The sequence below is a fragment of the Girardinichthys multiradiatus genome, chromosome 18, assembly GCF_021462225.1.
Source record: "Girardinichthys multiradiatus isolate DD_20200921_A chromosome 18, DD_fGirMul_XY1, whole genome shotgun sequence".
NCBI lineage: Eukaryota > Metazoa > Chordata > Actinopteri > Cyprinodontiformes > Goodeidae > Girardinichthys > Girardinichthys multiradiatus.
The window spans coordinates 14,573,128-14,861,485 of NC_061810.1; the positions used below are offsets into that span (position 1 = coordinate 14,573,128).

The 288,358-nt window shown below is 40.0% G+C and overlaps 11 protein-coding genes across 19 annotated transcripts; 7 read left to right on the plus strand and 4 right to left on the minus strand.

The window, feature by feature from the left end:
* The first annotated feature begins 229 nt into the window (after nucleotides 1-229).
* samsn1a (SAM domain, SH3 domain and nuclear localisation signals 1a) lies at nucleotides 230-18,977 on the plus strand. The gene is made up of 15 exons (XM_047390549.1): nucleotides 230-348; nucleotides 2,620-2,787; nucleotides 3,118-3,164; nucleotides 3,981-4,021; nucleotides 4,970-5,053; nucleotides 6,016-6,110; nucleotides 6,862-6,982; nucleotides 8,365-8,789; nucleotides 11,730-11,807; nucleotides 12,049-12,177; nucleotides 12,576-12,693; nucleotides 12,773-12,924; nucleotides 13,017-13,238; nucleotides 17,025-17,172; nucleotides 18,189-18,977. The coding sequence occupies exons 1-15, from the start codon at nucleotides 325-327 to the stop codon at nucleotides 18,341-18,343; spliced, it is 2,007 nt and encodes a 668-aa protein (XP_047246505.1). The 5' UTR covers nucleotides 230-324; the 3' UTR covers nucleotides 18,344-18,977.
* Nucleotides 18,978-20,120: 1,143 nt separating this feature from the next.
* Nucleotides 20,121-26,239, plus strand: hspa13 (heat shock protein 70 family, member 13). The gene is made up of 5 exons (XM_047392829.1): nucleotides 20,121-20,281; nucleotides 20,380-20,720; nucleotides 21,156-21,369; nucleotides 21,532-21,699; nucleotides 24,387-26,239. Exons 1-5 carry the CDS (start codon nucleotides 20,257-20,259, stop codon nucleotides 24,959-24,961), a joined length of 1,323 nt encoding a protein of 440 aa, XP_047248785.1. The 5' UTR covers nucleotides 20,121-20,256; the 3' UTR covers nucleotides 24,962-26,239.
* Nucleotides 26,240-28,771: 2,532 nt separating this feature from the next.
* Nucleotides 28,772-85,433, minus strand: gdpd5b (glycerophosphodiester phosphodiesterase domain containing 5b). Of its 5 annotated transcripts, XR_007042237.1 has the most exons (18): nucleotides 85,088-85,433; nucleotides 61,715-61,892; nucleotides 48,439-48,542; nucleotides 45,907-46,000; nucleotides 45,738-45,797; nucleotides 43,730-43,828; nucleotides 43,389-43,482; nucleotides 40,118-40,263; nucleotides 39,091-39,173; nucleotides 37,772-37,922; nucleotides 37,112-37,333; nucleotides 36,776-36,933; nucleotides 36,540-36,687; nucleotides 34,108-34,190; nucleotides 33,485-33,499; nucleotides 30,432-30,544; nucleotides 29,945-30,236; nucleotides 28,772-29,848 (listed from the first exon to the last, which is right to left on the minus strand). XR_007042237.1 is itself a non-coding variant. In XM_047390689.1 (17 exons), the coding sequence occupies exons 2-17, from the start codon at nucleotides 61,829-61,831 to the stop codon at nucleotides 29,766-29,768; spliced, it is 1,770 nt and encodes a 589-aa protein (XP_047246645.1). In that variant the 5' UTR covers nucleotides 61,832-61,892; nucleotides 85,088-85,431; the 3' UTR covers nucleotides 28,772-29,765. The 5 variants fall into 5 exon arrangements, 3 of the variants coding, with proteins under 3 accessions (XP_047246645.1, XP_047246646.1, XP_047246647.1); XR_007042238.1 differs by lacking the exon at nucleotides 33,485-33,499 and having other exon boundaries at nucleotides 85,088-85,431; XM_047390689.1 differs by lacking the exon at nucleotides 29,945-30,236 and having other exon boundaries at nucleotides 85,088-85,431.
* Nucleotides 85,434-97,359: 11,926 nt separating this feature from the next.
* Nucleotides 97,360-101,580, plus strand: serpinh1b (serpin peptidase inhibitor, clade H (heat shock protein 47), member 1b). 3 transcript variants are annotated; one of them, XM_047390693.1, is made up of 8 exons: nucleotides 97,361-97,715; nucleotides 98,107-98,138; nucleotides 99,112-99,246; nucleotides 99,381-99,573; nucleotides 99,678-99,948; nucleotides 100,033-100,131; nucleotides 100,225-100,457; nucleotides 100,545-101,580. In XM_047390693.1, the coding sequence occupies exons 3-8, from the start codon at nucleotides 99,128-99,130 to the stop codon at nucleotides 100,845-100,847; spliced, it is 1,218 nt and encodes a 405-aa protein (XP_047246649.1). In that variant the 5' UTR covers nucleotides 97,361-97,715; nucleotides 98,107-98,138; nucleotides 99,112-99,127; the 3' UTR covers nucleotides 100,848-101,580. The 3 variants fall into 3 exon arrangements, with proteins under 3 accessions (XP_047246650.1, XP_047246649.1, XP_047246651.1); XM_047390694.1 differs by lacking the exon at nucleotides 98,107-98,138 and having other exon boundaries at nucleotides 97,360-97,715; XM_047390695.1 differs by lacking the exon at nucleotides 97,361-97,715 and having other exon boundaries at nucleotides 97,737-98,138.
* A 607-nt stretch (nucleotides 101,581-102,187) lies between these two features.
* Nucleotides 102,188-118,668, minus strand: gucy2f (guanylate cyclase 2F, retinal). Of its 2 annotated transcripts, XM_047390688.1 has the most exons (19): nucleotides 117,384-118,668; nucleotides 115,832-116,133; nucleotides 113,590-113,944; nucleotides 113,404-113,488; nucleotides 113,204-113,300; nucleotides 111,340-111,465; nucleotides 110,914-110,994; nucleotides 110,583-110,759; nucleotides 110,256-110,412; nucleotides 108,745-108,894; nucleotides 107,864-108,012; nucleotides 107,601-107,764; nucleotides 107,327-107,519; nucleotides 106,998-107,172; nucleotides 105,643-105,741; nucleotides 105,457-105,551; nucleotides 105,281-105,366; nucleotides 104,189-104,284; nucleotides 102,188-103,784 (listed from the first exon to the last, which is right to left on the minus strand). In XM_047390688.1, the coding sequence occupies exons 1-18, from the start codon at nucleotides 118,105-118,107 to the stop codon at nucleotides 104,212-104,214; spliced, it is 3,288 nt and encodes a 1,095-aa protein (XP_047246644.1). In that variant the 5' UTR covers nucleotides 118,108-118,668; the 3' UTR covers nucleotides 102,188-103,784; nucleotides 104,189-104,211. The 2 variants fall into 2 exon arrangements, with proteins under 2 accessions (XP_047246644.1, XP_047246643.1); XM_047390687.1 differs by lacking the exon at nucleotides 104,189-104,284.
* A 4,677-nt stretch (nucleotides 118,669-123,345) lies between these two features.
* tsku (tsukushi small leucine rich proteoglycan homolog (Xenopus laevis)) lies at nucleotides 123,346-139,680 on the plus strand. The gene is made up of 3 exons (XM_047392563.1): nucleotides 123,346-123,907; nucleotides 128,836-129,147; nucleotides 136,249-139,680. Exons 2-3 carry the CDS (start codon nucleotides 128,842-128,844, stop codon nucleotides 136,987-136,989), a joined length of 1,047 nt encoding a protein of 348 aa, XP_047248519.1. The 5' UTR covers nucleotides 123,346-123,907; nucleotides 128,836-128,841; the 3' UTR covers nucleotides 136,990-139,680.
* Nucleotides 139,681-167,213: 27,533 nt separating this feature from the next.
* On the minus strand, nucleotides 167,214-171,801 carry mmp13b (matrix metallopeptidase 13b). Its single transcript, XM_047392023.1, has 11 exons — nucleotides 171,682-171,801; nucleotides 171,482-171,592; nucleotides 171,117-171,244; nucleotides 170,840-170,988; nucleotides 170,616-170,741; nucleotides 170,371-170,526; nucleotides 170,152-170,272; nucleotides 168,769-168,902; nucleotides 168,529-168,688; nucleotides 168,279-168,382; nucleotides 167,214-167,687 (listed from the first exon to the last, which is right to left on the minus strand). Exons 1-11 carry the CDS (start codon nucleotides 171,772-171,774, stop codon nucleotides 167,587-167,589), a joined length of 1,383 nt encoding a protein of 460 aa, XP_047247979.1. The 5' UTR covers nucleotides 171,775-171,801; the 3' UTR covers nucleotides 167,214-167,586.
* A 29,256-nt stretch (nucleotides 171,802-201,057) lies between these two features.
* LOC124884046 (stromelysin-1-like) lies at nucleotides 201,058-208,058 on the plus strand. The gene is made up of 10 exons (XM_047391635.1): nucleotides 201,058-201,192; nucleotides 203,043-203,281; nucleotides 203,592-203,611; nucleotides 203,694-203,870; nucleotides 204,184-204,270; nucleotides 204,372-204,504; nucleotides 204,625-204,758; nucleotides 206,846-207,002; nucleotides 207,367-207,470; nucleotides 207,859-208,058. Exons 1-10 carry the CDS (start codon nucleotides 201,058-201,060, stop codon nucleotides 207,957-207,959), a joined length of 1,287 nt encoding a protein of 428 aa, XP_047247591.1. The 3' UTR covers nucleotides 207,960-208,058.
* Nucleotides 208,059-208,456: 398 nt separating this feature from the next.
* Nucleotides 208,457-213,590, plus strand: LOC124884424 (matrix metalloproteinase-20-like). Its single transcript, XM_047392349.1, has 10 exons — nucleotides 208,457-208,576; nucleotides 209,429-209,685; nucleotides 209,784-209,932; nucleotides 210,046-210,171; nucleotides 211,103-211,264; nucleotides 211,378-211,492; nucleotides 211,565-211,707; nucleotides 211,936-212,092; nucleotides 212,490-212,593; nucleotides 212,959-213,590. The coding sequence occupies exons 1-10, from the start codon at nucleotides 208,457-208,459 to the stop codon at nucleotides 213,057-213,059; spliced, it is 1,434 nt and encodes a 477-aa protein (XP_047248305.1). The 3' UTR covers nucleotides 213,060-213,590.
* A 6,555-nt stretch (nucleotides 213,591-220,145) lies between these two features.
* On the plus strand, nucleotides 220,146-232,789 carry tbrg1 (transforming growth factor beta regulator 1). 2 transcript variants are annotated; one of them, XM_047392837.1, is made up of 15 exons: nucleotides 220,146-220,319; nucleotides 220,445-220,584; nucleotides 221,437-221,494; nucleotides 221,601-221,683; nucleotides 221,877-221,913; nucleotides 222,217-222,279; nucleotides 224,524-224,760; nucleotides 226,980-227,050; nucleotides 227,228-227,472; nucleotides 227,549-227,685; nucleotides 227,781-227,927; nucleotides 228,162-228,259; nucleotides 228,404-228,514; nucleotides 229,751-229,896; nucleotides 232,359-232,789. In XM_047392837.1, exons 2-15 carry the CDS (start codon nucleotides 220,466-220,468, stop codon nucleotides 232,442-232,444), a joined length of 1,638 nt encoding a protein of 545 aa, XP_047248793.1. In that variant the 5' UTR covers nucleotides 220,146-220,319; nucleotides 220,445-220,465; the 3' UTR covers nucleotides 232,445-232,789. The 2 variants fall into 2 exon arrangements, with proteins under 2 accessions (XP_047248793.1, XP_047248792.1); XM_047392836.1 differs by having other exon boundaries at nucleotides 220,147-220,319; nucleotides 220,448-220,584.
* Nucleotides 232,790-248,206: 15,417 nt separating this feature from the next.
* Nucleotides 248,207-257,663, minus strand: siae (sialic acid acetylesterase). Its single transcript, XM_047392141.1, has 10 exons — nucleotides 257,486-257,663; nucleotides 256,768-256,929; nucleotides 253,194-253,348; nucleotides 252,366-252,504; nucleotides 250,910-251,078; nucleotides 250,730-250,815; nucleotides 250,520-250,653; nucleotides 250,257-250,411; nucleotides 249,720-249,906; nucleotides 248,207-248,504 (listed from the first exon to the last, which is right to left on the minus strand). Exons 1-10 carry the CDS (start codon nucleotides 257,535-257,537, stop codon nucleotides 248,241-248,243), a joined length of 1,503 nt encoding a protein of 500 aa, XP_047248097.1. The 5' UTR covers nucleotides 257,538-257,663; the 3' UTR covers nucleotides 248,207-248,240.
* Between the last annotated feature and the right edge of the window lie 30,695 nt (nucleotides 257,664-288,358).

Genomic DNA, 288,358 nt, shown 5'->3' on the forward strand with positions numbered 1-288,358 from the left:
TACTATGTCCTACAATATAAACAGATTAAAAAAAAAATAAGTGAATGAAAGGGAAAAGATTGAAAACAAAAACCCAATCTGTCGCCCCAGCAGCAGCAGGGGCTTGTTGTCATCAGTGTGTTCTGCCGCAGCTGATAGAGTAATGGTGGTCCATCTATTGGATTAGAGCAGGGATTTCTCTGTGGTAATAATCTGTGAAGACAGCAGGCGACCCGGGCTGGGCTCACTCTGAGCTGTTGTGTCTCTCAGTCTCTGGCTGTCTGTCAGCTGCCTGTTTCTGCTCCATCTGACTCCCTAAAGCGCGCAGGACACATTACAGCCAAAATGAACCTTTTCTGCTTTTCACTGGTAAGACTCTCAATTTACTTTCTGTACAAACATACTGCTCAGAGATGTGTGAAATGCAAACGTTGTGCAGCAGATGGGAGGTCAGACATAAAGAATATATATTAAGCCTCTGTAAATCAAACTCTTCTGTTAAACTTTGTATGGGGGCAACGAATGGGGAACTTTCACTAAAGCTAGACATTTGAAAAGCATCCAACAGTAACTCCAGAGACAATAAAACTGTCCTGGTTTTCATCTGCGGGTAGTCGTGATTGTGCTACAGTAAATAGATAAGTCTGAAGTCAGTTTCTCTTTCTGCTAAGTCCGTAGTTCAGCTGTTTGAGATGTTTTAACTACCATGTTAAGCTGACTTGTTTTCTTTGGATTTATCCAAGCATGCTTCTTTATTGTTCTCTGCAGAAGGAATATTACACGTTGCATTCTGTTTCTGTTTGTGTATCTAGATATACATAGCTGTTAAAGGGGAAAAAAACAAGACATTTTTTATTAGTAAAGGCACAATCAGTCATGATACAGCCTCAGAGGATGTCCCAGCTGCTGTGGTGCAACGGCTAAAACACTCCCACTGATTATTCTTTTATTTTTGTTGCTAAAGTGCGATGCATGTAAAAGTGGAACTGAAACAAAGTTTACAATGCAAAAAAGCAAACCAAAGTTTAAAAATCCATTTGGAAACTGTCAGCATTTCTCGCAAAGTAATGCCAAATCAATGCACAGACAGGATAAGCTGGAGAGGAACATTATTTGTTCCTAGAAGAAATCCAAACATGACCGACAAATATTAATCCATCTGAAATCTGCTCAGAGGAAACACAATCCTTCCCTGCATTCATTTTTGACAAGCACATTTAAACATGTCTTTGGATCTGCTTCAACATGCATCCTTAGGGTTATCATTTTAATACATGGAGCTGAAGTTATCTGTCATGTTTTATATTTGTAGATTATTTAAACCTATAACTGTTTTGAGTTGATGTGTGTGGTCACGTTAAGTCTCAGAGTTGGTAATCCGACATCACTGGCAAAACAACTCAGCACCCTAAAGTTTCATGTACATAGTAGGGATGGATGTTATGGACTTAAAATTTTATTACGAGAGTTTTTTGGCATCTATTGTGACAATGATGAAAAGTATTTGAAAATATCTTTACAGTTTGAGTATTAAACTCTCATAGCATGCAGTTGGACCCTCACAGGAATGAAAAACAGACCTGAAAATAAAACTGACCCAATATAAAACAGGCTGTTATTCTGTAGTATAACTGCTGCTGAAACAGTAGAGAATAACTGGGTTCAATCATATTTTAGAAGGTAAATGTAGCATTGAGTTATACTCCCATAGTATCAGCAATAGAAAAATAATTTGTAACATACTAACAGTTTTAATTGGAGTTTACAGTTAAAACTGCAAGGTGGCTGATTCTTATCTTGATAATTTGCTTCCTCGTGATAAAGACAAACAACACTGTCCATCATGAGTACAGAAGTAAGCAGTTTGGTGCCTCCAGAGCCAGCCAGAGCATGTTTTAGATATGTTTCCAACACTCCATGGTCAAATCACCTCAGGTATGAAAAGAGCCGTCTACCCAGGATGTTTCGTAACATTCATATGTCAATATGACCCCACCTTGGGGTCAATTTGTCCCAACTTTAACTACTGATAAGTTTCTATAATCTATTCCAAGTCGGGTAGAAGGAAACATAGTTTTGAGACTCCAATAAATACAATCTATTGGTTGGTAATATCAATCTATTACCAACATATCTCATCCAAATACTTAACAACTAAGAGAAATGAAGTAATATGTGAAGGTTCAGAACATGGGGCCTAGAAGGTTTGCTTGAATGGAAGGAGGTTGTCATGAAATGGAGCTATAGGTTGGTGGTGGTGCAATGACCAAGTTCAGCATAATCTTGCTAATAACTAATTGGTCTGATTCAGGTGTGTTGGGGCAGGAAACATCTAAACATGCAGGTCAGAAGTACCCCCCTTATTGTCTCGTCTTGTCTGTGTGCAGCAAAGTTTCTAGAATTGTCATTACTTTCTACTTCAGTTATGATCTCCAAATCATCCAATACAACCTTTTCAAAATATATCCAGAAATGTAACAGTTTCTAGTCTAGAAATGATGTTTGTAAAACTGACTCTGATATGACAGAATTAAGGTGAAATCAAATAAAATGCTTGATTACACCTTTATCCATCATAGCTAATAAAACACATTCATTAATCAGTTTTCCTGCATTTCTCTCTTGTTCACCTATCATCAGGAGGGTTCTATAGACAGCCTGTATGAGGTGGTCCAGAGCTCCACTGATGCCCCCCCCCTGCCCATCCCCAGCCGGTCGTCCAGCCGCTCCTGCAGCCGCTCCTGTAGCCCAGCAGTCCTGCTGAATGACAACACAAGGTGGAGAGGCTCTGGAAGGTCCATATCTATGGTGAGCGGGCCAGTGTTTCATTAAAACCTCAAACGTGTCTGTAACAGGGCCGGTGGGCGTGGTTGGACAGGGTTGGGGTCAAATCTGTGAATTACTGGCCTTTGTAAAGTCTCAACAAGCAGACTTTCAACAGCAAAAAGCTGATTATGAAATGATAAAAATATCTGCCTGACAGCTGCCACAGAGGTCAGATTTTCTTCAATGTGTAAATTAAGCTAGTAAATCAAGTACTCCTCATGTTCAATTTATTGAACCAAATCCATCAAAGCTTTACAAAGTTGTTTGTTTAAAAGTGATTTTTAAACACCAAAGTGCTTCATTTCCTTACAGGATATGCAGCAGACATATGGGGTCAACTCCAATAAAAAGAATAGAAGGTAAGCTCATCAGAACAAGCATGCAACATTATACCACATGCTCTTCATTATATATTTTTATCTTGAATCTAATTTACAATATTAATATCATTCTATCATACACATAGAATAGAATTGGGTTAAAAACAGTGTAATCCTGCCATGACTTTAGGCTTCTGTCCATCTATTGTGGCTTTGTTGTGGAATGCACATGTAAATCTGTCCAAAAAAGCCAGTCCTGCAAGTGAAAGGGCCTTTCCATTGAAGAATAATAGGCTTGAGAAGCTAATTGTTTGTTTTCCCTGTGGACTTAATTCTATAAAACCTCCCTGTAGCAAAAACAGAAAGTAACATCAACAGAGCTCCTCCTGCCGTCACTTGATTCTCTTGGTTTGAAACACTGCCCCACTTAAACACGAGGGACTGACGGCACAACTGTAACAGTAAGCTTAATGTTTTTATTTTTATTTTCCAGCTTCAGCGGAAGCTTTTGCCTTTTTCTTTTTAAAAGAAAGGCCTTGCAGATTGTCAGGCCAGCAGGAGGTAGATTATGGGGCTTTGGGTCAGTTAAACTAAGCGGATTCAAGATCCCAGTTGCCTCACCAACTTTACTTCTTTGGCTTTGAAGACACAATACTCTGTTCTCATACTGTTGTCTCTGTAAACAGAAGAAAACATTACCACATCTTGAAACAACATGTGCATTCTCTCTGGTGATGACATTTTAAGTCCCTTGTTCTTGTGTTTACATAGGTCAGCAAATGCAATGTACAAATATTACAATAATTCATCTAGATGGAAGTGCATAATATTCCATGTCCTTTCCTTTCCTTTCAGAACACATATATCAAAGTCTCTGTCAGACAATGAAACACTGGGTGAGTATTGTTGAAAATCCAACCTTTAATTTGAGTACATATTTTTAATGGCTCCAATCATGCAAGAATCCCACATTACAAAATACCCCTAACAGTTCCAGCCAAATACATAAAACTGAAGCATTTTGGAAATTTAAACTTTAGTGCCTTAGCTTGATCAGATTATCTAGGAACCTTTAATTTGGACTCAATGACTTACTTTTTTGTTGTGATATAAATATGACACACAGACCTATTTTGCCAAGCTACTTGTCAAGATGGGATAGACATAAGAACATGTCATGCATTTGTGTACATCCGTTTACTTAAAAAAATGGCTACAAAAAAAAATAACGACTACCCAAACTCGCTTATATCCGCAGTCAGTACAAAAAAAAATAATTACTGAGACAACCAATTCTTTAGGAGGACCCAAAATTTTCCGTCCACCACGCGCCGTCATCTTGACCATCACAGTCTCCAGACCTAAATCCTGGAGCAAAAAAGAGGATCCAGAACTCTGGATGATCCAAAAGAGATTATTCAAACAGGGCTTTTTGGGTTACAGATTTAAGAAATGTTATAGTAGAGAACTAAATAGTGTTTCATTACTAACAGGGGATCTGAAAAGTGTTGACAGCAGGGTTCCTAATAAATGTGATACTGGTTATTTAGTAAAAGCAATTTCTTGTCTGTGATTTCTTTGCAGACTGAATTAATGTACTCAAATTGAAGACTTGAATACAAAAGTCAGTTTGAGATGATAGTACTGCAATAAAAGATGAGTTTATTTTAGAACGTTTAACCTATCTTTACCAGGTGTGTAAAAAATGTGTGATGGGTTTGATACACACATGCAGTGTTGTAACCTTGGCTACTTGTCCGGTTGTAGTTGAGTCAGGCTGACGTGGCCCCATGTGGCCTCACTTTTCACATCAGTTCCTTAGTCTTTGCCGCTCTCCACTGCAGATAACTCCGCCTGTAATACTGCAGCGTGGCAGCACGCCAGGAGCCGAGAAGATTTAATCCACCTCACCAACAATCATAACGAAGGTAAAAATAAAATATAGGTTATGCTAATCCAAAGTGTAGCTTAGCATTCATCCAGACTGTAAGCTTGACGAAAAAGTCCAAAATGTGCAGTAATTGTATGTGAAAATGTGGCAAAAAATATCAAATAATAAGCTGTTACTGTTATATTTCATGTTTGATAATATGTAACAAATTACTTAAAAGGGGCTAAAGAGACACTTACAATCATCCTTCAGAAAGTTTTATGTAATGCACCAAACCTTAAATCTATGATTTTGGGATTTGTTATAACCAGCTTTGTCAGATACAGTAAAGAAAATGGTTAATTTCAGAGTGCATAAAACAATCTGTAGATGGTTAAAAATAGGAAACCTCATAACACAGACAAGGAACACCATTTCATAGTATTTACAACCACAGGACTATTTGTTCACAGGTTAGAGTGTCAAGTTCTGATATAAAGGGAGAATCTACCAAATGTTTAGGGCCTGCCTAAGCTAACATGGATATGTTGCAGAAGTAAGATTTTCTGCTGTGCTTGCACCTCACATCCACATGCAGACTTTATTTTTGGTGGCAAGTATGATTTGAATAATGCATTCCATTGGGAATATTTTTTAAAGCTATGTTTGTGGTATTTCTATTATAAATGATGATACCGAGGCTTATATTAAAAATTCCCACTTTTGCTTCCAGTGCTAGAAACAACAAAAACAACAGCAGAAATTTTATGGATCTTTTCACAACTCTCTGTTTCTCCTGAATTTATTTCTAATAAACTTTTAATCTGTGACTGGGATCGTAGCCCAAGCTTCTGTGATCCTTCTTTTGAACTTGTGTGCTGTTAATGCTGACATTGTCACCCCCTACTGGTGTAGAATAGGTATGACAGTATTACTGTTGAACTTTAATTTTTTTTATCAGGGAATATTATGATATCTTTCCACCTCCCGAAGTTATCCTGAAACATTTTGTCCTTGTAGAGATGCGAAAGCCGAAGCACCGAACAGATAAAAAAGGAGGTAAAGGAGGGCATCACACTGGTACAAAGAAAAAAGAGAAACAACAAACAAATCAGGTAAGAGAAATACAAGAATAAAAATCTAACTAAACAGAGGCGTTTTAAATGTATCACTGTCATATAAATATTGGTGCATTTTGTTTCTTTGACAGCTTAATTGCTTAAAAACCATAGCAAGCAGACATTTCAAAATGCAATAAGAATGTGAGCAGAGATGACACTATTGATGCTAATATAGCAATTAATAATCACAGATCTTTACTGACCCCATGCCGACCTGATGGTTGATATGTCGCTGCTGGAGCTGATATTGTGTGGCAAACCAAAAACAAGTTCATTTTGCATTAACAGGAGTTCCATCTGCTTGTGACATTTTGACCCGGTTTTCTAAAGCGTATACTGATCAGGTTTTAATACAACGCAGATAGTACTAATGGATGTACTGCTCTCATTATAATGACCTGGACGCATTTTATTGATGTGTTTGGGCGTGGTGAAGGTTTAAAGGCCTTATACCAGGCCAGGCAGTGCCCAGTCTGATTAATGGCCATCATAGTGAGAAACAAACAAAGCAGAGCCTACCAGAACTGGATCAGCTGCTGTTTTCACTGCCTCACTAAGACGGTGTCTGGCTGCAGTGACAGCACTCATAAGTTGCTGTACGTGGGAACAGTAGAGCACAAATACTCACTCAGAAACTGCTGCTTAGAGACAAGTAAGAGAACATGAACATTACCCCATCAACAAAGAGACAAGGTGGGAATTTGGAAAGATTTGGGAATTGTTTTAAATTGCTCTGTCATTTCAGAGTGTCCACAACAATGGAGTGATGACTGAGTCCAAACCTGCTGTCAGAAAGAACCTAAAGAATGGAAGGAAACCAGGTGGAAGAAGTGGGAAAGATGGGTCCAAGAAAAGTCACAACAGAGGTGAGACAGCATAAAAAAATTAGGGATCAGGATTTCCAGGGGTTCCTCTGTATTTCATTGACTAAACTATGCTTTTTGTAATTTCTGACATCTGTATGACTCACTTTCTTTGCTAACGTCTGAGACAAGCAAACGTGTGCACGCGAGCAGGTCACTTGAGTTCTTGACTTTAACGTGTTTCCACATTTTCACTGGAGAAGGAGTCATACAACAAAAGCACAACAAAAACTGACTCATCCAACTGACCATTGCCACATGTCCTCTTTTTGTCTTCTTGATGTTGCTTCAGGATATAAAGCAGTCCCCCTGATTCTCTCCTCTAACCCGCATTTCCAACTTTAGATTTACTTTTCTGATACATTGAACCTTTCCATGTTGCAATAGACCAACACCAAGTAGTAGAAGAACAGGGATACTTTTTATTTATTTATATATTTTTAAATAGAAAATTGTGGCACGTCTTTGTATTCAGTCGCCATGAGTCTTCTTTGCAAAACCATCTTTTGTTGCAGTTATAGCTTAAAGTCTTTTGGGATGTGTCTTTATAAGCTCTGCTAATCCGGGAACTAAACATTTTGTTCATTCTTCTTCAAAATAGCTCAAGCTTAGATTGGATGGAGAGCATCTTTCACCATCAACTTTATGTCTGGACTTTGACTGGGCCATTCTAACACATAAATATGCGTTGATCTAAACCATGCCATTGTGGCTCTGGCTGTATGTTCAGGGTCATTGTCCTGAAGGACCTTTCTTCCAGTATTGCTCTGTATTTAGTTCCATCTATTGCCTCTAACCAACTTCCCTGTCCCTGCTGGAGAAAAGCATTGCACAGCATGATGCTGCCACCACCATGCTTAATCTTGGGGATGTTGTGTTTATGGTGCCGTGCAGTGAGGTGTCACCTGACAAGAGTTCAGTCTTCTACATGCTTGCTGTGCCCCCTGAATGGCTTTTCAAACTTTTTATGCCTTTGTTTAAACAATGCCTTTTTTCTTGCCACTCTTCCTTTGAGGCAAAACTTCCATGGTACATAACTACTACTTGTCCTGTGGACAGATTCATGAAGCTGAGCTATGAATCTCTGCAGCTCCTCCAGTTATATTTGGCCTTTTGCCACCTTCTCTGATTAATGCTCTCATGGCCATCCTGTCCCTTCAGGTGGATGGTCATGTCTTAGTAGGTCTGCAGTTGTGTCATACTCTTTTTATTTTTAGATGATGGATTAAAGTGTTCTGTGAGATGGTAAATAAGCCTGGGATATTTATAACCTAACCCTGCTTTAAACTTCTTCACCACTTGGTCCCTGACATGTCTGCTGTGTTTCTTGTTATTCATGATACTATTTTTCACAAATATTTTTGGCTTTTCTCCTTCTCTTTCAGTGTGTTCTCCACCACGAACAACAAGTCCACCCTTGGGACCACACTATTTGGATGTGCCATACTCATCTAGGTCGGATAGGATGTTGTACCTCGGCAAATCCTCCACCCTCCCTGCTCAGGAGAGCACAACCCTGGGCCGCTGTGCTGACATGGTTAGTCTACCTGGAGGAGCGACGCCCACCCACCACCAGCGCTGGAGCAACCCAGGGGATAGTAGCCCTGCCTGGGGGACCATAGAGCACACCTGCCGCTGGCCCCTCACAGAGTATCGCATGCTCCCCCACGAATTCGCCATGCTACATGTGAAGGAGGGGGATGGAAGGCAACAGCTGGTGTCAGACCAGAATGGAAGCCTAAAGCGGAGCTGTCAGCTTCTCGCAAAGGTGCCACGATCTATCACTGAGGTGGATCAATCAGAGCCAAATGTAAGCAATGAGTAATATTGTTCATCTAACTTCAAACCATGTCCAGTAACTAAAGTCAAGTAAAAACCCAAGTCACAAAAAATAGAACAAACTACAGTGCTGGGCAAGCATAAGGTCTTTGATGTTTCTTCATGTTACAACCACAAACACCAATGATTCATATTGCGATTGTTTGTGATAGATAATTGCCTTCAGAATTCGATCAATAATTAAATAGAGAGGATCTGTGTGTAAATTCATCTCAGTATAAATCCATCTGCTCTCTGAAGGCCTCGGAGGTTTGTTGGAGAATAACCAAAATGTTGCTTTTTTGGCCTACACACAAAGCTCAGTGTGTAGTGGAAAGCTAACACCACCTCTCACCCAGAACACATCATCCCAACCGTGAAAGTAGTCAGTGGCAGCATCATGCTGTGGGAATCAGAGAATCTGCTTATGTGCTACATTGTGTTCACTTAACAAAACCCAATGAAATATATTAAGGTTTTTAATTGTAATAAAATTGTCATAAAATGTGGGAAAAGAAATCAATGAATACTATTGCAAGGCAACGTATACACGAGATGAACATATAGACATTTTAACTGAACCAATAATCCATTTTGAATGGAGCATTAACTGTGGATTTTGCCTTTGCATAGTGATTACTTGCTGCTAATACCATACAATAGTCCAGACGGAGCCAGGAGGGGATTGCCCTTGCAAGCAATTGACATTTCTTAGAGCCTGACCTTCGCTGATGGCCAGTGAGCACGTGCAGGATTCACCACGTGTCACACAAAGCAGTAGTCAAAAGCTTAACATATTAGAAGAGACAACAAAGATGAAAACATTATCCTATATAGAGGTTTAGAGCTCATTGTCCATCTTTGCCTACAGTGTATGGTTCTTATATGTTCCATGCAGCGACATGGAACATTAGAAAATGTCTTGCGTATGATTAGAAACTCTTCATTAAAATGTAGGTTCTGACAGTCTGGGGCGCAAAATCTGTGGAAGATAGGATAATTTCACTTCACTCTAATGTCATGATGAAGGCCCTCTGTATGGTTTTGGTCTGAGTGTAAAATGTTAGCATATGTGTGCAAGAAGTCAAATTTTTCTGAGCTTCCATTTCACTGCATCCACATTTATGATTGATTGAAAGATGGAGGGATTAGGCAGTGGTTTTGTCTGTTGAATATCCTTTTGTGCAAGTAACCAAATGAAACTGTCTGCAATGTAAACACTGCAACAAATCCCCCCATGATGAGATGAGAGCAATTACTGACACAGAGGCAGGTTCATTAGTAAAACACAAGCTTTCTCACAGTCTCCAGGAAGACCTTCAGTCTGGGTATTTTAATCTTTTGAACCCAACAACTAAAATCAGGATTGATTGTGTGTAATGTTCTTCCAAGCTAGGATATGAAATTAATAGCGCAAAGCCCCAGAAAGTGTTTCGACATGACAAAGTTGCTACTTTGAGATGTTCCTCTGCCGTAAGCACTTCCTCTAAAGCCCTTACCCCACATTAAGAAATGATGTGTTACTCCAGCATCATTTACCATCATCCACTTCCCCTTTGTTGATAAAAAGAAATATTTTTAGGAAGAATAATATCTTTTTAATACATTTTCTGTTTTTGTGCTGAAATGAGACTGCGTGAGATTTTTTGGCACTGAGGTCATAATCACATTATAACCTACATGACCAACAGCGGTTACGTGACTGACTTTTACTTAGTGAAATTACAGGCCCAACTCTGTGTGGATTAACCACAGCAACACAACACTGGTAGCTGACGTGACATAAGCTCATTCTCATTAAGTTATCCTAAATTATATCAAAAAACAAACACTGCAGTAAAAAAGCCCAAACGGAGCTGTTCCTGGAAGTGGTTCACAGTTTTTTTTTTTTTTTTTTCAGAGGGCCACAAAATGCACACTCAAGCATTTGTGTTTTCCATTTCAAAGCAATACTGCAGTGAAAGACATAGCCTCACATCCTGTGTTTTGTGAGGAAGTGGCCCAGTCAGCTCATCAGACTGTCATTGTGAGTCAGTTAACACATCACTGTCAGATCGGTGAGGTTGAGATAACAAAAGAGAAGGGACTGGTCAGAGCAGCAAGAAAAAAGAAAACGCTGAAAATGTTACAAAGAGCAGCATCTAATGTGTCAGACAAAGCAAGGAGCAACAAACCGAAGGTATGTTAAAACACTAAACCTAACTGAAAATGCTGCTGGGACAATTTGTAAGTAGCTCAGGTGAAGAAAAATGGTTTTTTGTTAGTAAATCCCATTTTAAATTGACTTAGTATCATTCTTGTCTTAATGAATAGAAGTGTAATTTGCATAAAATATTTCCCATGTTACAGTGTAAATTAGGTAAAATAAAAAATACAATTATCCAAACTCTGCAAGTGAGTATTGTTCCATTGTAAAAAAACAATTTGTTCTGTTCATGTAATCGCTGGCAGGGCTGCACAAATCTAAGCAGTTTCTGCTACATTAACTCAATCTCCCGGACAGCTGTCTAGGAGCATGAAGCTCATATTTAACCAGGATTTCCAAGGATTAATCATTTATATGATTATTTTGGTGCTCTGCTCATGGGATGATGCGTGTTGGGGGGTGGGGGATAGTAGGTTTGGGAGAGATTATGATGACTTTTAGTTTTATGAAAATTTGGGAGTGCCAGCAAGCCATAAGTGCAAGACCAGTTCTCTGCGGGTATAGTGGTTTTGTTTAAGTCTGCCAGTACCTCTTGTAGATAAATGAAAATGGTGGAAAAAAAGTGAATGTTTGATATAATTACTTGTATAAATTGCCCAGGAATACATGTCTTTGTGTCGTCTTCTAAAATTAACCTGGATTCCTCATCTTTTGTTAACAGACAATGATAGGAAATAGACCCACAAACTGCTCAAGTAAAAAGGCTTTTTTTTGGGTCTGTTTTAGCGTTCCACAAGCTTCGGCAGGTTCGAGGGCCTCAGAAATCACTCATCACCTGCCAAAACAGAGGAAACTCGAACTACGGTTAGTGAACAAGTTTGGGTTTTTTTGCGCATTCATGTTTTGTCTTAAGAATCAAAACTATCACATCAAAGCTTTTGTCCAGTGGATACAAAAAGTGCTGATCTTTGCACAACTCTGCTAATTTGCAGCCAAAATGACTTTTAATTAGGAAATGATGCACCTTAATGTATGTTTATGGACCAGATATACTAACAGTTAATTTAATTTAACCTGTCTGTCTGTCCACCATTTTTCTCCTCAGCTCAGAGAAGAGTGTGACAGTCCAGATCCCGTCAGATCAGCTGGGATTGGCAAAAAGATGAAGGAGATCTCGCTGACCATGAGGAGAAAAATGGGCAAAAAGCATGCCAAGTCTCTTTCAGAGGAGACAGTGAGTCACTTTTAAGATGCCTTCTTCACTAACTGCAATAAATCTTTCACCCTTGCATGCGTGTATACAAGCAGTTCAGCTGACACAGATAAATAAAAAAAACCTTCCTACCTGCCACAGCAACCCAGTGCTGCTTCTTTATCATCTTCTTTGCACACAAACCCACATCCTCACACTTGAAGCTGGTATAGGCAACATTAGAGTGCTGCATTTTACTCTGACCTGCACTGAACTAAAGAAAAAAAAAACACCCTGCTGCAGTTTCATGTTATACTCTCACACAGACTAGGAGATAAGCTTTGAAAGTTTCACAACCTCCATCTTTACCTGGCACTGTATGTTTTAGCTTGTTTGAACTTTCAGCTCCTTCTGATTTCTTTTTTTGTTGTTTGTTCCAGGGGGATGACACAGACAAAGACCCAGAGGCAGAGATGGAAAGCAGTCCACCAGTTGAGAAAAGCTCAACAAAGACGAGCAACTCCTTGGAGAGTCTTTGCAGCGGCCAGAGCTCCTCCAGTGAGTGTCAGCACCTGATCCATGCAGAGTAAAGAGTAAGAAACAAAGCTGTGTATTTATGATGCATTTGCCGGTTCAGGTGGAATCACTAGTGAGTCCAACAGTTCCGGTCAGAGGGACAGCCTGAAACTGGAGGAGGACGTATCCTATCAGGGTCAGTTCTGCGGCCGAGCCCGGGTCCACACCGATTTTGTTCCCAGTCCTTATGACACAGACTCCCTGAAACTGAAGGTAACTTCAATCAAAACTGTCCTAGTTGTAAGCAGCAAAGATGGAGACTTAGACAGAAAATAACTCTATGAACATTATTTTTTATTTTATAGGTTGGTGACATCATCCACATCATCAGCAAGCCTCCGATGGGCATCTGGACGGGCATGCTCAACAACAAAGTGGGCAACTTTAAGTTTATCTATGTGGATGTTTTGGCAGAGGAGAAGGAAAAAGAAGCAGAAGAGGAAACTCCAAAGATCAGACAGCAGAAACTTTGCAAGAGGCCACGACCTAAAACGCTGCTGGAGTTACTGGAGAGGCTGAACCTAGAGGTGACAACAGGATACAACAATGCTTATTCTGATTAGACAAAAACAAATTAACACATTTCAGTTAAGTTAGATGTTTAAACAAGAGGTTTTTGTTAATCAGTCAAATTCAAAACTGTATCTCATAATTGCTGCTTAGTAACAAAGACTAATGACTGAGACTAATGCAGACCTCAACAATATTAAAACAACACCCGTCATAAAAACATCATTGCTGCTTAAGCAAACACTATTTTGTGAACCTTTATTATTTGTTGTGAACCTTTATTTGTTGTGTTTGCTGTATGATTATTTACAGAGCCTACAGATAGGTCCAGGTAATTGATGGAAAAGTCAGGTATAAAATGACCTACAGCAGCTGCTAGCTAGCTTTAGCTAGCTTTGACCAAGACCGAAGCAGACTTAAACGGTCTTACACCAACCCTAATCTGAAAAACGTCCTGCTGTTTTATGAACCTTTAGACCAAAGTCACATTTATAACAGGTGGTTATTTATACAGAAACCAATGATTATTCGCAACAATGTTCCTGTGTGAAACATGTTGTGAGTATGTAAACCAGTATTTGAAGCAAAAATATTGTGGTGGTTTAGGGGAAAGTAATTTTATTTTATTTACTCTGACTTACTTTTTGGTTACAAACCAAAAGTCCTTGATGTGTTCCTTTCTCAGTATTTGTTTCACACTCATTGGTGTTGCACTGCCTCCATCCCCCATTTCCTGTGTGATTAATAGGCTTCTGTGTAAATAACTTCCAATAACAAATGTGACGACAATTGAAAGGTTCATAAAATACAGGGCCCTTTTTAGATCAGAGTTGATTTTAGATAGTAGACATCTGCTTTCGGTCAAAGCTTGCTACCTGCCAAATAACTGTTTCAGGTATTTCTTGACAATTTTCTATTGTATAAATATGAATACTTGTCTGTAAATAATTATCCACTGCGAACATGAAGATTTAAAGGTTCATGAATAGTGAGCGCATAAACTGCTGAGATTTTTTACAATGTTAGAAGCCCGCTTGCACTAACCATTAGCTTTAGCCTTAAGTACTAATCTGGCTTCATACTAAAGATGCAAAGAGAGTTACCCCATGAATTACTTACAGGTCCTTCTCAAAATATTAGCATATTGTGATAAAGTTCATTATTTTCCATAATGTAATGATGAAAATTTAGCATTCATATATTTTAGATTCATTGCACAATAACTGAAATATTTCAGGTCTTTTATTGTCTTAATACGGATGATTTTGGCATACAGCTCATGAAAACCCAAAATTCCTATCTCACAAAATTAGCATATTTCATCCGACCAATAAAAGAAAAGTGTTTTTAATACAAAAAACGTCAACCTTCAAATAATCATGTACAGTTATGCACTCAATACTTGGTCGGGAATCCTTTTGCAGAAATGACTGCTTCAATGCGGCGTGGCATGGAGGCAATCAGCCTGTGGCACTGCTGAGGTCTTATGGAGGCCCAGGATGCTTCGATAGCGGCCTTTAGCTCATCCAGAGTGTTGGGTCTTGAGTCTCTCAACGTTCTCTTCACAATATCCCACAGATTCTCTATGGGGTTCAGGTCAGGAGAGTTGGCAGGCCAATTGAGCACAGTGATACCATGGTCAGTAAACCATTTACCAGTGGTTTTGGCACTGTGAGCAGGTGCCAGGTTGTGCTGAAAAATGAAATCTTCATCTCCATAAAGCTTTTCAGCAGATGGAAGCATGAAGTGCTCCAAAATCTCCTGATAGCTAGCTGCATTGACCCTGCCCTTGATAAAACACAGTGGACCAACACCAGCAGCTGACACGGCACCCCAGACCATCACTGACTGTGGGTACTTGACACTGGACTTCTGGCATTTTGGCATTTCCTTCTCCCCAGTCTTCCTCCAGACTTTGGCACCTTGATTTCCGAATGACATGCAGAATTTGCTTTCATCAGAAAAAAGTACTTTGGACCACTGAGCAACAGTCCAGTGCTGCTTCTCTGTAGCCCAGGTCAGGCGCTTCTGCCGCTGTTTCTGGTTCAAAAGTGGCTTGACCTGGGGAATGCGGCACCTGTAGCCCATTTCCTGCACATGCCTGTGCACGGTGGCTCTGGATGTTTCTACTCCAGACTCAGTCCACTGCTTCCGCAGGTCCCCCAAGGTCTGGAATTGGCCCTTCTCCACAATCTTCCTCAGGGTCCGGTCACCTCTTCTCGTTGTGCAGCGTTTTCTGCCACACTTTTTCCTTCCCACAGACTTCCCACTGAGGTGCCTTGATACAGCACTCTGGGAACAACCTATTCATTCAGAAATTTCTTTCTGTGTCTTACCCTCTTGCTTGAGGGTGTCAATAGTGGCCTTCTGGACAGCAGTCAGGTCGGCAGTCTTACCCATGATTGGGGTTTTGAGTGATGAACCAGGCTGGGAGTTTTAAAGGCCTCAGGAATCTTTTGCAGGTGTTTAGAGTTAACTCGTTGATTCAGATGATTAGGTTCATAGCTCGTTTAGAGACCCTTTTAATGATATGCTAATTTTGTGAGATAGGAATTTTGGGTTTTCATGAGCTGTATGCCAAAATCATCCGTATTAAGACAATAAAAGACCTGAAATATTTCAGTTAGTGTGCAATGAATCTAAAATATATGAATGTTAAATTTTCATCATTACATTATGGAAAATAATGAACTTTATCACAATATGATAATATTTTGAGAAGGACCTGTATAACTTAGGGTGACCAGATATCCCCAATTTCCAGGGACAGTCCTCGTTTTAGATGACCTGGCTAAAGCTGTCCCCGGAAATGTCTCCGCTTGTAGCATTTTGTGAATGACAAAAATATTTTTGTGTAGACTGTTATTTCATTAGCCAGGGGTTGAAAGCTGTTACGGTAGCTGGTCGCAATGCTATTAACATTACATACAGAGTAGAAGAGGAGCTGAGCGCATCCCCTAGGACTGGGCTGATCCTTGCTGTGATGAAGGTTTGGTTCGCAGTAGGAAATGTTACTAGTGTTGTCAACATTTGCCATGCCCAGGTAATAAAAATAAGGCGTGGATGTGTTTGGTTTTACTAAAGGTGAGGACCCAAATGCAAATAAATCAGGCTTTTATGAATGTACAGAACAACGAAAAGCAAAACGGGAGCACAGGGAGTAGCTGCGGCTGAGTGAGGGAGAGAGGGAAAATTACTTCCAGAATTAGAAAAGTGGAGCTACAGTGTCCAAAGTAAGATGTTTTACGATTGATTGGTGACATTTGATTTATATTTACAGAGCTAGTTAATAGTTAATTTGTTGTTGTGATATGTGAACACAGACTTTCAGGCTGAGGGGTGTTTGTCTATACAGTTTGGACATATGAAAGTTCCTCGCAAAAAATAAAGCAATCAGTAACAGGGAAACTAAATGAGGCAAGAACTGCATGAACTGAGAATGATGAGGAGGGAGAGATGATCACCGGTTAAATGTGCGTTTCTTCAGTTGTATGGGCTTTTAGCTCCAAGTAAAAATAGTTTTGTTTTTGTTTTTTTTGTTTGCCAAATATAGTAATTTCATCATTTCGTCTGCTGAGTAAATTAGTCAAATAATTGAAGAAGCATTAATATTTATAAGCATATGTTGGGATTATCCTAGTTTCTCATCTAAAAATAACCAACTTCTAAAGGGTATCTGTAATAAAGATCTTATTTTATTTGTTACGTTGTAATTTTATTTTTTAAATCTGATCACCTTGTTATAACTTAACCACACTTTAAAAGAATCTCAACCATCCCTTTAATGAAGTGCTTTGTTTCAGGAGTATGCCTCTGCCCTGTTGCTGAACGGCTACCAGACCGTGGAGGACTTGCTGCACCTGCAGGAGAAGCACCTGATAGAGCTGAACGTCAAGGACCCTGAGCACAGGCAGAGGTTGCTTGCTGCCGCTGAGTGCCGCTACGTAGAAGGTCAGGAGCATCCCGAGCAATCATCCTCTTGATCTGACCCATCAAGTTTAAGAAAAAAAAAAAAAAAACTTTAGCCCACAGTGTACAGATCACTGTAAAACTCAAGAAGATTGTTGGTAACCTCACAATTCTGAAGCATAAGAGTCATACAGTATGATGTCACTGGCAATTCTAAGTTTTAGGGTTTATGGATTTAATCAGCATTTGCGCTGCAGATAAGGTCTCATTACTTTATCAGAAACTGTGTTGTTTTAGGAAAAGAACTGAAACTATAGTTTTTCAATCATCTCTAGCTCAGGCCATGCCTCTGCTTGTGAGGCACTATGCACATGGCTTACCGTGATTTCCTGTCAGTCAGACAGAATGTGCTTAAGAGGACAGAAGGTGTTCTTGTAATGTGATGTCTCTAACCAGGAGGGCTGATTATCGTGCAGCTCTGAGAACAAAACCTGTGCTCGCTTGTGAATCAGAGAACTACAGTATTCACAAGTGTAGGTTGTGGCATCCTGATAGAGTTGTATTGAATGTAACTCAGCAAAAATGTGACTGAGGCAGAGTGGAAGCCATTGATGGTTGTTTGTTTGATTGGGTGACAGCATGAGCCCCAACAGATGGCAGCTGCTGCTGCAGGAACGACACTGCCAAGCTTGTTGACATGGATGAAATGGCACTAATTTAATCAAGTTGTGCTCCATTAGGTTAGCTATGGTGAGGGGGATTAGGAGCTTCTGACAAACCATAAAACTGAGGAACGGTCCGTGTTTGAAGAGGGAGAAAAAGATGCTAAATATGGTGATTAATTATCCCATTGATTTTCCAGAACCAAAAAGCTGCACTTTCAGACATACTTTACTCAAGAAATAAAACACGTTGCTGTAGCAGAAAAAGGTTAAATGAAAGAGATTAACGATCAGTTTCCACTGACTTGCCACAGATGTTATCTTCTCATATGTGGGCAGAACCCTTTATCTCTAATATTATTTTTGTATTGAATTTGTTTTCGTTTCTGGCTCCAGGGGATGATATGAACAACGGAGAGGAGCAGAAATCATCCCACGCCCAGCAGGAAGAAGACAGCGACTGTCCCAGAGACTCAGGCTGCTTCATCCCATCTGAGTGTTCGGACACTAAGGAAGATCGAGAGCAGGTCGCAGACACAGGGGATGCATGAGGCGCTCGTCTTATCAGAAGGATATGGAGACATTTAGAATTTAAAGTCACACATTTTCTAATGATTCTGGTGAAAATAAATCCAGAAATCCTCTCAATATGTAATGTTTACACCCTCTGTTCTGATCAGGAGCTTGTATAATGTGGAAGCGCTTTAAAAGATGAATGAAGGAGGACTATGTAGCCAATATTCTAAATCTCATCTCATCCTTGTGTTTTTTAAGATGTTAAAGTTACAGTTTATTAATTTGAAGTCAGTTGTATTTATTACATTCCAAATGGTCCAATGTGGGGTTTTTTTTTTTGTTGTTTTTTTTTTTGCAATTGTTTAAAGCCTTTATTTATCACAGATGCATCACTTTTATATTTCCCATCACATCCAGCCTCAGCCTAGCCCGCAGCATTCAGTTTTTCTTTGCTCTGAATGTAGTGGTTCCAGTGAAGGTGTCTGGATGATGGCCTATATTATATACAGTACATATTAAGAAGTGTATTAGTTGCTGAGCATGAGTTTGAATGAGAGAGTATGTTTGTGTATCCGTAAAAGAGTATACCCTATACGCTACTGAGGAGATCTGTATTTATCTGTTTTCACAACCTTTTGTAAATAAATCAATAAAACATAGTAAAATATATTTTGTTGTTATAATTCATTTATTCTCCAACTTTATTTCCTGATATTCAAACAGAAAATACTTGTTAAAATACATGAATTAATATTATTTTTATTAGTAGTAGTAGTAGCAGTAGTAGTGGAAAGAAAGGAAGGAGTGTACGTTGTAGTAGTTGTATGAAAGCAAATAAAGCATTTTCTCGTACACAAGGTGAATACAAATCTACAATATTGCTGCATTCAATGGCAAGTAGGAAGTCGGAATATCCGTTTCCCTAGTTAGTAACTCGAAGATTTTTCCAGCTTGGGTTAAACATCATGTACAAAAATATGTTTTTTTTTTGTTTTTTTTTCCGGTGAAGATCTAACATAACAGAAAATAGTACTTTTCCATACTTAGTAGGCACCCCCCCTAATTTAGGTTAAACACACACTGCTTTTGACAAGCATGTGTTGTTAAGAGTGAAGTGGTTGCTGGTCATCACGCTCGTTCATCTTTTGCCACATCTCCAGGTTAGGTCGTTTCGGACCCGACTTTTCACAGGTCCTACTTTGACGACTTATGAATTCAAGCGAATTTCTATGGTCTACTTGAAAAACAACAGGTTAGGGGGCTCCAGTAGCCATATAGTATTAAACCATAAGATCCGTTATGAGTCAGATTGCCCTAAAGGACACCAGACATTTTAAAGAGGGGTGAAATATAAAATGTTCAGGAAATACCATAGTCTCCGATGAAATAATATCTGAAACTGCCAAAAACGCATTATTAGTGAAATGTTTATTTTTTTATTGTTGTTGTTGTAAAATATAATGATAATAATGTTACGTAGTTTTTCCTCCTTAATCCTAAGTAAGTTTGTGTCTTTGCAAGAGAAAAATTAACCATTACTGTATGAAATGGTTTAGAATAGCGAACTGACCCAGAGATCTTATTTCTTACTTTGTGAATCAAGAGCTCGGAATTTCAACTATTTCTTTTGTGGAAAGTCAAATTTCCGAGGTTTTGTAAATGCAAAGTCTGACGTAAACTGCCATGTCGGTAGATGATTGGTCGAGAACGCGGAAAACGTCCCAATCGTTTACTTCTCACTAGTACTGATGGAACTCGTAGTTAAAAGCTCCTTGAGCTGCTCTGCGTTCCTTGTCTTGCGATAACTGTTAACTCCATTACCCAGAATCCACAACGAGTAACGAAACGTCGACGTGTATTTAAGTTCACTACGTCTAATTGACAAAGCCGGTGTTTCCATTTTAGCTACACTTTGGGAGTTTGCTGTACGGGCCAGCTGCTTGAAACGATGTCCGGAGAGATTTCTATTATCGGTAAGTTTAATAATAAACAGTTTTACAAGCTAAAACACTAGAGGGTTAGCTTCATGGCCCAACCGTGACTGATAACCGTTTTGGTTTCGGTGCCGTAGGTTCGGTGATCTTGGCCCTGTTTCTGGCTGGGTATCTTGGTCAACAGTATCTGCCTCCCCCCAAACCCAGAGTGATCGGCCTGGACCTGGGCACCACCTTCTGCTCAGTGGCAGTCTTCCTCCCGGGCAGCGGGGAGGTGGAGGTCATCACAGACGAGGAGGGGAGGAAGAGCATCCCCAGCGCCGTTTCCTTCACCAGCACCGCGGTGCTAGCCGGGTACAAAGCCATGGACGTGGCGGACAGCAACCCCCAGAACACCGTGTACGATGCCAAGAGGTTCATCGGGAAGATATTTGAGCCAGGTCTCCTGGAGCAGGAGAGCGCCAGGTACCCGTTTCAGGTGGGTCAAGCTGGGGCTCATTATAGCAGAATGTGGGGCGGATCCTTGGATTCATGAACTGTAACAGCTGCTAGTCCCTTTTTGCACGTAAAAATGCGTACCTCTGTTTATAATATTTTGTATTTGACTTCATAATCAATAACATTGCAATTGTCTCCTTCCACTTCACAAGTATTTGCTGTTTTATGTTGGTTTATCACATACAATCCTAACAAAGCAAGTCAAAGTTTAAAGGTACACCACGACAAAATCTGAAAAATGTGAGGTGATGTGAATACTTTTGCACGGCATTTTAATTATCGGATTATTCAGTTTAAAGCCGTACAAAAAAAATGGCCCAGTATCACTCGTGTCGTCGTTCAAATAACTTCCAACAACGTCTGCTCTTTCCATCTTCTCTAACAGCTTTCCTCTGCCCCTTGCTTTGTCCTGCAGGTGAGAAACAACAATGGGAGTGCAGAATTTGTGATCTTCACCAACCACACCTTCACCGTGAGCCCAGAGTTCATCGGCTCCAGGCTGCTGCTGAGGTTAAAGAAGATGGCTGAGCGACAGCTCGGCGTCCCCATCCAGAAGGCCGTCATCTCTGTGCCTGCAGAGTTCGATGAGAGACAGAGGAACTACACCGTCCTGGCCGCAAACCTAGCAGGTCGGGTGCTTCAGATGGAAGGTTTAAAGTCACACAAGGCCCCTGTTGTTGTTTTCTTGATATCTGTGGAGGGAAAAAGGGCTTGAAGAGTCTGGTTCTGTAATCTTCGGGCTTATCGCAACCTCACATTGCAACACTAACTGTCTCGTCATGGCTTGACAGGTTTGGAGATCCTGCGTGTGATCAACGAGCCCACGGCTGCAGCCATGGCCTACGGCCTGCACAAAGTGGACGTGTTTAATGTGCTGGTGGTGGACCTGGGGGGAGGGACTCTGGATGTGTCTCTGCTCAACAAACAGGGAGGCATGTTCCTTACTAGGGCAATGGCAGGTAAGTGGTTCCACATTATCAACTTTACATCATGTTTGTTTCTACAATCTAAGTAAAACTTGCACAGTGGTGTGAGAAAAGTACACTGCTCAAAAAAATAAAGGGAACACTCAAATAACATCCTAGATCTGAATGAATGAAATATTCTCATTGAATACTTTGTTCTGTACAAAGTTGAATGTGCTGACAACAAAATCACACAACAATCATCAATGGAAATCAAATTTATTAACCAATGGAGGCCTGGATTTGGAGTCACACACTAAATTAAAGTGGAGAAACACACTAGAGGCTGATCCAACTTTGATGTAATGTCCTTAAAACAAGTCAAAATGAGGCTCAGTATTGTGTGTGGCCTCCACGTGTCTGTATGACCTCCCTACAACGCCTGGACATGCTCCTGATGAGACGGTGGATGGTCTCCTGAAGGATCTCCTCCCAGACCTGGACTAAAGCATCCACCAACTCCTGGACAGTCTGTGGTGCAACGTGACGTTGGTGGATGGAGCGAGACATGATGTCCCAGATGTGCTCAATCAGATTCAGGTCTGGGGAACGGACGGGCCAGTCCATAGCTTCAATGTCTTCATCTTGCAGGAACTGCTGACACACTCCAACCACATGAGGTCTAGCATTGTCCTGCATTAGGAGGAACCCAGGGCCAACCGCACCAGCATATGGTCTCACAAGGGGTCTGAGGATCTCATCTCGGTACCTAATGGCAGTCAGGTTACCTCTGGCGAGCACATGGAGGGCCATGCAGCCCTCCAAAGAAATACCACCCCACACCATTACTGACCCACTGCCAAACCGGTCATGCTTAAGGATGTTGCAGACAGCAGATCTCTCTCCATGGTGTCTCCAGACTCTGTCACATCTGTCACATGTGTTCAGTGTGAACCTGCTTTCATCTGTAAAGAGCACAGGGTGCCAGTGGTGAATTTACCAACCCTGGTGTTTTTTGGAAAATGCCAAGCGTCCTGCACGGTGTTGGGCTGTGAGCACAACCCCCATTTGTGGACGTCGGCCCCTCATAACATCCTCATGGAGTCGGTTTCTAATCGTTTGTGCAGACACATGCACATTTGTGGCCTGCTGGAGGTCATCTTGCAGGGCTCTGGCAGTGCTCCTCCTGTTCCTCCTTGCACAAAGGCGGAGGTAGTGGTCCTGCTGCTGGGTTGTTGCCCTCCTACGTCCTCCTCCATGTCTCCTGGTGTACTGGCCTGTCTCCTGGTAGCGCCTCCAGGTTCTGGACACTACGCTGACAGACACAACAAACCTTCTTGCCACAGCTCACATTGATGTGCCATCCTGGATGAGCTGCACTACTTGAGCTACTTGTGTGGGTTGTAGAGTCCGTCTCATGATACCACGAGTGTGAAAGCACCACCAACATTCAAAAGTGACCAAAACATCATCCAGAAAGTATAGGTACTGAGAAGTGGTCTGTGGTCCCCACCTGCAGAACCACTCCTTTATTGAGTGTCTTGCTAATCGCCAAAGATTTCCCCCTGTTGTCTATTTTATTTACACAACAACATGTGACATTGATTGTCAATCAGTGTTGCTTCCTAAGTGGACAGTTTGATTTCACAGAAGTTTGATTTACTTGGAGATATATTGTGTTGTTTAAATGTTCCCTTTATTTTTCTTTGAGCTGTGTATTTACCCCATAATAAATGTCTTTGTTTTTGCTATTTCGTCACACCTACATGTTGCATGATTGATGAAAGCTCTCCACACCAACCTGGCCCTGGTGGAAAAGTAATCACCCCCACTGTTAAGTTAAAATGTTCTAAATTCAGTTTCACTCGCCACACCCAGGCTTAAGTATAGTGCCAGACCTATAGAATCAAGAAATCACTAACGTATAACCTATCTGACAACATGAACATAAGGTTGCAGATCGAGCACTGATCTGAAGAAATTCAAGAACAGATAAGAATTAAAATGATGGACATTTGTTTGGAGAGGGTTACACATCCATTTGTAAGGCGTTGAGAATCCAGCCAACCTCAGTGAGAGCCTTTATCACAAATTGTGAAAATGTGGAGCAGTGGTGAACATTCCTATAAGTGGTCAGACCTCCAAAATTACTGCAAGAGCCCATCGGCAAATCATCCAGGAGGTCACATATAAAGCACTGCAGGCCTCACTTCCCTCAGCTAAGGCCAATGGTCATGATTCAACAATAAGAAAGAGAGAAGTGGCAAAAACGGCAACCATGGTAGAGTTCTGAGGTGAAAACCTCTGCTGATCCAAAAAAAGCACAAAAGCCTGTTTCATAGTTGCTTGAAACATTTTGATGTCTTGGGCTGCTTGAGGACCTGGAGAACTCGGTGATTGATACAGGCTGTTCCTCCTCAAAAACACTCCAAGGAGGCTGAATTATAACATTTCTGCAAAGAAAAGAGGGTCAAAATTCCTCCAACAAGATAGAAAAGCATCGTTAGCGGTTCCCACAAACACTCAATCGCAGCTGTTGACGCCAAAGGTGGCACGACCAATTAATAGGTTTAGGGAGCAATTACTTTTCCACATTTGGCCATATTGGTTTGTTTATCCTGAATAAATGAAATTATCATTTAAAAGTTGGCAGAAAAAAACAATCATATTTTCCTTTTTTACAAAGTTACCATGAAAAGGAAATGCAATATATAACCTTTATAGCTATATGTTATTTATAGGAAATAACAAGCTGGGAGGTCAAGACTTCAGCCAGAGGTTGTTCCAGTACACCAGCGAGCGCGTCCGGCAGCAGTTTGGCGTCACCCCCACCCTCAAGGAGGACATCCACCGTCTCCGACAGGCTGTGGAAGCTGCCAAGCTCAACCTGACCCTCCACCCCGGTGCCTCTATCACTGTGCTGCTGCACCTTCACACACATGATGGCTCGGAGTCCCCTGAGAGCCCCGCTCCGGTTCGCTTCCAGGCCATGGTCACTCGAGAGCTGTTTGAGGAGCTCAATGAGGACCTCTTCCAGAAGATCCTGGTCCCGGTGAAGACCGTGCTGGCTGAGGGCCACCTCGAGAAAGAGGATGTGGATGAGATAGTTCTGGTCGGAGGGTCCACCAGGATACCACGGATCAGAAAGCTGATCAGCGAGTACTTTGGGAAGGAGCCCAACACATCCGTGGACCCCGACCTGGCCGTGGTCACGGGCGTGGCCATCCAGGCCGGCATAATGGGCGGCTCCTGGCCGCTGCAGGTGAGCGCGATAGAGATCCCCAACAGACACCTGCGCAAGATGAACTTCAGCTAACCCTGAATCAGGATGAGGAGTGCTGCTGATTCCTATTACTGTCTACCGTGACGCTCCGTGTTCATCAGAGGGTGGGAGAGAAATGCACAACACAAGGATTGTCTTCTTAATGTGGACAAGCTGAAGATGCGGCTCGTTGGAGCTTCCTACCAAATGCGACATGCGTCGGTAACAAACGAAATGTGTTGAAACATGATTCCTGTGTGGCCAACTTAAAAACATGCTTGCTTTTGTTGCACACTCAGCTCCAGCAGTAATAACACGCTTAGATCACGTGTGATTAACCAGCATACAGCATGTGTTCACTGCTCTGCAGCAGTGGGAATTATAATGATCATTCAGGGAGCAGTTTATTGTTTAAAGACTAGTCAGAACATTTTCATCTCATCTATTTATTTATTCTAGTTGTATTTCTGTGTGTGTGTGTGTGTGTGTGTTCCATTTGCAAGCCGATATGCTGCGTGTCGGTGCCTTTTCAGAAAGCTGCTAATCTGTGTGAAACGCTTTGCATCCTGACTACTTACTGCAAGTCTCTGGAACCTCAAACATGGAGGTACGCTCTGTCAATTCAATGCTCCTCTGCAGAATGGACCGCTTCCCTCACAACTCAAATGTTCTGGTGAAGTCCAGACTCTCTAGGTAGCAAATGAGGGATCCCCCCACAGTACAGGTGGTTTTAGTGCCATGGGTTATTTGCCAGTAAGTAGAGTGGATTAGATGCACTCGGTGACTCACACCTGTTGGCTAGGTCTTCTTCTTTTGTGCAATAACATACACTGTATTTAAATACAATAAGTGTAGTAGTAGTGTCTGCTTTGGCTGCTGAAGCTCGGTTCTGACAGTCCTACAGAGGGACCAAAGTGTTGTTCATCAGTGCCTTTTTTTTTTGTATATTGTTAAATGAGTTAGTTTCATACAGATTAACACATTTATGTGAAATCATGTTTAACCTCCACTTTCCAACCTTTGTCAGATGTTTGCTTCTCTGATGGTGCAGAAGGTCTCAGCCAAGAACTCAAAATGCATCCAACATTCCTTCTGTAAACTATCACCTCGTTTTATCTTTGGCAAATTTAGTTGTAAAAAAGAAAATGCATAGCCTGAAATCAATGTAAAATATGGTTCTGTATAGAAACGGCGAAGATCATATATGTCCTTAAACGTGAGACCTAAGATCTATTTTTGTACTGGACGTTTTCAGGATCAAACCAAACCTACTTCATAAAGAAGAGAAACTGCTGTGAACTGCTTTTCCACACATTAAAACGTCATTCCTCGTTTCTTCTAATGATCTTTTCTTGACATCAGCATGTGAGGTTTAAAAAACAAACACCTGGTTCTCCAATGAAAGGGGAACCATTAAGTAAACCAGCAGCTTCACTTTCTGTTATCTAACTTAAATCCTATGCAATCTGGAAGTAGCTTTCAATAGTTTCCAGGTCTGGATAAGGATGGGAAAAAAAAATGTTTAAGTGTGGAAAAATATTTGTATTTCCAGACTTTTTCCTTATCCTGTTATCTGTTTTTTTTTTTTTTTACATTTCTATTTCCCCTTATTTCCCTGCAGTCTTTCCTGTCTTGTGGGTTGCTTCCTTCCTTGTGTCCCCCTGCTGTAGAAATATCTGCCATAGATTTATAGTAAACCTTTGTGTTTTAGATTCAGTAATGAACATTAGGACACAGAGCTAAAGTAAGAATTAGGTACACGAGTTTCAATTTATTGTGGATTATTTTTAATCCAGTCACAATTATACACAAGTTGACCATAATGCATAAACCTCCATAATACAGGTCCTTCTCAAAATATTAGCATATTGTGATAAAGTTCATTATTTTCCATAATGTCATGATGAAAATTTAACATTCATATATTTTAGATTCATTGCACACTAACTGAAATATTTCAGGTCTTTTATTGTCTTAATACGGATGATTTTGGCATACAGCTCATGAAAACCCAAAATTCCTATCTCACAAAATTAGCATATCATTAAAAGGGTCTCTAAACGAGCTATGAACCTAATCATCTGAATCAACGAGTTAACTCTAAACACCTGCAAAAGATTCCTGAGGCCTTTAAAACTCCCAGCCTGGTTCATCACTCAAAACCCCAATCATGGGTAAGACTGCCGACCTGACTGCTGTCCAGAAGGCCACTATTGACACCCTCAAGCAAGAGGGTAAGACACAGAAAGAAATTTCTGAACGAATAGGTTGTTCCCAGAGTGCTGTATCAAGGCACCTCAGTGGGAAGTCTGTGGGAAGGAAAAAGTGTGACAGAAAACGCTGCACAACGAGAAGAGGTGACCGGACCCTGAGGAAGATTGTGGAGAAGGGCCAATTCCAGACCTTGGGGGACCTGCGGAAGCAGTGGACTGAGTCTGGAGTAGAAACATCCAGAACCACCGTGCACAGGCGTGTGCAGGAAATGGGCTACAGGTGCCGCATTCCCTGGTCCTGGGCTACAGAGAAGCAGCACTGGACTGTTGCTCAGTGGTCCAAAGTACTTTTTTCGGATGACAGCAAATTCTGCATGTCATTCGGAAATCAAGGTGCCAGAGTCTGGAGGAAGACTGGGGAGAAGGAAATGCCAGAAGTCCAGTGTCAAGTCAGTGATGGTCTGGGGTGCCGTGTCAGCTGCTGGTGTTGGTCCACTGTGTTTTATCAAGGGCAGGGTCAATGCAGCTAGCTATCAGGAGATTTTGGAGCACTTCATGCTTCCATCTGCTGAAAAGCTTTATGGAGATGAAGATTTCATTTTTCAGCACGACCTGGTACCTGCTCACAGTGCCAAAACCACTGGTAAATGGTTTACTGACCATGGTATCACTGTGCTCAATTGGCCTGCCAACTCTCCTGACCTGAACCCCATAGAGAATCTGTGGGATATTGTGAAGAGAACGTTGAGAGACTCAAGACCCAACACTCTGGATGAGCTAAAGGCCGCTATCGAAGCATCCTGGGCCTCCATAAGACCTCAGCAGTGCCACAGGCTGATTGCCTCCATGCCACGCCGCATTGAAGCAGTCATTTCTGCAAAAGGATTCCCGACCAAGTATTGAGTGCATATCTGTACATGATTATTTGAAGGTTGACGTTTTTTGTATTAAAAACACTTTTCTTTTATTGGTCGGATGAAATATGCTAATTTTGTGAGATAGGAATTTTGGGTTTTCATGAGCTGTATGCCAAAATCATCCGTATTAAGACAATAAAAGACCTGAAATATTTCAGTTAGTGTGCAATGAATCTAAAATATATGAATGTTAAATTTTCATCATTACATTATGGAAAATAATGAACTTTATTACAATATGCTAATATTTTGAGAAGGACCTGTAATTGGTCAAATGCCCTTTAGAAAGTTGCATCTTAACATGCTTCTGTAGCCATCTGTGAGCTTCTGGCATAACTGCTGGATATTTGACCAATCTTGGCAAAATTGGTCACCAAGAATGGTGGAGGCAGCATCATACTGAGGGCCTGTTTAACTGCTAGTGATATCGGTGGACCAATGATGGAAGAGGACTGCCTCCAGGTTTTTCAACTACAAATTAGTTTTGGAATGGATAAAGCAGACTGACTTTAAGCTTGTGGAATGGCCCTGTGTGAAAAAGGCATCCAGGAACCAGATCAGCTTAAATCAACTCTCCCAGTTCTGCACAGATGTGAAACATCGAGCCAGATTTATGCCAGAAGCTCTTAGATGAGGTTCAACTTGATCATGGACATTTAATTAAATATAATTTGGAGGGGGTATATGTAAAGGTTCTAGACTCAGTAGACAAAACACATAAATGAGGCCTTCTGTATTTTATGATGTAATCTTTAATTCTCAGGCACACATAATACCCAAAGTAATAAAAATAAAGACAAAAGGCAATCTGTTTCCTGGTACGTGCTGTTATGCATGTAACATTCCTTCCACTAGCTTCACTTTTTCCAATGTTATCTCCAAGTATCACCAGAACATTATTTACAGAAACGGCTCCATGCATTATGTTTCCCAACATGAAAATACATCATGACGGCAAATCAAAGGCCTGCCTACTCAGCCTGTAATGATTAAAGTGTCACATTATTGATAAATTATGATTACACATTCATCATAACACTGCACACAAGGTAAAAAAAAAAACAAAAAAAAAACATACCCAGTCAGAATCAATGCAATATACCGAACACGTGTTACAAAAGGAATCGATCAAAATCACAACCAAAAATAAAAAAGGAAATCTTAATTCTATAAACCACTTTCATCAGTTCTTCTGGTTTTACTGGGAGCACAGCTCACATAAAGTCCAGAAGTTTCTTACATTTGGATCCACTGATCTGAAGTACGGTAGGCGGGAAGTCTCAAAATACTTTACATGCACTGTGTGAATAATCCACCTGCAGAAGGCAAGACGTCTGTAAACAGCTTTAGGTTTATCTCTTTAAATATAAATATTAATTTCAGCAGAGAGTGAAGGCAGGGGCATCATGCTGTCATAAGATTTACAGAGCTTAAACTAACCTATAACTGCTTTGGAAAAGTAGCTTTAGGTCAGGAAACCTGACAGGGAGCCCCTGAACATTTAGATACTGGAGGAGGAATCATCAGATTCAGCCAATTCAGTTTAAAACAAGTGCTTGTAGTTATGTGCAATAAACGTATTGTCTGAGAGGAGAAACATAAACACTATTTTACAGTGTGTACACAGAGCAACTGGGTGTTTCCCACAGTTCAGCTGGTCAGAGGGAGAGACTTTGCTGATTAACAGGAACGATGTTCCCTGGTCACTCCAGCAGAGGGAGCTGGAAATCACTGGCGGACGCTCTGATTGGTGTAGGAGTCAAAGCTGTGCTCTTCATACAGCTCCTCTGCACTGCCACCGTTCCTCACCTCTAGAGGGCGACAGAGGATAACCAAACAAAAAATCAAATCAGCATGCAACAACTAGGCAACCTTTTAACCCTCACTTACTTATTACATGCACTTACTTTTCTTTCCCAGGACTAGAGGTTGTCTAGACCAACTGGTCAACAAGATCTCCCACACTATGTCCCAGTAGGAGGTTTGTGGGAAGGATGAGTGTAAAGAGATGGAGTGATGGATGGATAGATGAAGAGGAAAAGGGGCTAAATAGGCAGAGACGTTTAATGAGCAATGGGAAAATGTGAGGGGGAAAGGAGACGGTCACTGCCTGCCAAGCTAATGGATGAGGTAAGATGGTCAGGAGGCGATACATCACACAAAGGATGCTGAAGGGGGGGACCCTTTACTGAGGTTGAGCTTCGACATGGAAGAGAGGAAGGAGAGCAGCAACAACAATCACAAACACGCACATGCAGGCCGACAGGGGTTCAAACTGCTTTGTTATTGGTTGGTGTTTAAATGTTGGGAAAACCCGAAAGAATCAGGCCAGGAACCCAACTCAACAACTAAGCAAAGCAGGTATTTTTCCCAAGTCAGCTGCAGGAATCTTACCAGAGAAAATCAGTTTCTCCTTCATGACGTTGATGTCTCGACTGGAGGTCCTGACCGCTGCACTCAGCATGATCTGTTCAGGATTGTAGCTTCGCATGCCGCTCATTCGATACCTGCAAGGGTCCCAAAGTTGGGTCAGAAACCACGGAGAAGTTTAGCGTCAGCTCTGAGTGCTTTGCTTCCTCCTATTGTAATATGCACACGAGGGAAAGGGTTTGGACTGGAGATACAATATTCAACTAACTTTTAATCGCTTTTATCTGATTACTGAGTTTGGCTTCTGGCCAGGCTGTGGGTTCTTTTTTTTGGAAACGGTTCTGTCATTGTCTGAGGCCATCTGGTTTGTTTAACACGACAATGGATTAAAGGAAAGAGACATGACAGCACCGTAGCTCTTAACGGGGCTGTTTGTGGCAAGGAGGACGAGAAAAATTCAATACAAAATAACCAAATTTATATGATCCTTCTCAAAAAGGACTAGAGTCAGCCATCACTGCCAAAAGGTACTTTAACCCTGTAACAGGTCTGAATACTCATGCTTAATGTAAAAAATGCTCTGCAAACCTTCTGAATGTAATTAGTTTACAATGTCTTGCAAAAGTATTCACACTCTTTCTACTTTCTCACATTCTGCCCAGTTACAACTAAAAGCTTCAGTGTGATTTATTGCCACACATGGGTCAAAAAGCCCCATTTCGGTCCCATCTGACCAGCACAGCTTGGGTTCATGTCCTTTTTTCTTTCCACCTCAAAATGATATGCTGTGTTGGTTTTTCACACAATGTCCCAACAAAATACAATAGCTGTTGTAATGTGAAAAAATAAATAAATAAATCAAGGGGTACTGATACTTTTGCAATGCACTGTACGTGTTAATAGGTATTTATCAAGTAAAGGAAAATAACTCAAGTTTCTATGAAACTATGCTTCAGATCAGCAAACAGACAAAAGATAACCTGGGCAAATAAAAAAAGGCAGTTTTTCAAATGACGTTATTTGTTACAGGAAAACAAGATGTCCAAATCAACATAGTTCTATGCAAGAAATAAATTGCCCCCTAAACCTATCCCTCGATGGCAACAACTGCCATCAAGCATTTTCAATACCTGGAAACCAGTCTTTTACATCTCTGTGGAGGAATTTCTGCCTCCTTATTAGTGTATAATTTTTTTAATCCAGCCACATTGGAGGGTTTATGAGAATAAACAGCTTGTTTAAAGTCATGCAACAGCATCTCAATCAGATTTATGGCCTGACTTTGACTACTTCAAAATCTGTATTTTTTTTTTGTTGGCCATTTAGAGGTGGATTTGCTGGTGTGCGTTCAATCATTGTCCTGCTGCATGACCCCAAGTGTGCTGGATATTCCCCTTCAGCTGCATTCATGGTTCCATCAACCACAGCTGGTTGTCTATTATCCTAAAGGAGCAAAGCAGCCCCAGACCATCTCACTGCTCCCTCCACCACGTTTCAGTAGGTTGTTCTTTGTCTTAAATACCGTTACTTTTTGTTAGTCAGTCCACTGAATATCTTCCCACAGGTTTCTGGGATCATCAAGTTGTAACAGTGGCCTTTGTTTTATTCAGCGATGAATTTCACCTTGGATTTCTCTCTTTTTTTTCCAGTCTCACTTTCTTATTGTTGAACCACAAACACTGACCTTAACTGAGGCAAGCGAGGCATGCAGTGCATAAGTTCTTTCAGAACTTCCGGTATGGGTTGTTGATGCGCTCTTGATTAAATCTGGGTAAGCCAGCCACTACTGGGAACGTTGTTCTTTGTTCCATCTTCATTTGTGGATGAAGGCTCTTAATGGGATTCACAATGCCGTAGAAACAGCCATCTACCTTTCTCAGACAGATGGAAGACAATGACATGACATCTGGTATTTCTTTAGATCTGGGCATGATGTGTTGCTTTTTGAGATCTTTTAGCCTACTTCATGTTGTCACTCAGGTTCTACTTACTCAATGTTTTGATTCTGCAGCCCTAGTAGAAATCACGCCTGTGAAACTAAACTCAGCTTACCAAAAATGTGGATAATAACAGTTACTTCATGATTTAATAAGGGGGCGAGTTAAATTTTCACATAGGACCATCGGTTAAAAGCTTCAGTTTGTATTTACTCAGGTTATCTTCATCGCATATTAGAAAGTGTTTGATGATCTGAGACATCAAGGTTGACAAATAAGGAAAAACAAAAGAAATTGTCACAGGGGTAGCACTTTCTTCATAACTCTGTAAAGATGTAACGATGAGACACTTTTATATACATTTAATAACCCAGTTGACGACGAGGTACCCAAGAAATACACTTTTATTCACATTAGTACCTCACACCAAGTGTCCCCCTGTTCTTAAAAGGGGAACTGATTAATACATGCTCATGATGTTGCTAATAAACACTCTAGGCTGCTTCTTTTCAGATCATAAGTGTTCAGTCTCTTCAAAGAGATGTTTTATGAGTCAAAGACCTGCAGTTCGCAGTCTTGCCTGTTTTATTAAGGATTTACTAGTCCATGAAGGAAAACATAGTCTTTTCTACCAAATTGAATTAAGGTAAGAGTATAACTCACAATGAAGTCTGAATAATGAGCTAATAATAGATATAGAATTGAAAATGATTTAGTTTATCAGCATTTATAAATAAAAGGCAATCTTGACGATGTTTTCCAACACGTGAAGATCAACAATATGTTTTTCTTTATTTAGTCATCAGGGTTAGTGAGTCAGACCAATAATTGCAAAGTGGTATTGGTTGTAATTGTGTTTCGAGGTTTGGGCACATTGATTTTCACTTCCCCTGAGGAATAAGTGGTTGAGAAAACAGGCAGCAATACAGTACAAAGATTCAGATGAAATAGAGCTGATAAGGATGAGAGTAAACATAGAAAGATGGTGGAAATGGAGATGGTGGGAAAACTCTGAATAAAAGTAGCAACAATATGGAAAAACAAGGGGTCAAAAGGTCAAAAATAAATGTGAGGTGTACAGGAACAGAGACAGGGTAAAACTGGAGTAGATTTGTGGGTCAGAGGGGGTGACCCAGTTACCTGATCATGTGATAGCTGAGAGAAGATGCCAGAATGCAGCAGAAGAGGAGGAAGAGAAGAGCATGCACGGCAGGTAGAGAAGAGGAGAAACAGAGAGAGAGTACAAGGGAAAAGGCAGAAAGACAAAAAAAGGGCAAAAGAAGGCAGGAGAAAAGAGAGGTCAGTTTAGATGCCTGCAGAAGCTGAGCAGAAAACACACTTGGGGGGGGGGGGGGGGGGGGGGGGGGGGGGGGGGGGGGGGGGGGGGGGCTACAAAGCATCCAAGGGGGCAACAAAGATTATCATCACAACAAACAAAATCAGTCTCACAAGAGAGCTTCAGTCAACATTCTTTGGTAGAAATTAATAGTCAGGAGGATACAGGACAGCCAGAACAACTAATACCTCTAACACAGGTTAACCTTCTCCAATCATAAAGACCGTTACTGACAACTATCTTATAAAAGCAAAATGAAACAAGTCAGATGACTATTATGGACTATATGACTCAATCAGACTAAACTGTAAATGGGAATAAGTTTGTCTTAGTAGTAAAAAACAAAACGCTCTAACATCATCACAGGAAAACATTCACTTACTCTAACAGTTTGACAACAAATATATTATGAAGTGTCTTTACTTACTTTTGCAAAATGAATATTCCTATGACTACAGCGAAGGAAATGAGGTCTGCAGACACCCACATCAGGCAGTATTCATTTGGCCTCTGAAAGCACAAACAAGCAGTTATGATAGTGTTGAAGTTTGTAGAATCCACCACCAGATGGAGCCATATTCCCAAAACAGATCTTCCCCGAACAAACCAACATCAAAACTCAAAGCTGTGGAAATACCTTTCAAAAGTAAACCTTAATGTTTTTCACTGTTTTTCTTGTAACAACAAAACTGGGATTTTATTTGAATATTAAATACAAATGTGCTTTAGTCAGACTGCACAGAGAACATCTAACATCAGGTTTCATATCTTGCCACACATTCTCACTTGGATTTATGTCTGGACTTTGACTAGCCCAATGTAACACACGAATATGCCTTAATATAAACTATCCCATTGTAACTCTGGCTGTGTGTTTAAAGGTCATCGTCTCGAGTCTTTGGGCTTCTCCAAGAGGTTTTCTTCCAGTATTGTCTTCATTCATTTTCCCCACAACTCTGACTATCTTCTCTGTTGACCACAGCATGAAGCTGCCATCATTTTTCACAGTGTTCTGTCACATATAGTGTTTTGCATGTAGGCCAGAAAGCTTGATTGAAACTTACATATTAAGTGACTTCTGAAGGCAACTTGTTGCATAGTATTTTATTTAGAGGTATCAGAGTGAAGGGGATTGCATACAAAAGCACATCACACTTTCAGATTTTAATTCAGAAACAATTTTGAAAACAATGCAGCCTTTTTCTTCTACTTTACAATTTGTCACAATTATGCACCACTTTGTGTTGGTCTATTGCATAAAAGTACTATAAAATGAATTGAAATTTGTAGTTTTAATGTGTAAAAAGGTGAAAATGTTAATGTGGTATTGATACTTTTGCAACACACTGCATGTCTTAGAAGTTTAGAAGAGTTTATAAACATTCAAAAACTTGAATCCAAAACTGTTGAAACCAGCCGAGAGCCCTGCAAAAACCTGGGCAGACTAAACTCTCCCCGAGCTCCACAGCAGGAAGCTGGGGGTCATGTCCACAAGGTTTCATGCAAAGGGTCCAAATGTTGGAACAGATGGAAAGACTGGTCAAACATCATGCGTTAATGGACCCGGATGAAACCGTGCTGCTGAGGCTCAGTGGACTCGTGTATGAAGGTTCAGTAGATGAATGATCCAGCTGCACGGGGGATCACTACAGTGAGAAACCCCTCCTCTCTGGGACATTAAATGACTGGTAAAGTAACAGGATACCTGCTGAGAGCAGGAAATAAACAAACTGGGCAATTTTAGCTGAAAGTTGTATGTTAGATTGGCTTCATATAAAGAGGTTTAAAAAAAACAAAGACGTGTCATTAAAAGATTGGGAACTTCAGCAAGATTCATCTGATTAATGTTGTACATTTTCTTCAAACTGTGAAGAAGCATCTGAAATGACATTTTGTATCAATGCTACCTGGCAAACATGTAATGTGCATGAATCAATAGTTCTATATTATCAATCCTGTCGATGTACCAAACAACAACCACTGGTTGGCAATTCAATAAATCAAATCAAAAAGATTTCAAATTTGTATTTCCTCCCTCACACTGGGTCCTGTTACAAGGTTCCCTTTAAGAGAGAAACAGGCCGGCACCATGACAGATCCTCCACCGTACTTACCAGCAGGCATGAGGTGCCTTTCCTCATGTTCATCTCACTGTATGGTGGTGGGAGAAATATGTGTCCTACTCCAGCCTAGAGACCAGTGACTAAAATGAATTGGCCCCCTGTCTCGTGTTCTGGATCATCAAGAAGTTCCTATTTTAAAGTATTTGTTAGGGGTTCTGTTGATTAATGGAACATTTTTTCCCCACTGAATAGGTTTATTCAAAAATAATTTGGATTTTTCTAAGATTTCAATGTTTTAAAACAAACAAAAAAAAAAAAACCACACAAAGGCTTTTTATGCATTTTAGACCACAGGGTGCCAATTATTTTTCTAACCAAAATGTTTCTATAGAAAGAAGCCATGTGTGGAGTCCAGGAGGTCCAGTCAGTAGATCTGGACCTGGATTTGAAATCAGTGAAATGAAATAAAGTTTCAACTTTTACAAATTACTTCTGGTTTTACTTTGTGTCACACTAAAGCTACAGATCAAACTAATGCTAATATCAGACAAGGATTTGATATTAAAACAATCAGGCGTGGGCTGCGCCCAGACCTGATTACTGCCAAAACATGTAGAATCAGTAGAAAATCTATGAGACAAAACAAAGCAAAAACAGAAGAAATCTTTAAGGGCGCAAATACTTTGTTTTTCTCAGAACTGTATCTAACAATCAAGTCTAACAATCTTCCCTACATTTATGCCGATGGTAGTTAGACAAAAAAAAAAAAGCTCTTTCCCAAATTATAAATTCTTACCAAGAGCCAGGTGGGATAAGGCACCTTCCTGAGGATATGCGGGACCTCCGAGGAGACAGACGACACCCCGCTGCACCAGAGTACTGAGTACAGCCACGGCTCGTTGACAGTGTACAGAGTGAGGCTGATGTTGTTTCTGGAATAATCTCTGCAGGCCGCAACAAGCATATTAACAGACATACAGTTAATTCTTGTTGGCATCCGGCGGCGTATCCTAGTTATGCGTGTGCACCTACATAATTTCACTGGTGCTGACTTGGTTGTATCTAAGCAGCAGCCTGCTGATGCCAGACCTGTGCAGATATTCTGGGCTGCGTTTCACCAGCGAGGTCTGGATGAAACCAGGTGCCGACTGTTTCACCTGAGCTCTCTCGTCATCCGGAGTCCACATCACCTAAAATCAGCGTAATGAACAGACACAATATGAAGAACGATGGGGAACACAGAAGGCTACATTTTGTAAAACATAATGAATCTAAAGCTTCATGTTTCCTTTTTGCAGAGCTGTTTCCAAGAAACAGCTCGATATAGTGAAGAACATACACGAGACCGCAGATGTGTTTCCCTCCTACCAGGTTTTGAAGAACTCCAGAATCCTGTACTGCTTCCAGCGTATCATTGATCCATGTGGTGTAGCAGGGGTGCTCCGGAGGAGGCCTTCGCAACCTGAACACCACTGTGCTGTTGTGATAGGAGGCCAGCTTTAGAAGCTGCTCCAGGCTGCACACACTCTGCTTGGCGGTTAGGTTCTTCTCCTGTACGGACATTGTGTTTACAGTCCAGAAGGGGTCATCCTGAAACAAGACAACGGGAAAAGAGCTCACAGCTGCATCCTTTCATGTCTACCACACTGTATTAATGTTGCTGCTTAACTGTGCATTGATATAGAAAAATAATTAGTTTTTTAATAAAGTGAGCTAGTGCGCCGGTTACTTTGCATGTTATAAAATACACTGGCCAAAAAAACGGCAAAAACAAGTTTGTGCCAATAATTTCATGTAAAACAAATCTACTGAGGTCAAGGCAGCAGTTCTCCCAAATTAATTCTGCTTGACTGAATATTTGAATTTCCACAAACCCTGAGAGAAACATGATGGATCAGTGAGCGAGGACACATTGTACTAATGACAGTCGATTAATTGCTTTTACCACACAACACATAAAAACACAAATAAACACTATAATGACTTTAGAAAAATCCATATTTTGTGTATATAGCAACCAGGAAGTACCTTGAGGAACCACTGTCCTGCGTTGAGCTGCTGCAGATCTGTCCAGTTAAACTGTGATGCTTCATTTCTCTCTCTGTCTGGAAAAACCTTTTCCACGTCTGTGGTTCTCCGCAGGGTGACGTCATGCATCAGGAAAGGAACGCCATCCACACTGGTGATCAGACGAGGAAAACAAGACTGCACTCTTATAACCTCTAATAAACTCCCTGATCCAACACAGAGTAGGTTTGTTTCCTTTCAATCATCCAACTAAAAATGCTAATTCTAAGTATTTAAAAAATACAATTTATTAAAACTAAAAGGGATCAACAGAAATAAAACTTATTTCAGTGTACAGGTTTAGAACATGACAGTGAATATGTGTAAAAGAGACAGAAATGACAAACAAAGTGGAAAGTGCAACTCATAAATCATAGGTTGGCAGGCCAGTATATACAAGCTCAGGCTGGAACACAAATACTAGAACTAGGACTTTCCTGGTCCATATCATTTCCCAGCCAAATCCAAGGCACAAAAAATATTCCAGAATTTCAATTTCAAATATTGTGTGAGAATAAATAGCAGCAGACAAGGAAAGAAAGGCCAAATATGAAGCAATTTGCTCACTTTTATTGTTCAACGGTAGTTTCATAACCAAACCAACCATTTAATATCTTTGGGAGGTTACAGCTCATTGGCTTTTTAAAACATATGTGCATTCTGATGTCCCGTAAGAGACACGTCTGTCCCTCTGGTTGTCATCCAGACTGATGACTCCCCTGTCAGCAGCTTGCACCGATCACACTTATTCACCTCGCACAAGGCTGCACAGTGAGCACGAAAGTGGATCAACACGAACTGCCGTCTGGAGTTAATTAGAAAACATAAATAAACAGTCAAGCTGAACTAAACACTGCAACTAACTGCAGCTCTAGTACAAGTTGCCCCTGTTCCTCCAAATGTCTAAACTCAGCCAAGCAACTCCTATTATGTTATGCAACCATCTACTGGCTAGAGCTTTACTGAGAAATTAGCTGACGACTAGAATTAGACGATTTTAGCTTGATTGGCCCTGACTGGTGTTTATCAAGGTCAGAAACTCAAAAATCTGATCCTATTCAAATCAGTGAACACACCGTATCTGACGCCACACTCTGTGGTCTGGAAGTTGTTACTGCAGGAAGAAGACCCAAAGTTAGCTGCTTTCAGTATCAACGAGGTGTTTAAAAACGCATTCAAAATGAGCAAAGACCTCAAAGAAGCTAATCTGGAATCTAGGCGGAGATTTGTTTGTGTGGCTTCAGGTTAACTGCTGTGTATTGATCGTTTTGAGTGTGTACCTTATAGTTACGTCAGCCTCCAGTCCGGTGACGTTCATCTGGAGAGCTCGCTGGAAGGACCACAGCGTGTTTTCTGGAGCAAGCTGGACACAGAGTCAGTGATTACAAGTAGGCCTGAAACACCATCATACAGCTAAAAAATACAAAAGAAATTATTCCAAATATGACAGCATGTAGACAAAACAACATACTTCTTCCAGTGAACATGTGGGAATGTTTGCTGTGGATTGCCCTTTAACTGAGGTCAATGTGAGGATCGATACTAAAACATCACTTACTAGAACAACCCCTCCCTTTGAGACCCTGGGAGCAATCAGCTACTGGCTGTGAAATATAGGATAGGAATGCCGCTGTAATCAATAATGAGTCATTCTGGGAAACTGAGTCCTGTGATGTGAACCATTTTGTTTTCCACCCTATTGTTTTTTTTTTTTATCTCCTAGGCTTGCAGAGGCACTCCTAATTTTAGATTCCACTGAGAGGATCGATCGTTTTGCAGAAATAGCACAGAAAGCAGGGGTGTGTCCTAATGTGAGTAACTGCTTTCAGTAGCGTTTTTTTTTTTTCCTTTCCAAGTGTTGCATAACTGTCATGGGCACACCGGGCCATAAATCCTTCCTGCAGCAATAAATCAATCCATGAGGTATCAACACGAAAGTGAAATTGGGTTTTCTGGTACATAAATCTTATTTTATAGAAGCCTTTTTCAATAATTTTCTAATAAGAGCCTTCAATAAACTTTTATAATGCTACCATTGGATTTCAAATCTGTTCATAGGAAATCTACAATCACTTGGGCATTTTTTTCTAACAAACATACAGCAAAATTTAGTAAGCAATTCATTCAGCAGCGATCAGGCAGCAACGGCAAAAACTCCTTTCACATTTGTCGGCTATTTTGTTGAGAAATTAATATAATGGACTGAAAGTAAAAATTATGATGTAAAAGATATGAAAGAAGACCAAACAATTTAAAAACTCTGGTTTACTTTCCCACAATCTGTAAAGCAAAATCGAGGTGACTCACCACAGGGGCTCCCTGGTGGCCAAAAACCTCCGGTCGTGGTTTAAGGGTACTGGGGTCCATGATGCAGGGGGACGTAATATAAAGTGGCAGAACATAGAGGCCCAGTAAGACACTGAGATACAGCAGCACAACCACCACCTGAAAGACTGCCAGACAGAGCACAACGACACCATTTACAGACGGTCTCCATGGTATGATAACCAGCGGATATTTTTAGAAATATGGAATATCTACCCTTATCACAAAAGTTGCCATATTTGTAGGTCTAAAACTGATGCGGGAAACGGCCACAGTGCCTTGCAAAGGTATTCATCCTCTTTGAGCTTTTTCACATTTTGTCACGGCTCAACAAAACATGTCAATGTGATGTATTAGAATTTATGTGATAGACCAACACAAAGTAGTGCATAACTGTGAAGAGGAAAGACTTTTTATTTTCAAATAAAACTTTAGTGTGTCCTTGATTTGTGTCCTAATTCATAAATAGACTCCAGCTCTGTGTTATTTAATGATCCAGCTGTTCTGTGAAGGCCTCAGAGGTTCATCAGAGAACATTAGAGAACAAACAGCATCATGAAGACCAAGGATCATTTAAGGTGCATTTCAAGCAGAGTTAAGTTAAAACAATGTCCTTAGCTTTGAAAAACAGAACATTGTACAATCTTCTGAATGCCAGGCAGCAAGAGCATTTATTTAGAGAGGCAGCCAAGAGACCTATTAAGACTCGTGAGTCAGCTAGGGCTGAAACAATGAATCGAGTTAATCGGATTAATCGATTAGTGATATAATCGTCAACTAATTTAGTAATAGAATAATCGTTAACTGGAACAATACAGACTCTAAAACGTGTCATTTGCTGAAAGAACCAACTCAGAGCAGTAATTAACCCAAAACTGTACAAAAAATATATACATTTTGCATTTAAGATGGAAAAACGTTTTTTGTCTGTAAATATGCTCCATCCAAAACTCCTCAAATGATGTAGCTGTAGCTACATCTGGTTCAAATTCGGTAAAAAGTGTCCTGTTAAGCACCTTTTGCCATCTGATTATTAATCAAAAAACATAGCCGACAGATTAATTAGCAAAATAATCGTTAGTTGCAGCCCTAGATGCAGCTAAATCCAGGATAATCCTGGAAGAAAAGTCTGAATTGGAACGGAGGTTGGCTTTCCGACAGGCTGACATTAAACATACAACTGATATGGTTAATATACAAGCATATTAATGTGTTAGAATGGCCCAGTCAAAGTCCAGCCCTAAACCCCCGTGAGAATCAGCATAGAGATGTGAAGATTTATGTTTTCAGATTTTCTCCACACAATCTATGTTTTTTTTCTTTCCATTTTGTGTTGGTTTGTCACATAAAATCCAGGTAAAATGCATGAAGGGGAATCAATTATTGTAACAGATACTAATCTGTCTGTAGATGTCAAAATCCAACAAGGGTTACTGCATGTTGCAAACTATTTCGTTAGTCTGACCAGATTTCAGAGAGAAACAAACATTTTTGCTGTGTGTTATGTGCCAAGACATGCTACCTTAGGAAGCGGCTGCTGTCATTTTTATGAATATTAATTATTATACAGCAGCTACACACAGCAGCCAAGAAGATACCACTGAGGAGCCAGCTCAGAGCGAACGATTATTGCTGTGAATGTGGGCACCCACGCAAGCCTACACCAACGCATAGGAGGGTGTATTTGTTTCAAGGTCACCTTCAGGGCAGGGTCGAGTGGCCTACTTCTATTACACACAGGAGACTCGTGGATGGCCTTCATCCACCCTCACATCTTTGATTTTCAAACACTGCTCTAAATCACAGCAGTGCCACGTGAGATAACACAACCAAGTTCTTTCTACATCCTCAAATACCCCCAAAAACATGAAGAATAAAGAATGACTGAACATCCCTTTCAATGGTCTTTATTTCCTGCCATAGCGTCTGAGTCACACTGTCAGGTCCAGTATGAAGTCACTCCTTAAAAAAAAGCTGTTATTCACTGAAAGTAAGACTTTAATAGTTATAAACGCATTACAAAAAATGGTGTTACCTCTGAACAAATATGACTGATGAGTGACTCCTTAACCCTGTGCCTTTCAGATGACCTGCTGGAAGGCTTCAGTCACCAGTGCTTTGTATGTGGTGGACACGAAACGTATCATTAGTACATTAAAGATTGGACTGTGATCCAATTAAAGCAAATCAACTTAAAAACAGATGATAACAGCCAAAATAAAGACTTTAATAGTTTAGTAGTAGTTTAAGTCCACAATTTACATCCATCATTCTAAAGCATAAAAGCAACGTTTTCCTATTTGGTGACATTGTTGGAAGTGGATACATAGATTACACTAAATCTCAGCAGCAATAACCGTTTGATGCTAAATACACCAATGTCAATAAGGCCATTAATACCATGGCAGAGCTGCATGTCTTCAAAAAGAGTCCTAGATTCAAGGACAAAACAACCTGCGTCTCTGGAGAGAACAGAAGAGGCTGGAGGAATATTTGCTTTCTCACACACCACAGATGAAGGCCCTGGCCTCTGTCGACACATAATCATTCACCAGCATTTTTCTGTGTGTGTGTGTGTGTGTGTGTGTATGTGAGCAGTGCAGCAGAGACTCATATCACTTCATCACATTAAAACACAGTAACCCTCTGCAATTATTGGCACCTCTCATAACATATGTGTAGAAATAAATACAATAAATGAATCTATTCTTGAGATTACTGAGCAAGTTTAGGTGAGTAGATATTTTCTTGTATTGATTATAAGTAGGTAACAGTTTCTCAAAGCTCTGATCAACTTAAAATTAAAGAAGAATTTTTAAAAACAATTTATCAATAGATACGTTTATTCAATCACAGGAGACTATGGAGACACACAGGATAAACGACTTTGCGCCACACACTCTAAAGGAAAACTTTGAGAAACCAGTTAACTTAATATGCATGTGTTTGGACTGTGAGAGGAAGCTAGAGTACCCAGAGAGAACCTATGCATGCAAGAGGAGAACATGCAAACTCCTTGCAGAAAGGACCTCATCCAGGATTCAAACCCAGGACCTTTTTGTTGCCAACTGCACCACTCAGCAGCACTAAAAATGATACATTAATCCAGGCCTCTGCACAAAGGTGCTTAAATTAGAAATTGGATTTTTTTGCCGATTTTTATGAATTAAGATCAAGCCACAGAATTCAACAATTTTGAGGGCTTTAACAAATTATTACAAGTTGTAATACATGTGGAGGGTGGTAAACATACTTGTTCTTTCTGCTCGGGCAACTTGGCCAGCGACAATCCACGACAGTGCTGTGGCTGCAGCGAGGGCCCCAACGTGCAGGAAGGGACCCGTAGCCTGGGCAGAAAACAGTATACAGACAAATGGAGGCAAAACAAGTAAGAGAGCGGGTCCAACATAGAAAAAGAACAAGAAACAAAGCTGAAAGAGGCAGAGAGGCATGAAATAACCAGTCATTATCCCAGGCCAAGACACTGGTGACACAGGTTAACGCTAAAACCTATAATTTATACAGTTTATACAGTTTTAAATACCAGTTACTGAGGAGAATTTGCATCCACTTCAATTTTGATTTGTGTCTGACCTGCAGGGAGATGGGGATGACATCCCACTCTTGTCCCCAGGTCTGACTGATGGATATTATCCCAACAACAGTGGTGAGTAAAGCAGCAGTTACTCCTATCTGTACAAAAATAAACAAAAGATAAAAAACCCAAAATGATCAGTAAACATTACAGAACAACCCAAAACAGCTTGATTCATTTTATGGCCTAGACAGCATCTGGTAACTTTACAGGTCCTTCTCAAAATATTAGCATATTGTGATAAAGTTCATTATTTTCCATAATGTCATGATGAAAATTTAACATTCATATATTTTAGATTCATTGCACACTAACTGAAATATTTCAGGTCTTTTATTGTCTTAATACGGATGATTTTGGCATACAGCTCATGAAAACCCAAAATTCCTATCTCACAAAATTTGCATATCATTAAAAGGGTCTCTAAACGAGCTATGAACCTAATCATCTGAATCAACGAGTTAACTCTAAACACCTGCAAAAGATTCCTGAGGCCTTTAAAACTCCCAGCCTGGTTCATCACTCAAAACCCCAATCATGGGTAAGACTGCCGACCTGACTGCTGTCCAGAAGGCCACTATTGACACCCTCAAGCAAGAGGGTAAGACACAGAAAGAAATTTCTGAACGAATAGGCTGTTCCCAGAGTGCTGTATTAAGGCACCTCAGTGGGAAGTCTGTGGGAAGAAAAAAGTGTGGCAGAAAACGCTGCACAACGAGAAGAGGTGACCGGACCCTGAGGAAGATTGTGGAGAAGGGCCGATTCCAGACCTTGGGGGACCTGTGGAAGCAGTGGACTGAGTCTTGAGTAGAAACATCCAGAGCCACCGTGCACAGGCGTGTGCAGGAAATGGGCTACAGGTGCCGCATTCCCCAGGTCAAGCCACTTTTGAACCAGAAACAGCGGCAGAAGCGCCTGACCTGGGCTACAGAGAAGCAGCACTGGACTGTTGCTCAGTGGTCCAAAGTACTTTTTTCGGATGAAAGCAAATTCTGCATGTCATTCGGAAATCAAGGTGCCAGAGTCTGGAGGAAGACTGGGGAGAAGGAAATGCCAAAATGCCAGAAGTCCAGTGTCAAGTACCCACAGTCAGTGATGGTCTGGGGTGTCGTGTCAGCTACTGGTGTTGGTCCACTGTGTTATATCAAGGGCAGGGTCAATGCAGCTAGCTATCAGGAGATTTTGGAGCACTTCATGCTTCCATCTGCTGAAAAGCTTTATGGAGATGAAGATTTCATTTTTCAGCACGACCTGGCTCCTGCTCACAGTGCCAAAACCACTGGTAAATGGTTTACTGACCATGGTATCACTGTGCTCAATTGGCCTGCCAACTCTCCTGACCTGAACCCCATAGAGAATCTGTGGGATATTGTGAAAAGAACGTTGAGAGACTCAAGACCCAACACTCTGGATGAGCTAAAGGCCGCTATCGAAGCATCCTGGGCCTCCATAAGACCTCAGCAGTGCCACAGGCTGATTGCCTCCATACCACGCCGCATTGAAGCAGTCATTTCTGCCAAAGGATTCCCGACCAAGTATTGAGTGCATAACTGTACATGATTATTTGAAGGTTGCCGTTTTTTGTATTAAAAACACTTTTCTTTTATTGGTCGGATGAAATATGCTAATTTTGTGAGATAGGAATTTTGGGTTTTCATGAGCTGTATGCCAAAATCATCCGTATGAAGACAATAAAAGACCTGAAATATTTCAGTTAGTGTGCAATGAATCTAAAATATATGAATGTTACATTTCATCATGACATTATGGAAAATAATGAACTTTATCACAATATGCTAATATTTTGAGAAGGACCTGTATTTAACTTCTTGAAAGCCTGCTTTTCCCTGAGCTTTCAGTCTTCGCTTAACATTTAATTTTCAGGATGAGTTGAGCTGACCAGCAACAAATGAAAACATTTGCAAAAACAAGATAAAAAACACAATCCTACGCAAGTTACAACTCAGATAAACATATGCAAAATTCTGCCACCCCCATACACATTACCTTATGAAGCCAGTGCAAATTCAGCTGTTGCCCAAGTGCAACATGGCAAAGTGCTAAAACCTGAAAAGTACAAAAACAAGACACACCCACACAGAGCACAGTTTAAAAATCTCTTGCTCCGCTAGGCCTTATGGGAAGTTCAACACGTTCTTAGCGAGAACACACTGACCATTAAAAATGCAACGTAGGTGAAGCCAGCAGCAGTTGTGGCTAGGATGGGAACAGTTCCATCAGTCCACTCCCCTGAGTGGTTGTACAGGAACCTGCAGAAAAAAAAGAGTTACCAATGTTTCTTTTCAGGATCTTTCATAAACCACATGGAAGCTGTAAAAATGAGAGAAATACAGGATTTAACTGTATTTAATTAACCTGACATCCAATGTAAGCACCATCCTATAAGCTTACAGGAATGACCCGGTATAATGTACAATAGGTGGATAAAAATGTAATCTTATGATTGCCATCCATCCATTCATCCATCCACCATCCATCCATCGGTACACGTGTTTTATTTGTGTGATGATCAGATCTCAATAAATTATGTTAATCTCGTTCTGCTGTCGTTTCGTTCGTTCTCGCTCTTCATTGCAAACATAGACCCAGATAGTGAGCAGTCTCTCCAAACACTGGGAAGAAAAGGAAATTCATCATTTCCATCTCAGCAACCTGGTTTTATGGGAATAACTGGCATTCAGCTACATCTGCTGTGTTACAAATTAAAACAATTTGGTTGGAGTTTCTTAATGACCTTTAACTCAAACAACAGCAGTGATTTTGTGATATTGCTTACAGTGATATTGTAATAATGACAAATTTGCAATATATTGTGCAGCCCTAATGAATCCTTTAGACATTCAGACAATGACTGAGCATCTGAAATCCAATTATTTTTCATCTTATTATTATTATTATTATTTCATCTTTCTAGGCCCATTCATTACCGGAAAAACACTGAAAGTCCATATTTTCCGTAGGCCTTCTTCATATGTCTCTACAAACCTATCAGATGGGATTGAGTCTGATTGCTGTACGTTCACAGATATAAATGTTATCCATGGAAGGTACGTTAATGAGCCAACCACAGATAACAAGCATGATGGTTCCTCTCTTCTTCAGCCAGGAGACCAGGATTTCAGAACAGAGTTTTAATTACAACATCAGTCCTCTAAATGGTTCATGATTGCTTTTCTAACTGGAGCCATAGCTGCCACCCAGTGCACCTTTAAATAAGCCTAGACTCAGAGGGTGGCGCCACTTATTTTAGTTTCTTTCTTAAATCAATTTGAGACCATGAGACTGATTTCCACCACAGAATTGTTTCTGTTTTTAAACAGAGCTAAATAAATGACCAAATAACCCACAGTGACTCATTTTAGTGGGGGTACTAGAGTTAGTTCGTTTTGAAGACTTTGATTACAACACTCAGGAGGCCAAGGTTTAATTATAGTTAATAATTTCATTGCAAGATGATTTTTGCAACTATTTTTGTCACTTTGTAACTTTCTGTTCCCTTTTTAAAGCTTTAAGAGTAAAACATGCCCCACTGATTTATGAGCGTATTTTTAACCAATCCCTCCCTTTCTCTCTGTCTCTCACACACACAGCTTTACATATAATTACATTTTGCTCACAGCTGTAACACTCCGGAGAGTAAGACTGGGTACAAATACGAACACAGCTGCAGAAAGAGCAGGCGTGTTTTCTGCCACGTCAGCCACAGCCTGAAGTATTAATCACATGTAAAGCCTTATCAGTAATTTAGGAGGAATGAGGCCTCCTGTGAGAGCCTCTGCAGATGGGCTGGGTGTCTCCATGTGGCTAGCACATTTAATATGAAACCAGAGACCCCATTGCTCTGATTATCAGCAGGAAGAAACAAAATCACTTGGCCAAAAAAAAAAAAAAAAGAGATAAGCATCCATAAACAAACTAGTTACTGCTGTTGAAACTGCGCTTGGAATTGATTTGGGAGCCTCAAAAAACAACGAATCAGAAAAAAGTAAACCAATAAACACCAAAAACAAGTAAAAGTAGAAGTAAAATTACACCATCACTACAATACTGGGGTACAGATCCATAAGAGTGCAATGGAGAAGAAGGACATTATTAAAAGGAGAAAGTGACTTTCCAGATGTCCCTTAGAGTGGAAGGATGGGGGATGGGAAAGGATGTATGAGCAGTAACCATTGTTCATCACAGCCTGTTAAATCTCTAATAAACAAACTATGTACAATTATAAACCTAAATAAATGATATGCACACCACATGTGGTGAATCAATATATAATTCTATGAATGTGTCCAATTTTTAGCATTTAATCTTCATTTAGCTTTGTGAATTTGAAGGTTAATAAATTTATTCATTTTACTATCAAAATACAACTAAAAAGCTGCCTAAAGCTGCTGTTTAATGAAGGTTTATTTTGTGGTACAAGGAAAATCTAGTACGCATGTCATCCTATAAACTTGTTGAGTGATGTACAGTACAGGAAACGTTGGATGAGCCATCTCTCTTATGTAATGCTGTAATCTATAGAGGGCTTGGTGGTCTCTGCTCAGATTAAGGATGAGGAGAGATTAAAGCCCTGATTTAGGAAGTCAACAAGTATGACCAGAATGTGCCCATTCAAAAACAATATGCTGTCGGGCTGATGGCTTCAACCTTGACCTAACCGAAACACTCGGGTCCACGGAGTACTCACCAGTTGAACTCGTTGTAGTCGTTGTCTGCCTCCCACCAGAAGTAGGACCAGACGAGCAGCAGAGAGAAGGTGAAGAGGAGGATGAGAGACCACAGCAGCTCCCACTAGGTTTCCAAAAACATAAAGACAAAAAAAATAAATCATCCGTCCTGTACTTCTGCCACATTGTGACAAGATGACAGTTTATTAGTTACGAACGTTACAAGACGTGCACCGAGAAACCGGCTGGCGACTGGAATCGACTGATTTCACACCTGATGAGCCATGAGAGGTGATGGGTGATGACTATTTTCAGTATCAATGAGGTGTTTAAAAAAAGAAGTGTGAAGAAGCACAGAAGTTGTAAGACACGTCTAGAAAGAAAAAGGCATTTCCTATGAAGGCAAGTGTGCTTTTCACTCAGCCTCTCTCCTTTTAATAGGGAGTAAGACATCAGCAAATAAGAAGCTAATGTTTGACAGCAAAGGTAATATCAGGGTCTAGTTACTCCACATAGAATAATATTTACCGTTAGTAATGCCAGCCAGATTAAACACTAACATAGGATGCTAAAGATAAAATAAGATAGACTTTATTGACCACTATGGAGAAATTCACTGATGGTGGTCAGAGGGCTCGGTGGCGTTGATTGTATGGCAGCCCTACTTCTGTCAGTCCGCCACAGGGCAGCTGTGGCTACAATGTAGCTCACCGTCATCAGTGTGTGAATGGGTGGATGACTGATTGTAGTGTAAAGCGATTTGGGGTCCTCTGAATTGATAAAACGCTATACAAATGCAGGCCATTTACCATTACTAGACACAATGTCACCTCTTTATTATATTTCTTTTTACAATAATAAAATAATGAATAAAAATGTGAAACACTACAGCTCTCTGGCACATATGGTGTGACATCGCTTCTGGTCCCAATATGAATAAAGATCATTCACGACAGGAAGCCTGCTTAAGACTCCTGTGTTACAATAAATTACCTGTTGTGTACTTTGGATTCTGTAGAAAAATATTAAATATCCTATAAAGGCATATTATATGTTCAGGTATGATCAGCTGTCATTTGTCCTGTAATTCTTCTGTAGAGGACTTTATGGTATTTGTAGATTTCCACCCATACAAAGAGAGACAGCTCTGTAAAATCCACTGTTGCCTGAAAAAGAGGTTATTCATTTAAAGTTCTTAAAGAAAATTTGCAGGTCAGCTGCACAAAACACTACGACTGGAGATCAGCCACAAAAATCTCTGATTGGTGCATCTTCAGTTAAAGAATATTGCCAGAGTTAGTAAATATAACCTGATGAGATGTTCAACTCAAACTTTACAGAGGTAGCTGAAAGACTTTCAGCATTTTAACTTCCTTTTGATTGGAATACGAAGTCAGGCTGATAACTCACCTCTGCTGAGAGTATTCCCTTCTACGTTTTGCTCATTATAAAGGAACAACTTTTAATAACCTCACATGTTGCCCCAACTAATTGCTGTCCTTGTTACTCTTGAGCTTATACCAATGGACCACATATTCAGATAGAAACAGAAAGAAATCCACGTGGGGGTCAAACTAGAGAGGATACGTGCATGCAGGGATGCTTATTTACATAAAAGATGGTTATAATACAATAACCTTTTGACCTTTTCTACAAGCAGAATAAAAAGCCTATCACTTCACTCTGAGCACTCAGTATGCATTTGGAAATCTGCCAAATTCATTTATAATCTTATCAGACTGCATGTTTATGGGGACCCGGACTGCAGTGTCAAGAGAAAGTCACTTGGTTAAGCAAACTAAACATATGAGCATGAATGCAGCTCTGCTGAGCACCAAGGATGTACATTACTACATTACTACACATGTACCAGTAATGGTTAGGTTTAGGGTAAGGGTCAGGGTCAGGCCGTATAACTGAATGGAAGTCAATACAAAGTCCCCACAAGGATAGAGAAGCCCAAGCTGTGTGTGTGTGTGTGTGTGTGGAGTGCTTTTTTTTAACAACATGTAAACATATTTTAAACGTTTTATTTAAACCTCCTACACCATGTAAGGTCTAAAGGGTTTGAGTTTCTGAAACAATTTCAACTAGAGATGTTTTTATCTCTATGATCTCTTTATGATTTAAAAAAAAAATTTTACAAATGTTTTCCTCTCACTTCAACGTTCAGATAAGGATGTGAGAGAAGGTCTGTGGTTTAATGGGGAGACACTAAGGCCCATTTGCGAGTAGGAAGAATTTTTTTTTAACTTGGTGATCATGTTTTTGAAGATATAAAGTACAATAGGAAAGAAAGCATATTTAATCCTATGCTCAAACCTTTTATAATCATAAAGCTGTATGGTCCTATCTTTACAAAAATAATCTTGTAGAAAAATACAGAATACAGAGAGGCTATCCAGGTCGCTGTTGCCCCAAAACTGTAAGTGTCAACGTCCCTGATGAGGAAGCATCGACACCAGTTCCCATGGTCCTTAATCCCTACTGGGAACACGTGGGACTGGCGACCTTGTCCAAAGATGACATTGTTCTCCCTTTCACCCCCACTGCACGCTTTCCTCTGGATAAAGATAGAGGACACCTGGGAAATCTGTGCCATTCCAGTCAATACTGACAATCACACATACAGATATTTTACACTAAGACCCACTGCTATATTTTTGGGAATCTGGTATTTTTACAATGATACAGCACCTTCCACCACAAAAATAAAAAAAACAAGCTTTGAAATGAATAGTTGTTATGGAGAAGTAGTGATCCCAGGATGTTACCGTTTGCTGCAGAGGCGTTTTCATCTCCCCAACCACCCTCCTCCTCCTCAATGGGTGCTGTAGCAAGATAAAATTGGGTTCTTTTCTATCTTGATTGTTTTCCACAGTCTCTATTATTTTAAATGTTTTACCTGTTCAGGTCATTAGATATTTTCTCGAAGCCATTTCTGGACACATTATGATCAGCATACATGTACTCAACTTGAAAACCCATGTGTTCCCATCTTTCTCATTTTGAGGAGAGGCTAATAGAAACTGGCCTCCATGTCGGACTATATTTATGTGCTAGGAAAGCAGAAAGTCTTGGATAATTACTTAGAAGTACATCAAGACTCTGATCAACATAAAAAGTTAAATAAAACATTTAAAAAATACAGATGTTTGTTAAGAGAAGTTGATGTAACATTTTATCCCAACACTGAATAAATGAAAAAGATGGATTTATCTGAGAGGGATTTGTGCTACTGCAATAAACAATTAATTTTATGGCTTTTTAAATATTCATCAGGGTCCCAACAATTTTGTTCCATAATCCATTAAATTTCAGCCCAGTGGTCTCAAAGAACTCAGAGTGAGATTATTCTGATGTTGTTCTGGTAGAGTCTTATTTAATTTCTGCATGACTAGAAACACATTTTGTTACATGTAATATTCTCTCATATTCTGTTCCTCTTTTGTAACACACTCTACAGTAAAGCTGGAGCAGGCTGACACGATTTGGTCTGCCCTGGTAATTTCCCATCAACCTTCTGCATGACTGGCTTTTTATTCCAGTACAAGATTACGTACGAGGCAGTGACAGAGCAACAGCAGACAATCTATTGGAAGACAACGAACCTTGGAAGATTAAAAGTGTATGCAGACAGAAATATAAACTATGCTATGCTTCTAGTTCTTTATATATAAATATGGGATTAAACTGTAGGTAATTCAAAAATGTAGATAACCTTTTAGATCACTTACAGACCCTTATCCTCCACTCCAAAACTATGCTGCTTTTACAACTGAAATGTTTTAAATTAACCAACTCAATTTTTATACATTAAAAATTATCACAAAATGAGGAATGCAGCAGAAAATGAGTCTGTTGTACAAAGATGGATGAAATGCACCGAGTTAAATTTCTGTGGAGCTTGTTAACACTGCAGTTAAAGCCACGTTTGGAGATTTCTGCAGGTCCCCTCCCCCACCTGTTACTGCACACTAACAAATATTTCTCTTGCTTAAAACAAGGACGAAGTTGGCTGTCTGGGTAGCCATTGCATGCAAACCTACAGAGACCATCAACATCATTAAGGTAACACTTATTTAAAAAGTACAGTTGGCAGGTAGGCATCGGCATTGTGTTAAGCAGCCAAGTGCAGCCAAGTGCAGATCCTCTGACTGATTCATCAGAAAAAATCTGCTTTTTATACACCCAGTGCTATGTTATAAAGAGGACATAGACAAAGATGTAGCACTTCCTGCAGAGTGTTGCTGAGAAATTCAGATGGACTTTATTTCATATGTAACCCATGTCTTCCACCACTGTCTAAATCGGTTTAGAAAATCCTTGTTTTAGCTAAAACCCTGCTTTAGCTGAAAGTGACTCTGAATTTTATCCCAGCACTTTCTTTGTCTGAAGTTGAATTTAATCCTTGATTCATCAAAATGTCTTAAGTTGAAAGAAATTGATAAATCATTACCATGAGAGCATGATAGGTGGCTTTAAAAAGAGAGTCTGTCAACAAAATATTATAGAGAGCTCAGAATGTGAGGTTAAACAGGTTGAAATTGGTGTCATGAACAACCAACACATACATGTGGATTCTAGGTAGGGCTGCATCATATTAGAAAATCTTGCAATGGCAATAGAAGTGGTAAATATTGTAATGGTTATATCAGGTTTGATACATGCCTACTTTCTTCTGTCCTCTCTTTACTATAAAGTTTAAGGTAATTGTCCTAAAACTGGACTGCACCAGTGCTTCACACTGACGAAATATTAGAAGAAATGTGAAAGCACGTTAAAGTAATATAGGGTCACAAACACTTGCTTCATCTGGGGAATTTTCTTCTGTAATAAAGTTATTTTATTAAGACAGAAGTTGCCTTGGTAGGGAGAAATTTTTCATTTAAGCTCGTCTGCCAATTAAAGCAATGCTTTAGAGTGGCCATAACCAACAACCATACAGGACAAAACAACAAGAATCTAATAAACTGCTAGATGAGATTACTTTTCTTTCTGTCTGAATATTTCTATTTGTCTTTAGTGGCTCAGTCCAGTACAGCAGATTGTATCTGAAGCAAGCAAGACTGCATTTAATAAAGAAGCTTATTGGACTGGTCCCATGCATCTGCAGCAATGCTCTTATGGTTTAGAAATCAGTTAACATGGGAACTCAAAGAACACTTCCTTCGTTTTAGGAGGAGTTTTTTAGCCAGAGAAGATCTGAGCAGCGTGCAAGGTTAGATGAAAAGACGAAGCACTTGGTAATAATTCTGTTTTAGCAAAGACTTCATAAAAGGATCACCGAGGGGGTGGGGGGGTGTTGGTTGTATGGTAAAATCCTTCAGAAATCTACAGCATCGATAATCTAATGCCATTAGTGGGCTTGTGGTCATTTGATGCGTAAACACGTACCAGTTCATTAGAACGCTTATATATTAGTTAATAGAGAGGTATGCTGAACGTTCTAGATGTTACATTTGTGTGTAAATGTTTTGTGCCATTTGCTATAATCGACTGTTCTTACTTTCCTTGTGAGGGTAACAAATACTTACCATAAACACAGATTCTATCTCAACATACCAAGACTGCCTAACAACAATACAGGCAGATAGCTTCTTTTAAGCAGAAGCTCAAATGCCTTTGTCTCCAGCGCCTCTGGACTTGCCATGTCAATCACTTGTCACATTCCTGAGCATAACCAGATAAGTCCCTGGCATTTCCAAAGCTGCCCTGCACAACTGGAGCTCAGCTGCACAGCTATGAACACAATAATAACAGTGCCGCTTTTATTTGCTCCGAAGGTGCACAAACGTCCTGTCTTTTAATTACTGCTCAACAGATGTGATGCTGAGAATATTCAGGCACTTACTGAATGTCCAGATGAAGTTACAGGTACCAAGGCACACGGGATCCACTGCAAGTGATACAAGCCTGAACAGTATTATAGTTAAGGTAGGTTACAACATGATGAAAACCAATAAAGGTATTAAAAGTAGGCATTCTTTAATCCTCCACAATAGGCATTATGAGGTATCTGGTATTCAAGTAAAGCAAGTTTTTAAAACGTTTCAAACCCACTAGAACATTTTTTCACACAGTCTTACGAGTCCTTTTATTGGGACGCCAGAGAGTGCTGGAGCGACACTCTCTCAGCTGTTGCTGCCTCCTGTCCGTCAGCTGGCTGAAAAGGACTAATATATCATTTCCTCGCTTAGAAGAAAACACATTCCCATGTCTCTAAATATTGTCCAGACAGTTATGTTGTGGGAACTCAAGGAGTGAAACTCATTTATCCTATTATGAGAATATGTCAACATTTTATGCCAGCTAATCAGATTGCGCAACTAATCTAATAGCTAATTTCAGCTTGGTAAAAGACCAGAACTATAACAAAGCAGGTGCTTACTCAAAACATAAATCTAAATTACAATGAATAAATGGTATTACATTATTATAACTATAATCTGTTATTTTAGCAGCAGTAGATATAACTCATGCTTTTCTGCTTTAAATAAAAGCAGTTCGATTGAAGTAAACACATCAATTGTTGTGAAACCATATTACTATTATATATTTCCACTCAAAGTTATCATACCGCCCACAGGGAAGGGCAATATGGACCTAAAATTTAATCACAATATCTTGTGGTATTTATTGCAATAGCAACAAAAGTGACAATAACATGCATTTATAAATTCTGTCTTTTTGGTTAGAAATCTCTCTCTGCATACCATCAGAGCACAACGAAACAAACACTGCTCCAAAAATAAAGGTTACACTGCCTTCTTCCACACACCAATTACATTAAGTAACGCATACAGCTAATGTGATAAATGAAAATCTTTATAAACGACATCAAAATCTCTTTCGGATGGTACCAGCACCAGATTTTAACATGTTTTGAAGTTGGACCTAAATTCCTCTTCCTTTACAGACCATATTGAGGAGGTCACACAAAACTGCAATAATACAGAATTTAACTAACTTTAGGAATTAAAAATACAGTTTATCATCGGTGACTTACTGAGAGTAAAATTATGAAGCTTTAAGATGATACTATAAAATCAAGGATCAGACTAACGTCCAAGTGACAAATAAGTGAGATGCCAAAAAAAAGGCATATTTGAATTCTTCTTGCTAAATATGGTTGTAAAACCCGCTGCTACACAAAGCAGACAAACCAAACCAAACTTTCACTATGCTGTAGCAACCAAATGAGTAAAAGCAGATTGCAGTTTTTGGTGAAAGAAGACCAGAAGATCTTTGTTCAGTGAAGGGTGAGAAACTTTGCTCCTATTTTTGAAGCCTTTGTGTGACTGAATGGTAAAGACAGGCTAAATGGAAATTCTCTCAATTATTACTGAGGCCAGATCGGCTTCCACTGCATGACGTGAGCCGTCTTCCTACAAAACACCTTGAACACAGAAAGAAGCAGCACCACTGACACCTGGTTGGTCTAAATGTCTCGCTGCAACGAACAGAGATAAAACAACAAAGACGTTGTATAATCCACTTATAGATTATGAATGAGTCCAGCTGTAGTTCTAACATGAGATTCTTCCTTCTCACGCCTATGGGATTAGATCAGGTACAGTTACACGTACATGATACCACTCCGTGATTGGTCAAGTTTGCTTACCGGGATGTTTAAAGAACCTGCCCAATATGACATCACCTCTACTCGAGCCAAGATCCATTCTCAGAAGAAAGACAGGGACGTGCCTGGGCAGCCACTGAACTAACCAGACAAAATTATTTCCACAATTGAGGGTTTTTAATTAAGCCCATACACTACAGGTCCTTCTCAAAATATTAGCATATTGTGATAAAGTTCATTATTTTCCATAATGTCATGATGAAAATTTAACATTCATATATTTTAGATTCATTGCACACTAACTGAAATATTTCAGGTCTTTTATTGTCTTAATACGGATGATTTTGGCATACAGCTCATGAAAACCCAAAATTCCTATCTCACAAAATTAGCATATCATTAAAAGGGTCTCTAAACGAGCTATGAACCTAATCATCTGAATCAACGAGTTAACTCTAAACACCTGCAAAGGATTCCTGAGGCCTTTAAAACTCCCAGCCTGGTTCATCACTCAAAACCCCAATCATGGGTAAGACTGCCGACCTGACTGCTGTCCAGAAGGCCACTATTGACACCCTCAAGCAAGAGGGTAAGACACAGAAAGAAATTTCTGAACGAATAGGCAGTTCCCAGAGTGCTGTATCAAGGCACCTCAGTGGGAAGTCTGTGGGAAGGAAAAAGTGTGGCAGAAAACGCTGCACAACGAGAAGAGGTGACCGGACCCTGAGGAAGATTGTGGAGAAGGGCCGATTCCAAACCTTGGGGGACCTGCGGAAGCAGTGGACTGAGTCTGGAGTAGAAACATCCAGAGCCACCGTGCACAGGCGTGTGCAGGAAATGGGCTACAGGTGCCGCATTCCCCAGACCTGGGCTACAGAGAAGCAGCACTGGACTGTTGCTCAGTGGTCCAAAGTACTTTTTTTGGATGAAAGCAAATTCTGCATGTCATTCAGAAATCAAGGTGCCAGAGTCTGGAGGAAGACTGGGGAGAAGGAAATGCCAAAATGCCAGAAGTCCAGTGTCAAGTACCCACAGTCAGTGATGGTCTGGGGTGCCGTGTCAGCTGCTGGTGTTGGTCCACTGTGTTTTATCAAGGGCAGGGTCAATGCAGCTAGCTATCAGGAGATTTTGGAGCACTTCATGCTTCCATCTGCTGAAAAGCTTTATGGGGATGAAGATTTCATTTTTCAGCACGACCTGGTACCTGCTCACAGTGCCAAAACCACTGGTAAATGGTTTACTGACCATGGTATCACTGTGCTCAATTGGCCTGCCAACTCTCCTGACCTGAACCCCATAGAGAATCTGTGGGATATTGTGAAGAGAACGTTGAGAGACTCAAGACCCAACACTCTGGATGAGCTAAAGGCCGCTATCGAAGCATCCTGGGCCTCCATAAGACCTCAGCATTGCCACAGGCTGATTGCCTCCATGCCACGCCGCATTGAAGCAGTAATTTCTGCAAAAGGATTCCCGACCAAGTATTGAGTGCATAACTGTACATGATTATTTGAAGGTTGACATTTTTTGTATTAAAAACACTTTTCTTTTATTGGTCGGATGAAATATGCTAATTTTGTGAGATAGGAATTTTGGGTTTTCATGAGCTGTATGCCAAAATCATCTGTATTAAGACAATAAAAGACCTGAAATATTTCAGTTAGTGTGCAATGAATCTAAAATATATGAATATTAAATTTTCATCATGACATTATGGAAAATAATGAACTTTATCACAATAAGCTAATATTTTGAGAAGGACCTGTATATTCCTTTTTTTTCTAGAATCAGCAGGTCAACAGTTTATTTCTCCATTTTTGCAAATTCCTGAAAGCAACAAAACAAGGCGCAACAAACAAGGTCTGAGCGCACCTAATGACCTTTAAAACGAACCCGTTACTTTACTGCAGAGCATGTAAACAAGACAAAGAAAAACTGTCTTATTGAACCTAGTGAAAGGAAACGGACTGCACTTTGCATGTGCTGACTGATTGTTCCCTGCACTCCAGAAGCGCTGTCGAACACCAGCCGGTCAAAGCAGAGAATGAGCACCGTGGATAAGCAATCCTCACACAGCACTTTTCAGTAGGCCTAAAAGATAACCACTTGAGATAGGAAACAGATCCCCGTGGTGTCTAGTTTCAACCATACAGGAAGCAGGAAAAACATATATACTTTTGTACTGAGCTATGGTTGCTTTATGAAAGGCTGTTAAAGCTAAGATTGAACCTGCCTGTGTCATTTGTGCCTTATATTTATTGTAGGTCGACCCCTTCATTAGTAGAGCAGTCTGTTTACCAGTTGACATGACTATTATTGATGTCCGAGGTTTCTGCTGTTCACCAGAATGTGGGTATAAATAAATAATCCAGCCCAGTGTCTGAGTGCACTGGAGAGCACATGCAGAGTTTATTGCGCCAACACAACCTGTGTGTCCTTCCTAAATAGCAAAGGAAGATCGCAGGACGAATGGATAATCTAGTTCGTGTTGTAATGCATCCAACACCAGAAAACACGACGATGGAGGAGCCACATCTTCAAATGTGATCAAATCTATCCAACTCTTGTCAAAACGTTAAATCAGATATGTAAAAGACAATTTTATCTCATCTTTAATGATAAACTACTTGTATTCTAGAGAAGGAACTGCCATCAGTGCCATTAAACTTTGTTTTTGTTTATAATGTTTATAGATAAAAATAAATGTGATGTCTGTTCAGAATGTAAAGTGGCAGGATACGTTCTGAACCAACTCTAACATGAACCCATTTAACACAAGAAAATACACTTTAAATACTTTAAATTTACTCTTTAAATGCAGGTAATTGTTGAAGATGTAACCAGCAGTGAAGTAAAATACACTCCAACTAAGGTAAGCCTAAGTAAACGTAAAGCGAACTACGCTCACATCGGTCCATTTTTGCCTTATGGTCCACACAGCTGGGGTTTTTTTGTTGTTTGTTTTGTATTTAAATCAAAATAAGAATAACATTTAAAGATGGAAGAAAACAAATAGCTTTTAATGGAGGAGAGGCTGCATGTAGCGACGATGGGTAGAATGCAGTGAGACAAAGGCTGCGTAGCTGAACTTCAAGCTAACCTGCAGGAGAGTAATTCATCGCTGTTCTCTTGGATAACAGGCTGCAGTTTTTACAGCTGGAAATACACACACACCATGTACACCAGCGAGTGTGCTTTTGTTTATGACCAAAGCAATGTTTCAGAATGAAGCTGGAGGTACTAACGGGCTGGGATGTGATTCTATGGACAAGACAAAGCCGCGGGTCTGCTGCAAAATCTATTACCCAAGCGTCAATGGAAGTGTTGAAGACTAGCACAGCAAGAAGGAAAACAAACAGACTATGGACACAACCTGTTGGAGAGACACTGCTGACCAGGGATTCTTGACAGATTTCTTTGGTAAATCCTTGAAGAAGCTGCTGCCCCCCAAAGTCCTTTTTGATCTCCTAACATCTAACAGGAGTAAATCCTTCCTCAATATCATCTGTACAGGACACACTTTGCTTTATGACATGACACGCGAAAAACCTAATAAATTGTCTAAAAAGCTCTCCTTTTTAGTAAGTAACAAAATCCTATAGATATACATTCAAGCACTCCCAGGTACACAATCTTCTATTTATTTAGAAAATCTTCCGTTTCCATCTTTTTTCTAATGATAACACTAATATGGCTTCGAGTCTTTGTAGCCAAGATTTTAAAGCATATTTGCATAGGATTCGCTGTAAAATGTAAAAAACACCAAAGTAAAACATGTTTTTCAATAGGGGCGGTAATAAAATCTAAACAGCAGCATCACTCCACAGATCTCTCCTGCAGGCCAGCTGGGTAACTATTGTGGAAAACCCTCCTGACACAACAAGATAATCAGGTCCCATTCATTTCCAGCCTGAAGCGAGCCCATGTGCACAATTGAGGGTGTACACAGCTTCCAATTATCTTCAGAGATAATCATGGAAAGCAGAGAACGCTCATCAATTCACCAATAATGTAACCAACCAGTCAACCAATGGGTTTCTCACCCAGAGAACACAGCTTTACCATAGGCAAAAGTAATATATATCTGATAGGAAGCAAATATGATGCAGTAAGCTCAGTCATAATTTATTATTAGTAAACTAAAATATTTATAGTTCACAGTTCTCACAAAAAGTGGGCTGTTTTTGCTTTTACTTAAATCTACACATTAAAGGTATTTTTAAAAAATGTTTGGAACATAAAAATAGACAGAAACAGCTAGGACCTAAATAAAAAGTAGCGTAAGACTACATTTCGCTCCGAGTCATACTCGTTTTCTTTGTGTGCTCCACAAGAATCTAAAACCTACTAAGAGATCCAGAGTTTAGGTGAGAGAAGTCAATAAATTTTGCACGCCACAAAACTTTTATGGAAGACTGGAAACAAAACCTTTGTTGGAAAATAAACAACCAGAGGATCTCCTATGCTCGCACTTTGCCACAAGCCATGTAGGCAACACAGTATAAGTGTAAGGTGGTCTGGTCAAATGAGACCAAACGTTTTGAACTACATGCAGAATGCTACGCTGAACACTATATTCACATTGTGAAACATGGTGTTGGACGCATCATGCTGTAGGGATGCTTGGCTTTAGTAGGGATGGGGAAGCTGGTCGAAGCTGGCTGAAAGATGGATGAAACTAAATACAGGGTTATCCTGGAAGAAAACCTGTTCCAGGAGGCAAAAAGTCTGAGACTGGGGCAGACATTTACCTTTCAGCAAAGAATTACACTAAACATACAGCAAGAGCTACAATGATCACAGCATGACATTGGGCAGATCACACTGAGAATCTGTGGGAAGATTTGAAAATAGCTGATAAGAGATGATCTCTGTCCAAACTGGCTGAGTTTGAGCTGTTCTGTAAAGAAGAATTGAATAAAATCCAATTTCTAGATGTCCAAAGCCCTAAAGCAAATGTAAATGAATGTAAATGCATGTCGCACTTTTCAGATTATTATTTGTAGGGATAAACGATATATATATATATATATATATAGGCATTGGACGATTTAAGTCCTTTTTTGAAAATATCTGCAGCGGTCTGTAAAACTGGGCCGATATTAATAACCGATATTTATTATCGTCTTGTTGCTGTCTATGTATGTGTTGCAGGAGAGGGAGGGGTGGCGGTTGGCCATGTGGTATTTGTTAAGGTGAAAGGCCAGAATTTTCATATCAATACATCCCTAATTATTTGTAAACAATTTAAAAACAATGCTTCCTTTCCCAGCACTACCTTGTTCTGATTAGGTTCAAATGTATTAGTCCTTTCATAGGCAGTGTTCGTTCAATTTGATGCCTTGTTAAATCATATGTAAGTTCTGTAAAAGGGAAAAATAGGTTTTTTAAACCAGCTTACATTAGGGCAGGGCAATATTGCAGGGCAATATTTCATATATTTGAAGAGGGACATCATGACAATCGAGTATCATTTTTCATGTGATATTTCATGTAATGTTAGAGCTGACCACAGCTAAGTCACTCAGTTTTCCTTTACTAGCATAAAAAAAGAGGGAAGATAGCTTAAGAATACACAAATAACTTGGTCTTCTCCCCTAAGAGTAGTTCTGATTTTGCACTAAACATGTAAAAGAGGTAGGTGGTTCATCCAACTGAAAAGTCATGCATGTTGAAAGAAAGAAACAAATGGGGGGCCTTGAGCTCGCTCTCACCTTGGTGGTGTCATCATGTGACCTCTGATAGCGCTTCCACCTGCACCCATAGATCCCAGTGATACATGACAAACACAGCTGACGCTCATAGACTTGGAGGGGTTGGTGTTTCACCATGCTCCTTCAGTCGCTCCTGCTGTCTCAGCCACAGCTAACATCCCACTGGTTACGAATGCTCCTGCAGGGAAACAGAAACAGCAGTGATGATAAAGCTGGGATGGGGGGGTATATGGCATGGGCCAACTTGTACAACAAACTGTCTTGACAGCAACACGCCCGGCAGTTTGACAGAAAACATGAGCTGGTTTGAAAAGCACCATGTCTCTACCAGCATTAAATTAAAGACCTGGTTTCGGAGACCCTGTTTCCAATGACAACCGAGACTGCAATGGGCTTCCATCAACGTGTTCAAGAACAGAAAACGAGAAATGAAACTGAAAAGGTTCAGAGGAGTAATCATCCAGTGAACACCACATTGACGTTGCAGAGCGCATTGTTAGCTCAGCCAGTGCACGTCTGGCCCGAAAGGTAACATGTCTGCTCCATTTATTCCTTTTATGTCACAAGCATAAAAAGCCCCAACAAAAGATAACTGCAGTATTTATTACACTCCAGTTTGAAATGTAAACACCAAGGACTAAAGGCTGTGTATAACGGCCCTAAGAACTCCGAGTAGAACAGGATTTATTTGGTTCTGCTGTGAAGGCAAGCATTTTATAGCAGGTGTCCTTTTCTCTATGCTGTCGTTACAAGGCTACTCATAAAAGAAATAAATAAAACGTGAAGCTTCATTAAACTCTCTGACAGTTTGTGGTAGTATCAAGAGGATATACCAGCTGTATATAACACACTCGGTGTGTAAGAAAAGTGTCAGTACAACAGTAAGTTTAAGAGACTTTGGTGGCTGCCAAATGCTGTGTTAGTGAACATGGTAGGAAGTACCAGGATGTGCTGTTGACGAATCATCAGAGTTCTCAGTCAGCTGTCCCCCTGAATGCTGCTGATTCTGCACAGACACTATAATAAGCCATAATAACAATTACAGCAGCGCCGACTGTTATCAAAACTTTTCCTGACTTTTCACAGGCGTGATGGAGCCTGCTTTGCAGGGCAACAAAAGTCTAAACATAAAACGGTGCATAATGAACGCAATAATGCTTATATGTGTAAAAACATTTTCCTGAGGCATTTAAACTTATATTGCTCTTTGCTTGTAGCTTTCTGCAATGAGAAGTGTACATGCAGCTTTGTGAGGTGTGATTTCTTTCAGTGCAATAGTGCATGTGTGTGCTTCTGCTACAATCAGGCTGTCTCATGTTCTGAACAGCTGCTAATTACAATGCACAGCAGTGGCTGTGCTTCCCGTTATTACTGAAACTGCTCTGAGGAAGGTGGGCCTGACCCGAGGCCTATAATGAATGTGACTGACCCTGGCAGGACCACAGATCTATTAACATCAATCGAGCCATGGTCTGTGGGTTAAAATGAACAGAATGCTACCACAATAGGCAGGGCAGTGTGCTGTGCTCTACGTTTCTAATATTCTAACTTAACCACGGAACATTGAGGGGCTCTGAGTTTGCAGAACTAAATGAACAAGATCGACTGGTATTGAAAACAATGGCTCCACAATGGCTCCACCTACAGAACCCCAAGTCAAGTCAATTCATCCCTTAGTCACTGTCTGGCCTAGAGGTTCTCTGGAGGTCTAAACCCTGGAGACTGGAACAACATGACCAATGCCTCTCCTCAGGCCTTTCTTCTATTCCCCAATCCTGCAAGCATTCCCATCCCTGGGAGAAACATGCTACAGCTCTGCCAGCCGCTAGGAGTGCATCCAGATCTCGCGATACTCAAACGGCGCAATATTTCTCGTCAAAGTGATGTCTGTCTCACAAAAGACGATCCAGTTAGTGTGTGTGAGTCCGTTTGGTGAAGTGTAAGCTATTATGAGCGCCAGATATGAAGGTGAGTGCTTCACGGTTGACATCCTGTATCTATGTTAGATACTCTTATTTTGAAGTAGAGAAAGTAGTTCTTGAGCTAGTCTGTGTCGACAGAGTCTACTAATAGAGACTTCTCATCAGGCAGGACCAACAACACTTGGTTTCAAATACATTGAAGAAGCCTCCACCACTTTCAAAACTTGTGTGGCATTATTTTGGGGTAAAGTGACTGACAGAAACAGTTTGTGTGCACTTGTAAACAAGATACAGCAACTTGCTAACCATTTGCTGCTATAGATAGTAAAGTTGGCATCTGCTTCAACACTAAAAGGCCTATTTCACAGTTTTTTTCTGATCCTGGACTATCGTCTCCAAAATCTACAAAATCTAGTACTTAAAGCGTAAAGTTGAACTGGATAAATCTACTCTGAAAAGTGATTATTTAAAAGAAAAGCCCCTTTCTGATCATCCTTCCGTTCGCTAATCTACATGGGTTTATTCCACCGAGAGATCAACTGAAAGGTCCTGGCATAGAATGGGGGTTAAAAAAATGACCCACCGTTATTACACTGCTAAGTATGGCACACAACAACTCTGTTTGTATTTAATGCACAATGAGCTAATCCCCCCTGCAGGTAAAGGGTGTGAGTGGTAAGCCACGCCCCTTTGTTTATGTAAATGCAGCTATAATCTCTGCAGATTGCCTTGTATGATTTGAAAAGTGATCAATAATTGGGAGTTTAAGATTACGTGTTTATTGCTCATCTCTGATAGGCACTACAGAGATCAATTAAACCCTTATTCTATTCCTACCTACAATGCACACATACCTGGGCAACAGTTATGTCTCTATTTTGTTATGATCCAACCTTTTTAAATGTTTTCTTCCATGTTAGTGTGATTTTTGGAAAAGTCAGAAAAGTCACCTTTACTCATGTGTTGCGGGACATCAAACAAACCAAGAAATCCACCCAGTTCATGTGAGATATAATCCTAATTAAGCAGAGCAGCACTGAGGCTACAGATTTGCCACTTTCAAGTTAAAGGGTCAAACAATTTGTACTTCTTTAATCAGCTCCATCTCCCCCAGAAAATGCTCAAAGACCCAAGTTTAATTACTGTAAATTAATCCCTTTATCATCACGATGTCTTACCAGAAGCTAATTAGCAAAGTATGGCCCAGTGGCTGTGGTGTTAAATAATATTCAACCTTCCCAAGAAAACATCCTGCTTACGTAAGGTTTAGGATGTACGCGGTCATATTTTTTTCCAAGAAAGCTGAAGCGCTTCTGAAACACTAATGTGACCATCATCAGCAGTGTGGGTAGTGTGGGACTGAACATGAGAACAGAGACACGAAAGTTAAAACTTGGATTATTCGCCTTCTTCAGAAAACGCACGTTTTCTCATGTTCAGCCACTTATCGGACATGCTTCAACTTAGCAAAAGGTTACCAAGGCTGATCCTGAATATCCTGATCTTGTTTTGTCTTGCCCATCATGCTATCTACCTCTTTTTGTGCCTGAGGGAGATTAAACAGGAGAAGTCAGCAACTGACGAGGGAAGCAACCCGGCTATCACCTCAGTCATAAGGTGTTTGAAGTTTGGTAAAAAAAAAAAACAGGAGATGAGCGGCTGCATTCGAAAAGGCCCTTGAAACAGCTTTCGTCATCTTTTTTTCTGCTGCCTCATTTCCTTCAATCACAAGCCGGGTGAGGAAAAAACTCTGTGGAGGAGGAAATGCTTCAGCAGTTACTGATTAGAAAAACGGATTCTGATCCAGCAGCAGTTGTCAGGATGAGCAACAGAGAACCTTCAGACCAAAGACCAACCCACTATACTGTGAGATAAAGGTCCTCTCTTAAAATCAAAGAAACATATTACTACCATGCTACTGCCAAAACATTACTGTAAAAAGAGTACAAACTAAAAGTATATAACTGCTGCTCCATACTGGGAATGGTTCAGCTTCTGTTATCAAGGTTTTAAAAAGCTACAGTTTAAAACTGCTTAAAACTTCAATTATGCAGTTCCTACAGTTCAGAATCCATTAAAAGAGATGCCAGAGAAAAGCACAGAGAGATCAGTTTTTCGTAGCTGTACAGGGCAGAGCAGCATGGGGTAACCCTCCTCCACCTGTTTCTGAGCAGTGCCGGAAACCTATTAATCTTACCTAGGTGACACTGTTTGGAAAGTACAGTTTGCGAACTAGAAAAGGCAGACTGTCAAGCAGCACACTGCAGGCTTGCTACCTGAGCATATAGCCTGATTAACAACCTAATCCCAATTTATTATACTGCCAGTGTTACTCTATAAAGATTGGAATAAAATAAGGTATTCATCTCTTCATGATAATCACATTTACTTAACTATTACTACTAAATTTAACAGGTTTATCATCTAGGTTTTTTATGATTGTGTGCATCTGCTATATATATATATATATATATATATATATATATATATATATATATATATATATATATATATATATATATATATATATATGAAAATTTAACATTCATATATTTTAGATTCATTGCACACTAACTGAAATATTTCAGGTCTTTTATTGTCTTAATACGGATGATTTTGGCATACAGCTCATGAAAACCCAAAATTCCTATCTCACAGAATTAGCATATTTCATCCGACCAATAAAAGAAAAGTGTTTTTAATACAAAAAACGTCAACCTTCAAATAATCATGTACAGTTATGCGCTCAATACTTGGTCGGGAATCCTTTTGCAGAAATGACTGCTTCAATGCGGCGTGGCATGGAGGCAATCAGCCTGTGGCACTGCTGAGGTCTTATGGAGGCCCAAGATGCTTTGATAGCAGCCTTTAGCTCATCCAGAGTGTTGGGTCTTGAGTCTCTCAACGTTCTCTTCACAATATCCCACAGATTCTCTATGGGGTTCAGGTCAGGAGAGTTGGCAGGCCAATTGAGCACAGTGATACCATGGTCAGTAAACCATTTACCAGTGGTTTTGGCACTGTGAGTAGGTGCCAGGTCGTGCTGAAAAATGAAATCTTCATCTCCATAAAGCTTTTCAGCAGATGGAAGCATGAAGTGCTCCAAAATCTCCTGATAGCTAGCTGCATTGACCCTGCCCTTGATAAAACACAGTGGACCAACACCAGCAGCTGACACGGCACCCCAGACCATCACTGACTGTGGGTACTTGACACTGGACCTCTGGCATTTTGGCATTTCCTTCTCCCCAGTCTTCCTCCAGACTCTGGCACCTTGATTTCCGAATGACATGCAGAATTTGCTTTCATCCGAAAAAAGTACTTTGGACCACTGAGCAACAGTCCAGTGCTGCTTCTCTGTAGCCCAGGTCAGGCGCTTCTGCCGCTGTTTCTGGTTCAAAAGTGGCTTGACCTGGGGAATGCGGCACCTGTAGCCCATTTCCTGCACACGCCTGTGCACGGTGGCTCTGGATGTTTCTACTCCAGACTCAGTCCACTGCTTCCGCAGGTCTCCCAAGGTCTGGAATCGGCCCTTCTCCACAATCTTCCTCAGGGTCCGGTCACCTCTTCTCGTTGTGCAGCGTTTTCTGCCACACTTTTTCCTTCCCACAGACTTCCCACTGAGGTGCCTTGATACAGCACTCTGGGAACAGCCTATTCGTTCAGAAATCTATTTCTGTGTCTTACCCTCTTGCTTGAGGGTGTCAATAGTGGCCTTCTGGACAGGAGTTTTAAAGGCCTCAGGAATCTTTTTCAGGTGTTTAGAGTTAACTCGTTGATTCAGATGATTAGGTTCATAGCTCGTTTAGAGACCCTTTTAATGATATGCTAATTTTGTGAGATAGGAATTTTGGGTTTTCATGAGCTGTATGCCAAAATCATCCGTATTAAGACAATAAAAGACCTGAAATATTTCAGTTAGTCCACAATGAATCTAAAATATATGAATATTAAATTTTCATCATGACATTATGGGAAAATAATGAACTTTATCATAATATGCTAATATTTTGAGAAGGACCTGTATATATATACACACACACACACACATACAGGGGTTGGATAATGAAACTGAAACACATTGAAACAGACGTTTGGCATTGGCATGAGTGACCAAAGGTTTGGCCATAGCAGCCCGGCCGTGTATTTTGACCCTGTGGAGCTCCCGATGGACAGTTCTGGTGGAAACAGGAGAGTTGAGGTGCACATTTAATTCTGCCGTGATTTGGGCAGCCGTGGTTTTATGTTATATGTTAGCACCCGAACATCCCTTTCAGACAGCTTCCTCTTGCGTCCACAGTTAATCCTGTTGGATGTGGTTCGTCCTTCTTGGTGGTATGCTGACATTACCCTGGATACCATGGCTCTTGATACATCACAAAGACTTGCTGTCTTGATCACAGATGTGCCAGCAAGACGTGCACCAACAATTTGTCCTCTTTTGAACTCTGGTATGTCACCCATTATGTTGTGTGCATTTCAATATTTTGAGCAAAACTGTGCTCTTACCCTGCTAATTGAACCTTCACACTCTGCTCTTGCTGGTGCAATGTGCAATCAATGAAGACTGGCTACCAGGCTGGTCCAATTTAGCCTTGAATCCTCCCACACTAAAATGACAGGTGTTTCAGTTTCATTGTCCAACCCCTGCATATATATATACAGGTCCTTCTCAAAATATTAGCATATTATGATAAAGTTCATTATTTTATTCATTATTTAACTCTAAACACCTGCAAAAGATTCCTGAGGCCTTTAAAACTCCCAGCCTGGTTCATCACTCAAAACCCCAATCATGGGTAAGACTGCCGACCTGACTGCTGTCCAGAAGGCCACTATTGACACCCTCAAGCAAGAGGGTAAGACACAGAAAGAAATTTCTGAACGAATAGGCTGTTCCCAGAGTGCTGTATCAAGGCACCTCAGTGGGAAGTCTTAACAACCTTAACGTTTAATCAGCAGCAAATCGTTTTGTTAACTCAGCAAAAAACATCTCTGGAAATCTGTGCAAAAATGCAGCAAGGAAATTGCAGTACTCAGACTCTTCAAATCAAATACAGGTCCTTCTCAAAATATTAGCATATTTTGATTAAGTTCATTATTTTCCATAATGTCATGATGAAAATTTAACATTTATATATTTTAGATTCATTGCACACTAACTGAAATATTTCAGGTCTTTTATTGTCTTAATACGGATGAGTTTGGCATACAGCTCATGAAAACCCAAAATTCCTATCTCACAAAATTAAGAGATCATTAAAAGGGTCTCTAAACAAGCTATGAACCTAATCATCTGAATCAACGAGTTAACTCTAAACACCTGCAAAAGATTCCTGAGGCCTTTAAAACTCCCAGCCTGGTTCATCACTCAAAACCCCAATCATGGGTAAGACTGCCGACCTGACTGCTGTCCAGAAGGCCACTATTGACACCCTCAAGCAAGAGGGTAAGACACAGAAAGACATTTCTGAACGAATAGGCTGTTCCCAGAGTGCTGTATCAAGGCACCTCAGTGGGAAGTCTGTGGGAAGGAAAAAGTGTGGCAGAAAACGCTGCACAACAAGAAGAGGTGACCGGACTCTGAGGAAGATTGTGGAGAAGGGCCGATTCCAGACCTTGGGGGACCTGCGGAAGCAGTGGACTGAGTCTGGAGTAGAAACATCCAGAGCCACCGTGCACAGGCGTGTGCAGGAAATGGGCTACAGGTGCCGCATTCCCCAGACCTGGGCTACAGAGAAGCAGCACTGGACTGTTGCTCAGTGGTCCAAAGTACTTTTTTCGGATGAAAGCAAATTTTGCATGTCATTTGGAAATCAAGGTGCCAGAGTCTGGAGGAAGACTGGGGAGAAGGAAATGCCAAAATGCCAGAAGTCCATTGTCAAGTACCCACAGTCAGTAATGGTCTGGGGTGCCGTGTCAGCTGCTGGTGTTGGTCCACTGTGTTTTATCAAGGGCAGGGTCAATGCAGCTAGCTATCAGGAGATTTTGGAGCACTTCATGCTTCCATCTGCTGAAAAGCTTTATGGAGATGAACATTTCGTTTTTCAGCACGACCTGGCACCTGCTTACAGTGCCAAAACCACTGGTAAATGGTTTACTGACCATGGTATCACTGTGCTCAATTGGCCTGCCAACTCTCCTGACCTGAACCCCATAGAGAATCTGTGGGATATTGTGAAGAGAACGTTGAGAGACTCAAGACCCAACACTCTGGATGAGCTAAAGGCCGCTATCGAAGCATCCTGGGCCTCCATAAGACCTCAGCAGTGCCACAGGCTGATTGCCTCCATGCCATGCCGCTTTGAAGCAGTCATTTCTGCCAAAGGATTCCCGACCAAGTATTGAGTGCATAACTGTACATGATTATTTGAAGGTTGACGTTTTTTGTATTAAAAACACTTTTCTTTTATTGGTCGGATGAAATATGCTAATTTTGTGAGATAGGAATTTTGGGTTTTCATGAGCTGTATGCCAAAATCATCCGTATTAAGACAATAAAACACCTGAAATATTTCTACACACACAACCTGTTACACTACTTGAATTTATTCTTTTACTTCTAAAATACATTTGACTAAAATAACCAAACCAGTCGAATACTGTGACATGAAACAGCTAATTCTGATTTTAAAAGGTGTGATTATGAACACACCCACTTTTTTCTCTTACTCTCCTTGTGTCTGTATATCAAAATGTAAACCGATCTTCTGGATTATATTATAGCTGTAATAATGCAGGCTATTTTACCAACATTAGTCATAATTATTATTTTATTACTTTTAATAAAAAGACAAATTATGTTATGAAAAAAAGAAAAGAAAGAAATCTTAATGAATTACAATTATATAAAATGTAAGTAAATGGTCTGTGCAGAGGGATCTATCAGTCTTCCTTAGGGAATAAATGTGCAGACTGCAGAATGTATGAGGGATGTGATTGGTGTTACATGGGTTACAAAGCCCAACATGGGTTACAAAGCCCAACATGGGCTGCATCGGCACCGGGGCCATTGAAGTTGGCTCAACCAGAAACACCTCTGCTGTGGTGGAAGAGGACTGTCAAAACTCCAGTGCTCAAGGAGTGGTCTCCTGAAACTTTTAGATGTATTCATGGTCAAACAAACCTGAATCAAATGACTCCATGGTCTCCTCAGCATGCAGCCAGGTTCTACAAAGTACTGCTGACCAACCAGTTATTTCATTCAGATGAGTTGAGCCCTTGATGACTGGATATTGATACTCGGGCATAGAATCTTGTTAAGAGTTTAAATCGAGTCATTAAACATCTACGGCAACCCACACATCATTTCTGGTATCAGCATCAGCTGCTGGTTGTTTTACTCTTTTGCCATTTTGTACTTTACATTTTTAGTCGTCCTGTAACAGACCTTGTCGGGTACAAAAAAGGAGCCATACACAAAGGGACACTTCATGCCCGACACACATCAAAATACTAAAATGTGGATTAGAACCTGTCAATCAGTGCAAGTAACAAGAAATCTACAAGAAATCATGCATTATTATTTAAAATCGGCTTAAATGTGAGATTTGAGCATTTATATTCATGTATTACTTTTCTGCACAGTTTATCAAAACTTGTAATTTTTAAGAACAATACACATCTGCGATTGTGAAATAAATGATTACAAAACTGTTTGTTTACAGGTAGAAAATAGAAGTATGGGTGTATAAAGTGGTGAAATGGGGGAACAAACTGGGGATGTGGCAAACTGACCTGGAGCCATCAGCATCCCATGTTGCCACTTGTTACAAAATAAAATCCTGTGGCTCTGTGAAGAACTAACAGATTAAGTAAATGTAAGCTTTTATAAATTGGGTATCATCATTTCAAAACTAGTTAAGACTCCTTTAATCTCTTCGCTTTCATGATTTCTGACAGACTATTTATCTTATAAAACATTTTGGGAGACATAAACATGAATAAAGCATGTTGTCCAGCTTGGTTGAGATTTTCTTAACGCTATACACATAACTGAAAACATGGTATGTAAACACGGTTAGGATAAACACAGGTTTGCACATGCAGACCCAAGCTATCCTTCCAGGTTTTTATTTATGTATTTATTCTTGGTATAAGACAGAGACGGTTTCCTGGGAAACTGAAAATCTTAAGGCACGTTTGAACTGGTCTATTGACAACATAAAAGACGTTTGTGCATGCGTGTGTGTGTGCCTGTGTGTGTGTGTACACGTCAGTTTGAGGGCGTATGCAAAGAGCCATTCAACAGCAAGTGTAAAAGGGGAAAAAGAAATGTCACCAACAGATTCAGTGCGATTTGCTACATAAGTCTTCAAGGTTAAAGCCAAAATTTGACCTTTTCCATATGTGACTCCACGTCTCACAACAAACAAATCTCAAACGATGGGGTTAGCGGCGCAAACAGAGAGAAAACTTCCCCTTCTAAGAATCAGTGGTACTTAAGCAACAAGAAAAAAAAGAGAAAATAAATACATCGTTAGTTACATATGTTTTTTTTAACATAGTTATTATTGTACACCACAAACACTATTTGACACTTTCCTTATGTGCTTAGATTTTGTTTTGTGAACATGTCTGCTGAAAACTGTAAAAAAGTAAAAACAAAATATCACAAACTAGAGTTACAGTACCCCTGACTGAAGGTGCTCTATGCAAAGAAAATTGCATCCTTAAAGTCAGGTGATTCTGAAACTCATTTTTCTGTTTGTTTTTTTTTTATCCCTACACTTTGCCACATAAATCTTTCATAAACGCTATGCTTGATCTATTTAGTTTATATTGGAGTGCATCGATAAAGACTGACCTCAACACTGGTCTTATCAAAGTAGAACTGGAGTGCATAAATAGATGTTTCCCTCATGGATGAGTGGGTTCTCTCTCTAGTTTTTTTGTAGAGTTGAGGGAACAGCAAACAGTCGTACACTTTGCTCTTCAGACTGACTGCTAATCAATCAGAAAATATATGGGTCACCAATAATCCGAGATAAATTAATTTAGCCACAGTCCATCAACACTGACAGCAGAAAGAGGAAGCTGCATTACTGCAATTATTTATTTCCATTATAGGAACATAACAATTAAACAAAAAGGGGGAAGACGAATCCATTAAGAGATTTTAATGCAGCCAAAACAATAGAAGAGTAAATGGGTGGAAATATTGCCCTCTTACTTTCAGCTGCTGATTTAAAAAAAAAAAAAAGCACACTGGTCAAATGTATGGAGCTAAATTGGGGCCATAACGTTTGTTCAAAAGAAAAACATTTGAACCTGAAAAATTATTTTGAACCTCCCCCAAAAAAATGTGAAAACTGGAAAAAAAGTTTTGCAACAGAAAAAAAACAGATGTGAAACTGGAACAACATATTCCCAGCTGTTGCACTCAGGGACCGTGGGAACTGGAATTATCTGTAATACATCATCGATATTCTATATATATGTGATCTCGTTTGAAGCTGAAAAAAAAAATCTGCAAGTTCAAAAAAAAAACTTGAATCTGAAAAGTAGATTTGAATTTTTTTTTTTTCCAGTTTCACATCTGTTTTTTTTTTCAGTTGCAAAACTTTTTTTTCCAGTTTTCACATTTTTTTGGGGGGAGGTTCAAAATAAAAATAAAAAATTTAACCTGAAAAATTTAACTTTTTTTTTCAGGTTCGAATTTTTTTCTTTTCAACAAACTTTATGGCCCCAATTTAGCTCCATGCACCTGGACCACTTTTGCCGTTTCATTTTTAGCAAAACCCAAATTTCCCACTTATCTGACCACAGCTAATTTATCATCTAACAGGAAACAGAAGTAGAAAGACAGATAGTGGTTGCAGATCTGATGCCCAGCGTCAGATAAACAAGCAAGAATGTCACTCAGAAAGCTTGTTGGTGCCACTACGGATGTTAAAACATGCCACCTTCACACATCATCACCCACAGCAACTTTATAGGAAATGAGCCTTGAGACTTCCTGCGGGGAGCTGGCAGTGTAAACCTTTCATCTGCCAATGCTGTGGCAGCTAATAATGGTTTGGTTGGGCTAATAACCTAGTGAATGAAATACACTGTTTTTCCATTTATAGTACATCTGAACGCCTTCTAGTCAACTTGGATAAAGCATGTGATTATGGATGTCTGAATCTGCAGGGAGAGTAAAAGAAGATTTTCAAGGACTCAATTTGAGAGCCTCAAGATTTAAGCTTGGTCTCCCTCTGGCCTGTAATCTGCTCTACGGTACACCCAGGACCATCTGCTCGACTGACTTCAGTGGCCTTTTAAGAGTGTGCAGCATTAAAAGACGAGAGAAGGTGCTAACCATTTAATGACTCTCAAACAAACAATAAGATCTTTAATTCTAAATGCAGTAAGCAGGGAGCTGGGGCAAACAGTCTAAACGCTTCAAATGTGGTCTCAACTGCCAGCATCGTTGAAGAGTTATGCTGCAGAAATATGCTTTTTCAAAATCATCCAATGAAAGAATGGGACTTGCATCCTAAGTAAATTTACTCAGACAACATTGGTCAAATGAAAGGTGGAAGACCCCCAGATTATGTTTATGAAAGGTTAAGATTACTATTTCCAGATGAGCCGTGTTAGGAGGTCCGATACGTGGATATGCCAGAACTCTTAATGATATGAAGAGGGGGAAATTTGTCTCAAATAAAGGCAATGATTTGGCTGCACTCTGGAGATGAAATAGGAAGGATTAAAAAAGAAGGAAAGAACAAAAAATAATACACAAGGCCTGTTAAAATGCCACCAGTGAGCTTTAGGGACACCACAATAAACCCAAGTATGACTATATAAAATTCGCGACTTCCGATTATCTGTACCAAATTAATGCAATCAATCTTTAGCTGTTGTAATGGAATTTTCTTATCAAAGTGGAGAGAAGTTGACTCACAACAAGAGAAAATCCAGACTTTGTCTTTATAAGTTTTATTCAAAGGCATTAAGCGTTTGAAGACCCTGTCACTGAGGTTAGTCAGTGAAGCAGAGCCCCGATCAACATTTACACACAGTATTTATACCAAACATGACAGTGTTATCTCAACTTCAAAGAGTCTGTGTTTTATGGCCTAGACCCTTCTCGGGTTCAGAGGTGACAAGGTTATCTAGGAACAGACCCATCTGCTCTTCCTGAGACATCACCCTAAATGATGGGTTTTAACCATTAAACTTCTGATAATGACTTTACAGCTTCCTCCTCTAACACAGATGTTTTGAGGAGTGAGGTAACCTAAAGGTCATACACTTTAGAGCACTTAATAAAAGAATTTCCATTACACTGTACTTAAAGCTTTTAATCAAAGTTCAGGCACATCTGTCTAACAGTTCTTCTTTTCAAATGTTTAATAAATGTCAGTATTATGGAGGCGGTAATATGAATCAGTAAAACTACCAGGACTCATTCTTTAAGCAACGCGATTGTCTTCATTATATTTCATGGCAGATGCTCAGTTTGGATTAAAGTACTGGAACGGACAAAGGGCTGACAGACCCGGCCACCGGCTGAGGTATGTTGCTACAGCAGCCATATAAAAACAGAAAAAAACAATAGCTGTAACGCAGCAGCTAAATAGAGCATCTGCTGGGTCTGGGATACCATCTTGCTGTCCTGGGATGTACAGTATGAAACAACCAACCCAACATGTGGTCGTTCAAGCTGATGTTCCACTTCTGAGTCGCCAAGGGAAGAGGTGACAGAACCGGCTGTGTGGGCACAACCAGTAATGCTGCTGTCACCAGCTGATTATTTTATGCCGGGTACTTTTGTAAACCCTATGTGGCATCAGGACGCTGCATGCTTAAATGAAGCATTTCTGGCCGAGCTGTTTTGACAGTCTCTAAATAGCCGTGTGTTTGAGACAAGGGGCTCATGCCATCATAATCAGCTAAAGTAATGGCACTGGCTGTAATCACTTTTCCTTAATTTTTCCTTCCTTTTTTAAACCAACTCGTTGCTACAACCCAGATCAGGTGTAAAACTGTGCACCAACATGCCTACCTTATATGAAGAGGTTTTAAAGTATCTGAGGTCAGACCTTCTGGATCTGATGTTCCTTCAAACTGTTTGTTAAGGCTTTGATAATAAGAACAGCTAAGCTTTAAGCCTTGGTGCTCTATCACCTGTCAGGCCAGCTTTTTTCCATTTCACTGCAGCAGTACAATATAGCAATTATTTCACCAACCTGTTCACAAAGAGGCACATGCAGGTAATAGTAAAGAGAAACAATGTGTCTGTATTAATGGCACATACTTAACACCAAATGTTAAACTCCCATGCATTTCTTCGGAACATGGATAGAGATGAACCGATAAGGCTTTGTCTGGGAAATACTAAAGTCTAGTTCTGGTGTCTGACCTGTCAATTCAAATTCTGGATGACCTTCTAAGTACTGTAACACATACAAACTCATTTGCATTAACCCTATATTTAAACGTTACAAATGTTGACCTGAAAAGAAAAATGTGCTGATTGCCCCTTGATAGAGGAAGTAGGTTTAAATGTAACAGGGAGATTATCCCATTATGCACCACAGCATATTGCTCCTAACTAGGGTTGGGCAACGGGTCTGGAGAATCGACTGGAACTGGGACTAACATTTCAATTCTCCCGGAAAAATTTGAACAGGAAAAATAAAAGTTTGTTCAAAAGAAAAAAATTGAACCTGAAAAAAAAAGTTTGTTCAAAAGAAAAACATTTGAACTTGAAAAATTATTTTGAACCTCCCCCCAAAAAATTTGAAAACTGGAAAAAAAGTTTTGCAACTGGAAAAAAAAAAGTTCAAAACTACTTTTCAGATTCAAGTTTTTTTTCCGAACTTGCAGATTTTTTTTTCGGCTTCAAACTTTTGGCCCTGTTTTGGCGTGGGGGGCGGGGCCTCAGATCACAGGGGTGTGGAATCATGAATGACAGCTCGACACAGCGGCTGAACAACATATTCCCAGCTGTTGCATTCAGGGACCATGGGAAATGGAATTATCTGTAATACATCATCGATATTCTATAGATATGTGATCTCGTTTGAAGCCGAAAAAAAAATCTGCAAGTTCGAAAAAAAAAACTTGAATCTGAAAAGTAGTTTTGAACTTTTTTTTTTCCAGTTTCACATCTGTTTTTTTAAAATTTGATTCCTCGTTTCGATATCTAGCCTGCTGATCAGAGGAAGCCGCTGAACACCAACAAAGAGGCATACGCAAAAAATGTGAGCACAATCATGGATGGTATGTGGTGGAGATCGAAAGTGTGGCTTAACTTTAATAAAAGAAATGATGAGTCAGCTCAATGCAGCATTTACAATAAGATTATATAATGCGAAGAAGGGTCAACATGATTAAACGCCTCTGGATTCATGGTGTAGAAGTAACAGAGAGCCCCATCTTTGACACGCTGCGTCAGTGTTGCAACCGGCATTCCTTCACCTCCAACACTCAACCTAGCAACGCACTGCAGACAGATTCAGGTATTATAACAATAAAATAAGTCTTATACCAATATTGAGGCAGCTAACTAATTATACACGACCTAAAATGGTGGGTCATCTTAAATGCAAATACCCAACCAATGTACGAAATATACACCACCAGCAGAACGTTTGGACACACCTTCTCATTCAATGGTTTGTGTTTACTTTTATTCCTACCTATATTTATTATAAAAAGATGTTTAGAGTTTTTTCTCAATTTTTTGTCTCCTACATAATTCCATGCTTTTTGCCTTTTAGTTTTGATGTCTTCAGTATGTTTCCACAATGTTTGAAGGAATAAAGAAAATAATTCAAAAAAAGCCATTGAATGACAAAGGCGTGTCTAAACTTTTGACTGGTAGTGTGCCTGTTTAGATAGTTAAATCAATAGTTACTTTATCCAGTGTCGTTGCTTTCATAGGCAAATGTGACAATGTTGATGTGCATCTCTAAAGAAACCACAGAAAGGAGGAAGTATGTAGCCTTCTGTTGATTTATTTTCACAGAAAGTCTCTGTAGCCCCTCCATCACTGTGCATGCTTTTTTCATCTGTTTAACACAAAACCTTTTGTCATGCAACCTGAGGGCAGTTGATAACCAAGGTGCAGGACAGATCAGCACTTTATCAAAATAATGATAGAAACGGGGCCCTGTTTTCTTTGTTGTGTCAATGTTGTCTTTCTGTTGTCCCATATGTCCGCCATACTGGAGAGGTATGTACGATTACCTCGAAGAGGTACATATTTGGTTAGTGAAAAGTAACATGAGCCTTAGCAGGGAGTCCTGATATTACATGTACCAATCACCTCATAATAAACATCAGTCTGCCTGAATTCTGATTTTTATTTTTCTCCCATGATTCAAACATCCATGACCTGCAGAGATGATGTGAGAAAATTCTGATGTCTCATCATGGATAAACTGACCAATTCACCCTCTCACATTAGTTCCTTCTGTTTTTTTCTCCTCAGGCCAGAAGGAACGAAACATTGTTTGGACAAGCATATCTAGAAAAAACAAAAAGGTGCCATCTGTACGTCTGCATGAGGGCCATGCACCACCATCTGTGTGTTGACATCACACTCATCTCTGTCCTACACCGTGACTGCAGGCTGGACTTGGAAAGCAAGGACAGACACGTGGGTGCCACCATAATCAGCGCTGCCTTCTGAGCAAGCAATCAAGCTTCCCCCTAAACAAGAATTTGGCCATTTTAAACAGATTCATTATTGTATGGCTTCAGTATGACCCTGAGAGCATGGGAGGAACAGAACAAAAACCAGCAATTTCATGATATAATAAAAAAAAAAAAATGATGAACTTTCTTTTAAAAAGTTAAGTCCATCATTGACAAAATAACTACACTCCCGCTCAGTTTTATTAAGTGCATTCCTTTGAAATGAGCTCAAGTTGCAAACTAACAAAGATGCCAAAGCAAACCCTCCACTGTTCCTCTGGGAGTAAAATTACCACCATTTAGCTGTGGAATGTTAACTGGTGCAAACAGGCAAAGGTAGAGAAACAATCGTATTATCAAGTCTCCGAACAACCCTTAGATCAGGCTGTCCTTTAACAAAGTCATCAGCAACAGGATCTGCCATTTGAAAGAATATGCTGAAGACAGAAGTGGATGTGGTTGCATCACACTGGAGATGCAGAGCTGTGACCTACTCTGGGCTGGAGGGGCAGGGATGTGTTGCCTATTGACTTTATGGCAATCCAGAGCTGGAGCAACTAGTCGTCATCCCATAGGCAAGGAAACCCCCGTTTGTTAGACAACTGTATACAAAAGTATGTCAAATGGCACCTAATTCTCGAGTAGACGGAGTATAGTTATGTACTTAAACCACTGTTCGAGGTGTTGCTGCTTTGACACATCCGCCGAGTGGAAAAACATTTCACTAGGATCTGGCTGCTACTGGGGGGTTGGGAAAATAACAAGTAAATGTCACATTTAATGGCCCCAAAAGAATTTAACCCTTTGCCAACTGGTACCAATGCCCTGCCATTTACACCTTGAAACAAACCATTTTGTACCTATTAGTTTAGTCACTGCGAAACACTGTAATTTACTTGGTGGTTAAATAATTTGATGAATACTGGCGATAAATTATCTTAGAAATGCTGAAATGCAGATAACTGAACTGGATGTTGTTTCAAAATTTTATATTACACCTGATTTTAACTGATTGTGGTTCTGACCCTGAATTGGGTCCGCCGACTCTTATAAAACAAGGCCAATCAGCACTAAAATACAAGGGTTGGACAGTGAAACTGAAACACCTGTCATTTTAGGGTGGGAGGTTTCATGGCTAAATTGGACCAGCCTGGTAGCCAGTCTTCATTGATTGCACATTGCACCAGTAAGAGCAGAGTGTGAAGGTTCAATTAGCAGGGTAAGAGCACAGTTTTGCTCAAAATATTGAAATGCACACAACATTATGGGTGACATACCAGAGTTCAAAAGAGGACAAATTGTTGGTGCACATCTTGCTGGTGCATCTGTGACCAAGACAGCAAGTCTTTGTGATGTATCAAGAGCCACGGTATCCAGGGTAATGTCAGCATACCACCAAGAAGGACGAAGCACATCCAACAGGATTAACTGTGGACGTAAGAGGAAGCTGTCTGAAAGGGATGTTCGGGTGCTAACCCGGATTGTATCCAAATAACATAAAACCACGGCTGCCCAAGTCAGGAAACGTTTTCCTCCACCAGTATCACGTAGTGACCTGGCCACTATCCTGCAAGAATGGCTTAAAATCCCTCTGTCCACTGTGCAGGACTTGTATATGTCATTCCCAAGACGAATTGACGCTGTATTGGCCACAAAAGGAGGCCCTACACCATACTAATAAATTATTGTGGTCTAAAACCAGGTGTTTTCAGTTTCATTGTCCAACCTCTGTAAGTACTACCAATGCTGCTGGTAGATATTTTTTACTGGAGGCACAGGGATACAACAGACTATAAGCAAATTATACTAAATTAACTTAAATCGTTAAATTGGCGACCTGTCCAGGGTATACCCTGCCTCTTGCCCATAGACTGCTGGAGATAGGCACCAGCTACCCCGTGACCCACTATGGAATAAGCGGTAGAAAATGACTGACTGACTGACTAACTTAAATCGTTTGATGTCAACAGAAGAAAATAAATGTCCCTCAACGCAGGTATGAATTGAAAAGGCAGGTACAAAATATTCAACAGCAAATAGCTCCTATTCATACCTTAAAAAGTCAGGTACGAAAAAACTGAAATTACAAATGCACAAATTGTCAAGTAGCAAAATTTAACACCTTCAAACTTTTCCCTTCCGATGTTTACATGTCGCCATTTTATATACCAGGAAAAATCCCCAAACACGATGTGAAAGCAGAGGATTTTCAGTACCAAACTTGAGGGCTTATATGTTACATTAACAACACTCTTAAGTGTGGAAGTGGTTAGAGAGAAACTTTAACTTTGTTACATTCATGCTGTGAGTTGTTTAAAAATGAAGTCTGGGGAAATGGTTGAAGCTATATAATGGAAAGTTGTATTTTTTACAGAGCTGTGTCTGCTGGGCTTTCAGGCTGCTGCTTTAAATAAGGAGTGCAACGTCAGCAGACAGGAAGGCTGAGCAGAGTTGTTTAGGAGACTAATGTCATCAGTTATTAGACATCAGATGTTAAAGACAATTTAAAAAGCCTACTCTGTACTCATTTTGTCTTTTTACTTCAACAAATAAAACCCAGCTTCACAGCTCCTCTTTAAAATATGTGGCCTATTGAATTCTGCCAATTACAGTTATTGGAAATATATTAAATTCGGCAGGTCAAAGCATTACAAATATCAATTAGGAATCGGCCACAAAACCCTGATAGGTGCAACACCACTGGTTTTATACAGTTTTTGCTGCCTGCTTGTTGATATCGTTTCAACATAAAACAACCAAGCAGTGTTTTCATATTATGATACGCAAGCTTTGTTACCTCGATGCTTAATCTGTGGCTTACGTGTCCAGTTATCAGAAACATATCAGACAGTCTCAGTCCTCCGTTTTTTCCGTGACAACTATGAAAAAAAAAATTATTTTTCTTTTAAACCCAGCAAACGTCATTCCCAGAATCACACCGAGCCACTCCTTTGCACCAGTTCAAACCTGTATGCCACAACTGATAGCAACCCTATCTCTGGTATAGCCAAAACGAAAAATACTATGCAGTTGTATTTGCTATAGCAAGTAGAACAACATGCTTTTTAGTTTGATTAAGATATTTATTGCCCACATTTGTCTCAAAAGTCGCACCAGAAAGAAACATGCAAAAAAACATGCAAGACATTTTTGTGGTTATCAGTGATTAACAGAGACAGCATAACATGACCCGACAGCTCCAGAGTAGCCAATAATAACAACAACAAACTGACTCATTCTCCCTCTGGGGAGCTTTGCACTTGTCTGACAGGTCACCCCGGAGTGTTTCTTCTGGTATATTAAGCTAACAAAACAGGATCCTGCATCTAATGTGGTAATGATCAAGGAGACACCTGTAGTTCCAGATCCAAACATCAGTATTGGACTCAAGGAGACAGCTTGGATGGCTGTGCTCTCTAAACAACCTTAACGTTTAATCAGCAGCAAATCGTTTTGTTAACTCAGCAAAAAACATCTCTGGAAATCTGTGCAAAAATGCAGCAAGGAAATTGCAGTACTCAGACTCTTCAAATCAAATACAGGTCCTTCTCAAAATATTAGCATATTGTGATAAAGTTCATTATTTTCCATAATGTAATGATGAAAATTTAACATTCATATATTTTAGATTCATTGCACACTAACTGAAATATTTCAGGTCTTTTATTGTCTTAATACGGATGATTTTGGCATACACCTCATGAAAACCCAAAATTCCTATCTCACAAAATTAGCATATCATTAAAAGGGTCTCTAAACGAGCTATGAACCTAATCATCTGAATCAACGAGTTAACTCTAAACACCTGCAAAAGATTCCTGAGGCCTTTAAAACTCCCAGCCTGGTTCATCACTCAAAACTCCAATCATGGGTAAGACTCCCGACCTAACTGCTGTCCAGAAGGCCACTATTGACACCCTCAAGCAAGAGGGTAAGACACAGAAAGAAATTTCTGAACAAATAGGCTGTTCCCAGAGTGCTGTATCAAGGCACCTCAGTGGGAAGTCTGTGGGAAGGAAAAAGTGTGGCAGAAAACGCTGCACAACGAGAAGAGGTGACCGGACCCTGAGGAAGATTGTGGAGAAGGGCCGATTCCAAACCTTGGGGGACCTGCGGAAGCAGTGGACTGAGTCTGGAGTAGAAACATCCAGAGCCACCGTGCACAGGCGTGTGCAGGGAATGGGCTACAGGTGCCGCATTCCCCAGGTCAAGCCACGTTTGAACCAGAAACAGCGGAAGAAGCGCCTGACCTGGGATACAGAGAAGCAGCACTGGACTGTTGCTCAGTGGTCCAAAGTACTTTTTTCGGATGAAAGCAAATTCTGCATGTCATTTGGAAATCAAGGTGCCAGAGTCTGGAGGAAGACTGGGGAGAAGGAAATGCCAAAATGCCTCAAGTCCAGTGTCAAGTACCCACAGTCAGTGATGGTCTGGGGTGCCGTGTCAGCTGCTGGTGTTGGTCCACTGTGTTTTATCAAGGGCAGGGTCAATGCAGCTAGCTATCAGGAGATTTTGGAGCACTTCATGCTTCCATCTGCTGAAAAGCTTTATGGAGATGAAGATTTCATTTTTCAGCACGACCTGGCACCTGCTCACAGTGCCAAAACCACTGGTAAATGGTTTACTGACCATGGTATCACTGTGCTCAATTGGCCTGCCAACTCTCCTAACCTGAACCCCATAGAGAATCTGTGGGATATTGTGAAGAGAACGTTGAGAGACTCAAGACCCAACACTCTGGATGAGCTAAAGGCCGCTATCGAAGCATCCTGGGCCTCCATAAGACCTCAGCAGTGCCACAGGCTGATTGCCTCCATGCCACGCCGCATTGAAGCAGTCATTTCTGCAAAAGGATTCCCGACCAAGTATTGAGTGCATAACTGTACATGATTATTTGAAGGTTGACGTTTTTTGTATTAAAAACACTTTTCTTTTATTGGTCGGATGAAATATGCTAATTTTGTGAGATAGGAATTTTGGGTTTTTATGAGCTGTATGCCACAATCATCTGTATTAAGACAATAAAAGACCTGAAATATTTCAGTTAGTGTGCAATGAATGTAAAATATATGAATGTTAAATTTTCATCATGACATTATGGAAAATAATGAACTTTATCACAATATGCTAATATTTTGAGAAGGACCTGTACTTGGACACCTAAATAATAAAACTGAAAGATAAAGGACAATTTAGAAAGAACAGTTTTTTAAAAATGCAAAAAAGTTTGATTTTCCGTTCAGGGGTTGCCTTATTCTGTTCATAACAAGCCATCCTCGTGTGTTTTACATCTCTGGATCATTTCCTGAGTGGTTCAGACGCAGCTGTAACAATGCAAATGGACAGAGAAATGTTTACTTTATATATATATATATAACACACGCACACTCATCAATTTTCACTACAACCCATCTGATTAATTACCTGACATGAAAAAAAAAAAAAATGTTCATCATAAATTATCATAAATTTTGATGTCCTGACACACCTTTGTCCTGACCAAGAGATCTTTCGACTAAACACGTTTGAACCTCTAAAGAAGTCCCGTCAGGATGATTTGTAACGTATGATAACGTTGCCATCCGCTGAAGCTCTACATGAAAACAAACAAGCCTTTGCTACTTTTACTGAGGGCGAAGCAGTTAGTGGAACCCTGGCGGAGTGATATTCCACAAACGGGAGGTTTAATGGTTAGACACTGGAGCGAAGTAGTTGTGGGCCGGTAAGAGATCATCCTGGCATGATAACCTTGAGTAAAAACACCATGGAGCCACAGTTTTTACATAACAATTTAGAACAATAATATAGAAAAATGATCGCACTGCTTTTATTCAAAATAGAAAACCAGAAATTATTCCTACCAGTGCTCAAATAGTTTGACATCTATTACATTTTGATTCTGGTACACAAACTTATGCAGAAATATACAACAAACAACTCTTACATAAAGTACATTTCAAGTAGTTACTGTGCAGAGTATTATTTCTTTGATGTGTTCTTCAAAGGTGTAATGTGCGTCGCGACTGTAATGTGAAAACAGTGTTACCATAGAAAATGGGATGACTGGCGGTCCTTCACTTTCTACATTATGACTTCCTGTTTTTGTGACAGTGGAAAAAAGTTCAAACCAAGCTTTTTTTTTTTTTTTTTCAGCCAGCTCAAAGGCAATGTGCAGCAACACTCAAACGCTCCGCGATTCTCTACTTTAAACCACAAAAGAGGGATGACAAAAACTTTTCCCGGTTCTTAAAAGTGTAAGTTATTAAAACCTTGGTGTGGCATGAAACTGGTTACCAGTCCATACCTGGACCTTTAAGTTCCTGCAATCACCTCCTGTGACGTAACATTGCATAAACTGAATGCATTTAGCTCTGCAGAAGCTGTTTGTAGAATGCTGATCCATGATAAACATGTAAATGGCAGGGTCATCAACTTGAACAATGAATGGTTGCTCTGTTTGTGGGTGGATTTGAAGGGGAAGCATTTCCAGTGGACCCTCCATTATGGATGTCCATGTCCATGTCTCCACCACTGAGCAGTAAGTCCTGCATTTAAGGTCTGCTATAATGGCCAGGGTTAACGGTGTAAACATGCCTGCGGTCTATGAGGTTGAAACCACCTGGTTAGACTTACAGTCGTAGTAAAGTTACAGGAATGTTAGCCTGCGTTACCATGGTTATGAGGAATTTACCAGGGCTACACACGTATGTTGATGTAGCGTGTTATTAGAAAAAGACAGGGTTAGGGTTAGGGTTAGAAAAAGAGGAGAAATATTATAAACCTGCCAGAAAGACAGTTTCAGTTAGCCCACACTCACCTGTCTGTCTGAGGACACTTTCATTTGTTTTCCGTCCGCTCGGGAAAAGTTGAGCTCTCCGACAAGCCCAAACGGGGACACAGTTTGAGATACAGGCGGGGAGAGATGCCGGTAAAATGCTGACTGAGCCGAAGTTTTTCAACGAAAACACAGGAGAAAGCACCGAGCTGACTGAATGGTTTCGGATCAAGCGAAAAGACGTCCTAGACTGGGTCCTGCGTGTCTCCCTCTCCCCGTGGGTTTGAGCAGGCAGGGATACGTCCTGTCCACCGCCTGAGTGGTTCACTGTACTAATGGGTGGGAGGAGAGTGAGTCGGCCTCTTTTCTCACCAGCCGTGGTGTAACAGTGAGGGAGCGTCACCGGGATGACTTTATTCCAGCTCTGCGCCTTCACGGCGCGTGTAAAATACACGGTAATCAGACTACTACACAGCCACGCACATTATAACTCTATATGTTGCTCGAAAAACCCCCCAGATATATTCCATTATGGATTGTTTTAAATTATTCAAAAAATAGTTTGTTTTCATCGCTAACACAATTCTTAAACCGATGAAGAGAAAATAGGACATAATACCGGTTGAACTGAGTTGATATGGGTTTGTTGCTCAGACCTCTGATGGTTTTGAACGCAACACACAAGTCTGTCAGAAGGAATTTTATTACTATCTTCTGAGCAAACCTTGCTCATATTTGGAGGGGAAAACATGAACATTATCTTACGTAACATCAACAAAACGTTCCAATTTTTATTTCAGATAACTGAAAATTAATTACAGCATATCCTGAATCCAATCTCTTTCCTTTTATTAAACTGATAAAATGTTACTTTGTTTAGTTGTAAATTGTTTTTTTTATTTGTCTGCTGTAACATTCTAATCTTAAAGGTCGTATTTTCATTAGACTTATAAGACTTATAAACGACAGTTTGTGCGCAGCTAATTTATATATGTCTAATGTGTTTCAAATGAGCTAAGTTGCTGAAATAATTAAACTTTTCAACAATATTTTAAGTTATTGAACAGGTCTGTGTATAATGTGTATGATGAGCCTCCACAGTATTTCACAGTTTTCCTCAGTTGGAGTATCCACAGTTTACCTCTTTATCCAGAGTTTAGCCTGAAACCTTCTGATACTTGGAAGAAACTGAATGGTAACTCTACAGAAAGCTGCTGTGAAACAAAATAAGCACATTTGCACTATCACAACCTGCCTTTCTTTTTTTCCTCTTTCTTTACAAACAAATGGCTGTACATATACATATATGTACATACTGCCCCTTTTATCCTTATTGTATTTCCTCTGAAGAGTATATATTTTTGTACTAAATGTTTGTGAGTGCTTGAAACCAAAGTTAAATTATTTGCTTGTGCTCACAATCTTGGCTAATGAAGCTAATTTTGATTCTGATTTATTTTCTGATGAATGGAGATCAGGTTCAATACACATTCAAATACTAGAGAACCCCACCAGTCTTTTTTCAGTAAAATGCGCAAAAGCTTGCATCTGCTTTAGTACGCAGGTCAGGTCCTTTTGCATGTTTGGCATATCAGCATATCTGATGGAGAGTTGTACATCTGAGTTTTAGGGAGACATGTTCTACCTGCAAGAGACCTGCTCATGTCTTTGGTTCATTTAACAATACAATGCTCTTTTTATAGTGTCTGCTCCAAACAAAATACCAAACAACAGTTTTAAATTTAGTTGTATGTGCTATAGAAAAAGATTCATACTTGCAGGAAATTTGTGTGAAATAAAAGTACTGCATCAATATTGGATACTTAGTTGCAAATGCTTTTTGACCAATCAAAGTTTGTGGTCATTTAGACTCCTGACATGCACTAGATAGCTCACTTAGAAAAACTGATGGACTGATATTTGTAGCAGAGACACCACCAGTTTAATGACGGTTATATCTGGAACATGTATCACCTCCTCTTTGTTCTGTTAGCTCCACTGTACTGGTGGGTTGTATTCAAATGCTCCAGTAACATGGAATAAATGCAATAGATCATTAAATAATACATGGATTAAAAAAGGAACAGCAGATATTTGCTTTTGTCTCTTGCTTTTACAGTTTTACAGGTTTTATGCAGTAAACACAACTGGAAAAATATTGTCCTGTCTTTAAGAGTAATGTGTTCCCTGTTTGGATTTTGAAATCTTCACTGCTTTACACTCTCTCCAAAAATGGGAAGCTGCACTCATAAGACTCCAAAGACTTTTTAGTATTGCACTGACTTACCATAGTTTGCATAGTTTCTCTGCCAGCAAAAAAATCTTTCATGGTAAAAGAGAAAAAAGGTGAAGATGGTTCTGACCAATTAGGAAAATGACAAATGTCTGGTGGGTGAAAGTATTTATTTGCAGATACAGACACACTTTAGTAAAATTAAAAGAAGCACTGATCTGTGGAGTCACCCTGACAACCCTTCAAATTCATCTCCAAGGAAATAATAAGAGCAGGGATAAGTCTAGAAAGGGAAACATCTGATGGAGGTGGTTGGCTTCTTGCATGTCTTGATTTATATTCATTTAAACTGCGAACTGATTTCTCCTGTGGATGATACAAAATGAAGAACACAAGAACATTTTGCAAATTTACTTTGCTCATGCTGTCTTCGAGTCTTTATATCTTGTGAATGTCATTGAATTGGAGGTACCATCAGGGCCGACCCAACGCGTAAGCATACTAGTCCGCTGCTTAAGACCGTCAAACCTTCAGGGGCCTACCATAAATGCTTGAATTTTAACACAGACCATACAGCTTAACTTTTTATATTTATTCATTAAGCATGAGCATACTATTACATTTGATTTGACAGCTTCAGCATTGATAAATTAAAAGATTTTAAGTTGTTTAAAATTGAACTTTAAGATTTTAAGGAATCGTCAAGTTTACTTTGTAAAAGTGCAAAGAATAAGTATCATTGTTGGTTGGTTGTGTTGACATAGTTACGATCTGAACCTGTGAATTTCATCTTTTCTTTGTGTCTGAGTTTGGTTTGTTTACAAATAAGCAAATAATAACCCATCAACCGTGCTTGCTTTAAGCTCTGGCAATTAAACCTGGTCCTCTCTTCCAAATTCTACTAAATCTCGACTGAAACGCTGTTAATGGTGTTAATGATCTTATTAGAGGGGCCCAGTTGACAGGATAACTGTTTGTCACACAGTCCACAACTCTTGCCTGTATTATAAGGGTGACAAAAAGAAAGCCATAACAAAAGTCCCATTAGCAGTTGGCAATGATGAAGGGGACAAGGCTTTCAGAAGGTGCACTGGTCAGATAAGACCAAAAGTAACTTTTTGTCATACCAGCAAAATGCTAATTCTGTTTAAAAATTAACACTGCACATCACCTTAAACACACGATCTCCATAGTGAAACATGGTGGTGGCAGCATTATGCTGTGGGGATGCTTTTCAGCAGGAGGAAAGGGGAAGTTGGTCAGAGTTGATAGAAAGAATACAGGGAAATCCTTAAAGAAAACTAATCAAAGCTGGAAATAACTTGAGATTGGGGGAGAGATGAATCTCACAGCAGGACAGTGAAATAAATACTAAACATACAGCCAGAGCTACAGTAGCAAAGGTTTAGTTCAAAGCAAATTCATGCGTTAGAATGGACCAGTCAAAGTGTAGACCCAATCCAAATGAGAATCTGTGGCAAGAGTTTTAATGATCTTCAAAGATGCTCTTCATCCAGTCAAACCGAGCTTGGGCTATTTTGCAAAGTGAACAGGCAAAATTCTGGATGTTCAAAACTGGTGGAGAAATCCTCGAAAAGGCCTGAAGCTGTAATGCAGTGAAAGGTCACTTTATACAGTATTGCCTCAGGGGTTTTAAATACACAAGCAGACCACACTTTTTAGATTTTTAGTGTTAGAACAATGTGGAAAACTATTTATCCTTTTATTCCTACTTTATAATTATGTGCTCCTAAGTGTTGGACCACCTAACATTGATGTTCGTGGTTTCAAGATGACAAGGCTCTGCAAGCTCCTCCCATCTTCCTTTCATTCTCACTTTTAGTATTGCATTGATTTCATCATTTCTTAGCCAGCAATGAACAAATCATAGCATCTATTGCACCTGGGAACACGTGAGGATTGTAGCGAGTAACTAAAACAAGTCACTGCTGTATAAAATAATTTATTTGCACACAAAGACGTACTTTGTCAAACTTCAAATTTTCCTTTCTTTAAGAAGCAAAAGACTTCCTGGCTAAGCAAGCAAGAGGAAACAATGTATTTATTTATAGTTTCAGAAATCTAAAACTCTGTGGTGCTTGGAATTATCAAAAGTCCTTCTGCTGATGCTGCAAAAGGGAAGTTTGTATGTTTTTTTTGCCTATACTCTTTATTGCCTTTAGCTGTTATTATTGTCATTTTAGTAGCGTTAAAATCACAAAACATTTAATCAGTCCACTACAACTACAGTTATAATAAATATTAAGGATTATGTCAGATGAATTCAGACACACACACATACACACACACACACACACACCTTGACATTGTCTCTACAGGTGCATTTACATGCAGGGAAGCAGGGGAAATGTTCTGCTCAGGAGGACTTCCTGTGACATATCCTTATTTGATGTGGCTGGCCCAGGCTTCACTGCTCCCCCCCTTACAGGCTGGCATTACTCAGTGGCTCCAGCTGCTTAGCTTTGTTTTTAACTCCACCCATTTTAAAATGCCAAACAGCATCCACTGGCAGGAAGGGGTGGCATGGCTGGCAGGTGTCCTCCCAGCAGGTTAGGTTGCATAACACAGCAGGATCGGGCAAAGAGTTTGGGCCTGCTGTCATCAGAAAGGAGACAGAAGACAGAAATCCAGAAATTTACCCTTTAAAAATAAAAACCAAAGAATAGCATCTTTTGAGTTTAAAGGTCTGCTGAGGGTTAAAATAAGTCACTCCTGTGAAGATATTCAACAACTGAAGGCATTGACTGAATTATTTTTCCACACTGTCTCTTTACAGCCACAAATCTCAATGTAAGCTTTGGGATTTCATGTGATGGACCAACACAATATAGTGAATAATTCCAAAGTAGAAGAAAGGATAAATGTTAGTTTTTTTTTATTTTATTTCTTACAAATAATAATCTGAAAAGTGTGGCAGTCATTTGTATTGAGTACCTCTAAGTTGTAGCTCTGAGTGTTTGTTTGGCGTCATTCCAGCCTCTTACATGTTTTTTCTCTAGGGCTGCCCTGTTTTTAACTCTATCCGCTATTCTATCAACTTTGACGAGCTTCTCTGACCCTGCAGAAGACAAGCATCCCCACAGCATGATGCTCCTGCCATTATGTGTTACTATGTAAATAAAGTGAACAAAAGGATGCACACTTGTAGCTTTACACCATTTGTTGCTTTTTACATGCAGGCCAAAATGTTTAATTTGGATCTCATCTCAGGAGATTCTCCCTCTTCCACATGTCTTAGATGGGCTGTGACCAACTTTAAACAGGAGTTTGTGTGGCTTTCTTAAAACAGTGGCTTTCTTCTTGCAAGCTATATTTGCACAGCTATCTACTAATTGGTGTCCTGTTAACAGATTATCCCACCTATGGTGTGGATCTCTGAGACTCCTCCAGAATTACCATGGGTCTCTTGGCTGCCTCTTGGATCAGTGTTATCCTGGCCTTTCAGCTTTGGTGAAACATTACATCTTTGAAGATTTCAAGTTGCACCATACTCTTTCCTTCAGATGATGAATTGAAATGCAAATGTATAGGATATTTTACTGTAACCTAACTCTGCTTTAAGATTTTGCAAAGGCCAATCAGGCTTTTTGCATGCCTTTGAGAAGGGGTTTTGTGCTTGGTCTGCATGTATGGAATCCAGCAGAATGTGCATTGGATTGCTTACCTTCAGGTATTTCCACCAGTAAGGCTAAAACAGTTTGGCACTGCCTTAAAGGTGATCCTAGGATTCTTTTACACCTCTTGCACCAGTAGCCTTACCACTGCAGGTGTCACTTTTGACATCCTACCTTGTTCTTGAGATTCTTTACAATGTGGAACATCTCATATTTTAAATAATATTGAACTATGGCCACTGGAACTTGAAGACATTTAGATATGGCATCATAGCACTTTCTTGAGTTGTGAGCAGCCACGGTGCAAAGCTTTTTTATTTGTTTATGATGTAATTTAACTTTTATTTAGCTAGTTAAGTTATTAACAAATTCTAATTTACAAGAATGACCTGGAAGGAACAGAGAGACTGAAGAACAGATCAGGCTGCACATCACTGAGCTGTAGTTCCTCATTGAGTGCTTTGGTTTTAGCCATAATTTGCCACAACCCAACTGCAGAGCGCTACTGTTTTTATCTGTTGAGTTGCTAACAGCGGCCCCCAGTTAGTCAGGGTAATTAGGATGCTGTAGAACAGGATGGGCTGTTTGTAATGATGTAGTACCTTGAATTTTCCAACAGACTGTTATGATTTGTAGTGGGTATGAATAAGTTTGGACATGCTCTTCTTTATAAAATGTACGTGAAACATAGCAATAGTTTCTTTACAGATAAATCAGTGGCACATTGCAGTGTCATATATATATGTCTATATCCTGTTAGTCAGGAGAAACAGGATTACTGAATCTAAATTTGCCAGGGATATGAATAATATTGGGCTTAGCTCTATGTTGAAAAAATGCCCAACTATTAAATGGCTGGTAGAAGTTTTTATGTCCATAATTTCCTCAAACGGCATGATTTGAATTTAAAAAATAATTTTGACAAGCTTTTATTTAACTTAACCATTTTTCAATCTATACTGAGAAATTAGAAATTGTTTTATCCCCAAGGATGTAAAAAACATGCATGTGGGGGAAGAGGTCCTCCGACAGTTTGTTTGTGCCACCTAGTGGTTGGCGATGTTTGACCAATGATTGGTTGTAATTCAGCTTGCTCAGTTGCACACGTTGAAAGCTATTATTTAAATTACGAGCTTCTTTACACTTTGTGCGCAGATGCAGATGGATTTTGTCAATACCATAACTACTTGACTTAGTTATGAATGTCATAGTGTGGGTTTCTGTTGGACCAATATGTGGGGAAGAACTCCTGAAGCTCTAAGTTTGCAGGTAAGACGACACTTTATTGCTCATGGCTGGACATGGACAGGGTACCAGGCGTGCACACAAACAAGACATAAGGAACCAGCGGGGAACAAAGGAAAACAAACGGGCTTAAATACAAAACTGGACAGAAGGGGAAACCAATGACAAACGTGACGAGACAATCAGGGGAAAACACAGAACAGGTGTGGGCTTGGGTTGCAGGGACACAGAAAACAAAGGACTAGACCAGGTGAAATAAAACACAAACTCAATAACTCAAAACACAAGCAGGAATGAAAGCCAAGACATTTTCAAATCTTTCCCACCAGGGGGCAGGGTCGTGCTACGTTACAGTTTTTAGTTGCTTTAGCTTATTATCAGCAATAAACTTAACATTTTCCCATCTGCAAATGCATCGGTCACAAAGGAACAAAAGCAAACGTCTAACTATTGACAATTTATACATGTTTTGAACCCCTGTTAAGCATCAGAAATTGTCCAAAGCCACTTGTCACCTGTGAGAGCATTCATTCACTTTATCACAATAGTTGTCTTTCTAAGTATGTCTTCTAGACAGAACCTGTTTGGCTATCTATTTTATTTCCTCTGCTTACTGTACCACTTGGGACTAACAGCTTTATTTTGCTCAGTACTGTTGTGTATCACATTAAGTCTTTATGCTATTAAAACATAACAGCAGAAAACAAGACTGCATACCTCAGCCACCCAACATAGGGTTACTGACACCATATATAAAAAAAAATCCTGGATCCAGGTCACCACCGAAATTTAATGGAGTCTTCCTTGGGCTAAGACACATCACGGACACACACACACACACACACCAAAAGAATAACCTCCTTGTAGGAGATAATACACCAGGAGAAGTTTATACGGTACAGTGTCTCACTGCTTGAATGTTAGTAGGAGTTTATGTTTTGCAGCAACAATATCTATGGTTTCTTCAAAACTCAAGATGAGCTGTTAAACTGCTGCTAGTATGACAGACGTTGTTTAAAGGACAGCCGTAAACATGAGAACAACTCAAGCTACATTGCACATATTTTCTAGCATCACATGTTCAACTATAATTTTACATGATACTCATTGCAGAGGGATTATTTCCTATACACACTACACAGTTTGTAAAACATGGCCTTAATTTCACAGAGCTCACTGTTACAATATGAACTGCTTCAGTAAATAACGGATTAGAAGGCAGGAAGGTGATTGTTTGTTCGTTCGTCGTCTTCCGCTTATCCAGGACCGGGTCGCGGGGGCAGCAGACTCAGCAGAGACGCCCAGACGTCCCTCTCTCCAGACACCTCCTCCAGTTCCTCCAGGGGGAGCCCAAGGCGTTCCCAGGCCAGCCGAGAGACATAGTCCCTCCAGCGTGTCCTGGGCCGTCCCCTGGGCCTCCTCCCGGTGGGACGTGCCTGGAACACCTCCCGAGGAAGGCGTCCAGGAGGCATCCGGTATAGATGCCCGAGCCACCTCAACTGGCTCCTCTCGATGTGGAGGAGCAGCGGCTCTACTCCGAGCCCCTCCCGGATGGCCGAGCTCCTCACCCTATCTCTAAGGGAGTGCCCGGCCACCCTACGGAGGAAGCTCATTTCAGCCGCTTGTATCCGTGATCTCGTTCTTTCGGTCATGACCCAAAGTTCATGGCCATAGGTGAGGGTAGGAACGTAGACCGACCAGTAAATTGAGAGCTTTGCTTTTCGGCTCAGCTCTCTCTTCACCACAATGGACCGGCACTGCGCCCCCATTACTGTGGCAGCTGCACCGATCCGTCTGTCGATCTCCCGCTCCATTCTTCCCTCACTCGTGAACAAGACCCCGAGATACTTAAACTCCTCCACTTGAGGCAGGAACTCCCCTCCAACCTGAAGAGGACAAGCCACCCTTTTCCGGTCGAGTACCATGGCCTCGGACTTGGAGGAGCTGATCCTCATCCCAGCCGCTTCACACTCGGCTGCGAACCGCCACAGCGCATGCTGTAGGTCTTGGCTAGAGGGGGCCAGCAGGACCACGTCATCCGCAAAAAGAAGAGACGAAATCCACTGGTCCCCAAACCAGACCCCCTCCGGCCCTTGGCTGCGTCTAGAAATCCTGTCCATAAAAGTTATGAACAGGACCGGCGACAAAGGGCAGCCCTGCCGGAGTCCAACATGCACTGGGAACAGGTCCGACTTAGTGCCGGCAATGCGGACCAAACTCCTGCTCCGCTCGTACAGGGACCGGATGGCCCCTAATAAAGGGCCCCCGATTCCATACTCCTGGAGCACCCCCCACAGGGCATCACGAGGGACACAGTCGAATGCCTTCTCCAGGTCCACAAAACACATGTGAACCGGTTGGGCAAACTCCCATGAACCCTCGAGCACCCTGTAGAGGGTATAGAGCTGGTCCAGTGTTCCACGGCTGGGACGAAAACCACACTGTTCCTCCTGAAGCCGAGGTTCGACTATCGGTCGGACTCTCCTCTCCAATACCCTGGCGTAGGCCTTACCAGGGAGGCTGAGGAGTGTGATCCCCCTGTAGTTGGAACTCCGGTCCCCCGGAGGGTGTGTTTGTTTGTCATACACATTATTTTTTCTGGTTTTCAACGTTTAATCCAAACCACTTGGTAGAGTTTCTCATTGCCTGGGAAGATGGGAAACTAAGAAACACTTGTTTAGGACTTAAACCTCACATACTCTAGCACACGCAAGCTAAAATTAATTCATAAGCTGAACAACAGAGAAGTAAACTTTATTAGGAATCTGGAAGGACAGTTGTATTGCAAATGTTTTTCATCTGTTCACACACTTGCAGACTTAAAGATGAATTTTATAATTAGCAGTTAAATATTTAATAGTTACATTTGTGGAGTTTAGAATGAACAGTAATTGTAAACCGCAAGTTGTGTGATGCACTGGCTTCATATTTTAAAATGCGTCGTGTGGCTTTTTTTAAGGTTTCATATCTCGGCTGTTTATAAAGCAGTGTCTCAGATATAAGCAGCATATAGACACAATAAAGCTGTTTATTTCTGAAGTTTGTTCAGATATGCGACTTATATCACTCTCCTCAGTTGAAATGTGTCTCTGCTCTTGTGTCATGGTGCTGCCTTTTGCCAGCTGTGCTTCTCTTCCTACATGGGATGTTTAACATTAACTTAATGCAGACCCCAGGCTTTAGCAGATATACCAACAGATAAACTTGCAGAAATTATTTTAAACATCCACAATATTTTATTGATAAATACAACTTTAAACTCCGGGTTGAGCTTTTGGTGGAATAAGTATATTGCATATAGCTCACACAGAGGAAGTTATACACCAACACTTATGGAAAAGAGAGGCAGGAAGGAAAGTGTCTACAAAGCCTCTCAGTAACTCCAGTAAACTGATTCTTGATTGTTTCCAACCCTCACATCCTTGTGTCCTCCACAGGAAGTTTAAACACAATGAACAAGCTTGAGGATCTGAATCAGAACTTGTTAAAGCTCACATTGCCTTGTGAACTTTTACAAATACATTAATTTCCCTAAAAATGTTTTTGTTTTATCAGTCCTACACCAGCACCAGTGTATAGAAACAATGTTTCTGGTCCTTGCAATAAGGATAGAGCAAAGACGCCCAGATGTTGCATGAGCTCTTCTCCTCAAACAGCATTTCTTTCTTGGAGTTATGTAAGAAGCAGCTCCTCCCTACTCATGAAAAACGTGCAGGACACGTGCCGGACTTCTCCTAATGCCATTAAACTTCTACCTGAAAAATGGAAATGTAGAGAAATGTTACGTAGCATAAGCAGAACTTTGTTTTCAATCCGAAAGCATATCAGAGACTGGGAATTTTACTGGAGTTTGTCTGTGGATCAGAGTAGATCTGGAAGCATCGTAACCCTCCCACAGACACGTATACATGACCTTCTATAGATGACACTATGGGGAATGACCCCCACCAAAAAACGCACATCTCTAAAATATTTCAGAACCTTTCTTCTGGAAAATTCCACTTACAACAAGAAAATGTTGTGTGAATCCTAAATATCTGAAATTCCTTTACTTCTGAATTCAAGTCTTTACTGCATGATTGTGTCATCCCTGTAGTCGAAATATAACATTTTATATGTTCCTTGCATGTCAATTTCCTTTTCTTACTATCCGTGCCTCTTTTTACTCACAAGACAGTGAATACCGCCGCTTAAGGGCAGTCGACCAAGAGGTCGGAGCAGACCATGTTGATCCAGGTGTTACCTTTACTCTGCAAAGGCTGAGGAATTTTGATGCAGACTGTGGTCTTTTCCAAGGACATTCCCTGCGGAGACGGGGGTGTTGTGCCTGATTTTAGAGGGGGGTTCATTTGTTAAATAGCCTACTTATGCGAAGCACTGTAAGAATGTAAGGCGTCAGCAGCATCTTCTGACAAAAACTCAGTGTTGGCTTTTTTAAGCTTGTCTCTGGGAGGATTTTCTTCCCTTAACTTTTGCAGAATGCTCTAGAAGCCTCCCCTCACACGTCACTATGAGAGAAAAAAAAACACATCAGCTGGAACATCAAGACCAATTGTGGAAATGGTAAAAGGAAGACCCAGAGGATTGGCAGACTGGTAAAATTTCAGTGGCCAAAATGTTGGATTCTTATTTTATGTTGCCCATTTAGGGTAACTCTTTGCAATAAATTTAAAAGATTACACGTTGAAAAAGTAACATCGCCATTGTATCCTATGCCTAATTTCATACAAATATTGAAATGAAAACAGATTTTGCATAAAAATGTCATTGCATAAAATTGAAAATGGGGGTCCTGGTTTAGGACACGTAAGCCTGCACCTCCATTTGCTCCCCCATCTTGCAGCTAGGGGCTGGGACAGAGAGACGTGGCACTGTGGGGGTGGGGCAGGACTAGAGGTTTCTGCAGCTTCCCTGAGGTGTAAATGCCACTGAATTAAACTTTTGAAGTTCGAGATATTACTATTCAAAATCAGAGACAAATATGTAATAAAACTGGACCTTTCCAACTTCTGTTCTGCAAACATCTGAAAACAATGTGCCTATTCAGACACTTCTTGTTTATGTCCATAAAGGGGGCATTGTTCAGAAGAGATACTCAGTTCACTTGAATTTGTATCCCACATGAATGCATGTATAAAATAAGCTTCATTTTTCAGGGGAAAATAGTCATTTTTTTCTCTTTTCACAGTGATGTAACCAGGGTAGAAGATTGAGTCAGCACGCTCCCTTAGGATCGACGGACATCAGCTGCTGTTGCTGAACCCAAATCAGATTTTTCACCCACTTTGTGTCTACTGAAATCTTTGGGAAAGGTTTTAAAAAGCTGATCCCAGACCAGTTAACTTCAGCCTGTACAGCTCTCTGGGTCCGCCCTGTAATTTCAGTGGGGGATGACCTATTCCCAACTTCTTGAGCAAACACAGACATCCTCATTTGAATATCCCATTCCCATCTTCCAGAAAATTCTCTCTAAGGATATATAGAGCTAGGGAGCGTGGTACCGTTACGCTACCCACTGGACGTAACCGAGAGGAGAGATCCTGCCAATCTTTGCCAGGTGAGAATCAGAAAATATGACCGTCTTTGTTTTCAGGGAAGGAATGTGGATGGAGTCCTTTGTCTTCATGGTTTAAAGTTACAGGTCTGACTTCTCCCACTTTTCAACTCTCTTTTGATCTTAATACTTTCATGCAATCTGTCCCAAAAATTGTCATACAATATTTTCATGTTAAATCAGATTATGCACAGGAAAGTAATTGAAGCAGCTTTCTGCTTTACATTGATAAATGGGGTTTAGGAAATGTCAATTTCTGCTGAAAGTCAGGTCACTCACAAGTTATTGGGAGTAAAAACGAAGCATGGATGTCGATGCAGTGTTTGTCTTAGAGCCTAAAAAATACCCACTGCTTGCTCTGTGGAGGTTACTTCATCCACCTTTTGTCTTTCAGAATGAAAATCGCAGACACGAAAACATCTCAAGGTATCCAAAAAGTGAAGTTCATTCATGTTGTGCCATTAATGTGAAAGAATAGAGATGCAGAAAATATCTCTGTGAAAAGAAACAGGATGCCATTGCAGCTGGTTATTCACACCCTCAGGATATCCATCTGACTGGTGGCATGAAGAAGGCAGAGCTTGCAGAGCGGACCCCTTACTTTATTTCTTAAGGAAACTGTGAAAGTATCACATACTGTAATGGCTGGAAAAGTAATTTCTGACTATTAAAGAGACAGTATGAATTTGCATTGGTTTGCGTTAATTACAGTTCATCTAGAAAAGTGCGAGGCATCATATTACAGCCTTGAGTCAGGGAGCAGCTTGACTCTTAAGTGGACAGCCTCTCAGCTGTACCTCACATTGCTGCTGACGTGGCACCGATCATGCCTGCCTCTGTCTGGAGGCTTTCCAAAGCTTCTCTGTGGGCTGAACCAGCCCTGCCTTCACACTCACCCCCTTTTCAAAGTATAGGTTTTTCACTGAAATTTACTTGCTTTCTGCTCATTTTGCAAATTGTATACAGTTTTTAATGATATTCTTGCTATTTGAATACAAAATTTGACCTTCAAAATAGTAGTCGGGTCTTTATTATCTGTAGATTCTGCAAACCATAAAATACTCCAATGATGAAGCTGACTTCTGATTTTTGGGGTGTGGTGCAGGGTCATCTTACAGTCGTTTAATTGCTAGACTAACTTAGATCACCTTTGTTTTAAAATCTGTAACTCTTGGAATCGGTATTTTGAGCAGAGCCACTTTATAAAGTAAAGGTTCTATCAGCCTCAATTTAATGTTGTCAAGAGTTCAAAAAAGTAGTAAAAGTGTTTTCTTTAAATAAGTGTCAAATTCCATATTTTGCTAAACTTTCGGAGGGACCCCTTAGTGTGATATCAAACGATTGTTTAACTTATGTTTGTGATGTTAACCCCCCTTCTGTTTCTTCTGTTTGCTTGCAGTTAGCTGCAAAACAGGATGTGGATGACCAGAGTCGTCGCTCTTTGTCTGCTGGCCTTTGTGGTGTTGGCAGAGGACAAGAAGCTGAGCAGCCATGCTAACACGTTGGCTGACAACAGTGCTAACTTAGCCTTCAGGTTAGTTACATTAATCAAAATAAAGGAGGCAAGCGAAATTTGCAAGATTGAGGCTTAAATTATTTACAGCATTTGAAAAAGTGCCATTTTGTTAGCAAACACAATTCATTTAGTGTTTCTGTTATTTTATCCAGCCTGTACCAAAAGATGGCACAGGACAAAAACACAGAGAATATTGTCGTTTCTCCTGTTGTTGTGGCCTCCTCTCTGGGACTGGTTGCTCTCGGTGGCAAGGCCTCCACTGCATCCCAGGTGAAAACTGTTCTCAGTGCTGACAAGCTCAAGGACGAGCACCTGCATGCAGGCCTGTCAGAGCTCCTCTCTGAGGTAAACTGTGCACAGATCTACAACTTTTTTACTTCTCGTAGTCACAAGAAGGTTATGTTTGAAGCCAGAGCCTCTAAACTTTATTATATGTTGTATTTTACCAGGTGAGTGACGCCAAGACCCGAAACTCCACCTGGAAGATCAACAACCGCCTCTACGGCCCCAGCTCCGTCACCTTCGCAGATGACTTTGTTAAGATCAGCAAGAAGCACTACAACTACGAGCACTTGAAAATAAATTTCAGGGACAAGCGGAGTGCGGTGAATTCCATCAACGAGTGGGCGGCCAAGTCAACAGACGGCAAGCTGCCCGAGATCACCAAGGATGTGCAGAACCCAGACGGAGCCATGATTGTCAACGCCATGTTTTTTAAGCGTAAGTGCAGATAGTGTCAGAGCGTGGCAACAGATCCCATCTGAAGCCCATGCAAGTGTGTAACGGAATGTACTTGACCCACAGCTCACTGGGATGAGAGATTCCATGAAAAGATGGTTGACAATCGCGGTTTCCTGGTCACCCGCTCTTTCACTGTTGGAGTTCCCATGATGCACCGCACAGGTGAGCATTGCCATCTCTGCTTCTGATCTTGTCATGTCTTCCCAACTGTATCCTCACATCTGATAAAATATCTTATGTCTACGCTCCTTCCAGGTCTCTACGACTTCTATGAGGACAAGGAGAACAAACTCTACATCCTGAATATGCCTTTGGGTAAGAAGCAGGCCTCCATGATTTTAATAATGCCTTATCACCTGGAGCCCCTGGAACGTCTGGAGAAACTCCTGACGAGAAAGCAGGTAGACACTTGGCTTAGCAAGATGGAAAACAAGGCTGTTGCAATTTCCCTCCCGAAGATCTCGTTGGAAGTCAGCCACAACCTGCAGGTAAATGTTTCAGTCGGTACATAAAGTTAGAGAGATTTACAGTAAGAGATGAACAGACTACTAAGCAGTTGTCTTTTCTTCTTCTAGAAATATTTAGCTGAGCTGGGCCTGACTGAAGCTGTGGACAAGTCTAAAGCTGACCTGTCAAACATCTCAGGGAAGAAGGACCTCTACCTCTCCAATGTCTTTCACGCATCTGCTCTGGAGCTGGACGTGGAAGGAAACCCTTATGACACAAGCATCTTTGGCACAGAAAAGCTGAAGAACCCTAAGCTCTTCTACGTAGACCACCCCTTCGTCTTCCTGGTGAAAGACAACAAGACCAACTCTATCCTGTACATCGGCAGAGTGGTTAGACCCAAGGGGGATAAGATGCGTGATGAACTATAATGATAAAGTTGTGAATCTTGTTGGATAGATTTAATATTTGTGAATTTCTGGCAGCAAACTGTATGTGTGTGGATGTGTTTTTATTGGTGTGACTGTTGCCACCAGAGCAAATCCCATTAGACAATCTGCAGACTGGATATATAAGCCTACTGGTTTTAGACACTTTGAACCTAGGGAGGCAAAACACCAAAGTGCCTTATTAAAGGTTTTAATAGATCAGCAACATAAGTTGGCCCAACAGGCAACATACTTATATTAAGTATGACGATTTTTACTTTTACATTTCCCACCCTGTTTTGCCACTGAAGGTGCTACCACACTCTGTGCGTTTTCTGGCATTATCTTTAATGTTTAAAGAAAAGAAAAGATCTTTGCACAACCTTTTGTCTTACAGCTCTCATCCATTCCTTTATTTTGCCACCAGTTTGCACTGGTAGGTGGCTAATAAGTGGTGCTGTATTCATGCTTATTTTCCAGTCATGCTGTGTCATTTGGCTGCGCTGCATCACATGCGCTGATTCTTCACATTTCACAACCAGATCTGAACTTTCAGCCAAGTGTACCCAGGTTTCAGGCACAGGGCCCTGGGTAAACTCGGGCCATTTGCCTGACAAATGTCCCAAAACCATTGTGTGGTTGTAGGTATTTCCACAAAGAAGCTGTTGGAATAATGTGATTATCTACAATGTGGTGTTTTTTTTTTTTCAATTAAATAAAAGAAAAAGAGACAGGGTGCATCTGTCATTGTTTTTAAAGTCCTTACTGAGCACGTTTTTTTTTTTTTTGGAGGGTTGGAGCATTCGCGGTGCATGCACATGCTAACAATGGGAGATAACAATCTTTCCAGTCGGCTGGAGGTCAAACATTCCTCCTGGGTATGGAATGCAGAGATTTAACAACGATGTCTCACTCTCCTTGCCCTGCTAATCTGCCATAGATGCAGAGACGTTTTCTAACCAACCCCTACCTTGAACAATACACTATGTTGGATCTCTTTAGGACAGTCCCAGATGGATAAGAGAAACTGACGCTGGACTACAAATAAAAAAACAAAACTGGAGTGCAGGGCTCTCATGGTGATCAGGCAAACAAAAATAAAAAATGGTGTTGTGGCAGTGTAAGTCTAATAAGCCTCAAAACAACATCTAACCCAGTTATTACTTTTACAGTTTACTTTTTTAAACCAAAAAACTCTGTCAAAGAAAACTTTACTCCTTTAAAAAGAATGGTGCTTGAGCTTTGCCATAATTAAAAACACTTTAGCAAAATTACAATAATAAATACAACAGCACCTCCTTGTGGGGATAAATGGTAAAACAACTTCATAACTGTGGACAAAGTGGTACAAATGAATTTATTTATATGGTAATTATTTACATATAGATTGTGCTTTGCATTGCAGTTAAAATATATGAAACATACAACATTCAAATATGTCCACACTATACACAGCTCTCAGATGTTGCTGTTATTTTGAAATCAAGCACATAAAACGAAGCCTAAAGGGATCAGTGGGGTTTAAAAACAACTTTTTTAGTTTTAAGGTACTGTTGAAGACTTCTTTATTGATGAAATCTGCTGCAAGATTTAAGCTTAGGCAAATACAAACATTTAGGAATGCACTCCTTTCTATGAAATTGGTCCTTTCATCTCTATTTTTTGTCATTTTACTTTCATTTTACCTGATTGTCATATGTGAAAAACTACAGCAAAAGAAGATTTATTTAAAAGAAGACAATGATAATATCCAACCAATGTTTTAAGTAATTAAACAGAAATGAAACAGTATTTTTATGTTTTCTGGACATTACGGAGAAACTGAATCCGAAACATTATTTCAAAGCTTTTTAAATTAGTTATTTTCAAAACCCATGCTGATGAGAGAGGTGTTATTTGATTTTATCTGGGAATAACAAACTCCTTAGGACCACCAATAATGTCTACGAAAAGTTCAAGAAAAGAAAGAAACTACAAAATGACCTTCTGGTCATTACAGAATCAGATAAAAACACCTAAACAATTTGTTTGACCTTAAAAGTAACAACAAAATTCTGGAAAGTTAAAGTGCTGACACCAAGCTTTACAACACCAGCTTTCTTTGGAAGGTCATTACTGAGCTTTGCAAAACATTTGTCTTATTGAAGGATCTCAAAATCTCACAGTAAACATGAATAAACTATACTTTTTTATTTTCTTTCAGTATCTCTTAAAAACTGACCTCATGTCTTTACAATAAACCAAAGAAAGTGTTGTTACTGTTAAAAGCCTGTTATAGGAGGCTAATCTCAGTCTTGGTTTGCTGACAGACAAATAAAAGTGGCAGGTAGATTATTATTTTCAAATAGTTTTACACAACAGCAGCTGTTACCCTCCAGCTTTGGATGGCTAGTAACACATACTATTATAAACAGCTACATAACAGGCTCAGCTATGTAGCTTGACTAAAAACAGCTTTAACGTAACATTTCACTTTGAAATAGGCGTTTAGGGCGTTCAGTCTTTGGAGGGGTGAACCTCTGATTGCCCTGAAGTAGTGGACCACGCAGTGGCCAGTGATTGCAGAGAGGAATGAACGAGCTCATCCTTCATTAAGAAGCGAGTACTTGTTGGCAGCAGGTAGGCAGGCAGGTGATGTGATCACTCTCATTACATTAGCACCATCATGTTCTGCTGTGCTGGCTGCAGGAAGATTAGCCAGTCGATAAACAATCCTCTTAAACAAGTTTTCATTAAGCCACAGTGAGAGGTTGGGTGCTGCTCTCAGGTCTTCTTCTCTTTCTTCATCTGGATGTCTCCTTCCTTTGCTTCTCTGTAGACCCTTCTTTGATTTATTTGCTCCTCTTCCTCTTAGTGATTCAGATTTTTTTGTCCACCTGCCTGTTGGCCTTACGGAAATGAGTCTTGATCTCTTCTGTCACCATCTCTTGCCAGTTGTCCCTAGTTTGAAGGAAAATGTGGAGTTAAAGCCACTGTTGTACAATCCAGCTAATTTAAGGGAACACATTGGTGTAACACAAAACATGCAACAAGTACTCCCACGAACACGGTAAATGAAATTTAAATTAAAAAATTAAAGAAATAAAGGGGAACTCTATTAGCCAACACAAAAAAGAATGAATGCAGTAAACAAGGAGTGTTTCCCCCAATCCACTTAAGGAAAAGAGGAGGAAGGTGATAAGATCAAGAGATTAATGAGGCTATCAATCAGTGAGATTCCGAAATCAATAAGAGGAAACTGTGTGTGTGGAGATTCAGAGGACACAGTTGGGTCACATCAAACCAACAGAAAAGCCATAGTAAAACACCCACAGCACAACACCAGACCGCATGCAGCTCGGTACCTCCTGTATTTAATATGAGAGGGTCAAGCCTTTTTCTCAGCTTTCTTTCTCCTGTAGGCAGCTATTTCCTCAGGTTTGAGCCCATGATTGTCTTCCCTGAAGCAACAGTTGACAACGGCAGTTTGTACGGCAGTTATACAAATGCAGTGCCTTGTAAAACTGCATTTATATATTACAAATATCCCTGAAGTTTTGGTTCACATTTGTCACATTACAGCAGTATACAACTTCTGAGCATTTTAGCTGGGATGTTATGCAACAAAATTGTAATTTAGAAAGAAAATAATATATCTATCCATCGATTGTGGTGAAAAGCATTTATCAGAGAATAAACCAAAAGTCTTTAGTAACTCTGGAAGAGCTGCAAAGATACACAGATCAGGTGGAAAAATCTATTGACAGGATAACTACTGTTAGCCATGATCTCTAGCCTTTATGGAGGAGTGACAAGAAAAAAAACCAAAGCATCATGCTGTGGGGATGCTTCTCTTTGATACAGGACAATCCTGGAAGAAAACCTTTTAAGGCTGCAAAAGACTTAAGACTGGGATGAAGATCCATCTTCAAACAGGAAAATTACCCTAAAAATATAGCCACATGTGGATGGAATCATTCAAATAAAGCCCATACATGTGTTAGCATGGCTCGCACAACGTCAAGACCTTAACCCAAATAGAAATCTTTGGCAATACTGAACTATTTTGCAAAGAAGTATGGGCAAATATTTTACCGCCTATCCATAAAGCTGATAGAGACAATCTGCAAAAGGCAACTGCAATTGCAGCAAAAACCGGTTCTACAAAGCATCGATTGTGGGGGCTGAATACAAATGTACACCACACTTTTCAGATTTTTATTTGTCAACGTTTTTAGAAACCAGGTATTATTTTCACTCCCTTTCACAATTAGGCACTACTTTGTGTCAGTCTAACACAAAACATCCCAATATAATGCTTTGCAGTTTGGGGTTGTAATGTGACAAAGTAGGCAAGTGTACATCAAGATATTGCTGGCATAGTTGCCCATATTTTATTTTTCTCATTTTGGTTAAGCATGCAAATGTTCAGAGTATCATGAGATTTGGAGTCTTACCCTGGTCTTATTTCTGGTGGTTTAGGCAAAGGTTTCGTAAAGTTGGTTTTTCCCACAAGCCAGTACGTCTCCTCTATACCTTTACCCTGCAAGTAAGGAGCAAACAGTTACTCTGAACCGATCCAGTGTAAAACCAATAGAACTAATCATTCCTTCACATCCTCCAATTCTGTTACCTTCAGCTCTGTCTTGCCTCTGACTTCTATTTTATATCCGTCATTGAGAGAACGAAGGATCTTCACAGTGCTACAATTTACATGGATTCTATAAGCTAAGATGGAAGGAGGAAATTTAAAGACTGAAGCAAATGGAAAAAATGACAAAGCAACACAATTTGGAGTAAATCTGTATGGGATACTGACGCAGCCCAGTGGATTCCATACGAGAGGCAGTGTTGACGGTGTCTCCAAAAAGGCAGTACCGAGGCATGGTCAGTCCTACAACCCCAGCGACACAGGGCCCTTGAGCAAAAACACAAATGGACAACGTATTATGCTAATGCAAAACAGCAGAGAGAGAGTCCTTTGTAGGGAAATATGCTTTGTTAACTCATGTATAGTGTTACGAAAATTCACCCTGGTCCTGAGTGAAAGTAAGTTAAAATTATTTGCTACCGTTGGTGGCAACAACTGCCCGTAAGCTTTTGGGATAATTGACAACTGAGTCTTATATATCACAGGACATTTGGTCAATTTGTCTTAGCAGCATTGTTTTGATTCAGATGGATAGGAGGCTTTTCTTGTGTGAACCGCCTGTTTCAGGTCATGCTACATTATTTCAATCTGTCATCATTTCAATCTTTCAAACAAAAAATGCAATAGGCATCATTTAAGTGCAGTAATTCTTAAATAAATATGCTTATTGTACTAAATGTTGTTTTTTTGCAATATGCTCTTTGTAAATTAAGGCTGGGAGTCTGACAAATTGATGTTAGCTAGTTGACTATCCAGGTTAGTGGCCCTTTTAGAGACACAGTAGTAGGCTGTTTATCTTACCTACAGACTGGCTCTTGTTGCTAGTTGCAGCTGCAGCAGACTTTGTCAGTGGGCAGCAACTCATGGGAACTCACTTACACAGCTGACTGACAGCATGCAATAAATAAGTTCTATTCCACTCTAAATGTGGGAATTAAAGAAAAATAATCTCTAAATTCCTTAACTTCTCTTCAACAGCTTGATGTTTGGAACAAGGACACAGCTGGATCTTCCAAAAGGACAATGTGCATTAACACACATTCAGTAATGTTTATGGAATGGATAAAGTAGGTTAACATCAAGCCTCTACCCTACAAGACGTTTATGAAAAATGCTTAGAACCTGGCTCTGTTCCAGGAAATCAACTAATTTAAATGAACTCTGCTATACAGTATAAATAAAGTCTGTATTTATAATTTTGACCCTGTGTAGATTAGAGAAAGTCAGCAATGAATAAATACTTCTGCACTTGCTTTTAAAATTCACTTGTTTGTTATGATAGTCATTCAAACATGGGAAAAAGTTCTAAATCTACCACTAAAAGTCCCAAGTTAACATGAAATTTATGTCTATGATGACTTCATATAAATGTCAACGGTCCTTTAATTTAAAAACACAAACTGGCCTCAAACCTGAGAACAAGTCAATGAAACCAAAATCAAAATTCATCCAGTTTTACAATGAATTCGACAATAAGAATGCAAAAGAATAGACATGTTAACCATACTGGTTTGCCACCCCACCTGAGTGAATTCCTATTCGTATCCTGACGGGCACGTCTGGCATGTGTCGCATGTGGAATGAGCCCACTGAGCTGAGGATGTTCAGAGACATGTTGGCAATCTCTGCAGCGTGCTTGTTGCCGTTCTTCTTAGGCAAGCCTGATGCTACCATGTAAGCATCCCCAATGGTCTCCACCTGATCAAAAATCCACACATTTGTTTAGTTTTCAAGGTCCCAATATCTTTCCGTGTGAACTTTAGACAAACGTTGTTAAAGAACACAACTCCAACAGAATTTTGATTTAGGACCTCAAAAGTTGCTTTTAGCAACATTTACAGCATTCTCTGACCTTGTAGACATCATGGCTGCTGAGCACAGCATCAAACAGTGTGTAGAGGTCATTTAGAAGATCTACCACTTCAATGGGATCACTTAGCGAGGAGATGGTGGTGAAACCCACGATGTCACTGAAGTAGATTGTCACCTGATCAAAGTACTCTGGCTCCACTGTGGCGCCAGTCTTAAGAGCCTCAGCAACAGAACTGGACAGAAGACATGGAGACACAATTAAAGGAAGGTGACAAACACTCACACTGTATGTGTGTGTCATTTTGTTAACTCACGGTGGAAGCATCTCAGAAAGCAGCTTCTCCGTTCTCTGCTTTTCCACCTCCAGCTCCTCTGTTCTCTCTCTGATGAGATCCTCCAGGTTAGAGCTGTACTGCTCCAGCATCCTCAGCATGGAATCAATGATATTGGTCTTCTTGCCTTTGTTAATGATCTTGAACTGATGGACATATAAAATGGCATGTGTTTAATTGGTTTGATGAGTTTATACTGTACTCTGTGAAATAATTGGAGCAAAAGATGGTCTGCAAAATGGCACCCTGTCAAAGATCTCATCAAAAGTCGGTCTGCGGTCAGGCTGTTCGCTCCAGCACTGCTTCATTAGCTGGATACATTCAAGCGGAGCCTGATCCGGTGCGACTGTAGGACGGCACATTGGTGGAGGCTTTTTTACCTTGCGGATAATTTCTGGGGACAAAATTAGGGAGATGGGATAGATTTGTTGTATTTTGAACAGAGCCAATATTCTACCAGTAGTTTTAAGTTATTGTGTAGATATGGGCGTAGATAAGTTAAGGCAAGAAGCTATTTTTCTGTAGCAATATTCATGTCATACATAGATCAATACACATCCTTAAATGGCATTCTGTCTTGTGTTTAACAGAAATGGGGATCTGTGTCATGTCCTATATTTACAGCAAGCAAACAGGATGTCAGAGATTACTAAAGAAAAGTTCCTAGACACTAATTAGTTTAAAAAAAGTAAAGCATAGAATTAAAATGCTTTAGTTAATTTTGTTTTGCAGGGAAGTATTAGGAGTACATGTACACAGGCAACTCGACCAATGTACCAGTAATTGTGCTGGGCACTGTATATCCATAACCATTTCTTGCTGTAGTTTTTGTAGTGAACCTTTGCCAAAGTTTAAAGCTTTATAACTAAAAAGTAAGGAGCAAACAGTGTTAATTAGAATGGTTGGGATTAACTAATGTGAAGATGAAATTTATTGTGCAAACAGGTACATCTAAATTTTATTCTATTTATTTTGTTTTATCTTGAACAGGCAAATATTTGTATTCAGTTCAAATGCATGGAACAATAACAACATAACAAAACAGATGCACATAGCATTTAAATGCAATAAAAGTATCTGTTTCAGTCATGGGGCAGTCGGAGATTTCCTCTGTAGAAATATATACCTTCAGGGGGTAAATCCAACATGCAGTATGGTGGGCCTCTCACTACAACCTCTTGAAGGATTATAGAAAAACTATAAACATCTCCCTTAGACGTTCCTTTACGGAAATGAGAAAGGTCCCTCAGAAACTCAGGGGCTGTCCAGAATAGCTCTGAGAAAAAAAAGAAAAGAAAAAGAAGGACTCATATGCAATTGCACATGTGTTTATACAGGGTTCAGTTAAGAAAACAAAGTAACTTAAAGAGGACCTAAACCCCAAATCAACTTTTTTTGCAGATAAGCTGTATAAACTGGGCCTTAAGGATGCTATCTTTATGTCACTGTGCTGTTTACATGTAAAATTAAACTTGTTTAATTCTGCAATATTTGTCCTAAAACCATGTTAGTGTTGCCCTCTTAGGGTTGAACGGTGGTTACTGCAGTTGAATTTTCCTATTGGTTTAAACGGTAAGGTTTGGTATAATATGCTTACATCACAACCCCCAGTTCCGGTATAAAACCGTCTCAATCAGACCTTAGTGTTTCTCCACTGCTGCGCCTGCGTCGGCTTCCGAGTGCCCGCTGGGCTCCGTAAAGCCTCTCTTAACCTCTGGTGACTAGGAAAAATCCTCCACCTCAAAAGATCTATCTGTGGTTAAACTACCAGCGTCGCTCTGCTCACTCTCCATGTTTCAATATACCAAAACAAGCTAGCTGCCACTTTCCCTCATCCTTCTGACCACGCTGCGCTTAACCCCATCAGCACATCCCCACACTTGGCGCTGGCCACTTTAGAGACATTTTTCAAAATTTGTCTGGGGCGGAGTTATTCTTTTACATGGGGTTTAGTTCCACTTTAATATAAAAATATGTAGTACCAAGAACCTTTTTCCAAAATACAAAACTGCGCATTTTCTGTATTGTTTTGCTGTATGTTAAAGTGGTACACTGATCTGCTGAAGGAGCTAAACCGAAGCACATTAGTGGAAATAATTGAAGAGCAGAAATATTTAAATAAATACAGTTCTAATATAATGTGTTCAAATGAACTTAAAATGGTGACATGAATGACATAAATGAATCCCTTAATGAAGTACTCAACTCATGTATTAAAGGTATAGGTGAAAGTAAAAACAGGTGTCTCTGGATATTCAATGGTAAGCAAATGTAAACAGTAGGTAAAGTATTGCAGAAATGAAAAAGAAACTGCAGAAAAAGTGTTTACATGTGTCCCACTGAAAAAACAAAGTATGGTGGTGCATGCAAACCTTAGCATGTTAGTAAACATTAGCTCTGTAAGCCTTTAAGAGCTACATTTAACTACTGTGCTAATCTAATATGCAAGAATATACTTACTAGCTAATATCCACATGATAGCATATAAGCTGCCAAGAGCTAATTTCAGGCATTAGTAGCTTACAAACTAAAATTAGATAATATTAGTTAGTGTGTTACAATTTGAGTATATGGTACCTTAAGATCATTTTCTACTCTTCCCACCTCTGTATATTTTCTAAAACAAAGGTAGGCTACCTTCAGGCGGCGGTTCTTCAAAGGGCGCTTTCTGAGACTCCAGCAGCTCATTGAAGCCATAGTCTGTAATCTTGAGTACAAAGCGCCCGTCCACCACACAGTTTCGAGATTTGAGTCTGCCATGGGGGAACTCCCTGTGGTGCAGATATTTCATACCCTGGAGACACAACATGTTCAACATTGTTGTTTATTTGTAAGCAAACAGCGTACAAAATGGTGGTTAAATAAATTGACTTGAGTTTCTAAAACTCCCAAAATGACACAAGTCAAATGCACCCATGGAGGAATTGGGTTTTAAAGCATGAAGAATCAAATAGTAATGTTTACCTTGATAAGATCAAGTAAAAGTGAGGACTTAAACATCCAGTCTAATTTAACGTCTTCGTTTCTGAGCAGGTCCTGCAGACTGCCCCGTGAGCAGTGCTCCGTCACCACAGCAAACATAAAGCAATCCAAAAAGAAGCCCAGAAATGGGTTTACATTTTCATTTCTCAGGTCCTTCATCTGTAGAAGACAGAAGAAACATGTAATATGGATTTCTTTAACGATTACTGTTCTGTTTAGTCCACACAGGGAAACATGTTATAAATTCTCATGAACGTTATTAGCACAATAAATGACTGATTAATTGTCAAAGTATAATGATGTATTGCCCTACCTTTGTGAAAATCTTGGTTGTGCTTTGTTTCATCTCCTTGAATTGGCCCTCTTCAAATTTCTTGAGCCAAACCCAGTCACCCTACAAGAAGGAGCAGATTTTTCTTATACAAATGTTAAACTGTGGTTTCAATCAAGTCAAGACAAATATGAAAAAGAAAGACATCTTAAAAAACAACATCTTTGCTTTTAGTTTCTTGAATCTTGAAATCACTGCTATCTCTCCAAACACAGAATATAGACAGATTGTACAATTATTTTGAAATTTTAGAAGTTAAAATAATTTAGTAGATTGAACACATTCAACCGAACTAATGTCAATTTATTCAGTTATGATATTTGATTAATTTAGCCACTCAACCAATTAACACGTTTCTAAAATCCTTGTTTCCTGCATACCTTTGGGTCCAGCAGCACTGTAACTCACCTCATAAACAGCGACGTTTGAATTCTCATGAGTTGCTGTCTGCATGCTGTTAACAGAGTTGGAAGGGTCTACAGACTTCTCATCCAGAGCGCTCCTGGACTCACACAGGTCCTCTAAAGTAATTTTCTGTGTGACAGCAAACATAACAGAAGAGTTGATCCATTGTTGAAAGTGCAACAAACTATTTGATGTGTATTGTTTAGCATGCACAGATAGATAGATAGATAGATAGATAGATAGATAGATAGATAGATAGATAGATAGATAGATAGATAGATAGATAGATAGATAGATAGATAGATAGATAGATAGATAGATAGATAGATAGATAGATAGATAGATAGATAGATAGATAGATAGATAGATAGATAGATAGATAGATAGATAGATAGATAGATAGATAGATAGATAGATAGATAGATAGATAGATAGATAGATAGATAGATAGATAGATAGATAGATAGATAGATAGATAGATAGATAGATAGATAGATAGATAGATAGATAGATAGATAGATAGATACTTTATTGATCCCAGAGGGAAGTTCAAGGTGACATATTGTAAACTAAGTCATACAAAATCCTATAAAAATTGTAAATAACTATGTTGTTAGAACTCACAATATCAGCTTGCCAGACAGAAATTACATTCTATTAACAGGTCTGACATAAGCAATGCAATAATATGCATGTTGTAATGTAATATTAGATTAATAAATATAAATAAATATCCTATATACAGGTATGCAGTGCAAGCATGCAAATATGTGGAGAAGACACGTACAAGAGGGAGGATATATACTCAAGTGTCCGTATTGCAGCAAAACGTTCTTTGAGAGAGTTAAACAGTCTGATGGCCTGAGAGACAAAATACTTTCTGAATCTGCCTGTAGAGCAGGACTTGGACAACAATCTGCCACTAAATGTGTGAACATTTAGTTATCAATGCCAGCAACACAATGAAGAAAAAGTGACAGACAGAGAGTGAAGAAAGAAGATTTAAATAATTTACCATTGTTGTTGTTTTGGTAGGCTCTACAATTAGTGGTAGAACTGGTGACAGGTGAGAGAGTCAAGATTTGCTATGAAAGGATATTTTACTGAGAGTTTGGTCTTCACACTTCACTAGAGATTAGTTGATTTTAAACTGAAAGTTTATAGATTTATATATAGCATTTGAACAATACTCTGTTAAAAAAATCAAAGGCTGAAAAATAAAACCTTTCAGCCCACAGGCTGAATGATAAAGGTGCAGTATTTTTCCTATTATCCTTGTTATTTGTTCTTATATTTTACCTTTGTGTCAGTCTGCATGCTCCTGTTTAAAAGTCACTTTGCTGCTGGTACAATTTCCCCTCTGAGGGACAATAAAGGATAATTCTATTCTATTCTATCCTATTCTAAGCACAATCTATGCTCTAAAACTGTACTAGGAATTATTAGAGCTATACACAAACTCTTCTCAAAGGTTTTCTGATTTTTGTTTGCAGAAAGTGATATTGCGTTTTATATACAGTGGTATATTCCTGCGACAACTGTGATTATTTAAATAAAAGCTCATTCTTCATTATTTACAGCAAGAGCATAGCCTTATTGATACAGAGCAGACTGTTGACTACCTTAATTTGCAGAATGACAATGTAACATTTTAATATCCTGTTATTGTTTTGAGTGGATTTCTGTCATCAGTTTCTAGACTTTTCTTTTGGTTTTCTTAATAGGATAAAATTGATCTATGCAAATGTAAAAGTGATCTTCCTTTGTTCTTTAATCAAATAAATTAGCAAATTTTAGCAAACTCGCTGTGAATAGAGCTTTTAGTTAAATGAGGTTAAGATGAAATTTATGACTGGTTGCAGCTTGCCTTTTTGCTAAGCTGAGGATTGATAAAAGTGAGATCTTCTAAAGTCAGCAGGATCCGATTGGGACCTTTGATCAACTGGATTTGTTGAAGTCTCCTCCTGCCAAAAGGTTACAGAAAAGGTAAAAGAAAATCAGGCCAGCCAGTAACAGAACTGCTTCTAGAACTAGAAATCTGAAAGCAACCATCTTGGCAGACCATACCTGATGTAAATAGTTATGAAGAGCCCTCCTACAGCCAAACTAAGGATCACAGCCAACACTATTATTATGTACGACACCTCCACACCTAAAAATAAGAGCACATCACTTAACAGGGTTGGAAGTGTTTGGGGTGGGCAAGTGATTCAAGTGTGGATGTCAAACATCTAAATCAGAAGGGCCTTGTACCTCCTGTGCAAATGCCGTTCTCATCAAACCAGCAGAGGGAGTCAGCCTTTGGAGGGGATCCTCCTGGAAAATGAATAGACCTTCCTGCAAAACGAAGCTCTCCTGCCTTTAGATCCACAAAGTAGGCCTGGTAAAGCTGACTACTCCTGCTGTCAGAGTCCAAGATGACATAGTTGGTCTTAACTTCCCTGCTTGCGTCCACCTGAACCTTCTGGTTGAAACCATTAAAGCTTATGTTCTTGGTGAAGTAGGCCAGATTCGAGCCTGAAAGTTGCATCCCAGCTTTCCTGGCATTATGAATGGACCTGGCCAGTAGGTATATGCTGTTGTAGATGGTTCCAAACAGAGGGTTAACCTGCAGGGTACAGTACAACATTTACTAGGGGTTGCAACAAAAGCAGGTGTTAATGTTTTTTAGGTCATGTTGTGAACAGATAGGCAACTGGAAACCAAATACCAAATTATGGATTAAAATGAAAAAATTATTAAAGAGATCCTACTTTATCTGCTTTCCTGCCCCTTACTGTGTTTTTCATGTTGCTTCATATTAAATGGATGTTTTAATTTATATCAACAACTTTTACTGTAGCATCATAATTTCTCTTTCTAAATTAATAACAAATATTTTTATTACAGCGGCTTGTAAAAGTATTCACTCCCCTTCATTTGTTTCCCATTTTTTTGTCATTTATTAGGCTTTTGTATGATAGACCAACACCAACAGTTATTTTCGGTCTTACCACCAATTCTTATTTGGATTTAGATCTGGAGATTGACTTTGCCTTTCTAACACATGAATGTGCTTTGATCTAAATCATTCTGTTGTAGCTCTGGCTGTATGTTTAGGGCTGTTGTTCTTCTGGAAGGTGAATTTTCACCTCCGTTTCAAGTCTTTTATACCATCTAACTGGATTTCTTCCAAGATTACCCTGTATTCAGCACCATCTGTCTTTCCATCAACATTGATCAGCCTACCTGTCCCCTCTGAAGAAAAGCATCCCCACAGCATGATCCTACTATCGCCGTGTTTCCTAGTGGTTATTGTGCATTCAGGGTGATGTGCAGAGTTAGTTTTCCGCCATACATAGTATTTTGCATGTAAGCCAAATAATTCCATTTTGGTGTTATCTGACCATAGCCTTTTGTTCAACATGGTTGTTGTGTCCCCAACACGTTTTGATAAATTGCAAACAGGATATTTTATGGCTTTTTGAACATTGGGTTTCCGCATGTTGCTCTTCTTTAATGGCCAAATTTATAGCAGGCATCACTAATAGTTCATCTATCAATGGATTCTCTCACCTGAGGTGTGGATCTCTGCAGCTCATCCAGAGATACCTTGTGACTATTGGCTGTTTCTCTGATAAAGGCCCTCCTTGTGCAGCCTGTCAGTTTAGGTGGATGGTCATGTCTTGCTAGGCTTGTATGCTCAGGTAATGGATTAAATGCTGCTTTATATTCATGTCCAAAGTTTAGGATATCGTTTTCATTTGACTATGCTTTCAACTGTGGCTCAGTAGGAAGAGTAGTCGTCTTGCAATCAGAAGGTTGTGGGTTTGATTCCAGCTTCCTCCTGCCATAGGTCGATGTGCCCCTGGGCAAGGCACTTAATCTCAAGTTGCCTACCGATCTGCGTATCGGTGTATGAATGTGTGAGTGCGATTGGGTGAATGTGGCTCTAGTGTAAAGCGCTTTGAGCGGTCTGTATGACTGGAAAAGCGCTATATAAGTTCAGTCCATTTAACTTCCCCTCAACTTTATCCTTCGTCTGTCTCCTGCGTTCCTTGTATTTTGTAATGCTATTTGTTCAGTAAAGCTACAAATTTGGAAAATAATTTTTTAGGCACTAGTGGTCTATATTTTCTCAGTTGTTTTCAAAAGGGATCTGATAGGAAATGCGGTGTAGAGAGGGGGGAGACATGCGGCGAATGTCAACGGGACGGAACTTAGCCAATGACAGCCGCGTCGAGGACCAAGGTCTCTGTACACGGGTCGTGTGCTTAACTCGTGCACCACTGCCATCCCTAAATCTCTCATTTAAACCCTCGCCAGAAAGATATTTTTGTTCCCTAGAAAAAAAAAACTGGCAATTTAAATATGCCAAACATCTGCTGCTTTATAAAAAAAATTTTTAAAAGGGTCGCTTAGCATAAATCAGTGAATGCAAAAACTACTGTGAACTTTGAAAAGTAAAAGAAAAGGGTGAATCCATCTATTGCTGCGACATTCAAACATTGCCTACCTGCTCAGCCTGCACTGGGAGTGTCACCTCCTGGCTCTTCTTGGAGGCAGTGAACGCCTCGTTGAAAGACAGCAGCTCTGAGGCCACAGTGATGGTGAGGACAGCATCATAGGCCTCCCTCAGAATGCTGTTGTTTCGAAGAGGGAAGTGGGAGACGTTGCTATAGGGCATGCTGAAGTGGAGAGTATCGTAGGGCACAAACACGTACTTTCCTGAGGTCATGCCCATCTTGTGTGCCTTTGTGAGAAAGGTGGCCTGGTACTCGCCGCCAACCAGGATGGAGTGCATGCACATTATGATCACTGAAAATATAATGGTGGTATCACAATGCTTGCAGTTCTGCAGCTGGTACAGTTTTTTTACAATTCTCTTTTTACAATTTTACAATTTAGCAGGATGCTCTGGAATGATAATAGCAGACATGTTTTGTTTGTCCTTTTTTACTTTATAATTAGAGTAGAAATATGTATACTTTGACATTTTGTGCTTTACTAGAGTCACAGGCCTACTCTGTGCATCTCTTGTCTTATGTCACAAATATAGGCATACACAGTGTCTTGCAAAAGTATTCAAACTCCTTAAATCTTTTCACATTTTGTTACATTAACTTCAAAGTATTATTTTTTTTCATTTGTTAGAGGACATTAGTGAACAAATATAGCATGAAGACCAAGGAACAAAGCCAAGACAAGTCAGAGACAACTTGTGGAGTAGCTAAAAGCAGGGTTAGGTTATAAAACATTATGGCAAGCTTTGGACACCCCACAGAGCACTGTTCAATTCATCATAATATTGTGAAGAATCTTAAACAGGGTTAGGACATCTCATGGAGAACTGGTCAATCCATCATCTAAATTATTCAAAGATTCACCTAAACTAGCAGGCTGGGTGTGGGTAGCTTTTATCTGAGAAGCAGCAAAGAGACCTTTGGTATCTCTGGAGGGGCTGCAGAGATTCACAGCTCAGGTGGGAGAATATGCTGATAGGACAGCTGTTGGTTGTCTGGCTATTGGTAAATAGCTATTATGGAAGAGTGGCAATAAGAAAAGCATTTGTTGGAAGAAGGAGATGAGGAGTCCCCACCCAGATGAGTTCAGCAAAAGCCATGTAGGGGAAAAAGCAAAGAAAGAAAGTGTTTGGTGTATCCAGAGACATGGAAGTTGGTCGGAGTGGACAGGGAGATGGATGGATAAAATGATTTAGATCAAAACGTATTAGAATGTGTTAGAATGGCCCAGTCTAAGTCTAGACAAGAATCCACTTGACAATCCGTCGCAAGGCTTGAACAGTGATGTTTATGTACGTGAGCTGGAGCTAATATGCTAATAAGAATGGGATTTAGTCTTTAAATAAACAAAGCTGGTAGACCTATCCCCAAACATCTTGCTGTAAATGCAACAAAGGGTGGATATACTCATTTATTAGATACAATCCCAAACAAAACCCATTGAAATTTGCAGTTATAACGTGACAAAATGTGAAATACGTTTGCAAGGCTCTGTAGTTTTTTAAAATAAACGAAACAGTGAGGTATTTATTCAGCCAAACTCACCCCTTACTTCTCCTGAATTTTGGATCTTTCTCAGCGTGCTCTCCACCTCCGTGTCGTTCAGACCCATAGCTGTAACCAAACCCACGGGAAGCCCCCTCCTCCTCAGAGCAGCAGTCACTCTCCCAGCAGTGTCTATCCAGATGTCCTCATTAGATGAGACCACCACGGAGCTGGCCCACCGGAAGTGTTTAAACACGGTGAAGAGCACGTCTGGGGGAAAAGGGACTGTCCGAGCAAAAGTTGGGTGTCCAAGCATGAAGTCCAGCTCGTAGGTGACACAGCTGAAGGAGAATAGCGCCTTATCCCAGTTCTTGGCCAGCAGGGACGCAGCGATGCAGTATCCCGGGTTGGTGGGGCCAACAAAAGCGTCCGCTAAATGTTCATAGTAAATATATGCCGTGAGGGCTTTGGAGGTTTCGCAAGGCTCCTGCAGGACAATGAAGTCCATTGTTAGACCCAAATCCAGACCGGGGTCTCCGTTGATCCTGCTCACGGCGAGCCTGGCCGCCGCGGTGGGAAGGGCCCTGTAGTAAACAGAGTCGCAGTCCCAAGGCCCCAAAACCCCCACTTTGAATATTAGACAGTGAACGCAGCAGGGGAAGGTGAGAACCCCTAGCAGAATCCATAACAGGAAGTTACCAAGGGGCAGCGTCGTCTGTCTGCTTTTTATTATGGCCATACATGGAAGATTGGAGTCCCAACCATTTGGAGCAATATGTCGCATTGTCCTTCCAGGGTGTCCAAGGTAGTGAATAATTTTATCCACTATTAACTAACGTTTATTCACACCCATGACACTTGCAAATGGAAACATAAAAGAGATATCCAAAATAGTTTCTTTGTTTTTAAATAAACGACCATCCTCAGTAACACTGCGCACCTACCATGCATTTACTACCATCTGGACATCTCCTGGATCCGATGAGACAGGGTGCCCTGAGCATCTTTCTTCATCCCAAGTCCCCACCTATCCACACCGGTGTCGCTCAGGCGAACACACAGCCCGATCATTGGAGACAACTTCAGCACCCTGGAGAGCTACTTACGTTTCTCCGTCAGCGTCTCTGAAGGCTCATGTGTGTTTCCACAAACAGTACAGTCCTCAGACAACATGCCTCAAAAATGACAGACATTTAATGTTAGACAATCCATACACGGTAAAAAAAAAAAAAAAAAAAAAAAAAACCATAATAATAATAAACGAAAGAAGTGAGCCTTAGATCCTTATTCAGATAAAAACAAAAGATAAAAAAGCTGTTGAGTATTATCTTATTATCTACATGGGAGGCTGGTGTCGGTCAGGCCCATTCAGTGAAATCCTCCCAAAGTGACCTGGGGCCTAAAGGCAGGTGTTACTCACTAATCCATTTTCAATGAGGCACAATGTAAGAGGATTGGCAGCAGGCCTTAGTCTACTCTAAAAGCCTTGTTCTCTTGTAGATGAGGCCTCCTCTTTCACGCATAGCCTCAAATTAATTATTGTTTTATGCTCAGTTTGAGAGGCAAGGCAAATTTTATCATTCAAGGCTGAATCACTAAGCATGCACAGGGTTTTTCTTGAGTACTCATAGCTCTAACATTTTCCCATTTTGTCATGTTACAGTCAGACAGGTCAGTGTGTTTTATATGGGGTTTATTTGATAGACCAACATAAAGTGGTGCATAACTGTAAAGTGGAAGGAAAATAAAAAATGGTTTACCAATTTTATTTTTACAAATAAAGCTAAAAACAAAAAACACTGGCAGGCATTTAGATTCACCCTCCCTCTGTCAATACTGTGTAGAACAACCTTTTTCTACAACTGCAGCTGCAGCTGGAGTATGTCTCCACCAGTTTTATCAGTTTAGAATCAGTAATTTGTAAAATGGCTGAAGCTCAGCCAGATTGGAAGAAGGATGTATTTCAATTTTCAAGTCTTACCATAGATTCTCAGTTGGATGTAGGCCTGGACATTGACTGGACCATTCTAACATAATAATATGCTTTGATCTAAATCATTGTAGCTACAGCTGTATATTTACGGTTGTTGTACTGCTGGAAGGTCTTTAATTGGTTTTCTTTCTGGATTGCCCTGTATTTAGCTGCATCCATCTTTCCATCATACCAGTTTTCCCATCCCTGCTGAAGGAACATTCCCAGAGCATGATGCTACTATCAACATGTTTCACTGAAGAGATGGTATGCCACTCACAGCATTTGCATGAAAAAAAATCATGTTTTGGTTTCATCTGAACAAAACTGAGCTAATTTTTCCTCATATTTGCTGTGTGTCCTACATGTCTTTATGGATTTCTTTGTGACAGTCTTTCATAAAGGCCAGATGTTTTGACTGCTGGACAATTGTCCCGTCAAAAGATTCCCTCAGTTCTGCATTCCTCCTGCCTTTTTTTGTGATTATTGCTTTCCTTGTCTGGCCTTGCAAGTGTGATTGAAGGACCAAGTCTTCGGTAGGTTTGCAATTGGACCACACTCTTTCTGTCGGTGCTTGTGGTTGTAAGGTGACAAAATGCAAACAAGTTCAAGGGGTATGAATATCTTTGCAAGGCTCTGCATTTACTTCAAAAACAATTGTAATGTGCAGAAAGGGATCATGTTTCTCGCCATGGAAACGAATGTCGGCCACACCGCACCAAGCCGGCAGCACTGTGATTTAATTGGCCTAATATTCCCACAGTACAGCGGGTCTCACACATCAAATGAATTTGTTTTCTGGTGGAGAGGGAGTAATTAAAGATAACAAAGGGGCCATCTCCATAGTCCGCTGAGATGCAGTGTTTTTCATGCATCAGCCATTTAGAATATTTTTTTTAATTATTCAGCCAGATATGAGGAGTTGTTTGTCATAACATAAGCAAATTAGGAAGAAAATAAGGGTTGGGTGAAAAAAACTTGAATCATACAAGAGAAAAGAGAGGATAGAAATGAGCCAAAGAGGTGAATTTGACAAACTCCAGGTTACAGCTGTCTGTATGCGTGAGACAGCGACGCAACCCTTCTCTCTGTCCATATCTTTTTCTAATCCTATCAAAATGTTTAAAGAACTTTCATCTATTTGTACAACCATAACATACGATTATCCAAACTAATACCTTAACATGTTCTAAGCTGAAAACCCGAATAATACACATTATTATTTGGCACATAAAAGCATTTAGGTGTAAAGTGAAACCACCTTTGCTGACCTACATTCCTCATAAGCTGAAGAGCCTCTTAAATGTAACACCTTGACAACCATGTCTCACATCCAGGAATAGAGGCCAGAAATGATGACACAGCGCAATGTTGCGCACAGTGAGCAGAGAATACAACATAACACGGTACTGCTACCGAGACAGGCTCTGAGCAGACGCAAAACGATGCCTAAAAGAGATCAATCTCAAATAGGAAAATATTTTAAAATGTATTTAGTACTTAAAAAAATGAGACTTCCTAAAAAAAGGTCAAAGATCATTGTGTCTTATAAAGAACAGCTTAGGAAAAGGAGGGTGGAACGAGAGAAAAATGAATGATTTAACATGTCCTTGGAATGATAAAATAGATCAAGGTTTGGATTGAAAGGAATACATCAGTGAATGCTAAATGGAGACTCAGGGAAAACTGAGTTTTAAGGTGCCTTTGTCCTTTTCATACTGCTGTGCAGAGAGTTTACTTAGAACACATAAGACACCCTATAATATAATATAGACGGAGTACACCAGGACAGGTTGCCAGTCCATCGCAGTATAATATAGTCAGTCAGTCAGTCATTTTCTACCGCTTATTCCATAGTGGGTTGCGGGGAAGCTGGTGCCTATCTCCAGCAGTCTATGGGCAAGAGGCGGGTTACACCCTGGACAGGTCGCCAGTTCATCGCAGGGCAACACACAAACAACCCAGCACACACTCATTCAATTTAGAGAGACCAATTAACCTAACAGGCATGTCTTTGGACTGTGGGAGGAAGCCAGAGTACCCGGTGAGAACCCACGCATGCACGGGGAGAACATGCAAACTCCATGCAGAGAGACCCCCAGATGGGAATTGAACCCAGGACCTTCTTGCTGCAAGGCAACAGTGCTACCAACTGCACCACCATGCAGCCTAGTATAATATAATATAATATAATATAATATATTATATTATAGTATAATATAATATAATATAATATAATATAATATAATAATTAACAAAAAGAAAGGGAAAACAATCAAACCAGCCTTCAAATAATTATCTCACAATAATCACAACATTTTTGGGACTAGCCATGCTGAATATTTATCAGTCCTAAACTTTTTTTCATTTTGATTTAAACTAAGAATCTGGTAGCATGCAGTAGGCTCCAATTCAAGGAATGGTTGTTATGGATTCTACATTAGCTTTAAGTCTGAAGGGTCTGTAAATCCTCTCATTCAATAAGACGTTAGTGATGATAGAGTTATCTCTACTGCCATCTAGCGGACTACTGCGTTGGTAGTGGACTTCTGTGATGATATTGAAGAAATGAATATAAATATGCTGGTCAGATGTTTCTGTCCTCGATGGCATGGATGTCATATTATTTTGGGCTGTCACTGTGCTTTGAACTTCTTCTCCAGAATGGAATGATGATGCATCTAACAACTTCAATGGATTTTAAAAGCCATGATATGGGGAGAACATTTGAAGTTTTATATTAGATTTTTTTTAATCCTCATAGGGTCAAATACTTGTAAGCATAAATACATATATATACTCCCACTAATGCTCTGAATAAATCTTCCTTAGTAAGGTCTCGAGAAACATGCTTTTTGTTGCCTTTACAAAGGTGAATTCTGGCTGGATAATTGACCATTTTTGACAGAATTGTTAAGGCTCATTTAAATTGGTTGATTTCCTGGAATTTAGTTTTCTCTAATGCAGTCTAATAATTGTGTGTGTGTGTGTGTGTGTGTGTGTGCAGTGTGTACACTGTATGGGGGCGGGCTGTGATGCTGTTCTGAGGGTAACAGTCGCTGAATGTGCAGATCCATCCATCCATCTGTAATTGAATTCAACCTCTGCTGCAAGTCAGGTTCAAAATTCATAATTATTCAAGTGTTATCAACAAAAAAGTATAAAATAACATTTTAAATAGTTAAATTAAACTAATATTACGATTTTATCTCAAATCTTTCTTCTAAGGACTACTGCAGTCTCAAAAATATTTTGCACCCAGAAGAGAAATCTTTACAACAGCAAAAAACTGCAAGTCCCAGGAACACCTGATCCATCCAACACCCTGAAATGCTTGGGCTGTTGACTCTAGCGTTTCATTACCATATTAGGAATATGTATACGTATAGAAATTTGTACAGAAAGCTCAGATAATTTATAATTTTCTTGCAAAACAAAGGGAAAGGATAGAGAAAGAAAATAACGTGCCTGAAAAGTTTGAAGATAAAAGTGGGTACCATATGGACATAAACACAGAAGAAAAAAGCTATCAGTGGTCACCACCAGAATCCTGAAGAGGGAAGTGGTCAAGAACCACTGACTGACTGAAAAATACCTCCACCATTATGTTCTGTGGAGCAATGAATCAAAACTTTAACTTTTCAGGCCTTTGAATCAATAATGTGTCTGAAGGAGGAAGAATGAAGCATATTCTGAAAAAAAAACACATTGCCTACAGAGAAGCATATAGTGTCTTGGTAACGCTGTAGGACTGCTTTTCTTCCTCTGGCACTGGAAACTTGTTCGGATTTGAAAAAGGACACTTTTTAAAATTTATTTTATATATCATATAGTACAGCAAGGCTAATTTTTCTGGGCTACAGGGCCAGAGTACAATTTCCGTGAAGGCAACAACAAGAAAAGTCTTGGTTTCCGTTCACAGTATTTCTTATCAGTCATCAAAAAAAAAAAGAAAAAAAAAAAAAGAAATTTGAGGCCACATTAAAACAGCGTTGGGCAACGCGTTTTTTTTTTTTTTTTTTAGATCTGAGAAGAATCCACAAGGGGGCGCTTGAAGACAGCTACAACACACGGCGAGCCGGTGGACAAGGACCGGAAGTTCTACCATCCGGCCTTTATAAGTAAAAACATAACGGCAGTGGAGAGGGAGTACGAAAAGTGTTATGTATTACTAATTTTGGAAAGTATTGCAGCACTAAGCTGTCTTGGATTATAAACAACTATATTGAAGGTTACAACATCAATACAAAACCAGAACTCACTCTCTACATCAAATGTTTTTAAGTTAACATGTTTTAAATTTGATCTGCAACTCTTTAATTTGAAATTCTTTCTCCGGAAGAGCTATTGTTGAGCACGCTAGCTAGCTTTACAGTGAGCTAAAAACCAATCTGAGAGCAGGCAGGGCTTCGTGGAATGAGAACTGAGGACTGCGATCCAGCGTTTCCAGTTCGTGGCAGTTTATTACGGCGGAGAATATCCAGAGAAGGATCACTGGAGCCGATGAGGACCAGAAGAGAGACGAACCATCGGGACACCGGAGCGCTAATGGGAGCGGTGAAGTGAGAAGAGTCGAAGAGCGCGGACTGAGTCAGGATCAAAAGGCACCAAAGTAAGTTGTCGGAGCAGAGCCCATGACGTTAAAAGTTCAGAAAAAGTGTCTCTTTCTTTCCTTTGGAGCGAATTCTCTCTGAAAGAGTTTGATTAGCCTCCGCAGCGGTGTGAGTTTTGTGGTTTTAGAGGCAGGAACGCAGCCGGACTTCTGGTCAGATCAGATTTCACGTTTCTCCCTCTTTGGTACAGCAGTCGCCCCCTGGTTGTCCCAACTGGCCAGACCACACCGAAATTATGCTAACAGTGAAAAAAAGACCACAAAAAAAAAAAAAAGAAGAGGCAAAGAAAACTTTTTAGCGTGTGCGTGAAGAGTTGTGAGGCACGCTTAGGGCAGCTGCTGTGACAGCTACGGAGGGGAGCGGGGCTCAGAGTTACTTTACGGAGAGGACAAACATGCCTGGGATGGGGTGGTTGCAGATGTTTCTGCTCCCAGCGGTTTGCCACGTACGGGCTGCAGGAAATCTGATCTCCCGAGGTGCCCGATCTCCCAGGGCACGTACCCGCCTCTGCTGTTGACGTTCCGGGGCAGCGGCATGCTGGCTCACTGTGGGCTGATGGAGACGGAGCTTCCGCAGTTTAATCACACCTCACTGGGCTTTAAGAGAAACTTTATTTCTAACGTTTGGGTCTAGAGTAAAGAGTTTGCTTGTGGTTGGGACAACCGCTGGAATTACTCCAGAACAATGTGGAGGAACGTTTTCTTTAAATTATGTCCACATTAAAAACTGTGTTAAACATGTTGACCCCTGTCATGAAGTAGGACTTTTTATAATAAATGATGATGCAATGACAGTTACTTTATGTTGTTTAAAACAAGTGACCTTTGGAAAGTTACATTTAGGGCGTGGCGGTGGAGCAGGGGCACAGCGCGAGCCGTCACGGGTTCGAGTCCCGGCCTTTGTTGCATGTCTTCCCCTCTTTCTCTCCACACCATTTCCTGTCGGCCCACGTACAAGACAAGTGCCTCCAGTACCACAACAATAAAGTTAATTTTACTCAAAACAACAAGATCTGGAAACTAAACCAAATAAAATGGAAATGCTTCATTGCACAGCATGGAAGGGCTCACACAAAGTAAAGCAAACCTAATTCCTAAACGGACCTACTGCCCTTGAACAGACTTCTTTTGTCCTTTAAAAAAAAAAAAATAATCCAACCAGTTTATTTATATTCATTACTTTTGTAACATGTCGGCTCAACTGGTTCAGAGAATGTTTTCCAGTTGGCTCACTGTTCATTTTTTCCTTCACGCTACAGTGAAGTTCTGCACTAATCTATGTTTTTTAGAACCTCTTACTGATCATCAGTACACAGAATAGCTACCCGGCGTAAGGTGGTTTTGGGCCGGAGCGACTAGTTAGTTCTTACAACCAGTTGGCCCCTTTCTGTTTTTGTGGCTAGTTAAAGTCCTCATAGCTATGTTTATTGGGACTTTTTGAGCTCATCATAGCGTCACGTCTTGATAACATTATCCAACTCCACAGTGATAACTGATCCAAAGATGCAGATCCATCCCCTACAGATCATAATGTGTATAACCTAAAGAGAACGCCAAGGAACCTTTATTTTATTTTTTAAATTTTCCCTGAGCACTCTCAGTAGGGACTACTAAAGGTTCCCTGAAGGTTTTAGTTCCAACATTTACATGTCAACCTTCTAGGAGCTTTCAGGGAATGTCTGTTGGTTCCCCCAAGGTACATTTCAAGTTTCACTATGTAGCCAGTAGATAATCTCCAGGGAACATTTCCTAATGGTTCCCTGAATGTAACCATTAGAAAACCTTCAGATAATGATGATCCCTCAAAGTTCTCTGATAGGTAACTGCAACTTAAACATTGTGACCTTTGTGGAACCTGCGGGGGACTCGGAAAGGACGTCGTTTTGACGAGTCTTTGCGCAGTGGGATTGTTTCCCTAAGGTTCCATGAAGTTCCTCAGGAAATTGAACAAAAACTACTTAAAGTTTTTACAGTTCATTCTAAAATGTTTTATCATAAAAACCAATAGCACCCTATTATTAAGATTAAAACTATCCCTCATCTTTTTCTTCATATGTGAGGAGCAGTATTAGGTTAAAGAGTCCCCTTGCTTATGAGTTTACAGAGAGCATTCATCATTCAGGATGAAACTTTCCATTCCTTCATCGTTTCAAAAAGCTGGAGAACCGTGGAGTTCATTTAAAATCCCTGCCGTTTCCTCGGCTTCACGCATTCATTTGGGTTAAAGGGATTAGGGTGGCATCCATCTTCTAATTACACACTCATCATGCCTTCGACTTGAAAATTAAATTGGGTCGGAGTGGTCCCGGTGACACCAAGGATGCATCAGAGCGCCATAGATGGTTGAAGAAGAAACTGAGCGCCGGATGAATGTTGAAGTAGGTGCAAATGAAAGAGTCATATAAAGGTTTGAAGTTCTCTCTGTCTCCTGCTCTAGATGGGTATTTGGTTCCTTATCAGCAAATTACAGCAGAAATAACGGAGGCAGCTGATAGGAAATCTCTTTTGGCTTCAGATTAGAGTTTGCCTGTGGGAAAAAATACAAAAACGTGACAGAAGTCCCAACAGCATTTAATCTGATCCAACCGATAGTATGCTTTAATTATAGGATAGTTACGCTGATAGCTTCTAAACTCTGCATGTAGTTGCAAGACGATCAGTTGAGATTTTACCTCAGTAACTAACTTTAGATAAAATAATGAAGTTTTTAGGAGCCAACAGATGTTGTTTTGCTGCTTTCACTTAAATAATAAAGACACAAAGGGACTTGTGAAACTGAAGGTGTCTTGTGGTGTGTTTGCAGTCCTTTGTTAATTTCCCAGTGAAGGGTGGGGGGTAGCAGAGGGCGCTGTCTCATCCTGTTGTTGCTCCAGGCTAATTGCACCAGTAGAATATGTTCCCCTCGAAGGCCGTTGGAGTTGGTTGGTATGTGAGATTTACTGCTGAGGATCTGAGGGTAACACTTGGTGAGGAAAGTTCAACATTCACTCCGGCAGAGTGAAAGAAGAGAATGAAGGAGGAAGCCATGAATGTGGCTGTAAAACAACCCCGAAGATCACTGTTCATGTGTAGTGTTTTTTAAAAGAAGTATTTACCTCTGTTTTTGCTCTGTTGTCTCACTTTAATGTTTCACATCATCAGCTATGTGGCACAAGCCAGGGCCAGGGTGGTTTAGATGGCTTCTTTTCCCCTCATTATGTACTTTTTTGAAAACTGCATTTCTTTGTTGGTCTCATATTAAATTTGTTTGATCTGAAAACATCTATGTGTGACAAAAACAAACAAACAAACAAAAAAAGGCAAGAATGAAACAAAAATAGCACCAGGGGGCTGATGAATGTTTACAAGTTAAGGCCTGGAGTTTGGGTTAATTCATAGTGTGGAAAAGCAAATACATTATATCACCTTTAGATTAAATAAAATAGTTACTTTAGGTTGCACAGTGAATCCAAACTCATACAGTAAGTTTGTGCTTTAACATTCCCTCCTATTATAGCAGCATGGGTGGACTATTTTAGCTTGTGAAGAACAGAGGTGGATAGCATCCTGCTACATTTTGTTCAGTTTGCAGTGTTCATTTTTACCTTCCTAAAGCAGAGCCATGCCTGTTAGGTCGAAAGCTGCAGCCGCAGTGATGCAAACCTTCATGCAGAACGCACCTCTGTCTGGGAGAGGTAAAATAACAGGTCTACGTGTAATAACCCTTGATGTGAGTAAGGCAGGATGAAAATAAACAGTCAGAAGTAACGCTGCACAAAGGTGAGCAGCTGGGATTAAAGGCACTTTGAGCCTTGTAACCAGTCTGTGCAGCACGATGCAGCTATATGACCTAAGTGCCTTACATAAGCTAAGACAAACGAACCCCCCTGTACATTTCCCTGATAACAACTGTAACCTGAGCGGCATTCTTCCTTTTGTTTTTGAAATAGACAAAGGCGCTTTAAAAACAGCCTTCCTGAGGTCGTTAAGGTGATTGTGTTGAAGTTGGAGTAGTCTGTTGGGGCTTTCAGGACAAGACCAAGCGAACCTCCTGCAGTTCTCTCTCTGAGGTCGTGCCAGGCTCTAGATGGAGTGGTAATTGCAGTCTGCTAACCAGCTCCGCTCACATGACTCAAACAAGAGCTGTAATTTCACTTCTTTCCCAGCGTATCTGTGAACGTACAATCTGCTGTGTCACGGCCAAGTTGACCTGAAAGTGACTGGGTATTTACATGTTACACAACTCGCAACCTCTGTCCAGTTTTCGTACCTGTGTTTGTGTGTGTAAAGGTTGCTTAAGATGAGCTGCATGAGTGAGCTCCTTTCAAATGGTCAGAGCAGGAGCAGGGAAATGGTATGATAGCTTGTCTAAAGTGATTTTTATCATTTTTGTAATGTTAAGTATTTTGTTTTTGTAGCTTTTTTGGTTCCCTTTTGTTAAGATTCATTTGGAGTTTTCTTTGGAAACTATTTCAAGTCCTCTCCTTTATTTCATAATGTTTGTTTTAGGCCACTAAGGCCCAGGATCCACTCAAGAACATCAGTTTTATAACTGAAGCTAAATTTATAGTACCTTTTTTAAATCTGCACGTTTGTGCTCATTGTGGTGTGTAGGCTTAGAATGTGCAAATGAACTCATTGATCAGAGAAATGAGGTCGCACCCGTTGGGAGGCGAATATGGAGGAGAAGTTGGGCTCCTCCAGTTACACAAATAAAAGCTTTAAGTCTTTTTTTTCTTCTAAAAGCTTTACAAAAGCTTTCAAATGGCATTTATAGAGCTCCCTGAAAGTCCAAAGTTACTGACCAGCTGTAATGTGTTTGAACAAGCTGTTGTGATCTAATCACAGCTGTGCAGTTTTCCTAGTGAGTGATAATGTTTCTAGCATGAATAGCAGTGCGGCCATTTTCAAAAGGTCTCACAAGTAATTTATTCTCTCTTTCTCTTCAGAGCATAATGGCACTTCTCGTGTGGGCTGGCCTGTCGCTGCTGTTGGCCGTCCGGTCCGGTGCTGTCAGGAACTGCCACCCCAGCTGCCACTGTGAGGTGGAAAGCTTTGGGCTCTTCGACAGCTTCAGCCTGACCAGGGTGGACTGCAGAGGCATGGGTCCCACCGTCTCCATGCCCATTCCCATCCCTTTGGACACCACCCATCTGGACCTGTCTTCCAACGATATGGGCCTGCTCAGCGATGCCATGTTGGCCGGTCCGGGCTACACCACCCTAATTAGCCTGGACCTCAGCAGCAACAGGATTACTAAGGTTGGTGGTCAGGGAAACTTGAAATAATGTTCATAATAAATTAATTTTTCAACAGTCGTTGCAGCATTTTGTTAGTGATGATGGTTGCACTTTAAAAATAGGTTCTTGTTAACTGTAGCCTATATTGATCAGTTTGTGTGTTAGATTGTTATTGCCTATCCAAAATTACATATAAAGTCTGAGTAATAAACATATTTAGAGAATATAATAATTGGAATGCCCCAATCCAATCACAGTTACTGTATTGGTACAATCAACCCCTTTTTTCATGATTTGAAACAGAGTCATTATTGGTGCCAGTGTTTTTGACTTTCCTCAATGATTCCGACTTTGAAAGAGAGACCGTATTGGCTGCTGCAGCTTCCTGTCTGTGTCATGTGGCCTGCTCGGTGTGCCGGGCTCAGACAGGTGTCTGTGTGGGGTGAGCTGTGCAGAGAGCAGCTGAAACAGCAATACATTTTACGACTTTTTTTAATATCGAATTTGTTTTATATCGAATAACCAAATCTACAAAGCAGGAGAAGAACCTTTAATGTGTCTGCACACAATCAACAGGAAATGCATCGAGAAACATTACAAGCCAAATTATCAACAAGTTACATCAAAACAAAGAGCGAACATGCTAGCTTTAGATTAGCAAGTCAGCTAATTGCTGCCAGCTGTGTTCACAAGCCTGTAAGTGAATGTGTGGAGTCAGGTATCTTCAGAAGGAGATGATTAAGCTGTATGTGTTAGGTGTCGCTTTGGCAGAACATCACAGTAGATTTCATAATCTATTTTAACACTGTGCCGAACAACATCCCACAACAATAATAAAGCCTAATATAATATAAAACTATAATAATATAACCTTCTAGACATTGAAAGTCTATTTGCTGGGGAGAATGAAGGACAATGCATTATCAACATCATCACTATTCGTGCTTCTTTGTTTTTTTTTTGTGTTTGTCTGCTTTCTGTAATCTGGACCTCCTGAGTCCGGTTCTGCTGGAGGTTCCATTCTGTAAAAAGAGACTGGTTGCCCTCCACTGTAGCCACATGCTTACTCAGGTGGAAGAATTACTGCATATCATTGATTTAATTCACTCAGCGGGGCTTTCTTAGATAACCTTTTACCTATTGGCATTACATCATCAAATGACTTTGTTTACACTACCATAATCAGGATAGAACTGGGTTAAATGTGAATGAATCCGACTGTATGATTGGATCATAATTGGATGAATTCTACTGATTTGATCTAAATTTGGACTAATTGAGTTCTATATAACTGGACATAATTCTGACTCATTTGTCCCGTGATGTGCCTTTCTGCTTCCGTCTCTCTTCCTGCTCAGACACATTTCTCCTAAGCTCCCTGCTTGCTTGCATTCTTTTACTCCTTAACATAACTTTTTATCTCTTAGCCAAAATTACGGAAATATTGGACTAAAACTACTTCTAACCAGCGACTCCCAAAGATGATTATTATTATTTTATTTATTTATTTATTTTTTAAGATATTATTTCAGCACTAGTTGCCTTTATTTACCTATTTTGATAGTAGGCAGACAGGAAAGAGGGGTAGAGACGGGGAGACATTCAGCAAATGTCGCCGGGTCCGGGACTCGAACCCGGGACGGCCGCTTCGAGGACTGTAGTCTCTGCACATGGTCGTGTGCTTAATCCCTACACCATCAGCACCGTGCCTATTTTATTTTTTCCTAAAGGATTTTGATTTTTTTTATAATCAAACTCGAAAGAAGGACAAGTTGATGCCAGCTAATCAGCACAAAATGCCTCCCTTCACCACAGGGGACTTTGACAAACTTTTACAGAAAATGGCTGTTTTGGAGATGAAAGTGCATCGACCAGAAGAGAATGTGGAGGTGAATATGGGGTACAGCGATGATTCAACTCTGCCTGTGATCCCAAACAGTGAAAGCCAGCTCAACAACTCAGCCAGCAATCAGAACACTGAGAATAAACCTACCGGCAGAACCCCCTGGCATGTGTTAGGGGCATGCCCAAAAAATCAAGGTGGACGACTCACTGGAAGATCTCAGCAATTAAATAAATTAGAATAGCCAGAATTACAGAGAAATGTCCCCGTTTCCCCTGGGAAAAGGAGACTTCGACAGCGAGCTGCTGTCACAACAACTGATAGGAGTGAGACAGCTGGAAATAATGGAGTTCCTTCCAAAACAGATTTACTCCACTACAGAATGAAAACCAGGAAAATGATCCATCTTCTGAGATCAATAAAAGGTTTGAGAACAACCTTCATTCTAAACAGTCTTCTCCTAAATTGCCAGAGAAAAAGTACCCCACCAGACCAAGAACCCTAATAGTGGGCAACACAGCTGTGGATGGGATTAAAAACTTCTGCAACAAGAAAAACACAGAAGTTATGATTGGTACCAGTAATGTGGTGTCCGATATCTCAGAGAATATTCTTGCAATCACAGAAAAGCGCCCGTCTCTAGAAAACCTTATTATACACTGTGGAGCCATGGATGACGTGGCTAAGAAAAAATCAGAAGGACTGAAGGAGGATTTCACTCGTCTTCTGAATATTGTTGGAGGTCTCAATATCAAGGTGTATCTCAGCGGACCCTTTGCACCGATTTTCTGTGATGAGATTTTTTCGAGACTCCTGATGATTAATAAGTGGTTGAAAAAAACATGCTACCACACCTGTGAACGTCATCGACAACTTTAATATGTTTTGGGAAAAAAGACAACTCTTCAAACAAGATGGTTTCTGTTTGAACGAGCCAGGAGCCAGACGTCTCACACCTAATCTCTTCTATTCAGTAAATAATCTGCCAGCAGCTTCGACCTTCAGCAGAGAAGATGGAGTATTAACAACAATGATAACGCTGCCACCAACAACTCCAGCAGAAACAATCAACCAGTTGGCTGAGAGAGAGGTCATCACAAAAGGTCTCCCCGTCGAAATCCACAGGAGAAGTGGACCCCCCCCCCCCCCCATTATACCCCCCTCACCCCCGACCCAGACCGCACAGAACTCTCCCATCTCCCCACTGAGCCCGCTTTTTGCTTTACTGGATTCTGATAACATAAAATCGGGACCCAAATGGCTCTGATATCTTCTCCATTCAACACCCCCCGTGGCCGAGGCCCTGCTACTAAACCAATATCTTCCAAATACTGCAGAGCCCCACTACCTCCTACTCTATCTCCTCCTAATCAGGACCTTCAAATCACTTCTCTGTGATACAGTCTGGGCCCCAGTGGTAACTCTATCAGAAATGAGCATGTCCAGGAAAAACCTGGGCCCCTAATAGGAGATAGTTGTAAAATCTCTGTGCTTATACGTGACAGAAAGAGGAAAGGGAAAAGGATAAGAGACAGTAATAAACAATCAACAAAGCCATAAACTGTCAGATACAACCACACGCAGAGTTAATATCAGCAACTAAGTCATATAAACTGACTTTATTAGATCTCTTTCAGGAAAATAATTTTTAATCAATGACTTCATTACTGACCACAATCTTGAAGTTATGTTTTTAACAGAAAAATGGTTACAGGAGTTTAATGAAGCTCCCATTCTGATAGAGGCGATGCCTCCGAACTACAATTTTATTTGTGAGAGCAGACAGCAAAGAAAAGGTGGAGGGGTGGCCACTTTGTTTAAAGATTTATTAGAGTGTAAAAAAGTATTTCTGGGCAAGTTTGACTCTTTTGAATATTTGGCTCTCCTGGTAAAGAGCCTGGTCCGAACCATGTTCTTGAATATTTACAGGCCTCCTGAGTCCAAAACAAACTTTTTCAGTGTTTTTTATGAGCTTTTATCTGTGATATGTGTTGATTATGACTGTTTAATTATTGTGGGAGACGTCAACATTCACATGGACAATCCTGAAGACAGAAGTGCAATAGATGTATGTGACACTCTTAGAAATTTTGGTTTGACTCAACATGTTAACGGCAAACGCACAAACAGGGACATATTTTGGACTTGATCATCACTAAGGGTCTAAACATTTCCAAGGTGTCTGTAACTGATGTTGCCCTATCTGACCACTTTTCTATTATTTTTGAAAGCATGATCTGCAATGACTCAGTTTTCCAAGGAGAGATGATAAGAAAACGCATCTTTAAGGACGGTGCTGCTGAAACCTTTAACCAGATTTACTCTTCTACCTCCACTTTGCCCTATAACACTGTAGATGAGCTGGTAGATAACTTTAATTGTAAAATCTCGGACATCATTGATTCAATTTCAGAAGTGAAAAAAAGGAGTGTCGAAAAGCTGAACGCAGGTGGAGAAAGTCTGGACTCCAGGTTCACTACATTATCTATAAAGAGAGACTATACAGATATAACCTACAACAGAAAAATGCTAGGGAATCTTTCTTTTCTGAGATCATCAGCAAAAACATTAACAATGCTCGTGCATTATTTGCCACGGTCGACAGGTTAACAAACCCTCCTGTAACTTTAGCATCTGAACTCCACTCTACCAGGGCCTGCAATGAATTTGCTAAATTCTTTACTGAAAAAACCCAAAAGATCAGAGGGGCAGCCAGCACATCCACATCAACTCCAGTACCAAAGTTGTCTCCAACTGGAACTGATTTTGACAAAATTTCCCAATTTCACCAAATAAACTGCAAAATCTTAGAAGAAATCATACAGCAACTAAGCTCTTCTTCCTGCTGTCTCAATGTTTTAGCCACAGCTTTCCTTAAGAAAGCTTTGCCCGTAATAACATCTGATTTAACTCAAATAATAAACACGTCCCTTTTGTCAGGTGTTTTCCCCCAGGCCCTAAAAACAGCAATTATCAAACCTCTATTGAAAAAGAGCAACTGACAAGCTGCTACTACAGAACTACAGACCTATATCAAACCTCCCCTTCATCAGTAAGATTATTGAAAAAGCTGTGTTTCAACAGCTAAACAACTTCCTAACAATGACCAGCCACTTCGATGTCTTCCAGTCAGGCTTCCTGCTCACCACAGTACAGAGACTGCTCTTGTCAAGGTGTTCAATGACATCCGTATAAATGCAGACTGTAGAAGAACCACAGTGCTGGTATTATTGGACCTTAGTGCAGCATTCGACACTGTTGATCACTCCATTTTATTAGAGCACCCGGAAATTTGGGTCGGCCTATCTGGTACAGCATTCAACTGGTTTAAATCCTACTTGAAGGACAGGTACTTTTTTGTGTCAGTAGGTAACTTTACAGCAGAGAGCACAAAAATCACATGTGGTGTTACCCAAGGGTCCATCTTAGGGCCCCTCCTATTCAATATCTACATGCTCCCCCTAACTCAGATTTTAATAAACAACAACATAAGTTATCATAACTATGCAGACGACACACAGCTATACGTTACGATGTCACCAGGTGACTATCAACCCATTCAAGCGCTGGGTAAATGCTTAGAAGAAATCAATGGATGGATGAGCCTAAATTTTCTTCAGCTGAATTAAAACAAAACTGAAGTAATAATCTTTGGACCAAAGGAAGAGCGTTTAAAGGTTAGCACACAGCTTCAGTCAATACAGCTAGAAACCATCAGTCAGGTTTGAAACCTGGGTGTAGTGATGGACTCAGACCTGAACCTTTAGAGGCACATAAAGACAGTAACAAGGTCGTCCTTCTATCACCTAAAGAACATTTCCAGGATTAAAGGACTAATGTCTCAGCAGGACCTTGAAAAACTAATTCATGCCTTCATCTTTAGTAGAATGTATTACTGCAACAGTGTCTTCACAGGTCTGCCTAAAAAGTCGATCAGACAGCTGCCGTCTATCCAGAACGCTGCTGTCCGCGTCCTCACTAGAACTAAGAAAGTGGAGCACATCACCCCGGTTCTAAAGTCCTTACGCTGGCTCCCTGTAGCTCAGAGAATAGACTTTAAAATACTTCTGTTAGTCTATAAATCACTGAATGGCTCAGCACCAAAATACATTACAGACTTGTGGTCAGTGTATCAACCAGCCAGACCTCTCAGGTCATCTCGCTCAAATCTACTCTGCATACCCAGAACCAGAACCAAACATGGAGAAGCAGCTTTTAGTTCTTATGCTCCACTAATCTGGAATAAACTGCCAGAAAACTGTTGTTTAGAGTGGCCCTTGAATGTGTTATCTAAACATTATTAGTCACGTTTTCAGTCCAATTTTCCTTTCGTTTTCTTATCCATTACCGGTATTCTATTCTCTTTTTTAAATTTTTTTAAATTTATTTATTTTTAATTACCTCTGTTGTTTGATTTTCTGTATCATTGTAATGTTTTTCCGTATGTACAGTGCCTTGTGTGCTTTGTTGCTGAAAAGCGCTATATAAATAAACTTGACTTGACTTGAGATTACATTTCTTATGAACTGATACTATTCAAATAAATTACATTAGAAAAAAACAGCATTTAAAAAAATGAACAGTTGACTCAGAACGTACAGCATTGCCAAAAACACACAGGATGCCTGTGTGTCTTTGTACTGGACATTAAAAGGTTCCAGTACAAATGCAACTTACATATTTATATTTTATTTTGACTGTGATGCTGAGTGTGTGTGAAGTCTGCCTGATTATCTACAGCTTCTCTTATGAGTTGAAACTAGCATTGCAACACCAATGTTCCTCATCTTGGCTTTTATTCTAATACAGTAGACAGTGTTGTTTAACAGTGTAGGATGGCATTTACAGTCAGTCTTATGAACATTTCTAACTTTACACACACACACACTTGTTTTGCTATATGTAGTGAGGACCATGTGTTGACTCCCATTGACTTCCATTGATTTTCAGTCATTTTCAACCCTTTCTATGCCCTAACCCTGACAATAACCCTACACCTAACCATTACCAGTGCTTACCTAACCCTAACCTTAACCTAAAGTCAATTCACACCTTAGTCCTAAACCTAACCGTTAGCAAAATAGGTCGTGAGGACCAGCCAAATGTCCTCACTTTGGTACAAACGGTCCTCAATTTGATGGTGAAATCGGGAAAATGGTTCTCACTGTGATGCCAAGACAGGAACACACACACACACACACACACATTTTATTTAGATGCATCACCTTCAGAAAGTTTTTTTCTCCATCTTTATATCTGTCCTCTTGTCTCATTCTCAGGTTAGCCCCAGTGCGTTGTCCAAACTGCGGTACCTGGAGAGTTTGGATCTTAGCGACAACAACCTGGAGAGTCTGCCTCCAAGCTGCTTCTCGGGGCTTCCTCTAGCTGAGGTGGACCTCAGTCACAACAGTTTCAAGGAGTTCGACATGGGTGTGTTTGCTGCTAAAGTGAATGGTGAACCTGTCAGTGTGGACCTGTCCGATAACAAGCTTGTGTCAGTCTCCGCCACCTTGCATGGAAGAGTTTTAAATATTCAGAGTGTCAATTTGTCAGTAAACCAGCTGGTTAAAGTTCCGAGCATGGCAGGACTTCTGCTGAGGTACCTAAATCTGGATGCTAACCCCATCACGAAAATCCAGAGCGGAGCCTTCGCTCAGCTGAAAGATTTGGTTTATTTATCTCTCAGCGGCCTCAGCAAACTACATGAAATTGAGCCACATAGCTTCAACGATCTCCAGAACCTGCAGGTTCTGGACCTCTCAAATAACTCAAAACTTAAAAGTCTAAGCCCTGCAGTCTTCTGTGGACTGGACTCTCTGCAGGAGCTCAACTTGTCTGGCTCCGGTGTGACATCTTTGCCAACTAACATATTGAGCCACCTTCCCAGCATTAAAAGTATCACTCTTGGACAAAGCATCCACTGCTGGAGGATGCAGAAACAGGGACAGTTCCATCGGCAGATGGGGCAGGTCCAACATAACGAGGAGCTACACTGTGACGTAGACGGTATTAGGTCGTGAGACTGGAGCTATGGAAATGAACCACTCCGGTCAGTCGTGACTGTGATCTGAGACGCTACTGCTTTGATATGCAGAAGACTCTGAGTGGCTCTCGTCAGTTAAATCTGTTCCTAGATCATACCGGGGATCATTTTAATATAGCTTTATAAAAAAGTCTGGACACTTTATCATTCATTCTGTATTTTCCTAACAGCACAAACCAACTTCTACTGTGTCTTAATATGTTACACTTTTTAAACACAAAGAAAACCCACCATGACCTGATTTTAACACGTTGGATTCTTATCTTTCACTTTATTGGATGTCTTGAGATCTACTTGAACTTATTCATTATGTGGTATTTTCTTTAATAATGTACATATACCAGCCAGACAAACTAGTGTACCTTGTTACAGTTGAACCACTTAGAGCTCATTGTACTTTGAATGTCTGGTGAGATGGAAAAAACACTGAGGTAACATTTTAAACTTGATTGGATAGGTTTTCTTTCAAAATTGTTTTTCTTTCTTTTTTTTTCTTTGCTGCATTCGATTGACCTCAGATTTCAGCATTTAAATCTTTGGGTTATGTCGCTCCCGTTTCATCTAGAAACCAAAAACCAGTGGTATTTGTTGCAGTTGTTGTGATGACTACTATAATCAATACAACACATACATATTTCTCTCCATTACATGGATTTAAAAGCAAAAGAAACTCACAGACAGAAATTGTACACTACTAACTGCTATTGGTAATGAGATATAAAACATCCAAAGTGCAATTACATGAATTTTCCGACATCCAAGCACAAATTGAATGCACCGTTCAGAGAAGCCAGAGCTTAACTAGCTTATCTCGGTGTAGCGTAGCAGAAGAGCTAAAGAGAGAACAGTTATTTTTGTTCTCGTTGTTTAGTTGCTCTGGTTGGTTTAATCTATTATAAGGAATGTTTGAAAGGTTGTACACTTTTTTTTTTGTTCATGTAAACATGTTTTTACTCATTACTAATGTCAATTTCTTTACAAAGTTAGAAAGAAACAGGCTATGTGCATCCTCACCTTATTAGGACCAATGCGCCGTGTTTGGGGGAATCAACTGTTTTAATCTAGAGTAAGCAACAACATATCGTGCCACATTATCCGTTGTTTGTACTATGACCCGAGCAAACAAACACTTTTATTATTTCACCATTCACTGTGTTATTACCTGACTTTTAAGAGGTTTAGTTAGGTTTCTTTCAGCTGACGGAGGTCAAATGTATTTTGGAAAACGTTGAAGGTTTGGTTCCCCAGTTTTTCCAGTTTACCTTCTTAGCTGATTAGATGCTAAACACCGTATCGTAAGTTGGATGTTGGATAAAAATAGTTCACTATATGAATGTAATTTATTGAATGTAATGTAAAAGTTGCTGTCTGCTTTTTCAAGACTTTGACTAAACTCTGCACTAGGCATCGGCCATGAGATTATCATACTGAATAACAGTATTTATGTAAACATTTTAAACAAAAATGTAAAACAAGATCTAATTGCTTTTATTTTATAAAATAAAATATTCCTACATCTGCTAAAATGTTTTTATTACAGGTAATATAATGCTATCTATAATGAGTAAACACCCACAAAATTCACGTGCTGGTAGTGCAGAATATTATCCCTTCTAGTTGCTCCGCTCTTTGTAGAGCAGTTCAGCAACAGATGGGAGAGGGGCAACACTGCATCACTCTACAGCCAAGGTAAATTCTGGTCCCTTTGGCATTTCTGTTGCATCTCAATAAATGGACTTTAGACAGTTCTTATGCGGTTTTGAAACCTTAATATTAATATAAATGAGAGCGGTAACCGTGCCTACACTGCATCCTACATGGATCTGTTTGCTCTCTAATCCTCAGCCACCAAAATCATCACAGTCGGATGATTAAAGCTTTTCACTTTAACCGTTTAACATGCAATTATTTTTCCTATAACTGACCAGAATTCAAATATCATTATTGAACAGGCTAATGCTCAAAACACAAAGGAGTTTTTGTAATTTGAGAACTTCAGAACTTTTTCTGCCATCACATTAAAAGTACTTTAAGCTCCAGGACACACACCGCACACACTCATGATTTTCAATTTTAGTAAATTTTTAGCCTATGCCTGTTCTGCTAATTTTTTATTAATGATAAGCTTCACTAATTGCCTGTTAGATTTTTCTCCAACTGAACATAAACTCCACGTTTCAGCAACCAAAACTTCGATTTTTTTTGCTTTCTTTGAAGTCTATTTTCCCTGACCATTTCATCACTTTGATGGCCTTTGCCACTGTTCTTATTGATCTTGCCTTTTTCCCACTTTTATTACACAGTGGGCTTAAACAAGGTGGGATCAAGTTGACCGAAAGTTAGTTTTGATGTACTTTTATGTTCTGTAGTGACCAAGTCTAGTTTTTCTGGACAAACTAAACCACTAACAGTTTATCTCATTTTCTGCACAAACATTCCCGTTTGAACTGGCACACATGTGTGAACTTGCTGAGATATTCCAATCCGTATTTAAAAGACAATCAGCCTCAAGAATGCTTGTGGAGACTCAGTTGGCCTTCAAACTGTTCATTTTGTTAATGAAAAATTCAGTTTTTTTTCCGATATTTGTATGAATGTAACTATACTGTACTTAAACATAAAAATGTAAATCTTATGTTTAATAAATTGACCCCACTCACACTGTGAACTTATTGACTCGTCTGATTCATATCCAGTGTGATCAAACAGGCAATGATCGCTAGGTGACTCAGCAAAAAAAGCAAACCACGTTTAGGAAAATTTGCAGCTGTTTGCACTGAAGTTAACGTAATCCTGGGGTTCCAGCACTGTGTGATTTGTGTCCGCGGAGGTTTGAATCACACCAGGGTGTGGTTCTCTCCGAGACATGACAAGAAGTTTACTATAGATCTCAGCAGAGTTGTTTAAAAATTGTTTAGAGCAACGCTTTAAAGTAGAATGAAACATAAGGTTTTGCTGGATATCTTATGGGATTGAGCTTGGTATCCTGCCAAAGAGGTGACTGAGAAGAAGACCAGCAGACAAAAAGGAAAACTGGGGGAAAGTGGATATCAGATACGGCAGCTAACAGGCATCCTGTGTGTCCTTGGCAATGAGTACAGTGTTTGCTTTGTAATATTGAGGAAACTTTCCCAATTTGTCCTTTTTCTTTCTTTTAATCTTCCATAAGTTTGGCAAGGCAGTGAAAGAGGCCAAACGACTGTACTCTGAGAAGATCCAAAACCAGTTCTCAGCCAACGACTCTGCGTCTGTCTGGAAAGGGCTCAAGCAAATCACCAACTACAAGCCGAAAGCCCCCCACTCCATCAACGACCAACGCCTCGCCAACGACCTGAACGAGTTCTACTGCCGCTTTGAAAGACAAAGGGACAGTCCTGCAACCATCCCCCACGACGCCCCCCAACAGCTGCAGCCACAATCCACCACCCCCACCTCCCCAATCTCAAGAGGGGCCTTGGCACCTCCGACCCCCACCCTGAAGTTCCCCCCCACCAGCCCCCTACCCACGCCGGGGACGGCTCTTTCCATCCAGGAGAGGGACGTCAACAAACTCTTCAGGAGACAGAACCCCCGGAAAGCTGCTGGTCCGGATTCTGTCTCACCAGCCAGCCTGAAGCACTGCGCTGATCAGCTGTCTCCAGTCTTCACAAACATTTTTAACACCTCACTGGAGACATGTCATGTGCCAGCCTGCTTCAAGTCCTCCACCATCGTCCCTGTTCCCAAGAAGCCAAGGACCACAGGGCTTAATGACTTCAGACCCGTCGCCCTGACCTCTGTGGTGATGAAGTCCTTTGAGCGCCTTGTGCTCTCACACCTAAAAGACATCACCGACCCCCTCCTGGACCCCCTGCAGTTTGCCTAGAGAGCCAACAGGTCTGTAGATGATGCAGTCAACCTAGCCCTTCACTTCATCCTCCGGCACCTGGACTCCACAGGAACCTATGCCAGGATCCTGTTTGTGGATTTCAGCTCTGCCTTCAACACCATCGTCCCAGTTCTGCTACAGGAGAAGCTCTCCCAGCTGAGTGTGCCCGACTCCACCTGCAGGTGGATCACTGACTTCCTGTCTGACAGGAAGCAGCGCGTGAGGCTGGGGAAGCACGTCTCTGACTCCCTGACCATCAGCACCGGTTCCCCCCAAGGCTGTGTTCTCTCTCCTCTGTTCTTCTCCCTGTACACCAACAGCTGCACCTCCAGTCACCAGTGTGTCAAGCTTCTGAAGTTTGCGGACGACACCACCCTGATCGGACTCATCTCTGATGGTGACGAGTCCGCGTACAGATGGGAGGTGGACCATCTGTTGGACTGGTGCAGCCAGAACAACCTTGAGCTCAACGCTCTAAAGACAGTGGAGATGGTTGTGGACTTCAGGCAGAACCCAGCCCCACCTGCCCCCATCACCCTCTGTGACTCCACAATTGACACTGTGGAATCTTTCCGCTTCCTGGGAACCATCATCTCCCAGGATCTCAAGTGGGAGCCAAACATCAGCTCCCTCATCAAGAAAGCCCAGCAGAGGATGTTCTTCCTGCGGCAGCTGAAGAAATTCAACCTGCCAAAGACTATGATGGTGCACCTCTACACAGCCATCATTGAGTCCATCCTCACCTCCTCCATCACCATCTGGTACGCCGCTGCTACAGCCAAGGATAAGGGCAGGCTGCAGCGTGTCATTCGGTCTGCTGAGAAGGTGATTGGCTGCAGTCTACTGTTGCTCCAGGAACTGTACACCTCCAGGACCCTGAAGCGGGCAGGGAAGATTCTGGCTGATCCCTCCCACCCCGGTCACAGACTCTTTGAGACTCTCCCCTCTGGCAGGAGGCTGCGGTCCATCCGGACCAAAACCTCACGCCACAAGAACAGTTTTTTCCCATCTGCCACCAGCCTGGTTAACAAAGCCCGGAAACCACCTTGACATTCCCCCTTTCCCCCACACCCCCCCTGTTTTTGCTGACAGGACACCTGTAACCTGTAACTCTATGCGTTACATTAACGCTCAGCTTGGACTCCTGCTTTACTTGCACTGCCATACTTGCACAATGATCACCTGCACTGTTGTATTGCTCTTGCATCTTATACTGCTCTATATTTACTTTCACTCACTTAAAACTGTGCACATATATTTATATTATATTGTAGATATGTTTATACTGTTTAATTTGTACTGTATTGCACCGACTATGCCAAAACAAATTCCTTGTATGTCCAAAAACGTACTTGGCAATAAAGCTTTTCTGATTCTGATTCTGATAAGCTGCCAAAAAGGCAGACTGATCCGAGCGGTTTTCAACTATTGCATCAGAATGTACTTGTTGCATCCTGAAATAAGAGTTTCACAATAGAGAAGATTTTAGATATGTTAACGAAGCTGTCTTAATCATGTTTGTTTGACAGAGTATAACTACAGTTCTCCTGTAGCGAGTGTAAGGCTGACAGAACGCCTTCAGAATACTGATTCCTCTGTGCAAAACACTTCCAGATGTTTGTGTGATTTTTTTTTTTACGTCTGTCTTGTAAAACAATTGCACATTTAAAGGCAAGAAAGCAAAAATCCATCACATACTGTCCCAGCTTCTTTCATTGCCAGATTGGTTTCTTATAACGCTGAAAAAAATGTACAAAGAAACTTTTTGATTAGTCGAACTTTACTGCAATTTCTTAAGGCAACTGTTCAGATCATGAATTCAGATTAATTATTTACTATTAAATAATGTCTTCATTGCATTTTTAATTTAACATTTCTTGTTGGAGCTTCAGTGTCTTCTGACTCAAAGCTTTTAATTTGTATTTTATTTTTAAACTTCACTGCTTGCTGCATTTATTCAGAGCGCCTGGAACATGAGGGTCAACAGCTACATACATAAGGAGGGTGTGTTCCTTAAAACCCTGTCTTGGTGGCAAGACGCCAAATGTTTCCCCGATGGTCTAACTTTATATGTTGGACTAACATTATTGCTACTTATGATAACGATAAGCAACTGCTTTCCCCTGGCAAGCAATGGACTAAGTTATTCTGCAACAGTGAGTATCCAGTACTACCTTTATGCACTGATTTTGGACAATGGGCATCTCAAGCGACAGCAACCTCATCCGAAATCTGTGAATCTGAGATTCGATCATTTTGCTGTGGTAATACTACTAGTAGTAGATAAAGAGACCAATCCTTGTCCATCGGCCAACAATACTGCTTTTGCTACCACTCTGCTAGTTCCTTCTACTGGCAGGGAGACCCCAAGATTACATCAGTTGTGTTAGGCTAGTGGCATTGGTAGGCAATAGCCTAACCTGGTAATATCTGGCATGTCAGTCTATTGTCAGGGCCCTTGTAGTGGAGTTTAAAACAGGCACCAAGGCTGACGTCGGGGCCAGAACTGGCACTGCGGTTGACGGTTCACAGATGGGGGTGATCCAGGGTGTAGGGTTAACACTAGCATTGGGGCTGAGGCTACTGTTGGCATGACCAATGCAGGCTCCGAGATTGATACTAACACCATCACCGTTGATGCAGGCCTCACAGTCTCCTCTAACATCAGCACCAAGGCTACCACTGACATGGCCGATGCAGACCCAGATAGTTATTCTGAGATTAATGCAGGTTTCTAACTTAACACCAGGGCCATCACAAACAAATTGGATGTGTTCTAGAAAATCCAGCATTCAAAAAACATCAAACAAGGATCTTAAGAACTCTGTACCATTCCAATTTAGTGTGAGATCCTCATTCTAAACCCATATGGCTATTTATTGGCCATTTAAACATTTGTATATCTAAATGAGACATGGCTATCTAAGTCTTCGTCTGATTCAGACATTGTGTAGAAGTGTGTTCAGGCAGGATATGACCTCTGGGAAAGGAGTGTGGGGCTCAACACTGCTTAAAAAAATGAAAGAAACACTTTTCAACCAAAGTATAATATAAAGTCAGTTAAACTTTTGGAACATTGACCTGGTTAGTTAAGTAGTAGAGCAGGTTGTTAATCAGTGTCAGTTGTCTGGTGTTAACGAAATTAACAACAGGTTAACTAAAGGGACAACATTGAGATGTCCCCAAAAACAGGAATGGTTTTACAGGTGGAGGCCACAGATGTTTTTTTCCTCCACGTTTTTTGGCTGCTTTTCAATAGTTTTGCATTTGACCATGGTCAGTGTCCCTACGGGTACCATGAGGCAATACCTGGACCCTACAGAGGTTGCACAGACTGTCCAACTCCACCAAGATAAATGCGTTTCATTGCCAGAAGGTTTGCTGAGCTCCCAGCATAGCCTCAAGAGCATGGAGGAGATTCCAGGAGACAGGCGGTTACACTAGGATAGCTGGACACGGCTGTCACATATCCTTAACCCATCAGCAGGACTTGGATTTGCTCCTTTGTGCAATAAGGAACAGGACGAGCACTGTCAGAGCCCTACAGAGGGACCTCCAGCAAACCACTGGTGTGACTTTTTCTGACCCAACCATTAGCAACAGACTGTGGCCTGGGGGCCCGACTTTCACTAATAGGCCCAATGCTCACTGCCCTGCACCATGGAGCTTAATTGGTATTTGCCAGAGAACACTGGAATTGGCAGGGCCGGCACTGGTGCCCTGTCCTTTTCACAGATGTGAGCAGGTTCACTCTGAGCTCATGTGACAGACATGAAAGGGTCTGGAGAAGCTGCAGTGAAATGTTATGCTGCCTGCAACGTTGTTCAGCCTTAACGGTTTGGTGGTGGATCAGTGTTGGCCTGGGGAGGCATATGCATGGAGGGATGTAAAGACCTGTAAAGAATAAACTATGGCAGCCTGACAGCCATCAGGTATCGGTTTGAAATCCTTCATAAGAAAGGTATGAAGACCCATTGTTAGAACCTTTGCTGGTACAGTGCGTCCTGGTTTCCTCCTCATGCATGATAATGCCTGGCTTCATGTGGCAAGAGCATGCAAGCAGTTCTTCTTCATGGGCAAGAAGGACGGCACATTAAGACCTTGTATTGATTATAGAGGATTGAATCAAATCACTATTAAAAATAAATACCCACTACCACTTATTGATTCCATACATGAACAATTACATTCTGCCAAGATCTTCACTAAACTCGACCTGCGCAATGCTTACCATTTGGTCCGGATCCGAGAGGGTGATGAGTGGAAAACGGCTATCAAAACCCCCCTGAAAAGAAAAGTGTTTTTAATACAAAAAACATCAACCTTCAAATAATCATGTACAGTTATGCACTCAATACTTGGTCGGGAATCCTGTGGCAGAAATGACTGCTTCAATGCGGCGTGGCATGGAGGCAATCAGCCTGTGGCACTGCTGAGGTCTTATGGAGGCCCAGGATGCTTCGATAGCGGCCTTTAGCTCATCCAGAGTGTTGGGTCTTGAGTCTCTCAACGTTCTCTTCACAATATCCCACAGATTCTCTATGGGGTTCAGGTCAGGAGAGTTGACAGGCCAATTGAGCACAGTGATACCATGGTCAGTAAACCATTTACCAGTGGTTTTGGCACTGTGAGCAGGAGCCAGGTCGTGCTGAAAAATGAAATCTTCATCTCCATAAAGCTTTTCAGAATAGGAAGCATGAAGTGCTCCAAAATCTCCTGATAGCTAGCTGCATTGACCCTGCCCTTGATAAAACACAGTGGACCAACACCAGCAGCTGACACGGCACCCCAGACCATCACTGACTGTAGGTACTTGACACTGGACTTCTGGCATTTTGGCATTTCCTTCTCCCCAGTCTTCCTCCAGACTCTGGCACCTTGATTTCCGAATGACATGCAGAATTTGCTTTCATCCGAAAAAAGTACTTTGGACCACTGAGCAACAGTCCAGTGCTGCTTCTCTGTAGCCCAAGTCAGGCGCTTCTGCCGCTGTTTCTGGTTCAAAAGTGGCTTGACCTGGGGAATGCGGCACCTGTAGCCCGTTTCCTGCACACGCCTGTGCACGGTGGCTCTGGATGTTTCTACTCCAGACTCAGTCCACTGCTTCCGCAGGTCCCCCAAGGTCTGGAATCGGCCCTTCTCCACAATCTTCCTCAGGGTCCGGTCACCTCTTCTCATTGTGCAGCGTTTTCTGCCACACTTTTTCCTTCCCACAGACTTCCCACTGAGGTGCCTTGATACAGCACTCTGGGAACAGCCTATTCGTTCAGAAATTTCTTTCTGTGTCTTACCCTCTTGCTTGAGGGTGTCAATAGTGGCCTTCTGGACAGCAGTCAGGTCGGCAGTCTTACCCATGATTGGGGTTTTGAGTGATGAACCAGGCTGGGAGTTTTAAAGGCCTCAGGAATCTTTTGCAGGTGTTTAGAGTTAACTCGTTGATTCAGATGATTAGGTTCATAGCTCGTTTAGAGACCCTTTTAATGATATGCTAATTTTGTGAGATAGGAATTTTGGGTTTTCATGAGCTGTATGCCAAAATCATCTGTATTAAGACAATAAAAGACCTGAAATATTTCAGTTAGTGTGCAATGAATCTAAAATATATGAATGTTAAATTTTCATCATGACATTATGGAAAATAATTAACTTTATCACAATATGCTAATATTTTGAGAAGGACCTGTATACAAGCACATGGGCACCATTCAAACGACTGAGTACCATTTTGAGTTGCTGCAGTGACATTTCAGCAAATTGGACTAGCCTGTCGCAGCAGTTTTTCTGTTTAAATTTCTTGTTGAGTTCAGATTAAGGCCTCTGTGGGTTGATAATTTTCATCCTTTTGGCATCTTTTTGCTCCTAACATATTACCCATTTCATATCATTATGAATATCCAGCATGATTTTTTTCCAGTTGAGATTTGATGTGTTTTTAAAGTGTACCTCAAATTTGTTTGAGCAGTGTATTATATGTCAAAATGATTATGAATTGTAGTCAATTAATGTCACCTAGAGAGGTTAGTATTAAATCTGTTTCTGTGAGAATCTCACTTTCTGTTAAAATGTCCTTTACTTCAAAATGTCCCTCTGATATATCAGATTTGTTCTCTTAAAGCATTTAAAGGACTATTCAGAAATAATTATCATAGGGGATTTTAACAACAAGTGGGATGTGAAAAAATAGAGCAAATTTCTGAAACCATGGAGCATTTCCGTCTAACTCAGTTAATAAAACATACGTGGATAACAAATCATTCTAAAACTATAATCAATTGGTTACTAACAAGTAGACCTGAATGAATTTCGGTTACTTATAATCTTCTGATTGGCCTCTCTAATCACAACTCAAACTTTATTTTCTCAAGCAAGTTAACAGTGTCACGTTGTAACAAGTTGTTTTTTTAACCTGAAAAATCCATGTTACGTTGTGAATTTGTTTCCAAGAAATTGCTTGATAGTTTAGGTGCAGCACTACTTGGGCATAAGTGAACCAAACTACTGTCTTTTGACCTTCACAGTCTTTTTGAAAGGTATTATGGCCCCTCATATAGCATCTGTAGAGAGAACAAAGGACAAAGGGTGACTAGCTACCTTGAGAAAATGAGGATTGCATGTTGCTCATGTCTAATAGACATACAGTGTTGAAGCAGTCGTTAAAGAGTGGCTTGATAATCGATAGGTTAAAATTCACAAAGAGCAGTAATAAAGCTACTCAAATACTACAAAAGGCAAAAGCAGATTTCTTCTTGCGAAGTATTAAAAATTCATTAATGCAAAATGCCTCTCTTCATTAAATACAATTTTTTATTAAAATAAAATTTAAATATTAAGGTTAGATTGTAGAAATATCTCCTGCTGCTGTGATTCATCAATGGCTGTCTGTAATAACCTATAAATGTATTTTATTACACAGTTTGTGACATAAACCCGTCAGTTTTCTGAATTCGTATTGCAACACATTTGTATGTTCTCGCATTAGAATCAGAGCGGGCTCAGGTTTGTATGGGACCATGAGCAGAATTCGGTTTGGGGGCACGCGTCCTGTTAAGCAAATCACCGAGCAGCCACCACAAACAGTGATACATTGCTGACTGGGTGGAGTCTGAAAGCCAGGGCCAAGTTGAATTAGTTGTGCTAACAAGCAACTACAGAAATTTGGAAATGTTTATTTATACACAGTGTTGCCATAGTGTGTATAAATAATTACTTTAACTATAAAATTATGGCAGTCTTTCATTTACATATTTACAGCCACTATATTTGCCTCTTATTTAAAACAGCAAACTAAAAATTGTAAACAGTTTTTAAGATTTTAAATTACCCATTTCAAAACAGTCTGGACAAAATATAAAGTCTGTTAATTCTGAAAAAAACTTAATCAAAAACATCAAAAATCCCAACAGAGGCTCTAGAGGAGGTTTTATCAAAGATCGTAACATCTTTAAATGTTGCAGTCTGCAAACTCATTTAAGTTGTTGCATCCTAAAACCTGAATGCACATTAACACTGGTCATGTTTATCGTGAGATGTTTTACTTCTTTGTCTTTACTCAGTTCCTTTTTCTATTTCTTCATTCTTACTCTGTTTACATCCAGCATTTACATGGGTCGGTTTATGGAACACAAATCCAGCAACTCTTTGAATCAACTTTCTAGACAGCTACAGGTCTCTAATGGCAAGCTTTCTATGTTGATATCCCCATTAATTGCCTAAACTAATAGAAAATTATGAACTAGACTAAGACACATTTTGGACTCAAATTCTCAAAAAATGCAGCGCTAATGTTTTGCTAGTTATTTCAATTCAGTTCAGTTGAGTTTATTTATATAGTGTCACTTCTCAACACGTCGTCTCAAGGCAGTTTTTATTTTAAAAAAAAGTGTATTCAATCTAATCATACAGACATATTCGGTGTCAGGTTCATACAATTGATGCTAGTTGTCAAACAATGCAGTCAAGTTCAGTTTGTTATTCAAATTGGTTGAAAAGTTTTCTACCTGAAGAAACCCATCAGATTGCCTTGTGTCACTGACTTGCAGCATTCACTCCTCCTACATTATTATGTAATACATACTACCTAGAAACAACTCCTCTGAATATTGTCACCTGTTTTCATTTGAGTTTATGACCATTTCTCTCTTGTTCTTATCTACTTTACCTCTAAGTAGCATCTGTAAACATAACCTTCACATATTTGTGAGCATGCATGCTTCTGTGTTTTTTCTGTCAGTAAAAACCAAAATAGCTATATCTAAAATGATAAAATGATGATAAGATGTGCTACATGAAGTAAAAAAATATAAAACTGTGTCACAGAAAACTAACACTGCTCATCACCCTGAACTCAGCATACCCACCTTGAACTGAATGGTGGTGGCAGCATCAGGCTATGGGGATGCTTTTCTTCAGCAGAGACTGGGAAGCTGGTCATATATGATGGTAGCATGGATTGAGTTAAATACAGGATATTACTGTAAAAAAACTATTAACCCAGATTCACACTGTGCGATTAACTGCTGCCCTCGGCCAAAATCTTTTCATCCTGAAATAATTGTAAGTTAATCTCTTCAAATTGAAAGTCTGTGGTCTTTCAGAATGAGAAATGCACCAACTGCTGACTTAGAGCTTCCATGACCAAAGATGACCTACAACAAAAATGAAGCAGTGGCTGATATTTTTTTGAAAATCATTCAGTGTGACTGCTGCTATGACCGACATCTGATTCCTGTGCTATTTTGTGCAACCAGCACTTTTACCATTGTCATTTTGTCCTTTTCCTTTACTCCATTTATTCACCATCTGACACAAATAACAAGTGCAATGGGATCCACAACTTGCTGTCTATTTATTTATGTACTGATAGATCAGTCCGATCTGTCTGATGTGATTGTGGCACACCAATAAGTGATGGAGTCTGGAGTTTTCCATTGTGCAGTATGACAGAAGCTAGTGTCACATCACACTTTCATGACGTAACATGTTCAAGTATCCTTTCGGAAATCATGCAGTGTGTGCCACGATTTAGAAGCTAGAAAACACTTGAAACTGGGTCAGATATTTACCTTCCACCAGGACAATGACCTTACGCCAGAGCCACAATGGCATGGTTTAGATTAAAGCATATTCAAAGCGTGTTTTCAAATGGCCCAGTCAAAGCCCTGATCCTAAACCGATCGAAATTCTATGGCAAGACTGATAAATTGATTAACAGATTCTCTCCACTTGTGGTCTATAGATATGCAAAACTGGGGGAGACATTACGCAAGACTTGGAGCCACTAAAACAGGGAAATCTGGTTCAACTAAGTTTTAAATCAGGGGACTAAAATCAAATGTATGCCCCACTTTCCAGATTGGTTTTGTAAAATAAACTAATAGAAAAAGATCATGTACAATTTTCCTTCCATGCATGAAATGTAAGGAAATGCATAATAAAATACATTGCTCTGCCTATTTAGTGGAACAGAAAATGAAGTCTTCAAATACAGAAATGATTCAATCCTTTTCAAGACAGCATGAGGACTGTGGTGGATGTTGGGTGTTTATGATACACATATATCAAAGTTAAAGATTTGATTTTTTTCTTAAAACTGTTTATTTTATATTAATCACCAATGGATGAAAGCATCAGTCATTCAGTAAGTCCCAGTGTGAAGATCAGTGAAGGATTAATTACGTTTTTTTGTTATTTGCTGCAGTTTTATGCTTTACCTCAGGACTTCATTTGATTGGTTCCAATCTTCTCTAAAGCAAAGCACTCGAAAACTCAAAGCACATCCATGCTGTGGAAAATATTAATCTACAAACACTGAAGGCATTGTGTGCTATCAGTAAATGTCACCTCCCTCCATCATGAACCTCTCTTGGGCAGCCTCCCTGTCGAGTTAAAAGTTCAAACAGAGATAAAGTAGTCAGTTGCTCTGAGAATATCTTCAAACTGCTGGTGAATGCAATGAAGCAGTAGGTCACATGTCCCCGGAGCACCTATTTAGTATTTGGGTAATTTTCAGCCATATGATAACAATGGAGACAGGGAACAGTCTAGACTTTATCTAGGAGTGCCAGGACATGAAGAAGGCAAGCCTGATGATGCACGCTTCAAAGGATAAAAAAGTGAAAGAGAAAGGAATGGCCACCCTGGACTCTTTTGAAGTTAGCCACCTGCAGGCTGATACTAGCATTCTGGAGGCCATCAACGCACTTCTCATGGACCTACAAGCCACCAAGGACAAAATTTGCCAGACGATAGAGGTTTGCATTGAGAAAGTAGCCACCATGATTAGAGGAGAACTGTCTGCATTCAAAATTGAAATTCACAGCGCCATTCAAGCCTTGCAAACGGCACTCAAAGAGCTCTACGAAGGCACTCACAGGATACAGAGCTTCCTCGTGTACTAGTAGTGAGACTGCTGTCAGGCTTGGTATGGCGGAGGACCCCCGAATGCAGACGGACAGGAAGCATCGGCAGTGAGTAATATGATTTATTCTTAGAAAAAACAAAAACTCACTCACGAGGAGGCAGGAATCAAACAGGCAGGCAAGACAGGCATAGCATGATCCGTAACTACTGGCTGAAAACAGGGTGATATGATCCAAAATGTTTCTGTGAGGAATGAACAGAATAGAGGTGTATATATGGAGCAAGAACCGGGTGCTACGAGGAGATGGAATGCTAGGTGCAGGTGAACCGAATAAAGTTAATTGATAGACAGGAGAAAACAAAACGTGGTTGAAGCAAAACAGAGACTCTTGAACACAAACTAATAGAAACACAGCTAGTAAACCATGAAACTAAAGCATAACCAGATCCAAAAAATCTAACTTGACAAAAGATGAACTAGAAGACAAAAACTAAAGCATGACCAGGAAAATAATAAACAGAAGCATGATTCAAAACCTATTAATAATAATAAGAAGAAGAATGTTAGGTATTATTTAGTCAACTCAGAGGTAAGGAACGACACAGAGTCAGATGTACTTGCAGCAAGGGTAGGTCACACTTTGCAGTGCAAATCTACAAAGCATTAGCACCCCTCTCTCTTTATTTATAACATGCTGGTTCACACATAGTTCAACAAACATTCAGGGTGTGTGTGTGTGTGTGTGTGTGTGTGTGTGTGTGTGTGAAAGGTTAGGGTTCATGTGTCTTGATTTTAAGCAGAGAGAAAGGAGTGAGGATTGGTGCCAGTCCCTAGATGTTGCTGATAATAGCATAACTCACCCTTCTCTCTTATCTCTTTGTCTATGGCATGTGCAGGAAGAAAGCACTTAGAGCAGACACAAGTGATAAACAATATAAAGTATTAAAAACCCTAACAGTTCCCCCTTTTATCACAAATAAGTCATGAGTAAAATACATGTAAAAGAAAACACTCTGTGTGAGCACAAACCCACAGGACGGAAAGCAGTTTTAATTGTGGGAAACACTGACATGGTTCCTCCGCCAGGCGACCACCAATCATGGCAGAGTAAAACAATATAATAAAACAAAGAAAACAAAATGTAATAAAAGTAAAAGAATTAAAACAAGCCTTGTTCATATCATCATTGCGCTTTTTCTCATTTCACTTAACAGCAACTTCTTTCGATTTTCTGCTATAAGGTCACTTTATGAAGTACAAGTATGAATACACTCAGGCATGGAAGATATATTCATTTACAACATGTCATCATAGTCATCTGTTTTGGGGTTTAATGTGGTGTCAACATTTACACACAGTATTTAAAGAGTATATGGGTGTTATCTCAACTTAAAAGAGTTTGTGCTTTATGACCCTAGACCATCCTCGGTCAGGGGTAACAGACCATCTGCTGGTTCCTGAGACATCACCCAAAAGGAATGGGTTTTTAGCCATTAAACGTCTGATACTGGTTATACAGCTTCCTCCTCTAATACAGATGTTCTGAAGAAAGAGAGGTAACCTAAAGGTCATACACTTTGGAACACCTTAGAGCACTTAATACAAGAATTTACATTACAACTCCTTTCTTCTGGTACTGAAAACAAATTATAACAACGGCGGAAATGAACACATTTCAAATTTTTACCATAATGATAGATATCAAGCAATAAACATGAAAGTTAGATAAAAGCATCCAAGATTTCCTCCTCAGAGTCAGTTTCGCTGGGAGAAAAGAATTTGGCTGACACTTGCTGTCCTGGCAAAGGAGCCTAGTAGCCACCAAATGTTAAGAAATTAAGGAGAATAAGCATCATGGCGCATGTTTGACTGTCTCTCTGTTGCAGACGTCACCAGTCCATCATCCAGAGAAAGGTTATGTGCAAATGTGTAGAGGTCTTCCCTGTATGTTTCCTATGTGTCTCTCACTGGGATGTGTGTGCAGTGAGGCAAATTACCTTATGATTTCTAACTTTCAGGCAACGCAATGGCCTTAAGTAGATTCTAAAATAACGTTGCACTGCTCAAGGGATTATTGTGCCCTTGTAAAAACAGTGTTCTTTAACCACCTCTTCAATCACTCGCCAGTGATCAGCTTACAGTTCTTTGTCTTGTGGTGGTCCGCTGTCCTCACACCTTTCAAGCCGTGGATGATCCAGTTGGAAGATGACGTGTTTCCTGGAAGTCAGATGAAGCTGGGGAAGCTGCAGCTTTCCTGCAGCTTTCCTGGGTGTCTAGTAGGATCTGATATGGGCCTTTCCAACGCCTGGACTTCCAGTGTTTTCTCCTAGGTTCTCTGACCAGAATCCAGTCGCCAGGAATAAAGGACTGGAGGGTGGAAGTAGCTGTTTCTGGTAATGCAGCCTTCACCGTCTGTGAAACTTGAGAAAACACAGTGGACAGGTTTTGACAGTAAAACAACATCCTATCTTCACACAAAGATGTGGGAGAAAATGGATCTTGGCAATATCCCCATGTTACTTTATTCTGACATTCCCCCCTTCTGGCACAGGGTCCAACCCATACGACAATCCAGCAAAAGGTTTGAACAAGAAGGTTCTAGTAACCAAGATCACATTACAAAGAACCAAAGAAATGAATTTTGACATAACTATGTGTCTCTATGAATTTAAAGAAAGCAACATAAAGAAAATCCAGATGTTTTTAACTGTAACTCAGTTCCATTAACAACAAAACACAAACTTTAGTTATTCAGTTCATCAATATTTCACTTAGAAATTAGTCACATATCATCCTGATTTGTCTTGTATGAAGATAAGTATTAGATTAATGGACATCTAATGTAATTTTGATGCATACACTCTACAAATTGAATCGAATAAATAATTCCTGTCAAGTATGAAATCATAACTCTGATTCTTTATCAAAAATATATTCCTTACTTTTGGCATATCTTGAACTGTCAGTTAGCTTAATGGCACCAGGAAAAACTTTCAATCTAATAAATCACCAATGATTATGCATGCAAAACTAATAAAAAAAAAAAGTTTTAACTATTTCATTAACCTTTTAATAGTAAAACACCTAAATCTAAAAGTCATGCTACATCCTTAATTATTATACAAAAAACATGTTTTTAAGGCAACAATCACTACAAGCCTTTTGATTCTAATGTCTCTTAAACAGTGTTAAAACTCAGGAAGGGAGGTGCTGAGCGTTTCCATGACAGCAAAGGCATGAACCAACCTGGTAGGTGGGCGGAGTCAGGCAGAACTAACCTCTGATTGGCAGCCTATGGGTGGACCCACAGTTTCTTCATTCAAACCCATCTTAGTGAACCTTAAACTGCAAACCTGTTAACATGCACCTACCTCAGAAACAAACTGCTTCTTAACTCTCCTGAAAACTCAAAGTTTTAATCAATCTGGGATTTAGAAACATTATTCTAAACATGGATTATTGTTTCATGCAACATATAAACAAACATTCATTCCAACAAACAAAGACAAAACATCAAAGACAGACAAATGGCCAAATTTGAAGCTTCAAGGATTAAAATAAATTTTTAACAATCTCTTTTCAGAATATGTTTTCTCAGCCATATCTTTTAATGCTGTAATTGATCAATTTCGATATGACAATCTTCAGGATCCTTTTTAAGATGAGTGCACATAATCCAAAGAGATCTCAAACTATTTAGAAGCACAGCAACAGTTTCCTCTTAAATGAATCCAAATTTACTGATGCTGAAACCTTTTGCCAATTCTTTGTGCTGTAACTCTGTAATAATAACTACAATCCTGAGAGTTATTGTTATAATTCTCTTTTTGTTTTGCTCAATTTTGATCACTGCTGCATTCAAGAATTTCTCTGCTCAGGTTAAATGCAAAGAAGTATTTTAAGCCGGCGTTGACATTTTATGGTATACCCAAACAAAACAAAAACTGCAGTATTTGACTTAATCAGAAATTAAGATAAGAAGCTTGACTCCAAACTGGACTTTGTTCCACATAGCGTTTCAAAGGGAGAACACATATAATTTTCCTTAATTTGGCTATTTAAATTTTGAGAGTTGGGGAGAAAATTATTACTAGAACCCCTCTTTAATAATCCAAATGCTGATAAATGTTCCAATATTTTATCTCTTAGTAATCTGAAATTACCTTGTGTACCTTTCTACTCCTAGTTATTCTTTTAATCTTTAAACCCTAAGAAATCAAACAAGGAGACTGGAGTTTGAGCCGACCATCCTCTTTAGTGTTGAGAGGGCCTTTATTTCTTTTCTTTTCCTAAAATGAAGGATTTTACTTGTCTTGATTCCGTTATAAAAATCCTAACCTTGGTTCCAAAACTAAACTCTTCAACCCCAATCTGTGTCACCCAGAATAGAAATCTTGAGTATTATTGCATTTCAAAACCACCAAATGACTGGAACCCCTCATTGGCTTAGATCTCTTTTAATAGGTAATCAGTCTACCTTTAATTAAGTATTATAATTTTATGGACCCAAAATCTATGGCTTGCGGGCTTCAGGAGTCCAGGAACCACAGGTTGAGTACTGCTGCATTGAATAATGATGTTAGCTCTCTGCAGATTGAAGAGAGGATTGGCTAAATATCCCCAGACCTGTTAGTGTATTATTTCTGCTTGGACAATAATCAGATTTAAAAATCACTAGTTCACAGCTCCTAATTTACCTTAGATCATATTTGCTCCTAACCCAGTTCATAAGCAGCTTCAGACAAACATTATGCTAAAAAGCCAAAAACAAAACAAAAACATAGATCTGTTTTAAAATAAAGAAAAAGCATGCTTAAAAAACTTGGTACTGTGTTGGAAAATAACTCCACAGTTCTGAAGGCCTTTTCATGCAGAGTGTTTTAGGGAACATGAGATTAGTTTAATTTTTGTGTGGTACCACTGTCCAATCAGATACTGTCTTACCTTCAAAAATAACCCAATTTTTCCCATTCTCGTTTTAAAGGTTTGTTTTACCAAGGAAAATGAGTTTAACAAAACCAATTACTCTCAAAAGTTTTAAAAGTTTTTAGCTGGTTATATCTTAGAAAACAACTAGTGTTTTAATATTTCTGTGCAACACAGAACTGATCAGGTTTCTCTTTCCTTCTCCAAAGGGAGAAAAAAGGAAACTGCAGAACCAAACCTTTCATAGTTTTTGTCAGGACCTGATATAAGGTACAGTGTAAATCAACAACTGCATGAATCAGAAGAGGGAAGAAAAAACCTAATATAACCTCATCCCAGCAGCTGCTGTGAAAAACAATGAATTTGTACTTTCCATAAGCGTCAGTTAGCACTTGTGGACAAAAACTGCACCAAACTGTAAGTACTGTGTCAGAAACTGTATGAAGACCATCTGCAGGAGAACTAAGCCTGTTTTAATGAGGTCTCTACCCATTAGATTTATGGGATACAAACTCTGACAACAAAAAATAATACCTGAAGGAGAAACCCATCAGGTGTTACGCATGCAATGGGTTTTAAAAATACTCCTTCATGAGATCTGTCCTGAGAATGACATAGAAACACTTGGTTACTGCTGAGTTTTGGAGATGTTGTAACTTCCTCTGCTTTTTAATAACTTTTAATAACCATAATAATTTACCCTGAATATTCCACGATGAAAGAGAACTTGTTTCTCTAAAAGAATTAACTGGAAAGTATCAAATGAGCTAAATTATCACCCTTTTAAAGATACCTTTCTAACCCTAAAATAATATTTTAACCCGCTATATCTGTCAACGTCAAGCAAGCGTCACATGAGCAGCGGTTAATAAGCGTTCTTCATTGCAGAAAATAGGAAAAGATTTACGCAAATGTGTGTGTGTTTGTACGTTACCCCCATCAGTTTCTAAATCGCTCCAGAGTCAGACTGTCAGGGCACACAGTCCTCTATCAGTCCCAAAAACAACCCAGGCCTTTCAGATCTGTTGGTGAGACATTCACTCCTTCCTTGTCCACTTTAACTTCTCCAGGAGGGAGAAAGAACTTTGCTCCGGCCTGTTTCTCTTCTGCCCGCATAAGATGTGCTTTCAATATAAATTCAGTGCATCGCTCTTTTGGCTCTGGCAAACAGCATGGATCGTTGTCCATCTCAGTGGGTTTGGGGCCAGACTACTTCTGAGTTTCGTTCTGGTGGAAACTCACACTGTGATTTGCAGCAGCAGGCAGGCAGACCCTCTCTCTTTCAGGCCGTGCTGAAGAAGCGTCTCTGGTGGAGTAGCCATGAGAACGGCAGGTTTCTAAAGTCCAGACTCAAAAACACAGATGTTGCACTCAAATCCCATATATGTGTGTATGTGTGAGAGGCAGAAGACAAAGTTTAGTATAGGTTCAGATTTTGCACACAGAAATATTATCAGTCAGTCAGTCAGTTGTCCACCATAACATGCACTATACTCCTTTCTTTTCCAACTGATCGCAATATTTAAGACAAACGAAACTTCCTGCAGGAAAGTTTAACTCTTTAACACCTTAATTGATGCACTCTGTGCTTTTTAATCTTTTTCTTATGTTTTTTTAATTTTTCTCATATCCATCCATCAACTGTTTTACTTGAAACTATTTAAACTATTTAACTTATTTACCCTAAAACTTCCACTCTGTGAAAAACCAAACTTATCTTCCCAAGTTAAAGCACATGTAACACAATCATCCCCACCTTTTCCTTTCATTTTTTAGGAGATGATGGTTAATGTGTAATAAACAATAATAATAATAATAATAATAATACAGAGCAACTTCTCACCCAGATATATTTGTAGAGTATGCATGTCCCAGATAAAAGGTATTATTAATCTGGGCAAAAGAAAACAGGACCAATAGAATCTTGCTATGATTCTTCCAAAAATGCTTAGTCTTCCAAACACACACAACAGTACTCACACAGTTAGTATTTTAACATATTTATGTCCCTTCAGCAATATGTATGGTCGACCTAGTTTAGTTTATGAGCTCCCTTATTATTCAACATTTCATTTCATTTCCTTCCGGCGAAATGTTACCAACCAAATTATCCAGTTCACTTTACGGCGGAACCACCTAGTCGTTTCTAATCTCCTTGCGGCGAGATCCTACCTAAATTCATCGCTATTTCCTTGCGGCGAAATAAAACCTTCCCAATGCAGTGTCCTTACGGTGACACACTACCAACGACTTTTAAGTACTTTTCTTCTTTTATTTCTATAGCGCTTACTCTTATCTTATGTACTGTATTTTAAAACCGTCTCACCTCTGAGTTGACTTCTAGGTGACTCTGTCGGATCTCCCGGAGCCGCCCGGCATCGAGCAAGACAATAACCCACCGGCCAGATGCGAACGTCACACACCGGGACTTTCAGCAACCAGGCCTTTGTGCGGCTGTACGGCAGCGTTTAACTCGACGTCAGGCTGTCTCCGGAGATCCGCCAGTCACTGCAAGAAAAATAAGATCAGTTTAGTTCTTATAATATCCGGCTCCGAAGGACCAAATTAATGTTAGGTGTTATTTAGTCAACTCAGAGGTAAGGAACGACACAGAGTCAGATGTACTTGCAGCAAGGGTAGGTCACACTTTGCAGTGCAAATCTACAAAGCATTAGCACCCCTCTCTCTTTATTTATAACATGCTGGTTCACACATAGTTCAACAAACATTCAGTGTGTGTGTGTGTGTGTGAAAGGTTAGGGTTCATGTGTCTTGATTTTAGGCAGAGAGAAAGGAGTGAGGATTGGTGCCAGTCCCTAGATGTTGCTGATGATAGCATAACTCACCCTTCTCTCTTATCTCTTCATCTATGGCATGTGGGGGAAGAAAGCACTTAGAGCAGACACAAGTGATAAACAATACAAAAGTATTAAAAACCCTAACAAAGAAGAAGAACCCTAAAACACCCACAAATCATGACAACTGCACTATTTCAGTGATGTGACGACAATCCTTCAGAGAGCCACAACTCTGGTGGTTGTGTCAAGCTTATCATGCCACTTCTGTCATGTTAAGGTAGAAAAAGAACCCAAATGCAGAGGTGTAACCATTTTATTGAAGATGAGTTCCCCCTTTGCCCATAAATCAACTATAGAAGATAGGGAGGGCAGGTTATCGAATATTAGCAGTAGAATTGTAGTACATATCCATTACACTGGTTAATATATATGGTCCCAACATAGACTCACCTTTTTTTCTACAAACATGCTTTAGCTCAAATCCCTGACATTTCACAGACCAACCTAATCATAGGAGGGGACCTGAACCTTGTACTAGATCCACACTTAGACTGTTTGTCCTCTTGTAGAGCACCAGTGTCATGCCATGGAGTTGAGTGCAAGTTTGTCTTGTGTGTGTGGTTTTTCTCTCACCTCCTCCTCCGACAGGCAGCCATACACCTGAAGATCATCAGGGCTAATCAAGAGAAGCTTCTTAAGCAGCAGGAACCCTGAAGGAGGCATCAGGTTGTTAACTCACCTGAATGGTAATCAGACGAGCAGAGTAAGCTCTGTCTCTTGGTCTTTGTGGCCTTGTTTTTTTACTCACGCTTGCTCTCCCCTGTGTATAGTGAAAAAGGGACTCCAAAGACTAAGACCTTGTTTCTCTCCATCTATGTTCCGAGCCCGAGTTTGCATTTGCTGAAGGCACTTCACTGTGCTTCCCCAATCAAAAGTCTCCTTCAGCTTCCTGGAACCTGCAAACCCAAAGAAGCCACTAAACGTTCCTCTGGTTCACCTGCCTTCCGCCCCCAACTTCACACACGCCACCTGGAAGGAAACCCAAAGGAACAATCACCACCTCACCTCAACCTCACCTGTCAAACTCAGTCCCTGTGACGTTTCTCACCTTCCCCTGAAAACTCCCCTTCTTCCTAACAGTAAGACTTGTCCTCAAATATTTCTAGAAGCTATACTTTTCTCACTCTACCTGCTTCCTTTGGGGTTGGTTCATAGGAAGTATGTGTATTTTCTTTGTTTTGCAGATGATCTTCAATTCTTTTCTCCCATTGAGAGCAGGTGGAAGGCAGAATCTGGTAAACAATTTCAATGACATTAAAACGTGGATGGAGAGAATCTTCTTAAATGAAAATAAGACAGGTGATTGTGCTTGTATGCAATATACTACTATTGATCATTTGAGGGTTTTTTTTTTTATTGTAGTGCTGTCATGAATTGAGCTTGAATGATTTTAAGTCCCTTTTAAAGACCCACCTTTTAAAGTTGGCTTTTTACCCCAATTCAAATCTGGATATTTTTAATTATTAGTCTTTTATTTTCTTTAACGTTAATGTTAGCTGTTTTCTTTTGGTCTTTCTGTCATTGTAGGTGTTTATGTCTTTTTGTTCTTTTTCATATATTTTTTCTTTTTTTTGTGTGCCCTGAAAAAAGGTAATTAAAGCTATTTAGATCAGGTCTATAAAGTGCTCTATAAATAAAGACTGACTGATTGATTGATTGATTGTTTGTTTGTAGCACAATGACCTTAAACACAGAGCCAGATCTACAATGTAGTAGCCTTGATCAAAGCATATTCATGTGGTTGAATGGCCGAGCCAAAGTCCTGACCTAGATCCAACAAAGAAACTGTGACAAGACTTGAAATTGCCCCAGACAAATAACACTGATCTGTAATCACAGTGAACTGTATTCTACGAAGACTTGACTCAGGGGGGTTAAATGTGCCACACTGCATTTAAGCAAGCATGTGCTGCAGTGCAGAAAATGTGAGCACAGAACTTAAAAGGTGATGGATTGCGTCTATGTGGTGATCCGAAAGTGAGATGTAAGTAATTCAAAGTTGAGGGAAGCTTTGAACTGTCTACAATTTGTTCAGACAAGTAGAACCAGAGTGTCTTTATTAAACCTTCTACTCCTGGTTGAGCAAATATCAGACAAATGTTATGTGACTTCCTGAAAAGATCCTCTGGAGAAACATGCTATTCGTGCAGCCAATTCACTTTTTTAACTTCAACACAGAGCCCAACTCTAACAAAAACTGTGCAATTTTGGTTTTTCTGCAAAATCAAACATAATGAAAGGAAAAATTTAAATTTTGTGTTTATGTTCTGAATGGCCTCTTATCAGTTCTGCTGCAGTGGCAGTAGAAACTCAGGCTGAATATCAGTGTACTTCAGTGCAACACAGAGCTTTTGCTTGTCAGACAAACAATGGATCAGCTCAGACTGTTGTGAACCACAAAGATTTGGTTGTTTTCTCTGAGCCACTATTGCCTTCGAAGTTTGCGTTTTGCAGAATATTGCCATCAAAACCTCCTTTTGAACTTGGCTTTTTTTGCAGCAGCAGTCTGTGTGCAAAATTGATGTGGTGGCAGGATGACCAGCAATGAAAGTTTATTTTAACCAATGCTAAGCAGAAATGTTTCTGTCATTCATGCATTAAGCACAAACATTCAGCACTGTCAGAGGCCAGCAATACTGCCAGCAAATCCTGGAGCTACAAAACCTTTTTACTATTAAATGATTAAAACAATATGTTTTTTTGGAATAAAGTGAAAATAGTTTAGGTTATACATATTTTTTTAGATCTTCAGCTCCCTCTACAATTATTGGCACCCTTCTGTAAAATGTGCACAAATGCCTTAGTTGTTGGTGACCTGCTATGAGCTGTTGTTCCTTAACTGTAAGCCTTGCAGATTTTGTAGATCCTCCTGACTATTTATGGTGAAAAGATAAACTTGGGTTATCTTCCAGCAGTGTCTGTAAGTGTTCGTTATTTTAAATGTTTCAATTATTCCTCTGATTGCCAAAAATGGCGACTTTGTATTAGTAACAATCTCCTGACTTACAAAGATCAGCACACATCTGAGTTACTTAAACGGTGTGTTTTCTTGTCTTTTCCATCTTGAAGAAAAGTGGATGGGAGAAGTGTCCTTCTGTAACACATACACACCAGATATCAGACATACTGTAATTCATTAACGGTCCAGCAAATCGCAAAACATTTTAACGTTCCAATAGAAAGTTGAGTATAAATTGAATTATAAGTAGAATGTTTTTTATGTAGGCAATACAAGACTTCTAACACATTTTTTTTGTGTTAGTTCGATTAAATGAGCATAAAATGTCTTGAAAACTGAGGTAAAAAAAAAACACCTTTTTATTTGAGTTATATAAAATCATCTCTAAGACCTAAACATACACAGATTAAGTTTAGGACTCCAACAGAAAAACTGGTCTTTGCAATACTATAACTAAATATGACTATTTATCCTATTCTTAATCTATAAGATCCAATTTGTTGATGGACCACAAGGTTTAGGAGTGTGTTCATAGTTATGTGAGAAAACCAGAAATGCAGCTTCCGCTCTAATTCATCCCAACGCTGTTCAAGAAGGTTGAAGTCAGAACCCTATGCAGGTCACTTAAGTTTCTCTACACTAAATCTGATCTTCCTGTGGCCATGGAAGTGATGCAAATGCCATAATTCATGTGACCCAATATTTTATATATACTGTATATGCTGACCAGTGCTACTTGAACTGCCCAGTTGCTTGTGATTGGATGGTTGTCTAAATGTTGGTAAAGTAATCAATAAAGATAAGCCTTCTAAAAACGTTATCTCAGTCTTTGATAAGAATACCCTCTCACAGGATCTCCAGTTGGAACGCTTATAAAATGTATCTGTGCTGACATTTATTGGAGGTTGGTACACGACTGTACTAATCAATACCTGCAGAATCACCTTCCCCAGTTTCAAGGGTTAATGTGCACAGAGGTTGCACCTTTCCAGTCAAGCATTGCTTTGTTAATAAAGCAACACAGAAATAAAAACAAACAAAAGAAAACGCTTGGTAGTAAAAAAAAAACTGAGCATTGAGGAAATAAGCGAATCAAACATTCAGCACCACAAATTGCCACTTTGCTTCTTTATTTGCAAACTTATGCACCAGTAAAAGCACCAGTCATTAACACCATTAAAACAACTTGTGTGTCCCGCAGTTGATTTGTTGTGAGGTGTGTGCCTGCTTGTTAGTTCCTCGAAAGAAAACCACTTCTCTACCCCACAGTTTGCTTACCCTCAGGACAATCAGCTCAGTGAAGGTAGAACAGGGGTCTTGCGTAACATTTCTCCTAGTGGTGGTCTGGGAGAAGCAGTTCCCAGAGGAAACGGGTTACATCTTGAGCTCGTTGTTTTCTTCCATCTGGTTTCCATCAGGGTCTGCTGCTCTGCAAAGCTTTTCTCTTTATTCTCTTTCACAGTCTCAGAACAAATTTATTTGTTTTTTACTGAAGCCCCTGAGGCAGTGATAAAACCTAGGTTGTGGTAAATAAACCACCAATAAAATGAAAGTATAACTGTGAATAATACAAATTAAAGATGTATGGGGACATTATGCTTGTTTCCTGACTTTTAGCCAAATCATTGCAGCCATAGTGATCTTGGCTCAAGTTTTGGTTGCATGACAATCAGCAGGATTTAAAGCACACTCATTGCCTGAACAAGATCCTCCAAAACAGTAAGACTTTAAGATTTGGTGTTTTTTATCCTCTCATGATCCCTAATTAAGGCCCTCATTTTCTCTGTGAGCAGCTTACTGTAATGTCTTTTCACTGGTGCAGAGAGCAGGATGAGGTGTCCAACAGGGGCTCTAATGAGATAATAATAGTGGAACTCAACTTTAACTCTTAAATCACACCAAAAGGCTGAAAAAGATTTTGCTTTCTAACATTGTTCTGCAAGACAACTCTTTGAAGGTCAAGTCAGCACCTTATCAGTTTGTGCAAACCACCAATGAGCATGTCATAACATGTCTGTAAACCTGGAAAAAGTAGAACATGTGTTTTTAAATTTCCTCTGCCATTGCAATAGCAACCTGCAGCGTTATTTCTCTGGCTGCTGATATTCATCTTTAAACAAGTTGTAAACACCACGATAAATCTGGAGGAGAAGAGAGATTTTAATAGCAGAGCTTTTCTTGTTCATGTCTGTTGTTTATTTTACTTTGACTCAGCATTGTTTTCTATTATTGTTCTTACTATATTTATTTTAGTTTAAAACAGATTCCAAAGTGGCACACTAAAGGCACTTCATATCTACCAAGGTCAACTTTTCAAATAGATGGTGTATGTTTCTGTCAGCACCGTGAAGAACAAACAGAATTTGTAAACTGCTGACGCAGCATAAACATCCAAACCCTCAGAAACAATGGGCAAATAATGTGATTGCTTCACTGCACTCTAATTATATCCACATGACTGGGCCTGTGGATTAGGGTTCAGGAAACATGGTTTCCTAGACTTTAACAAGATGTATTTGGCCAAACTTTTCAAAGTGGACACATTCTAAAATTCATAATTCATCCCACCTATACACATTGTTTCAATCACCACATAGAGACTATTTATTGAGTCAGTGCTTAGGTAGGGGAATACACATTCAATTTTAAAATAAGGACTAAGCAAAAAAAACTTTTCTCAGCATTTTTCTGCTGAAAAGTACATAAATTGAGTTACTGTTTGGCTTGAGATGCTTTATAATTTAGACGGCAGAGTGAGAAAACCCTCATCATGATGCAGCACTTTTTAATCACTAGCGTTATATATTACTGTCAATTAACCTCCTAAAATTTACTTTATGGACTCTGACGGCATCAGCATTTTCTTCCCAGAGGATGGAGGCTGTTCTTAAAGTGTTGATTGGGGCGCCATCTAGTGGTAACATTATATAAATGAATCCTCAAATTTGTGAGTACTGAGCCCTTTTCGGCTGTTCAGCTATATCAGAAGTCAAACTAAATGTCTAAACACAATGTGGGTAACATGTCCAACAGTTATCCAAGCATAACATACATAGTGTACCTATTGTTGACCAACCACTATCATGAAGACCAACGAACACTGCAGAAGATTCAGGGATAAAGTTGTGGAAAGGTTTGAAGCAGGCTTAGGTTCTAAAACATTATCCCACGCTTTGAACATCTCATGGAACACTGTGCAGTCCAGAAAAGGAAAGAGTATGGCACTATTGCAGGAAATGTCTGCTCACCTAAACTGACAAGCAGGGAATTGTAAAGTAACCAAGAGGAACCTGGTAACTCGGGAGGAGCTGCAAAGATCCACAGCTCAGGTCAGAGAATGTGTACTGACTACTGACACTCATACACTCCACAAACCTGGCCTTTATGAAAGATGACAAGACAAGTCACAACAAGTCCCATTTGAAGTTTGTCACTAAGCATGTCAAGAACACAGCCAACAAGTGGAAGAAAGTCAGCCACTCTGGTAGAAAACCTGTCAGAGGCTGCAAAAGACTTAGGATCTTAGAGAAGAAGAGGACTCTTAACAACCCAATAGAAAATATGTGACAGGACTTGAAAATTGCTGTTTATAAATGCTTTGTCCAATCTGACTGAGGTTGAACTATAGGCGTAGGTACCAGGGAGCACGGAGGAGAAAAATACTTGATTTGGAAAACTTTACCTCGGGTGCTTTTATTTTGAAACAGCAACGCAGCATGATGTCACTGGCTCGCCTCGCTGGGGCCAAATCTTTTAAGTTAAGTCATCTTAATCCTGGGATGGGCACTCGTCCATTATTGAACTGCTAACTTTGTCAGGCCATACAAAAAATGTTGTGTCATATTATTTCAGCAAAATGCCACCACAAAAGAAAAGGCTTTAACAACACCAGGACTTAGTTGGTTTTCTTAAAAAGAGTAACATCAGTGTTAGTAACACATCAGGAGGTCAACACCTAATAATACTTGGCTATCATGTCTGACATTATATTAGATATTATGCATTAATGTCTTAGGAGAATGATAGTACAGAAGTAGTGAGGCGGTTGAAGCAATAAAAGGTGGAGAGATGGAGGAAGCTCGAGTGAGGGCTTAAATGATTAGTGATAAAAATATTATTAGAGCCAGAGGCAGCTTCAGGGTGTGATGTAAGGTTTAAAAATCACATTATTAATAGAATAGATCCAGAAAGGAGAACAGATGAGGACTGATATCAGGTTGATTTTTTTTAAGATCATTTTTTTATAATAATTTCTTTATTTCACCAGTACTATAAATGTTTGGGTTAGGATATGATGTTATCAGCTGCACCCGAACACACCACAAGTGTTCTGCACATTTAAATGGTGAACTTCTGCTACATAGTAACCGAGAGGTGGATTTCTTTCCCCCATTTACTTTTAAAATGTGCCACCTTTATGCTCAGGAGCAGTACCTTAGACGTGCATCTCTGAAGCTGTTTTGTATGTTTAGGAGCAGCAATGCAGTAGCGCAAACAGAAAAAGTAGAGGATGGTACAGGGCTTGAGGTGAGGTCTTAAAATAAATCAGTGAACACTTTTCAGGGTGAGGTTATGCTATTAACAGATTTGACTGTATAAGCCTAAACTCATCTGCAAATCAGTTGTTAAAACTTTATGTATAAGAAAAGCCTGAACAGATGTTGCTTTTTTATCTTTTGTAAGTCAAATCCTGATACTGTATATTACCATATGTAATGTGGTAATACCATGCAGGGACTTTAAGGGTTTGAAGCATTTTTGACCAATAAAACATGTAAAAACCATTTATGGATCAGTAGGGTTTCTAATATGTGTCCCCCCCCAATGTTTAACTCGACTTGTAAGACCTGTAGTGGCGCCATAAGGTAGTTCTGCAAAGTAAATATGGCTGTATACATTTGCATGCCAAACTGTTCAGAGGTTCTTAGGGAAAACAAAATAGAAAATCATGCAAAATTTACATTGGTTTATCACACAAAACCTTTGTAAAATACATAGAAGTTTGTGGCTGTATGCAGCACCCCGCAAAGTATTATTTCCTAATATGTTCCTTGATGGCTCGAGTAAAATGATTAATGTTTTATGTAAAAGAGAACTGTCCCTAAACTCTTACCCAGGTTTTTTTTTTTTTTTACTGCATCTCATTAAACATGGCGCGTGAATGCAGGCGGTAAGTGCATCAGTTGCTTTACAGGAGATACCGAAGAAGTCAGTCAGTCACAAAAATAGGTAATGCAACAATGAAAATGAGACTTTATTTGGAGCTGGTGTAAAACCAAAAACTTTTTGGAATTCAGTCAATCAAAAAATATGATTTTCTACAGACATTATAATGATTATCTGCAAGAAAACCCCCAGTATAAATAAGCAACAAATTCAAAATAAATAGGTTCATATATTTCCAAAGAATCATCTAGGATTCTGTGTCCAGCACTGACAACCGTCTTTTGACATTTATTTTTCTTTATACTTAACGTCTGTTCATTCTCCAGTTTCCACACTGCACTGTGTGTTGTCTCGTCCCAGTTTGTCTAAACAGTTTATTATCTGTTTACATATAGCCAGCTATATTCACACATAACAGTTCAAACTGATCCACCTTATCAGCAGTTGAGGAAGGAGTTGGTCCTCATAATGCGGATGACCTTCCTGAAGTTGTAGCTGTACTCATACTGTAAATTTTCATGGAAGAAATACAAGTAACCTGTGAGAGAACAAAGATGAACAAATGTTAGGGAATGACACTGCGGGGACAACAAACGTTATGCAATATTCACACTGGCTGCTTTAAATGAGCAATGTGTAATTTAAAACATGCAAGAGATTCTAGTTTCTGCTAATTTCCTGAAATACATAAAAGGCCATCTATGGTGCTGGCATTTGGTGTAGAAATGGAGTAAGAAATTAATTTATAATATTAAGGGGAATATTTAAAATAACAAAAACACGTATTTTTACTTTTTCATGATGCCATTCTAAATTAATGGATACAAATAGGGGCATAAGAACCCCACAGTGGTGCAAGATGTAATCTGGATGTGATAACTACAAAACAAAAGTTGCAAACAGGACAAAAAGGTTTATAGTTGTTGCTTCATCAATATGTCCTTTTTTAAACAGTATTTTTCAGCTTTGTTCAGAGATTTCAAATTTTGCCGCAATTATTTTGTGCGAAGGAAGCAAATCGTTTTGGAGCCCTGCTCGAAATGAACAGCTTTGAATACCATGTCTCATTGCTGCAGGTGGACATTGCACACCGAATAAGGATTTAACTGTGCTTTGTTTTGCATAATACCATGGTGAAAAGCAACCGCATCAAACTCTTCATCCATTCCTGGAAAGTCATCCTCAATAGATCTTGGAAAACCAGTGTCAATGGTGCCTGTTGCTTCATCATAACTGTGGGTTACACAAAAGAGATGCACTGAAATACAGAGAATGACTAAAGAGTCACGGAGCGTGAGCTGTGAAGCATGAGAAATTGATGCTTGCCCATTAAATAACTTTTTAATGTCACTTTCTGTGTATAATGTACACCACCTTACCTCCAGTATTCTTCATCAGTGAAAAGCAGAGTTTTCCCTTTGTCTTTAATATGCACAGCTGCATCTATCTTTCTAATGGATTTGGGAAGACCAAGTTTGTGTATGTACTTCGGGTAGCCATCCACAAGTGTATATCCGTTCAAGGCCCACATACGGATCCCTGTTTAAACACACAGAGTTTCGGTGTTACATAGTGTGTATGGTATTTGTTTGATAACTAGAAATAAAAATTGAACCCACCACTAAATACAAAGACCAAATCCTTCTCTGGGTACTCATAAGCTGCATCCACTTTGTTTGGGAGGGAAGGCCATGTGGACTGGATCAATGTCTGCTCAGGCTCTATCATCTGGGGATGGAGACGCCAGTAGAACCTGCAAAAAGGAGCAGTACTGAGGATAACCTGATTAATAATTTACAAAAATGTTACAGATGGGTTAATTATTCAAGCTGGTTCAAGTAAAAACTAGACTTTTGTTCAGACACACTAGCCTATTTCACAAAACAGGTCAGTGAACAACTGGCAAAGACAAGATCCTCACTAAGCAGCCTCTTCTGGTTCATCAAATAAAGCTGGTGATTTTCCTCACACTTATGAGCTTTAAAAAAAATCAGGGGGCATTGTGGAACCAAAGGAGGTATGAAGTGAAATTCTGCAGGATTGAGATAAAGCGTTACATACACTTGTTACAAATTTCTGACTTCAAATAGTTAAAGCCATTGGTGGAGTAAATCAGTAAATTCCACCCAGTTTGCTATGATGCTAATAGATCATGTTGTAACTCTCAGATTCATCCCCATTCCATCTAGTTTTTGGTGTAGATCTGCCACCAGGTTAACAGCGCAGACTAGTGATGGGAACTCCAGCTCCTTTCAAGAACTGCTTCTTTTGGCTCAGCTCACTTGAAAGAGCCGGCTCTTTACGATCCTGACCAGTTCTTACAATTTTTCTTGATCAAATGATTTTTTTGCCAATCAAAATCAAGATTTAGACACTAATATGACTTACCAATTTAATTTGTTGCAAGACCAAGACATCAAGAGACAGAAACTCATTTTTAGTACGAACCCAGTGTATAATAAACAGTAACACCACAAGACCACTGCTGTCTAAACACTGAACAACAGACCCGATTAATTGCAACAGCAGCCTCGCTCATGGTGTTGCAGCGGTGGTCACACCCGCTGCCGAATAGTCAGCCAATATGTACTGTAATTGCCGACCCTCCATGCATGCTAGTACTAGGGACAATGACACATATATTGACCAATCACGTGCACTTTGAAGAGAAAATAGTGAGAGAGAGAAAGTCGGTTCTTCATTTAAAGAGCCAACTCTAAGAGCTCTTATGTTTGCAGCTGACACATCATTAGCACAGACTGTAATTGCTACACGACATCCTCCTCACCGCAAAGCTGGCTTGCCCCTACATAAGTTGCAGGGCTGCGACTATCCTGCTTTGTGGCTCAGAGGTGTAAGAGGGATGGATTGATTTCAACCTCCAATACCACCTAATAGTTTGAGAAAACACAAAGAGACCCTTGCTTCAATTGTTTTGTGACAGAGTCCTCCGGGTTTAGTGTCAAAGACAGCCATTAAGAAGAAGCAAGCCTTTGCTTTACCTGTCTTTAAAAATGATGGTTTCCCCTCGTAGCTCTGTTACAGCATCAAAACTCAATGTAGGGTCACATTTGTTAGGTGCATCAGGCTTTGGCTTCCGTTTTTTCGGGTCGGGGTTGGGACCTGCAATCGATGTTTAGCATTAACAGACAATCATCATCCAACTAAGTATTGATAATTGTACATTACAATTTTTCTAACCAAAGTTTGCATTTGCCCACCATAGAGAGCTTGAATGCCTTCAATGTCATCTTCAGCCAGCGGATAGCCAGTGGTAAATGAGTAAACAGGGTACATCAGGGCACCTGCATCTGATGAATGGGACATACCAAGTGCATGACCCAACTCATGGGCTGCTACAATAAACAGGTTGTAAGCTGCAGGGAACAGACGTAGAATTAAAACCACAGTTGTTTTGGGATAGAATTCAGTACAGCTACTAGTTTAATATCCGAATAATTGCCACCTGATGAATCTTTGCTCCAGTGTTCATCCTCATCAAAGTGAGTATCTCCTCCAATGCCTTGGCCTGGAGGGTAGGCATGAGCCAACAGTCCATCAGGTCCGTCAAATGGATTGTAGTCACCATGCTCTTCAGAATAAAAGGCAAACAAGCATCCATTAAAAATGTCTACTTTAAAAAATCCATGTTTATCAAAAAGAGACAAAGAAAAAACATTGCTTTATCACCTTTTGATCCAAAGCTGATCATAATGTCTGCAGTGCCTTTGTACAGCTTCTTGAAAGTCAAAGGGGTGACATCACTCCAAACATTCAGTGCCGTTCGGATGGCTCGGTCTACGTCAGCTTTCTTCAAATCGGGAGTATAATTCAATATTCTGAAACGTTGGCAGGGAACAAGACAAGAAGAATATCAGAAACTAAAATCTTCCTAAATAAATTCTAGTTAATCAAAACACAGAATTATTATTTAAATTCTCTTCTCGGTGGTCAATTTAATGGTTACCTGAATGTGACATTGTTTCTTTCCCATTTGAGGTCTCGAGGGAAATGGTTGTACTCCCCAATATCTGGTACACCGCATCTGGGCTGCTTCATCACGTCCAGAGTGTTGTCATCAAGGTTTCCAGTTACCTTCAGAAGCAAGAAAAAAAAAAAAACAAGCAAAGTGGGACTATGTGTCAAAGTACAAAGGGACATCTAAGCCATTTATTCTGCATTAAGACTTTGCTCTTACTAAAGACTTTAAAAGGATCAGCACTTCTTCTGTGTCTTGTATTTTTATGTACAGTATTGCTTATGTGATTAACCCTCAAGAAGCTAATGGGAAAAGAAAAGAACCAGAATTGAAAGTTTCACACTTCTGATTACCTGAAGCTTGAAGAATCTTTGCATTTGCTGGATCTTGTTCTGAAAATCACTTGAGGACGTCTGTCTACCTTGGAGACCAATTGACAAATCATAGTAGCGACGAAGGTATTTCTGTTTGAAAGACACACACATTTTTGTTATAAGTTAAGAGAACACACTGAAGCAAGCTAACAGAGGTAAAAGCTTAATAAGGATCTTACCTCTGCTAGAAAATGGTCGTCTGTTTTCGCAGTCATCAGAGGCAAAGCAGAGGAGTATGGGGCCAGCACCCACAGCAGCAGCCAAGCTAACATTGTTGTTGACTGAGTTGTCCAAACAAGCCAATGGCATCATGAAGCGCTGAGGGGTATTTAAAGTGTTTTGGTTGTCCCCCCCCCCCACTGTGATTCATGTAAAAGTACCTAGCCACTTCCTTTTTTGGTTGTGCAGGAATGTGCATGTATCTGCAAATGCACAGGGACTGTAGATTAAGTAAACTGGTTGAAACACATAAACACTTTGGTTAAACATGACCCACTTCCCAGATTTCCTTCATTTAGGTCATTTGGGGAGCAGATGTGTTCTTTTAGTAACAATGTCTCATCAGTAGTTCTGATCCTAAGCTATTGGGGTAGCCAGCACGATAATTCACAATTTTTCATAGCAAAAAAAAGGGAATTTAGCCTTATGTCGCCGTGGGTCTTATGATAGTCTTGAGTCTTTTTTCTTATTTTAGATTAAAGTCTATGAGACGTGGGTGAGAGACACAACATAACGATAGGAACATGTAAATTACTTCCAGCCTCATATTTAACTGTTTTTCTGTCAGTGTTTAACATCCTGTTGAATCTGTCTTTCTCCTGACAGTGATTACTGACCTGCAAACTCATGTCTTGCTCATGTTTATTTGGAAATAGTTAAAATCAGCATTTTCTGATGTAGGTGTTTCATATGTTTCCAGTCAGAATTACCAGAACAACACAAAGCACATCTGATGAACCAGACAAAACAATGAGTAACGTGATCTTACTCAGGGTGCGAAATATGCCAAATTGTTCAAACAAGTCTATACGCAGTTATAAGTACAAGAAACATATTATTTTTGTTGCTACCTACAGGGTACAAAAAACAGTCCAATATCCGATCACAACATAGATGAGGCAGTATTTAGTTTCTATGCTCCTAAGCCCTGAACAAACTAAAAATGAAATGATTTCATGAACTGACTGTGGCAACAGATTCAACATTGTTCCCTAATTGTATATACTACAGTTTGTTCAGGGCTCCTAAACCCTGAACAAACTACCTGGAAATCTGAGATGTGCAGAAACTGTAGGTTCCTGTAAACCAGGACTGAAAACATTATTGTGTAAAGCACCTTGGACTGCCTTGTTTATGAATATGCTATATAAAAAAAAACTTGCTGTGGCTAAATAAATATTTGTACCCACTTGGATTTTTGGGAACCTATTTATGACTGAAGCTCTCGCTGGCTTTACAGCACCGAGGAAATACTGTTCAACATCCATCCACCTAGTGAACTCCTAAAAGGCTGTCTTAACATCAACACTGAGGCTGACATCTGAAATTGTGTCCTCCGATTCAGCAGTTAGGTAAATGGCTTTTTAACTGCTTTTATTAAATTTTTTAATCAGCTCTAATGTTCTAAATGCTGGCCAAACCTTGATACAGTTAACTGATTAACTGATCAAAGACTAGTTGACTTAGAAAAGTTCAATAATAGGGCATGTTACCAATACTTCAGCCAATTATCACTTCAGTCTACACAAGAGCAATTTGTACTTGCCAAAGCTGGACTGGAATATCCTAAACTGATAGACTATTTAAAACTCAACCAGTCTATGAACTTCATTTTTTAGAAGATTTTGGAACCTAAATTTAAGTTCCAAATTCCAGTTAAGAAGTCTGACCTGTACCAAAATTTATAGAAAGGGTCAAACTGCAACAAACAATCAGGTCTTCAGAGAGGATGATCAGGGCTGACCTTCTCTCCATCCAGGACTGGTACAGGTGTATGGACAAAGAGCAGCTAACATCTCTGCAGAGCCCACACATGCTGGACACAAAATGTTTAGACTTTTACTCTCGGGTCGGTACCACAGAGTGCTGTTTGCTAAAACCAGCCACAACAAAGACAATTTCACACTATGAATACCCTATCCAATATGCTGAGTGATAAGCATTTGCACTATTACAACCTGTCCTTAAAACAATATTTGAAAACAAATATTGTGTGTACATACACAAACATGTACACATCGTACATGTATGTGTATTTTTATCTTCTCCAAAGTTGATATATTTATACTTAATGTCTGTCTGCTGAGAGTGTATTAAACCAAAGTCAATTTCCTCGATTGTAAACACAATCTTGGCCAAAAAAAAAAAAAAATTCTTAATAGAAATCCGTTTTGTTAATGGGTAATCATAAATCTAATCATAAGTAAAATGTTAACTACCTAACTAATTTGTCCACTGCTTGTGAGATTTAATTTCCGTACTGAGTACCATACAGTGTGATAAATGTAACTGTTGCAATGTTTCATTTATTGATTTATAAAGCGCTTTAAAACACCAGAACAAGGAGATCAAAGCGCGTAACAATACTATCATAAAAACCCTCAAAAGTATCACAGAAAACCAAAAAATTCATTTAAAAATGAATGTGCTAAGGAATATTAAAAGCGTTTCTGAACAAATGCTTCTTCAATTTGCTTTTGAAAAGGCCCAGTTCTGTGATGGCACTGAGGTTCAAGGGAAGCTGGCACCAGAGCGTGGGTGCCACCATTGAATGAGCGTCGCAGGAGCTTCATTGGTGGATGTAAAAAATACTTGAATGGCCTTTTTCAGGTCCGGATGATTTAAAAAAGGCTTTGTTTTGGCCAAAAGAGACAGCTGAAAAAAGTTTGTTAAATCCTTATCAAATATTACTTTGAAACAGTGTTCTTTAAATTAAAAGCCAAAGCACTGTTGTATAATTATTGTTACATTAGTAATATCTAATTTTGATATTTAAGTGTTGTCCTGTGAATACAAGCCCACTAAGGCGGTGGTATTAGAAAAATAGAACAGCAAAACTCTGCACACACATGGAATAAATTCACACAATTTCTTAAAATACAAGAAATTATTAACAAAAATAAATCAACACAAAGTCAAACAATGTCATAATCTGCCTGTGTTAGGTTTTTGGTTTGAGTGCTGTTTACCTTCTTTACACTGCCATATTCTTCTCTTGCTTTATTTCTGCTTATCCAGGTTTATTAGATTCATTCTGTTGTTTAGTTTTTATTACTTACATGAATTCATGCATTGGATGTGTTTATATTTACTGATAGATCTGCCCCCCCATTAATATTCTTTAGTTAGTCTCATTGTTTACTTGCTTCTGTTCATTCAGATGTTTTTGTTACCTCCCTGCACTTTCTCGCTCTTTCGTGCACTTTGGCCCTACAACAACCTCACAAAGCCTGACAGAAGGAATGGATCATCAGGACCAAGCAAGACAATGCTCTGTGGTGTAAGAATTATGATTACTGATTAATTAATATTTATCAAGAATTATAATTTAAAATCATAATTTGAATTTTTTTTTTTTTTCTTAACCAAAAATCATCACTTACGAATCGAAATCAGAGATGTCCTCTGGTGTTGTAATTATGGCTCAAGACCCTTGATAATTATAATTATTAAATTCTCAGTAATAACTGATAACTATTACTAGATGTCACTGTTTAATCAACCGCTTCACCGAAGGCGGGGGAACATTGGCCTTATTTTGACAGACAGATCACTCTTGCTCAAAATAAACACAAACGCTTTCTCTTTATCTACGTGAATATTTATTAAATCAACAGCCCTAATACACCTTGCTATTCCGATTCAATAATCTTCACCTAATCAAGCATGCAAAAATTCTACACAAATGGGGTAAAATAACTAATTAAACAAGATAAAACAACATTGAGTATGTATGAAAGTCAAACCAGCAGTTATGGCAAAAACAAGAGAAAATATGGTACTGAGCAAAGCTTTGGGAGCGGCCTCCACCAGGCTGCAATCATAAAACCCCCAAAGTTGTAGCCCAGTGAAACACAAAGGGTCATAAAACTTTTAGGTGGCAACCAGTGGAAAAACACTAAGTGAGTGAAGACAATGAAACAGTGAGTATTCCACCATGAGGTTCTAGCAGTCCAACTTTAAGTTCACCTGAGTCTGCGCTCAGGTGTTCAAACACAGTGAGACATGCACAGCTTCAAAGCGCGGCGGCTTCAGAGTCCAACAGCAATCAAAGTTTCAATAAGACATTGCATGCAGACACAACTTGGAACACATTGGACTATAAGTGTCAATTCTAAATCGCCCTAAAATCCTACTCTATCCTGCCCAAGCTATTTCTAATAGAAATAAAACAAAATGGGATTACTTGGTGTCATCTTTTCTGGAGCAGGGGGAGAGGGGGGGTGGAGTTTGTTACGCGTCCGTAACAAACTCAAAGACGGCCGGCCTTCCTCCTTTGGCAAAAGGGGAAAAATATGACGGACCGTCAGCAGTCGACTGGAACAAAAACAAAGAGAAAAATGTTGTCTCCTTGGAAAACCTCCGTGGATTTTTCTTGGGTTAGGTGTTAAATCCACGTCCTTCGATCGGTAAAGTAAAGCGTCCTGGTCTTCCTATGCCAGAAAACTTAGCTCGTTGAGCTTCTCATGAGTTTGGCCAGTGAGGAGAATTAATGAAAACCCACGTGTGGTTTCTTCTCCAGAATGATGTGCCCCTGTCCCGGTTTCCAGGAGAAAAGCAATGGTGGGGCATCTCCCGTGTTCTTATATACGCCACTGTGACATCAGAGCTGCGACACCCCTTCCTATTAGCTGCAATTCCTCCTGGGAGTTGTGGTAGCAGACCATACTGTGGTATATAGTAGCAGATGACACTGGGAGGTATAGTAGCGAACAAATGGTCCAACAGTGGACTACAGGTCCTTCTCAAAATATTAGCATATTGTGATAAAGTTCATTATTTTCCATAATGTCATGATGAAAATTTAACATTCATATATTTTAGATTCATTGCACACTAACTGAAATATTTCAGGTCTTTTATTGTCTTAATACGGATGATTTTAGCATACAGCTCATGAAAACCCAAAATTCCTATCTCACAAAATTAGCATATCATTAAAAGGGTCTCTAAACGAGCTATGAACCTAATCATCTGAATCAACAAGTTAACTCTAAACACCTGCAAAAGATTCCTGAGGCCTTTAAAACTCGCCTGGTTCATCATTCAAAACCCCAATCATGGGTAAGACTGCCGACCTGACTGCTGGCCACTATTGACACCCTCAAGCAAGAGGGTAAGACACAGAAAGAAATTTCTGAACGAATAGGCTGTTCCCAGTGTGCTGTATCAAGGCACCTCAGTGGGAAGTCTGTGGGAAGGAAAAAGTGTGGCAGAAAACGCTGCACAACGAGAAGAGGTGACCGGACCCTGAGGAAGATTGTGGAGAAGGGCCGATTCCAGACCTTGGGGGACCTGCGGAAGCAGTGGACTGAGTCTGGAGTAGAAACATCCAGAGCCACCATGCACAGGCGTGTGCAGGAAATGGGCTACAGGTGCCACATTCAAGCAAATTCTGCATGTCATTCGGAAATCAAGGTGCCAGAGTCTGGAGGAAGACTGGGGAGAAGGAAATGCCAAAATGCCAGAAGTCCAGTGTCAAGTACCCACAGCCAGTGATGGTCTGGGGTGCCGTGTCAGCTGCTGGTGTTGGTCCACTGTGTTTTATCAAGGGCAGGGTCAATGCAGCTAGCTATCAGGAGATTTTGGAGCACTTCATGCTTCCATCTGCTGAAAAGCTTTATGGAGATGAAGATTTCATTTTTCAGCACGACCTGGCACCTGCTCACAGTGCCAAAACCACTGGTAAATGGTTTACATGGTATCACTGTGCTCAGTTGGCCTGCCAACTCTCCTGACCTGAACCCCATAGAGAATATGTTGGATATTGTGAAGAGAACGTTGAGAGACTCAAGACCCAACACTCTGGATGAGCTAAAGGCCGCTATCGAAGCATCCTGGGCCTCCATAAGACCTCAGCAGTGCCACAGGCTGATTGCCTCCATGCCACGCCGCATTGAAGCAGTCATTTCTGCCACAGGATTCCCGACCAAGTATTGAGTGCATAACTGTACATGATTATTTGAAGGTTGATGTTTTTTGTATTAAAAACACTTTTCTTTTCAGGGGGGTTTTGATAGCCGTTTTCCACTCATCACCCTCTCGGATCCGGACCAAATGGTAAGCATTGCGCAGGTCGAGTTTAGTGAAGATCTTGGCAGAATGTAATTGTTCATGTATGGAATCAATAAGTGGTAGTGGGTATTTATTTTTAATAGTGATTTGATTCAATCCTCTATAATCAATACAAGGTCTTAATGTGCCGTCCTTCTTGCCCACGAAGAAGAATCCGGCGCCAACAGGGGAGGTAGACGGACAAATGATCCCAGATGCTAAAGAATCCTCAATGTACTCTTTCATGACCTTTCTCTCGGGTCCAGAGAGATTAAAGAGTCTGCTGGATGGTAGCGGAGCACCTGGGAGGAGATCAATAGGGCAGTCATAGGGGTGATGCAGAGGTAAAGAAAGAGCCCCTTGTTTGCTAAACACAAGTGCGAGATTGTGGTATTCAGGTGGAACTTTGGACAGATCAACAGGCTCAGAAGGTTTGAGTTGTTTGATAGAGTGAGAGACAGCAGTTCTTAAGCAGTTCTGGAGACAGAGATTACTCCATCTCTCTACTCTGCCCTCCAACCAATTAATAGCAGGATTATGTTTCTGCAACCAGGGAAACCCCAAAAATAATTGTGGAGAGATGGAAGAGACAACAAAGAACTCACCCCATTCATGATGGTTACCAGAGGTGATGATGTGAAGCTGAGGCACTTTAAATCTCACTTGAGACATGGTTTGACCAGTGATGCCAGTGACAGAAAGGGAATGGTTGAGAGGCTGAGAGGGTATTTGAAGTTTATCAACCAGATCCGAGGAAATAAGATTCTGTTCAGCACCAGAATCAATAAAAGCGTCAACAGGAAACTTCTCTTGGCCAACAATAATAGTGACCGGAAAACACAGACGAGAGACAGGGGAAGAATGGGATATGCTCACCAAAGTCCCCTGACCTATTGACGAGCCCTATCTTTTCCCTTCTTGGGGCATTTTGTGATAAAATGTCCTCCTCGTCCACAATATAGGCAAAGACCACCCTCAAAGCGACGTTGTTGTTCCTCTGGGGAGAGTTGAGTGTGACCAATCTGCATCGGCTCCGGTTCCGCAGATCCCTCTGAAGAGGAAGTGGGTGCGTCGAGGAAAGTGGTTCGAGGAGCCAGAGAGTGCTGCCACTGTGAATTGTAGTTGCTTTCTGTTTGTCTCTCTCTTAGACGGTTGTCAATGCGGATCAATAGGTTGATTAATTCATCCAGTCTTTCGGGTTCATCTCTCAAAACCAACTGGTCCTTTACTTGATCTGCAAGGGAATTAACAAAAATACCCTTGAGTGCCGCTTCATCCCAACCCACCTCCTGCGCTGCCACCCGGAAGTCGACGGCGAACTCCGCCAATGCTCTCCTTCCCTGTTTGAGGGTGAGTATCTTCTTAGCCGCTGCCTCCTGCTGGAGTGGTTGATCGAAGACTCTCTTGAAGTGACTGAAAAAAATGGCATAACTAAGAGACTCAACAGGGTTAGATGCCAAATAGGCGTGCGCCCAGCGCAGAGCAGATCCCTTTAGCGAGGTAACAATATAAGTAATCTTGGAGGCAGCAGTAGGGAAAAGGGAGGGGGAACACTGGAGAGAAAAACCACCAAAGTTATTAGGATTACCATCAAACAGTTCAGACGGACGGAAGTCAGGCTCTCGGATCCCAGAAGATAGAATTGTGGGTGGCTGAGGATTCTCTAAACGAACTGGAGGATTGGAAGAGGCAGGTGAGAGTTTGGTTATGATTTTGCTTAAAGCATGAACCATACCACCAAGTTCTGTGAGATGAGAATCCGTAGTCCTTTGTTGTTGCAGTAGCTGTTGAAGCATGGTTTCAGTAGATTGTAGGCGTTCCTTTAAGGAAGTCTGTTCATCATCTGAATTGTTCTTCGACATGTTAGATGGCTGGAACATACTAACATGAATTGCTTAAATAGTCGAAGTAGAACAAAACCAGAGGATGAAACAGACTCAGCACACAGGATAAGACGGTAAATAAGGTTTATTTCTACTATACACTTTGTTTAAGGAATCTTGAGTTGGAGTTGTCCAGAAGCCAGAGGAGGAGGAGGTAAACCCAGGAATCCAAGGAGAGAGAGAGAGTACTGGTGATGAGAATATTTACAGTGCAGTCCTTGGGAGGGAGTATTACCAGATGTTGGCAGGCAGGTAGGCCGATAGGCAGGCAGACAGGCAGGCAGACGGATAGGCAGGCAGACAGGAGTCCACATAACTGAGGTTATGTTCCAGCAAAGGTCTGTATCAGCAGCTACCTTAAGAAGCCCATGAGCTCATTAGGAGAATGTGTTGCAGCTGCAGACAATGAGCTGCCAGAACCAACCAGAAGGGGAGGAGCAGAGATCCTACACCAAGGTCTCAACACTTCTGGCCTCCTGAACTCTGTGCCTCGTCGGGGCGTCCTCCTGATGTCTGTTTTTTTGTTTTGGTTCTTCTTTGGCTGTTGTTGCTTCAGTTCATTTAGATGTTTCTGTTACCTCCTTGCACTCCCTCGCTCTTTCCCGCATACATATTTCAATCAACAAACTCTTTACTATACTAGAACAATCTAACTAAAACTACCAAGTAAAATAAAAGAATAAGGAAAACAAATTAATTATATACAATATGAACAAGGGAATTAAAGACAGTTAAAACCATGACCAATAAAATTATGCAACATTATCATTCAAGGAAGGAAGCAACAAAACTAAACAGAAGGACTCTAAATAAAGCAGAGAAGGTAAACAAAAACAGACAGATCCCAACAGAAATATTATTAAGGTAAGGTAAGGGTAAGGTAAGTTTATTTATATAGCGCTTTTCAGTAATGAGACACTCAAAGCACTGTACATACAATTACAATACAATCACAAAGAAAATAAACACAGATACAAACACAGAAAAACAAATCAAATGATATTACAATCCTTCTAAGAAATCTGAAAATCTATGAATCCTGAGAAATCTAATAGTCTCATCATTCCACTGAATTCTAACTAGGGAAGCTGAGTCACTGGTATAAAACAGCTTTAATCCACATTTTCAGGTGCTAATGATATATTGCTTTTACTGGTACTGAAGTTGAACTAAGTAATAACAGTCCATTGTAGTCTAATTAAGAAAGCTGGGTCATTGGTGTAAGAGCAGCTAAAGTCCAAATTACTAATACATTTTATTTTACTAAAATAAACTTTTTTGGAAAAATTATTTTTAACTGGCCCCCACCTGGTGACAACAATGCCTACGGACTCATAAGATGGCGGCAAGTCCCTAACTTGACTGGCGCTAGCCATTGGCAGCTTCAGCTAACACAGGAAACTTATAGCTTGCTACCACTCCCTTAAATACCATTAATAAAAGGATTAAAATACATTAGCATTGACAGCGGGTTATGGCTGATCTATGTTTAAAAACCACCCTTTATATAAAGTTTGTCATAACTTTAAAAGCACAACAAAGAACACATCATTAGCTGAGCAGCTAGCCTGCTAGCACTTAGCTGAACAAACAAAAGCAAATGCCAAGGCCCTTTATGAATGAATGCTGATTATTTTGAACAGCAGATCACTACTTAACTTTGTTGCATACGATTGCCGTGATCGTAGTCACTTTTGGATTCAAGTTGAAGAGTGCCTTCTTGCTAGCAAGAAGACAACTCACGCTGTATCCTTCCAGCCAGTTCTCCTGCTGGAGATCCATGTGGTAGAGGCCGCCATGTTTGAACACAACATTTTTGTTCAAAGTCAGGTATGACTCCTCTTCTTCCTGGGCAAGGTAAGGGGCAAGTTAGTGTGACACTGAGGTGTAGAAAAACTCATACCAGCCTTTGTGTACAGTTCAGAGTCCATGTTCATCCATGTTGTAACCCGAACCAACTGACATCTGTAGTTGTGTTGCCCCCAGATAAAATACATTCAGTCTTTTGTTAGTTTAAAAACAAAAAGGTTCTGGCCCAACCACTGTTTAACAGCAGTAATGCAACCCAGTAGAGAATGGAGAGCATTACTGCAACCTGGCTTTAGAGACAAATAGATCTGTGTGTCATCTACATAGCAGTGGAAGCATTACTGTTATTGAGTAATAATAGTCCCAAGTGGGAACATATAAATAGAAAATACAAGAGGGCCAAGAATGGAGCCTTGCGGTATCCCACCTAGTGGGAGCACTGGAAAGGGTAAAATTGTTAATCATGACAGAAAAAATTCTGTCAGATAAGATGTGAACCACTTCAGTGCTGTGCCACGGATACCAACATAGTGGTTCATTCAGAATCAGAGGAAGAATCAGAATCAGCTTTATTGCCATGTATGTACAGACAAACAAGGAATTTGACTTGATCTAATTTAATTAGCTTCTTTATTTAATCTAATTTATTTTATATATATAATTAAATTAGATATATAATTACATCTCATTGAATAATCTGACTACTACCTACATTTATTCATTTACTGCATTTTTTGTGAATTTTTTCATTTGCTTATTTATTTGTTGAGCATTTATTTATTTCTGTATATATTCTTAATTATGGCAGGACTCATCCTCTATATAAATTTACTAATCACTACAGCATTAAAATCAGATTAAATTGCTTACACACCTGAAACTGAGCTGACACTCAGAAAAATAAGTGCATCTTTGAAGAAAAACTATGTTAAAAAAGTGTCAAGATAGAAAATCAACTTTAGAAACTGAAAAGGTCTTGATAACATGCATTCTAATAGAAATGTGATGTATGTTTTACAATGTGACTACATGTTGCAACATCCTGTGCAGACGAATATTTTAGGAGCAGCCTCAGAGTTTAGGTGGTGGTTGACACAGTGTGTCTGATTCATGCAAGGGGAAGTTAGACTCTGGGGGGATTTTTACTGTTATTTAAAAAAAACAGCAACAAACACACACAGTTCACAACTGATTCATATCCATTTGGAATTTCCACATCTATGTATTTTAATGGAAGTGGGGTGTCTGTTTGTATTCAGCCCCCTCTGATCACCCAAAATTAAATCCTCAAGTTTCCTATTTAGTACATAGAGTCCACATGCAGTTGTAGCACCTAAAAAACAAATAAAATAAATTTAACATTGTAACATTACAAAATATGAAACATTTAAGGAAAATGAATGCTATTGCAAGAAACTGTACATATACAAACAACACAAACACGTTGAATCTGTTCTATGTGCTTGTTATTCTACAAGAATCCTAATTACAAAACATTTTGTTTTGAAATTCCCTGAGGGTGGAGTAGGTTGTATTCCTGTTAATATAATACATAGTAATGCAGTCATCATGTAGGCCATATACAGGTGAAAGAAGGACAAGTATGCAGACCTATTTGTAACGTGCTCACAAGCTGGGTGAGCATTCACATTTTCAGTGGAGATTGGATGTAGATGCTTCACTGGGCAATTTGTACAGCAGTTCCTGAAATCCTTTGGAGTTAGAGGCCCAATTAGGAAGCAGGCTCTCCATAACCTTGCTGAGGAGGCCGAGCAAGGGAGCTTCTGGCTCTTGCTCCGAAGAAAGGACAGGATGTGGGGGAGAAGGTTCCTAGGCAGGTTGCAGGGCACGGTAGGTAGACGTCCTTACTGTGGCTCCTCCACTTCGAGATGTTCAGGGGTTAATGGAGCGAAACATGAAGGGCGGACCCCATTTGATGACCCTGCAGCTTGCACAGTGGCACTGTTGGAGGTGCGACAGGCAGAAATGCCAAGCAGGAATCACCACCTGTGCTTTTACTTATACATAACATTAAAGTTAACAGAATAAACACATTTGCACTTTGATGAGTGCGAACATGCCCGAAGACAAAGGATACATGGGTTCTCTTCTAAAAAGCTGACTAAAACAAAGGCAACTTCTCTTCTGATTTGATTTTAGATGTGCTAAACAACAGGATCCTACTAGTCAAAGGAGTCACTTTCCACTTCATGGACTTTAATGTTGCAACTGAACCACAGCCAGTAAACTCAGTTTCAGTAGATCCTATGCAAACACTGTGTCCTCTTAAATGCACCTTACTGAGATTTTTATTTATTTATTCATAAGGTTAATCTGAAAAACTGAAAACAGCAGTCCAATATGTGTATCGTGGTGCAGGGGTCCATCCGACCCCTCTGGGACAGCGGGGAGAAGTAAAAATAAATAACTATAGATCTACTAAAATAATATATCTACACCAGATAAACTTCCAGGGTGTGACGGGGTATAATACAATTTTTTCAGGATCTGTTTGCAGCGTCCCGGTTGAAAAGATGGTCTCTCAAACGGATGGTTCAGAATCATTTTATTGAACAGCCTTGCATGTAAGAGCTACCAACATTCAAAATAAAATATACTAAGTAACTGAAACAGCATGTTGCCTTTGCTTTATTTACCATAAATTATTTACCTTAAATTATTGTATCCCTTTATCCTTGAAAATCTTTATCTTAAGTGCTATTTACGGTGGCAACCGGAAAGGGATTGTACCAACGCCGAGGCTGACCCAGAAGTCAGCCTCAGGGGCTGCATCGGTCTACGTGGGCTGGGTCCTTCGTCGACCGCTAAAACCAGCGCCATAGAAAGAGAAAGGGTCCTTCTATGGCGCTGGCTAAAACCACGGAGGCCGGAAGTGAGCAGCTGCGGATTGGGACGGTCTAGCCATTACCAGCTGTTCCCGCCCTCACCTCAGTGTAACAGCTGTCGCCTAGCAACCATAGCTGCGAGGAGAAAAAAGCAGTTAAAGCAGAATGGAGCTGAACTTCTCGTAGTTTTATTTTTAAGGAACTTCAGCAGTTTTATCGTCGTCGCAGACATCTCCTTTATTTTATCTCCAGGTCAGAGACAATGAGGTTCAGGTAAAAAAGATGTTTGACATAACTTAAAGCTTCTAGCCAATAAACAAATAGCAACTTTATGGCTAATGTATGTTGACATTAAAGTATTTGATCCCCTCTGGCTGTTCTTAGATAATTATATAATAATGCAGTGTTTTTGGTGTATTAGTATCTACTTGCTTTGATCATTTAAAATATCCAGAAACATGCCTTCAAAATAATGTGTTTTTCCATCTCCATTCTTCCCTTTTCTAGACCAGACCCCTTTACTCCAGTCCTGAAAAGCTTCTTCAACCAGGAGGACACAGGCCTGATTTTCGGCTGAGCAGGGAGTCTCTGGCAGTGCTGCTTAATCTTTTGCACCAGGACAGGCAACATGGATGGGTGCTACTATTGAGACCTTGGTTTTTCTTTTCTGGCTGGCAAGTGGCACATCCTACAGAGTGGTCTGCAGAGTGTTTGAGATGCCTTGCTCTACTGTCCATCGCATCATCCACAGAGTTACAGAGGAGGTGGTTGCCATTTGTCACCAGGTCATCTACCTTCCAAAGACCCCTGAGGACTTGGAGGCAGTGTCCCGTGGGTTTGCAGGGCTGGCACGCCACAGAGCTTTTCTTAAAGCTGGGGGTGCAATTGATGGCTGCCATATCCGCATCTGGTGTCCAAGCAGCCCTGATGGTCAGTGCTACAGGAACAGGAAACTCTTCCCTTCCATAATCCTGCAAGCGGTTTCTGACCATCGGGGCCATTTTATTGACACGTATGTGGGCTGGCCTGGGTCAGTGCATGACTCTAGGGTGCTCCACCACAGTCCTATATAAACAAAAGGAAAGAGGGAAAACCAAAAGATGTTAATCACTGGATGGATATTTACGAAAGTTAGAAAGATAGGAGTTATTGAAACTGGACAGAAACTGACTGCAAAGAATGTTGTTATTGTACCTCCAAGCCACGGTGGCTGAGTTTTTAGCTCCAGTAAAAAGGTGGTGGTTCTCACCCCTGAGTTTAATAAACTGGCCCGTCTGCTCCTTTGTACCTAAAACAAATATGAAAATACCAACAAAAAAAAAACATCTTGCTTAATATCAGAGCAAAAATAAAGCCTTTTTTAATTTCACATTTGTCTTAATTTGAAGAAAATATTTCTATGCAAATGTCTAAAACAAGCTCTTTCAAACGTTTCACTTCTTTACTGAGATTCACTTACATTTGGAGGTGTATTCCTCGTCGGGTTTACCTGGAATCAGAAATTATAATGCTAACTGAATTATAAATAAACTTTTAAAACATGTAGCACATTTCTTCATTAAATATTGATATTGAAAAGCTTATTTATTCTCAATCACACTCTCCAGCAATACAGTTGGATTACATAAAACTGTCCATTTATTCTGGTTAACCTTAATATCACCTGAAATGTTAAATTGATTTTCAGTAACAATTAAAATAATAACGTAAACTGTTAGAAATCACTTGTGTTAAACGTTCACTGTGATGACTGCCAGTGGGAGCTTAGTGCCGATAGTCCGGTCAGATCTCTACCGGGCTAGCTCACCTCACCGCCGGTAGGGCTGGCGAGGCGAGCCGGTTACTACGCTGGGAACGGAAAACTCCGAACACGTCGGAGCACGTTTGAAATTAAGCGATGTCTAGATAAATCAAGCAGATATTTCACGTCTACATAGTTATATTCCCGCACTAAAAACATTGTTGAAGTTAATTTGTGTCACAGAAAGTGTAATTTTCCACAATTTACTCACAGCTTTTGTTGTTATGGTCCACCATGGCTTCCCCTGCTTGACCAATCCGCTTCAACCCACAATGAATGATGGGAAATGATGGGCCGCGAAGGATACTCACGACCCATCCTTCAAATCGGGCAAAATAAGGACACATTTGTCGGCCGCATTTGCTTGGAATGATTCATGAATTGGGACAGCCTTCGTCGCCGCGCTGTAACGTAATTGGCCTACAAATACGGCCTTCGAAGGATGCAGCCCCTGAGGCTGACTTCCGGGTCAGCCTCGGCGTTGGTACATTCCATTTCCGGTTGATTTTCTGAAATGTAAATTTGTTTTCTGAAATGTAAATTTGTTTCGCATCTTGTTAAATTGTTTTCTGAAATGTAAATTTGTTTTGGTACTTGTAAAAGTGTTTTGCACCCCCCGGCCACCGTAGTAAGGTCCTTTAAACTGTCCTTTTCTCATCTCTCTCTCTTACAGACACTGCTTAAGTAATGAGCAACTCAGAGGCATGGCCGTACTTACCAAAGGAAACAGGTACAAGTTTGAAAAAGGTTTTTTTTAAAGGAGAATGGATCGATATGGTGTGCAGGAACAACTGTAAGGAAAAACGACAAGTAAGTGGCACAGTAAACGAAACCGGAACTTAAATGTGAAATGTCTCTTACTAGGAGGGAGTAGGCAATCTGCCAGGAGGAGAGGGATTCGGACTGGAGGAGAAGTGAATATAGAGATAATGGTAAGTCAGATGATTTCTTAGTTACTTGGGTTAGAACTTGGAGTGCAGGAAAGGTGTGGAAAGGTTGGGTTGAATGGTCTCTGGAGAATCCAGGTCCGGAAGCAGCCAGCCAGGGAAGTTCCAGAGTTTGGCGTCGGGTAGGTGTGTGTGGAAGATCCTTCCTGGGGAGATCCTAGGAGCGAGGCTAGTGCGAAACGAAGCCAACCTGGGTAACCTCCAAGTAGTCGCCGGTTCAGTTCACTAAGAAGAACAAAGAACAAGTTAAACGTTGTCGAAGGCAAAGTACACATAAACTTAATTAATACGAGGCTGGCTGAGTAGCTACCACAGAGGCTAATACTCGAGCGATGAGATGCTGGCTGGTTGCTGCTTAAGTACTCCAGGACTCAATCACCGAGATGGAAAACACCTGTCTCCACCACTGCTGAACACTAGCGCCTACTAGGAGTCAAAAACACAGACAAAAACATACAACAGAAACTCCAGCCCCGACAGTAGCAGCTTTCTGCCTTGGCTAGGTTTTCATTAAATGATTGTGAATCAAACAAAAAATTCACAATAGTTTGACTTGGTTTTGATTTTTTGTAAGTAGTTGACGTGAGTGATGAAGAGAAACAGATTACTATGGAGGACCGATCCTGACAAAATTAAAAATAAAAGCAGAAATATATATATTTTGTTTTCCCTTTGCCTTAGACGTGCATTTTCATCAAGAAATGTATATATTTTCCTTTTCCTTACACATGTCTTTGTTCTTTTTACATTTCCTACTCTCTCTTTCCTTTACCGTATGCATTTCTCCTTCATTATGCAAATGAGGAGAGCTGCCTTCTTCTCTCCAGCTCCTCTCCTATTGGTCAATATACAAGAAGAAGGAGGATCCATGTGCAGGCCGAGGGTGTGTCCCAATTCAGGGGCTGGATCCTTCCAAGTCCGTATTTGTGGGACGATTATGTCACAGCGCGGCGCGGAAGGTCTGTCAAATGCGGCAGACAAATGTGTCCTTCTTTTCCCCGATTTTAAGGATGGGTTCATATCTTTCTAACTTTCATAAATATCCATCCAGTGATTAACATCTTTTGGCTTTCCCTCTTTTCTTTTGCTTGTTTAGAACAATTCTGGAGAAGATGGGCCAACAGGTGTCTTTATGCAGTTAACGACCTCAAGCACGTGCTTCTAATTTAGAATAAGTGGAGTGGAGGTGGACTTTGTAGAGGCGGACTAACAGGTCTTTGAGGGCCAGATTTTTTGCTGATTGGCAGGTGTTCAAATACTTATTTGTAGCAGTAACACACAAATAAATTATTTTAAAAATTATTGTTTTTTTTAGATTATGTCTCTCACAATGGACCTATCTATCTATCTATCTATCTATCTATCTATCTATCTATCTATCTATCTATCTATCTATCTATCTATCTATCTATCTATCTATCTATCTATCTATCTATCTATCTATCTATCTATCTATCTATCTATCTATCTATCTATCTATCTATCTATCTATCTATCTATCTATCTATCTATCTATCTATCTGTCCTCCATAGTTTACAACTGATGGAAAAAAAACATTTGGCTAAAGCAGATAATGACACATTTTGTGACATTTAGAAAAAACGTTCTGCTCCGTCCGTCGAACTAAAGTTGTTCTTAAACTCAGAGAAACTGTGTTTACTGTGGATCAAATAAATGTGTTCCTTTTCTCATCTATGTAAATGAATTTTTAAAGTTTTACTCTCTCACTCTCTCTCCCACCCCTGAGGTTCCATTGTCATAATTTCTTACATTTCTAAAAAGAAAACTGGTATAAAATTGATTTTCTTAAATTTCATTTGAAACGGTAAGACCCTAAATCACATTTATTTATTTTAATTATGTTGTGAGCAATCCCAAAATTTCATTAAAATATGTTCCTTCTTTCATGAACCAGTTGTTTTATTGCCATCTTTCCAGCCCTTCATTCCACTTAGTCTGTTGATCTCAACTGAGCAAGCGAGCCTCTTTCTGTAGAGAAAAAAGTGTTTAAAATAGAACATGGAGCCTCATCTTGGACCTTGCACTATCACCTTTTATCCTGTTATCAGTACTGATATTACAGTTATTAACAAATGTATATATAAAGTGTTACATATGCATTACATTAAGTAAAACTGTATCCTTGTTTAATGAGTTTAGTTTATATAATATTACATACTCAGAAAAATAAAACAGTTTACTAATTAATGGTCCACCTGTGATTAATTGCGTTGATTTATTTCTTATTAATTTTGCACCTTTAAACAACCCAGAGCTGTATCAGAAGATATGAAATAGAAGAGGGAGGCTTACTGTTGCTCTTTCTATTCTGTCTTACTGGCACCAGGAGATATTTTCCTGGTTTATTGAGCAACACCTGTTTCTGTCTAGATGTAGAACTGGTCTGGCTGCAGCAATGACATGCAATGTGGTGATCTGAGAGACCTTTTAATGTGTTTAGTAACTTTAGGATTAAATGCTTTGATTTTGGTACCCCTCGGTTAATGAAAGAATAACCCACAATGGTCACAGAAATAACTTGAATCTGACAAAGGTAATAATGAATAAAAATTATATGAAAATGAATAACAAAATAAAGAAATAAAGAACAAATCAAGTGGCTAGACTGATCCTCCCCATGGTCTCCTCGATGCGCGGAGCCTAGCCTAGCAGCTCGAGTAACAATATGAAATCAGTATATGGGGGTGGGGAGGGGAATATGTTTTTATTCTCGTTTCTTTGGAATACACTCAAAAGCAGCTAGAGAAACAGCCTCCTTCTGCTGCTTGCCGTGAATAACGAACCTTGTAGTAATACCCCTGTGTGTGTGTGTGTGTGTGTGTGTGTGTGTGTGTGTGTGTGTGTGTGTGTGTGTGAAATGACACAACGATATCAAACCAGTACATGGGGGGTATGGGAATACATTTTTATTCTCGTTTCTTTGGAATACACTCATATGCAAGCTCACACAGAGATGGTATAGAGACGTGGTACAAGGCAATGTCATGACACGCTCGGAAGACCTCTCACTCTCCACTCGTAGGCTATTGACTAAAACATTAAAAAGCTAAAAAAAAAGCTAAAAAACTAATAATGTGAGACATGGGGACACTCTGTTCCAAGGGACAGTCTCAGGACGCTTCCTGCACCCATGCAAGATTGCCGGGCTCTGGTCATCCCGCGACATTAGATGAGATAAGTTTTACCTTTTGAGCTGCGTGCATCGTGAGGCCCAAAAGGACTTTCGACAGGACCTCGGGTGAGATCAGATGGCAGTCCACATCGCTTTCGATTATCACTGCCTCAACCTCCGGCTACAAACGAATCCTTCCTTCCTGAATTGTGTAGACCCGAGTGTCTGGGTTGTGTAGGTATACTCTACCGCTACTTAAAACTCGTGCATGTACATTATACATTATGCCACAAAGTGTACATGTCTTTGATAGAAAGCCATGCGCAAGGTTCACTGTTTTATTTTTATCATTATTATTGCATTTATTTATTATTCACAGGCCAGGTCATCGAAACATGGTACATGATACAAGGCATTGAGATAATTTTACTCTTCGCTTTGGAGACTCATTTGGGCTTGTAGATCAGTTGTATCGGTTAGGGCTGACTCAGTCCTCTCCATTTCCGAGACCACGAAATAAAGAGAGAAAATTCCCAAATAATTCAAAATGAATAAATGAAATTAAAGAATAAAAAAAAACACAGACACAGGTGCTACTTAGTGATAACCCTAACTGCAGCAGCAGCCTCTTGGAGCGAATGTCTGGACATGCGGCAGCACAGAGGCCCACAGGATCTACACACGTACTTGCGACAGAGGCAGCAGAGCGAGTTGGACTTGCGGTCCTTGATGGGGGGGCACAAACGGCACCTTTTCGGTGCCTCCCTGACCTGCTGCGCCGAGAAGCGTCTGTGGGGAACATGGGCCCTACGCTCCACCAGCGGAATGCCCAGCACCCTGCCGAGCTGCTCAAGGAACAGCCTCCTCCTGTGCCTCGTCTGAAACATCCACCAAGGGTTGGTTCACCGCCAGAGCACAAAGGAGTTGTAGGAGGACACATGGAGTATGTTGTGAAAGAGGGCCGCGGTCCAGCAGCGTGTCATCCTATGACAGCTGTAGATAGCGAGGAGCTTGTCGACTCCTTCCTTGCTGGCGTTGTAGTGGAGCAGGACCAGAAGCTTTTTGTCCCGGAGCTCTTGCGGCACGTCGCGGTCAGGTCGTGAAGGCGCAGGCCGTGGAGAGCGCGGCCTGGTCCATGGCGGAGAAGCGCAAGAGTGCAGGCATCAGCTCGAGTTTGTTTTTGCGCACAGTGCCCTCCAGGGTCAGGTTGCTGCTGCTGCTGTTTTTGGTGTTGCTGTTGTTGCTGATTCTGCTGATGCTGCTGCTTCCTCCTCTTCCTCCTATGAGGTGAAAAAGTTGTTGCATGTCACGTTGCGTGCCCTGATTCCTCGAGTCATGTCGAGCACCACGCGCATCCCTAGATCCCTCTCGGGGCCTTGGGTGCCCTGCAGCTTGCCTGTGTACACTCTCATCCTCCACGCATAGCTGGACTTGTTGTCTCAGGCCACCCACAGTTGATCCCGTACTTGCCCGGCTTGCTGGGTAAGTACTGGCTGAAGGGGCATCGTCCTGGAAGAGGGCAGACACAGGGAGAGGAGAGGAGACTAAAGAGGAGACGAGACAGGAGAGAAGAGAAGAGAAGAAAAGAAAAGAGAAGAAACGAGAGGAGAGGAGAGGAGAGGAGAGACAAATGAAAATGTTAAAATTGAAAATAAATAGAAGTGAACCAAAACAATTTATAATAAAACATTCTACCACAATTAAAATACGACCACCACCATGGTATACACACACGCACACACACACACACACACACACACACACACACACACACACACACAAAACAAACCAGACCAGACGCTTGTCCACAGTAACCTCCGGTCCCGGCATGTACATGGCAGGGAGAGGCGCAGACGGCGTGTCCCACAGTTCCCTGACCGTGCCGAGCTTGTCCTCGCATTTCTGCTCGTCGAACCTTACCAGCGCCGAGAGCATATAGAAGTGTGTGGAAGCGCTTGAGCGGCAAGGCGGCCGCAAAAATTGCCCGTCCACTCTCTCCATCCCACAGGCTGGCCACAGACTCTCCCCGAGAGCGAAACACACTGGCCAGGAGTACCAGGACCACGAAGGCACGCAGCTCCACCTAGTCCGGGGTACCGGCACCTTGGCTGTCTCCACATCTCCTGCCCACTGCTGCTCGACCCCCTTCTCCATTGCCTCGAGCACTAGGCGCTCCAGCTCAGGCGCTCCACCTGCTGCTTGACTTGAGCTGCGACAGCGAAGCTTGCTTGACTCTGAGGAGTTGAGTTCGGAGTCTGCTGCTGCTGCTGCCACCCCTGCTGCTGGCCCTTCTGCCCATGCTGCTGCTGCGAGCATGGGTGAGGATACCATTGTATTTTGCCATCTCTGGAAAGGAAACCGGGTTTAACAGTCTCCTCTGTATCTTGGCTTTTGTCTTCTTCTTCTTGTTCCTGTTCTTGTCCTTGTACTTCTTGTTCTTCTCCTTCTTCTTCTATGTCTTGTTTGTCTTCTTGTTCTCCTTCTTCATCATCTTCTGCTTCCTCTTCCGGTTGTTGTTGTTCTTCTCTTTCGTTTCGTTCTTTTCTCTGTTTTCGTCGAGTTCCATCTATTCTTTCGTCATGTTTGAGTAAGCCTCATGGTCCGGGTACACGCATGTCTCGAGAGGTGGATGGGGAAAGTGAACAGGAGGATATGGATAAACAGAATGAGGGAGAGGAAAAGGAGGAGAAGACAGAGGATTAGGATGACAATAATCAGGACGAGAAAGCCGAGGACGACCAGGACGATGCGGGTTACGAGGAGGTGTGGGTGAAAGAGAAGGTGAAGGAGAAGGAAAAGGAAAAGGATGTCTACGATAACCAGAATGACGACCAGCACGGCAGGGTGTACAAGAAGGAGTAGAAGAAAGAGATGGATGAGGACGAGCACGAGCACTGTGAGGATGGCCTGGGACAATGTCGAGGGGTAATGGAAGAGGAGGAGGAGGTAGTGGAGAAGAAGAAGAAGAGGAGGGAGAAGAATGGGTGCGAGGACGGCCGGGACGACAACCAGGAGTGCAAGGAGGAGCAGGAGAAGGATGGGGATATGGACGACCGGTATGACGAGGTGTAGCAGGAGGAGGAGGAGGAGCGATAGAGTGCTCCTCTCTCTTTTGTCCCCTTAGTTCTCTTTAACCCCTTAAATTTATTTCACCACGTCCTCCTCCTCTTTTACCGAAGAAGGTGGGTTACAAGTGTCTGGGTTCCGAGAGGTTCGAGGCCTTACAGGCTGTAGGACACACGCACGCAAAGCGGTGAGGGAATACAAAAATAAAATAATAATAAGAGAGAAGAGGAGATCAGAAGGTCTGTAAATAAGCACGTGAAATACACTCCCTGTCCGTCTGAATATATACAAGAAATAACCTTATGGGGGCGTGAGACAATCGCACTAGGGGTCCTTCTGACCCCTCCCCTGAGGGGGTAGAGCGGGGTGTGAAAAGAGCACACCAGGGGTCCATACGATCCCCTTCGGAGAAGGCGCAAGGTGTGGGATAGAGGCCCCAGGTGTCCCTGTGACCCCCCCTCCCACTCTCCCCTTTGGGGAAGGCAGTGAGACAGACACACTAGGGGTCCCTCCAACCCCTACTAATAATTTAGGGTAATGTCGGAAATGTGATGTGGAGGGCTTGCTGCGGCCTGGCGTGTGGGAAGACCACAAAAGAGACGGGAAAACTCGAGCGGGCCCACCCGGGGTCCATGTGACCCCTCCAGGACTACGGGAGGGTTAAATATGCTGAATCTGGTCTCAGACTTTAAGTTGACAGGTAGTGAGTTCCAAAGTCTGGTACCTCTCACAGAGAGGGTACTTTGTGCAAAAGAGGTTTCACAGAAAAGATCCTTACAATCGCCACCTGTGGCTGCTCTGGTGAATCTCCTACAGCCCTGCAGTTGATGTATACAGTCATTTAGTGGTTTGGATGCCAGACCATTGAGACATTAACAGTCAGTTTTAAAAGGTTGACATTAACAAAATTAGCAAAATCTAAAATATTAAACCTAGCTATAATATTACAGTGACGAAATCTGATGTCCCCTCCTTGAACCGCCACCTTAACGTGGTGGAGGGGTTTGAGTGCTCAAATGATCCTAGAGGTTATGTTGTCTGGGGCATAAATGCCCCTGGTAGGGTCTCCCATGGCAAACAGGCTCTAGGTGATGGGTCAGACAAAGAGTGGTTCAAGAATCCCTCATGAGGACCAAAATATCGAGGCACGTGACGTCGCCCGGTACGGCGGAGCCGGGGTCCCACCCTGGAGCCAGGCCTGGGGTCGGGACTCGTCGGAGAGCACCTGGTGGCCCGAACGAGAGACGCGAGGCCATCCCCCAGTGGGCCCACCACCTGCAGGGGGAACCGTGAGGGACCGGTGCAAAGAGGATTGGGTGGCGGAAGAAGGTGGAGACCTCAGCAGCCTGATCCCCGGATGCTTAGGCTGGCTCTAGGGACGTGGAATGTCACCTCGCTGGTGGGGAAGGAGCCTGAGCTTGTGCGGGAGGTCGAGAGATATCGACTAGAAATAGTCGGGCTCGCCTCCACGCACAGCGTGGGCTCTGGAACCCATCTCCTTGAGAGGGGTTGGACTCTCTTCTACTCTGGAGTGGCCCACGGGGAGAGGCGGTGGGCTGATGTGGGTTTGCTTGTTGCCCCCCAGCTCAGCCGTCTCGTGTTGGGGTTTACCCCAGTGGATGAGAGGGTTGCATCCCTGCGCCTTCGGGTTGGGGAGAGGTCTCTGACTATCATTTCAGCCTACGGGCCGAGTGGTAGTGCGGAGTACTCGGCCTTCTTGGCGTCCCTGTCGGGGGTGCTGGATAGTGCCCCTCCTGGGGACTCCATTATTCTGCTGGGGGACTTCAACGCCCACGTGGGGAACGACAGTGACACCTGGAGAGGTGTGATCGGGAGGAATGGCCTCCCTGATCTGAATCCGAGTGGTGTTTTGTTATTGGACTTCTGTGCTAGTCACGGATTGCCCATAACGAACACCATGTTCAAACATAAGGGTGTCGATCAGTGCACTTGGCACCAGGACACCCTAGGCAGGAGGTTGATGATCGACTTTGTTGTCGTATCATCAGACCTTCGGCCGCATGTTTTGGACACTCGGGTGAAGAGAGGGGCTGAGCTGTCTACTGATCACCACCTGGTGGTGAGTTGGATCCGCTGGAGGAGGAGAAAGCCAGACGGACTTGGCAGGCCCAAGCGCATAGTGAGGGTCTGCTGGGAACGCCTGGCGGAGTCCTCGGCCAGGGATGTATTCAACTCCCACCTCCGGGAGAGCTTCGACCAGATCCCGGAAGATGTTGGAGATATAGAGTCCGAGTGAACCCTGTTCTCCGCATCTATTGTCGATGCTGCTGCCCGTAGCTGCGGCCGTAAGGACTGCAGTTCCTGTCGCGGCACTGCAGTGCCGCGACAGGAACTGCAGGGGCACCGGAACTGAAGGGGGACCGGAGGGTGTGTTCCAACTACAGGGGGATCACGCTCCTCACCCTCCCTGGTAAGGCCTACGCCAGGGTATTGGAGAGGAGAGTCCGGCCGATAGTCGAACCTCGGCTTCAGGAGGAGCAGTGTGGTTTTCGTCCCGGCCGTGGAACACTGGACCAGCTCTATACCCTCTACAGGGTGCTCAAGGGTTCATGGGAGTTTGCCCAACCGGTCCACATGTGTTTTGCCGAAAAGCAAAGCTCCCAATTTACCGGTCGGTCTACGTTCCTACCCTCACCTATGGCCATGAAATTTGGGTCATGACCGAAAGAACGAGATCCCGGATACAAGCGGCTGAAATGAGCTTCCTCCATAGGGTGGCCGGGCACTCCCTTAGAGATAGAGTGAGGAGCTCGGCCATCCGGGAGGGGCTCGGAGTAGAGCCGCTGCTCCTCCACATCGAGAGGAGCCAGTTGAGGTGTCTTGGGCATCTATACCGGATGCCTCCTGGACGCCTTCCTCGGGAGGTGTTCGAGGCATGTCCCACCGGGAGGAGGCCCAGGGGACGACCCAGGACACGCTGGAGGGACTATGTCTCTCGGCTGGCCTGGGAACGCCTTGGGCTCCCCCTGGAGGAGCTGGAGGAGGTGTCTGGAGAGAGGGACGTCTGGGCGTCTCTGCTGAGTCTGCTGCCCCCGCGACCCGGTCCCGGAGAAGCGGAAGACGACGAGTACGAGTATGAGTACGAAATCTGATGTGTAAAACCTTCAAGGCTCGATTGTAAAGGCATTCCAGTGGTTTGAAAGTGGTTTGGTGAGTCTGTGATCAGATACAGAGACAGGTTTGACAGAATCATTGAATTAAAAAACATATTTGCACAGTCAATGGTTAAACATTTTCTTATTATTTGAAAGCATTGATCCATCCTCTACTCTGCATTCTACACTAAAAGGATGCGACTTTACATGGTGGTTACTGATTTTGAGACCTTCTTTTCCTCATCACAGGAGAGATCAGAAATGTTGTTCAAAAGCCTCTTGGTTTTCACTAACTTTGATTCCAGTGGTGTGATGGATGGCCACCACTGGACTGCAACATAATCCTTTTAGAATACTGAAGTGGAAAAATGTTGTGAGTTGTACTAAATTCAAACACAGCAATGTAGTGGCAGAAACGGCTTCTTAAGGGTGAGTACATTAGGTTAGCACTGATGAGATGTCTATTGCACAGGTCTAAAAAAATAATTTAAGCTTTACACACATGTTTAACGGGAAATCTTTAGTTCTACCCTTTAAAATCAAAGTTGTATCAGCTCAGTCTCATCCTTAAAAAAGAGACCTATTAAATTACATTGGTGCAAGCAAAATTTAAAAAAAGTGTAAAACAATTACTGCAGGTTTAGAATTCAGAGATGCAATAAATGTTATTTTAAATGTGACTACAAATGTTGAAAAACGTTTGATGTTTAAATCTCAAGAAACTGTCCAGATGTTGAAACTTGCCCCTTAGTCAAATAAAAAAAAAGAGTTTCTCAACATTAGATGGCAGCAGAGACTCCATGCAAACGCTTTGGATGCTTTATTTAGGCTGTAATTGACTTCAGTCTCCTTTCTATGACCCAGCGATTCCACACTGTCATGCAGATCAGTTATGAGGACCAAGCATTTTACATTATATCTGCATAAGAAAATTTATTAGGCTTTATGAGCTATTGTGATAGCTCATAAAGCCTAATAAATCATTGTCAAAGAAAAGTAACTTTACACTTAAAATGTTATCTGAAAAGCTGTGAACATTTTCAAGGCTTTCTAAAGAAATTAATATGGATAATCTGTGTACTTTTTATTTTAGTCAACCTAGTGCAAGAATATAAAGCTTTGCATAGCAGTGCCTTATATCACCACTAAGAGAAGCCAGAGGTAGGTTTTTATGAGAATAAGGAGGTGGTATGTCATGAAAACAGGTATTTGCTCTAATAAGAGCTCACGTACTTTATGACTGTATTTAATATTTATATATTTAAAATGTAAATTATATTGTAATTTATCTAAGTAGTCTTCAAAAGTAGTTCTGAATGCTTCTAAAATTCAAATCTTGCTCAGTAATACATACAGAAGATGACAATACAGTGTGTTACTGTCAATATGCTGGCTCTGTTATATGATAGATTTTTTACTGTATCAGTAGTCTGTCTGAGATAATTGTCATGATAAACAAGGCTCTTGCCAGTCGATTCTCATATAGTGGCTTTTTATGTCAACAAAATTTCTTGGTGGTTTTCTGTGTTTACAATTCAATCAATTTTCACAAGATGTCAAAAGCCACTGGGAGAAGTTGGCCCTCAGACCATCACACCCACCTCCACCTTGTTTTGCAGATAGCAATTGTTGTAACTCTCTGCTGACCTCTTGCAGACTTAATGAATTTTAAAGCAGGTTTTCAAATTCAATTTACCAAGTTCAGTTACGTTCTTGTACATTTTAGAAATACCTCAGTGTTTTCTCCAGGTTCTCTTTCAATAAGAAGAGCTTTCTGAAAGCTCACATGGCCCATGATGTTGGTGGATTGCCTTGTATGATGTTGTTGTGGTTATTAATCTGAGAATATTACTTAATATTTAATATTAATATTTTAATATTTTATCAAATAATATTTCGGTGTGTTAAGGGTTGTCCTGTGAATACCAGCCCAGTATGGCAATGGTATTAGGCCAAAATAGAAAGGTGTGAGACCAGCTCTGACATTATTGAACAGCTTAAACTCTATACACACATGGAATGAATTCACACAATTTCTTAAAATACAAGAATTTATTAACAAAAATAAGTCAACTCATAGTCAAACATATTTCAATCAACAAACTCTTTACTATGCTAAAACAATCCAACTAAACTACTAAGCAGAATTAAAGAATATGGACAACTAATAGGCTATGTACAATATAAACAAGTTGATTAAAGATGATTGGAAATTAGGACCAAAAGAGTGATGCAACATTACCATGCAATGTTTATGTTTGAGAACCAAGGATTATCTTGAAGAATCTGGAAGTGACGTGAAATTAGTCTTGGAACCAACTTAGGAAATAATCAGCAAACGTTTAGACAACCACTCAAAATGCAAGATCAGATAAAATATTATTTTAATGAAATAATATTTTAAAGAGTCATCTCCTGAATAAAACCAACCTTCTGGATAACTAATTCTCAACGGTGTCTAATTAGCTGCCTTCATTTATTCAAATAATATTTGAAGAAATATTATTAAGGGAATATTTTGGAAACGAGCCAAATCTTTCTGGAGAAATGGGGCTTAATGGTGTTTACTTAGTTATCAAATCTAGTAAATGATGTTCAGGGACTATTATTCACTAGCTTGAAAACTAACAACCTGTCTGTTAAATACTCTTTAGTAGCAAGCACGTGTTCTTACCGGTTAGCCGTTGAGCTAACAAAGAAGCTGATAGCTTAGCACCAGAAACAAACACATACCTTTAAAATACCTCGGTTAAAATGCATAAGCACGGACGACACGTTATGATAAATGTTCTGTTTAAAAATCACCCTTTAAATAAAGTTTGTCTTAACTTTAAAAACATCCAAAGAACACAAACCGGCACGTGTGCTGCAGATAGCCTGCTAGCACTAAGATAGCCGAGTTTCACAAAAACAAAACCAAACTTCATAGAATGAAAAGGTTCAGATCCTTTCAATCTAAACCACTTCTATATTATTCTGCCCGAACACTTAACCTCATGAATTGTGGTGAGGAATGTTGTCCAAACGACGATGATGTTTGAAGAAGGTATCCACAGTGAACAAAGGGTTAGCTTCCCGCTAACCTCCAGCTGTGGATGTAGAACGGTTCGTTGCAGCCAGTGGCATCATGGGAAGTCCACTGCTACAGTTTGCTTGGCTGTGCCGGAAGTTGGTTAATGCATTTTATTTTGAAAGTTCCAGAAAAGTCTGTACCGGAGTTTAATGTTGAAATCCATGGCTGTGGGTCCCAACATTATGCAGATGAAAGAAGCAGTTCTTAATCAGCTGCTTAGCATGGTGTACCAGTGACACGGCCTTATCAAAGATAACCCAAAGATTCCTCAGTTTGCTTTTAGCCGAGTGGCTCAGATCATCAAGTGCTGTCTAATGGAAGGAATAGCACTATTGGGGCTTATGATAAGAGTCTCAGTTTTCCCTGTTCATTTGTAGACTTAGGCCTCTTCCTCTTCACTTTCCTTTAGTAAGGATGCTAAACACGATGAGTTCAAATTAAAATACTTTAAACATGTGATTTTACAGCATTCACTTACCATTAAATGTCAAATATAAAACAATATGAATAAAATTCCCTAGTATACTGATATATGCACATATTGTATCAAACAGAAAAACTTTACCCTAAGCTCCTATTCATTCTGTGTTAGTTGCCATTGCTGCATTTTGGGGGTCTAATTACCCAAATGTTTTAAAAGGTCTCTCCCCTGTTGTAACCTAGCAGGTCCATACTGTGCTATCAGCCAACAACCCTGCTTATATCCACTTCTTAACCTGGTGTTTGCTCAGGCCATCAAACCATAGCAACTCAGTTTCTGAGGTCTTGGAAATGATAGCTCAGGGTTTTCTGCAGAGGAATGATTTCAGACCCATAAAGCTCCACAATGATCAATCAACTGTAATTGTAACCCATACTTGCTGCAGCTCCACGCTAGTCAGTCTGGGCGACCTAGCTGGTGGCCATATTGTTCTGCGAAGGACCTAAATCCACCCCTGCAATTTTAGCTGCCTTTAAGTGAGCTCTCTCATTGAAAGGTTCTTACATGCACTTAAAGTGGGACAAGAATAGGCTTTTATAGTGTTATTTTGGGAGAACTTGCAAAATGCATGGGATTGAGAAGTGCCGTACAGTCACAGTTTTGCATCAGCTTGCAAAATGTTTAGCTAAGTTTCTTCGACAGAGGCACTGCTGAGGAAATTATAAATTAAACATCAAAACTTTTGTCTTTAAATGCTGTTGATGACAAAAAATGTGTTGCCTATTAAATTTTCTTATATATTATTTTAATTTGCAATTTTATCACAAATAAAGATGCTGCGTAAATAAATGACTTGCATTTTGCACACACCTTCATAACAATTATTTTTTTATAATTTCAGCTCCATTTAATTTATCTAAGAGACGTCATTAGTAAATTTTTCAGCAAAAAGTTTATTTATATAAATCCTAATCACCACAAGTGTGTCATATGAAAAATGTCTGTTTGCTGTCCCCCACACTTACTCTCTGCAAACCCCTCCCTAATTCCTCAGGACTAAATGAGGCTTTCCAAGGATTTGCAAGCACTATGAGTCACAATGAGTATTTAAAAATGCGTTCTCATTAACCAGAACTTCGGTCTCCATTGTGGGGCACTGGGCTTCATACGGTGCTAGGTCTGTGAAATGCTTGTCATGCTGCTGTCCTGCTGCATTCTCCTTTTGTTTGTGACTGATCCAGGTTTCACAGCACCTACATTTATCCCAGAGGAAGAGAGCACTCCTTTACCTGAACCACAGTTTGATTTGAAGCTGGCCACAGTAAGTGCATCATTGCATTGAATGCATTTTAGTGTGTGAGAGTGGGGTGCATGTAACTCAGACTGTTTTGGGGGATAGATTTGTGCCAAAATGGTTAACTGTGCTTGATAGGAACTGTGCTTACCTGTGCATTCGTTGTAAATGCATTTGTTATTATAATAAATTTTACATGATTGGGAGTCAGCTTAGTGCTCTGCTCTTGGAGTCTATGTTGCCGTAATTGTGCATAGTTTAGCCGATTCTTTTATCATTGTTACCTTTTCTTTCCCTCAATTTAATTTCGTCTAAAATATTCTGGGTTCAAAATCAGACAAACGAAACAAAATACACGTGGCTTCTTTTCTAACCCAATTCTGGGTCAGATATAGACTGTTCCAGGTTTTGTTATGTTTAATCCAGAAAATTGTGGTAGGTTTTTAAATCCCCAAAACAGGTTAAAGTATCTAATGATGTACATTAAGGCTATGCAACAGTGGAATGTAAAGTACAACAAAAAACCTGGAATAGTAAAGAAGTAATACATTGGTTAAAATGAATACATTCATTTTAAATCTCTGTCTTTTGTTTTTTAAGAATAGAGTATATAATAACAACCACCAGGTCATGATATTTAATAATTGAAAAACAATTGAATTTGGTTAACAAAATTTATATTCAACTTATAACGGTACATTCTATTTGAACTTGGAACTTCAAAATGGAAAATCAGAGGTCCCTCTGCAGCAGTTCAATATCCAATATGGCTGCCAGGTACATAAAGCCTTGTAAAATTGTAAAGAGAGCTAGAATTAGGGTGATGCAAAGGAGGTCTTCCAACCTTCAGAACTTGGAGCTCATCACCATGGTCATCACCACGATACATGGTCGAAATAATAGTGGAAACAAACAAAAAACTGTTTTGCAATTATAAGAAGGATTTAATTGCTATAATGCCAATTAAAGGCTTTGCCATAGGTTATTGATAAAGGTATAAATATTTTGCGATATTCCGTGTCTTAATGTTTTATTATCTTTTGAGAGATGCTTGTCTCATTTTCTATCAGAAACAAACTTCTTGGTTGAATACAAATAATTTTAAATCTAAATCTGCCAGGGGTATTAATAATTGTGAACTTAACTGTTTCTCAATGAACTATTAGCACATTTCCTCTGTGAACATGTTTCTTTAATGTATAAAATAAAGAGAAAAGCATTATTACCGGTCTAAATTGTAATTAGCGACACAATTATTAACGAATCTCACTGGATTTACGACCTACATCTTGAACATGAGAGTCATTCTCAGATTGGAGCTCCAGCTTCCAATACAAAACAAGAGCCACGTACTACTGCATTTTTTTTTATTTCCCATTGGGATTAATAAAATATTTTTGAATTTAAATTTAATTTAATTTAACAAAATCAATCATGTTGTTGTTCTCATCTTTTGTTAAAACTCAAAAATTATATAAATTGTTAAACTGATGGAGTTAAAACAAAAAAAATAATAATGTTGAACAACAACTGCAAGAAACTGTATAGCAATAACAGTAGCTTTGAAGCCTGTCTGTATTGACTTTATGAGCATTTCTATGTCAAATTGTGAGAATGTATGAATAGGCCTAGCAGTTTTTTTCTTTGCCTGCATATTGTCAAAATAGCTTTATATCTAATAATTAGGGTCTGTAATAAGGCTATTTCTTGAAAAAATATTCTTCACATTAGAAGACGAACTGTACTTGGAAACTTGGAACTGTACTTCTTAAGCCCTGGTGTATCTTGAGCAAAAATGGTTATGCTGTCATTAAGCTGGAACCAACTAATTTATTTATCTATCTCCACTGTTTGGTATCTGCTGAGTCTGCTCACAGGACTACCTTCATAAGTACTACAGCCTGCAAAATTATCATTTGGTGCGCATGAAGAGAAGCGAGCCTTCATTTATCTCCAAAGTGAAAGAAATGCAGATGTTTTTTGGGCTCAATTCAACTGGAGTATTAGACACTGAGACCCTGGATGTGATGCAGAGCCCCCGGTGTGGTGTTCCAGATGTGGAGGAGTACAGTCATATCCAGGGCACTAGCTGGAATAAGAATGTCATCACATACAGGTAATGAGCGTTGCTCAGTTTGATTCTACTTTTTTCAACATTTAAAGTCATTAATGTCAAAAAATAAATCAACCTGATTGCTCCAAATAGCTAAGCCAAACCAAATCAAATCCTGAAACCTACTTTAAGGCCATGAGGCAATTCAACTTTAGGTAGAAATAGGCAGAAGCAGTTGTCACAAATCATAGCAGCTAACAAATTTTTTTAGCTTTGGATTTATGACTCTGAGAAGTCTTGTGAGGCTTGTTGGAGTGCCAACTTCACCGGTTTTACTTGAACTTATGTTACACTGTGTCTGTTCTGATCCAAGCTGCATTTCAGGAAGGCCCAGTAAATTACACAAAAAACATAAACGTTTAATAATGATGAATGCAGGACAGCTGACTATATGACACTGCATGTTACTTTTCAGCGATGCCACTGTCTCGTTCACATTTTTGCCATAACAAAGAATCAGCTGATCATCTGAGAATGAAATTACAATGCTCCATGAGGACCCCAAGAGGTCAGATAAATATTAACTCGGCTATTCAGACGGCGAGTGAGGCCATGAGTTTCACTTTCAGTTACAAGCATCCAGCATACAAAGGTGAGTGAATCATCTAGATGGGATAGTTTGCAATTATGTAATGTTATTTTGGGGTTATTACGGCAGCTTTATTGGACATTTGTTTGGCGGCTTGGATTACTTGGTCAACTTAAGTATGACACAGTATTAAATACTTTGAAAGGCGATGTGGGAGCACTATGTAACTATGGCGTCAATTCTTTCCACCGCAAAGAAAAAAAAAAACGACGTACGCAATTATGTGAGGATGAGGGTATTAGGATGTGCATAATATATTTTTTTTGAGGTTTTGAAACAAAAACTTATTTAAATTTTGGTATACGTATAAATCCAGAATCACTGATGTATCCAACCTACAAAACCTTCTGTCTTACAAACCTGCTGTCCAGAGAAGATGTAGCCAATATCAAAGCACTTTATAGTAAGCTGCTTTTATTTTTATATTTTAATGTACCACTGTATGCTTAACTTAAATGTAGTATTTATTATTAAATAATTTACTAACTTGTCTGGATATGTTAGGTCCTCTCATGGGTCATAGAAGCTGGCTGCTCAGACCACTGTTACCCAGACTCATGCAGGACAAATGTGCACCAGACCTGACCTTTGATGCTGTGGTAACTCTTCGGGATGCTACCTTCTTTTTTAAAGACAGGCATGTTGATACTTGCTCTTTACATTAATATATTCACATATGTTCAGCACATCTTATTTGAAAGCTAGGTTCACTTACAGTTTCTGTCTGCTTTTAACCTGGTGGTATTCAATCTATTAGATACCTTTGGATTAAGCATAATGAGCAGTCTGACATAAAGGAAGGTCCCATCGTCAACCTTATGCCCACGATTAAAACCAGTATCGATGCTGCCTTCTGGATACCTCGTAGATCAACTGCTTACCTTATTCATGGTAACTATGTACTATTGCTTCCAATGTGACCTGTATCATGCATGAAAAATGCATTAAACCATTATTTTTTGGATGTCTCAAATACAGGATACAAAAATCCAGGGCTCATATTCACAAATTCTCAGAGAGCTCCTTAGTCTAAAAATTCTTGGCAATGAGTCTTGGTTTAAGAATGATTCAGTTTGCTGCTGAGAGTGACCTGAGCGAGGAGACGACATAATGTCCTATTTTAGTGAGGGGGTGTGGTTGACACTGATGCTAGGTGTGACACTGTTTTCTAAGAGCTGTGATTGGTTGTTAAAAGAAAGAGCAAAAAAAAAAAAAAAAAAAAAACAAAGACAAATGCACTCCTAGTAATCAATGGAAAAAAATTAACAATTTTTATAACATTTTGACTGGATTCAGAAATGTGTAAAACATGAAAAGATGAATAAACAAAATTAAACTAATTGTCACACAGCATCAAAATGTTTGAACATAGCTTATATAAATGCTCATTATTATTTTGATTTGCTTATTATTATGTTTAATCGCCATGCTGGTCGTTTTCATACTGCCATCTATTTCATATTAATTAATTTCATATTAATATAAAAATTCATAATTTTACTGTGATTGCCTTCTTGTAGAATGAAGTTTAGTTTGGTAAAATGACCAAAACAAAAGAGGAAAAAAAAGGTGGAGAAAACTGAACTGAACAGAGGAGCAGAGCCTGCTGGTGGAGGAGAAGAGAGGAGTGTTGAATGGTAGATTCAGTCCTGGGATCACGGTGCAAACAAACATTCCCAGCAGATCAATGCGTTGTTCCCTCTGCTTTCAGCACCAGCCTGTAATGTGAGCAGCTCTGGTATCTGCTGGTATTTGCTGCAGTCAGAAGCTAGAGAGGAGATAGCAGCAAACCAAAGAACTTCTCCACAGACAGGGAGCGTTGTAGATGACCATTTAGGCTGCTGACATCATCATGTACAATACAGCAAATATTTGTTCATCTTATTTAAGAGTGCTTACATTATTCTACTGTACCTTGTCTAGAGTTTATATTTATGTATATATATTTTCAAGCTTTTCCAGTTTTTTCCAAATTTATTTTTTGAAGGCATTTCACAGTCTGTAAATATTTAAATAATTCTGTACAACACTGTTTGTAATTTTGTTCACTTTGTATTCATGGTTATTTATTATTGTTTCTATTATTTATTTATCCTTCCTAATATTACCTTACTAGAGGTGCATCTTTAACCTGTTCTGCCGCTAAAACTGTTTAATTTCCCCTTTCTCATTTATTTGACTGTTAAGGGGATGGATCCCTGTACGTTCGAGCCGGTAGCGTTTTATTAAGTCACTGTTGTTCATTGTACAGAGAATATCTCTCCTTTCTTATAGTCTTTCCACCATCTTCTCTGCTTAAGTCTTCCTCACTACTCTTAACATTTCATCAAGTTAGGAGCTCTCTTAAGGCCTAAGATGCTTTGTGAATAACTTTTATCTTGCTAAAGGAAAATTCTACAAAGAAATCGTAGAATTCGAGAAATTCTAAGATTTTTCTTAGAATGACATCATTAGGAGCTACTTTTAGTCTTAGGTTATTTGTGAATATGGGCCTAGGTCTATTATGAATCTAGCTCCAGGGCATGCTTAGCACATTTTCATTTTATCTCCCCTGTTGAAAATGTTGACTCTAGCAGTGAAAGGCTGGTACTGTCTGTGCACCAAATATTTGGTGGGCCAGAGAAAATAACCTCTTTTTCAAAACCGGGAGGTGAGCTCATGAAGACCAGCAATAAATGGGAAAACAAAATAGTTAGCATGATGCTTAATACTCCTGTGTTAGTTTTGCTTAATTGAAGACAATTAAATACAAACGCAGAGCTTCAACATTAGTTAAAAGTTGGATTATTACTTAAATAACAGTAGTTCACTGCCTTTCATACTCCTGCAGTTAAAAGTGAAAGGAAAACCATCTAAAAGTGGCTGTGGCATGATCCATGATCTTACAATGGAACTGCTCTGAAAAAACAAAACAAAAAAATTTTGATTCCTTGGGTTTCATGCAACAAATAAAAATCCGAATTCTTTTCTGTTGACAGAATCAACTTTCTGGACAGTAAAAGGCTCTGTTGTGCGAGGAAAGCCAAGGTCACTTTCCTTCTTTGGATTTCCAGCTTGGGTTCAAGATGTTGATGCAGCTGTGCACATTGTTAAAACTGGACGTACTCTCTTCTTTATGCATGATGTTTACTGGAGGTAAGGGAGCACTAAAGAGCTATACGTTCCAGCTGTTAAAGAAACTTTTGAACTTTTTGCAAATGAACATTGCTTGTCAATTTTGAGCCAAAGGTTTTCCACAGGTCTGCAGTATTTTACATGATTATAATGTGTTTATATAAGCAGTTATTAGCACAGAGAAACAGAGTTAAATAGCATAAATATATTGTGTGTGAGTGCTTGATATATATTTTAAATCAACCAGCACTTGTTTGCTCACAATTCATGTGATGATTACTTTACCTGTAGTTTGATGACAGTTGTACCAAATGCATATTTTTCACAATTCTCAAAGTAAAAACCATGTGATTGTGACTTTAAATGTGTCCTGTGTCTTTTTCAGTTACAATGAAAACCGAAAAGTGATGGATTTTGGTTACCCAAGGTCTATCAGTGAGGATTTCCCTGGAGTCAACACCACAATAGATGCAGCTTTCTATGAAGGTGGTGAGTACATATTACCAATGAACTCATGCACTTAGAAATATGATACCACATACAGTATGTACTAGTACAAAAGTGTCTTTAGGCTTGGGGGCTTTTTAATTTTTTTACTAAATGCAAGCACAGGAATGTTAATTTATATCCAACATCTGCAGCAGGGAGCTGGGTTTTTACAGCACTTGTGTATGCCGTGTGTGATTTACGCTGTATAATTTGACATTTTAATACTTTTATGTGATATAGTGTAATTTTAGTTGCAAGGAAAGGTAGATATTTAAGTTCAAAATATTCATTGTTGTAACCAACATCAGGAAAAGGCTTGCACGAGTCTAGACAACACGTCTGTACACTGTCTTCAGAAGATCTGTTTCTGTTTTTATGTTGGTTTTAGATTACATCTACTTCTTTGTGGGACCACAAGTCTACAAATTCGACCACAGCCACCGAGCTGTTGTCGGGGTTGAAACAGCTAATTCTTGGCTCGGCTGTTGAAAGAAAACCTGTTGAAATGCATGCAGCTGGGAAATGACCTGGAAACACTGGTTATATTTTAGGGTGGAATGTCATTTTGTGTCTTTTTTGTTTTTTTAAATAAAGAGAAATTTCTCACACTAAAATGTCTTCTACAGTTCATGGCTTGGTTTGTGGCTGGTCTCATAAATCCTATTTGTTTACTATTTGTATGTGGTGTAGACCTACATTCAGACTAGGCATAGACCAATTTAGGTTTCCTCACATGTAGCTGCAGGCTTAAGCTTGACTTAGTAGAAAAGAATGTTTTCAATGTTAATTTCTATACCAGAAAAATCATACAGTTTCCCATGAATTCCAGACATATGTAAGCATTTAGGTTTCAACCACAAAACCTCCAAGTAGGTCTCACTGTAACTATCATGATTGAACACCTTTGGACCACGTGATTACCCTGCGGCCTCATGAATGCCCCCATATGAAAGAAAATGTTCAGTCTGGTGAAAAGAGCATTAAAAATGGAGTTGTTGAGGATGTGGATACTTGTTTTGGGCTCTCTGATATTGGTGGAAATCTCATGGAGTCGACCCATTGGCGAGAATCAGCAACTGATTCCTGGTGATGTTGAGCTTGCAAAGGTTTGTAGGCAAATAGCTGTTCTGCAGACTGGTATCATATATTTGTATGCAAATTCTTTTTACTGTGGATATTTGTTATTTCTGTCATGACTTTTGACTTTTAATGAACACAGCAACCATATGAATTTGGTTTAGACACATTTCTGTTAATAAATTATATTGTTGCAATGTAATAATGCAATACTTTTATTTTCACCTAAATCATTTTTTCAATTTCAAGTATAATGGGGGAAAGATCAACATTATTGTCCAATAAGTAAGGATAGGGCACCAGAGGCCCTCTATTAATCAAATATTGAAACATTACATTTTTTACACTATAAGACAAGTAAGTAGTTGCTTTTTTTGCCTGGTACTTTGAAGGCATTTACTTTCTCAATATGCAAAAACATAAGACAAAATTTAGCTATAACTTTTAACCATAGATTTAAGTGCACCAAGAATACAATTTTTATTTAATAAATGTTAACCAGCAATCTTGTGGTACATCTGTTTTATTTAACTGTAATAAAATGTCATTCATCTCGATAAAACTGGAGTTCTTCACTGCTTTAGTGGGTTTCTGATGTGTTAATACATATTGTGTTTGAGTGTTTCCCCCAAATGTCTAATAGCAAAAAGCAATAAAAATACAAGATACAAAATAACTATCAAAAATTAAAAATACAAATTCATGCCACACTTTTTCTTTAAAAAAAAGCTTCTACTTTACTTCCACTTCACTATTATGTGCTACTTTATGTCTATTGCATAAAATCCTTAACAAAAACACACATGGAAGTTTGTGGTTTAACTTCACAAAATGTGGAAAAGTCCACAGAGTACAAACACTTTTACTGCACATTTCAACAGAGCTATCTAAGGACGTTCTACACTCTCAGCCTCGAAGGCAGAGACAACAGAGGTCCAACACGTAGGATCAGGTCTGCATCAACCATGGAGGAGAAGGTCAGAGAAATGCAGAACTTCTTTGGCCTGAGAGAAACAGGAATCCTGGACTCCAACACCCTGGATGTGATGAAGAAGCCGAGGTGTGGTGTTCCTGATGTGGACAACTATAGTTTTTATCCTTATCAGCCCAAATGGAAGAACCATACCATCTCTTATATGTGAGACTGCTTTACTTCATCAAGTAATAATATTGTAAAATAGTTAATTTTATGTATATTGCACATACGGAACTTACTAAGTCTGATGCCTAATGCAGGATTGCAAAGTATACTCCAGACATGAGTAGAGAGAATGTGGAAAAGTCCTTTAATTTAGCCCTGAAGATGTGGAGCGATGCAGCTCCTCTGACCTTCATTAAAGTCAACCATAGCAAAGCCGATATTGTCCTCTCCTTTGCACGCAGAGGTAAATCTGAAAACACCTATGAAGAATTACTGTCATGGCTTTATATTTTAAAGTGTAAAAAGTATATGATTCATGGGATAATCATTTAGAAGTATTTCTGTACGCTGTTGTAGCTCATGGAGACTTCTCTTCCTTTGATGGACCTGGGGGTGTCCTGGCTCATGCCTTTCAGCCTGGACAGGGAATGGGTGGAGATGTGCACTTTGATGAAGACGAAACTTGGACAACAGGGGGACAAGGTTTGTAGTGTCCTGCAAACAAAATATATTTAATTAGATTTAATACTGTACTTCTGACCCCACTAAAATCACAAATGATCCAGCATGATAAAAAAGTATTAAAACATACACTTTTCAAAACTGCCTTACGTCTTTGTGGCACATTTATATTCATATTGACATGATAGCATCACACAGTTGCTACAGATCCTTAATGAAAATCTCCTGATCTACCATATCACAAAGGTGCTCTGTTAAATAGAGATCTGGTGACTTTAGAGACTTGTCATGTTCAGTTTATAAGTTTGAGATGATCTGAGTTTTAGGACATAGTCCATGGTTAACCAAAATGTGCCAAGAAAATATCTTACACACCATTACACCAACAAAAACAGCCTGAGTTATTGATACACAGCAGGATAGATCCATGCTTTCATTTTTATGCCAAACTCTGGCCTTAGCATCTGAATGTCAAGACCAGGCATTTTACCAGGCAACATTTTTCCAGTCTGTTATTGTCCAGTTTTGGTAACCTTGTGTGAATTGGACTTCTTCTGTTCTTGGCAGACAGGAGCGGCACGCGGCTTAATCCTCTGCTGCTGTAGCCCATCTGCTTTAAGGTTCGGCGTGTTGTGAATTTTTATCCAAACACATGCTCATTAGATTTTTTTTCTCTGTTTTATACCATTAGCTGTAAATTTAAGAGATGGTTGTGTGGGACAATCCATGTGATTGGCTGTCTTGCAATTTGTGTCAACAAGCAATTGAACAGGTGCACCTAATTAAGTGGCCAGTTAGTGTACAAAACAATGTGGCCTCATAGCCCCTTAAAAATTTGACAGTGCAAATGAAGTTTTGTAACCCACAAATAGCAGTGCTACAGCAGCTTTTACCATCATTTGAATGTATTCTGAATTAGCTCACACCAGTTTTTGTTGCTGTTTTATTTCAGGTTACAGTCTGTTTGCTGTTGCAGCTCATGAACTTGGTCACTCTCTGGGTTTGACTCATTCCAGAGACCCCTCTGCTGTCATGTTCCCCAATTACAGACATCACAGCAGCAAACAGTACACTCTTTCCATGGATGATATCCTGGGGATCCAAATACTGTATGGTGAGGATCACATTTTATTTGAAAAATATTTTTTTTCTGAAAACAAAAAGGAAATGAAGGTATGACAGACTGTCAAATAAAAATACAATGTGGTTTTCATCACTGTTACTCAGGCAAACCCAAGAAAGATGCTGAAACTCGATCTACAGTTCCAAAGAAATGTGACCCCAGGTTTTTTTTTGATGCAGCTGCGGTCATCCAAAATGAGATTGTTTTATTTAAGAACAGGTACACTGTGAATCACACTATGGCAAAGTGTGCTGAATATGTTTCAAGTGTAACTTTTTCTTTTTTATCCAGATTCATGTGGATGAGAACAACCAAGTCAACTTATTGGAATCGCCTGAGGGAAGGCCACATCACCACCTATTTACCTGACATCAGTTCTCCTGTCGATGCCGCTTATGACATCGCAGCCAAAGGCGTGGCATATCTATTCGCTGGTAAAATAATGGGCACTCTGTAAAAGCTTTGCTCAAGCCATGTCATTATGACAAGGCTGGGTTTTCAGCTGGAGAAGGCAGTGTCTTGCCCAAATTACAGTCTTTTGCAACTTAAGTGTTGCAGTTCATGCAAGAGGCTCGCCGATTTTTGGAAGCGTCTGTGGTATGTTGGTTGTTTTTCATTGTGTCTCGAAATGCATAAACATAGCTGTGTTGTTGTTTTTTCAGGTCATAAGTACTGGGTGGTGCAACAGTTAAAGACAAGAAGTACAGCTGGCAACATCTCAGAGTTCGGTTTTCCACCAAGTGTTGGGCAGGTTGATGCGGCAGTTCATGTTGCAGAATATGGGAAAACCATATTCTTTATAGGACAGCTTTATTACAGGTAACTTAATAAAATGTTTGACATTTCAAATGCACTTTTTATGAAAGGAACAAATTACCCAACAACTAAAAGCTGTAACACCTGGTAAAGTCTGCCACTAGTGAGTTTTTAAGGCTGCTCTTCATAGAGCAAAAAACATTATGTTTAATAGACAAAAATTATGAATTTTTTGTCTGTTAAACAAAAATCATTATCTAGCAAGCTAGATGGCTAGCTAGATAATTATGATTTTTGTTAGCTAGCTAGCTACACACTCGGTACATTAACAGTTAGTGACCTCAGGGTTGAAGAAGAAATAAAAACATGTTTGACATAAATTCTGCATTTTTGCTGCTCGCCCTCCCCTGCAGCCAGAAATCTTGAGTAATAGACTTTATAATAAATATTTTTACTTTAGGTATGATGAGCACAAGAGTCAGATGGACCCTGGCTTCCCCAGATTCATCCAATCAGACTGGCGTGGAATACCGAGAAGGATTGACGCTGCATTTAAGTTGAATGGTAAATTAAAAGAAACTCCTTTGTGAAAACATTTTATTTTGGACTTGGGTAGCAGAACACAAACAGAACAACAGTCTTTCTTCCGCAATATTTAGGTCAAGGATCACTATCAGCTCCCACTCAATTAAGAGTAGAATGATTGTAAAAATTACTCAATTAAGACTAAAACTTATTTGGTAAAAAGGCTATTGAAGTACTGTGTAACTGATCATAGCATCTAATTGGACATTTAAAAAAATAGACACTGCTCAACTGTGTAATAATTTTGTTTCAGCATATATTTTAAAACCATCTACAAGATGTTACAAATTATTTTTCATTTCAGAGTTTTAAACAAGATTTCTTGTATTGTTCTGCTTCTGCAGGCAGCATCTTCCTCCTCAGTGGGACAAAATCCTACCAATATGACTTCAGACAGAAGCGGGTGGTGAACATAATTGCAGGAAATTCTTGGCTGGGATGCTGACTTACTGAAAACCCACACTTCATGTAGCTAAAAAAATAAATGTAACTGAACATGTTGTGGTTAAACAGAGATTATACTGTTGCATGACTGATCTACAGTCTATGATGACCTCTGTACAAAGGATATGCTGCATGGATTTATTGTGCAATATGAAATACGTGTTCAGCATGTGTTATGGTTTTTATGGGATGTTTTGAGGGTTATATATTGTCCCAATTTAGCTTATTATGATAGTTCCTAACAAAAAGCACATAATCGTAATAACCAAATACCTGAATAAATTTCCACTGACATTTGTGTAAAACAGGACATGTATTCATTATGAACAACATGGAGCTTGTGTCACTAAACTCTATAAAATTTATTTTTGTTCATAAATCTGGTCTGTGTTTATGTGACACAGAGGTTCCATCTTCTTCACTCTCCAGAAATGATGATAACATGCTATCATAGTTGTTTGTAAAGGTTTTTCCATCGCTGTTTTAATATCATATTCTTCTGTTTTATTAAAGAGCATTTAATGTAAAGCTATCATGGTATGGCATGTTTTATGCCAGGTGTATTCTCTTGACTCAGTTATCACACAGAAATACCAAACATGTCAAAGTCATATGTGCAGTTAGGAGTAACCAGAGGTGGGTAGAATTGCCACAATTTGTACACAGTTAAGAGTAGCACTGTTTGAGCATATTTTTACTCATGTACAGTACAGACCAAACGTTTGGAGACACCTTCTCATTCAAAGAGTTTTCTTTATTTTCATGACTATGAATATTGTAGCTTCACACTGAAGGCATCAAAACTATGAATTAATACATGTGGAATTATATACTGAACAAAAAAGTGTGAAACAACTGAAAATATGTCTTATATTCTAGGTTCTTCAAAGTAGCCACCTTTTGCTTTGATTACTGCTCCGCACACTCTTGGTATTCTGTTGATGAGCTTCAAGAGGTAGTCACCTGAAATGGTTTTCCAACAGTCTTGAAGGAGTTCCCATAGATGCTTAGCACTTGTTGGCCCTTTTGCCTTCACTCTGCGGTCCAGCTCACCCCAAACCATCTCGATTGGGTTCAGGTCCGGTGACTGTGGAGGCCAGGTCATCTGACGCAGCACCCCATCACTCTCCTTGGTCAAATAGCCCTTACACAACCTGGAGGTGTGTTTGGGGTCATTGTCCTGTTGAAAAATAAATGATGGTCCAACTAAACGCAAACTGTATGGAAAGCATGCTGCTGCAAGATGCTGTGGTAGCCATGCTGGTTCAGTATGCCTTCAATTTTTAATAAATCCCCAACAGTGTCACCAGCAAAGCACCCCCACACCATCACACCTCCTCCTCCATGGTTCACGGTGGGAACCAGGCATGTAGAGTCCATCCGTTCACCTCTTCTGCGCCGCACAAAGACACGGTGGTTGGAACCAAAGATCTCAAACTTGGACTCATCAGACCAAAGCACAGATTTCCACTGGTCTAATGTCCATTCCTTGTGTTCTTTAGCCCAAACAAGTCTCTTCTGTATGTTGCCTGTCCTCAGCAGTGGTTTCCTAGCAGCTATTTTACCATGAAGGCCTGATTCACACAGTCTCCTCTTAACAGTTGTTCTAGAGATGTGTCTGCTGCTAGAACTCTGTGTGGCATTGACCTGTTCTCTAATCTGAGCTGCTGTTAACCTGCGATTTCTGAGGCTGGTGACTTGGATGAACTTATTGTCCGCAGCAGAGATGACTCTTGCTCTTCCTTTCCTGAGCCAGTTTCTTTGTAGCGCTTGATGTTTTTTGTGACTGCACTTGGGGACACTTTCAAAGTTTTCCCAATTGTTCGGGCTGACTGACCTTCATTTCTTAAAGTAATGATGGCCACTCGTTTTTCTTTACTTAGCTGCTTTTTTCTTGCCATAATACAAATTCTAACAGTCTATTCAGTAGGACTATCAGCTGTGTACTGTATCCACCTCCTGCACAACACAACTGATGGTCCCAACCCCATTTATAAGGCTTGAAATCCCACTTATTAAACCTGACAGGGCACACCTCTGAAGTGAAAACCATTTCAGGTGACTACCTCTTGAAGCTCATCAACAGAATGCCAAGAGTGTTTTGAGCAGTAATCAAAGCAAAAGGTGGCTACTTTGAAGAACCTAGAATATAAGACATATTTTCAGTTGTTTCACACTTTTTTGTTCAGTATATAATTCCACATGTGTTAATTCATAGTTTTGATGCCTTCAGTGTGAAGCTACAATATTCATAGTCATGAAAATAAAGACAACTCTTTGAATGAGAAGGTGTGTCCAAACTTTTGGTCTGTACTGTATAACAAAAAACTAGCCACCTACAAAACTACTCAATTAAGGGTAAAAAAGCATTTGGCCAAAAGGTACAGAGTAGCTACTCACAGCGTCTACTTTGATATTTTTAAAAAAGATGATGTAATCAGCCAGACATAAATATTAAATTATGTGCAAATTCTGTTATTTTTAAAGACTGAAATAAAAATTATTATATCAATAAATAACACAATAGCAAAATTACAAATTCAAAAGAAACACTTTTCCAAATCAAAATTCTCAACATAAACATTTTGAAACCAATGCTTAGAGTAGGTAATATATTGTTGGAACAGGGCGAAGTATTTCCAGTGACAATCTATACTGTTAATTGCATATTCACCTGACCTCCATATGGCCCAGAAGACAGAAAATAAAAATAACAATAAAGTAAAAAGTCATTTCAGCTTAAAAGTCTGATTTCCTCAATAAGGTTAACTGAAACAGTCTGCTATGTTCTCCAAAAACTCTGAGGAACCCCGCAAGTCACCCTTGAAAAAAACATGATCTTTGTCACACACTATAAAATCACTGACCACCTATTTTTGGTAATAATAGTCTGTCAGGAAAGCAGCTGGTTTTGCAATATGTCATTGTTAACTTGTGCAAAATGTCACATATTTACTTTAATAAATTGAAAAAAAGCGAAAAAATTGATTTGTAAGTTATATTCATGGCTTCCAAAGTTGGAAATGCAGAGCTCTCGGCACCTGTTGGCACGAGTGGTAAAAATGTGTAAAAATCTTAAACTGGAAGTTTAGAAAAATCTAACCTTCAGTTTGAATACAGTTATTTTATGGGTGAAGGTCCCACTTTAATAAAGAACTGTTTTCACAAGCTCATTGGTCCTCCCGAATAGTTGTTATAAAATAAATGTTCTTGAATCTTTTATTCTACTTTTTGGTTTGTACTCTTTAAATTGCAAAACATTTGTCAAAGAAAGCAGCTTTTGCCTGAAATTGTTTATATCTAGAGTCAGAGCAATATTTTAAAAGTTTTAAACAACTGGAACTGTAGTAAACAAGGGTGGAGGAATGTAATGGAGGTAAAAAAAAAATCCAAAGCTGCAACAAAAAGTGTCATGGTCAAGTTGCTCATGGCTTTTCGTCCATATACCAACCTGTTGTTTAAAAAGCATAACGTGGAAAAATCTAAATGTGGTGTTTGCTTTCGTCAGATGAAAGTAATACACACAATTGTGTAATAAGTTTTGTTTAAATGGCAAAGGAAGATATTAGATCTTAAAAAAGAACACTCCAACATCACCTTACAACACATATTACAACATATATTCCTCAGTGGCATACACAGTTTGATCACCAGATAAGCCAGGCTGCCACAGATGTTTTGGACATGTCAAAAAATATGCTGCACATGTGCACCTATGCTGCAGAATAAATGCATCTGTGACTAAGATATTACAGTACTCACTCAATGAATACAGAACTTAATCTCATGCTATGCTATCCATATGCTTTACTCACCTTGAGATTCAAGATGCTTGAAACAGAGTGAAACTTGTGGCTTTACTTGCTGACTGATTCATTGGGCTAAATATTATCTGACCACTTTGGTGCAATCATGGACAACTGAAATTTCCCAGATGGTCATTTGATCCTTAAGTATGAGAAAATAGTTAAATAACGCGGTGATCTCACTCAGAAGTAACATAGCTGGTCATGATGAAGCAGAACACTGTGAATTCTCTGTCTCTGCCCTTATTTTAGTATACATGTATTATTCAGTGTGGAAGCGCATTAAATTGACACACATATTAAGAAGCAGGGCAGAGACACAGTGTAACATTAATATCACGATGTGTGCTTAAACTTAAAGTCAAACTAATGGCATGCCATTCTCCTTCAGTATCTTCTGGGAGAGAGCAGAATTCATGATTCCATAACTTGGGCAATTTGTCAATGCCCAGATTCAGCAAAACAGACCATCACGCTGAGACCACTGTGTTTGACTGTAGTCATATATTTTTTTGTTGTTGTTGTTTTTAAGATATGTTAGTTTTAGAGCAGATAACAAGATGCATAACCCCCAAAGATTTGTTTTTCCATCAAGATGTTTTTGGCAAATGTGAGACAGTCCTTTGTGTTCTTCTTAGTGAGTAATTGTTGTTACCTTGGAAGCAGCCTCTTTCTTATTGTTGAATGATGAACACCAGACCTTAACTGAATCAAATTAGGTCTTTAGTGCTTTAAATGTTTTTTCTGAGTTCTCTTCTGGCCTCCTGGATACAATGTAAACCCACTTTACCATTTTTCTCCATTTGCAGATTATGGCTTCCACTGTGGTTTGCTGGAGTCCCAAAACTGTAGAATGTCTCGATGTGTTTATAACCCTTTCCAGACTGATAGATTTCAATGACTTTGTTTCTTATCGGTTTTGAAATTCTTTAGATCAAGGAGAGATGGGTTTGCTTTTTTGAGATCTTTCAATCTACTTCATGTTGTCAGACAGCTTCTTTTTAGGTGATTTCCTGAAATGATGAGATTTTACACATGCTATTTTTGTCAGTTTCACATGCCATATCTCCATACTCTTACAAGGGTTTGAGTGTGCTTGTGATAAACTGTAAACAGAAATATTGATCATTACAGCTCAACATTGGAAATAAATGAATTGAATTGTAGTGTACATGCATAACATGGCAGCAGAAAAACAGAGGTTCAAATTAGGACTAAAGGTGGGTGAAACAAACTGAGTAATGTCCCTTTTGACAATCTTTGGTTTGGTAGGATAAGTTGATGTTTTCTGTCTGAAGCACTTGAGATGTTTACATCTTTCAGTGATGCCATGTTTCACAATTTTGGATTAAAATTTCTCAGTACATTCCTGCATGACAAATAAATGGTAAAACTGATTTGTACAAACACACGCTTGGGTAACACAGCAAACAACTGAAACCATTTATTGAGCTGTCTACAAATTGTATTGCAAAATGTTTATCTTCTCTTGCATGGGTGTCACAACCTTCAGAGCTGGCATCACAAACCTTGTTCACCCACTTAATAGGAGATCCGGAAATAACAATAATAATAAAATAAAAATAAAAATCTTGTTAACTTAGGTCTACACTTCATCCTGCAACACCTCCACCGTCCAGGGACATACGCCAGGATCCTGTTTGTAGACTTCAGCTCGGCCTTCAACACCATCATACCAGACATCCTCCACCAGAAGCTCACCCAGCTCAACGTCCCAGCCTCCACCTGTCAGTGGATCAACAGCTTTCTGACGGACCGACAGCAGCAGGTGAGACTGGGGAGCATCTTCTCCCGATCCAGATCAATAAGTACTGGTGCCCCCCAGGGGTGTGTTCTATCCCCACTCCTCTTCTCTCTGTACACAAATGACTGCACCTCATCGGACTCGTCCGTGAAACTCCTTAAGTTTGCAGATGACACCACTGTCATTGGACTGATCCAGGACGGTGATGAGTCTGCATACAGACAGCAGGTGGATCGGCTGGTACACTGGTGCGGTCAGAACTACCTTGAACTGAACCCACTCAAGACTGTGGAAATGGTGGTGGACTTTCGGAGAACACCACCCCCATTACACCCCCCTCACCATCCTCAACAACACTGTATCGGCCGTGGATCACTTCAGGTTCTTAGGAACCACCATCTCTGAGGACCTGAGATGGTCTTCACACATAGACACTGTTCGAAAGAAGACCCAGCAGAGACTGTACTTCCTGAGGCAACTCAAGAAGTTCAACCTTCCACAGGAGCTGCTGGTCATCTTCTACACTGCCATTATTCAGTCTGTCCTGTCTTCATCCATCTCAGTGTGGTTTGGCTCATCCACAAAACAGGACAGGTCCAGACTGCAACAAATAATCAGGAATGCAGAGAATAATCAGGGCTGACCTTCCCTCCATCCAGGACTTATACAGGTCTAGGGTCAGGAAAAGAGCTGCTAAAATCTCTGCAGACCCCACACACCCTGCACATAAACTGTTTAGAGTTTTACCTTCAGGCCGCCGCTACAGAGCACTGTTCACTAAAACCAGCCGCCACAGAGACAGTTTCTTCCCCCAGGCTGTTTCTCTGTTGAACATTCAATAGAGTACAAAACAACAGCATACAGATGTTGCAAATGCACCTTTTTACTTATATATGTGTATATTTGTACATTGTAAATATGTATATTCTGTAATACAAAAACAAAACCAAAGAGCAAAGTGTACCGGAGTCAAATTCCTTGTTTGTATGTACGAACTTGGCAATAAAGCTGATTCTGATATCTACAGTAGTTAAATACAATACTATCGTATGAGAATTTGTCATAGCAAAGTTGTTCATGTCGCTATTCTAACTGTTGCTATGGCATGTCATGTTGAAATATACATAGAAGACACATCAGAGACTATATGATATAACTGAATGTTTTTATAATTTCTATACAAGGTTCCTATGTAGTCTTGACAATTTTATGATTGGTATTTACATTTTCCAGGTTGTCGTTGACAAAAGTGTTTTCCAGAATATATTAACTAGTAATACTATTTTAATTTACAAGACATCGTCTATTTTGGGTGAATAAAGCACAAAAATTTACTTTATGACATTTCCAAGGTATTTGTAACATAACTTTAATTTGTTATTGTACGAAAGCTACACCCGGATATCCTGTGAAAGTGCTCACGACTGAAATGTTCGGTATAACCACATGACAACAGCATTTGGGTCACTTTACTAACTGCTTTATATGTTTAGATGGAAACTGGTTTAAATATGTGTTCATGTAAACGGCATGTGCTGCAGAATTAAACTGTTAAAAAGACGCAGAGCGTCACTACTGCAGCGGATTAGCCAGTTAGCTTTAGCACTCAGTCTCTATACGTAAACAACACAAAGGTTCCGCCTGCGACCGGCGGAACTAACAGGAAGGAACACAAACTGCATTGCCGCAGGTATTTGTTTGTCTTCTGGCTTATTATGAAAACTGTATTTAATGTTAATACAGGACACTTGCTCCTACGTATACAAGAAGTCTAGATGTTTGTGTGGGTTGTGCTAATATTTCTATTTTCGCTAGCAGATTATTTACCTGTGGCCAATGGAGTCACTCAACACGTTTGAATCTGAGATGGAGCCTGATGTGCAGACAAACTACTCCCTATTTCCTGCTCTGGACAGTATAGCAAGTCTCTCTGGAACAGCAGACAATCTGGAAAGGTTTGTTCAAAGATGCCGCAGTTGTCACCAAACGTCGTTTTTCTTTGTACTAGTGTCTTTCTGAGTAACTGGTAAAAATATTCTTTTTAAATGCATCGTTTTGTTGTATTAAGGCATTTTGTTCAGTACAGCTCTCTGAACAACATCTCAACGGCATATTGAGTATGAACTTATTTTGTCTTAACAAATTAAAACTCAGAAGAGTTGCTGTAGCTTGGAGCCTGCAAGGCTTAAATTCTTCAGCGCTTTGAATGTCTCGTTGCTGAAAAGCGCTATATAAATAATCTTACCTTACCTTTACCTTTACCATATACTCTGGAAACTGGAAACCATGTCAACCTCAGCATTGTGGTTATGATTTATTTTCCTTTGTTAGGCTGTGTTTTAATTGCCTGTTCAGAATGGATTCAGATATTTAGACACATTTTTATTGCTGTATCAAATGGGTAGTTAGATTGTGACTACAAATATACCAGTCTTTGGGCCGCTTTCTGATCTTTGATTTTGTACCTGCCAATACTTATTTTAGATGTTTATTCTGATTTCTCTTAAAAGCTATAAATAACAACACAATACTACTCTCTGGGTAAATAGAACTTCATTAGCAATAACATGTTCACTGTAAAATAAAACAAAGATTTCTTGAAAGCAGCCCAAAGTAGCAGAACTGTCTCTCACCATGTCACAGAAAATCTCCAAATACAGTATCCCCCAGGTCATGGGAAAGAGCCATATACGTACATATAAAACTTAAAAAAACTCAGCCGATTAAGGTCTCCAGCCGACTTCTCAGTGCGTCATCTTATTTTGACTCGATCATCATCTATATTTTTCATGTTTCTCTGTTTGCAGTGAACCAACCAGTGAAATTACTGAGAAACCAAATCTCACCTGGCTTGATGCCGCTCAGGTATGACCTACAAATTCATTACATTTTATTCTTTCAGTATCTGCTGCATTAGGCGTTCATTTGGGTTTTCTAGCCAGCAGTTTTGCTCTTCCTGTTTCTTGTGTAGATTGTCCTGGAGGAAGCTGGGCATCCCATACACATAAAGGAAATTAAGCAAAGAATCACTGATCGGGGGCTTGTTCAGTCCAAGTACAGTAATCATTCTCATTTGTTTTGCTGCTAAAGTTTCTCTTTCTGATGATAAGTGACGTTTGCATGCCTTAGTATTGCTGTTTGGACAAAAATGTCAAATATTTGCTTGATGCTGTGCCACACTCTTATTAGAGATTTAGACTTTCTAAATCTACTTGGTCTGGTTTCCTTTGTGTTTTCTCAATAACAGTGCAAAATCGAGCCTGGAAGCTGTCATGTACAGGGAGGTAGGGATTGTTTGTTTCTTTTTTTTTTTTTTTTACTATAAAAGGTCTCTCTTGTGTTTTTTGTGAATGTCTCTTCATTTCTCCATGTTTTCCCATCCTGCCTTATTGACCTTATTTTACCATTTTCTAATCATTTCTGAACTGTGATTATGTCAAACAGTTGCTCGGTGCTGACACGCACAATTCATAAACCTGCTTGTATCTAATAAGGATACATTTTATTTAAACCTGACCCCCTAGGTTTTGGCAAAGTAAATTTTCCTGCCCCAATGCTTTCGGCCTCAGTCTCGCATTATGTTTCAGACACAAAAAGGCAGCAGGCGATTCAAGAGGATTGAAAACAGAAATGGAGTCTTTGCGTTACTGGTGAGTTTTCTGGGAAACTGACATTTCTTCTACTCAAAGTCTAAAAACAACATATAGTTTACGAATAATTTACTTTTTGATGTATTGTTTGTTACTGAGGCCATTTTAGTTACCGAAGATCCATGTTTAGAAGTTTTTGTTCTACATTTAGCCATATAAATATTCTAAAAGTACAAAATAAACAGGAGCATATGTAGAGCGTTTATTTGTAGATTTTTTCAGACAAACTGCATGCCACAATTCAGTAAATCATTTGGTAAATAAATATTTATTGATGTAATACTTTAAAAAAAATCTACGACAGATTATTAGGCCCAGGCTTAGAGTTTTTTTTTGTTTGGAAATTCTGAGAAAAAAGTAATGACAGCTTCTCCTACACAAAACAAGCCATTTCCTCCTAGTCTGTGTCGTACTTTCTTCAAAACAGACACAGTCGTTACTTTATATATTAATTTGATGCTGATGTGCTAAAAGATTAGGAATGTCCTTATTTGTGAAACTGATACCAAAGAATAACTTCACAAAATTCTCAACATTCCTCATTTAAATGCATGGACTACGCTTTTATGTAAGAGTTCTCATAAAAATTACTACTATATTCTTGTAATTGACAAAAAAAAAATTATCTTAGCCTGGTCCTAATACTCCACTGTAAAAATACTGATTAAATATATGAAATTGAAATTAATTATTAAAATATCATTAATATTTAGGTGTGTGGGCTGCAAAGTCCTGGGTCCGACTCCCAGCCAGGGGTCTTTCTGCATGGAGTTTGGATGTTCTCCCCATGCATGCGTGGGTTCTCTCCGGGTACTCTGGCTTCCTCCCACAGTCCAAAAACATGACTGTTAGGTTAATCGGTCTCTCTAATTTGCCCTTAGCTGTGATTGAGTGTGTGCGTGGTTGTTTGTCCTGTATGTTTCTGTGTTGCCCTGTGATGGAGTGGCAACATGTTCAGGGTGTACCCCGCCTCTCGCCCATAGACTGCTGAAGATGGGCACCATCTCCCCTGCGACCTGCTATGGAAGAAGCAGAATATTTAAATTGCCTCAGTTGTACATCAAATGCAATAGAATAGAAATATCCTCTACTGTCCCTGAGTGGGGAAACTCAGGTGTTGGACAGCGGCAGTTGCTTCTCCAAGGTCCTTTCTCGTGAACCCAGACATCTGATTGGTTGTCAACTCAACTATAGACCAATCCCACTTTGTTGAGCTGTGTTATCCTCAACCACTGATTGTGATGTATTAAGCTGACAGATAAAACAAATTCACGCTAAGACTGTAAAATAATAAAAAATAAATACTCAAGTTTTATTAGATTCTTTTAACATATAATGAATGCAAATAAAAAAAAAATATGTTCAGCTTTGATTATTTATTTAATATATTATTTAAACATTTCATTTTAGGAATTTTTGAGAAATGTATACATTTTGAATTTTATAGATATCAGATATACACTACCAGTCAAACGTTTTCGACTCTTTCTCATTTAATGCTTCTCTTTATGTTTATGACTATTTACATTGTACGTAGATTCTCACTGAAGGCATCAAAACTGTGAATTAACACATGGAAATATGTAGCAAACAAAAAAATGTAAAAGAACTTGTCTTATGTTTAGTAATGTTTTATATTTTAGAATCATTAAAGTAGCCGCCCTTTACTGTAATGACTGAAATATTAACCTTTGACTGTCTCTCAATGAACCTCTGGGAAGTTCTTTCAAGACTCTTTGGAAAACCATTTCAGGTGACCACCTCATGAAGATCATGGAGGGAATGCTGAGAGAGCAAAGCAGTAATTAAAGCACAGGGTGGCTACTTTGAAGAATGTAAAATCTAAAAGATATTTAGTTATTTCACACTCTTTGTTTACCATATAATTACATTTGTGTTCATTCACAGTTTTGTTGCCTTTGGTAAGAATCTACAATGTAAACAGTCGTGGAAATAAAGAGACCCATTAAGTGAAGTTTTGACCATATAAGTATATAAATAATTAACGACTTATTGATGCATTGAATTGTGGCACTTTTGATCAACATCGGAGCCATTTAAAAATTCCGTCATACTTTTCCTCAAAGTTTCAACAATCTGTGCACGTTATGTTATGAGTTCATCATTATAGCATTTCATGTGGGACCCTGCATTAATTGTCTACATTTCACCAAACTGAGGGCGACCCAGGCGTCTTCTTCACATACTCTGAACCTCTTCCTGTCTCTCGCTGCCTCCTTGCAGACCGATGAGGAGCGGCAGCAGGCCCTCACAGCCCAGGCTTTCCTCAGCTCGCCGCCACTGGCGCCACAGAGTGGAGCGTCCAGCTCTGGTTCCGGTGCTTCGGTGCCTGCTTTCCCATCTCCCCCAAGTTCCTCTGAGCAGAAACCAAAGTTGAAGAGGGGTCAGCGAAAAAACCAGAATGAGAAGTACAGACTGAAGTACCTGAGGCTGCGCAAAGTGGCTCGCACCATGATATTTGTAAGGAAGCTTTGCATTCATATTTGTCAAGGTTTCGGTCCTCATTAAATAAGATGAGCTATATCCTTATTTAGAACAATTGTGGATTTAACACTAAAAACCACATTTTACTGTAGATCTATACAGTCATGAAAAAAAAAAGCACATCCTCTTTCAGTTCTGACTTTTATATATGGTGTGTGTCTAGTGTAGTATCGTTTGGTGCTCAAACACTGTATTTGCCCACTGAGGGACAAATGAAAGATTATTCTCTTAAAAATATGTATATATCTGATCCGTACCACATTCTCAAATTATTTGAATCTAACTTCAAGTGTATAGAAATACACAACATATTCTACACTGTCAATATTTATAAAATAAATACAAAGACCAAAATGGAAGAAGCTGTGTTAAAAACTATGTTCATCCCCTGATTCCGTATCTAAATTTAGTGGCACTTACCTGAAGCAGACGTTTTTTGTATTCCTTTATAACATGGTTTGTCCAAATCTTCTTCATACTTTGAGCTTCACTGTGTGCATGACACAGTTAGGATCATTCTTTCACAGAAAACTTTGGTTCAAACCCACTGCCTGCAATGTGCCTAGGTCCTGTGGCTGCAGACCAAGCCCTAATCCTCACCCATCCCCCACCGTGCTTGACGGTGAGAAAAAAGTGTTAGTTCCGATTTGCGGTTTTTGTTTCTTTTCACCAAACATGACTCTGCGCATTATGGCCAAACTTCTCTTCTTAGGTCTCAACTGTCCAACGGACGTTGTTTAAGACACCTTGTGTTATTTGCAAGCCTCAGTCCTGTTGCTGTTTGCTTCTGAGCAGAAAGAGGTTTTCTTTTAGGCTGCCTCTCCAAATGCTTGTTGAATCTTTCTCTAATTGTGCTTTCATGAACTTTAACAATTCATTTGCCAACTGAAGCCAGTTGAGATGAAGCTTTTTTTTGTTTTTGCAATTTCTATGAGCATTGCACAGTTTGATAATTGGGTTGAATTTGCTGGGTCCGTCGCCTCTTAGGAAATGTTTTCCACTTGTTAACAATCTTTCTCTTCGTAGAATCATGGACCTAATGTGGTTTGTGAGTGAACTAATAGTCCCTCCTAGGTGGTTGGACAGTGGCAGTTAGGGATGGGTACCTTTCACATTTGAACCATACCGGTACTCAATGGTACCAGTTTTTGGTATTTTTGTATGTTATGTGGTAATAAATGTTCATTTGTTTAATAATCTCCAAAACTTTCAATTTAATGTATTTATTTCTCAATATATAAACTTTAATGAATATATCAAAACAATATCCAGCTGTTTGTAATGTAACATCGCAGTTGTTTCAAACATTTCTTCAGCATGAAAACCGTTAACTGACTACGCTGTGTTTTTTCTTAATAATGCACAAATTAAAACAGCCATTTTGCTGGCTGCAGACGATGAGTTGCTAACGGAAGCAGGCGTGCTAACGGTGCTGAATGCAGGAGTTTGCATGTTCTCCCTGTGCATGCGTGGGTTCTCACCGGGTACTCCAGTCCAAAGACATGCCTCTCTCAGGTCTCTCTAAATTGCCCATAGGTGTGTGAATGAGTGTGTGCATGGTTGTTTGTGTGTTGCCCTGCAATGGATTGGTGACCTGTCCAGGGTGTAACCCGCCTCCCGCCCGTAGACTGCTGGAGACAGGCACCAGCTTCCCCGCGACCCACTATGGAAGAAGCGGTATAGAAAATGAATGACTGACTGGTAGTATCGAAGGACTTTGGTCTGTACCTATAAAAGTACCGAATTCAGTACCCATCCCTAGCGGCAGTTGCTTCTCTGAGGTCTTTTCTGATGTTTTTCCACATTAACATGTTAACACAAATCTATAAGCTTTAGCACAAAAACACTCAAGGAGGTGTTGACACCTACAGATGATCATTTACCACCACCTGGTACCTCTTCTATCTTAAGGCACACGGGGTGTACTAATTTTTTCACAAACAGCTTTTTTTAAATTGTAGCTTTGTTTTTGTTCCATCAATAATCATAGTGTACAATCTGTTTTGGGTTTTTGTGCAATTAAGGTTAGATTTGAACCATTTGGAACCTGAACATAAGTAGTGATTTGTCAAACCCTAGAACTGTAAATGGAACGGACTTTCTTTTCACTATGACTGTAGAGTTGTGTGTATAAGTAATGAGAAGAAGTGAGTATTTTTGCATGTAGCCTGACTGTACTGCTCTACATTCACCAGGAAAATGCAGCGCTCTGTGATGAGATTGCTCACACAGAAGTGAAGTTTCTAAGAGCAAAAGAGGAGCGCAAGTAAGCATATATAAATACATATTTATGTAATAATATTTATATTTATGAGCTATAACATTTAATTTCCCTTTGGGATTAATAAAGTATTTTTGAATTGAATTGAATATTTTGTACTTACTTTCTTCAAGCACATCTCTAAAGTCGCACTGCAAATTACATTATTTTCTTTTTTTCTAGGTTCTTATTAAAGACTTTGTTGCAGTACCAGACTCTGTCAGAGGGGGAGCTACTGCCTGCACCCAGTTTCAGCTCCCTTCCTCCCGTTCCACCTGCAGCGCTGACCTCAGCTACTGCTGCAGGGCCTTCAGGCACGTCTTCGGCGCATAACCCAACGTCAGTGGTGTCGATGGGAGAAGAGGGTCTGCTTAAAAAACCCAAGAAGGAAAGGAAAGAACGGGGAAAGGAAAATGGAAAGGAAGACTGTAAGTATAAAAGCAGATGTATAAAGAACCTATGTGACATGTTTGGATAAATAAACGCCTAAAAATTTGTCTTCAGTTCCAAAGAAGATGTCCAAGAAGAGGAAGCTGGCAGATGGGTCGCGGAGGCTGGTGCAGCCCATCCCGCTGGACTCGTCGGGTCGTCCCGTCTTTCCCATCGTACTTGGAGGTGTAACGGTCTACAGCCTAGGAGAGGTTAGCATCTGAGATGACTCTTTACAACAGTAATAAAATTATGCAACTTACTTTATAAGTCTTGAACCTCACCTGAACCTCTGGCTGTTCTTCAGATCATCACAGACAGAATGTTGTTCCATGACGAGTGTGCCATCTATCCAGTGGGCTTCTGCAGCACGCGTGTCTACGCCAGCATGAAACACCCTGAGCAGCAGTGCCTCTACACCTGCCAAATCAAGGATGGAGGGACAGGTCCGCAGGTGAAAACACACAAACATCCTGTTGCAGCAGTTTTAGTAAATGTCCATCTCTGTACCTTATGAAGACTCTTTATTTGCATGATAAAGAGTCTTCTGAGATCCACACACATAACTTATTGCATTATTACTGCATTATATTACCGCATTATAGCTCATCTGTTCACTCACTGAGAATAATAGTGTACGTCTTCTATTCACTGTGGGTTAAAATTGTTTTTTACTTGCAATCCCTAGTTTGAGATTGTGCCTGAAGAAGATCCTCAGAATGCCATCGTGGCCTCCTCTGCTCTGACGTGCCACCTAAATCTGCTGAAAACTATCGCATCTAACAGGTAAAAACATTTAACCACAAAACCCCCCCACTAATCATTTCTGAAATGCTTAAACTACTTAAAAAGCCAAAAGCTCAGTCTAGACACATGGTCTGCACTGGTACAAAACATAAATGTTGTGGCTGTTCCTGTGTCTTTCCTTAGCTCCAAGTCTGTGGCACCAATAATTCCCTCTGGAGCGGACTTCTTCGGCTTCTCCCATCCGACTATTCAGAATCTCATCCAGAGCTGTCCGGGAGCTCGCAAATGTAGCAAGTGAGTTCACCATTATTACTGAATATGTGCTATAATCTTCCTAACACAGTTAGCTCTCTGATCTGTTTCAGGCATATTGTGTTTATATTTTATATATATATGTAACACAAAGTGCTTAACAGATGGTTGAAATAAAGGAACAAGCACGCAAAAAAAAATCCAAAATAAAAAAATGCTAAAATAAGTGAATAAAATAATAATTAGACAAGTATAATAATACAAAAAAAATGAAAATGTTAATATAGGTAAATTCTGCAACACCCAAAAAATGTACTTTAACCATAAGAGATGATTTACATGTCTTCTAGGATCAAATCTGAATGGGAGTAAAAAGAACTTCATTAAAAAGTTCAATAAAATGAAAAGCTTTAAGATCAGAAACAAACAAAAACACTTAAAATCTGATGAACTGAGGAAGTAAATAAAATATGAATCAAATAAATATTTAGAATTTTATTCAGACTCAATCTTGATAAAGCTACTGCCAATTTTTTCATATATGAAAAAACTTTTGAAGTCAATTTGGTTTGTGATTATTTTTAACTTATATGTGGAGATTATGGTTTATACTTGTTTCAAAAACGCATACCATCCATAATAAACACCTTTTTCCCAAGAACACATGGATATAAACAAATATTTTAAACATCTGGCCTAAAATTACATGAAGTGAACAGAGACTGGAAGTTAAAAACAAAAATGACGATTTCCATTGTGATTAATGCACATTTTCTTCAATCTTCACTTTTTTCTCCATCATGATAATGTCTCCACCACTCTGTTAAATTAACCAACAAGGATCTATATCAGATGTGAGGATCAAGGGCAGTAAAGGTCCATTCACTGTACTATATTTGTATCATTTGCATGCAGTGTGGATGCATGAAATATTAAAATACTGTTGCCTACTAAATATTGTGTTGCTGTATTGCACATTGATATACAGATCTGAAAGGTGGTGATGGACGAACTTTACCAGATGAAACAAATTTCTGCTATAAAATTACAACAGTGTAAATATAATTATTATTTTATAAGAATTATTTTCATACCATTCTACATGTTTCCTAATGTTATTATAATTTTATTTAGTTTTGGAGAACAAAACACCTTTTGTTGCAGAAACTTGCCAAACATTTTTAGGGTGCAGACAACCAAGTTAAGAAAAATATTAAAGAAAATGATCTTCAGCACAGCAGTAATTTTAATTCATTTTTTTCTTACTATGACATTTAGCTACAGATGGATTCGTTTCGAGGTGTGTCGTCCTGGTGATGGCCAGCTCCCCCATGGCCTGTCAGAAGATGATGCCTCGATTAGCTTTGAGGCTTACCTGAGACACCAAGGCCTGAATGTGAACATCAAGATGGAGCACATCACAGGTGTGATAGCATGTTAGTGCTGGACTGTGCTGCTTGTAGTTGGGAAACCACCTTAAAGGTTTTAAAGTTTTGCACAAGTATAGGTGCAAATGGGTTACAATTTCACAAATGCTAAAAGAACTTTCCATCATGTCACTGAAACAGGATAAAGATGACGGAGAAACTGCCTGGGGTAGCACCATGTTCCCCCCTCCCCAACCTGTTGTTGTGCACCTCCTGTCAGCCGTCAGCTAATACACGTTTTCAGTACTAATGAGACAAATTCCACAGTTTGGAAAAGCTTCCGGTTTTCAAAAAAATACACCAGTAGAGGTAGTTGTTTGCTTCTTACCTAAGCAAAGAGTCTTACTAATTAACCAGCTACCATCATGTTGTTATACTTGTCTTTTCTATGCAGAGCAGAACAAACAGGTGTAATATTTTGCCCAATAAATAATATAATACACTGCTCAAAAAAATAAAGGGAACATTTAAACAACACAACATATCTCCAAGTAAATCAAACTTCTGTGAAATCAAACTGTCCACTTAGGAAGCAACACTGATTAACAATCAATTTCTCATGCTGTTGTGTAAATGGAAAAGACAACAGGGGGAAATCTTTGGTGATTAGCAAGACACTCAATAAAGGAGTGGTTCTGCAGGTGGGGACCACAGACTACTTCTCAGTACCTATACTTTCTGGATGATGTTTTGGTCACTTTTGAATGTTGGTGGTGCTTTCACACTCGTGGTAGCATGAGACGGACTCTACAAGCCACACAAGTGGCTCAGGTAGTGCAGCTCATCCAGGATGGCACATCAATGTGAGCTGTGGCAAGAAGGTTTGTTGTGTCTGTCAGCGTAGTATCCAGAGCCTGGAGGCGCTACCAGGAGACAAGCCAGTACACCAGGAGACGTGGAGGAGGCCGTAGGAGGGCAACAACCCAGCAGCAGGACCGCTACCTCTGCCTTTGAGCAAGGAGGAACAGGAGGAGCACTGCCAGAGCCCTGCAAGATGACCTCCAGCAGGCCACAAATGTGCATGTGTCTGCACAAACGGTTAGAAACCGACTCCATGACGATGGTATGAGGGCCCGACGTCCACAAATGGGGGTTGTGCTCACAGCCCAACACCGTGCAGAACTCTTGGCATTTGCTAGAGAACACCAGGATTGGCAAATTCGGCACTGGCGCCCTGTGCTCTTCACAGATGAGAACAGGTTCACACTGAGCACATGTGACAGACGTGACAGAGTCTGGAGACACCGTGGAGAGCGATCTGCTGCCTGCAACATCCTTCAGCATGACTGGTTTGGCAGTGGGTCAGTAATGGTGTGGGGTGGCATTTCTTTGGAGGGCTGCATGGCCCTCCATGTGCTCGCCAGAGGTAACCTGACTGCCATTAGGTACCAAGATGAGATCCTCAGACCCCTTGTGAGACCATATGCTGGTGCGGTTGGTCCTGGGTTCCTCCTAATGCAGGACAATGCTAGACCTCATGTGGCTGGAGTGTGTCAGCAGTTCCTGCAAGATGAAGACATTGAAGCTATGGACTGGCCCGCCCGTTCCCCAGACCTGAATCTGATTGAGCACATCTGGAACATCATGTCTCACTCCATCCACCAACGTCACAGACTGTCCAGGAGTTGGTGGATGCTTTAGTCCAGGTCTGGGAGGAGATCCCTCAGGAGACCATCCACCGTCTCATCAGGAGCATGTCCAGGCATTGTAGGGAGGTCATACAGACACATGGAGGCCACACACAATACTGAGCTTCATTTTGACTTGTTTTAAGGACGTTACATCAAAGTTGGATCAGCCTGTAGTGTGTTTTTCCACTTTAGTTTAGTGTGTGACTCCAAATCCAGGCCTCCATTGGTTAATAAATGTGATTTCCATTGATGATTTTTATGTGATTTTGTTGTCAACACATTCAACTTTGTACAGAACAAAATATTCAATGAGAATATTTCATTCATTCAGATCTAGGATGTGTTATTTGAGTGTTTCCTTTATTTTTTTGAGCAGTGTATAATATACATTTTTGCACTTCTAAACTTATTAACATTTGTGGATGTTTATTCTCTTTTCTTTGGTTAAGTTTATTAAACAACGGCTAATTTTATATATCTGAAATTTATGTTACTTTAAAACGGTGGCATAACCAGATGTCTCTTTTAGTCTCGTATATCAATGGAGGACTTTATTCGTTGTTGTCCTTCTCGGGGGGAGGTGGTTGAGCATAATTCTGTGTCTCGTAAGAGAAACTTGTGCATGCAAGTAACTGTCCAGAAAAACTGAAGATAACACAGCCTTTAGATCAAATAGATCAGCTCAGCAAAGTCACAGCTGTTCGGTTTGGCTTTTCCTCTATTAATACCCACTGATTCCCCATGTCTTTGGTATAAATGAAGTGTCATGAAGTAGAAAAACTGAGTGGTTTGCGGCAACTAACGTGATCCTTTTCTGCCTTTCTTCAGGACAATCGCCAACGCCTAGTTCCTCTCATCATCAGCACCAGACCTCCCCCACTGTGAAGCGGTCCACTTCTTATTTTGGCTCCTGAGATTCTACTCTGGAAATTATACCTTTTTTACCTTCAGTTTAATGTTTCAAAAATCTAAGGCTTGTTTGTTTAACTCAAGATCATTCAGTGTGATCTTTTAGTATTGCTCAGATGACACCTGAGGGTATGTGCTGTACAGGACTGAACTGCAAAAACTAATTAATACCTGTTGTTGTGTTTTGCTTGAGTCAGTATGAATGTTTATACTTGGTTGTAGAAATGATCAACTTTATATAATGTTTTTAATGTGTACAGTCTTGTCTATTAACCTGGATTAAAGAAACAAATGTTACATGGCTGTGTATGAGGAAGGCTTGTATATAGTAATAAACTATTTAAAAGTTTTTTTCCTGATTCTAGAGTTGTTTTACATGCATTTTTGTTTGCTTTGTTACAAACAAATTTATCGCTGTTAGGGTTTGAAAACTTTTGTATTGTTTATCACTCATGTCTGCTCTAAGTGTCTTTCCCTCCTTGCATGTCACAGAAAGGGAGATGGGGAGAGGAATGAGTTATGCTTTTATCAGCAACATCTAGGGACTGGTACCAAGTCCTCACTCCCTCTCTCTGTTTAAAATCAAGACACATGAACCCTAACCTTTCTGACCCCACACACACACACACACACACCCTGAATGTTTGTTGAACTGTGTGTGAACCAGCATGTATAAATAAAGAGAGAGGGGTGCGAACACTTTTGTAGTTTACGCTGCAGAGTGTGACCTACCCTTGCCGCAAGTAAATCTGACTCTATCGTTCTTGCCTCTGAGTTGACTAATTAATACCTAACATTAACTTGGTCCTTCGAGCCGGATATTATAAGAACTAAACTGACCTTATTTTTCTTTGCAGTGACTGGCGGATCTCCGGGAACAGCCTGACGTCGAGTTAAGCGCTGCCGTACAACCGCATCTAGGCCTGGTGGCTGAAAGTCCCGGTGTGTGACATTTGCATCTGGCCGGTGGGTTTATCGTCTTGCTCGATGCCGGGTGACTCTGGAGGTCCGACAGAGTCACCTAGAAGTCAACTCCGAGGTGGGATAGCTTTAAAATACAGTACATGAGATAAGAGCGCTATATAAATAAAAGAAGAAAAGTACTTAAAAGTCGTTGGTAGCGTCTCGCCGTAAGGAGACAGGAATTGGATAGGTTTTATTTCGCCGCAAGGAAATAGCGATAAATTTAGGTAGGATCTCGCCGCTAGGAGATCAGAAACGACTAGGTGGTTCCGCCGTAAGGGAATTGGATAATTTGGTTGGTAACATTTCGCCGCAAGGAAATGAAATGTTGAATAATAAGGGAGCTCATCAACTAAACTAGGTCGACCATACATATTGCTGAAGGGACATAAATATGTTAAAATACTAACTGTGTGAGTACTGTTGTGTGTGTTTGGAAGACTAAGCATTTTGGAAGAATCTTAGCAAGATTCTGCTGGTCTTGTGTTTTCTTTTGCCCAGAATAGAAAGACGTATTTGGTGATTCTTGGAGATAAAGGTCGGGTTTAATCCCAGAAAATTAACACCGCTGCGAATTAGTTGCAGTAGAAGGGCGTGTTAATGTCCTCTCCTTGAATCTCATGCCAGTGACCTTTTATCTGGGACATTTATAGTATTTTGAACTAAAATTAAATATCATGGGGAAGAAACAAAGTAAACTAATTAATTTAGAAGGGGATGTAAAGTTTATGGATAACTATGTAGAAGGAGTAGGTATGATCTGTCATAGATGGAATAAAAAACATGGTTTCTTGGGTAAACTAAATATTAACGATATCTTAAAATTACAAGGAGATTTAAAATTAGAAATAATGAAAACCAAGAAACCAACTAAAAAGGAAAAGAGAAAGGTTGAGTATAAATTCTCAGACAAATGGCTGGAACAAAGTAAATTAAGAAACATTCAGAGGCAAAATAAGGAGGAGAAGCGACAGGAGAAGTTGACAGCTGCAGTCTTGGTGCGCCCACATGAGGAAACAGTGGTCGCATCCGGACAGCGAGGTGTTCGGCCCCCTGTCGTGCAGACAGCTGCAGGGCAGGCAGCTGGAGCACAGCAAATTGGAGGAGAAATAGACGGAGCTGTTCCTAAAACTCCTATAAGCGAGCAAGAAAAATTAAGCAATCCTTCTAAAACAGAAGAACAGAGCTCTTCTAGTGAGCCCTGGTCTCCTAATTCCTGGTGGAACACATGAGTGCGAACTAGGAGTCAAAATAAGAAAACTACCCCCAGCATGTACCCAGGCGAAGCCTTAATGGCTCACGAACAGAAATTTCATCCATCTGAAATAAATTTAGAGGCAGACACATTCCCTCTAGTTGAGGTAGCAAATCCAAACATAGGTGACGCTAATCACCGACAGCCACCAACTATTCTAGTATATAGACCATGGACACAGGAAGACAGAACTGCTGCTTTAAAAGGTATCCCATCGATACAAGAAGGCGTGGAAGAATTTCTAGACGCTATTACAGAACTCAGAGGAAGCTTTCATCTTAATGGCAGAGAGATGCTCCAGTGTTTTACCCAGCTGTTTGGCCACCGCTGGTGCAGAGTAGCAGGAGGTTTCACTGGATGCGATGATAATGGTGACATACTAGCACATAATTCACTAAATTTAAGGGACGCCTTACGCTTACTCTTTGAAAGAATTTGAAGAGTTTATATACAAACAGCAGATTATGGTAAAATCTCACAATGCAAACAGAAGGAGGAAGAAGACCCACAAGATTTCTTGGATAGGATGAGACATGTTTTTAGAGCAAACTCTGCTATACCATATGATGAAGCAGAGGCAGGAGCCTATCAGCAACAGTTGAAGAGAGCCTTTTTGCAAGGCCTTAAAATTGAACTCAGACGGTATATAGACAAACACTGGGTTCATCAGAATACAGGAACTGTTACACAAGCTTTAGAGTATGCGCAGCACGCTCATAAAATACAGAAAGATAGGAAGACAGTTTAATGGCTTTGCATCGCTCAGGGGCAAGCGGGCAAAGAGGACGGAGGGGATTTAGAGGTCACAGAGGAGGAGGAGGAGAAGGGCCACGACACAGTTACACACAGAGCAATGTGTGTCTGAGGTGTGGAAAAATAGGGCATTATGCTAGAGAATGTAGAACAATTTTACAAAACCCTGGCGCAAGAGATGAAAACTGCTGGATCTGCAATGAGCCAGGACATTTTGCAAGAGAATGTAATGAAAAGCGGGTGTATAACCCCAACTCTACCTAGAATTGACAATTACAGCCACAACCTCCACCTCCTCCCCCACTAGCAGAGAGAAACAGTAGTGAAATGGAGGAAGTTGACATACAAGCAGCATTAGAACTTATAGCACTAAGTAGGACGCAGGATTTGCCATATAAAAACATAATAATAAATGGCAAAGCATATAGCTGTTTGTGTGATACAGGGGCATGTAGAACTGTGCTAACTGAACCTCCACCCGGAGTAAATTATTCTAACACCGCAGTGCATGTTAGATCAGCAGCTGGCACATCAGAGGTACATTACCTAAGTGCACCAGTAATAATAACAGAACCTGAGACAAAACTTACTTGTCAGGCTCCCATTCTGATAAGTCAAAAATGTCCAGTAAACCTGTTGGGAAGAGATCTTATGCAAAAGTTGCATATAAATATAGTATCAACAGAAACAGGTATGAAAGCTGTAGTGGAAGAAGGGGCCCTAGTCCTAAATGAACTATCACAGCCACATTATTACTGGTCCCTCGATCTAGGCACCACACCAACAGCTCGAGAACTACTGAGGAGAACCAGAGAAAAACAAAGCTCCCAAGAGGCACAGTACATGCTAGATACTGAGCTCCATGTAACCATGAGATATAAAAATACTACAGGGCCAGATTATCAGTATGATACTGTTTTTCACAGAGAAAATAATCAGACTGTTACCATACAGCATCTGTATGTTGACCCCAAAACAGGGAAATCCTCCACCTCAATCATACTGTCAGGAAAACAGCTTCAACAGTTTAAAGGCAGTACACCTCATCTGTCATTAACTAAACCCGTGGGGGGTCAGTGGAAATAATTAGAAAACTTTATACAGCGTGCTGAAAGAGGGAGATATGAGGCATTAACAAGCTCTGACTGGAAAGTAGATCCTAACACAGGAATCTGGAAACTCACTCTAGGGTGGATAGTCAAAGTCCAGCCAAAGACACATTTGGATGAGGCAAAGTGACAGATACAGGGCCTAGCTGAAAGCAAAGAAAGCAACAGGCACCCTGCCTTAGCTGCTGTCCCACCTGAACTGTGGTCCCAATCATCGACTGATGTAGGACTTATAAAGGGGTTTCCACCATATAAAGTTAAATTAATATCTGAAGAACGGCCAGTAGTTCGCCAGTATCCCTTGAAACCAGAAGCTGAAGATGGTATTAAACCAGTAATACAGGATATGTTGAAGTCAGGAATATTAAGGGAAGCATCTGATGCTACATGCAACACACCTATCTTTCCAGTGCAGAAAGCCAGCACAGGAAAGTGGAGGATGGTTCAGGATCTTAGACCGATAAATAAAATAGTGTGACATGTAATTCGAAATGTCCCAAATCCACATATATTACTGCATTCATTAACTCCAGATAAAAAATATTTCTCAATGCTTTCTTTACAGTACCACTGCATGAAGAGTCACTGCATTTATTTGGCTTTCAGTTTAAAGGGAAAAAATACACTTACACCAGACTACCACAAGGCTTCAGTGAAAGTCCACATGTATATACACAAGCCTTAAGATACTCTATGAGCACCTGTGAGGTGCTTGAACATAGTCAAGTCCTGTTGTATGTAGATGATATTCTCATAGCTTCAGACACTCAACAACACTGTGAGGAAGCTACCATAACAGTTTTGAAACATCTCTACCAGACGGGTCACAAAGCCTCTAGGGATAAACTGCAGTTTTGCAAGGAGAAAGTGATTTATTTGGGACATGTGTTATCACAACATGGTCGTTCCCTCCTAAGTCGAAGAAAAACAGCCATACAGGAAGCCCCAAAACCACGAACTAAACAACAAATGATGTCCTTTCTGGGACTGTGAGAGAATTTAAGTACACCCTTTCATCAAACTTTTTGACAGGTGGGTGGGACTTCCGGTGAGGGCGGGATTTCCGGTGGGGGCCATATGGGCGCCATGTGGTTGCCACGTGGGCAGGAGGTCACGTGGTCAAGCAGGTGGTGTGTCCAAGGGGGGCGTAACAGTGGATGCTGATTGGTTGTCGTCATTAGGGGCAATACCTTAAATGAGTCAATTAAAACACAGGGGTGTGTTTGTTATAAATAGAACAAGACAAATATGGTATTATCGGAAACTGTTTGGCATCAGCACCAATTAAAAATAGAGGGGGTGTGTTTGTAAGCATCGTTAAACCTTGAATAACCCAATGAAAACAATAGGGCGTGCCTTAGTGTTTACTTTAAATACAGAGATAAAACTCTGCACTTTACATGCAGCATTCGTTGGAAAAAAAAAGACACCCGTTCAACAATGGCTAGAGTTAAGAGAGTTTATCGTCAAGCGGAGGAGAAACGCAACGCGTGCCAAGATGATGATGATGAACAAGCAACTGCATCATATACTTCCTCAACGGAGATACCTATCGGAATTCCCGTCGTGACATACTCTACCGATGATGAGGATCCAAAATCAACTTCAACAACCATGGTTGAAAATCAGACCTTGGTTCGGCCAAGAGGTATGTCAGTTCTGTGCGAAACCCCAGTGACCGTCTACCAGTATTCATCCCGTGAATTGAATGCTCCTAAGAAATCAACATACTACATCTGCAGGGTACAAAGACCCCCGTTCAAGACTCTGCAGGAAGAATGGTCTTTGGAGCCATATGGCCTGGTTGGCAGCTGGGGTTATATTTTCATGTATGAAATAGGAGAGCTTTGCCTGTATCAATTGGATCAAGACGAGGTATTTAATGGATCACTGGCTCTGTGTACACTCACCCACAGCGACTGGGCTGTGTTAAAGCTTGCAATCCCGCACCTTAATGATAGCCCTGAAACAGTCTCAAGGCAGGAGAGGGAGAAAGAAGAAGAAGAAGAAAATGAACTGTCTCCTCGACCTGTAAAACGGGCGAGAATGTTTCATATACCATCCGATGTTGAAATAGCTGAGAGAGAACCTCTCTTTAGCGCAGTGTGGGGGTCAAAAACCACAGCAAATGGCCGCTGGTCTTTTCGGGCAAGCAGACGCAGGAACAACCGGACGAGTCCCTCAGATCTGTTTGTGTTGGAGGCTTTCAATCAGGACTGCGGCGTATTCAAGACAATGCTGGCTCTGCCGTTTGAAGCTTGGGCAGAGAAGATGAGTGAAATTGGACATCGTCTTTCCGACCTTTTCCAAAAGTCACGAAGTTGGATCGATGTCATGTCAGTGAAAAAAACGCTGACGTTTCCTGTTTTACGTTTAGAACGAACCCTCTTCTGAGGACACGCCCATTCCTATGATATATATACGGGGGGATAACTGCAAGCTCACAGACACTGAGAATCGTATCATGAGAATGAGTGGACCGACACCATACAGGGATCTCTACAACCACCGAGCAGAGATCCACTTCTCTCCTGAGCACGATGAAAGCTTCAACATTGGACCATATCATCCGCCTTCCCCTGACCTCTTCTCACCATCCACCTCAACATCCTCATTCTCAGAAAACCACTACAGTCCTGCATCACCTACAGGATACAACATGAAATATCTACCGCTTTCTCCAGACCTCTGCTCACCATCACCGCTATTCATGGCTGAGTCTGTAGACGCGAATGTCCTGCCTGAAGACATGAAGGTGGTCGTGGAGGAGGAGGTAGCCACCGGCTACTCACCCTCTACCGAAGCCCCTACACAAACCCTGGAACCGATGGAGGACCCTCAGCCTTCAGCAGAGGATGAGAGTAACCAGGAGGACGAAATTGACGGTTGGTTCTCAACCACCCTCATCAATACGGTGAAAACAGCGATACTTCATTTATTCAACATAACCTCTTTGAACTATCTCAGAGAAACCTGCTATGGATGTATAACGAACCACCCAAGCCAGCGTCAACACCATTGCCTGGAGGTACTGGGGGAGGATTATTACCAAGTCAACTTTCAACGCATCGTACGACGACTCGTAACCCCCAAACTCATTCCTGCTATTCAGAATCTTCTGGTACTTCGAAGCATACAAGCGGATGACTTCAGAGTGAAGACGATTGCCAAGACGGTTTTATATGAACTGAAATCGGTACAAGCATACAGGCAAAGCTCTCCTATTTCATACATGAAAATATAACCCCAGCTGCCAACCAGGCCATATGGCTCCAAAGACCATTCTTCCTGCAGAGTCTTGAACGGGGGTCTTTGTACCCTGCAGATGTAGTATGTTGATTTCTTAGGAGCATTCAATTCACGGGATGAATACTGGTAGACGGTCACTGGGGTTTCGCACAGAACTGACATACCTCTTGGCCGAACCGAGGTCTGATTTTCAACCATGGTTGTTGAAGTTGATTTTGGATCCTCATCATCGGTAGAGTATGTCACGACGGGAATTCCGATAGGTATCTCCGTTGAGGAAGTATATGATGCAGTTGCTTGTTCATCATCATCATCTTGGCACGCGTTGCGTTTCTCCTCCGCTTGACGATAAACTCTCTTAACTCTAGCCATTGTTGAACGGGTGTTCTTTTTTTTTCCAACGAATGCTGCATGTAAAGTGCAGAGTTTTATCTCTGTATTTAAAGTAAACACTAAGGCACGCCCTATTGTTTTCATTGGGTTATTCAAGGTTTAACGATGCTTACAAACACACCCCCTCTATTTTTAATTGGTGCTGATGCCAAACAGTTTCCGATAATACCATATTTGTCTTGTTCTATTTATAACAAACACACCCCTGTGTTTTAATTGACTCATTTAAGGTATTGCCCCTAATGACGACAACCAATCAGCATCCACTGTTACGCCCCCCTTGGACACACCACCTGCTTGACCACGTGACCTCCTGCCCACGTGGCAACCACATGGCGCCCATATGGCCCCCACCGGAAATCCCGCCCTCACCGGAAGTCCCACCCACCTGTCAAAAAGTTTGATGAAAGGGTGTACTTAAATTCTCTACTGTGTAATTTTTGCAGAGAATGGCTACCAGACTATGCAGCCATTGTACAACCCTTGCAATCTATGATCTATGGCAAAGACATGACATTAAAAGACAAAATCATATGGACTAAGGAAGGAGAAGTAGCATTCACAGAGCTAAAAAATCTGCTTCAAACAACAGTCACCTTAGCTCTGCCGGATTATAGCCAGCCTTTCACACTTTGTGTAGATGCATGTAAGGGTTATATGAAAGCTGTATTAACCCAGCCATTTGGCTCCAAAAACAGACCTTTAGCATTTTATTCTAAAAAATTGAATTCGGTGGCATCCGGATTTCCAAATTGTTTGCAGAGCTGCATCGCAGCAGCAGAAGCTGTGAAGCAGACAGCTGAAATTGTGTTGTGCCACCCGCTCACACTGAAAGTTCCTCATTCAGTGTCACTTGTATTGCTACAAACCTCACTTCCTTTCTTGACTCATGCAAGGCATATTACGTTGACCTCATTGTTACTCTCACAACCAAATATAACTCTGCAAAGATGTGGTCCACTAAACCCTAGCACATTAATTCCAACCAACAGCAGAAGATGGGAAACCACATTCTTGCAAAACAAAGGTTGAGGAAGATACAAAACCTAGGCAAGATATCTCTGACTCCTCTGGAAAACTCACAAATAATCTTTGTAGATGGATCAGCATCAAAAGATGAATATGGAAAAAACAGTTAGTTATGCAGTAACCACTGAAACTAAAATTATAGAATCACAGGCCCTGCCCCATACATGCTCAGCACAGACTGCAGAGCTGTATGCTGTTATCAGAGCGTGTGAGTTATATGAAGGAAAAATCCTAACCATTTATACAGACAGCCAATATGTATTCAGTCCTGTTCACCATTTTGCCAAAATATGGGAAAATAGAGGGTTTAAAACATCAGCTGGAACAGAATTGACACATTTTAATTTGTTAAAACGACTGCTGTTAGCTATCCAGCTACCTGCAAGGATAGCACTTTGTAAATGTAAAGCACATCAATCTGATGAAGCCATGGAAACGAAGGGGAACACCTTTGCTGCTATTTCTGCTAAAATAGCTTCGAAGCTTCCCCTCACTTTGAAAATGTCAGATCTCCTATTTATAGATACAGATGTGCTGAAAGATTCACAACAATCTGCACCAGCTGCAGAAGTTAAATCTTGGCTGAATAGAGGGGCCATAAAGAAAGATGACATTTATCATTTGGAAAATAAGCCAATATTACCAAAGAATTTATACAAGACGGCGGCCCATGCGACACACGGGGTTTCCCATGTGTCGAGAGGGGGAATGATACACTTAGTAAATCTACATTTCCATACCATAAATTTTTCTGACTATGCAAAAAACCTTTGTAGATCATGTATTATCTGCTGCAAACATAATCCACAGGGGAACATGAGACCCAAAAGAGGCCAGTTCCCAGCAGCTATTCATCCCTTTCACACGATACACATGGATTTCATAGAGTTATCATAGTCAGGGGGAAATAAATATTGTTTAGTGGTCATAGATGCATTTTCGAAGTGGGTTGAGATGTACCCCGCAAAGCACTGTGATGCGCTCACAGTGGCGAAGAGTTTAGTGACACATTTCTTCCCTACATATGGTATCCCACTAATCATAAGATCAGATAATGGGACTCATTTTGTAAATAATGTAATAGAACTGTGCTCTAAAGCATTAGGGTTTCAGTTAAAAAAACATTATTCTTACCACCCACAATCTGCTGGGCTGGTTGAACGAACAAATGGAACAATAAAAAATAGATTAAGGAAAACAATGGAAGAAACAGGGAGGCCATGGCCTGAATGTCTATCTCTGGTTAAATTATGGACAAGAATAACTCCAAATCAAACTGGTCTCACTCCATTTGAAATAGTACATGGAAGACCTTTTCCATTGCCATCAGAAATGGATGACATAGGAAAAGCACAGCAGGAAACATCATTAGCTGAATGGATGAATAAAATGTTACAAACAAAAGAAGTACAGTTGTCCAGTAGTCTGCCAGTAAATTCTGCTCCAATTTCACAGAACAACCTGAGGCCTGCGGACCTGGTCCTGATTAAGACACTTCACAGAAAGGATTGGAGCACCCCCTGCTGGAAAGGGCCATACCGTGTTCTCCTGACCATCCTGGATCCACAAGAGCCACTGTAAGCTAATATCACCGATACAGGAGCCAAACCAACCGACGGGGTAACGGGAAAACCGGGTACAAAGGGGTTGGAAACCCATATGGTCCAACATCTCAAACCGGGGAAGAAAACAACTGACCTGTGCCCAATTTAGCATGGCTTTTTGTAACGTGTGGACAGGACTGATAAGCCTGAGCCTAATCCTGGTAGCAGGGCTCTTTCTCTGTTTAAGGCAGAATCCACAGGATGCAACATCACACGAGAAGAGATGGACACTGGACGGCTCTCATCTCAGACCCCTAAAGGAAGGAGGAGGACACCTGTTTCTGTAAAATTATTGGTATCGTTACGTGTATGAAACAGCTAAAGCACAAAACAAAACAGACTGTTATGTATGTTCTATCATGCCAATTCATTCCCAGGGCCCTATAGTGTATGTGAGAAAAATTAATTTCACAGAAGCAGCATGTGCCTTTTCAATAGGACTCTGGGGGTATATTATTTTATTGTTCCTGGTCAGAACCTGACGAAAGGAGAAGGCATCCAAATGGTTGGTAAGGACAACAAAACATACACATATTACAACAATTCTCTTGCATATGCATGTGACCCACGTAACTGTACATGTGACCCCAAGAAATGGCAGCCTCTGCACATCAGTAATAAGGGAAGAGCCACACCGTTTGAGGCCCATGCCAACGGAAACACATTCCACCACGATTGTTTGAGTAGAGAAAAGAAAAATGATTCTTCTATCTATATGGGTAACACCACACAGTGTGGAGGCACATGGGTCTCCAAAGGTAATAATCAAAATGGAACATATTGGGTCGAGGGGGTAGCTTGGTTATGCGGGAATAATGCTTATTTCATATTACCCCCGAATTGGTATGGGGTGTGTGCTCCAGTTTTCACATCTGATCACACTATAATACTCAGTAAGGTAACGATGATACCCACAATCCCCAAAAGGCAAAGGAGAGATATAGAAATGAAACAACACAACCCTATCTGGGGAACTAATGTCCCGGATGAATTTAAGCTTTGGCCAAAAGATGAGAAAGTGACACTATCTCTCCTTCCTTGGCTAGGTGTGGGGAAACTAATGCTGCGTGTGGAAACTTTAAGCTACCGATTAGGGCTGTTTTTGAATAACTCCATAATAGTAGAAGAGGGCCAAAACACAGAAATGAGCGCTATGCGAGCCATGATAATTCAGAATCGCATGGCTTTGGATATTCTAACAGCATCAACGGGGGGCGTTTGCGTTTTGTTGAACAACACCTGTTGCACATATATCCCAGATAATATACATTTCTCAAATATAACAGGGGCGCTGAATAACCTGCGTAACCTGCAAAATGTCATGACACACGACCACCCGACTCCCAACTCCTCTTGGCCAGACTGGATGCTCCAAGGGGGGTGGATGAATTGGGTTAAGATTTTCTTATTTGCAATAGCAGCATTCCTGATCATCCTGTGCACCTTGTCAATATGTCTTATCCCAGGTTGCAAATGCTTGGTAAAAAGGATAGTAACTCAATCAGTCACAGTCGCATATGCAGCATTGATTCAAGTCGACACAACACTGGACCCAAAAGCAGATGACTATGATGATATGTTGTAAATGAATATATCTTCAATGCCTGAGTGTATTCACAATTGTACTTCATAAAATGACCTTATAGCAGAAAATCGAAAGAAGTTGCTGTTTAGTGAAATGAGAAAAAGTGCAATGATGATATGAACAAGGCTTGTTTTAATTCTTTTACTTTTATTACATTTCATTATTTTTTGTTTTATTATATTGTTTCACTCTGCCATGATTGGTGGTCGCCTTGGGCGGAGGAACCGTGTGAGTGTTTCCCACAATATAATCTGCTTTCCGTCTGTGGGTTTGTGCTCACACAGAGTGTTTTCTTTTATTTGTATTTAATCATGACTTATTCGTGATAAAAAAAAAGGGGGGACTGTTAGGGTTTGAAAACTTTTGTATTGTTTATCACTCATGTCTGCTCTAAGTGTCTTTCCCTCCTTGCATGTCACAGAAAGGGAGATGGGGAGAGGAATGAGTTATGCTTTTATCAGCAACATCTAGGGACTGGTACCAAGTCCTCACTCCCTCTCTCTGTTTAAAATCAAGACACATGAACCCTAACCTTTCTGACCCCACACACACACCCTGAATGTTTGTTGAACTGTGTGTGAACCAGCATGTATAAATAAAGAGAGAGGGGTGCGAACACTTTTGTAGTTTACACTGCAAAGTGTGACCTACCCTTGCCGCAAGTAAATCTGACTCTGTATCGTTCTTGCCTCTGAGTTGACTAATTAATACCTAACAATCGCTTAATCATAGATGAGGGTCTCTACACATTTTCATATTTCATACATTAACAGAGTTCTCAGTTCATTTAAAAAATACACGTAAGGTAACTAACATGGCTGTGTGGAGGAACAGGTGTATCGATCAAATGATGGTTTTGAAGGACTAAACGGATGGATGGGTAAAAACATTTAAACAATAAGATATGAAATAAGGTCTGGAAATAGTTTATTTTTTCTCCATACTTATCCAGACACTTAAAATACTTCTGTCAAAATAATGTTCCAGACTGGAGGAACCCTGTACATTACCCTCTTATAGAAATTAGTTGCTTTGAAGAAAAACATTTCCAACTTTTAAAACACCCTAATAATGATCTATTTATCTGTCTACCGTTCTGTAGGTACATGTTGAACACAGTCAACATGTCTCACTCAGTCTGGAAAAGTGTGTAATTAGACTGAAATATATTCCAGGTCTGGAGGAAAAATGGTGTAAAAAAAGCCCAGAATTCAGGTTAACCTTGTAAATAAGATTGTTTTTAATGTGCCTGGTGAAATAACGGTTTAACAAAATGCATAATAATGCTTCCAGACTTTAATGTACTATCTAAAAGTTGTATGCATCAATCTATTTATCATCCATCTGTCTTACAAGTTATCAGTTTGTCCATTCTCCTTCCATGTTTCTGTGGAAATTTCTTTATTTCCACAGCAGTGGAGATCGGGCACGGTACAGGCAGGCCAGGAACAAACTAACAAAGGAGATCAAAGCAGCCAAGAGAAGCTACAATGAGAAGCTTAAGAACAGCCTTTCTACTGGTGATGCTTCGGCTGTATGGACTGGTCTGAGAAACCTGACTGCCTACAGGAGCCCCCTCACCCATCCTGAACAGAATTCTCGCCTGGCGAACCGTCTGAATGGCTTCTCCTGCAGACATGACAGGAAGCCATTTACACCTCAAACCATCTCCTCCACATCCCATTCAGGAACAAGTTCTTCCCATAAAACAACCAACCCCCCACCATCAGATCCTCTGCCTGCACTAAAGATCTCCGAGGAAGAGGTAAACAGGCTCTTTCAGCGCATGAAAACAAAGAAAGCTGGAGGACCTGATAACGTCTCCCCATCATGCCTGAAAGCCTGCGCACATCAACTCACTCCGATCTTCACAAGGATCTTCAACAAATCACTGGAGAAATGTGAGGTCCCCTCCTGCCTCAAACGATCCACCATCATCCCGGTTCCCAAGAAACCCACCATCGTAGGATTAAATGACTACACTCCTGTAGCCCTGACGTCTGTGGTCATGAAATCCTTTGAGCAGCTGGTGCTGAAGCACCTGAAAGACATCACAGACCCCCTGCTGGACCCCCTGCAATTTGCTTACCGAGCAAACAGGTCGGCAGATGATGCTGTTAACTTAGGTCTACACTTCATCCTGAAACACCTCGACCGTCCAGGGAGGTACGCCAGGATCCTATTTGTAGACTTCAACTCGGCCTTCAACACCATCATACCAGACATCCTCCACCAGAAGCTCACACAGCTCAACGTCCCAGCCTCCACCTGTCAGTGGATCAACAGCTTCCTGACGGACCGACAGCAGCAGGTGAGACTGGGGACCATCTTCTCCCGATCCAGATCAATAAGTACTGGTGTCCCCCAGGGGTGTGTTCTATCCCCACTCCTCTTCTCCCTGTACACAAATGACTGCACCTCATCGGACTTGTCTGTGAAACTCCTGAAGTTTGCAGATGACACCACTGTCATTGGACTGATCCAGGACGGTGATGAGTCTGCATACAGACAGCAGGTGGATCGGTTGGTACACTGGTGTGGTCAGAACTACCTTGAACTGAACCCACTCAAGACTGTGGAAATGGTGGTGGACTTTTGGAGAACACCACCCATATACACCCCCCTCACCAACACCGTGTCAGCCGTGGACCACTTCAGGTTCTTAGGAACCACCATCTCTGAGGACCTGAGATGGTCTTCACACATAGACACTGTTCGAAAGAAGGGCCAGCAGAGACTGTACTTCCTGAGGCAACTCAAGACGTACAACCTTCCACAGGAGCTGCTGGTCATCTTCTACACTGCCATCATTCAGTCTGTCCTGTCTTCATCCATCTCAGTGTGGTTTGGCTCATCCACAAAACAGGACAGGTCCAGACTGCAACAAATAATCAGGAATGCAGAGAGAATAATCAGGGCTGACCTTCCCTCCATCCAGGACTTATGCAGGTCAAGGGTCAAGAAAAGAGCTGCCAAAATCTCTGCAGACCCCACACACCCTGCACATAAACTGTTCAGAGCTTTACCTTCAGGCCACCGCTACAGAGCACTGTTCACTAAAACCAGCCGCCACAGAGACAGTTTCTTCCCGCAGGCTGTTTCTCTGTTGAACATTCAATAAAGTACAAAACAACTGCATACTGAACTTGCAAATGCACCTTTGTATATGTGTATATTTGTATATATGTATTTAAGGACATAAAGATATATGCATAAATATATCTTATAACGCATTAATAAAAGAAAACCCAGAGAGCAAAATGTAGCGGAGTCAAATTCCATGTTTGGAATTTGACTCCAAACAATTAATAGTATTTTTTTTTTATCAATACCTATGTTCAAAAGAAAGATATTGTGGAAATTTAAGTCTGAAAAATACATTTTGATTGAAAAATTTCAAGGAACAACAATTATAAAATCAAAATAGGTTAAATATTAAACACAGCTTTTCCACAACTTTATCCTCAGATTTCTGTTTTCAAGTGGAAATCAAGTCCCCAGAGACCCCAAAGTGCTTTACACTACAATCATGATCAGTCATCCACCCATTCACACACACATTCACACACTGACAGTGGTGAGCTACGTTGTAGCCACAACGTGACTTAAAGACTTAGTGTAAAATCAGTGATTCAGAGAAAACTGGACCCAAGTCTTCACAGTGATTAATATTGCCATTATTAAGTCAGCATAACGTCAGTATTCAGACACCTTTGCTTGCATATTTATACATTTTTTACTAGGCCTTTCATTACTCGAGTGGATAAAAAAAAAAAAATACGACTGGACTTTGTAAATCAAGTTAAACATAGAAATAAAAGAACTAATCAATGTAAATCTATTTATTTCTCAGCTTCCTGTTCAGGTGCTTTTCCAAATATTTTGATTGCCTGTGTATCGATTGGTGATAAAAGGAGGCGCTGGTAAATTCCCACTGGCATCGTAAACAGGACATGCTTTAAATTCACAGGGCCAGTCTCTCCATGCATATCTAAGAGCAGCAACTTTAGATACTGGACACTGGGCAGCAAACAGCTGGATACTGGTTTGATTCCAATCTACGATGGCAGCCGGAAACCAAAAGGACTTGGGCTCACATGACACATTCTTCTCTGAGCAACAGATCTTGAATAAAAAAGAAAAACAAAAAGGAATAGCTGAAAGCATAGAATGATTTCACTGTCATTCCAGTTAAATGCAATCTTAACATTTAAAGTGAGACCAGTATTGTTTAAAATTGTCTGTGTTAATATATAGCTGTCAAAAATGTGAAGAAATCCTGCTCAGTGTATACTGGTGCAACTCAAATTAGGATGAAAAGTGAATTTATTTCAGTAACAATTTAAAAAATGAAGTTCTTATATAGATTCATTAAACCACAGTGATTTCAAGTGTATACTTATGTTAATTTTAAAGATTTTGGCTTACAGCTAAATAAAACTCAAAATTCAATTTCTCAAAATGTGTATATTATGTTAGACCTAATAAAAAAGGATTTTTAATAGATTATTAGACTACTGTGAAGTATGTCCTTGGTTGGTTGGGGCTCCTTTCGCAGGAATAACTGCATCAATGGGATGGAGGTGATTAGCCTGTAGTTCTGCTGAGGTGTAATGGAAAGCCACAGATGGCACATCGCCCCAAATCTGAACAGACTATAAAAGAATTCACACTGGATCTGAAACAACTTTTCGCCCCCTGTTTTCTTCTTCCTGAGTCTGGGACCTTGGTTTTCTAAAAAAATGCTACATTACTTTCATTGGAAAAGAGGACTTTGCCTGAGCAACAGTGCAGTACTTTGTTCTTCCTTAGCCCATGTAAGACCATTATGATGTCTCTGGTCCACGAGTGATTTAACATGCACAATGCAACAGTTGTAGCCCATATCCTGAATCCATCTGTGTGTGCTTCAGTGGTGGTTCTTCTATGACTGGTGCCCTAAAGAAGACATTTCTTGAGCACCTAATACCACATTTGTAGTTTTTACAAAAAGAAAAAAAAGGTTTCACTTGTCAAAATTGTGTTTTAAAGACTTTGGTCCAAGTATACATGCTGTGTGTTTCACGCTTATTTCAATCTAAGGTGGTCCTAATGCCATAAAAAGCTTTCAATATGCCTTTTTGTTGAGTTTTCACAAATAAAGTGCAGTATGAAGTGGTCAGGGTAGAATCCAGATCAGGTCTGACTGGCATAGGAATTTGACCAAACAAAACATTTTGATTTTTGATTTAACACCAGACAGAAATCAATGACAAATGCCTAAAATAACAAATTACTGAAATAACGTTAAATGATATTCTAATTTATAGAGATGGGCCTGTCCTCTGCTGCCAGCCTCACCTCAAACATGTTTTTAGATGACGTCACAGAGACCACCTGGTCGTAGATGATGATGATTGACATTTCAATTGGTAGGATTTGCTTTGGGAAAGGTCCTTGGAAGGGTATGCCTGTTTCCCCATAAGCCACAGCTCTGGCACCCAGTGTTAGTCTAAGGGCAACGTCCTGTTTGTCTCTGGGATGGATTCTGAAATCAAAAATTATACTCCATAACTTTGTTACAAAATAAGAGCAAAGACACCTGACAGTCAATAGTGTAAGACATAAAAATGAAAGTTTTTCTCCCCCTATTTTTTATCCCAAAACAATTTCTGCATTTTTCGCATCTTTGTAACACTTGGGATTTTTGTCATGTAATTTTACTGCATAGCTAGCACTCTTTTATTCTCTCATGACCACACTTGGCTTATTTACACCCCTAAAAACCACAGCTGCATGAATTTATGCCAACACTTAGTACAGTCCAAAACATGTGCATTTAGGAAACGTTTCAGGCTGTTGAACACATTCTAGCCTTTTCAGAAATTGGATCCTTACGTGCCATATGGTGACGTTTTATCAGGTAAATCCAAAGCCACTGCCATAAAGGTGTTCTTCATCCTGCTGTTTGGGACAAAGCCCACGTCTGCCGTTTGGTGCCAACGAATGTCTGGAAAGCCGTCATCTGTGGAGTTGTTTTTATAGGTGGATAGCTGCACATGCAAATAAATCATTTATCAGATGCATGCAATCAATATAGACATATTAGAGGTTCCTCTGTGCTGCTTATACTGCCTCTAAGAGTTCACTGTTCAACATACTTGGACAAATCCGAATGGAAAGTCAAGAGCAGTCTGCTGCCCTGAGCCTTGGTGAAATGCCATCCTCCAGTCATTTATCATAGCAGGAAATGAGCAGTTGTACTTGTCTTTATGGTACTCTGCATTCGCCTCACCTGAAAGTGTGAACAATTTTTGACACTTGAGTGTCCAAATTTTCAGAACATGTACTGTCTGTGATGGTTTTGTTACCCTGGTACCAGATGGCTCCATAGATGGTCATATTGAGGAATGGGTGGATCATTGCATTCCACAAAACAGTGTTGTCCATCAAAGAACTGAGAGATCATAACAAGCAGAGAGCAGAGATCGTTAAAAAATATGGAGATCTACTTTCCAATTAGCTGGTCTATGTTGTCCTCATGTTCCTACCCGTCCTCACTTTGCTGCAGTCCACACTGCTTTAGGGCTCTTGAGGATGACCAGGCTTCTACTGGTGTGCCTCCCCAACATGACTCCACCAGTCCTATGGGGTACTTCAGCGTATCATACATGTAACGCCCAAAGAGCCAGCACACCGCAGAAAACTCTGCCAGGACACCTGCGAGGGCAGCAATACTGCAGAGCTTAGGGGAGAAGTTTACATACAGCCAGCATGGGCTTAAATATTACATTATTTTAGGGCTTGTTCCAGAATATGATCATAAAACGTTGATGAACTTAAAACAAGAACCAGGTGCATTTTGTAATTTATTGTGTTTTTTCCCTAATCGTTACAGTGGTTCAAACTATACATATATACTCCGATTTATACATTTACACCCATTGATGTTTGGCTAAATTGTCTTTTAGCAGGTTGCAGAAGAAGCAACCTGCCTCTAACAACAAGGTGCTGACATATTTCTGGCTTGTTATTTGACCACTTCTATAAGAATTGGGATAGCTCTTTCAAATGTATTCCTTCGATGTTCAACAGGGTTGAGGCCAGCGCTGTCACAGGAGCTGAATATAAGCCTGCCCAAAACCCCTTTTCTTCGGGATCATTGTCCTGTCGGAACACACAACTGTGTCAAAGTTTCAAGCATCTAGCTGGGGATTCAAGGTAAAGTTGAAGTATTTTCAGATATTCCTGCTTCATTCTACCATCCACTTTATGCAATGCACCAGTATCACTGGCAGTGAACCCCTTAGCATAATGCTACCTCCACCATGCTTGACAGTTGGCACATTATTCGTAGGCTTGGAAACATCTCCTTGACTCCTCCTGACATTGTGGCCAATTAAATGAATCTTTGTCTCCTCTGAACAATAAAGGTTTTCTCCAGTAGTGTTTGGCTTGTCCACGTGGGCAGCCCCACATTTCAGTCGAGCTTAAAGATGTTGATTTTTGGAGAAGGTGATTTTTCTGGTCGGCAACCTAGCAGTTTTAAAGTTGCTTCACTGTGGACAGTCACATTGGTCTTCCAGTATCTTCCAGTTTATGACAGGCTTGATCCTAGGTGGTTGCTAGGTTGTTCCAGAACATCCTAACAAATTTTAATTTCAACTACTTGTGTGTGACAGTTTTGGTCAGATTGTTGGAACCTGGACACAATTGGGTGGGCATTCAAACAGGACAAGGATTCATAACACACACAAAAACTGGTTTTGGAATGGACAAAGCTAGATTATACTCAGCTTCTGGGAATGATTTAGACCTCAGTCCTATTTCAAATCTATGAGTACGCTTCCAAGAAGCGTGGTCAAATATCCAGCTAAAATTATGTCAAAAGCTTGATGATGGCTACAAAAAGGCTCTGGTCAATGTGGAACTTTCATTTACAGCTCAGTACCAACAAATAAAACAATTTCAAAGCATTTAATGAAATAAAGCAAATCTTTATCTTACTGGCGGTGGGGACGGACCAGGGTATTTCCACTTGGATTAGATCAATCCGCTCAGTTTTACTCATGTTCAAAGATGCCATAAAAGGCCTTACATGTGGATATTTAGATGAGAGGGCCAGCTCCTCAGATGCATTGAAAATCTATTTGAGAGTAAAAGAAAAAAAAGAAATAAGTGAATCATTTATATAAACAGCAAAACCTGGATCAATGTAATGTTTCATTACACTTTCATTGCAGGCCAGACCTTAAATTTCACAATCCGATAACGGCTTTTCCACCAGAGGTTCCAGCTTATAATCGGAGCTGGTTCACAAGGCAGCAAAGCAAACCAGTTCTGTAAAAAAACCTGGTTGCTTCTCTGCCTATTGAAGGCCAAGTATGAGCCAAGTAATTACGTCCTTATAAACGTCTCATTCATTTCTTGTTTGATCCTCTTTTTTGTGAAGGACTGTAGTGGATAAAGACAATTTAATCACATAAGTAATATGCAATTTTATCCCAGTGTCCCAGAATTTTAAACATGGCACTTTAAGGTTTTGATTGGATGCTGTTAATCAGTGAGCCTGTCCCTAGCTCATAATGAAAGCAGAACTTTTCTCTGGTCCAGAAGCAAACTGCGGCTGGGACAGGTGCTCATGCCAGGATGTTGTCTGAGTGGACAAACAACAAACTGCTGCTTAGTAAATGCTAACACCAGTGAAGTATGTGAATCGGTTGGGTGGAAAAGGCCCTATGAGAGATATTTAAGTGACTTAGTAAAAACAGCATTTACTGTTTTCATTCATCCCAGTAAATCCAGTCAGACAGGTGTTTCACACGCCCACTGTACCTGAGAGGTTTTAAAATACATGTTACTCTGGCCTCCACACAGCCAGATGTCTCCAAACAGCACATCTGTCAGGTTACATTTGCTGCTCTCAGACTCCGCTTGTACATTGTAGGGACCACCAGCATCAACAGGTTCAAGGGTGACTTGCCAAATGCCTGCGGGGGTGGGGGAAACCGTCATCAATACATGCAATGTAACAAAATAAGCTTTTTTTCCTGTGTTTGATTTTGGAATATTTGCAATGGTGGCTAGGGTTACTATTTTTTATGTTTTTCAAAATATGCAAATTGTGCAAAAAGTCAAATGAAACCCTAACACTGCACTGATGCCCCTTGACTTGAAATGTGCAGGCCATGCAAAATCTACATGCCTTTAGATATATTTAGACTCATGCCTAAAGGCTTAATATAATATTTTAGAGCCAAGTCTTGATAGTATAAACATAAATCACAACACAGCATTCCTATGGTTTTTCAAAGTAAATAATTATAAATCTTCTGACAACAGCTCTTTTCCTCACAGAAAAAAAGCCATTGAAGCCACACCTAAAACAAAAGGCACTTCCATATTGGGATAATGATCTTCTGGAAATGCAGCATGTACTGTCTTTAGCAATAAAAAATATATATAGTTTTCTTGACAAAAATTTCCTTTGTAACAGAAATATGTCAAATGGCTGTATGCCCACTTACTGACAACACAGAAAAAAAGGACAGAGTGAGCTCTCTTATGTTCAATTCATGACACTGAAAAGTAGTGACTTCTCTTCACCCATTTTTGTTAGCAACAACCTTTGGCCTTGAACTGTGACACAATAAGGACGTTGGATTTGAAGAAGAAACAACCCATGGTTTCTACTCTTTATGGGTCTTCTGAGGGAACAAAACATCTGCTCATTAATGTTCCAAGATGGATAAGTATGTAAGGTATTGTTCAATCTTCTGGAGACATCAACACACTGTTTTTAATTAAAGGTTATGTTTCATTAAATGTTTTTTTTGGTTAATCCCTTATTTTTTTTTACTGGGTTTTGTGTTTATCTTGTTTCTGTTATATTGACAAGTATCTGAAAAAAAGGTATTTAATAAAACCCACGTTGTAAACTTCAAGTTAAGATCAGTTTCCATGAACCATTACTGAAGAAATGGTGGTCACTTGTTACAGTAACAGTGTTTTGAAACATAACTTTTTATGAAGGAATTAAAACTGGTTACATCTATCTAAGAAAAAGTATGAATGTACAGCAGTACAGTAATTTGTGAATACTAGCCATTATTGACAGCCTCATCAAATCCTGATAAATATATAAATCTCCACGTGAAATGAGCATCACATGTACTACCAATGTTTGATAAATGGACTCAACTTATCTTTGTTTAACCCTATGGACAGTAAACAGACAGCTGTGAATAGTGACCAGAGAGATCACATAAATCAACATCTACAGGTCCTTCTTAAAATATTAGCATATTGTAATAAAGTTCATTATTTTCCATAATGTCATGATGAAAATTTAACATTCATATATTTTAGATTCATTGCACACTAACTGAAATATTTCAGGTCTTTTATTGTCTTAATACGGATGATTTTGGCATACAGCTCATGAAAACCCAAAATTCCTATCTCACAAAATTAGCATATTTCATCCGACCAATAAAAGAAAAGTGTTTTTAATACAAAAAACGTCAACCTTCAAATAATCATGTACAGTTATGCACTCAATACTTGGTCGGGAATCCTTTGGCAGAAATGACTGCTTCAATGCGGCGTGGCATGGAGGCAATCAGCCTGTGGCACTGCTGAGGTCTTATGGAGGCCCAGGATGCTTCAATAGCGGCCTTTAGATCATCCAGAGTGTTGGGTCTTGAGTCTCTCAACGTTCTCTTCACAATATCCCACAGATTCTCTATGGGGTTCAGGTCAGGAGAGTTGGCAGGCCAATTGAGCACAGTGATACCATGGCCAGTAAACCATTTACCAGTGGTTTTGGCACTGTGAGCAGGTGCCAGGTCGTGCTGAAAAATGAAATCTTCATCTCCATAAAGCTTTTCAGCAGATGGAAGCATGAAGTGCTCCAAAATCTCCTGATAGCTAGCTGCATTGACCCTGCCCTTGATAAAACACAGTGGACCAATACCAGCAGCTGACACGGCACCCCAGACCATCACTGACTGTGGGTACTTGACACTGGACTTCTGGCATTTTGGCATTTCCTTCTCCCCAGTCTTCCTCCAGACTCTGGCACCTTGATTTCCGAATGACATGCATAATTTGCTTTCATCCGAAAAAGGTACTTTGGACCACTGAGCAACAGTCCAGTGCTGCTTCTCTGTAGCCCAGGTCAGGCGCTTCTGCCGCTGTTTCTGGTTCAAAAGTGGCTTGACCTGGGGAATGCGACACCTGTAGCCCATTTCCTGCACACGCCTGTGCACGGTGGCTCTGGATGTTTCTACTCCAGACTCAGTCCACTGCTTCCGCAGGTCCCCCAAGGTCTGGAATCGGCCCTTCTCCACAATCTTCCTCAGGTCCGGTCACCTCTTCTCGTTGTGCAGCGTTTTCTGCCACACGTTTTCCTTCCCACAGACTTCCCATTGAGGTGCCTTGATACAGCACTCTGGGAACAGCCTATTCGTTCAGACATTTCTTTCTGTGTCTTACCCTCTTGCTTGAGGGTGTCAATAGTGGCCTTCTGGACAGCAGTCAGGTCGGCAGTCTTACCCATGATTGGGGTTTTGAGTGATGAACCAGGCTGGGAGTTTTAAAGGCCTCAGGAATCTTTTGCAGGTGTTTAGAGTTAACTCGTTGATTCAGATGATTAGGTTCATAGCTCGTTTAGAGACCCTTTTAATGATATGCTAATTTTGTGAGATAGGAATTTTGGGTTTTCATGAGCTGTATGCCAAAATCATCCGTATTAAGACAATAAAAGACCTGAAATATTTCAGTTAGTGTGCAATGAATCTAAAATATATGAATGTTAAATTTTCATCATTACATTATGGAAAATAATTAACTTTATCACAATATGCTAATATTTTGAGAAGGACCTGTATTTACACAAAACTGGACCTAAGCTCCAAACCTACTGATCTGTAAAGGCCGTTTGTCATGACATCAAGATGACCCAGTGACCGTTCTGAAAATTAAATTTTATAGTGTGTAACTGAAAGCTTTCGATTTTAAAGTGTAAGTTACATCACCACATTCCTAGATGTGTCTAACGTAATTAAGCTTGATTAGTTCTGATGTCTCCACAAGGAGGGATACCATGGTGTCTTTTTAAAAGTGGCATTCAGTGAAGAAATATGCATGAAAACACTGGCGGTAACAACTAATTAATAATTATCAGCTCAAGTTGGCTGCTGGCTGTGTTGTTCGCAAAATCATCTTATCACTTCATTGAACTCTGATTAGGGAAACAGTGAAAATCCCTCCCTTATGTCTGATGATAATTGATGTAATTGGTGTAATTGGTGGCTGACCTCAGTTTGTAGCTAGTACTCCACAGATCTTAAAAATAAACTTTCCCTGTTCACAAAAAAAAACAAAACAAAAAACTTGCTGGATTCACCTTCTGTCACGGGGGGCGATGAGACTTTCTGTGGAAAGGGCCCCGTCAGGTAGACCGTGACCTGTTCCCCCTCAGGGCCGTAACCCCACAGGACCGCTCTCTGTGGGGACTTCTGCAGCACCATATGGTCTCCATAATAGGAAGCAAAGCGCAAGGTGCCATCTTATCCAGAACAAAAAGTGGCATAATACAAAAGAAACAAGAGAAATCAATCACCACTTGAATATTACATAAAAAATTAAAGAGGAAAACAAATAGATTATGATTAAATATGTTGTTGATTAAAATGCATACTATGCATGACTATCTGATTACCGTTCTAAAATAGTTGGTCTGAAGTTGACTTGTGCAGGTTAACCAAGCACAATTATATTAAGGCAAATTATTAAACATTTAAAAACTGCGAACACATTACCATTTTTTGAGCTGTTAAAGATATTTATCTCCAACTGTAGTTATGACAAAAATATTTATAAATGTAATTAATTGACGTTGTGGCATTTTTATCACTCCGTACCAACTACCCACAGAGACACTTCTGTTAACTTTAAATAAATATTCCTTAGAGAGTAGGGCTTAATGAACTGCTTATATTTCTGGGAACTGGTTAACAGATGGCGTTTGTGTTCAGTTACCATGTTTTTTACCCAGCACGCTTCAATATGAGCCTAATTAAGTTGAACAGAGACGCTGAATGCCGACGACCCCCTATACTCACCGCCGTGGTGAAAAGCAGCTAAAAGCAAAACAACAACAGAGATTACAGCCATGACTAGAAGACGGGTTCATGAAATGCTGAAAAAGCCCTGGATGCTTTAGTTTATATGCTCAGAGACCACGAAACTGAAACTTCGCTACGTCAGGTGACTAACCTGAACTACCAAACTAACTCTGGGTCACGCGATACAAAGTCTCCTGTCAACGCAGACTTTCAAAATAAAAACGTCATCCTTTTTTTTTCTCTGTGTTGTACGTCTGTGGTATACAAAAAACGATGTTGATTTCGAAAATAGTTGCAAACTTTTTTTTTTTTTTTTTTTTACAAATTCAATTTAGATGTGCAGCAAAAGAAAATGTTTTACCATTGGAACAGAGTATTTTATATTGTCGAAGTTCCAACCTCCAGTCTTGTTCAAGGTGTATTTAAAACCTTTTATTTTATTGGCTATCAAGTAAAATAAAGAAAAGAAAATAGCTTTGTACCTATTTTGTCTTCTTTTAAACGTATCATTTAATTGGTAGTGTAAAGTTTACAGTATGTCGCTACATTATCAGAGTAAGAGTAAAGCACTTTGAAAGAATGTGAGGAATAATTTATTGATTACGTAATGTTTTACACGGGCTGCTGTTATTTTGCTCTGCTTTATATATTTGATCTGATCATTTCACATCTTTGCCAGTTGGCACTCCTGTTTTGCATACACGCAATCCACATTTATTCCATACCCTTGTTTTTCACCACATCAGTTCACTTCTGCTGGTAGTTAAGTATTTTAAATGGTTGTGGTTCTGATAGCAACTCGGCCCAGTATTAATTGGCACATGGTTAGTACGAGACATCCCATTGAAGTTGGTCACAAAAAAAACAAAAAACAAAACTGCACAAGTAAGAATTAGAATTTGCAAATTCTATTGACCTACTTGGTATTACTCACCTTAAGGTGTGTATTAAGTTTGCAAATACTCAATCTTAGTCTATGCGTATTGTGTATGGGAGCAAATCGTTACCATATTTCAAATGAAAACGCATTTTCATTTTAAGAATGTGGCTGCATTATTTGACCCATAAATAACATTAGTAATCAATCATCCTATTTGCATTTTCTTCTTCACGCCTGCACATTTTATGCCATGATCAAAAAGAAAACAAAGCAGACTTTGCTTTTTCGTTTTCGTGGTCTGCCCGCAAAGTACTGCCCAGAACTCGAAAACGAAAAAGCATTCCGAGCTGCGGGCGCAGAAGAGTGACGTCAGCAGCCGCTCTTCCTCAGCTCCCTGCTGACCGAGCTACCCATCTTGTTCGGTAGGGGCCGCTGTGCACGTCTGCATTGCATTACATTGCAAACGTGCTGAGAAATTGATTGAATTGCAGCAGGACCGAGCTCAATTTGTGGCAGTGGCAGGCAGAACTGGTAGTTCCGGTGGCAGCCTTATGACCTGGGACATCCAGCGTGTTTTTAAGCATTTATTTATAATTTTCTGTGAGTGACAATTCAGAATAGCCGCTCATGCTCTATAATAAACCGGCTGTTTGTGCAATAAATCTTCGTCATCCTTTCAACACGTCACACATACACATAATGCTATTTATTTTTCATGTCAAGTAAATACAATCACCTTATGTTATGGTTCTAAAGCTGTTTATTAAATAATAATCAATAATGAAATCATTATTTAAAGGTAACAGGCTATAACCACAATGACATCCCGTTTGCCGATAATCAGCATTGGCATCACTTCCGGTGGCAGCTCCCCAGACCATTTTCCGGTAATCAGCATCAGCTTCCACAAAAACAGCGGCAACCGCATTGGCAAGCTTTCACGGCCGGTCTGGCACCTTCTGGCATCCTCGCGGAATCCCCTGCCACCCTGCAGCAGGCTGTGGCAGTTCCGGTGGCAGCTTCGGTGGGAGGCTGTGGCGGAACTGCCACAGCCAATGCAGACGTGCACAGCGCCCCCTACCGAACAAGATGGGTAGCTCGGTCAGCAGGGAGCTGAGGAAGAGCGGCTGCCGACGTCACTCTTCTGCGCCCGCCGCTCGGAACGCTTTTTCGTTTTCAAGTTCTGGGCAGTACTTTGCAGGCAGACCACGAAAACAAAAAAGCAATGTCTGCTTTGTTTTCTTTTTGATTATGGCATAAAATGTGCAGTCTTGAAGAAGAAAATGCAAATGCAAATAGGATGATTGATTACTTATTTTATTTAGGTGGCAAATAAAGATGATTATTAAATAATGCAGTCACAATCTTAAAATGAAAAAGCATTTCAGCAAATGCGTTTTCATTTTCAAATTTTACATTACAAATTGAATTTTGGTATCTATTTTCTGGGGCATATTTTGAAAAATAAATCTCAACTGTCTTTTTCATTTTTATTTTAATTAAGTGAAAGAATGAGCAGTCTTGAAGAAGAAAATTAAATGCAAACAGGATTATTGCTTACTAATTTCATTTATGAGTCATACAATGCAGCCACATTCTTAAAATGAAAAAGCATTTCTGAAAATGGCACATCTGAAACTGAATTAACTTTGCAGTTAATTTTAGTATCTGACCTAATTTTGATGCATGTATCCATTCAGGAACTTTATAGGTTGTTTTATATTTTGAAAGAACAGGATATTGCCAGATTAAATCCCAAATTTAATCTAATCCACCCCGGCCTAAAGGGGTGTGTGTCAAAAGTCAAATTGCAATTATTACACATAGGAGGTATAGCAATTTTCTTTTTCCTTTGCATGTTTAAACAAAATTCCCTTAAAGGTTAAGAGTATTGTCTAATCACTAGTTCTCCCAAAGAAAGGTGAAGAATTAACACTAAAATCATAAATATCCTTAGAGAAAGGAGTAGCATTGTAACACTTAGAGCATCGTGTTGTCACAAGTCACAAGTTGAATGATCAACTTCTGTGCCCGTTTTACACTCATACAAATGTGTCCAATATATGTATAGTTAAAGATACATTATATAGCTGGACATACATTTGTTGTTGCTTTTAGCAATTTCTCATAACTTTGTTGTTGTTTTGTAGTGTCTGCCAGAATGATGGAATCAAACCATTATGAATTCAGCAGACGTGGAGATGCACAAGGTTGTCGTGGCTGATCTCATCCGTTTGTCTCCAGATGAGCAGGATGCTTTAAATCAGTTTGACCTTGCTGCATGTGATAAAAAGATTAAACAATTACTTGACCTAATTGAAAATCCAACTGGAGAGATTCTGATTTAAGATGTTGTTGGCAGGCTTACCTTGTTGTATCAGCAAAAATCCCAACTGGAAGCTAAAAGATATTTTCAGTTACAGACTGACCATCAGATGACCCTTCAAAGAGAGAATGCTGCAAAGCTTGAGCTCTCAAAAGCTGAAGAGAGAGCTGAGAGAGCTGAAGCAAAGTTAGTGGACCTGAAGGCAGATGAGGTCAAGAAAGCTTCATCCCAAAAGCACGAACAGACCCCCACCACCTGATTTGCATTATCGCTCACAGAAGCTGCAGCAGCCACAGCAGGGGGCAGACTCAGACAGCCGGCATTCAGCACCTACAGAGTCTCCTCCTTCTAAACTTAGTCCCAGTGTTCAACTTACTTCCACAGACCTTAACAGAAATTTTGGAAGTCAGATGGTATCCAGTGGTGTCCTGCCAAATCCCATTGCTGTGAACAACCACCAAGATGACCAAGTACCGGACTCAGCGTGCACAAGTGGTCCAATTGGGTGGGAGGAGCACCCTTCCAGCCTGATCGGCACCCCTCTCCATTCTGACTCTGTGTCGAACCCTTGGGGCCAGGAGAGACGCACATGGTTCTCACGTAACTCTATCCAACCTGACCCCCCACCTCTTGCACGAGTCCATTCATTAGAAAGCTCTCATTTAAATCATGAGAAAACTTGTTTCCTTCCCCAGAGGTTAGATCATGATCTTCCACCATTTCATGAACTTAACCAGCGTGACTTCTCAGATGGACATGGTCCACTGGAGCATGGTGTCCATTTCAAACAGCTTGAATCCCTTGCTAAGGACATAGAAGTTTTTGATCCAGGTAGCCAGGATTCATATATTGAGGCTTACCTGCTTGAGGTTGAACATTGTCTTCTTGACTTGCGTTTTCCTTCTCATTGTGAAAAGCTGAAGCTTATTTGGAAAACAACAGCTAAGAGTGTTCATGTGTTCATAAAAACTCTTCCTCCTAAAATTAGTGACAGCTATCCAGCTCTCTGCCAGGCTCTTAGAGAGGAGTATGCTGTTTACAGAGATGAAGCCGCTGCCATTATTAATGCTTTGACAGTTTTGCAAAAACAAGATGAACCTCCCCGAGAATATTTCCACCGTTTGAAGAATGCTTATTTTCCGGGATGTTATGCTCCAGGTCTTGAAGAAGACCACACTTTTAAGTCTTTGTTTCTTCACAACCTCCAGGTTAGCGTGCAGTATGAAGTGACCATGCATTGCACAATGGAGAATATCTCCATGCAGGAGACTTGTGTGGGAAACACCTGTCCGTTCAGACAGAGCAGGAAAAGGCAAAGTTAGAGTGTTAAACATTCAAACTGAGAACAGGCCAAATAAGAAGCGCAAAGTAACTCCCCAAGTGATGCAACAGAACCAGGGGGGTGGTAACTGGCGCCAGCTAAAACCAAAGCCAAGAGTTAAAAGACAAACACCTTTTCACAGTGCAACATCGAACTGTTAGGTTGGTGGTAAAGAGTGGAGCCACTCCAAAGATGTCATCACAAAGGAGGAGTTTGAGATGATCTGCAGGTGCGTTATCACTGAGATATTGGCGTTCCTAAAAGACACGGCAAGCCGTTGCAGTCCAGAATCAACCCTGTAAATCTATCAAACAAGGTATAAAGATGGTAAATAATTTCTAACACCCTATATTCTGTTTTAATCTTTTTTTCTTATGGTTCTGAACTTGAGAAATTATTAAAGTTTTAAAAGCAGTATTATTATGGTGTGAAAATTATTACATGACTTTTTATTTTTTCTTTAAAACATTTTATTAGAGTTAGTCTCTGCCCAAACCTGCCTCACTCCTGTCCAAACACTAACCTTTGAACAAAAATGAACTGCTGAACTCTGCCTACCTACAGGAACCCAGTGACTCTTTTCACATGGCTTAGGACTGATGGTTATAATCATAATCATCATCTTTATTGGTCATTGCACATGAACATTACAACAAAATGTTTCCTCTGCATTTAACCCGTCCCTTATAGGGAGCAGTGGGCTGCCATTGTGCGGTACCCGGGGAGCATTCTGGGGCTGAGGGTCTTGCTCAGGGACCCAGAGTGGCAATTTGTGGGATATGAACCTGGCCCCTTGTGTCCCCTCTGGAATGTAAACCTCCTGTTCTAACCACTAGGCCACCACTCCCCAAAGACTATGAACTGCATCTCATTCTTCGGAACTAAAGGGGGGATGTGGAACCCACAGCCATGGATTTCAACATTAAAACTGTGGTACAAACTTTTCTGGAAGTTTCAAAATAAATTGCATTTAACTGACTTCCAGCACAACTTCAGAAGTGGAAACAGGGGTAACAGCGGACTTCCTATGATGCCACTGCCCGTATAATACCCCCACCTTTCCAAAGGTCCTTTCTCTAACACCCGGACTCCGTGCGAGCCTGGCCGGGGAGACAGCGCGCTAATGTTTCTTTGCTGGCAAACAGACATAAACTCTTCAAACTGGATCCAAGGGTGTCATACGATCATCGATCAGGTACGGATGAATTACTGTTTGTATACCCGGTATTCATTCATAAAAGGGGAAATGAAGGTATAAGCATTGCTTTACTTTCTCTCTGAGGCCTGCAGAAGCAAACTCTCCCAGAGAAGTCCCCAGTAGAGACGCTGTCTCTACGAAGCCGAGTGAAGCGGTTTGCCCAGTTTGAGAGGAGGACAACAGGAGCCGCATCACCGTGGTAACGTGCAGTTTGGTTGGCCCAACAGAGCGGCCGCCCAGTCACTGCTCCGGAGGTTAGCTGGAAGCTAACCCTTTGTTCACAGAGCTTTCTTCAAACGTTGTCGTCGCTCGGACGACTCCTCCTCAACACGTTTCAAACGAGGTTAGGGTTTGGGCAGAGAGATTTAAGGTAAAATGATCTGAACATTTCCATTTTCTGAAGTTTGGTTTTGTTTGTGTGAAACTCTGCTATCTTAGTGCTAGCAGGCTATCTGCAGCACACGTGCTCAGTTTTGTGTTCTGTTTGTGTGGTTTTAAAGATAAGACAAACTTTATTTAAAGGGTGATTTTAAACAAAGAAGATTGATCATAATGCGCCGTCCGCGCTTATGCATTTTAACCATTTTATTGACGGTATTTTACAGATGTGTGTTTGATTCTGGTGCTAAGCTATCAGCTTCTTTTGTTAGCTTTAACTGCTAACAGCTAAGAACACGTGCTTGCCTGCTAAAGAATATTTATCCAGATAGTTGTTAGTTTTCAATCCAGTAAATAATAGTTCCCTAAACATTATTTTACTAAACTTGATAACTAAGTAAACACCATTAAGCCCCATTTCCCCAGAAAGATTTGGGTCTTATCCAAAATATTTCTTTGAATATTTTACCATTTCCTTAATAATATTTCTTTGAATATTATTTTAATAAATATAGGCACCTAATGAGACACCGTTGAGAATTTGTCATCCAGAAGGTTGGTTTTATTCAGCAGATCATTATTTAAAACATTATTTTATTAAAATAATATTTTATCTGATCTTGCATTGTGAATGGTTGTCTAAACGTTTGCTGATTATTTTCTAAGTTGGTTCCAAGACTAACTTAACTTCACTTCCAGATTCTTCAAGATAATCCTTGGTTCTCAAACATAAATATTTCATGGTAATGTTGCATCACTCTTTCGGTCATGATTTCCAATTATCTTTAATCAACTTGTTTATACAGGTCCTTCTCAAAATATTAGCATATTGTGATAAAGTTCATTATTTTCCATAATGTCATGATGAAAATTTAACATTCATATATTTTAGATTCATTGCACACTAACTGAAATATTTCAGGTCTTTTATTGTCTTAATACAGATGATTTTGGCATACAGCTCATGAAAACCCAAAATTCCTATCTCACAAAATTAGCATATCATTAAAAGGGTCTCTAAACGAGCTATGAACCTAATCATCTGAATCAACGAGTTAACTCTAAACACCTGCAAAAGATTCCTGAGGCCTTTAAAACTCCCAGCCTGGTTCATCACTCAAAACCCCAATCATGGGTAAGACTGCCGACCTGACTGATGTCCAGAAGGCCACTATTGACACCCTCAAGCAAGAGGGTAAGACACAGAAAGAAATTTCTGAACGAATAGGCTGTTCCCAGAGTGCTGTATCAAGGCACCTCAGTGGGAAGTCTGTGGGAAGGAAAAAGTGTGGCAGAAAATGCTGCACAACGAGAAGAGGTGACCGGACCCTGAGGAAGATTGTGGAGAAGGGCCGATTCCAAACCTTGGGGGACCTGCAGAAGCAGTGGACTGAGTCTGGAGTAGAAACATCCTGAGCCACCGTGCACAGGCGTGTGCAGGAAATGGGCTACAGGTGCCACATTCCCCAGGTCAAGCCACTTTTGAACCAGAAACAGCGGCAGAAGCGCCTGACCTGGGCTACAGAGAAGCAGCACTGGACTGTTGCTCAGTGGTCCAAAGTACTTTTTTCAGATGAAAGCAAATTCTGCATGTCATTTGTAAATCAAGGTGCCAGAGTCTGGAGGAAGACTGGGGAGAAGGAAATGCCAAAATGCCAGAAGTCCAGTGTCAAGTACCCACAGTCAGTGATGGTATGGGGTGCCATGTCCGCTGCTGGTGTTGGTCCACTGTGTTTTATCAAGGGCAGGGTCAATGCAGCTAGCTATCAGGAGATTTTGGAGCACTTCGTGCTTCCATCTGCTGAAAAGCTTTATGGAGATGAAGATTTCATTTTTCAGCACGACCTGGCACCTGCTCACAGTGCCAAAACCACTGGTAAATGGTTTACTGACCATGGTATCACTGGGCTCGATTGGCCTGCCAACTCTCCTGACCTGAACCCCATAGAGAATCTGTGGGATATTGTGAAAAGAACGTTGAGAGACTCAAGACCCAACACTCTGGATGAGCTAAAGGCCGCTATCGAAGCATCTTGGGCCTCCATAAGATCTCAGCAGTGCCACAGGCTGATTGCCTCCATGCCACGCCGCATTGAAGCAGTCATTTCTGCAAAAGGATTCCCGACCAAGTATTGAGTGCATAACTGTACATTATTATTTGAAGGTTGACGTTATTTGTATTAAAAACACATTTCTTTTATTGGTCGGATGAAATATGCTAATTTTGTGAGAGGAATTTTGGGTTTTCATGAGCTGTATGCCAAAATCATCCGTATTAAGACAATAAAAGACCTGAAATATTTCAGTTAGTGTGCAATGAATCTAAAATATATGAATGTTAAATTTTCATCATTACATTATGGAAAATAATGAACTTTATCACAATATGCTAATATTTTGAGAAGGACCTGTATTGTACATAGCCCATTAGTCTTTGTTATTCCTTAATTCTGCTTGGTAGTTTAGTTGGATTGTTTTAGCATAGTAAAGAGTTTGTTTGATTGATTGAAATATGTTTGACTTTGAGTTGACTTAGTTTTGTTAATACATTCTTGTATTTTGTTATATATTCACAGGATAACCCTTAACAGACCGAAATATCATTTGATAAAATATGAATATTAAATATTACATAATATTTTCAGATTCATAATCACAACACTTGAAAGGCCTCTCTACCCATATAGTACACTGCAATTCCATTAATTATTACATGCTTAGTTTATGTATCAAATAAACAACAGTGTAGGCACATTAATTGGCTAATTTCTCAAATCTTTGCTGCTGCTATGTGTGCAGTGAATCCTCACGAAGGCCAAGGTAATTACCATCCAAAGGCTAATACAACAGCATGAAAAATGACAGCAGATGTAACATTAATTACCCAACAATTTACCAGCCAGGTGTTCATTTACCATAGGGTCTTAGGCGTTGGCCTGTGGTAAAGACAAATGAACGCATGCAGTTCAGTTGACATGTTATTTAAAAAGTATATTTTCATACATAAACACATTACAAATCAAGTAATGGATATGGTCTGGACTGGAAACATCGCTGCCTAGAGTTCATAGTAACAGGATTCAGTTGAAATTACAAATTATTTTTGTAAGTGAGGTTTAAAAATCCTGAAGAAAGTGTCTATCTGATCATAAATACAATTTAAAAGACAACTATATGTGTTTCTTAAAATATTTATATCTGTGATGCTAGCTATATTTCTTAAATCTTTTTAGTTTTGTTGTTCAATTTCACCAGGTTTCTTATCACCCCTATACCAGACTGCTAACTGACATATACAGATGCTTTTAAAAGCAACTTATGATGTTGAAGAAATTAAACATATGTCACTTCATACTCCATTGGAGGAAAACACAGAGGCAAGGAAGTAAATTATGGCTCTGCCCTAAACTTTACACTTAACACAATCCAGTCAGGTAAGTGCCATTCACCTGACCACTGCCAGACCCAGATTAATCTATTGGATGGCAAGACAAAGAGGCATGATTCATGAGTCCAGAGAACATATCTGCACTGTTCTGGAGTCCAGTGGATGTGATCTTTCAGCTACTACATTTGTCACTTAGCATAACATTTGGTGGTGTAAGGCCTTTGTGCAACAGCTTGCTCATGGAAACTCATTCAGCTCTCTAGTCACTCTTCTCAAGATAATCTGAAGGTCATGTGAAGTTTGGAGGTCTGGGGTTACAAACTATACCCCTCAGCATTTGCTGACCCCACTCTGTGATTTTACATGATCAACCACTTTGTTGCTGAGTTGCTGTCATTCCTAACCATTTCCATTTTGTAAAAAATACCTGACTGTAACTGCTGACTGTGGAATATTGAGTAGGGTGGAAATTTCACAAAAGGACTAGTTGCACAGGTGGCATCCTGTCTCAGTACCATGCTGGAATTTACTGCACTCCTGAGAGCGACCTATTCTTTTACAACTGTTTGTGGAAGCAGCCTGTACATGTAAGTGTGTGATTTTATACACCTGTGGCCATGGAAGTGATCGGAACACCTGAGTTCAATTTGGATGGTTGAGTAAATACTTTGTGTAATATAGCTTATGTAAATAAGCTATGTTAGATAAATATGTTAATTTAGCCTATGCAATACAAGAAAATATGTAAAATCTTTAAGTGAAACAAACCGTATTAGCAATAAAATAAAATGTGCATAAAAAATTAAAAAATTGGTAGTATGTTTCTGTGAAAATTGTATTTCAATACTAAGACTGTACTTTGAAGTCTGAGCCAGCTCAATAATCAAATTGCAAAACTCTGGTTGAAAATAGCCCTCCACCCCCCCCCCCCAATCCATGAAACAAGCTTCTGTCACCTTTTACAACTAATTTCTTGAACTGCAGATGAGCTGCACAAGTATGTTTATGGCTTCATGCATGAACCACAATTTATGACTGCTGTCCAAGCCCCTCATTGGTTTCTCTACACCTCATCTCATATCCATCATGTGATGAATCTCTCAAATTATCACCTCACTTTAAGTCACTCAGCAGCCATTAGGAGCATGAGAGGATGCCAAGCATCATATCTGCAGCCTACACGACATCGTGCTTTCACACTTTCACACCCACTGACACCTAAATCAGTTGATACATGAAACTGCCTTCCCCTAGTCATGCCAAAATAACTTACGAAACAACAGATCTTCAGGCTATTATAAATCCATCTAAACCATAGAAGCTGCTTTCTTCATTAAGCTTATTTTTTAAGTCCTGTTGAGAAACCCCAAACTCCGGCAGTGGTTGAAGTTCACCATTTTGGGTGTAAAGGACTTTTTCCACTGCAAAAATCTCTTACATGCAAGACAACAAAATAAAAAATGAACAGATGTGGCATAAGAACTCCTTTTCATCATTTCTAATAATAATCAATAATCCAACACAGTTTCAAGTGCTGTGAAATGTGTTTGTCCTCTTACAGGTTTGTAGTGGTTTTTTATTTGGTTTTTTTGTCACACAGATCATCGAACTAATTTTAAAGTGAGACAAAGATACCCTGAGTAAATAAAAAATGCACTTCTCAACTGGTAATTTTTTTTTTTTTTATTAGGGGACTATTCAATCCAAACCAGTCTCATGTAAAAAATAATTGGAAATAGAGAGTAGTAACGCCCTTTTTTCATTCCTGTGTTGTGAAACAGTAACGCAGATGTTTTGCAAAACTGAGAAAAAATCAGTCACTACAGTGGACTTTGTTTTTTCACTTGTAGTGTCCATGTAGATTGGATACTTTTAAAAACTATGCCATGGAGACACATTTTGCACAAACCATCTATTGCTTTCTATGACAGAAATCTCAAAAACAGTGTAGCCACTTTGATTTAGATTTTTTCACATCTATGGTGATTTGTCCTGACTCTGCTTCTATTGAACTTCAAATAAGCACACAATATATTATGACCAAGAGGAGAGAACATTGTCAAAAAACAGAAACTACAATCATAGCACTGCTTTGGCCCTTCTCATGAGCTTTTTTAAAGGTTTTATGTCATTCCAGGTTCCCAGTCCGAAATGGAACTAGAAAGCACACAATTTTAGTATGCTGTTATTGCCAGTCAGATTTGAGCTCAGGCAAGGAGATAAATCAGGTTCTGTAGGGCTCCTCTTTTTTTTTTTACAAAATTCCCAGATAAAACTGAACTCAACACCTGCTTCTTATGGAAAAAAAACGTTAGTGTAAATTTGTGCAACTCTGTTGTTTCTAAACTAGAAGAATGCATTTTATGGATTTTACCCTCCCTGGTCCTTTATTTCTTTTACATCGGTAAGCTTTAAACATATGACCAGCATGTGCAAATGATCGTTGATAATGGGGCTACAAGGCTGCAGACCAAAGTGCCATGCCCTGTGTGTTCTGGCATGTTTCTCTCAGAAACAGTATTAACTTCTACAACATTTTGATCTATTTTGAGCTCATCTATTCCAGCTACATGGGCACCAATCATCGCCACTTGCATCACGGCTCCGTTGCTGTTACTTTGTAGGACCACTTCTGATAGACACTGACCACTCTATACCAGAAAGTCCCTACAAGAGCTGGAGTTGCGTTGATCCAGGCATCGAGAACTCACAATTTCTCCCTGGTCCAACTCTTTTGAATCCGTACACTGGCCCACTTTCCTGCTTCAAACTCATGAACTTTGATGACGCAAGGTTCACTTGCTGCCTATATTTCCACCCATTAACAGACACTGTATTCCCTTTCCTTGGCAGTGGTCATAATGTTCTGCCTGGTGAGTGTAAGGTGATGTTATGCTCTGAACTTAAAAAAATATATTCTGTAAACAAAAACAAGAACATTTGCACTTTCAGAAGTGGACTCCTGTTATATCCAGCATGAGGGACTGTATGCAAAGAAAGATGCAAACACTGGAATATTATTGATGAGCTTTTCTATTACAGTGACAAGCCATTTGATCATAAACCAAAGCAAACATTGCTACAAGCCCTGGAGGAACAATCCAGACTGAATGTCAGTTTAATAAATGAATGGATCTGCCTCATCAGCTTTTCTTATTTTCCTTCTGTAAAGCAAAATAGTTCAAGGCAACAAACAAAGCTTTTCTTTCATATAGAGATGAAGACAGTCCTTTGTTAGCATTTGTTTTCTTGAAATTTTCCATCTACATACCTGTACTGTTTTGAATGCTGTTATTTAAAACTGAAGCCTTTTGTGGCCATAGGAAAAAAAATCATTAGATTTCATTATGTCTCCTAATATAGTGTGAACTAATAGATTTTATGATGACTAGTAGCTGCATGTTGACACTGTTGGTAGCATTGTTGCCTTGCAGCAAAAAGGTTTGGGGTTTGAATCCCAGCCTGGGATGTTTCTGTATGGAATCTGCATGTTCTCCCTGTTCATGTGTGGGTTCTCTCTGGGTACTCCAGCTTCCCGCCACAGTCCAAAAACATGACTGTTAGTTTAATTGGTCTCTCTATATTGCCTTTAGGTGTGTGTGTGTGTGTGTGTGTGCATGCTTGTTCGCCCTGTGTGTCTCTGTGTTGCCCTGTGCTGAACTGGTGACCTGTCCAGGGTGTACCCTACCTCTCGCCCAATGACTGCTGGAGATAGGCACTAGCTCACCCGCAACCCTGCAAGGATAATTGGGTATAGACAATGGATGGATGAACATAATGTACTATATCAAAGTGAATTTAACAAAAAAACGTTGAATAAAGAAATGTTTAATGATTATGAATTGTTAATTTTGTTTTTTGCACATGGTTTATTGCCAAGCAACCAGCCCTCCTCTCGTCACTGAAACAAAAGCAAGCAGCTCCTTATATAAGAATGAGGAATAGATAATAGCTTAAATTATTAAAATGACTTTAAATTCTGTTGTTACATGATCTGTGCATAACAATAAGAGAAAAATGGAAAGGATTGTGTAAGAGAGTAACACTGCAAAAAAAAAAAAAAAAAATCAGTAAAAGAAAATTTTTCATTAGATTTTTACCTTTCAATTCTATTTTCAGTTCTGTATTTTATCACTGTAAGGATTCAGGAATAATTCTCCTGCATATATGCATATATTTTCCATACCACTACTACTCCCCATCAGCATTACATCTCCTGACAATATGGACAGTCAAAGTTAAAGACATGCTTCTAAAAACTTGCTTATGGGTGATTCTGGTGTCACTCGTCTTTATCCTATTATTTAGAAAAGTATTTGCTTTAGCCTGACGTTTGTATTGTGTCAACTTGATGCTGTGTTTCATGTATTTTACTGTGACAAACTTTGAATTATTATTAGTGTAACCCAGTCCGAAATAAAGGGATTTTGGATTGAATGGAGTAATAATTTAGACTGTTAAAAATGTTGTCTTACATATGTTAAAATTGTTATAAATAAGTTTTAAAAAACTGTGCTTGTAAGTACTTAAAATACTATGGTATAAGAAGTTAAAGAATTTACAAATATGTAGTTTAAGCACGTTTTATAAAAATGTAATCTTCCTTATATTTTGTTTTGAAGAGCTCATGTTTATAAGAGGAAGTGGTGTAGACCCGAACAATTTACCAATCCGTGATTGGTCAAGGACCAGGAAGTACAATGGGACCAGGAAGTAATCTACAGCATGAGACAGAGCTTGACCCTGCTGAAAAAAAACGCGGCAAAGTTATTACAAACTGGTGTTGCTGATATTTTAGACTTTCAACTCAATAGTCTGTGTACAGATATCAACTCTACCCTTTTGTTTGAAGCTACTGTGATTATTTCAATTGCTCGCTAATGCATTAGCATTCTTTCACAAAGTGGATGGACTGTAAGCTAAATCGGCTAACAGAAGAAGACTTAGCTAATGTTTCCGTCGTGGGACCTTCCAGAGTTAAGCCTCATGCAGAGAGATGAGGTTACACTGATAGTGTGTATGACTGTGCTGGAAAACTTCACTGGCCTTCTTCAATGGGCTTTCCTGCTGGCTGCTGATTCCCGTGGACCAAGAGACTGGTAAAGGAGCTGACAACATCCCGAATTATCATCTTCTTTCTGACTGGGACTAAGAACAGGCGAAATTCCTAGAGGGTTCTAGATTTTCTTTTTGGAGCAAGGTATCACATTTCACGCTTCACCATTATATCAGGCCTGCAACGTGGGGTTTATTTTCCTGGACTATATTTTAGTTAATTATTTGCCGGCTTAGGTGGACATTGAAGTGTGGGCCCATTTTAATTTACATAGGTTTTGGAAAACTGAAAGACTGAAATATTGCTATAATTCTGTGAATTTATTATGGTGTTTAACATATGTTTCAGAAGTTTAAACTTTATTCCTGTGTGTGTTTGGTTATTTCTGGTAGAATAGTATTTGAATAAGGAATAGAGTTTGTATATTTCATTGCATGTATTTTGCTTTACCATATATTCAGCGTTTTATTCTTTCTCAGAGCCATATTATTAGGAGAAAAGAACCTAAAGTGCTAGTGTCCTGTTACTCTAAGGTGAGTGAAACTCCACATAGGTCTAGAACACGAGAGTGTATAAAGAAGTTGTAGGATACGTTTATTAGAGTTATGAGTTGTAAGTCACGTTAATTGGTTTAACAAACTCAGGGGCCCTTACCTACTTTAGATGTGTATAGATGGGCTACATTAGGATTATTTGCATCACTTGACAACCTTTTTAGAGAATGACATTTTACATCCTTGTGTTCTTTGCACTGTTAAATCATGGCTACTGTTGGTCCAATATTCATTCATAAAAGTTTCTACCTTGCAATAAAGCCTGTCAGTTCATACTCTGTTGATTTAGCTGTCCTTTTTTTTTACCTTTGAAATTATAATTCCCCTCCTTCAGGATGACAAACAGGCTCTTGCAAACAGCCAGCATACCCGGGGCATTACAATGATAAATGGTTGTAAAACCAGCTGAAGCTGCTGCTTACCTGTAACAGTTTGTGATCTTTTTCCCTTTGACTTATGGGGGCTATTAAAGCAGAGGCATGAGATGGATGCCAAATGTATCTCAGATCAGCAGGTGGCACTCTCACAACACTGAAATGGACCTCCCTCTCTGCCTCCTTGTGATGCAGCCTGGCGAGAGTTTAGGTAGAGGAAGAGTGTTGTGATGTGTTCGCCTTTCTTTTCATCCTTAAGCCTTTCAGTGAGGACAACTTCAGTCATCGGGATTATGACAATCGGGTTTCAAAGATAAGCTACATCTGGGCAACACAGAGGGATTTTACTCTCTTCATTTTACAGACAATTGGCATCTGAGTGTTATTTATTAGTCGAGTGCTGTGTTTAAGAGCTCAGGGATGTAAATGCTGTTTTTAATGGCCTGGATAAGATCCCAGGACTAGCTGTGACAAATCTCTTCACTACAATTGTCACATTTAGCAGCATGAACTTAGATAAATATGTTCCAACACCTACAGTTTACTTTAATATTTTCACTTTTAATTAGCTCCTATTTTTAAGTATTTTTATAACCGTTGTCTGGGGTGCAAAAAACAATTGGATATAGTTTCTTCTAGAACTATGGTTCCAAAATATGATGATAATTGGGTTATCTTTAGAAGACATAGCTAACAATAAACAATTATGTAAAACTAATAACCAGAAACAGCCAAAAAGAGGAGTTCTTCAAGAATATTTTGAGAACCTACAGCAGTGAACTGAACATCAGTTGCCCAAGTCCAGTCCTCGAGAGCTACTATCCCGAAACGTTTAGATGCATCTCTTCTCTAACATACCTGCATCAAGTGAATGGCTCATTAGTGAGCCTCTGCAGAGCTGCATGACATGCTGATGATGAGGGAATTCAGCCATTTGATTTCCTAAAGAAAAAAAACTAGATAGGTAGAAAGGTTTTTTGAGCAGAGACCAGTTACAATTAGCTGGCGACTAGCAATGTGTGGGCATGTGCAGGAGACAGTGGCATGGTCAACCTTTTACTAAAAGCATATTTTAATTTCTTTATTTTCATCATTCAATTAAGTTTATTTATATACGGTAGCGCCAACTCACAACAAATGTTGTCTCAAAGCCCTTTCCAAAACAAAGTAAAATTCAGTTCAATCATATCGACAGATTCCAAGTCAAATACATAGGCCTACATTCCAAGTTGATTCTAGTTATTAAACAATGCGGTCGAGTGCAGTTTATTTTTTCAATTAGTTAGACTTTTTTGTCTAAGGAAACTCAGGAAATTGGATTGTGTCATTGACTAGCAGCATTTACTCCTCCTTGATGGGTATGAAACGACAGTGGACAGTTACTTGCATTGAGCCACTGATTTTGCAGCAATCCTGAGCATGCACATAGCGGCAGCGAAAAGGAAAACTCCCCTTTAACAGGAAGAAACCTCAGACAGAACCTGGCTTGGTGTGAGCAGCCATCAGCTACAATGAACTGGGGGCTTGAGAAACAGAGCATGCACATTTTAGGCAGAGATAGGGCTTCCACAGAGTCGGGCCTACTGTGCATGTCCGGTAAGCAGCGCGGACTCCGAGCGCACTGTCCCCAGACGTTTGAGATTTAATAGTCCAGTGTTCCAACTTGCTACATTTTCCGTGACAAAGTCCTACATTTTCCATGGCATCTCTGGAGGATGAGGAAGGGCTAACTTGTCATTCAATTGCCTATAAGGCCACTGAACCATGCAAGGGACAAAGAAAGGGAATACTCCTGTCAGTGCGGCACAGAGAGTGGCAGTGACACTGCGCATCCTTCCGACTGATTGCACGGAACAGTGTGTCTCATATAAAACAGTTCAAACAATTTATTGTATGACACCGTGTATGCGGCCTAAAAATTAAGCTTTGTGCGGATGTGTCTGGGTGACGTCCACTTTGAGTCCACACTGAGTCCGCTTGAGTATGCGTAGACGTCTGGGTACTCAGTTCAGAGTATTGTCAAAGTGTTGCAAAAGAGGTGAGTTCATGTTCTAGAAATCTGTTAGTGTCTACAGGGGTTGGACAATGAAACTGAAACACCTGTCATTTTAGTGTGGGAGGTTTCATGGCTAAATTGGACCAGCCTAGTGGACCAGTAAGAGCAGAGTGTGAAGGTTCAATTAGCAGGGTAAGAGCACAGTTTTGCTCAAAATATTGAAATGCACACAACATTATTGGTGACATACCAGAGTTCAAAAGAGGACAAAATGTTGGTGCACATCTTGCATCTGTGACCAAGATTTTGTGATGTATCAAGAGCCACGGTATCCAGGGTAATGTCAGCATACCACCAAGAAGGACAAACCACATCCAACAGGATTAACTGTGGACGCAAGAGGAAGCTGTCTGAAAGGGATGTTCGGGTGCTAACCGGGATTGAATCCAAAAAACATAAAACCACGGCTCCCCAAATCACGGCAGAATTAAATGTGCTCCTCAACTCTCCTGTTTTCACCAGAACTGTCCGTCGGGAGCTCCACAGGGTCAATATACACGGCCGGGCTGCTATAGCCAAACCTTTGGTCACTCATGCCAATGCCAAACGTCGGTTTCAATGGTGCTAGGAGCGCAAATCTTGGGCTGTGAACAATGTGAAACATGTATTGTTCTCTGATGAGTCCACCTTTACTGTTTTCCCCACATCCGGGAGAGTTACGATGTGGAGAAGCACCAAAGAAACGTACCACCCAGACTGTTGCATGACCAGAGTGAAGCATGGGGGTGGATCAGTGATGGTTTGGGCTGCCATATCATGGCAGTCCCTTGACCCAATACTTGTGCTAGATGGGCGCGTCACTGCCAAGGACTACCGAACCATTCTTGAGGACCATGTGCATCCAATGGTTCAAACATTGTATCCTGAAGGCGGTGCCGTGTATCAGGATGACAATGCACCAATATACACAGCAAGACTGATGAAAGATTGGTTTGATGAACATGAAAGTGAAGTTGAACATCTCCCATGGCCTGCACAGTCACCAGATCTAAATATTATTGAGCCACTTTGGGGTGTTTTGGAGGAGCGAGTCAGGAAACGTTTTCCTCCACCAGTATCACGTAGTGACCTGGCCACTATCCTGCAAGAAGAATGGCTTAAAATCCCTCTGACCACTGTGCAGGACTTGTATATGTCATTCCCAAGACGAATTGACGCTGTATTGGCCGCAAAAGGAGACCCTAGACCATACTAATAAATTATTGTGGTCTAAAACCAGGTGTTTGTTTCATTGTCCAACCCCTGCATGTTTCATTGGAGGTTGTAACATTTGCTAGAGGAGAAATGTACTTTGAAATATAACAACTACTGAAGACCTCATGTTTAGGACAATGCCAGCAGTTTTATTTTTAATAGAATCAATTTCATTCATAATAGAATCCATGAAGTCATTTATGCTGTGAGATGAGAGAATGAGCGGTTAAACGATGTTATGACTCTGTGTAAGTTTGGCAACTGTACTAAAAAGTAACAGGATTATTCTTGATCTCCTCTATTAATAATAATAATAAAAAAAAAACGTTTAAACTAGATAAAGGTTCTTTTTGTTCAACATTAGACTAGATGTGAAGAGTGCCCTTTTCTCCTCAATTTCCTAAAGTTGTGCTTTAAAGTTACAGCTCTGAATTATAAAAAATAATTACCATATTTTTCAAGTGGGCTACAAGAACAAGAACATGAACATCAGCTTATTGTGAAAGAGTAGAAATTAAATTGCTGCCCACCTCTGTTTTTCTTTGAGGAAATTAAAAAAGGAACAGATTCTTTAAACGTGTCACAGCATTCCCTGATAAAGGTCTATTATAATGAAAATTTATCTCTTGACATTTTTCTAAATGTATTTTAAAATACCATTTTAAATATATCATTGTCATGTTGCAGAGATGTTCCAGTCTATAACCTAATACCCGCTAAAAATATTTCAAATCATGTCACAATTACAGTAGACAAAATAGCAATACATTTATTTCCAAAATCATGCTTCAACAGACGGCAAACGTGTCAACAAAATTAAATTAATGGCATATTTATTTTTTCGCTATATATATATTTATATTTATATATATATTTTTTGTATTCTTCTCTCTATAGGTTAACACCATTCTGGGTGCCCAGGGAGTGCTTCTCCCTTAACTAGGCTACTAAGTAAAAATGAAAAGAATAAGGAAACTTATAAACTACAAAAAAAAGGAAACAAACGAATAAAACTGATTTATTTATTTTAACGGGAGAGGATAGTGAATCTAGGTCCACATTAATACTGGATGGCATTAATGTGCCATTATGTTGGTTTTCATCCTCCACAACATCAAAGGAAAAGAAAAAAAGGGAGAGACACCATGATGACCTTATCAGTATTTAACAATAAGATAAGAAATATAAGAACTGATATAAAAATTAAGAAAAAGGGGCCTGGTGAAAGATACAAAACAACAAACAGAAGCAGTTTTTGTGCTTTGAAATTTGGATGGGAAAAACTAAAGATTATATATTCCAATGAAGTGTAGCTATTAATTGGCCCAGGATTAATCAATAAATCTGACTGAATGATGGTTGCTACTCTTCCTCCTCACCCAGTATTGTGAGATATGTAAAATTTAAATAATCAGGAGTTGACTCATTTATACTAACATAATCCTCTTACTGCAGCCAGGTTTCTGTGAGACAAAATAAATCCATCAGATTATCACAAATCAAGTCATTACCTAACGTCTTTGAAGACAGACATCTTATGTTGAATAAACCACATTTAATTGTTTTATTCTTTTGTTCAGTCTAAGTAGTATTTAGTTTTTTGAGATTTTTGATGATTTACTCCATTTAGATTAGTTTTTAATCTGTTTGATATGGCCATGGACAAGAGACTGTCTCAATGGTGTAATCGGTGGGTAACAGCACAGAAGCTGTAGAGAAGTGTGTTAAAATACGACTCTGCTTCCTGGTCTGGACCATGGGCTCATAATTCTGTCTAGTTTTTATTGCTAACTTCATGATTAAGCCCTACATAATACCACCAGCACCCAATATGGAATATGGAATATTCCTTATTGCAGTTCATGTTGTACTACTTGAATTGCAGTAGTTTTTTTTACCATTTGAGAACCTGCTGTGTTTATCAGGCATTTTACATTCATCTGGTTTTCAGGCTTTTTTACTGACACAGTATGAAATAATGCCTTTGCTCATCCATCTTCATGAGAGCACCTTGACATTAGGATGATATTTGTGGCAAACTTACAGCTGCCATCTTTTCTATATCAATAAACAACAGGTACCTGAATCACCACGAGGCCCACTGTCATGTGTTACCATCCTGCTGCTGAATGCCAACAAAGAGCCAGGATCAGTAGGAGTAATTACCTCCAGCTCAAACCCTTGATGAGTTAAAGGGAATAAAGCTGCGGGAATGGCAGAGGTCATGCACCTGATGGTATTAAGCATATTTTCAATTTTGCTTTAGATCTAAACTTTCTCTGTTAAGACTTGGGGTCAGATAGACTCTTGACCCCCTTGCAATTTCCTTGGCTCTTGGCAAGTTGGTAATTTTCTTCATATTCAGTCAAAGATCTAAATTGTGTTAACAGTTTTCCAAAAACAGAAAGCACTCCCTGACTTGCTTTTTTGAAATGGTTTAGGGTGAATGAAGTCTGTGAACATGGGGTCCATTAATAAAAATAAAAAATAAATACATTTTTTTATGTTAACCCCCATTCAGTTGAACCACAAACCATCCCTTTTACTTTTCTTTAGGGTTTAAGTCTTGTTAACATCATTAATATAATGGCAACTTTTTGACATCTTAAACTTACATTTCACAGTAAAATCTTAACAAACCTGTACCCTTTTAGTCATATTATACCATATAAATGCTGTGTAAAGAGAATGCAGTACCTTTGAATAAAATCCAAACCAAGCTAACATGAAGACTTTCAACCCAGTGTTACAGTACCCACAAAAACCTGTTATCACATCTTTAGATCAATGAGGTACAGCAAAGATGCTGCAGCAAGGTGCAGCCAGTACGCCAGGTCATTACCCCTGAATGAGTAAGAAACCCCGATAACATTAACACCTGGGCAGCATATCATACCAATGCAAGGCACAGATAGTCTCCATTTCCCTTTAACAAGGAGACAAACAAGCAGCTGTAAATCACAACAGCAGTAATGCTTGAAATACTATAAATAAGAACTAGTGGTTATTACAACTACAACTCTTGTTGTACTCCACTAAGTGGTATTAATGCCCAAGAAAAGCATTCTATTCATACAGTAGAATATGCAAAATGTTTCAATTAAGACCAGACAGAAGTCCATCAGATTAGAACAGTCCAGTCTAATTATGGTTAATTAAAGATTTACTTACAGTTTGAGGAATATTAGTAGATTGTAATGGCTAATTTCTAAACTTTTCACTAAATGTGGATATTAATGTTGGTGTAATGAAGACAGACAATGCTAATTATGTGTGTTTGGCTAAAAACAGCTAAATAATGCCCTCCTTTACCTAACTGTTAATACTTGGGGCATAATTATTAAGTACAGGGATGCAGTATTTCTGTAGTAAATGTTCTCAGTACAGTGAGCATAATGCATGAGTGAACATTTCAAATATTTTCATTATGATCTGTGTTCACTAGTGTTTCTAAAGTTGGACATTGCTTTACTTTTTACAGCAAATGAGCTTTTACCTCACCCGGCAGCAGATATAATGGTAACATAAAAGGTTTTCCATGACTTTCTTTCTCAATACATTTATTTCTTTCTCCTAACACCATTGATAAAGTGGACCTGAAGTGCAGATCATCTGAAGAGATAGGCAGGCCTGAATTTTGATTTAAAATTCCATGTTATTTACATAATATAAATGAGAAACTGATTACAGCATCCACACTAATCAGTGATGTTGTATCTAGTTCATTCATATCTTAGGTTACATATCTATGTGACAGACAAACACACCTCTCTCTGTGGGATCTGAAAAGATTTTAAATCTGGTGGATTCCAGCTGATTGCTTCATTGTGCATTGCCATGTTTGTTTTTTGTGGTGAGCTGTCTTTTTCTCTTGCTCTCGGTGGAAGACACACACGTTTTCTCTCCCTCCCTCCCTCCCTGCTGATCCCTGCTTCTGCTTTTTGTCTGTATTTTTCTCAGAGCCTCACTTTGCATATCCTCCAAACTTTTAAATGATGGATTTGGTCAGCTGGACTCTCAACGTAATTGATCAAATTTTTTTCTTTTCAACGGGAAGACTGGGTAAAGGAGAACAATCTTGTCCAGACGGGACGTTCTTCTCTGGATACACAATGGATTCTTGGCAGCAGTGGAAGATTGTGTGCCTGACTACGATGTCGGTCGAGGACGTAGAAAATGTGTACACATTTGGACTTTTGATAACAGGATTTCTGCTTTTTGGAGTTGGTGGTTACCTGGCTTATCAAGAGATTAGCAAAGCGTGGGCTGCTGTTCAAAGCGTTCCAAAGCTGCCTGCGATGTTAGATAGATCTGTAGAGCGATCAATACTCAGACTGAAATATTAAGAGAGCAGAATCGCAAGCTGGACACGATTCTTGAACAGAATTGCAGCCTGGCAGCAGTTGGACTCAGAGGTTAAAGGATATAATCTTGGAGAAGTTGTACGCTCCAGATCTGCGGAAAATACCAGAAATTTGGCTATTTGGATTCACAATTGAGACATACTAGTAAAACTCTTAAGGTAGTTGGAAATTCACAACTACCTGAACCACAACATTTATTGTTTTTCTAAATCTGGCGCCCCAATGTGGCCATGGCTACTTCTGCTAACTGGCAATCGACAAAATATCTCCTGGATGTTATATAAACATGACACTCTTCCCCAGCACTCCCCTACCAGTTGTGTGCTGACAGGATTATGCGGCCAATTGATAAAACTTCCACCTCTCTTCTCAAGGACAATGGCGCTTCTATCAGTGTTGACAGTCTAATTCTTGCAAACACCCTCAGACTTATATATTCGCACCCTCAAGATTCTACCGTACCCTTGCTAAATCTTTACTTATGTGTGTGTGGCTTACCCCTGCTGAGGTTTTTTGTACTATTTCATACTCTATTCTGCTAAGAATAGTCTGAAATATGATTTTTTTCTCCTCCTATCTTACTTTATCTAAATGTGTGATTTCACTACTTTTAATAGATTTTCAGATTTCTCAAAAGGATTACCAGCAAAAGCCAATTATTATTAGTATTTCATTACTTTTTCATTGATTTTTAGTTTTATAAGAAGGATTACCAGCGAAAACCAAATATTATTAGTAATTTAGACTTTATCTGCTCTTACACCAATGACCCAGCTTTCTTAATTAGACTACAATGGACTGTTATTACTTAGTTCAACATCAGTACCAGTAAAAGCAATATATCACTAGCACCTAAAAATGTGGATTAAAGCTGTTTTATACCAGTGACTCAGCTTCCCCAGTTAGAATTCAGTGGAATGATGAGACTATTGGATTTCCCAGAAGGATTCATAGATTTTTAGATTTCTTAGAAGGATTGTAGTATCATTTGATTTATTTTTCTGTGTCTGTATCTGTGTTTATTTTCTTTGTGACTGTATTGTAATTGTATGTACAGCGCTTTGAGTGTCTCGTTACTGAAAAGCGCTATATAAATAAACTTACCTTACCTTAAGAAGCAAAGGAACTTAACTGTTTACCTGCTCATGAATAATTATAGCTTAAAGTTCTTCATTGGTGAGAGAGTCCTACTCCAACATTTGTTTTGCCCAGCACAAAATTAATGAGGATACGTTTCAGGAGGAAGTTTTGAAACAAGGCTGAAATGGCAACATTTTTTGAAATGTAGGAAAGAATAGATTTGCATTTGAAAAATGTGAACTCATAAAGTTATCAACTACAAAATAAATGTTAGGTAAATTAGAAATGGTTGAAGTTTTCATCCTTTCAGGTGAATAGTGTCTTGTACACAACAGAATCGAATGTATTTGTAACAACCCAAACCTACGTTTGTTCACAGAACAAACTGAAAAATACAACTAAAATCCAAACCTTAATATGAAAGAACATAAAAGAAATGATGAACCCATAACATTTTTAATCCATAAAGCTAATCCATGCACTGCACACATTCCAATCAGAGCCACTTACTGTTGAATGTTATTGTTCAGAAAAGACCATTATTTCAGCAGCTTTCATTTGCGGAGCCAATTCCAGCTCATGCTATCAGTGGCTGATAAGTAGATGATCAGAGGGGGGGTTGTGGTGGGGACTAAAAGAGCGGGTGGTTACTTAGATAATGCGCCAGCATCTCATAGTTGAGCGAACCACCGAGCATGATAATGAAAGGCAGCGGCAAACCAAAAGATTCCAAATCAATTTACAGATTTGGGCACATTTAGGAGAGGGCAGTAAAAGCCAAATGGGGCCATTATTATGGCAGTCTGTGTAAATGAGAATGGATGATGACTAAGCCGTGCTTGGACATTTTCTGACAGTCAAGAGAGAAACCATTTTTTGCCTATCTGGCCACACTTAGGAATTACAATGAAAAAATCAAATGCATATTTATTGTTTGGTGGCGCTTTAATAATTTCCTAACTTTATCACAGGTTATGGAAAGGTAAACTTGTCATAGGGATGATAACTGGGAGGTAAGGTGATGAATGATTGATTTTCAGCACATTTTTGTCAACAGTTGCTTTATGTATTAATCTGATCCAACTGAAACAGATTGAGGATTAAAAAAGCACCAGCAAACACCTTTAGTTGATTTTTTACATCTTGACTGAGGCTCCAGAGCAAACAGAAATTCAGCTGGTACAATATCACTACACCAAGTAACAGTGCAAAGGTAAACAGCTATTGTAACGCACACAATGTACAAATCAAATGTAAACTGTGTTTACATTCTATGTTTAGCATGTTAATCTGAGCAGTTTTTGTTTGCCGATGTACTGTTACAAATACATAAATGTGATGCACATTTATATTTAGTTTTTTTGATATTACTGACACAAATTGGCAGGAGGGCTTCATTGACATACACATTTTCTTTTGTTAAGCAGCATTTTTGAATACTTAAAATCAAAACAAAACATATTTCCCCAGCTGAAACTGCATCAGATCATCCAGGAGTGTCCACCCGTATAATCATGTCCTCCACTTTACACACCTTCCAGGGTCTGCTGCTAAGAAGCATCACTAGAGCATGATGCTGACGCCACCATGCTTCATGGTGGTGATGACAGTGGTGTGCTGTGTTTATTGTTCACTAAATATACCATTCTCTCTCATTTGACCAAATAACCTTCTTCTTGGAGTCTTTCACATGTCTTTCTAGTTTCATTTGAGTTTGTTTGCCACTCTTCTATATAACTTCACCTGGTACAGAACCTGGACAACAGTTACTGTCTCTCCCATCTGAGCTTTTAACTCAGGATGATTGTAGCTGCATTGGTGGCCTCACTTAACAGTTTTCTTCTTGCCTGGTCACTCTGTTTGAGAGTATGGCCAGCTCTAGGCAGATTTAGACAAGTGCCATCCTTCTTTCGTTTTGTAATCTTGGATCTCACTTAACTCCATGAGATATACAGTGTGCTGGAAAGCTTCTTGTAGCATTCTCCTCTCTTCTGAGCTGTCTGGAGTGCTCTACTGTCTTCATGTTGTATCTGTGGCAGGGATACTGATGAACCACAGATGTTTTCTTTAAGGTTTGTCTGCATGTTTTATATAAACAGAGAGCAAACATGCTAAGCTAAGGTTAGCATGTTTACAAGATTTGGCAAACTGCACCACATAAAAAGGTAATCAGGAGGAGCAATACACAAGTTTATTGAAGGGTAGTTTTATTGGTTGAGTCAGATATATTGTTGGAAACTAAAAGCTGTCGTAAACCAAATTATTTTTGGGACAAAAGGAAAATAGGAAACTGCAGCCTCTGGAACACCATTGGTTGGTGGGAAACAATCTCAATACCATTTAAATCTGGTAATAATATTGACATTTAGTGCTAGCAAATGGCTATTTTTAAATTTACTTTATGTGTAAAGCTAAAGTTTTAGGAGGGTGATTTTTTTATTTGCCATGACAGATGAGAAAGTACAAAACATTTTTTTTTTATTAAATATTGATTTATTTTCATTGCTCTACAAATATGAAATAGCAAAAACAAGACAGAATTTATGGCTCAATAGTTTGTTTTAGCTTTACCATCAATTTGCTAGAGAAAAAGGAAGAAGAGAACATTCTTATAGGAAAGGCCGACCATGCTTAAATCTGTAAAAGGATTAATCCCATTAGATCATTTTTCCTGTATTATTAGAACTTTCGGTAAATAACCACATTCCAACCCTAAAACAAAATATTAATTTATGGCTTTAGTGATTACCCCATGTTAACAGCAAAGAGATTTCTCTCCTTGATAACATTCTCCTTATCTGCCAGCTTTTGTGCAGTTTTGTGCTGCACTAGGAAAAAGGTTAGTTTTAATATTTTTTGTAGAATTTCTCAGTGCTTCATATTTAGCACCTCTAATGGATTGTGCTGTCACAAAATATTTATGAAAATTAAAAGTTTTCAATCCAGCTAGCAGTGTAAACCCCAAATTGCCTTGCCTCTTTGATTTGTTTAGTTTTTCTTTATCACAAATTAAAATCCATGACAGAGTCAGACTTCAAACTAATAACTCATGATGACACACTGGGGTCATCTGTAATCTCCAGCAGCCAGTCTAATTTGTATATTCCCTTCAAAGGTTATATTTGACACTGTGGCAACTTGACATATGCTGCTGTCTAAGATGTTGAAAGTTTAAAGAAACAGAAGCATGCAGGAGGAAGCATGCATGGCTCATTTAATTACTTTGAAAATAAATGTTCAAAGGATGACTTACTTGCAGATGAAGTGAAAAGAGCAGAAGAATCAGTTTTATGCTCCAGTTATCTTTGTTTTGAAACTGATATCTACAGTATTCAGATTATTTAGAGCACAAGCGTACAGTATGTGATGTTCTTCATTAATTGATGAGAGATATTGTAATGATATTATAGGTAATTACCAAAAATGTATTAACAGTTTAATTTAACAATTGTTTAGGGCCACTTATGCACTTAAGCACTGCTTATTGCATGTCATTAAACCTTTGCCATGTATATAAACGGAGCAATTAGAGTGTTAATGTCTGGACCTATTTCTCCTGTAGCCTATCTACAAACTTTGTGCACATTATGTGACAAAATGTGGAAGGCACTGTAAAATTAAAGTACTGAAACACATTGTATTTACTCAGAAAAAGAAAAGTGTTCTCCATCAAAAATACCATGTTTGTCTGAGATGAGCCTTAATTGAAAGAAAGAACTTCAACATGCCCTTCTGCTGTAACTCCACAGGCTTCAGAGCAATGAGGTTTCAGATAGTGTGTGTTGAAGCCTAAAATGTTATACTCTTTCTGTTCCTTTTGCACTGATAACCAGCTGCGGTTGACTGAAAGACAATGCCTAGAGCATTGTGCAAACAGCTGCTCCCGTAACACAGAGAATGACAAACACAATATGCCAGCATCTGCATTAGTGAAGATGCAGTCGCTAAGCCAACAATGGCACAGTCATGCATGCCTCAGCAGAGCAGTTATTGTCCAATGTCTCATAGGACTTCAAAACAGCAAGAAAAGGTGACGAAATCACATCTGGGGTATAACCACACAATACTGAACAATGCAGATTTTTTAATGTTGAGAAATGTGAAATGTGAGTTGTACTGTATTCTCCACAACCTTAAAACAAATGCAGTTCAAATCAGGTATTTGCCAAAGGTATTGGGTCACATCATAAATGAAACTTGACTGGCCGGCCTGCCTGCCTGCCTGCCTGCCTGCCTGCCTGCCTGCCTGCCTGCCTGCCTGCCTGCCTGCCTGTCTGTCTGTCTGTCTGTCTGTCTGTCTGTCTGTCTGTCTGTCTGTCTGTCTGTCTGTCTGTCTGTCTGTCTGTCTGTCTGTCTGTCTGTCTGTCTGTCTGTCTGTCTGTCTGTCTATCATCTATCTATAAAATAATCATAAGAAAATACCTTTTACACAAATGGGTCTTCCAGTTGGACAATGACCTTTAATATAAAGTTAAATGAGTGGCTTAAAAGTGGCTTAAGTGCAATAAAAACGTTTTAAAGTGGTAATGTGGGCAGGGCTGAAAAAGAACAAGGAAACCTACAAACCTGACTCAGTTCTGCCATGAGGAATGGGGCTAAATGTGGAAGATTACCCAAAATATTTTACCACAGTCATGCTGTTCAAACTATTTAATCAAATACTAAGGAAATGTAGATAAATTACTGGATTTGAAGAAAGTAAAAAAACATAATATACTAACTGACCTAATCCAGCAAAAATTTATTCTGATTTAATGTCAAACAGTGACTTTTTATACAGTGTAGATAAATATATGATTTCAACTGTGTGTATGTGACTACACAATGCATACAAACTCGTTCCCAAACAAACTCTTTCTTAGCTGCACTCAGATGTGGGGACTAAAGGGGACAAGGGATCAAAACACCAGTTTTCCATTGAGTGGATAACCCAGTGTACCTCTTCTGAGACATAGCTGATATATATCTACATAGATATCTTGAACCACCCTGAAAAGGATGAATCCCAGATGAAAGCTTTGATCATAAGAGAATAGTGCAGGTCAGACCTGCGAGCAAATAAAACTTGGAGTCTCACAGCGGGAGGGAATGTGAGCTAAGCAATAAAGCTCAAACCAAGTGGGTTTTGTTTGAACATAAGAGAAGGTTGCTGGCTAAAGGAATTTGGGATTGCCAGTTGATTCCTTTAGATTTAATGCTAATTCATTAGGAGCATAAGATGAAAGATCAGAAAACAGAAATGGTGGTGTAATTGCTGTCACGCACTGAAATTAAAATCATGGGGTTGGTTCATTGTAGAAAAATAGGTCACTCTGCAACACTGATGCAATAGTTAGGTTTCTCAGGCACCAAGCCCAAACCTGGTCAGTATGGCTAAAGGCTAATATATACTCTGCAAGAACAGATACATTTCTTCTCTCTCCCAAGAGTGCAAGAATAAACGGAAGTCATTCTGTTCTTGCAGCATGTTCTTGACAGTTCATCTGAGTATGAAAGCTATAGTAGGAGGGATCCGTGAGGGCTCCCCAGGAGTTCTGCACTTGAGGTCTTGTGAAAAATGAAAACTTCTTTCCAGAAAGCACTTTGTTCTTGTTCTTGCCACCTCGAGTAAGACAACAAATTTCTATGTTCTTGCAGTGTATTTATTGGCCTTCAAACACTGGGCTCTGTTCATTAACTTGCTGTCACACTCTTTCTTATCTTGCCATGTTTTTGACATTTCTAAAAAGTTATTTCATATGTGTCTTATCATGAGGAAGTGAGCACTTTTTCTTTGACATATCAACTCTTGTGATGTATATAACATATGTGTATAATTTATGATGTGCCCCTGCAATATATATTGTGTACATTGGGATAAAGTGTGCATAATTTAGTGTGCCATTGTGTCAGGATGGAGTAAGTTTTGTTTAAACACATACCAAGTATATAAGGCCCCGTGAGTGGTCCATTAATTATTAGCTAAATTGATCAGATGATAGCGCCAGCTCCCATGTCATGTCAAGAACTTTGCATTCTAAGTGAGCAAGTCTGCTCCCCTAGCCTCTAGGGCTAAAATGTTGCCTTTAGTTTTACTTTAGATTGTCACTTTCAGTCTCTAGTTCACTAAGCTAAGTAGTATCTCACAAACAGAACTAGAAGTTGTTTTTCATGCATTTTTTTCTTCGAGATTGGATCACCTGCCTAAACAAAGCATCACTGGACTGTCTGCAGGTTGAACAGAACGCTGCTGCCAGACCTCTGTTCAAACCACAGAAGTTTTCTCTTGTCATACCACACAGCTCCATTGGCTTCCTATCCACTCCAGAGATTGGTTCTCACTGATAGGGCTTTGAATGGTCAAGCACCAGTATACATCTTAGAACCTTTACATCGGCCTTTTATATTTTATGTCTATATGTCCCTTCTCAGCCTCTCAGTTTCCTCCCTTTTATTTTGAGGTTTGGGGAACTCTGTGAAGCTTTTTAAAAAGCAACTAAAAACTCTTTTTACAATTGCTTATAATTAACTATTTTGATCTGATGTTGAATGTTTTTTGTCTTCTTCTGTCCAACACTGTGATCTGTGTTTTGAAAGGTACTGTATGAATAAAGTTTTACATACTTTACCAGAGCTGGTACTGTCTGTGGGTTGCAAGTTGGTAGCACTTTACCTTGCAGCAACTGGGTTTGAATCCCAGTCTGGGATCTTTCTGCATGGAG

What these genes read in the sequence shown, in the direction of transcription:
- siae (XM_047392141.1), bottom strand. Translation starts at nt 257,537, where the DNA reads ATGGCTGTAATCTCTGTTGTTGTTTTGCTTTTAGCTGCTTTTCACCAC. An exon ending in AGCTGCTTTTCACCACGGCG is followed by an intron (nt 256,930 to 257,485) that starts GTGAGTATAGGG and finishes GTTCTGGATAAG; the next exon opens with ATGGCACCTTGCGCTTTGCT. An exon ending in CATCTAAAAACATGTTTGAG is followed by an intron (nt 248,505 to 249,719) that starts GTGAGGCTGGCA and finishes TTTTTATTCAAG; the next exon opens with ATCTGTTGCTCAGAGAAGAA.
- samsn1a (XM_047390549.1), top strand. Translation starts at nt 325, where the DNA reads ATGAACCTTTTCTGCTTTTCACTG. An exon ending in CACCAACAATCATAACGAAG is followed by an intron (nt 5,054 to 6,015) that starts GTAAAAATAAAA and finishes TTGTCCTTGTAG; the next exon opens with AGATGCGAAAGCCGAAGCAC. An exon ending in TGGAGAGGCTGAACCTAGAG is followed by an intron (nt 13,239 to 17,024) that starts GTGACAACAGGA and finishes GCTTTGTTTCAG; the next exon opens with GAGTATGCCTCTGCCCTGTT.
- LOC124884424 (XM_047392349.1), top strand. Translation starts at nt 208,457, where the DNA reads ATGGAGTTGTTGAGGATGTGGATACTTGTTTTGGGCTCTCTGATATTG. An exon ending in AACCATACCATCTCTTATAT is followed by an intron (nt 209,686 to 209,783) that starts GTGAGACTGCTT and finishes TGCCTAATGCAG; the next exon opens with GATTGCAAAGTATACTCCAG. An exon ending in CCTCTCCTTTGCACGCAGAG is followed by an intron (nt 209,933 to 210,045) that starts GTAAATCTGAAA and finishes ACGCTGTTGTAG; the next exon opens with CTCATGGAGACTTCTCTTCC.
- mmp13b (XM_047392023.1), bottom strand. Translation starts at nt 171,774, where the DNA reads ATGTTAGCTTGGCTGCTGCTGTGGGTGCTGGCCCCATACTCCTCTGCT. An exon ending in CTGGAGCAAAGATTCATCAG is followed by an intron (nt 170,527 to 170,615) that starts GTGGCAATTATT and finishes TGTTCCCTGCAG; the next exon opens with CTTACAACCTGTTTATTGTA. An exon ending in TTTGGTCTTTGTATTTAGTG is followed by an intron (nt 168,689 to 168,768) that starts GTGGGTTCAATT and finishes GTGTTTAAACAG; the next exon opens with GGATCCGTATGTGGGCCTTG.
- gucy2f (XM_047390687.1), bottom strand. Translation starts at nt 118,107, where the DNA reads ATGCGACATATTGCTCCAAATGGTTGGGACTCCAATCTTCCATGTATG. An exon ending in AAATTCAGGAGAAGTAAGGG is followed by an intron (nt 116,134 to 117,383) that starts GTGAGTTTGGCT and finishes TTATATTTTCAG; the next exon opens with TGATCATAATGTGCATGCAC. An exon ending in TCCCAGTGCAGGCTGAGCAG is followed by an intron (nt 113,945 to 115,831) that starts GTAGGCAATGTT and finishes TGTACCCTGCAG; the next exon opens with GTTAACCCTCTGTTTGGAAC.
- tsku (XM_047392563.1), top strand. Translation starts at nt 128,842, where the DNA reads ATGGCACTTCTCGTGTGGGCTGGCCTGTCGCTGCTGTTGGCCGTCCGG. An exon ending in GCAGCAACAGGATTACTAAG is followed by an intron (nt 129,148 to 136,248) that starts GTTGGTGGTCAG and finishes TCTCATTCTCAG; the next exon opens with GTTAGCCCCAGTGCGTTGTC.
- LOC124884046 (XM_047391635.1), top strand. Translation starts at nt 201,058, where the DNA reads ATGCTTGTCATGCTGCTGTCCTGCTGCATTCTCCTTTTGTTTGTGACT. An exon ending in AAGAATGTCATCACATACAG is followed by an intron (nt 203,282 to 203,591) that starts GTAATGAGCGTT and finishes TTCTGATCCAAG; the next exon opens with CTGCATTTCAGGAAGGCCCA. An exon ending in ACCTTCTTTTTTAAAGACAG is followed by an intron (nt 204,505 to 204,624) that starts GCATGTTGATAC and finishes TCAATCTATTAG; the next exon opens with ATACCTTTGGATTAAGCATA.
- serpinh1b (XM_047390694.1), top strand. Translation starts at nt 99,128, where the DNA reads ATGTGGATGACCAGAGTCGTCGCTCTTTGTCTGCTGGCCTTTGTGGTG. An exon ending in TGTCAGAGCTCCTCTCTGAG is followed by an intron (nt 99,574 to 99,677) that starts GTAAACTGTGCA and finishes GTATTTTACCAG; the next exon opens with GTGAGTGACGCCAAGACCCG. An exon ending in CAACGCCATGTTTTTTAAGC is followed by an intron (nt 99,949 to 100,032) that starts GTAAGTGCAGAT and finishes CTTGACCCACAG; the next exon opens with CTCACTGGGATGAGAGATTC.
- gdpd5b (XM_047390689.1), bottom strand. Translation starts at nt 61,831, where the DNA reads ATGGTGAAACACCAACCCCTCCAAGTCTATGAGCGTCAGCTGTGTTTG. An exon ending in CTTATCCCACCTGGCTCTTG is followed by an intron (nt 34,191 to 36,539) that starts GTAAGAATTTAT and finishes TTGTGCTTTCAG; the next exon opens with AGGCCAAATGAATACTGCCT. An exon ending in GGAGAAACTGATTTTCTCTG is followed by an intron (nt 29,849 to 30,431) that starts GTAAGATTCCTG and finishes GTCGCCCTCTAG; the next exon opens with AGGTGAGGAACGGTGGCAGT.
- hspa13 (XM_047392829.1), top strand. Translation starts at nt 20,257, where the DNA reads ATGTCCGGAGAGATTTCTATTATCG. An exon ending in CGGAGAGATTTCTATTATCG is followed by an intron (nt 20,282 to 20,379) that starts GTAAGTTTAATA and finishes TCGGTGCCGTAG; the next exon opens with GTTCGGTGATCTTGGCCCTG. An exon ending in CCTGGCCGCAAACCTAGCAG is followed by an intron (nt 21,370 to 21,531) that starts GTCGGGTGCTTC and finishes ATGGCTTGACAG; the next exon opens with GTTTGGAGATCCTGCGTGTG.
- tbrg1 (XM_047392837.1), top strand. Translation starts at nt 220,466, where the DNA reads ATGGAGTCACTCAACACGTTTGAATCTGAGATGGAGCCTGATGTGCAG. An exon ending in AAGCTGTCATGTACAGGGAG is followed by an intron (nt 221,914 to 222,216) that starts GTAGGGATTGTT and finishes ATTATGTTTCAG; the next exon opens with ACACAAAAAGGCAGCAGGCG. An exon ending in ATGGAGGGACAGGTCCGCAG is followed by an intron (nt 227,928 to 228,161) that starts GTGAAAACACAC and finishes TGCAATCCCTAG; the next exon opens with TTTGAGATTGTGCCTGAAGA.